The sequence below is a fragment of the Rattus rattus genome, chromosome 9 (assembly GCF_011064425.1).
Source record: "Rattus rattus isolate New Zealand chromosome 9, Rrattus_CSIRO_v1, whole genome shotgun sequence".
NCBI classification, from domain to species: Eukaryota; Metazoa; Chordata; class Mammalia; order Rodentia; family Muridae; genus Rattus; species Rattus rattus.
Window position 1 is genome coordinate 84,090,926 of NC_046162.1, and position 236,716 is coordinate 84,327,641.

A 236,716-nucleotide genomic window follows, 5' to 3' on the forward strand; every position below is an offset into this window, starting at 1 on the left:
ATATACTTTGAATCTGGGTTGTTTTTTTTTTTTTCCTTCTTTTTTTTGAACTGGGACCCGACCCAGGGCCTTAAGCTTTAGGCAAGCGCTCTACCACTGAGCTAAATCCCCAACCCCTTGAATCTGGGTTTTATTTCTGAGATCATGGGGCTGGAAGAACGGGGACTCTACTTCTACATCCTACATCAAGATGAGCCATCTCATATATTCCCAAATCACCATCTGTACCGGATGCTTCGGCTCCAAACATGAGCCCAAGGTTTCTGCTAGGTTCACCAGTCGGATCTCTCACATAATCTTTATATTTGTTTTGATGGAGTTCGTTTCCACCAAACCTAGGCGATGATCATTCCATTTTTTTGGTGGTGTTAATGAAAGCCTATCCTCTCCCTCCTGTATCCCACGATCATCAGTCAGCAAATCCTGTCGTACTTATTGTTCTGTGTCCATCCCCACTATCTCCACCTACAGGGTCCCAATTATTTCTTACTCAAAACTTCCAAATTAGCTTTGCTAACTCCATCTTTGAGGGAGGTTGTTAAGGGAGGAGCATCCCAAGACTGCACTAGGCACCTTAGCAAGACTCTGTTTCAAAATTAAAAGTTAAAAACAAAACAAAACACTTCGATAACTGAGGTCAGCCTGTGTCCATCTTATCTTAGGCTTAAAAGTCATCTTATAGTGAAAACAAACTAGATTCATTTCTGTTTATGATTAAATTTGTTTCTCAAGGATTGGGTTATGCCCTACCGGTAACCTTAACTACAAATGGTTCTGAACTGCCTTTTCCTGGAAACGATAACTATGCCTTTGTCTCCAAAGACTATTTATTGACCACCTTGTAACCATGTCTTACTTTAGGGGTTGTTATGACTAACTTGTTACGTTTATGTTCGGCTGCTGTAACACTGCCTACATGCCTGCCAAATCCCCCATTTGGAAACCCCCTACTCCTGAACTATAAAAACTCTTATCTGTCCCATGTTCAATGCTGATCTCTAGAACACTGCCTTTTGGGAGAAATAGTCGGTGTACACAAATAAAAGAAAGTTTGCTTTAATTAATTTGGCCATGATTTGGGTCAGTGATTTGGAATTAACAACAGCTTCAAGGTAAATGCGCTTGCCCATCATGCACAATGTACATGCACGGAATTACCAATACATAAAAATACTTTTGAATCCATCTTTAGAACTCCTTTCCTTTCCAAGCTGGGCTCAACAACTCGAAAACGGGTATTTAGTATAATATTTATAGTGTGAGGTCTGTTCTCCATTTTTTCACGCTAGGGCAGCGTATCAATGCCACCTATATGAGGAGGCCTTGCTAGTGACTAAAATTCTGGGTTCTATCTTGGTTTCTTCTTCCAAAGGTTACAAAGGCTTGCAGACTAGGCAAGAAAGGCATGCGGCGGCCACCGGGCGGAAGACAGTTTATGAAGCAGCTGAAAGGAGGCAGACTGGGATAAAATAGTAAAATACTTTGCAGTAGAGACAGAAAGAACTACACTCTTCTCCATCGTCCAAGAAGGAGTCGAGACTTACCTGAAGCACTTCTCGCTCACCTCGTAGTTCTCCACTCCAGTACAAAGAACACGCTTCGCGCGCGCTGTCGACTCCTTCCGGGTTTGCTGAAAAACTATTTCCGGATCAGAAACTACGAGCCGCAGTCATCCTTCTTGTCACACCCACAGAGCCCGAACTGATAAAGCCGAACCGAAATCCCGCGAGGATCCTCTCGGTTGCCAAAAGGAGGGTGGAACGTTTCTCTTTTAGAGGCGGGCTCCTTAGAGGAGCCGGACCGGAAGTGACGCGTGCGAGTTCCGGTTGGCTGGAGCCCAGCGGCGGGTGTGAGAGTCCGTGTTGTGAGCGGCTTCCAGGATCCTGCGATCCGGAGAAGCCGGGGTCTGAGCGGGTAAGTGAGCCAAAGCCGGGAGTCGGGAGTCCAAGCCGAGGTTTTCCACAGCTCAGCTTCTTCCGCGGCTCTCGCACTTGGGTGATGCAGACACAGAACACGCTGGTTTCCACTTGAGATGTCTCGGGTCACTGCTGACTGGCTGTGTCAGCTGGCGGTAGCCAGGTTATATGGGACACCTCTCTGCGGTTGGATACGGGGACATTGTACCCAGACACTCACGACCGTTCGTTCCAGACTTGGAAGCCGTCTTTGGCTTTTACACAGAACCCTACTCCTGGGCTGTCCAGAACCTTGAGTTAAATGAAGAAGGTCTTCGCTGCCGATGACCGAGCTGTCAAGACCTTTCAAGGGATGTTTCTCCTCTCCAGTGCTTTATGCTAAGTATGTCTTCATGAAACGAAGGCATTCGGGTGTCCTGACAGTGCAGAGTAGTCAAAGGAAGGGGCCTTTACCTCTCAGAGTTCTTGCTGTAAACCCACTCAGCTCTTCCTCCGACTGTCATAAAAGAGAGGGCTCTCTGCCTTTTCCAAACTCCCGATCCCCAACATTTTTATTTCGCTGCAGTGGAAGTACTTGCAGCAAGACAGGGACTTAAAAGACTTAAAATTTCAAACAGTGTATGGCCTTGGGTTAGGCAGCTATGGGTTGCTTATGACCTCCAGTTGATTTTACGTAGCCATCTTTTGCTTTTCTTCATCAAAAAATCAAATAATGCATAGATTGGTGCTGTATGTATATATTGACAATGTGATTTCCTATCTTTCAGTTCTTTCTTGATGCTTGTGAGACACTTTGTAGACAGACCGATCATTTAGAGAGGTTTTACCTGTACTCTTCTCGGCGTAATGAAGAATTTAATATTCCAATTTCTTTCTTTTCTTTCTTTCTGTCTGGAACTCGCTCTGTAGACCAGGCTGTCTTGAACTCAGGTCCTCCTGCCTCTTCTTCCCAAGTGCTGGGCCCGGCTGTATTCCAACTGTCATTATCTAAGGCTTTTGTTATTATTGGGTCTGATTTTAAGGGAGACGCTTATTTACTAGGCAGTTATTTTTGTACTCAAGGTTATGTTTTTGTTGACCTTTGGAAGAAAGATGCTGGTTTACATGGCCAGTTCAAATAGATGCAAAGTGATTCTAAAATGGTAATTTCTCCTGTTTAACTTATTTGCCTAAAAACACAGATGCATTTTTTTTAAAAAGGGGTTTATCCTTCTTGGATACATTTACTAATGCAGTTATATTCCCTGAGGCACACATTCCAGAAGAAAATATACATATAGCCACATATCTGAACTACTCTAGCAAATGGTTTGATGCTGTTTACCAGTTTACCTACAGCTAGTTTAAATCTGTTTTCATATTGTTTTTAGTTTTGAGTTCTTGAACTGTTTTACACTTGTCCTTGTCCTTTTTTTTTTTTTTTTTTTTTTTTTTTTTGACAGGGTTAGCCTTGGCTGTTCTGGAACTTGCTCTGGAGACCAGGCTGGCCTTGAACTCACAGAGTGCTGGGACTCTTTAGGCACCTCCACCACACCCAGCTAAAACCCTTTATCTTTTTGTTTGTTGTGTTATCCCTGGTTTGTTTGATCTTTTTTGCTTGTTTGGTTTTTGTGGGTTTTTACTTTTACAGTTTCTTAGTGTGGGCTCAAATCACTACTTTTTACTTTTTTTTTTTTTTCTTTTATTCCGGAGCTGGGGATCGAACCCAGGGCCTTGCGCTTGCTAGGTAAGCGCTCTACCATTGAGCTAAATCCCCCACCCCAAATCACTACTTTTTAGTGGTGAATTTAGTGGTAGATTTTGAAGATCATTACAATTCATTTTATTTTTGAGTCAGGGTCTTATTATATAGCTCTGGGTAGCCTCGAACTCACAAGAGATCCACTTGCCTCTGCCTTTTGAGTATTGAGATTAAAGGCCACTATAGCCTGAAAGATCATTTATTTTTAAATCAGATGACCTGGATTGAAGTCTGAACTCCAGCACTTACTGAGTAATGATTGGCAAGTTACCCAGCATTCAGAGCTGCTCTAGATTGTCTTGATAAAAGGACTCACTGTGTTTTATATGGCTGTCAGAGTGTCTAGTGAGATGGTACATGTGAAATTACTTTTTGCTTAGAGAGCTAGAAATACATAACTGTAAAATCTATTACTTTGAAGTATTTCAAACCTTCATATACGTGTTTTTTATTAAACTGAATATATCATTACCCATGTTTATGATGATGCTTTTTGCCCTACTTTTGAACACAAGAAAGCCAGCTAAGAGTGACCTGAAATTAGTCACCTTAGTTAATAAGTAAGTGACTAGAAGGTGAGCATAGCTATCTATGCACTTAAGAGTTTAAGTCTGACCTTTCTCAGTCATATTATCAGCTAATTCCCAAGTACAGAAGACACGCAAGTTTTTTGTTTTGGCAGAACACCAATACACATCAATTAAAAATTAGTCAGGTATAATTGACTAATCATTGGAAGTAGCCTACCTTTGCTTACATTTAGTAAGAATCCTTTTTACTGGAACCAACATTTCGAATTGTAGTTATATCTTGTGAATGCATAGTAGTGCCTTCTAATTTAATAGAGGGGAACCTTAGGACCTACAAACAATCAGTGATTGGCTGGCCTGAGGACTTCTAACGTAGGCAAAGTCAGAGCCTGAACTAGACTTGAGTTCCTAAGTGTTCTTTACATTCTCTGAAGTTGTGCCCGGCCATCCTGATAAGCTTTAGTAATAGCCTGGTTTACACAACACTGTTTTCTTTGTGTGAAAGAAGGAGGTGTGTTGTATGTTTGGGATCCCCTCCCCACTTTTGCTTTTTTAATCTTGTAAATTGTAGAGACACAAACTGCTTGTGAGATTCACAGGGAAAGAAAGCCAGGGAGGGGACAAATGTGGTCACAGTGTTTGGAAGACTGGGGTAGGAAGGTATTGAGGTCAAAGCTAGTCTGGATGGACTAGGCAGTAAGAGCCTGTCACAAGGAAAAGATAAAAGTCTTCAGTAGGATGTAGTAAGGAAAGAAAATTACTTATGTTTTCCAGAGTATTCTCAGTTCACAATCACATTGTATCAGGTATTGTGAAATGTCATTTAACAGTAATGACAGAGTCCCTGTAACATGTCTTTTATTCAGTGTTGCTGATACATAGGAGAAAGCTGTGTTCATTCCCCCCCCCTTAGTATAATGAACTTTCCAAATGACTGTAATGCTGATATTCTATTTTATTAATTTTCAGCTTTAGGGTCATGTCTGTGACTGTCATTCTAGGTAAATATCCACTATAGAAGAATAAATGATGTATTTTCAACCTTTACTTCCCCTAACTTCACAGAACCCATTTAGTTCTCTGCTGGGGATGACGGTGCCGGTGCTGCTCGAGTCTCCTAAGTACTGTTGATGGAAATGAATGCTAGGTTAGCAAACCTGAGAAGCCAGAAGCCTTGAAGGAACCATTAGTTCACTGTGTTCTGATAGCTGATAATCTGCTTTCATAGACATGTGCAGTATTTTTAGAGTAAATTGCTTAGGAGATAGTGCTAGGGATTGAACCCAGAACCTTGTGTCAACTACTGCGGGCTCAACTGCTGGCTGTACCCTAACACCCAGAGGAAACTTTTTTGTTTGGTTCGGTTTGGTTTTGGTTGGTTGTTTTGTTTATAGACGGCTCTCTTCTAGCTGGCCTGGAACTCATGATATAGAGTAGGCTGGCCTGAAACTTACAGAGATCTGCCTGCCCCAGGAATGATGAATTGAAAGGGGTGTATTGTCACTCCCTGCTAGAGTAAAGTTCAAGAGTGTGTTGTCTCTAGAAACTCTATAATTTGTTAGGAGGGTGACTTTGGATAGAGTTTGCTGAACTGAAGTTCTGTAATATATAAATCCTTATAAAGCTCATTTTTAAATATGCTCTTTGAGGAGCTGGAGAGATTGCCCAGCACGGACTGCTCTTCCAGAGGACCAGAGTTTAATTCCCAGCACCCACGTGGTGGCTCACAACTGTCTGTAACTTCAGTCCCAGGGGAACTGCCACTGTCATACAGACATACAGGCTGGCAAACACCAATGCACATAAATTAAGAATAAGTCATTTAAGCACTTGCCTAGCAAGCGCAAGGCCCTGGGCTCAGTCCCCAGCTCTGAAAAAAAAGAAAAAAGAAAAAGAATACGTCATTTAAAAATATGTCTCTTGCATATTTGAACAAGGAGATACTTTTCTGTGCCATCTAAAAGGTGACATTTGAGGTTTAGACATATTTAAATTAAGCAGTGACAATCCTTTGAGTAATTTTATTCCAGTTTATCTACCTACAATTACTGCAGATGCTAATGTCCCCTGACTCTTGTGTAGATTGTTGTAGCATTCTCTCTGCTTTGTGGATTCTTTCATGGTAGCTGTAATCGTCATAGCCAATAATGTAAGGAGTAGGGGTTGAGAGTCAGGCATGGTGGTGCTCACCTTTAATTCCAGCACTCAGGAGGCAGGGCCAGGTTGATCTCTGAGTTCCAAGACAGCCGGATCTACAGAGCAAGTTCCAGGACAACCAGGACTACACAAAGAAAACCTTTCTGTGGGGGAGGGGAGGAAGGAGTCTGAGACTTGAAACTTTGGTTCAAATTCCAGATCAATTACCATGACTCTCAGCTGGTTACTTAACTTCTTGTTATCTTGGTTTCCTCCCAGGCTGTGAAGTCAGTACCCTTTCTTTCTGCTAAAGGTCAGGGAGTCGATTCAAGGAAAGCATTTCAAGCAGTGCCTAGCATCTGGTTGGCCAGGACTCTGGTTGCTGTCATTTGGTGGACCACTGAGCTTTCCCAGCCTTTTGGAAAGCATGTCATTATGTTAGTGCTTACTTAGTTGCCATTTGATTATTATTAATGCAGTTAATAAGTAAGTGTCTCCATGTTCATTTGTGTGTGTGTGTGTGTGTGTGTGTGTGAATATTTTACAGCATGTGTGTGATTCTTAGTGAAAAAAAATTTTTTTGTAGCCATTTCCTTGTCATTTTGTATTATTGTTAATAGTCTTTTTGTTTGTTTGACTGGTTGGGTTTTCTTGTTGTTGTTGTTTGTTTGGTTTTGGTTTTGGTTTTTTTGAGACAGGGTTTCCCTGTGTGGCCCTGGCTGTTTTAGAACTTGCTCTGTAGACCAGGCTGGCCTCAAACCGCTGGAGTAAGAAATGATGAGTCCACTGCAGTAGTGCAAGGATAGAATGAAGATGGCCTAAGTTAGAAGGGGGACCAAGTAGGAGAGAAGATGGCTCAGCAGTAACAGTTACTTGTTACTGTCTCACAGCCTGAGTTCAAGCCCTAGAGCTCACATGGTAGACAGAGAGAATTGACTGGCAAATTGTCTTCTGACCTTCACATGTGCTCCATGCAAGGAACAATCCTCTGCCTCCACCCCACCCACCATAAATAAATGTTTAAAACAGATCTAGAACACTGTGTAGATATACTTGAAATAGAACTTGATTTTGAGTAAGAAATGATTTTTAAGTCAAGAATGACTAACTTCTGGGTTTAGTAACTGGTGGGTGGTTATTTCAGGTAATGGGAGAAGGAAATTGTGGGTAAGGCCATGTTTGTTTTTTATAAGTTAGTTAGAAGCTGGCTGTATTTGTGCACGGCTTTAATCCCAAGAGACAGAGCGGCAGGGGGATATCTAAGGTCAAAGCCAGCCTGAACTATCATGTGAGTTTCAGGACAGCCAGAGCTATATAGAGGACCCCTGTCTCAAATAAATAAATAGAATATAAATTATACCTATATTAATAATAGAGCCAGAGAGATAGCTCAATAGGTAAAGGTGTTTGCTACCAAGCTTAAGACTCTCAGGGACCCACATAATGGAGAAAAACATTAACTCCTGCCAAGTTCACTGTGACCTGAATAGTACCTCCACTCCAACACAAGTAAATAAATGTAATATAATTTAAAACAAGGACAGAGGTAGGCATGAGTAGGAAAGGGTTTTAAATTTGAGATGAAGAGTCATCCTAGTAATACTATTACATACATAACTCTGGAGAATACTATTACATACATAACCAGAACTATAAATTAAACTTTTAAATCACAGAACCAGATATATTACTAAGGGAGATAGGGAAAGGAGAGGCCCAACATCAGATAAAGCAAAAGCTATGGTGGGGGCATTTGCTGCCAAGCCTGGCAACCCAATACACATTAGGTAGGGAGAGAAGTGAGTCCTGCAGGTTTTCCTCTGATCTCCCCTTCACACCGCAGCACCTCCTCCCAACTCGGGATCGGGGGAGAGTGTTGGGGGAGTCCTTGAGAGAATTCAACAGGTGAAGGTGTTTACTTCCAAACCTGACACCTGAGTCCAGTTCTCAAAAACCACATGTTGGAAGTAGAGAACAGACTCCTTCAAGTACACGTAGGCTGTGGCACATATGTACTCACATACATGAGCACTAAATAAATGAAAAAAATGTTAGGGAAAAGAATGGTCAGCTGTGCAAAACTAATGTGGTGGTGGGGCAGGAGAGACAGCTCAGTAGGAAGAGCATTGGCAGCTTTCCAGAGGACCCGGGTTTGGTTCCCAGCATCCACATTGCTGGTTCACAACTCTAACTCCAGGTCTAAAGGATCGGACACCTTCTGGCCTTTGTTGGCACCAGGAACACACATGGTACACACACATACATGCAGGCTATCACACATACATATAAAAATAATTAAGTCTAAAAACAATAAAGTTAGTGTTTTAAAAAGCTGATACAGTAGCTATGTCTAGAAAGGATAGTACTAGGAAAGTAAGGGACAAATGAGAGTGGGACTTTTTTCAGGCACAGGGAAGCTTTGACGTATTCAAAATATCTTCAAAAAGTGGTCAGCTTTATCCAATGCTGCTATCTCATTCCATGAACCACTTAACTGGAACTTTTTCCAGAAACCTTTCGGATGTAGGTTACAAAAGGCTTTGGTGGAGAGAATACTCAAGGTTCCATGAACCTCACAGCTTTTAAAGCTCTTTTTAGAAGACATTATGGTACAGTCATTCTTTGTATCCAAAAGTATTAATTTTAGGACCCCTCTCAGATAGAAAATACATGCATGCATAGCACCCCAGAACTCAGGAGGGAGGAAAGCAGGGTGATTGTCGACAATCGGAGGCCAGTCTGATCTATATGGCAAGCCTGCCTTCAATTCCCCAAGACTTAAGAAAGAAAGTTAAAGACATTCCAGGGATTTCCCATGCATTCCCCATCAAATGATGTATTTTCAGAAAACATTCTTTATCTGGCATCACCGTGTGACAGTTTCTGTTGTCTACCCCATCTGGTGGTCTGACGATTTCTTTGATAGCGTGCATTGAGTCAGGGTATTCCTCTCGCTTAGATTGCTGATCCAGTTTCTAAAGCTCAGGTTTGCAGGTCCTTAATCTTTAGAGCATTAGGGAATCTGCAGCTATTCTGGAAGTGGACTGTAACTAGATATGTATAAGCATTCCACTTGGGGTTAGATACTTCTGAAAGCAGAAAGGTTACTGAACGGCTGAATACCTAAGTTGACATCCTTGTATGGCTCCAGAGAAGAACTGGGGTTCATTTAGAACCTGACTTCAAAGGATGTTAATTTAATTATGAAGCAATGTTGCCAAGAAAATGAGAACTCAGTGGGTCTAGTGCTCTTACTTTTCTTTCTCTTGTTAACTTTTCTAGCAACTTTTATCTTAGGGGATTGCTATTGTCATGTCATCACACAATTGTCTAAAGAAAACTTTTCCATCCACACATTTGTATGTGGATCTGTGCGTGCATGTCAAAGCATGCCTGGGGCAGTCGGGGGACAGCGTGCAGGAGTCCGTTCTCTCCTTTTACTATGTGGGACCTGGGATTGAGTTCAGCTCGTCAGCCTTGGTGGCAAGTGCCTGTACCACTAAGCATCTTGCTTTAGTTTTAGGGACGAGAAGCATCTCATCTACATGGATGCACATCCCACAGTGTTACTTAAGGCCATGCTGCATCTCGGTACTACTTTTAGGTTGATACTAACTCGGTGGGACCCAAAAACTAAATAATTTTGTTTTGTATTGTTTTGTATTATAAATGGGGCTAATGTTTAAAATGAATAGAGTATTATAGTCCTAGCACTGAAAGTACAGCCTACAATGACCCTTTGTGAGCTGACCGAGCACTGCTTTCTAAGTATTTCTGCCAAAAACAAACAAAAACAGCACATATTTTAATACCAAACTTTTATTTTAAACACAGCCTTTAAAGGTATTTATTGTGTCTGAAATGTTGTTTGATATTCTGGGTTATGTTTCTGTTCTGCTTCTGTCTTTTGACCTAATCCACAAATTGAATTACTGTAAGGAATATAAAGTTTAATTTAGGAGCCTCACTCTATAAGCAAAACTAAGGTACTGTGTAACCTCACTGCAGAGTAGGCTGCGCTGCAGCTCAGGAATCTATGCTGGATTCCTGCCTGAGGACATTTCAGACCTTTAAACAGAGCAAGTCCTTCAGGTTGACTTCCATATTCAGGAACTTGACAATATTTCATGATACATGATCCAAATTTGATTGACTCATTATTTCACCTTATCCTACCTCTGTTAGATTCTTTTAAAGAATTTGATTGTTTTTCTAGACAAAGAGTTTCTCTGTGTGGCCCTGGCTGTCCTCAAACTCACTTTGTAGATCATACTGGCTTTGAACTCAGGGATCTACCTGCCTTTGTCTCCCAAGTGCTGGGAATAAAGATGTGCACCACCACAGTTCAGTTTAGATTTTTTTTTATGTGTGTGTCTGTTTAGCTACATGCATGTTTATATACCATGTGTGCTTGGTACCTGTGGAGGACAGATGAGGGCATTGGATTCCATAGAACTGAAGTTATAAGCAGTTGTGAGCTGCTATATGGGTGCTGGATCTTTTGGAAGAGCATCAGTGCTCTTAAGTACTGGGCCATCTCTCCAGCGCCCATGTAGGCTTTTACTCTCAAATAAATTTAGGGTGGGGGTAACTTCAAGACAGGTTTTCTCTGTGTGGCCCTGGCTGTCCTGGAACTCAGAAAGATCTGCCTGCCTCTGCTTCCCAAGTGCTGGGATCAAAGGAGTGCACCACCACGGCCCCACTTCCTCAATGACTTTGAATAGGTTGTCCTTTTAATGCATTTCAAAATGTTTAGTTGGGGGTGGGGAGGTGTAATCTAACAACAAGCTAAGAGTTCTGATTCTGTGGCTGCTTCTGTTACTTAGGCTGTGAGAACCAGTTAGGCAGGTTTGTGCATAGTGTAGAAAAGTGTAGAAGGCTATAAGGGAATATGGAGGGTGGTATTCATTCATGTGATTATCCTTAAAGGAAAGGATGTGGAGGGGATGGAACATTGGCTTCACATTAAAAGCACTTGTTCCTTTTCCAGAACCCACATGGTAGCACATAACTACCACAATTCTGGCTCCAAGAGATCCAATGCCCTCTTTTGTCTCCTTAGATACATGTGGCAAAACACATGAAATTATTTTATGTTGTTGTTGTTGCTACATGAAATTATTTTATTGTTGTTGTTGTTATTGTTGTTATTCTTACTATTATTGGAAAAGGATATGGAGAAATAGTGCTCCTATCTGCCAAGTCATTATGCAAGGCACTTGAATCTCCCTGGGTAATTTGATTGTTATTGGTTTTTTTTGTTTTGTTTTTTGTTTTTTTGTGACATATTCTGGCTCTGGTTAGCCTGAAACTTGTGAGGTTTCCCCTGGCTTTGCCTCCTGAGTGCTAGGATTACAGGTTTGTGTCATCATGTGTTTTGTCTTGTTTTGCCGAGATAGGATCTCACACTAGCACACACTGGCCTAGAATTCATTATGCATCTTACAGCCTTACCTTTTCACAAGCTGGGAGTACAGGGATAAGTCAGTATGCCTAGATCAATATGCTTCCTCTTGAAATAGCAAAACTAGTTTACAGACAATCCCCCAAGGCAAAACAAAAACATTTAGAGATGAAATGGAAATTAAGATGGGGATGTTTGTTATACAAATAGGTTCAAATGCAAAAGCTTAAATTGTCCAAAGAAGCATTTTTTAAAAAAGAGAAAGAACTAAGGGCTAGAATGAATCAGCAGTTCAGAGGATTGCAGAGGACCCCAGTTAAATTCCCAGCACTAGCATAGTGGCTCACAACCATCTGTAACTCTAGTTCAGGGCATGTGACACTCTCTTCTGGCCTCCATAGGCACCCCATTCATCTGATGCATAGGCATACATGCAGGCAAAACATCCATGTGCTTAAGGTTTTTTTAATTAAAGAAAAATTTAGGAGAGACTTAAGTAAAAATGATAAGCTTCTTTTCTAGCTATAAAAATTTTACACTATTTTAAGCTGAAAAGGAAAGCAGAAATGGGGTAGGATATAACTAAGTTCTGTCTTGGGGAGTAGGCATGGAATACATAATCTAAATAGCTCTTCTCCTAATATGGAGAACATATTGGTAACTTTCAGGACATATTTCCCTGTGCCTCTAACAAGTGAGGTGATGAATGATATTAATAGAGTTGCAGATTCTAGATTGGTATCCACCTAAGCTTGAAAACACAAGCAGCAAAGACAGTGTATTTCTCAGATAAAAGGCTGTGTCCTCTCAGGGCATGTAGAACAGGGGCTGGACCTTGGCTTTGTAGTTTAGAAATTTGAAGCTGAACTCAGTGACTCCCTACTTTAGTCACAGGAGAGGCAGATCCCTGTGAGTTCAAAGGCAGCCTCATCTACAGAAGGAGTTCCAGGACAGCCAGGGCTACACAGAGAAAGCATATATCAAAAAACAAAACAAGGGGTTGGGAATTTGGCTCAGTGGTAGAGCGCTTGGGTTCGGTCCCCAGCTCCGGAAAAACAAAACAAAACAAAGCAAAAAACTGGCCTGAAAAGATGGTTCCAAGGTTAAGGGTTCTAGTTGCTCTTCCCGAGTTCAAGTCCTCAAAAAACCACATGGTGGCTCACAACCATCTATAATGGGATCTGATTCCCTCTTCTGTTTGTCTGAAGACAGACAGAGCACTTATATACATAATAAATCTTAAAAATGAGGAAGAGGAGGAGGAAGAAAGAAAGAACGAAAAAAGGAAAAGAAAAGGAAAAAAATTGAGTTAATAAACATATAGCTGAATGGCTTGTAAGGATTAGAATCATTCCAACAAGTCTTATAAACCAAAATACTAATTTTGTAATACAAAGAGAAATGTATAGATTGAGATTGTTTCTTTCAAAGTTTTCAGAGAAATAATCTTATATTTAGTTAGAAGGAGCGTCTTGCCAACCAGTCAGCACATTCCTTGTTGCTATTGCTGTAATTTGTTCTGTGTAACCTTACCTGAGTCACTTGACTTCTGCCTGCCTGTGTGTGCATTATTAGACTTGAGTACTTGAGTCCTTCTGCGATCTGATTATTCTTACAGAATATTCATAAGGCACTGTCATACAGAACATCCCACTTTTGAGAGGAAGAGAATTCTCACTATGTAGAGGGTATTTAAGGCTGAGTGACTAGATGACATCATTAGGGAGAGAGTGTGAAGAGAATGCAAAAAGGAACTTGGGAGGAGGCATTGACTAGAATAGTAGAAGCAGCAAGAGCTGTCAGCAGAGTATGCAGAGAAGTGGGGAGGAAACCAGCCCCTTCTAGGAGAGAGTGAGTGATCGTTTGCCACACCTAGGTAAGAGGCTCCATGAGACACTGTTGTTCTTGATGAAGGACCTTGCTGGATTTCCCGGAGTCAGAAGTGAATCAGAAGGCTTACTGCAGAGAAGGTTTGCTGCTGAGGAGAGGAAGACAGTGCAGGACAGAAATGGGAAGTACTGACGATGTTTATTTGCCAGAGATAAAGAAGCCAAGACTGATCACACAGAGAGAACTGAAGGAGCTAAGATCCTAAAGAGATGAAAGGGATTAGTATGGGATATGTGTTCCCCACAGGCCTTTGCTGACAGAAGTCTGTGCTCAAGTGGGTGGGTGTGAGTTTCCTAGCACAAGGACTGAGGTTCTCCCTCTGCTTCTGTGTACAAAATGGAGGGTAAGGCTGTAGGTCAGTGGACGAGCGTTTGTCTCACACGCATGGTGTCCCGTGATCATTCCCAGGACGGCTACCCATCCACAGAGGAACTAAGTTTTTAGCTAAGAAAGTGAACAGCAGTTGACAGGCCGAGGCTTGGCATCTCAGATAACTGTCGGCACCAATGGACACTTGATAGACATTTGTGGAGTGAACTTGAAGTGGCTGTTCTGTTGTGTTTATGTTTTCCAGCTCTGTCTAGTTATTCTCACTTCCCTTAAGATTGTAGAGTGTTCTGGGGGACACGGCAGCTTTGTAGAGTTCTGCAGTATGTGTGGCAAAGAAATTACGTTTTAAATTCGGAATTAGTTTCTGTTGACAAGATCGGAGTGTGTAGTGGGAACTGTCTTCAGTCTCCTGCTTTAGTCACATAAGTTTTGAGGTTATGAGTGTGTATTACCACACCACCATCTCGGAAATGGTCAGAAAGCAAAAGGAGGGTTTGTTGTGTTTGCTTGTGGCCCTGGCTCTCAACCCCAAGGCCTCGAATGTATTAAGGCCAGTGCTTTACCACCGAGCCACAGCCTTAACTCCCAAGAGGTTCTGATGCGTCTTAGGTTAACTGTACAGAATCCTTCCAGATTATTCTACATTTTATTATAGAGAACATTTTTGAGAAGGAAATGTTAGAAAGATTTTTTCAATATCTTGTATAAGAACAGATTAATTTGCTGAAATAATTCTTGATACAATATTTCAAAAACAAAACCTTTAATTCCACAAAACCTTTCTTGTTAAATTCTACCTTAAATGGAACTAATTTGTTTTGAATAAAACTCTTTTGTCTATTCAAGATAATACTATGAGAAAGAATAAATAGGGGGAAATTAGTTTGATTAGCAGAATGGTTTTGTAGGAGTGGGTGGTGGTGGAAAGTTTGCTTTATAATGTAAGCATGCATGTGTGTGCATGTGTGCTTGAAGGTATGCGTGCTTTCATGATCTCAACACTGACTAGGATTCATTCTATAGTCCACGCTGGCCTGAGATGTGTGGCAGCTCTCCTGCTCTGCCTCGTGAGTGTTGACATTAAGTGTGCGTCACCATTGTGCTCTGTTCTTTTCACCACAAATTGATCAAGTTTTACTTGTTATGTTTGTTGACTGTGGGGCTGGCTAAATCCAAACCTCCACACTTTGAAGACTTCATATAGCTTCACGTTAGGTAACTAGAAGGGCTAGGCAGTGGTAGTACACACCTTTAGTCCCAGCCCCTGAGCAGAAGCTGAAGGATCTCTGTGAGTTCAAGGCTAGCCTTATCTACAGAGTGAGTTCCAGAATCGCCAGGGCTACACAGAGAAGCCCTGTCTTGGAAAATAAATATATAGATGGATGGATGGTAGAAAATCCTTCATTCTCGCAGACAGTGCTGTTTCAGACACCCTCAGTATACTTCATTAATATAGACCGCTATTTTGATGTTCTGATTTTATGTTTTCACAAAGTAACTTTGTCATGCTGTATTGTTTTTTGACAATATATTCACAGAAATTTGACATAAATTTATAAAACCAAACTTGGACTGTGCTTGGTATTGTGCTTTGAGCTCCCATAATATTCTGGATTCTCATCTTCATTGGATTCAATGAGAGATGTGACAGAGCTGGTGAAATGATGTTGGCAGGTAAAGTGCCTGCCATGCAGCCTTGAGGACAGGAGCTCAGGTCCCCAGGTCCCCAGATAAGAGCTAGGCTTGTCTGCAACCCCAGTGCAGGTGAGCGCTGGGACAGACTGGTCTCCGGAGCTTGGCCAGCCAGGCTAGCTACACCAATGAAGTCCAGGTCCTGGCTCAAGAAAATAAGGTAGAGCGCAATGAGCAGTGGGAGAGACAAGCTGATGTCCGCCTCTGGCCTGTGCACACACCCATCCCACCCCAACAGAGATGAAGCTCTATGTATTTGTATGTCGTGTAGATGACCTTTGATTGTTTGTGCCAGTTGTCCCTATTTTACAAATAAGAGCAGCCAGTACTCGCAACACGTAGGAAGCTGGAGGAACGAGCTGTTGTGGAGCTGGAGGCCACCTTGCCCCCTAACGGGACCCTGCCTCAGAACAGCAGCAAAGTTAAATTTGTGTTTGTACAGACCTGTTCAAGTTCCTAAAATAGATGGCTCGTGAAGTTTAGATCTAAACCGAGTTCTGTTGAACTCTAAACCCTATTTTCACTAACTAAATTATACACCGTCCTTTTTATCTCATCTCCTTAAAACCCCCGTTTCACTGTGCTGTGTTGTAACTGATCTCTTGCTGAAGATGAGCTTTATCTTACACATATTCATAAACTCCCCATGGCCTGTCACAGACCAGCAGAGTGAACCACAGCTGTATCTCTGACAAGGAAGCACGAGCTTTGTTTTCTGGGTTAGTTCATTCATGAGCCTCGTACCATTTGGATGTCTTAGCTTTTAGGATTAGCTTCATTGAATTACATATGCACGCACAACTCTTTTGTATAAATGTCCTGCCCCTGGCCTACCAGTGATCACCTCTTTTTTTGAGAGTGAGTGTGTGTGTGTGTGTGTGTGTGTGTGTGTGTGTGTGTGTGTGTTTATACTGGCACACTTATAGCAGCATGTGTGTATTTAGGTGTGAGCAGGTGGAGGCCAGAGGTCACCTCAGGCATTGTTTCTTAGTTACGCTGTACCTTGTTTTTTGAAGTAAGGCCTTTCACTGGGACCTGGGACTCAATGCGTAGGCTAAGCAGGCTGGCTGGCAAGTCCTAGGACTCTGCTCATTCCACCTTGCCAGTGCTGTGGTTACAAACACACTCCCTACACCTAGACTTTTACTTGGGTGCTAGGGATCAAACTCAGGTCTTTGTGCTTGTGTGACTGCACATCACCAGCTGAACTGTGTCCCTAGCCCGTGTTTGTGAAGCATTCTTACACTGTGTCCATGCTAGATTGGTATTCCGTTGAACACGTTGGCCTCAAACCTGTGGCAGTCGAGATTGCAGGAATGAAGCATCTTGCCTGGCTCTTATCTTTGGAGAACTTGTTTGAAGGTTCTGGCAGGAGCGCACGACTACTCCAGTATCTGTGCCTGACAAATGACTGTCCTCTGTAACCTACCAAGCATGTAGCTTTGGAAGGGACATGCACAGAAGAGTGAGGGAGGAGAAAGACATCAGCTTAGGTAGCTGAGTGAGCAGAGTCAACCTGGCAGTCAGTGGGTGACGAGATATTGCAAACAGGCTACACTCATCTATTCATCTCTTTTTATGGGTGAATCAATTTTATTATTTGAATATACACTTCTCCCCCCTTTTGAAATAGACTTTAATTTAGCCCAGACTGGCCTTGGTCTTCCAGTCCTTCCACCTCCGCTTCTCTCTCACATGCTAGAATGAAGATTTATACCACTTTGCTGGCTTTTTGTGGTGCTGGAGATTAAACTTGTGGCTTTGTGCGTGTTAAGCAAGCATTCTGTTACCATCTGGCTATATCTCTAACCCAATATATCTTAAACATAAAAATCTTATCTTTTGTACCCATTACTATTCAAGTCCTACATAAAGTTGACCTATATTCTTGGGTCTGTAACATTTGAGTTGGTATAATGAACTTATTTTATAAAGATGAAAGGATAAAAATATATGGTAAAGTTTAAATAATATATGACATTAATTATAAATTAGATATTAAATCTATACTTTATTAATATTTGAAGGTACTAGTTGATACCTTTATTCTGTGAATAGTGCTCCCAAGTTTCAATCTGGAAAGAAAGAAACAAAACACTGGAATAACTTTTTTTTCCCTAATTTCATGTGCATTGGTGTTTTGCCTACATGTAAGTCTATATATGAAGGTGCCAGATCCCCTGGAACTGGTGAAAGACAGTTGTGAGCTGCCCTGTGGTTGCTGGAGATTGAACTTGAGTCCTCTGGAAGAGCAGCCAATGCACTTAACCACAGAGCCACCTCTCCAGCCCTAGAATAACTATTTAGAAAAGGTTTATAACCACAGGTTGCTTGTTTATTTATTTGTTTGTTTATTTATTTATTTTTACTATACATTTTATGTGGGATTATATAAATTGTTTATAAAACTCTTGGCTAGAAAAGAGAAACAAGTGTGAACACGTCATACAATTAGCATTTGGGATATATGCCATGTTACTCCAGTATTAAGCTTTAGTCTCGGGTGCAGAGCAGAGGAATCTAACGTATTGCTGGGCTTCATTGTCTGCATTAGCTCCTCCAGAGTTACTGATCTATGAAATGGCAGAGAATGGAACAAATTGTGACCAGAGACGTGGAGCAATGAGTAAGGAACAGCATAATGGGAGTTTCACAGGTAAGGAGCGTGGGCTGCACTGGTACAACTCCCCCGGGCATTTGGTGAGTGTCATGCTTCTGGGGCTTTGCATGAATTTCCTCACTTAATCCTTATACTGACCTGCATTCGAGATGGTGCATCCCTTTGATGCTGGCAGAGGCAGGCAGATCTCTGTGAGTTCCACACCAGCCTGTTCTACATAGTGAATTCTAGGACACCCTATCTCAAAACAAACAGAAAGCAGATTGCAGAAGAAGTACCTAGCCTACACATACCATTCCCCAAATTCATACTTGGAGTCCAATAGCTGGATTCTGTTTCTTTTGGGGGTTTAGGGGTCATTTTGAGATAAGTTTCTCTGTAACAGTCCTAGTTGTTCTAGAACTCTGGAGGCCAAGCTTGCCTCTGAACTCACAGAGAGCTGCCTGCCTCCAGGTGCTGGGATTGAAGGCGTGTGCCACTGCAGCAAGCCACAGCTGAGAGATTCTTAGTGCCCTTTGTGTAGGATGCATGCGTGAAAGGAATTAGTAAAGAACAGGATTTTTTTTTAGTATGTGTTTTGTTTTGGTTTTTGCAGGATTTGTTGTTGTTGTCTCAGTAATACTAATGGGAAATTAACAGATCTAGGGCCAGTGCACAGAGGACACGCACAGCATGGGTGAAATCCTGGATTCAGTCCTCAGTACCAAAAAGCAGTGGTAGCCATGACAATTCATTTTATTTCTATTTGGACTACTTCCCATTTCTCACGATTATTGGGCTTGCTGTGAATGGTTACCTGGGACACGGATGAAACTTTCTTTCTAGGCAGTCATACAGTGTACCAACCCTCTCTATGATAACTAAAAAAATACTCTGCAAAGTTGCTGCTGATGGAGTGGAAAGAGGTAGGCAACGATGGATAGACAGGTGAGAAGCCATGAGGTTTCAGAACAGCAACCTACTACAGTCCTTGGTTTTGTTAAGATTTCAGAGAGTAGAATTTTGTTCTATAGATCGCCTCCTCCATGGAAGGTTGATCTCAGTTGGTACTTTCAACTCCTTAAATTTGCATGGTGACAATGTTAAATCTCATTTATACTTTTGAGGTATTTTCACAGACCTTAGGAATTCCCCTTTAACTTCCATGCTGCTGTTTTTCAGACCCCTCTTCAGTAAATGAGAAGAAGAGAAGGGATCGGGAAGAAAGACAGAATATCGTCCTGTGGAGACAGCCGCTCATTACCTTGCAGTATTTCTCTCTGGAAACTCTTGTAGTTTTGAAGGAATGGACCTCAAAGTAAAGCGTTTTCTTACTACTTTTTATATAAATCGTATTTACTAATTTTAGAAGTCCTCAGCCATCTCCTATTCCCTGCCATCTGTTTCTCCAAAACGGATTAATTAAATTTAGAACATTATTATAGGAACATTTGTTTTCCTTCCTATAGTTTAAAAAGAATTAGACTAAGGGAATGGGAATGCAGCTCAGAGTGCTTGCCTCACATGCACGAAACCATCACCACACAAGAACCAGGTTTCCAAGGTTACCCTCTGCTGTATACTTGAAGGTCAGCCTGGGCTACATAAAGACTATGCCTTGCTAAAAGGGCACTCCCCACTGGCCAGCCCAGCCTTGTTGTACCGTAATGCCTCTCCAGATTAAAAGATGAGGTGTGAACAGGATAAGGCTTCGGGCGGAGAAAGGCTAAGAGTGGGGCTGCATGGTAATTCAGGTTCTGGCCCTGTGTACCTCGACCAGCTCCTTTCTACATCCCAAAGGCTGCTTCCACAAATTGCAAGATTAATGTGACACTCTTTCTTTCCACTTCTTTTTAAGATTGTGGCATCGTCAAAGCATGGTGGTGTCCTTTTTCCTGCTGCTTGCTGCGCTTGTGGCTACGTATTATGTGGAAGGAGCGCACCAGCAGGTAAGGTGCTGTGTTCCCCATTCTGTAGTCACGGGACATTTCAGAGTGAGACTGGTGCAGATTTCATAGACTTTATGCCCTCAACATTTTGAGCATACTGAACTGATATCTTAATGTCTTATTCCATACACTAAAACTACCCAAGCACTGTCTCGTAGCTGCTCAACTTTATTTTGGTATTTAGGAGACCTTTTTATCTTCAAAGATTTAAACTAGCGTTTTTATATTCAGTCAAAACAGTATGGATCCTTTCATCTTTACCACAAGGTCTTCATAATGTCTGTTGTATGCCTTTCTAATCCATCCTAGTTTTCATCCTAGATTGAGAGTTTTTATGTCATGAAAGGTAGATTTGAAATAAGGAAGTGGTATTTTGTCAGCATGTTTTCATTAAAATAGTGAAACATTCATCTATTCTAATAGGAAAAGTTTTTTAAAAGCTGTCATTTTAAAGTAATTTACTTCTAATTTTGGGGAAGGTTGTTGTTGTTTTTTAAGTAGTTTTCAATGCATTTTCTATAGGAATCTTTATGTCTTAGTAAGAATTTGCAACCAAGCTGTCCATGGTGCCTCATGCCAGTAAATAAAGCAGAGGCAGGGGGATTACCATGAGTTTAAAGACAGCCTGTTTAACAGAGTCCCAGGCTAGCTAGGAGTACACAGTGAAATTCCACCTTTTAATAAACAAAGAACTATCCAGGCCATGGTGCACACCCTTTTAATATCAGCACTCCAGAGGTGGTGGATCCCTATGAGTTGAAGGCCAGCCTGGCCTACAGAGTGAGTTCCAGGACAGCCAAAGCTATGCAGAGAAACCCTTTAATGAAAAACAAAACAAAAGAGTCAAACAGGTCAAGCAGCCAGCACCTCTGTAAGTTCTCCACTCCCTTATTTTATTGACCAACACTGAGAGATTTGTCTAGCAATAGGTCAGCTCATTCTTGAAAGTCAGGTCTTTCTTACACTGGACTTAATTTTTGCTTCTGTTTGAAAAACAGCCTGGTGTTATGCATATAGAAATTGTTTTATTCTTGTTTTTTACTTGAAAAAAATCAAAAATGTATTCTATTTACACAAATATGTGATTGCTCTCCAATCTTGTTATTTTGAGACAGGTTCTCTACCTAGCCCTTAATGTCCTGGAACTCCAGAGATCTCCTGCCACCCTCCCAAGTTTAAAGGCTTGCACCACCATGCCTGGTTCATTGCCCCCCCCCCTTTTTGTTTCTTTTTCTTTTTTTTTTTCTGGAGCTAGGGATCGAACCCAGGGCCTTGTGCTTGCTAGGCAAGCGCTCTACCACTGAGCTAAATCCCCAATCCCCATTGCCCCCTTTATTACCACTGTGTCCCCTGTATTCTAAAATTTTTTCTTTACAAATATTGTATAACTGTCCCTTTCTTAACACTGTTTTATGTCTAATTTTAAATCGCTTTCAAGTGTTTATTCTTAGCATTACCATACAAACCTGGGCATGGTAGCACACAGGATAATCACACCACTCAGGAAGCAGAAGCAGGAGGATCAACTGAAGTTCAAGGCCAGCCTGGTTTACATAGAAAGTACCTAGCCAGGCTGGACTACAGTCTGAGATCCTGTCTCAAGAAGTCAAAGAGAACAAAATAATAGTGATTACCAAACCTGTGGTTTGTTTTCTATTTCACCCATGCCAGCTCATTCTGCTTAGAGGGGTTGGCTTTTTGTTTTGCTTTGCTTTTGTTTTTTTGGTTTTTTGTTTTGTTTTGTTTTTTGGCCCAGTTGATAAGATATACTTGCCCACCTAAACATACAAGGCCAATACACATCCATCCCTTAAAAACATTTTAACAACCCTTAAAGGTACAGCGTGGAATCTTAACGTCACCCACTGTATTGTCCTGCCACAGCTTCTCTCCTGTCCCTCCTGGCCTCTTCTTGTTTTGTTTTGTTTTGTCCTCTCTGGTCAGGGACGTGGTTAGCACAGCACGGCCCTGGGCAGGTGTTTGAGTTTATACCTTGTCCCTTTTGTTTTCCAGTATGTGCAGCGGATAGAGAAGCAGTTTCTTTTATATGCCTACTGGATAGGCCTGGGGATTCTGTCCTCTGTTGGTCTCGGAACAGGATTGCACACCTTTCTGCTTTATCTGGTAAGCACGGCTTTCTTTCAGGGAACAGACATGAAGCCGATTTTTCTGTATATATTGGTGCATTTCCTTTGGGATCTACAATTCTAAAATCTGTATTAAGTGCTTCTATGTTTTCAAATGTTCTAATCCTCAAACCAGTGCCTGAAGTAAACTTTTTTCAATTTTCAATTTTGAAGTAATGTTTATTTTGCTTTATGCAACTGTTATTTTAATAGCTAAAGTTCATTTCAGTTTATAAAATTCTGTATAAAGCTTAGAATAAGTTATACCCATAATCTTAGCACTTGTGAGGCTGAAGAGTAAGGTTGTTGTGAGTTTGAAGTTAGTGTAGGCTATATATCAAGACACTGTCTCGAAAACACAAAGCAGGGCTGGAGAGATGGCTCAGCGGTTAAGAGCACTGACTGCTCTTCCAGAGGTCCTGAGTTCAATTCCAGCAACCACATGGTGGCTCACAACCATCTATAATCAGGTCTGGTGCCCTCTTCTGGCCTGCAGGCACATACACGCAGGCATAAAGCTGTATAATGTATATATACATAATAAATAAATAAATAAATATATGTTTAAAAAAAAACAAACCACAAAGCAGAGTGCCCTGAGATGGCCCCACCAGTAAAGGCGCTCACAGCCAAGCCTGATGGCTGAAGTTCAATCCTCAAAACCTACCTGGTGGACAGAAAGAGAACTGACTCCTGCAGATTGTCCTTTGACCTTTACAAGTGCTCAGTTATGTGCACACACACCAAACAAAGAAGTGAAGTAAAAGTGTGGAGATGGCTCAGCAGTTAAGAGCTCTGACTGCTCTTCCAGAGGTCCTGAGTTCAATTCCCAGCAACCACATGGTGGCTCACAACCATCTGTAATGGGATCTGATGCCCTCTTCTGCTGTGTCTGAAGAGAGCAATAGTGTACTCATATTGCTCTCAATAAATTTTTTTAAAAGTACTTTCTTGATGAAATACTAGTTGAAATAAAAAAAATAAAGTTGAACTTTCTGTTTTTACAAGTGAACTTAAAAGTCTGATAGAGAATTAGAAAAGTGTGGTAGGCAACTGAAGACAGGACAACAGGATCTAGGTAGGCCCTGTCAGAGTGAGGTGAGATGGAGATGCACGAGTGCTTATTAAACTCTGTGGCCTACATGGTTGACTTCTTTTGTTCCCTTCTTGTTCCTGAATAAGTAATTCCTAAATTAAAAACAATTCCATATTTGTAAGTTTTATCTTCATTGGGTAAAAAGGATATCATAGCGATATTCAATGCTGAATTGATTCTATTATTTCAGTCAAATCTGCTCTATACATACTAAATTCACTTCTGAAACCAAAATGTTAATGATAAGGCATGAATGCTTGGCATAGGAGAGTGTTGAATTAATGATCTCAAGAATAATTTGGGAGTTAATCTTTAGTACATCATTCCTCTAAGTTTATTTTCAAACTTGGAATTTTAGGCTAGACCCAGTGGCACATGGTACTAGCTGCTTAGAGGACTGTGGCAGGAGGTTTGGGAGTTTGAAGCTAGCTTGGGCAATATGAGGAGGCCCCATCTCAAAAATGGTTTAATTTTAGAATTATATTCATATCTGCTTATCTCTTTTATCTGAAATAAAAATGCTAGAAAAGTAATTGGTTCTATTTCTTAGTAACCACTAAGCTGGTATGAGTTTGTATTTATAGTATATATGTGTGTACGTGTGTGTGCAGATATATATCTGTGTGTGTACACATGTAGATGGAGGCCAGATGTCAACATTAAGCGTCTTCCTCAATCTCATGCCACATTTTTTTTTTTTGACACAGGATCTACATAAACCTGTGTTTAGCTGGATTGCCTGGCCAGTGAGCCACGGGGATCCTCTTGTCTTCCTCCCCAGTGCTGGGATCACTTTTTGCATAAATGCTGGACATGCAAACACATGGACATGTCTGCATGCTTAAACAGAACCCTCTCTCCAGCCCTGTAACTGCTGAATTCTTAGTAGTGTAATATTGCATTCACAAGCAGAAGTTGAAGGAGAGATAAAAAGAAAAAAAGATTATAGGATATTTTTCTGTTCTTGGTTTGTGGTTTGTTTTTGTTTTTAAGACCGTTTCCTTGTAGCTCTGGCTATCTGAGAACTCACTCCATAGACTAGTTAGCACTAAGAGATCTGCCCGTCTCTGCTTCTCTAGGGCTGGGATTAAAGGTACATACTACCACACCTAGCAAAATGTTTGACCTTTTGTTTTGTTTTGTTTTGTTTTGGCTTTGGTTTTTTCAAGGCAAGGTTTCTCTGTGTTTCCCTGGCTTTCCTTGAACTCACTCTATAGACCAGACTGGCCTTGAACTCAGATATACCTGCTTCTGCCTCCCAAGTGCTGGGATTAAAGACGTGGACCACAACTGCCCTATCTATCCCTGTTCTTATCCAGACCTGCCATCTGATATTTCTTGGAAAAACAAAATGAAGGGTTTCATTTGTAATAGATGACCAACCTAAAATCATCTGAAAAGCAGCTTACATAGCAGATTCTATTGAACATTAAAAGGAATTCAAATGAGTCCTTTTTAAATTGTTTACAAATTTAGTATAAAGAAAATTGAGGACTAGAGAGATAATTCATTGACTAAAGTACTTTCTGAACAACCTTGAGGACCTAATTTTGAATCCTCAGATAAGCTCTTTTCTGACCTGTGTCATAGCACACAGATACGCACTTGCACAGACATTTATAATAATAATAGCAGTAATAATAATAGTATTGTAACACTAAAGTGTATTACAGAGCTAGTGTAAAGAAGTAAAATCTTGGGGCTGGGGATTTAGCTCAGTGGTAGAGCGCTTACCTAGGAAGCGCAAGGCCCTGGGTTCGGTCCCCAGCTCCGAAAAAAAGAACCAAAAAAAAAAAAGTAAAATCTTTGTTTCTATTAATGAGCGTTTTTACCCTTGATCAGTGTGGTAGTTTAGTAGAATGTAATTAGAATTTTCTCAGCTTTAACTTTTAATGTATATGAGTGTTTTGTATATCTGCATCTTGTGTTTGCCTGGTGCCTGTGGAGGAACTGGAGCTACAGACAGTTGTGAGCTGTTTTGTGGGTGCTGAGAACCGAACCCTGGTCTGATGTAGAACAATCCACCCTCTTAACTGCTAAGTCATTTCTCCAGCCCCTCATTTTTTCAAGAGCAATCGGGAGGAAGTCATCTCTCACTGTCCTCGGTGTTACATCCATTATATGCTAAGTCACTAGTGTGCAGATGCAGTCTTTGAACTTATGAAACTATTGCGTTAATTATGCAGAAATGTTTCCATGAGAAGGCTTTTGTATACCTGTGTATCGTATTTGTATATATATTGCTAAAATTACATGTGAACTTCAACAAATTTAAAAAAAGAAAGAAAATAGACAAAGAAGAGTCCTTTGATTTGTTCCTAATACAAACTATTCCAATAAATCTAGATAGTCTTTTTAAATTTACCATTTCCTCTGTGATTTGTAAGAACTTTTTAATCTTTAAGTACAGGGGACCTCTATAACCCCAGGGGCCAACGTGTCGATCCATGTAAGATGAGGCTGTTCAATCCAGCACAGCTCAGTAGGCTGTACTGGTTTAAACATTTGAGAATCTGACCCCAATTAGTTTCCTTTAGACATATTTAAGTACAGTACAGTTTCATGAAAAAATATCCTGGTGATAATTAACTCAACCCCTTGTGGGAACTTTGTAAGTACATGTGACATCTTCCATAAATATAGGCTCTCTATATATAAATTGACTGAGAAAAACAGTCTTGTGATATGGTCTTGGGGAGGATCTGGTGTGGTTTTGGCCACTAGGCTAGTAACTACCTCTGCTCCTCTGAAGAGACAACCCTGCATGGTTAGCATTCCTGGTTCCTCTAGTACTTCTCTGATGGCATAAGGACCTCTATGCCTCCTACCTCTTACAATCTTCATTTCTTTTGTTTACTGTTGTTTTGTTTGTTTGTTTGGAAGAGGGAAGGGGTGTCACTATATGACCCTGGCTATCCTGGAACTCACTGTGTAGACCAGGCTCCCCTGGACCTTACAGAGATTTTCCTTCCTCTGCCTGTGCTGAGATTAAAGACTGGCACCACCATGCTGACCTCACTCGTGTTTGTTGGGGTTTTTTTGTTTTGTTTTGTTTTGTTTTTTTCTTTTCTTTTTTCGGGAGCTGAGGTAAATCCCCAACCCCTCACTTGTGTTTTTAACCTATGAAATATGATTGTGTTTAGGAAGTCTTGGTTACAGGTGCTTTCTTATGAGCCTTTATGTAACCCTCGCTTGGATGTGATGATGATAACATTCTGATGTCCTACTTTCTGTGGTGGTGAAATAGACACTCTGCCTTGTAATCATATAACCCTCAGTCTAGAGGCCAAGTAACCATGCTAGGAAAGTAGTCTGGTAAGAAATACAGCCCTCTTCCTGGCAGACTTTGTAGCAAAATAAATGTAAAGACTTACAGTTCTGCAGTTGGAAAAACTAAAGGTTAATTTTTTTCTGTATCATGATCATGTAACTAAAAATTAAGTAATATGAAAATGTTTTGTATTTCATAGCCATTTGTTTCCTTGGTGGAAGTTGCCTTTTGGAGTTAAACTTTGTTAATTGTGATTGAGTGTGCACCAGATGGTCACTTAAGAGATTACAAAGATTAGATCTTAAATAAAATAAAGTCATAGTTTTCAGTTAATGAACAATTTCCTTATTTTTAAATTTTTAAATTGAAAATGTGTGTTGGAACCCCTGTCGTTCAGTGAGCACAGTTGCTGTTTACCTAGGAATGGTGGCTGCGAGCAGGGAGGGAAAGCAGATGCATTTCATCTCTGTGGATCCGTAGTGATAGGTGACCGTTAGAACCACGGGGTTGTGTTGCTCGTTCTCCTAATGTCCTGAACATTCTACTATGGTATCGAGGAGCATAAGCTTTTTTTTTTCCTGTTGAAAAAAAACCCACATTGTTCACATTCTCCAAAGATTGTCATCTATGAGCGACTTGAAATCAGTTTTCTAGGGGGCTGAGAGAAAGATGGCTCAGCAATTAAGAACACTCTTCTTGTGGAGAACCTTGGTTTCAATTCCCAGCTGCGTATGGTGGCTCACAATCAACCATAATTCCAGTCCCAGAGAATGTCATGCTGTCTGCTGGCTTCCATAGGCATCAGGCGCCTACACATGTATGTATGCATGAGAAACATCCACACATGTAGAACAAAATAAGTCCTAAGATCTTTTTAAAAAGAAAAAAGCAATTCTAGAATTTGTCTTAGTACATCTATATCTGGTCACCACTAGATGGCATCGCTAACACAGTCAATATACTGTTGTGTATTTGCCAGGAGAACAACCTTACCAACACCCAAATGACTCTCTTAGCTTAGAGACATGATTTGTTACTTATCTATATTCATACATGCATGTTTTAACTACATAAGACTAGTGAATGGGGCTGCGTGTAACTCCAGTTGCAGGGGATCCAAGGCCCTCCTTTAACCGGAATGCCAGGCAAGCACATGTTTCACAGACATATATGCAGGCAAGACAAGCATACATACAAAGTAAATCTAAAATAATTTTTAAAGGAGAGGTAACATCACCAGTTATCCTTGTTTTCCATTGATTTGCATATGTAGGAAATACACAGTTATATATCCTGGGCTTGTCTTGAACTCGTAGCATCCTTCCTGTCAGGGCTTCCCAAATACTGGGATTGCAGGAGTGCACCACCACATCTACATCTACCCCTTAGTAGTCAAGAATATGCAGCAGTTTTGATTATGAGAGAAACAGAGTCAAGTAGCTGGGTTAGAATGTCTGCTCCAATAATATTAGCTATGCAATTTTCGATGAATTTCTTAAGATTTTTATTGTTGTTTTTCCTCAACACATTTCTCTGTGAATAGTTTGGCTATCCTAGAATCTACTCTGTAGACCAGGCTGGCTTCCAACTTTCAGAGAGTCGCCTGCCTATGCCTCTGCCTCTCAAGTGCAGGGATTAAAGGTGTGCGTCACCATCACCTGGAGTATTTCTTAACCTTTTTTTTAAGATTTATTTATTTCATTTATGAGTACACTGTTGCTATCTTCAGACACACCAGAAGAGGGCATCAGATCCCATTACAGATGGCTGTGAGCCACCACGCGGTGCTGGGAATTGAACTCAGGACCTCTGGAAGAGCAGTCAGTGCTCTTAGCTGCTGAACCATCTCTCCAGCCCAGATTTCTTAACTTTTTTTTTTTTAATTTATTTATTTTATTTATATGTTAGTACACTGTAGTTCTCTTCAGACACTTCAGAAGAGAGCATCCCATTACAGATGGTCGTGAGCCACCATGTGGTTGCTGGGAATTGAACTCAGGACCTCTGGAAGAGCAGTCAGTGCTCTTAACCGCTGAGCCATCTCTCCAGCCCGATTTCTTAACTTTTAAACTTAGTTCATTCAACTATAAATGGAGGAGATAATGATGGTAATTATCTCATGACCGTTTTGAGGATTAAATGAAATAACAGATGTATCTTTTCAAACATGATATTTAATACACATAAAAGTATCTAGAAAATTATTCCAGCTATTACAACTAATATCACTGTTACAGTTTTATATTTTTCTTTTGAAGAAGAGAGAGAAAAAGACCAAAGACACTAAGGGTTTGCGTGTCAGTGAAAGTCAGAAGACAAGTTTGCAGTCTGTTCTCTCCTTTCATCTTTTGCTGCTTTTGAGACAGGATTTTGTTTTTGTGTGGCTGTGCTGCATACTTGAGCTTACAGCAGATTCTTCTGCGTCCACCTCCCATTCCCATAGGAGCGCTGGGATTATAAATATGAAAAGCTGTGTGCAGCGTCCTCAGGGCTCTGTGAGTCAAACTCAAGTCCTCAGACTGTGCAGCAGGGGCTTTTGCCAACACAGCTGTCTCCTCTGGCTTCTCAGCCTATGGTTTAAAGCACGGAATCATTTGCAATGTATGCTTTACTGATTTTTTCTTCTTCTCAGTGCTAGGGATCAAACTAACAGCCTCGTACATGCTTGCCAAATTTTCTACTATTAACTACATCACAGTCCACCTTAGCTATTCTCAACAGCCTTGGCTGCTTAGTGAATCTGTGTCTCAAAAATAAAAGTAAGAGGGGGGCTGGAGAGATGTCTCTTCCAGAGGTCCTGAGTTCAAATCCCAGCAACCACATGGTGGCTCACAACCACCTATAATAGGATGTGATGCCCTCTTCTGGTGTGTCTGAAGACAGCTATGGTGCACCCACATACATTAAGATAAATAAATAATTAAAGTAAGAAAGAGAAAATATCTACTGGGTGGTGGTAGCACATGCCTTTAATCCCAGTACTCTAGAGGCAGAGGCAGGTGGATCTCTGAGTTTGAAGCAGGCCTGGTCTACAGAGTGAGTTCCAGGACAGCCAGGGCTACACAGAGAAACCCTGTCTCAGAGTTGTGGAGGGGGTGAGGGTGATGTAGAGCAAAATGACCAGCCAAGGACAGACCCCTGTCAACTTTAAGGTTCTAAAGGGTCACACGTGCAGTGAGGTTCAGGTTTCAGCAATCTTGTGTATCTCCTTAGAGCTCCCCATGCCCAGTCCAGCCACTTCCTCAAGCAGACGCACCTCAGACACATGCACGCCTTTATGTGTAGCTGTTGTACATGCACTAAGTTACAGAACAAGAAGTTGATTACAGAGTCCATATGTGCCATTAATGACGATTAAAGTCTTACATTTAAGTAAGAAAGCTGAGTGTGGTGGCACTCGCCCATAATCTCAGCACATTAAAGGCAGGATAGGGAGTTGAAGGCCACCTTCATCTACATAAATTCTAGAGTAACCTGGATTATGTGAACCCGTAGCTCAAGGGCAGCAGAAGCTATAATTCCATTGACTTATGGAATTGTGTGATGTAAGGACAATTTTTGACACTAGGGGGAGCATTTTCCTACGGAAAGATTTTACCAAGTCCAGGTTCTAGTGAAGAACTCTAGAGATCAGTACTCACTGCCTTTGGGAAGCATCAGATACGTACCTTTCCAGACAAATGTTCTCTTTAACCTAATCCACTAGGATTTCTTTTCTCACATTTGGGATCAAAGTAGGAAAATGTGCCCGAAGCATAGCATTCCCCCTTCTGAAAGCCATGTAGGAGGATTTGGATCTATTGGATTATAGTGTAAAATTGACCAAGTTTTATTAGAATCGTAACCATACTGTGCTGTCCTTTGAAAATGCCTTCTTAAGAGACATTTTCTTAATATGATCATTTCAAAAAATACCTTACTTTTGTTATAAATTAAACGCAACAAATATGTAAAGTATTTGCTGCCCAGATGCCTGTTTTATTTTTATTTTTAAGTTTGTGTTATTTCATTTTAAAGTGGAGCAGAAATTGTACCTTTTTAAAGTCTGGCATGTTGATTGTGTTCTCATGTATAAACACTGCTGTGAGTGACACCATGTTCCTTCTGTGTGTAGTGCCTAATAGTTGTCTGGCTGCTCTGAAGCTGTTTCCGTAGACACAGATGTTCCTGGTACCTTTTGGCTCTTGATTCCTTATTGTTGGAAGTAAATATTTAGAAAACATCTCTAACATGGCGTAAATGAAGGGGGAAGTCTCCGTAACTGCTGTCAATGCCGTGGTGGGGAAGATTGTTGTCTCGGCTAAACTGCTAGCTCTCCTCTTTACGACTACTTCCGCTCACCTGCACATCCTCCGTACAGAGAGGGATTGGAGTCTGATTTCGCTGACACTGACTTCTATAGGTACAAGGCTGTGGCCATGAACATCTCTGAGCCAGAGCTCTTCCTGGAAGATTAGCAGCCTCTTTTTTTTTTTTTTTTTTTTTTTTTTTTTTTTTAGAAAAACAGGCCTGTTGGCCTTTTTCTGATGAGGGGGGGGATAGTTGCTCCTCTCCCTCTGTCTCCCAAGGAATGGCTCATGAGCTACACCACATCAAAAGCAAAACCAAGGTCTCCAGGACACAGGGGTTTGTACAGACTGGATAGCTTCCTGCCTTTAAGTCATTATTTATAAATGTGTGCTTAAAAGAAAGCTTCAAAGAGTAGGTTAAACAACTCCCTACCTAAATGTGTGATCCATTTACTCAGAACACTTGGGTCAACGCATGAGCAAGATTTGCTTAGAAGAGGCTAGGGATGGAGCAGAGTACCCCTAGCATGCTCAAGGGTCTGGCTTCAAAGCCCGGCATGTCAAAAAAGAAAGAAAAAGGTCAGTTAGGATTTGTTATTGTTTTCTTTGTTTTGTGGGGGAAGGGTCTCACCATTTAGCATTGGCTGGCCTGGAGCTCACTATAGCAGCTTACCAGGTTGAACTCACAGTGATTGTCCTCCTTGGCCAGCTGAGTGTTGGGATTAAAGAGGCCACCATGCCTGCCCTCTTAGGTAGGCTTAATGATAAATATTTGAGTTGATGGGTCAGCTAAAAATCTTGAGGTTACCAGTGTAATAGTATATACTGTATAGTGTATAATGTATACTAAAACATCATACTGTATTTAAAATTACACAATTATTTGTAAATCTTTAAAACCAATTTTAAGTTACTTGATTTTAAAAGTAGAAACTTGAAGTATTCCTTTATAATAATCTGGTACAATTCGCTTGCTTCCAGAAGGCTCATGAACTAGTATTATAGTTTACACTGCTTTTGTTTTGGCTAGCAACTATGTTCTTATACTTTTAAAATATAATCATATCTTCTTGCTCTGGTAACACAGCCATTGTTTTACTTTTAACATTTTGTTACATTAGGAAGATAAGGCAGAATTCTAATTATGCTTTGTTAAATTACTAACAGATTTAAATAACTTGCCACTCACATTAAGGCCCAAGCTATTGTGTTTAGACAAACCATACTGCATTTTATAGAGAAGAAAGCAGGGTTGGGGAGGGTGTGCTAGCTTGAGACTTGAAAAAAAGAATCTAAACAACGGGTCTGGGGCTGGAGAAGATGGCCCAGTGGTTAAAAGGACTGACTGCTCTTCCAAAAGACCAGTACCCACACTGCAGCTGGGTCACAATCACCTGTAAATCAGTTAATGCAGGGCCCAAGCCAGCACCCTGTAGAGCCTTAAGTAAGTTATTTCCAGACTGGTGAGAAAAGCGACCATTTTTACCTTTGGGAAAGTAGAATTCCTGTGTGGAAAGGGCTTCTAAAGTCCCCCAAAAGTCAAACTTTTAAAAAAGAGGGAAGAAAAAGTTGCAAGTCATGCAGACAACCCTTCGTCATCTTGTATTTATTTGTCTCCCAGATATCCCTAATGAATCACATTCCAAACTGGGCACCGTCCTTTTGTTCTTTAGTGAAGAGTGAGGCAAACACATGGTTTCCCAGTGAATCAGCCAGGCCTCAGCTTTATTACCTTTGACCTGAGCTTTCCAGACAAAACTAATTGGAAATTTTGCCCTTGGGATCTCCCTTGACTTCTGTGTGTAGATGATAGATTCAGCTGTGAATTGACGTTACAGATGCTGTGGAAGCAGGCCAGTCTTTAGGAATGTTTCATCAGTTTTCAGACAGCCGCCTCGACTGCTAAGAACGTCAGTGTGCCTTCTTAGGAGTAGTCTCTCTCTCTCTCTCTCTCTCTCTCTCTCTCTCTCTCGCTCTCTCTCTCTCTCACTCTGTCTTCATCATCCTAAGAGGCTTGACTAAATTAGCTCTGACTTACAAATGAGGTGTAATTATAATGATTTATTGTCTGTTCTAGTGTACATACAAACAGCTTGAAAACTTCAAAACCCAGAAAATGGTTTGTTTTTTTGTGTAAAATAAAGTAGAAATACAACACTATTTCATTATTTTATAATTAGAAATTTTTTAACTGATTGAACTATGAATTTATTCATGCCTCCTTATGAAGACCTTAATTTGTGTTTATGACACAGAAGATCTTTCTTTGGATCTAAACTACGTAATTATCAAAGCACAACTTAAAATCTCTCTTTACCGACGGATTAGGGTAGTTTTGTTTGACATAATCTCAGATGTTGTGTCAGATGTTTCTTGAGCCATCTCGATGGCTCAGCAGATAAAGATGGCCTGAGCTGAGTCCTCAAACCCATGGCATTGGAGGAAGCAAATCAGTACCCAGAAGCTGTCCTCTAACCTTCACGCTTGCACACTGCTGTACAAAGGCGAAGCCTGAGTCTTTTTATTTGGTGTTCTTTGGGATGTGGTGGCACCCACCCTAATCTCAGAACTCAGGAGGTGGAGGACAGGCTGGAGGACACAATGAAGACTTGTTTTTGACCAACAAAAATGATAGCCAAAAAAAAAATATTAAATTTTATTACCACTACTAAAGATAGAATAAAATTGACTCCACAGAATGATCTGAGTGGAAGTTTTTTCTTTGTACTTACTCTGGAAAGGGTATAAACTGTAGGAATGTATAAAATCTGTATGAAAGACCTGCGTCTGGAGTAGCAGTGTCTGTAATCTTAGAAAGTGAAAGGCTGAAACAAGAGAGTGCGGTATGAGGTCAGCTATAGCTGCAAAGCAAAATCCCCAGGAAACTTAAAATACCGCTTTTTACAGACAAATAATTATGTTCACTCCTGTAAGAAATCCTGCCTTTTGATCTCACTTTGGTGTATCCCCAACAGCCTCAGCAAGTGTAATGTCTGTTATCTTGAGCAAAGCAGAATTATCCCATCAATCAAACTTCGGGAAATACTGTATAATAAATATAATTTATGAGACTAGATATATGGAATTTCAAAATGAAACAAAACCAGATGTCCAATGTCACAAATATCTAAAACTTTATTATTGGGATAGAAAGGCATATTTGAATTTGAAGAAAAAAACCAAAATCTTCATTTGTCACTTTTCCCTAAAGCTGTTCTCTGTACCGACCTTGTCACATCATTTTTGTTGCACGGATCTCCTGTATCCACATGAATTTTCATTCTGCTTACTCTGGGTGAATGAAAGAAGGGTGTCCTCCTTAGGGCCCCTGCTGCTGTCATAGAATGGCCATGCCCACAGCGTGGGGAGGGAGACTTTAATCCGTCCTACAGTCCACTGCAGGCAGGAATGAGCCGGGAGGCTGGCGCTGAGGCCACAGCAGGAGAGAGGAGCACCAACCGGCTTGCTCTGAGGCTTGCTCAGGCTGCTTTCTTCTCCCACCCAGGACCCCCAGCCCAGGGGTGCACCACAGTGAATGGGGTCCTCCCACATCAATCATAAATCAAGAAAATGCTCCACAGGCTTACCTGAAGGCCAGGCTGGCAAGGACATTTTTTTCAGCTGGGGTTCCCTCTTCTAAAACGACACCAGCTGTGTCAAGTTAGCCCAAGTCTAGCCGGCACACTCGGTGTTGGTCTTTTCAGTGCTGAGTGCAGTGGTGCAGTGATAGACGCTGTAATGATAGCACGTGCTTTTTTTTTTTTTTTTTTTGTTCTTTTTTTCGGAGCTGGGGACCGAACCCAGGGCCTTGCGCTTCCTAGGTAAGCGCTCTACCGCTGAGCTAAATCCCCAGCCCAGGAAGAGGAGGAAGCTCGAGACCTAAGGGCAGCCTGTGCGTCTGTCTGTCCATTCCATAGCCCCAAAGAAAGAAAATTCTACTGTAGCTAGGAATCTGCTTATTTCTCTGTCCCATTGTCAAGTGTTCCTTTTGTGTTTGCTCCCATTATATACACAGTAAAATTTCTTCAGCTTCCTAAAGATTCGCCTTCATGAAATGTCCCTCCTATGCTCTGTTCTTAAGTCTGTCTAATACTCATAGAGCCTCCCCACCTTCTACGATGGTTTTTAAGTGTTTTGTCTTTGCTGATCCTTTTTACTTTACTCGGCTCTCACTTTTAACTGTATAGTTTTTAAAAGACTTACTTAGGTTTTTTTTTTTATGTTTGAGTGTTTCTCTGCATGTGTATATGTGCACCATGTGTATGTGCCGGTTTCCTGAGGAGGTAAGGAGGGGTCAGATCCCTAGAACTGGAGTCGCAGACAGCTGTAAGCTGCTGTGGGAGTGCTGGGAGCCAAGCCTGGTTCAAAATAGCCTCCATTGCTCTTAACTGCTGAGCCAGCCCTCAGATGTCTCTAACTGGTTGTATTACTAATCAGTGTTAGCAGTCTTCGCCTTCTCACTTGTGTATTTGGTCTCTTTCTAACTGATGCATTTCAATCTGGTTGAACTTAGTACGTTGAGTACTTGTTGCTTTATTCTTTCACTCTCGTTACCTTGGCCTTCCTTAGTATCTTACAGTTTAATAAGAGAAAATTGTAATGGTTGCTCTCAGGCTTGTAATATAACATACCTTATGCTGGTGTGGGTGACTTGGCAACTTGTTGTCTTCTTTACCTCCGCACAGGTCCTGAGCCCCAACCCCAAGTTGTTTGCTATAAATCTACAGTTTGGGTTTTTTCCCTCCTTGTTGTTAGAGCCTAGGACTTCAGACATGCAGATCAAGTGCTGTAAGCTGCAGTTTGCTTTAAACAACTACTTAACTCACGAAAGGTTCAAATAAAGAGGAAGCTCTGTGTCCCCAGTGTTGTTCTAATGTCCTCTTATTTTTGAAGTGTATTTTCCATAAGTTCTAGTTCGCATGTATTTCACTTCATTCTTTTAGCATTTTACAAAAGTAACTTTATCTTTGTTCCCATTACTTCTGATTGTAAGTCTAACCCTATCTCCTCTTTGGATGGTGTTATTGTGATTCCTTCTCATGACTAAGGTTTCCTTGTGACGGAGTCCTGCCAGTTTGACTGTCGTGCTTTTCTTCCCAGCAGTTTATGTTTTATTTTCTTTTAATTGATTCTCACTAAGGCGTATTTTATTCCCTAGATTTTTTTTTCCACAAAAAAAATATAAAATCTTTTTTATCTGGACATAAAATCTGGACAATTTGGCCACTATTTCTTTTGTTATTTTTCTGAAGCCCATGTCTCCCCTCTGTGTATCATACTGATGGCTCTTATCCCTCAGGTCACTAAGACGTATGTCTTTCCCTGGGCTTTTCCTCTGCTCCCTGCAGTCTGGGTGCTTTCTATTACCTATGTAGTATTTTATACTGGTTATAGCCAGTTAATCCGTTTTTTTTCTTTGCTCTAATTTCTGGCTCCACTCACTTATTTCTTTGATGTCACTAAAATAGGACTTTCATATAATACATTGTAGTGAGGCTTGCACTTTTTGGCAATTATACTTAAAAGATGGCTTTATGTCTGGGGTTTTATCCCATGTGTGAGGCCCTGGGTTCAGTCCCAGCACTAGAAAGAGGACATAAGTGACTTGAATGAATGTAATTTTCTAAATTATTTATTCAGAACACTTGTTTATTTTTCTGGAACAATTAAGCTGTAAAGTTGAAAAAACTTTCCTATCAGTAAATATAATCTAACCTAAAATGTCAAGATGTAGGCTGCAGCAGACTTGTAAAATTGAACGAAGGATAGAACTGAGCTGGTAGCCAGGCCTCTTAGCTTTCATTTTGTCTGGAAACCACCACATATGCCTCCATGCTGAGTAATCATGACTTCATAGTGTGGCTATGGGAAGTATGTGCACTCTCGAGAGAATGAACAAAAAGGGTCTCGCTGTGTGACCCTAGCTGGTCTGAAACTCCTTATGTAGACTGCTCAGCTAGATTGTTCCAGATCTTGCTAAGTGGCTGGGAATAAACAAACTTCTTGTTCTCTTGCCTGTCCCTTCTAAGTGCCAGATTACAGGTGTGAGTCACCATGCTCACATTATGTGAGAGGCCAGGGCCTTGTGCTTACATGCAAGGCAGGCCCCCTGAACAGTCATCTGTAGGCAAAAAATTCTAAAATTGGTGAGACTTTACTCTTTTAGAATCACTAAAATTAAAACAATATCAAAAAAGTTTATTTTGTAGGGTAATATATTTAGTTTGTATTAACCTATGTTTTGGAATAGAAGTGTCTGTGTCACATAGCCCAGAGCTTGGAGTTGGAAGGAACTTAGGCTTCCCAGGCGAGGTTCGCACCAGCTAGCTCCACTACTTGCAAACCATCGATGCCTTACCTTCCTTTTTCATCCCCCACCCGCCACCCCTCGGCCCTTTAAAAAGAACCAACTCTTGCATTTTCTCCATTTTTAATTACTGCCATCATATGTCTTTTTGTCTTTTCTCGTGTTAAAAGTATTGTTTTTATTTCTGAAACTACATCTCACTGTATAGTCCTGGCTGGCCAAGAACTCTGGGCAAAAACACAGATATCTGCTTCCCACCCACTATGCCTGACTACAGTTATTATTTTTCGTTCTTTTTTTTTTTTTTTTTCCGGAGCTGGGGGCCAAACCCAGGGCCTTTGCTTGCTAGGCAAGCCCTCTACCACCGAGCCAAATCCCCAACCCCTACAGTTATTATTTTAATACTGGATTTGCTAGCTATCATTATATCGTTACTCTGGAGTTATTCAGAATATCTAAACTTAATTCAATTTTTTTTATGGTTTTTTTGGGGGATTGACGGAGGTAAGATTGCCTTTCTCCCAATTGTGGTATCTGTTTTGTATAATATCTAAAAAACAAGTTTTTCAGTTTTATGTTAAACATATTAAGAAACCTGACTGAGGGTGCCTGAATTTTGGTGTGCCAATATAACCTAGATATATAGGACTCATGTTTGAAATTTTCAAAGAATATCTTTTTTAAGAGCAAAAGGCAAAATGAAAATACTCTTTTTTAAACTTTCAATGCTTTAAATCTTGAATATTGTTATACTAGCAATTCCAAGAATTAAAATTAAAAATACAAAGACAAAAAAAAAGTAAAAAGATGAAGTGGACTTTTAAACAAATTTTCTTAAAAACAAGTTAATATACAAAAAGAAGTAAACAAGCCTGGGGAGGAGTAGTTGGGGAAGATGGTTAAGCAGCTAAGAGTGCTCCCTGTTCTTGCAGAGTTTGGTTCCTAGCACACACAACTGGCGTTACACAGCTCCCTGGAACTGCAGTTCCAAGGCAAGCCCATGCCCACGCACAAGCACATACACATGCACATGCACATGCACATGCACATGCACACACATGTATGTATAATTAAAAGTAAAGAATAGAAATCTTTGAGGCTGGAGAGATGGCTCAGCAGTCAGGACCACTTGTTACTTCTGTAGAGGACCCCAGATTTGGTTCACAGCACCCCCATGGTAGCTCACAGCCATCCTTAACCTCAGTTCCAGGGAATCCCATCTCCCTCTGCTGGCCTCCTCGGGCACCAGGCACACATAGATGCATGTAGGCAAAATACTCATGTACATAAAATAAAAATAATTACTTCTTAAGCAAATGAATAATTTATTATCTTTGTAATAAACAGGACTTGTATGATATTTTCTTTTTAAAATAATGTGTTTACAATTGCAGGTATTAGTGTGCACACAGTAGTCTCAGAACAAGTAGTAGGTGACATTTCTTCTAGCTTTTAGTTTCTGGCAGTGGGACTTACTCTAATATTTCCTACTCACTGTAGCTGACTTTTTCAATGTCAGATTCATTCTCTCTGTGACTGCAAAGTGCAGATACACAGTGGCCACTTTTCTTTAGGTGTGAGTCATTTTAGAAAAGCTGTAGAAAAATCTACTAGAAACCTTCATATTCAGAAATATTTGCTCAGTGTGGTCTTTAGCAGAATTTTGGTGTATGCGTAAACCTGTTGGTTAAAAGTAGATCTCTTTTAACCAGATAACAGGTGCTACATACTCTATTCTAACACACAACCACCGATCTATGCCCAGGAAACTCAGGAATTTATAGTTTTACCAATTCTTTATTCATTTTATTCGTAATTAGTGTTTGTATGTCTGATATGTATTTGTGCCTGTGTGTCTGTGACACACACACACGTGTGCATTTGCACCCATCACACTAGCTCAGAGGACAATGTCATGGAGGTAGCTGACTCCTTAATACTTTTGTGTCAATTCTAGAAATTGAATCATGTAGTCAATGTCTGCATGGCAAGCACCTTTACTGAGCTATCTGGGCAACCCTAGCTTTTAAAACCTATAGTTGATTTTCTGGATTAATTTGCTTGTAATTGTGTGTGTCTGCATGCGTGTGCTCATGTGCACCTGCACATGTGAGTGCAAGTCCCTACAGAAGCCAGGAGAGGACATGAGGCCTCCTAGAGCGGCAGTTAGAAGCATTTGTAAGCCACCTGAAGTGGGTGCTGGGAACTGAAGTCAGGGCCTCTGCAAGAGCGGCACCCACGCTCCACTGCTGAGCCGGCTCTCCAGACCTCCTCATGTGCTTGTGAATCATTGGATGTAAGACTTTATTGCATATCTAAATTTTAATGTAGTTTAACTCGTTTTTAATAATTTGTAATATTGCAAAATAAAAGAGCAAGAGTATCACAAAAGTTGCTACAGGAAAAAACATTTAAAGGTAAAATGCACTGATAAATGGTTATACGGGGTCATCTCTTTTTTAGTAACTCACTAGAAAAGGTTGGTGATACCTTAAATTATACCTGAAAGAAAAGTGTTATTACAGGGATAACATTCTGACAGGTAATTCTGAATAGACAATATGAAGATCAAGCAAAACTTAGACAGGTTGCCTGAAGCAGGCCTGGGGAAGATTGTTTTATCAAACTGCTAACTGCATCTTTAAATGTGTGTTCCGGTTGAATCTTGTTCTCGGAAAGCAGCGCTTTGATTACATTAGTTGTATTACTTTACTGATTATATGGCTTTGAGATGAGGTGCATCAAAGTCCTTTTGTTCTCCTGTTTCTCAAGAGGTTTCTTCCATTTGTTTTCTAGGGCCCACATATAGCTTCAGTTACATTAGCTGCTTATGAATGCAATTCGGTTAATTTCCCTGAGCCGCCCTATCCTGACCAGATTATCTGCCCAGACGAAGAAGGCACTGAAGGAGCCATATCTTTGTGGAGTATCATCTCAAAAGTTAGAATTGAAGCCTGCATGTGGGTAAGATCTGCATTTTCATAGTCAACTAAAACTAACCTCGCAACCTTGATACTGTGTCAAACCTTCTACAGTGTGACCCACAAAGATTTGGGAATCCACTTGCTGCATACTTCCAAGGCCAAAGACTCATTCATTAAGTAGTTACAGAGCTGAACGTGGTGGCCTGACATATGCCTGTAATCTCAGTACTTTAGAAGTTTAGACAGAAGGATTGTGATTTCCCAGGGGCCAGACTAGACTGCTGGAACAACAAAATTAAAAAAAAAAAAAAGAAAAGTGGTCGTGTATTTCTATAGATTACTATAGCTTAAAAACACTGTGTGTATTCTTAGAGGAATAGTATTTCGTTTTCAACATTGTTGGTTTCTTTCTTTGGATAAACTAAGCTTCCCGTGGTGTTGGTTTCCGACTGTGGTTATGTGGCGATCTTGTCCGCAGTTGTCCTAGTCATTATCCTGGTATTTTACTTAAGTTTTCTTTAGGAACTATTTTTGGGGGCAGCATTTCCATGGCAGATGTGTTTTATCTTGATTAGATTTTTGTTTTTGTTTAAATTCACTTAAATGTTCCTCACTGGGGCATACATTGTTTAGCTCTTTAGTTCATTAAGTTTATATTAACATAAGTTTTCTTTTCCTGGCAGTTTCTTAGGAAATAAAAGCACGTGAAAGATCATATACAAATCTTCCCTCAGGGGCCTGTGAGACGGTTCACTGGGTAAAGGTTTCTGTTGCCCGGCCTAGGTCTTGAGTTTAGTTCCTGGAACCCACATGGTAGGAAAGAAGCACTTCCCACATGTTGTATGTACTCTGCTCTCCATAGCAGGGCACACATAGATACAGACACACATGCGCGCATGTACACATGGGCTGTAGACATAACACATACAAATAAGTAAATGACTTTTTAAAAATTCTTAATTCTGCGTTTAACCCAAGCTCTCAGGAGACAGAGGCAGTGGATCTCTGAGTTCAAGGACAGCCAGGGCTGTCTCATAAAACAGACAAAATAAAATAAGATACTCTTTTTTTTTTTTTTGTTTTTTTTTTTTGGAGCTGGGGACCGAACCTAGGGCCTTGCGCTTCCTAGGCAAGCGCTCTACCTCTGAGCTAAATCCCCAACCCCAAAATAAGATATTCTTAATTCAATTAGCAGTTGGTACCATAACTTAGAAGAAACAAGGTTTTGGTTTTGTTTGTTTTTTTTTAAGTTATGGGATGTCTGTGTGTTTGTGTGTGTGAGTAGTTTCCTGACTATCTGATCCACACCACTTGTGTGCCTGGTACCTGCAGAGTGCAAAAACCCCAGACCCCAGACCTGGAGGCCAGGTTCTCTAACCACTGAGCCTTTTCTCCAGCCGTGGAAGGTAAAGTTATGTGTTAGTACTTTTTCCCTGCTGATGGTTCTGCAGATCAAACGCTGAGCCTGGTGCTTGCTAAAAGCAAGTACTCTTCCACTAAACTACTATTCAGCCCAGCAATTATGTTTTGCTTTGAAGGAATTATAAAGGAAATGCCATATGTTGAGTTGTTGGTTATGAGAGGCAGGAAGACTTGTCATGTTTCCTGATGCTCTTTTATTAACACTGGAGGTAGGCTTACTACGTTATTTATATGTTTTATAGATTTGAGAAGATTATCATGAGAAATTATTATTAGAATAGTGAAGGAGCATGCTATAAAGGAGGCTATCTCTATAAGTTTCTTATTTTTGTTCTCTTAAAAGTTATTTGTGTGGCTAGATTAATACTAATGACGGAAAAGAAAGCTTTCTTTGGGGCTGGCAGCAGTACCACTTTCTTCGAATTCTTCTAATGTGAGTTGTCTGATGTATTTCTTTATCCAGGCTTCATGCCTGCTCCAAACCAGCCTAGTGTAATGACTTACTTCTCCAAATACTAATTGGCTCTCAAAAAATACAGACTTTACATTAAACGTGGCCCTCACAGTGGTCAACACCAAGCTTTACCCACAGTACAGGCTTTTGTCTAATGTGTATTTCCCTCTTTTATTTTAATCTCTTTAGTCATACAAAGACCTTAGTACATATCGATGTGGCTTTGGTGTTTTGGTTCATCTTTGTTGTTCTGATACAGGTCTCTCTATGTAGCCTGTGGCTGGCCTGGCACTCACAGAGAACTGCCTGTTTCTACCTGCTGGGAAGTAGGTTTAAAGGCATGCATCACAATGCCCAGTTAGCACTGAGTTATTTTTAAATTATTACCTGTGGGCCTCAATGCTTATCAGAGAGTTTTTTCATTAAATGTTGTTGCATAATGAGATACCCATGTTTGAAAGGAGGAAGTTAAACCTTTACTTTGCACTTATGTGGGAATTAATCAAAATGCATCAAAAAAAAAAAAACAAAAAACCAAAAAACAAAAAGCAAAAACCTAAAGCTAAACTCAGACTGTCCAACTACTAGAACAAAATATGAAGAGAGATATGCGTGCCGCTGAATTTGGCAATGGTTTCTTATACTCCACAGCTAAAGCACAGGGGAAAGAAAGATTTAAAATGATGTCTTGTGCCACAGGCCACCACCAAGAGATTGGGGAGATAACCTATAGCCGGGCAAGCAGCTGCCACACAGGGGATGAGCACTGAAAAATAGCCAAAGTGTTTGAAGAACTCCTATCTCCTGACAGTGGAATTTTAAAAGGGTCAACAAGGGAGGAGGGGTGTTGCCTGGCATGAACAGTGCCCTGGGTTCAAAAACATAAGGAGAGGGAGTTGTGTGGCTGTACCTGAATAGTGTTTATCCAAAGAGGAGACACGAGGTCCTCTTGTATTCGAAGGTGAGCAGCATCGTTAATTACTGGGGGGATGGATTCCAAACCACAAGGAAACCACAAACCCTTCTTCATGACACTAGGATGATCATTATTAAAATGATAATAGGCCAGGTATGGTCGTGCCCAAGAGGCTAAGGCATGAGTTTAGGGCCATCTGGGCTACAGAGTAAGACCTTGTCTCAAAACCAGTAATAATGTTACTAATATTAATGGTGATGATATGATGTAAAGGAAAAGAAGTGGCTTCCAAGATGTAAAGAAATTGTGCAGGGATAATTGATAGCAGAAATATAAAGTTGTCAGCTGCTCTGTGCACCAGATAAGCAGAGAAATATTTAAACTAAGAATGATCACATGACTCTTCTAATTCCACATCCATATAAATAACAAAAGGAAATGTGAATCATCAGACCCTGAGCTTCACTTTTAATAGTATTCTCACAAAAGGGAAAAGTGGAACAGCAGCCTGTTATTCTTCAATAGATGACTGAATGATTAAACAAGATACAGTGTACATACACAGTAGAATATGACCCGGCCATGACATTCATACAGTTCCTTCTGCTAAGTACTAAATAGAGATGACCATTGAAAATACTATATTGTGGGGTTGGGGAGTTAGCTCAGGGGTAGAGCACTTGCCTAGCAAGCGCAAGGCCCTGGGTTCGGTCCTCAGCTCCAAAAAAAAAAAAAAAAATACTATATTAAGGAATGGAGAGGTGGCTCAGCAGACAAGAGTCCTTGCTGCCCACAACCATCTTTAACTTCAGTTCGAGAGGATCCCCTACCCTCTTTTGATATCTGTGAGTAGCAGCCAACACATGATAGGCGGTCATACATGTAGGCAAACCACTTTCCACATAATTAAAATAAATAAGTCTGAAAGGGTCAGCAGAGGAAAAGGGTATATGAAAATGCTACAGCAGATCCCATCTTTTGTATGCTACTTACATTGTTTTAATTAATACTTAATGAGAACAGAGTTTCCTCTGTTTTTTAGGAGTGTGGTGACATGAACCTGTGGAGGTTGTGCGGGGAACCAGAAGATGGTGCAGAGCTGTAGTTACCTGTGGTGGAAGTCACACACAATGGGGTTTAGGAACTGAACTCTAGCTTAACCACTGAGCCATCTCTCCAGCTCCAGAGTATAGAGTTTCTATTTGATAAAACATATTAAAGCAGTGATAATTACTTAACATTCTTAAATATAGTGAATGTCAGTGAATTGTACATTATTCATGGTACACAACTCTTAAAATGTCAGCAGTTGTGTTTGGAAGCATGATTTAGAATGTACTGTCCTTGATTCCTAGAGATTACCTAATGTCATTGCTTTTGATTTTGTGTGCACTTTCAGGTTTGTTTTATTGTTTGTTTTGGCTTTTAGGGGGAAATGTCTTAGTTGATTTTTTTTTTTTGTTTGTTTCTTTTTTTTCGGAGCTGGGGACCAAACCCAGGGCCTTGCGCTTCCTAGGCAAGTGCTCTACCACTTTCCTAGGCAAGCGCTCTACCACTGAGCTAAATCCCCAACCCCTTGTCTTAGTTGATTTAATGATGTCTTTCTTGCTTTAAAGTTTTTATGTAATTTACAAATTAAAATATTCATATAGACCTTACTATTGTGAATGTTGTATCATAAAGCTGTTTTTGTCTTAGATACCCTTCTAGACTTCACTATCATTATGAGTATTTAAATCAACAGGCATCATCTCTGTCCCTCCCAGTTATTGCCTCACTTCCACCTTTTTCATATGTTCTTTGGAGCACGTAGAATTGTTTCATAGGTCAGATCAGTCGGGTATCTTTCAGGTTACATCTGTACAAGTGAGCATTGCATTAGTGCAACAAATATTTGAGGTGAAGAGAAAGGGTTATTTTGGCTTACAGTTTGGGAGTTCTAATCTATAACCATTGGAGTCCGTTTGGAGCCTGTGGTGGACAGGGAGTAGGCAGAGCACATGGTCACTTCACAGCATGTGGGAAACAAAAGGATGAGACTGAAGTGATCTAGAACCTTCCAACAGGCCTCCTTCATCAAGGCTCAGCCCACCCCCCAACAGTCCCAACACAGGGCAAAGCCCTTGCCTTACAGCTCTTTAGAAGCCGCTCCAGGTCCATCAGGAGTAAGGAGGGAGCAGCGGGGTACCCACACAGGCCCAGCCTCACGCATGCCACTGAGCTACCCCTGCCCCATAAGCATTCCTCTTTTAAAGCAGTTATACAGTAGATATGATGGATTTCATCATGACATTGTCATATCTGTATATAATGTATTTTGATCCCAGCTTTCCTACTTTAACTACTTTAAGCATATGATTCTGCACATTTACAATTTTTGTGTAACCATCTCCAGTATCCATTTCAAAATCTTTTTTTGTCATTTGAAAGAGAAATCTGAACCAATTAAAAAATAATTTCTCATTCCGTCTTTCTTCCTGTCCCTGGTAACTTCTACTCTATATATATCTGTAGATTTGCCTGCTCTGCATAGCTTAACTGGCCAATCATAGGTTGGTTGTTTTGTGTCTTGTTTGTTCTCAGTTTGCAATGTTTTAAGTTTGACCCATTTTTTAGCATTGTCAGAATTCTATTTCTGAGACTTTCAAACTGACATCATCTTTGTATGTATACTAACTTAGAAAATGAGTTTTAAAAAGCTGAGCATCGTGATGTATGCCTTAAATCCAAGCACTGGAGATGAAGAAGCCACTGGACCTCTGTGAGGTCCAGGCCAGCCAGAACTGCACAGTGAGATCCTCAAAAAAAAAAAAAAAAACCTTAAAAAATGATGTCATGGAAGTTGCAAGCATGTTTTGCAGAACACCAGTCGTGTTGTCAGGATGGTATAGCTGTTCTAAGCATTATTGTTAAGAGCCTTGACTTAATAGGTGATTTCAAGGTTACTTTCCAAGCCTTTGCTTATTTAACCTCTCATGTTTGTAGTTGGACTAGTTCCTCAAAAATCGATTTATAATGAAGGATATTAACATTCTGATATTAGAGATCTGTGGCGTCCAGGAGGCCTGCTGTCCAGACATAACATTAAACCTAACATTTCTTTTTTTTTTTTTTTTTTAAAGATTTATTTTATTCATAGGAGTACAGTGTGGTTCTGAGCCACCATGTGATTGCTGGGAATTGACCTCAGGACCTTAACCACTCTTAAGTGCTCTTAACCACTGAGCCATCTCTCCAGCCCAAACCTAACATTTCTTGACTATATGCTGCTTGTGAATCTACTTGGCAGAATGTTATTTTAAATATTTCCCCTTCCCTGGACCTTTGAATAAAATTATCAGACCAAGGAGAGAGATACTGTGCTTCTCACTTGGTTCTCATTTTTTTTTCTTTTTTTCTTTTTTTTTTCCGGAGCTGGGGACCGAACCCAGGGCCTTGTGCTTGCTAGGCAAGCGCTCTACCACTGAGCTAAATCCCTAACCCCTGGTTCTCATTTTTTGTGTACATTAAATTCTTCTGGTAATAGTTACAAGGACTGCTAGTCTTCCTTTTCTGCTTTGTTATTTTCAATACTGGGGGAGCATTTGTCTTTCTCTTACAGTAGAAGAAACCTCCCTTCTCTCTTTTTTTTTTAATATTTATTTATTTTATGCATGAGTACTCCATAGCTGTCTTCAGACACACCAGAAGAGGGCATCAGATCCCATTACAGATGGTTGTGAGCCACCATGTGATTGCTGGGAATTGAACTCAGGACCTCTGGAAGAGCAGTCAGTGCTCTTAACCACTGAGCCATCTCTCCAGGCCCCCTTCTCTCCTTTTAATTAGGTCTCGATTAATATGGTTTTTCATTTTTATGTTTTAAGATTTATTTATTATTAGTGCGTGTGTGCTTTGTTGCATGTCCATTTGCACCAGAAGAGGACATCAGATCCTGCTATTGTAAGCTGCCATGTAGGTGCTAGGACTTGAACTCACAACCTCATTTCTCTTAATCACTAAGCTATCCCTCCAGCCTGTGTTTTTATTCATAAATAATTATAAAGGGTTTTTGGGACCAGTAAATGGCTCACTCGCCATCAAGCTCATTGGTCTGAATTTGATCCCCAGAACCCAAATCCTACATAAATTAAAAGTAATAAATCTTTTTGAAAGAAATTAGAAAACAATCATCATTATTATTATTCGTGAGAAAAGGTCTAATGTCCCAGACTGGCCTGGCACTCACAATGTGTCCAAGGATGGCTTTGAATGTCTGGTCCTCCTGTCTCTTACTAGGCATATACCAGTTTATACCATGGTAGGGATCAAACCTAGGGCTTCAGACATGCTAGGCTAGTGAGCCCTTCTCTACGTAAGCTAAGCCTTAGCCTTATAAAATGACCTTTGAGAGCTATGGAGACCTGAGTCCTCGGGGCCTTATTTGGGATAATGAACTCTGTATGTAGAGTGTGGCGTGTTTTGAGAACTTGCCTGGATGAGTATATTTCTTTTAATTTTTTTTTGTATAGTAGTTGAATACTGACATGATTTCCATCCTTTCATGAAAAATGTGAAGAATTAAACTACAGAAATCAGTGTGATCGATTAAGACCTGACGTGGCTCTTGATTTGTTTTCACGGCCTTACTAGCTTTGAGGGAATTTGTCACAAGTTTGAATCGGATGATTGCTTTCAGAATTGTCGGCCTTCGACCTCACATTTGACCTTCCAGAAGTTCACATTTTAACTAAAATGTTGTAATTAACTTTTCTCCTTCAATCATGGAAAAGTTAAGCTTTGCACATTGGCAGATGTGTGGCTAATGAGATTTATCTGAGGTGTGATGGTTACTAGTCTAAAAGTTTTCCAGAAGTGTAGAAAGAAATCAAGTGAACTTAATGTACTTTTACCAAATTTCAACTAATGTTTATGTTCACCTGTCTTGGCTGATTCTGTTATCTTGGAGCAAACTCCACACATTTTATAACTTTTTTTTTTTAAACAAAACAAAACAGACCAAAAACAAAGAAAACTTCATTGATTAAAAGAGCTCGTCAAATAGTTTCTTTCCCTGGTCTGATTTTGCTGGCTTAACTCTGGTTTGTGTGGGTTGAGCCTGCTCCTCTGTTCCCTGTGTTTCCTGAGGGTTGAGTCCTTGAGACACTTGAAGTTTGCAGGCTTCCTGGGGTTTTTTAGTTTTTTATTGAGACAGGGTTTTGTTATGTAGCTCTGACTATCTGTAACTCATTCTGTAGACTAGGCTGTCTGGGAACTCATAGAGATCCACCTGCCTCTGCATGGGATTTAAGAAAACTCTTTCTTTCTTCTTTTTTTTTTTTTCCCCAGAGCTGAGGACTGAACCCAGGGCCTTGCGCTTGCTAGGCAAGCGCTCTTACCACTGAGCTAAATCCCCAACCCTATCTGCATGGGATTTAAAGATGTGCTCCACCTTGCCAGGTGTAGTTTGTTTTAAACAGGAATGACTTTGTGTATTTCTGTCACAAGGTAAAACAATGTCTTCTTTGTGACATTAACACCAGTTATGATAATCCATTATTAATTAGCATTTATAAAGTAGAATAGTAATTAGTGTTCTAAGTATATAATTTTTCTTTCATCATTAGTTAAAATACCCTTTCTCATCTGAGACTGTGTCTTCCTCTGCTGTCCAGGTTGTCCTCAAACTCCTGTACCCTTTTCAAGCTCCTCAGGAGCAGGGCTTGCAGTCATGAACCTCCCACACCCTGTTTGAAAGACTTTCATAGAAAGATTTCCTCATCACCAATTTGGTTGCTGAGATTTAGTTCATATATGAAAATAAGAGTAAATATTTGACCCTTTGTACTTTAAAATTTAATGACTTGTTTATTGTCCTTCAGAGTTGACCAACATTAAATTTTTGTTTCTTTTTCTGTCCATACTCCTGGCCTTGCTTCTTCTTCCTCTCTGCTTCTCTCTTCTACAACACAGATTTACTTTGGAGTACTTAAACATGTTCCTTTTCAGAGTTCTTATTTCACACGTGGAAAATATATTTATATTTGGAGACTATTGGTTCTACATACTGAAGACCCAAAATGTTTAGATTTGATAATGTCCTTCAAGGATTCTTTTTAAACCAGACGGGCCTCAAAGTCACAGCCCTCTGCCAGATGAGTGCTGGGATTAGAGGAGTGTTATCAGCACACCTGGCTCTCTGCCTTTTTTTAAGTCTTTATCATAATTTAACCATATGTCTATGTGTGGATATGTGAACGTGTCAGTACAGAGGCCAGAATGTGTCAGGTCCCCTGGAACTCAAGTTGTGGGCGATTGTGAGCTGCCCATGTGGCTGCTGGGAACTAAACTTGGGTCCTCTACAAGAACTGTATGCACTTTTAACCTCTGAGCCATTTCTCCAGGGTCTTCAAGGAATCTTTTCAAGGCATTTAGAGATAGCAAGCTGAAAGAGTTGAGTTTGCCTTGTGTACTCACACACCCTTCCATTCATTGCTACTCAGTGCAAGGAGAGGTGGGGGGTCAAAGGGAAGGTTTCTCCTGAGACTGTCTCTATCATATTATGGCCTATTGGTATTTAAGCCACTTAAGTCTAAACCAAGTTCCTGATTCTAAACTTTGTTTTTATCTTTTTGTCCTGACTGATTAAGGAAAAACAACAACAAACCCTTCTCTTCCAAAACAAATCTACAAAGTGACTGAAATATGAATCACTCTGAGAAAATGAGACACTTTTAAATTTTATCATAACAATCACCCATCCTGGGGGTTGGGGATTTAGCTCAGTGGTAGAGCACTTGCCTAGCAAGCGCAAGGCCCTGGGTTCGATCCTCGCTGGGGGGGGAGACAAAATAAAAAAACAGTCACCCATCCTGATAAACTGAGATTTTGGGGGGCAACTTGATGGTGATTTTTAAGACTTTATTTTTAAAAGAAAAGAAGGAAGGAAGAGAAAAAAGACTGTTCTGAGATTAAAACGTGAAATGCCCTAGAGTTATACTGGTGACTTTCGGTGCTTGCATGGAGAATTTTGCTTTGTTTTTAGTTTTTGAGAGATTGTACTTTATAGCTCAAGCTATCAAAGGAACTCAAACTTCTGATCTTCCTGCCTGTGGCTTCCAAATGACAGGGATAAAGGTGATGGGAGCACTAAGGAAAACACCAGCGCCTAAGGAGAAAGGCTGTCTTGAGCCTATATACGTGCCAAGGAGGCTCTCACAGTCATTTATAATCTTCTCTCAGTCAGATCAGGGCTGGGATTCAGACTCTGAAACTTGGAACCGTGCAGCACATGTATCCATTACATCTCAAAATGCTTTTGGAGACGTGGGAAAACATAATCTGATCTATTGTGTCACTGCTGAAAACTGAACTTCATAGTGAGTATTTTCTTTTTCACACAGGGCATTGGGACAGCCATTGGGGAGCTACCTCCATATTTCATGGCCAGGGCAGCTCGCCTCTCAGGTGCTGAACCAGATGATGAAGAGTATCAGGAATTTGAAGAAATGCTGGAACACGCAGAGACTGTACAAGTAAGAACAAAATGGGGAGGTGGAGCTCTAATCCCCAACTCACGGTTATTAAGTAGAGGGTTAGTAGTTCTGCGGGAAAGAAAACTGCCTCCATGAAAACAAAGGCAAATGTGGCCTGGGACAGGATATGCAGAAATAGTGAAGGAAAAAATGATGGATAGGGACTGGGGATAGGGGTTCCTGATGCAGTCAACATTTGAACAGCATCCATGGGACCCTGGGTCCTGTCCCTAGTTCTTCGAGGAGGTTGAAAAGCCTAAACATACTCTTTGTCAGTGGGTTTTTTTTCAAACTAGTAGCAAGAAGAAGCTTCTTTTTTCTTCCTAGGAACTGATAAATGTCACCTATTTTTTTTCTTCAAAAAAGAGTGTGTGTGTGTGTGTGTGTGTGTGTGTGTGTGTGTGTGGTTCTTTTTGTGTGTTACTAGGTGCGTTTTGTTTATTTGTATATTGAGATACAGTATAGTTTTGTGGCCTAAGATGACCTTGATCTCATAAGGATTGCAGGAGTACAGTGCTTCAGCCAGCTCTGGCTGTCTCTGTGGCCGTTTTCTCCTTGAGAACAGCCTTGAGGGGCTTCATCCTCATGGGAAAACAATGCTTAAGGACTGAGATGTTGGCTGAGAGAATGTAACATTGTGTAACGTTCTGTAATATATGTGAGAGTGGAAAACTAGTAAGGCTTATGTCAGCATAAGTGATGGTATTACTTTCTTTATAGAGATTTAACAATTCAGATTAGTCTTTCTTACCTTTGAATGCTCTAGAGAGGATCATCAAAAATAGCAGAGTTAGGGTTGGGGATTTAGCTCAGCGATAAGCACTTGCCTAGCAGCGCAAGGCCCTGGGTTGGGTCCTCAGCTCGAAAAAAAAAAAAAAAAAAAAAGCTAGCAAAATGAGCAGAGTTATCAAGATTAGTAAAAGCCTAAATCCCAGACTTGTGGTAATTGATTAAGGCTTTTTTTTTTTTTTTTTTTTTTTAGCCTGAGATAACCTGTGCCAATCTCAGTGTTATGGGATGGTTGTTCATAGGAAAATGCCTCCAAGCAGTAATTAACTTAAGGACCACCTTAGAAAACATTACAGATAAAAAAAAAAAAAAAAAAAAAAAGTAAGGCAGTGGCCACCATGCAGTGGGAACTCTTCTTGCTTCCTCCCTCTCCTGTTGTATCTAACAAACCCTGTATGTCTGGGATTGAGAATTTTTCTAACTTCAAATAGAAGGAAACAGAAAACATCAAACAAGAGGAATAGGGGAGAAAAAGGAAAATCAATTCCTAGATTTTGTTTTGAAGCCATTTTCCCGTGTTTTCAGGCATCTGATATTGAGAGTGGCAGTGCCCTTCTGAGTCTTTAGTTTTTATGTTTGTTTATTTAATTCAGGGATAGGAGTAATAAATGCCATTGTGCCTATGTGGAGACTGAAGGACATGACCTTCCACCATGTGGGTCCTGGAGCCTAAAGTCAGATTCTCAGGCTTGGTAGCAAATACACACCTGCTGAGCCGTTTCATTGGCTCAGGAGAGGGTCTCTGACTTATCCTGGAACTCACAGTAAGCCACACTGGCTGGCCAGTGAATACCAGGATCCACCTGCCCAGCACTGGGGTTCCCACCATGTGCCACACTCCGCTTCCGCCTGATGACTCATGCTTGCAGCAAGTACTTTGCTGGCTTTTCCAGTGAGCTCTTTCCCCATCGCTGTGTTAGTTTTAAATAGGAATTGTTTTATTGTCAGTTATCTGATTAACTGAGTAACACAGTCACTCTACTAATAGTTTCCATCCACCCAGCTCATGGACATGTTGAGTGTCTTATCTCTATGGAATGCCTTTCCAACGTAGTGTCCATACCACCCTGACATTGGCTGGCAGCTTATTGGCCTTGAAAAGCTCAATCCAAAGACTCACACCTGGAATATGATGGTGTGAGATGTCAGTCTCGCTTTATCTTGTGTCTACAGTTGGAGTTCTTGAAGACTCCAGGCAGTTAGTCTTTACCTGCCCACTGGCAGAGTGAAAATCTTCCCAAGTGTCTTTATGGCCCTCATCATCTTTTTACTTTTGGTTGAATCTTTTCTAATTGGACTTCATCTATCTTAAATGAGGTCTATCTTATTAGATGAGATGACATAGAATACTTCTGATAATACTTATGAAGTTTGGGCTGTTTTTATTCTTTTCGGCTTTATGCCAGTAATTGCAAACACAGTTTTAGGATAAACTATACATTTCTTACTCCTTAACTTCATATTTACTAATCTCGGAAGTGAAGAAAGCAAGTTATACGCATTCCTATATGCATTCCTTTTTGTTTGTTTGGTTGGTTGTTTGTTTGATACACGGTTTTTCTCTGCAGCCCTGACTGTCCTGGAACTCTTTATGGAGACCAGACTAGACTAAACTCACAGAGATCCACCTGCCTCTGCCTTCTGAGTTCCGGGTCAAAGGCAAGCACCACCAGTGCCTGGCTTGTGCATTCTCTTTCATGCCCTTTGACTCAGAAATCGCATACCTATGCCTTCTGCTGCTTGCTGTGCTGAGGATAAACCCAGGGCCTTGTTCGCTGCTGGGTGCACACTGTTATCCAGCAGAGTTACATCACAGCCTTGGACTCTGAAGGACGTTCTACCTAAACTACTCACTCGGATCACAGTTATAGATACTGTCATTGCCATACAAACTAGAGAATAAATTAGGAAAACATTAGCTCATACCAGTTTACCTTGCCACACTGCAAAGTAAAAGGTATTATCCCTGGTTTTTGTCTGTTTGTTTGTGTTGTATTGGTTTGTTGTCGTTTGTCTGCAACTTCGTTTGAGATTCAGCAGATTAATTCTCATCTAATTGACGGGCTGTAGATTTTTGAATGTGTTGAGCTTCTCCAGTGTGTAGAGCTTTTTTTGGTGAATCCTCATTGCATTTTCTGGACGAGTGAGTGTGGACGAGTGTGGTATGAGACATTCCTTGTTCCATTGACCCAGATGGCATTAGTGAGTGTGGTATCCGTGTGCACATCTGGAATTCCCATCTCTTTCAGACAAATTTCTAGATTTCTTTGAATGTTCGAGGGCCAGGCTTCTGAAGGCCCCTCCATATTTTGTGAATGTTGATTGCATGTTCTCCGATCACCATCTTGTTGATGACTGAACAGCCCTTCTTATTGCCTATGGGAGCCATTCTGCAGGGCATAAGGGGAAATACAAAATCTGACTGTATTACCCAAATCAGACCTAAATTCTGGGCTTCAGTGAGCCTCCCGCTTTCTCTCTGTAGCCGGAATTATTCCCCTGCACCCGGCTTATCCCTGATTTGAGTAAAGAAACACTCAAGAACACAGGGCCAGGGGGCTAGGGATTTAGCTCAGTGGTAGAGCACTTGTTGGGCCCTGGGTTTGGTCCCCTGCTCCCGGGGGGGGGGTGGTGGATCACACAGCCAAATCCAAACATGTTTTCTGGCTCTAGAGAAATTAGCATTATGTTTATCATACCACAATTTAGCAATATTTTCACTCTGCTTAGTGCTATTTATAAAAAAAAAAAAAAATTGAAGTGCTAGAAGCTGGAAGCTCAGTAGTTAACAGCACTTCCTGTTCCTCCAGAGGACCCCAGCTGAGTTCTCAACACCTAAATTGAGTCTTTTCCAGCCACTCATAACTCTAGCTCCAGGGGATCCAATCAAGACCAGCCTGGGATAAATACCAAGACCCTATCTCAGAAAACAAAATGCGAAGTGAAGTCTTTAAACATTAAATAATTCTATATATGACGTGATGTAGGATCCTAACTTCTCTTTATAACTAGTTATTTTCTGACACTACTTGCAAATTATTTTATTTTATTTTATTCTTCTATGGTACTAGGGATTAATCCAAGCATACACATGCTGTGTGAGTGCCCTGTTGTGAGCTGTATCCTCAGCCTTCTGCTTTTTATTCTGAGATAATGTCACACTGAGTTGCCCAGGCTGGCCTTCAGTTCACTGGGTAGTCCTGGCAGGCCTTGAGCTTGCTGTCTTCCTGCCTATGAGTAGTTGGGACTATAGCCCTGTTCCACCAGCCTGGCCTTGTGGCTAAGTCGTTACTGATGGCATATTACATGCTAGCCTGGTATCCCTTCCACAGTACCTTTTTGGTGGTGCTTTAAAAGTTCTTTAGTAATCACACCAGAGTGATTACAATGAACTAGAATTTGCTCATAGATGGATAAATGAAAAACTTCTAATTTGATAGGAGCTGTAAACAGGTAAAAGTAAATTAAGTATAATTAAAACAATAAGTTAAGTAAAGTGGATACTGGCAAGACATTTTTTAAAGATTGTCTGAAATAATGGTTTCATTTCTTTTTTTTCAATTCTTGAAGGTAAAGTACTTTAGCAGCATAAATTTATCAACAGGAAGTCTAAATAAATCACAAGAACACACACAAAACCTTGGCACTGGTTGTTTTGCTGTGTGCTGTCCAAGTGGGCTAAAGAGAACATAGATTTTACTAAGAAATTGATATTCAGTGTTCATGACACATATTTACTTCAGTTCTGCTTCTGACTCATGTTTAATTTCATGTAATAGTTGTTTTGAAAGAGAGAATAATGATAAGTGTTGATTTATATTCCAATTCTTATAATTATCTCATTCATTTTGTGAGTACTGTATTGAGATTAGCCAGTATTTTTCCACTGAACTGGCTTCCTTTTGCTCTTGGCTTTCTATCCTGTTCTTTCTCTATATCTGTGAGAGATAAGCGTGAATACATGTAGCTTCCTATGGCCTTGAACATCCACTGTTTTGAAAAGTTAATTTCTAAGCTAGACTGATAAAGTTGGTTAGTAACCCTGCTAATATTAGGGAGGTTAAGACAAAAGGACCACAAGTTCAAGGCCTACCTAGGTGTCTTAGCCCCTGTGTCAAAATAAAAAGTCTAGGCAGAAGTGTTCTGATCACCTTTGTATCTTTTGTTCCTGTTTTGTAATTTATTTTTATTATTATTATGTAGGTATTTTGCCTCTGTATATGTATATGTATCACATGATGCTAGGTACCAGAGAGATCAGAATACGGCATTAGATCCCCCAGAACTTAAGTTACAAAACATTTTGAGGTGCCACCTAGGTGCTGGGAATTATACTCTGGTCCTCTGGAGGATTGGCCAGTGCTTTTATCCACTGAACCATCTCTCTAGTCCCCGTCTGTAAACTTTATTGTTATCCTCATTGTTGCCTCAAGTTAAAATCTGACCAATCTTTGGGTTCGTTCCCCAGTACCAAGGAAATAAAAATATAACTAGGTGGTGCTAGAGAGATAGCTCAGCAGTTAAGAGCACTAGCTTCTTCCAGATGATCTGATATCCATTCCCAATACTCACATGACTGCTAACAACCATCTCTAACTCTGGTTCCTGGAGATCTGACGCCCTCGTCACCTGGCCTCCTCTGACACCAGATGCGAGTGGTACACAGATATGCATGTAAGCAGAACTTCCCCCAACCCATCCCCATCCCCCCACACTAGGGGTAATCACATACGCTGTAACCCAGCACTGTGGAAACTGAGGCCTACCTGTGATTCAGAGTGACACACTGTCTAAGATGAATTAATGTATTTTTTAAAATGAAGGCTAGAGGGATTACTCCATGGTTAAGAGCACTAGCTGAAATTTCTAGCACCTACAAAGTAGTTCATAACAGCCTATAATTCCAGCTCCAGAGCATCCAACACCTGCTTCTGGCCTCCAAGGGATCTGGCACAAGTGGTGCAGGGAAAGACAGGTGAACTGGAGAAATGGCTCAGTGGTTAAGAGCACAGATTGCTCTTTCAGGAGGACTCCGGTTCAATCCCCAGCACCCATACTGCGGCTCACAAGCGTATGTAACTCCATCTAGTTCCTGGAGCTCCAACACCTTCACTTATCAGACACACAGATGGCGCACATACAAACATGTAGGCAAAACACTCATACATAGTTAAATAAATAGAATTTTTAAAATAGAAATATATGCAGGCAAAAAAATGAAAAATAAAGACTAATATTTCAGCCACTAATATTTCATATTTCTCCCTGGCCTCCCGACTCCGGTCACAACAGAAGCGGATTTCACTTCCACAGCTTTGTCACTATCTCCCTGCCCCTTTGTTTCTGAATGACTGATTCAATCAAACATGTCTCAAAACCTACTTAACATTTCTAGTGGTTATTTTAAACTATGTATTCATTTATCTATTTTATGTATATGAGTGCTCTGTTTCCGTGCACACCAGAAGAGGGATCAGATTTCATTATATATGATTGTGAGCCACCGTGTGGTTGCTGGGAGTTGAACTCAGGACCTCTGGAAGAACGACCAGTGCTCTTACCTACCGAGCCATCTCTACAATCCTCTGGTGGCTTCCCAGTTGGCTTGCTCTTTACTGATTTTACCCTATTTTTTCTCACCTTATTTCACCCTATTTTTTTTCACTGTGAAGGAAAATACTTTACTGAACAGTACTCTGCTCATGGAATTCTGCTACTCAAGGGTGGAACTCCACTGGTAGAGTGCTTGCCTAATGCTGACACAAGACTCCTGTAAACCCATAATAGAAATGGTAGAAGCAGAGGTTGGGGATTTAGCTCAGTGGTAGAGCGCTTGCCTAGGAAGCGCAAGGCCCTGGGTTCGGTCCCCAGCTCCGAAAAAAAAGAAAAGAGAAAAAAAAAAAGAAAGAAAGAAATGGTAGAAGCAGTAAGCTCAGAAATTCATCTTCGGGGGGTTGGGAATTTAGCTCAGTGGTAGAGCGCTTGCCCAGCAAGCGCAAAGCCCTGGGTTCGGTCCCCAGCTCCGGGAAAAAAAAAAAAAAGAAATTCATCTTCGGATACATGAAGTTTGGGACAGCCTGGGCATTGTCAGTCCCTTTTTCAAAAGAAAAATTAACTTGACAACTCAGAAATATTTGACTTTTTCTCAAGTTGTATGTAGTGTGAAATCCAGTCTGTGGCTCTTTAACAGTTTTTATGTGTTACATTGATTTTGTTTTGTTTTTGTTGTTGTTTATTTGCCTGTGTTTGATGCTTTGGATGGAACCTTGGTCTTCACACATGCTACTAAATCCTATCATTGAGCTGCACTCCCAACTCAACACTGATGGTTTCAATTAGATAGAATACCTGTTTAACACATGTTAAATCCTTTTAAAACAAAGAACTCTGGAGTTTTCCAGTCCAGAACTTGCTGTTCTTAGTAAATAAACCCTGATGATTTATTAAACTTGTAAAAACATTTCCGCTGCTCTGATGAAGTAAATTAACTCACCTCCCTTCCCAGCCATGTGAGGTAGCTCTTCTCATATCTCTGCTTGCAAGGATACGACAGTATCTGTTCATCTTGCTCAGTCTTACCTATCAACTTCCTGTACTGGGGCTTTTTTGGTGTTCATGGGATTGATAGGAGAGTTAATTGGAATTTTTGTTGTTGGTGGTGGGTGTTTGTTTGTTTGTTTGTTTGAGACAGGGTCTTATTGTGTAGACCTGGCACTCACTATGTAGACTGAGCTGGCTTTGAACTCACAGAGATCCCTCTGCCTTTGCCCTAGAAATGCTAGGATTAGAGGCCAGAACCACCGTGGGGCTTGGTGTTTTGTAGGTCTCACTGTGGGTTGGCCTTGGACTCAGAGTCCTTCTGCCTTAACCTCCCAAGCCTTGACAGTACTACCATGCCTGGCTAGGGCTGGGGCCTTTCTTCCCCAAATACTTTTATATTTAGTTTTTTATTTAATATGTATTTGTGTTTTCTCTGTTTGTATATGTGTGTACCATTTGCATGCTGATGCCATCAGGAGGTAGAAGAGGACTTTGGATCCCCTAGAACTAGAGTTAGGGCTGGTTGTGAGCCACCATGAGAGTTCTGGGAGTCAAGCCAGGTCCCCTGGAAGAGCAGCAAGTACTTGCTCTTTACCACTAAGCCAACCATGTCTCCAGCCCCTGGAAGTTTTAATCCCCATTGAATAAAACAACTTTTGTGGCTTAATGATAGTAGGCTTAAGCACGCCCCAGGGTCCTAGTTTTACTCACCATCCCACCCCATCCCTAACTTGGAGGACACATGGAGATTCTTACAGTAATTCGTTGATTCTCTAAGCTGTATAACTAAAGACAGTGGGAAATTAGAGAGTGAGAGTTGTCCTCAGTGGTAGAGTGGTTGCCTATCCTGTGCAAGGTGGAGTCTGAAGCATTTTCATGAAGAAAGTTCATTTTCTTATGTTCAAAGAGTATTTTGTTGGGCACTACAGAGGAAATAGAATGGGGGTCTAAGCTTGTTTTGTGTGTGTATATAACTGACACAATAGAATAGGAATGCTGTCCATATTTACTTGGAAGAATATGTTTTGGATAAGATTGCTATCTGTTAGATTGCCTAATACCATCTGTCTGGATGATTTGCCATTTGCATGTTTTTAGAGCTGGATTGGTGACTTTGTAAAATTTGTTTTGGTATTCTGCTGTGTTGTCTTGTATTCTTGCTATCAGAGTCAGAAATGCAAGAGTCTAACTTCACCTTTTAGTAGAATGCTATTTTGTTTCTCCATATTTGTTCTAGTTTGCTTGTCTTTACCTCTCCCTGCCCTGGAGAGTGAGCCTGAGACTAGGCACATTTTTACCACCAGACTACATTCCCAGTCCTTGCGCTTCATCGTGGGTTTGGTTTGTTCTGAGGCAGTGTCTCAGCCCAGTTGTTGCTGCTGGCTTCCTGACTGAGCTGCCAAGCAGCTGGGATTAGATACCTGTGCCCCGAGCCCAGACGTAAACCACTTAGGGCAGCCATCTCTTGAAAGACTAGTTTAGGCCTTTGGTTTGTCTTATTTCTAGAGAATGTTCTCTTGAAGCTAACAGTATTTAGATTAACCAATATTTGCACTTAATCTATGTATTAAAACTAAATGCCTATATTAAGCATATTTAGTAGTATTTTTCCCTTATTAGTTTGTATTAAATTTTAAGACTAAAAGATTTTTTTTTACTTGATAAGATTCTTATTCTTTCAGAAACTTCTATTTATTTGCATTAGTGGGGGGGTAGCAAAAAGCAATCTTAAAACCTAAGCTTATCACTTGTTTTGACCAACACTCATGACCTGTGCCTTTTCTTTTTAGACTATGAAAGACATTTTTCCTTTCAAAGAACAAGGTGTGAGTGAAGGATTCTTTGGACTTTGTGTTGATAGTGGTAGAGCATTTGTTTCATCATTGAGTTTGGAGATTATGGGAGAGCACTTGATAACGGTTACGTAGACACTCGACCAGAGTGCTTCAGCATTCCATTTGTGTTCTGTTTGTTGAGCACACTTCCCTGTGAGCATTAGCAATTGTATACATCGTGTTGGTGCCTGCCGGGTTTTCCACCTATGAAGTATCTGTTCTTTTTCATACAAAGATTTTACGAAAGAGCTCATGGTATAGTATAGATGATCTGAAACTAAACAGGGGTCATTTTCATATGTTCTTAATGCCAGTTGTTGCTGGAACCTGTTTTTGACTCTGTTGAACCCTTTGCTGGTTGTGGTTTGTCTGGTCATCACATGACTTCTCTGAAAATTCCCCCTCCCCTTCATTTCCAGTAAACTGTTTGAGCAGGCGTGAGTCAGAGTGAAACCAGCTTCCCTGTAACCACAGGGCTTGTTAAAGAATTTGTCAACGTGGACTCTAGAGGGTGTGCATTAAGCTTTGCAGCAGCTACTATGGTTAGGGTTGTTCATCCTGGGAAAAGCTTCCTCCTTTCAGGATCTCTTGCTTATTAGCATTGAGTTAAACTTTAGATGCTCATTCAAGGCTCATTATCATTAGAAGCCTTGTCTGTGGATCGCCTTTCAGATCCTACCAACCACACACAGTGACATTTAGGATTTTGTTGTTGTTTTTTAAAAACCTTTATTTTTATTTTAAGTTTGAGTGTTTGCCCGCATGCATGTATGTGTACCTTGTTCATGAAGAGGTCAGAAGTTGTTGGAACCCTGAACCACAGTCATGATGGTTGTGCGCTACCAAGCAGGTGCTGAAAATTGAGCCTAGATCTTCTGCCAGAGGGAGAGCAGCCAGTGTTCTTAACAGATGTGCCATTGCTTCCCTAAGTGGTCTTTAAATGAGATTCTGTTATGGAATATCTCAACCTTTGGGACAGTTAAGTTTGAGTACCAAAGGAAGGAAGGAAGGAAGGAAGGAAGGAAGGAAGGAAGGAAGGAAGGAAGGAAGGAAGGAAGGAAAAGAAGAAAATGAAACACACACACACACACACACACATCTAAAATGTCTAGTGTGGGCACAGAGAGATGGCTCAGTGATTAAGAGCACTTGCTGCTGTTACAAAGGGACCCACATGTCAGGTGACAGCTGTCTGTAACTCCAGTTCCAGGGAGATCCAACAGAGGCACCTGGTGCATATGTGGCTCTCAGACATGCATGCAGGCAAAGCATCCATTTCCACAAAACAAAATTTAAAAAAATTAATGTTCGGTAGTTGTCATTTGATCTTAATACTAAATTGTTCTTTGGCCGCTCCCATTCCCGGATTAGACTCTTTCTTGGTTCTCTGGCTGACCAGGAAAGTTAGTAGTCACTTGGTGCAAGCTGCAGAATGCATAGCCACTGGGAAGGCTGACTGCTCCTGGTATACTCCTGGGTCCGTTGCTTTTCTGTGCTAGTTTATGTGTTTGTTTTGGTTTTTCGTGTTTGCGTGTGTGTGTGTGTGTGTGTGTGTGTGTGTGTGTGTGTGTGTGTGTGTGTGTGTGTGTGTGGCAGGCAGTGAGAGGAAATCTCAGTCCACAGAGGGATTCTGATACTGAGCCCAGGCTATGAGGGTTGTACAACAAGCACATTTACACTTTCACACCGAGTGAACCTCACTAGCCCTTGCTTTGTTTCTGAAACTTGGATCATTTAGCCCTATGCCAGGATTCCAAGCATTTGCCACCACCATGCCTGACTTCCATGCTCACTTCTGAACTTAACCTTGTCATCTTCAATCAGACTTACTTATTTATGCATATGTGTGTACACACATGGGCTGAAGTGCTGGAGATGGCTAGAGAGAGTTTTGGAGTTGGAGTTACAAGCCCAACATAGGTGCTGGGAACTGAACTCTGGTCCTCTGGAAGAACAGGAAGTACTCTTACACACACACACACACACACACACACACACACACACACACACACACACACTTCCCTATTTAAAAAATAGAATAAAAACATCTAAATCCAATCTCCTAATATTTTTTTCTGCCATACTCCTTAACTCACAAGATCAATTTAATTTTTTTTCAGTTAACATTTAATTTTAATAATGCCTGTTGTTATGTTTAAAGAGTCAACAATACATGAGGAAAAGTCTTCTGTGAAATTTAATTTTTTTTAAATTCTGTTTAATGATGAAGCAATTCTAATTGGAACCATCTGGTTTTCAAATAAAAATAAGAGGTTAATACAACCCAGTCAGTAAGAAAACACAGTAAGTAATATTTAAGGCTTTCTTCTTAGTTTGCTCTGGAAATTGGAGTAGATGGTTTTGTCTTGTGTTTGCTTCGTTCTTTTCTTCTCCACACCTGCTTCCTGTATGAACAGAAGTGAGCAGTGGGTAAGCATTGTGTTACCCTTGTTAACTGACTTACAGATGGGTTCTTTGCAGGTTTTAGATTTCAAACACCTTTTGTAAAGTGCCTCTAGAAAGTTCCCTTCCATTGAACTTGGACTATCAGACTACATATGGCTCTGTGGTTTTGATGAAGGATTTTTACATCAGTACCATACTGTTAATAAATGCAAGCCCCTCCGTGCTCTAATTGCTAAGCACTCATGGCCGTTGTGGCTCAGAGTCAGAATTGAATAGTAGGATGGTGGGATAACTATTAGCGCCTGTTTCTATGGCAAAGCTGTGTTGATTTTCAGTCAGCCAGGGTATGATAATTGTCGTGAGAGATCTGGAAGGTTTGTTTTTGACTTTGTTTTGTTTAGTTTTGCTAGGCATCATAAGAATGTCTTTTATTAGTTTTCTTTCCATTTTTCCTATTTTGCATCTTGGTATTTAAAAACACAACTGTCCTGATTTTAAACTGAAGCACTTTGTGTAGGCCACATTTAATCTTTAGCACTACAGGCAGGACAATGGGCTGTTGAACTAGACAGTGCAACTTAGTGGCAGGGCATGTTCTTAGCACCAGAGGAACTCTTTACTTAGTCCTTAGCGCGTACACACACACACACACACACACACACACACACACACACACACACAGCAATTACAGCCACATGCCACATAATGGCATTTCCATCTGTGACTGACCTTGTATATAATAGTTGCCCTATAAGAATATATCACCTGGTGTCAGCAAATAAACCCACTTTTGGTGTTTGTATTATGTAATGTTGGAATTGCCCAATTGGACATTTCTCAAAATAGATCTTCATCATTAGGAAGTATTTGTCTATTCTTAAAGTTTCTTTGTCCTATCCCCATGTCTTTGGTAATTTTTATGTGTGTTTTAGTTAACATATTATTAATTGCATACAATAATGGGTTTCATTACTTTTACCTGCCTTGTGGTTTTTGTTTGTTCTGAGACTTGGTCCTGCTGTATATCCTCACTTACACTGTAGCTTCCTGCTGGCATCACACACTAGCCCTTCTGCCGCAGATTCCCACAGTCCCACTAGCTTCTGCCTTGTGTGCTGGGATTAGAGCTTAGACTACAGGCTCGATATCCTCATTCTTTGTCAGGCTACATTCTCTGTCTCTGACTGCTTCATAACTTAGTTTCCATCTCTAAGTGTTTAATTTAAGCTCATCTGAACAGTATGACCTCTACCCCCACTGACTGGCTGTTACTGTTGGGTGTTGCCATAGAGGATTGGTTGGCACATGTTGCTTTGGCTGCTTTTGAAGCAGGGTTTCTTTCCCTGTGAAGTCCAGGGTGGTCCTGTACTTGCAGTCCTCTTGCCTTAGCCTATGGGAAACCAAGATTACAATTATATATCCTACCATACCCAGCCACTTTGAATGTGTGTATGTGTGTCTGGATTTCTCTCTAATTCCAATTTGAATATGAGTACTTATACTAACTTATTTATATAACAAAAATAACAATGAAATTCCTTTAGGGCTGGTGAGCTGGATCAGCAGGTACACGGGCTTACTGCAAAGCCTGGTGACCTGAGTCCAATCTCTGGGGCCCACATGATGAAGAGAACTGCCTCTTTAAGGTGTGACTTTAAAAAATGTAATTTAGCAGGGCATGGTAGTATATACCTTCAATCCTAGCACTTGTGTGGCACAGGCAGGTGGATCTCTGTGAGTCTGAGGCCAACCTGGTCCACAGAGAGAGTTCCAGGGCAGCAGAGCTACACAGCAAAATCCTGTCTTGAAAAAACAACAAATAAAATATTTTTAATCTTTTTTTTCAACCCATAATAAAATTCTTAAATACAAATCTTAAAAAATTGTATGCAACAAGTGCTTTATAAATTCAACTGTCATCCTCAGCCCCACTTTTTAAAAGAATTTGTTTTATTTTTATTAATGTATGTTTGAGTATGTGTGCAAGTGTCATGGATGTCAATAGAAGGTATTAGATCCCCTGGAGCTGAAGTTACAGGAGGTTGTGAGCTGTTTAACATGGGTTCACAGAACTGAACTCTGGTCTTCGGAAGGAGAGCAAGTTCTCTTAACCTGAGCCATCTCTCGGGCCTACATTTAAAACCCTTGCCACTGAGCTGTGCCGGGTGTGATGGCACACGTCTTCACTGTCAGCATTACGAGACAGAGGCAAACACATCTCTGTGAGTTTGGTTTGGTTTGTCTTTTTGAGACAGGGTAGCCCTGGCCGTCATGGATCTTACCCTGTAGACCAGGCTGTCCTTGAACTCACAGAGGTCCAGCTGCCTCTGCTTCCCAAATGCTGGGATTAAAGAAGTGTGCCACCGTGTATTAATTATAATTATCTCAAACTGACAATAGCCTTAGTGTTATCCCAACATTAAAACAGATTGTGGTACAATCATACAATAGATAGCGCATTCCGCTTTAGCAGTTTGGTTACTCCACACTAATGGCATGGAAGAAACACTATTGTGATGTAGAGCTAATGATGCCGACCTGCAAGAGGACAGAGCAGTAACCCTGTCCTTACTAAGCTCAAGAGTAGGGAAAGCTGAAACTGTCGCTCTCAACATTCAGGAGGGTGACTGTTCTGGTAAAAGGACTCACTTCTTAGAGTAATGTTCTGTGTCTCATCTCAGAGGCAATTAACACTTTTGTTTTTATAAAATCCATCAAAATATATATTTTAAATTTGTATAGTGTATTGCTCTGTCTCAGTTTTAAAAAGAAATGTTGTGTGAGCCAAGCCTGGTATCACGCAGTTTTACTCTCAGCACTCAGGAGGCAGAAGCAAGCAGATCTCTGCGATTGTTGAGGGTCACCTGGTCTGAGTAAAACGATTCAGGACAGCCAGAGCTACAGAGAGACCCTGCCTTAAAAAACAAAAAGTATATATGCGGCATACACATGTGTGCGTGTAGGTGCATAGTGCCGGTGCATATACACCTCTCTCTAGCGCGCTCTCTCTCTCTCTGAATCTGGACACTGGTGAACAGCTCTCAGTGTCCACTGTCTCTCACAGCACTAGGGTTAGGTTATAAATCTGCATGGCCTTGCTGAGTTTTCTTTACAGCCTGGGATTTAAACTTTGCCTTGATGCTTGCCCAGCAAGCGCTGTGACTGACAACACTGATCTCCTCAGCCCCTGTACTTAAGTTTGGGAAACATTTGAACTGCCTATTCCTTTACAGAAGTAAATTTGGTGACAGTTTGCATCTGTATCCCATGAAACCCACGGAAGCCTGATCGTGATTAATAGCTTCCTATTTTAGCACTTGAAATGTTTGTTCTTCGTTGTAAATTACAGATAATGTTTTTTTCATTTTTTGCTTTCAAAGCCTCACAATACCAGGATTACAGTGTATGCTGCCATATATGCCGTTACATGATTTCACATGCTTATGTATTTATGTGTGAATGCACTTACTAGCAGGGAAGATGCATACAGTTCCATGTACAGATCAGAGGACGACTTGTACAAGTTGGTTTCTCCTTCCATCATTTGGGTTCTTGGGAATCAAATGTAGGTTGTCGGCCTTGGCCACATTTCTCTTAATCCACTGAGCAATCTCACAGGCCTCATGTGTTTTATTTTCAGGGGGGAAAACATCAATTTCTATTAATATTTGAAGGTATAGTTTGGGTGAAAGGCCATGAAACGCGCTTTATGCTAAGTTAAAGTTTGATCACTGATGCTGGTTTAGGTACAACTTTTGCTATAGCCCATAATACCAAAATGGATTGTACTTTGCATTCCAGTGCCTAACATATGTGTAACTGAAATAAATGTCTGTAGAAATAGTATTGTAGCCTGTTGTTTCCTGCTATAGCAGAGTAACAGAAACAGAGTAAAGTATACATCGTAAAACTTTATTTAGCTTGTGTAGTCCTGTGTGCTGGGATGTTCATGACATGCTGGTCATAGCCTATGAAGGCCTCTTGTTGCATGACAATATGTTAGAGTGTGACCTGGTGAAAGAGAAGGAGACCCAAGTGGTTGGCTCTGCAGCCGTCTACACAAAAGCAATGCTCTATGGGGGAGCAGGTTGTAGTTACATATTTAGGAATATAATTAGGTATGCACAACAAAGAAAAAGAAGGCCATAAATTTGAGAGACAGCAAAGGAAGATACATAGGAAGGATTAGAGGTAGGAAAGATGTAATTATATTTTAATTTCAAAAAAAAATTTTAAAAGAGTACCTGGAGGTGATGGTCCATGCCTTTAATCCCAGCACTGGGGAGGCAGAGGCAGGCAGATCTCTTAATTCAAGAGCAGCCTGGTCTACAGAGCCAGTTCCAGAACAGCCAAGGCTACACAAATAAAGGAAGGGAGGGAGGGAGGGAGGGAGGGAGGGACACGAGTGGGGCCAGTACAGCTGCCCTTCTATGATCATTTCACCCACAAGGCAGTGTCTCTGTGCGCTGATTACCTTTCAAAGGTTGCTTTTCTCCACACTCTGCCATACAGACTGCATCAACCCTAGCACACAGTGCATCATATGTGTAATCTTACAATTGTTTTCTATTCCTTAAGGAGAGAATATCAGGGGCTGGAGAGATAGCTCAAGTGGTTATTTAAAAGCACTGGTTGTTGTTCCAGAGAACCTGGGTTCAGATTCCTAACACCTACATGACAGCTCACAGCCTTTAGTTAACTACAATACCAGGGAATCTGATACCCTGTTCTGGCATACATGTGTCATCCAGTTAAAACACCCATGTTTAAAAACATTTTTTAAGTTTTTTTTTAATAAAAAGATGCCATTGTGACTAAATTTCACAATGAAATTTAGTTTATTAGTTTAATGAAATCACACTAGAAAATATAATGAATAAGAACAAAATCTGGATTGTTCAGATCCTAGTTACATTCAGTTTTTCATCCCGTGTGTGTGTGTGTGTGTGTGTGTGTGTGTGTGTACACATGTGTGCATGCGTGCGCCTCTGTCTTCCTAGCGCTGGGACTAAGGCTTGCATCACCAAACCTACTCTGAAGTTTCTAATACTGACCTTGAAGCTACTTCAGTACCAAAGTCAAGAACGCTATTAGATCAGAATGAGTTTGAGCATACAATCGGTTTGGCTGGCAGGTAGGGGCTTTAGAAAAGGCTCAGCAGGATCATTTGCTTCCCTCCCAGAGGACCCAAATTCAGCCCCCAGCACCCTCATCAGGTGGCTCATAACTTTAGCTCCAGGCGATCTAACGCCTCTGGCCTGTCACTTGCACATATTCACAAGCAGAAACACACACATACACATAACTAATAAGTAAAAATGGAGACGAAGGATGCTCAAGCACCAGCCCAAGGTGCTCTGGCCTCCGGAGGCCAAAAGAAAGACACCCCATCACCTGCTGTGAGCGCTGCTCTGACAGGCAGATGTGTGGTGGAAAGCTGGGAAAGGTGGGGTATGTGGTGGGGAAGTGGAAGAAAACATGAAGCCAAAGGAGTTTGTTAGGACACTGTGGAGAAAGGTGGGACTCAGTGTCATTGAGGAACAGGTAGATATGAGGAGGCCAGGGTGAGGTTGTGGCCCAGGCTGCTGCTAAAGGCCTTGTCTCGGTCAGTGGTCCTGCTATAGCTGGGTTCTGTGTCCATGTCTGTGGTCTGAGCTGCCATCAGACATCATATGCTGTCTCTTGGTGGCATGCTGTTCTGAGTGGCCTGTGCTGCCTGCCACCTGAGACCATAGGGACATCTGGGCCCATAATGTTGCCAGGAGCCATGTTTGGGTCCTGCGGCAGCCAAAGCTGTGTTGATGTCTCTGGCCCATGTTACCAGCAAAGGCCATGCAGGTATCTGAACCACCAGCTGAGTCACTGTGCTGAGCTGGCCCAGCTCCTGCCTGCAGCACAGACTGTGAATGGCTTGGGCTGGGGAGAGACCCCCCCTCCCTGCACCCCATTGCCTCTTGCCATTTGTGGCAGGAAGGTGAGCTAGCCTCTGAGGTCATGAGAGCAGAGTTGGCTCTGGTGGTATGGGTACAAGAGAACTAGAGGGCTGACCAACTCAGCTACCAACCAGGCCCAGATCCAGAGCTTCCAGTTGGCCCACCCCAACATCTGCACTCTATGGTCTGCTGGAGCACATGAAAAGGCTGGTCTCGAAGGTCCAAAGCTTCAGGATCTCTTCACACAGGGCAACAATAGGATACCTGTGAGATATCCTGGTAAGGTTACAGTATTGATAGTGTAGCAGAAGCCAGGGCCCTCAAACCAGACCAATGACTCATTCCAACGGATATTTCCAAGTAAAGATGTTAGATAAAAGATAAAAGGGTATACTGTGTGATATAACGTGGCACACTCCACACTCCACGACACATATATTTTCTTTTGGTGGGGAGGTTGTAAAGGCAGAGGACAGATATGAAGGGACAGGAAGATAAATGGGCTTGGTGTACATAATGTGAAATTCATAAAGACTCAATAAAATGTTAAGATAATAATAGAAATAAGTTTTAAGGCCTGGCGGTGGTGGTGGTGGTGGTACATGTCTTTAATCCCAGCACTTAGGAGGTAGAGGCAGGCAAATCTCTGTGAGTTTGAGGACAGCCAGTCTAAAAACAAACAAACAAACAAACAAACAAACAAAGAAGACAGGTTAGGGGTTGGAAAGATAGCTCAGCGATTAAAAGCATTTGCTGCTCTTGCTTGGCACCCAGTTCAATTCCTAGCACCCATCGTTTGTGACTTCTGTTTAACAGGATCCAATCACCTTCTAGCCTCCATGGGCACCAGAAACATGTCTGACAGAATGCACATTTTTTAAAAGGGGGGCTGGAGAGATGGCTAAGTGGTTAAGAGCACTGACTGCTGTTCCAGAGGTCCTGAGTTCAATTCCCAGCAGCCACATGGTGGCTCACAATCATCTGTAATGGGATCCAATCCCCTCTTCTGGTGTGTCTGAAGACAGCTAAGGTGTACTCACATAAAATAAATATTTTTTTAAAAAGTCAGTTAAAAGAAGAGACAGGTTACTTAAACTTCCATAAGATACCAAGACAGTACAGTACCCCCCCCCAGGATTATTATATTCATTTAAATGCTTCTTTTGAAGAGGTTTTTTTGTTGGTGGTGGTGGTTTTTTTTTTTTTTTTTTTCCCAGCTGGGCATGATAACGCACACTTCTAATCCATCCTTCTAGGTCAGAGGCAGGTGGATCTCCGTAAGTTCAAGGCCAGTCTGGTGTACAAAGCAAGTTCCAAAAAACCAAAACCAATTCAATAAAGAAAGAGGTCTTTCCATAAGATAGAAAATGGCATACTATTACTGCTTGGAGATAAATATGATTTAATAGATTTATACTTAAAATGTTACAGTCAGAGATTAGCATTTTTCTGTTTACCATCATTCCTGCAGTTCTCTTGTCTGGAAATCTTAAATCCCTTTTTACAGGCAATACAAAGCAGCAGTGAGTGGGGATAGTGTGGTGTGAGGCTTGTTTTCTCCTCTGCTCTCTTCAGTGCTGGAGAATATGTTGCTCATGTCTTCAGCAGTTTCCCAAGTGCGAGCTGGAGGGGTGCCTAATCAGGGTGGGGTTAGGAAATGGGGCTTTCCAGATATTGGGTTTATAACTGAGAGAAACAGAAAATGGTACTGATTGTGAATTATGTCATTTATTTAAGGAGAGGTAGAGAATGAACACGTCCTCTCAGGCACTTAAATTGTGAAATAGATAAGGGTTGTGAAATGTGAATACAGAGAAATGAAACTATAAAAAGGAATTTATTTTTCATGGTACAGATGGTTTTTTATAAAATGGCAAATGACAATTGAAAAAGTAATCAAATTGGACTCTCAACATTGTTCCCACAAATGCTATAAGATTATGAAAATGAAATGCTAATTTTCTTTTATATATAACTAGAGAATTGAATGCCTAACATAACAAATTTCTTGGTAATCTTTTTCTTCTGTTTTTATTTAAAAATATTATTGCTATATTTTCACATGGCTTATTCATTGTACTTGAAGTAAAAGACAGTAACTTTTGTTTAAAATATTTCTTTTAAACTTTAGGAACTGAGAATTTTTTTCTGGTGATGTTAGATGACATTTCTAGGTTTTTTTGTTTTTTTTTTTTTTTTTTTTTTTTTTTTTTTTTTTTTTTTTTTTGAGCTGGGGACCCAACCTAGGGCCTTGAGCTTGCTAGGCAAGCACTCTACCACTGAGCTAAATCCCCAACCCCTCTAGTTTTTTACTGTGAATTGCCCAATAATATATAAAGAGAATAAAATTCTACTGGATATTTTAAAGGCAAGTTAAAATACAAGTATTATAATTCATGGACAGTATTACTTTAAAATCAATATGAAAATAGCTCAAATTACCCAAATACTTGTACCACTGGGCAGTGGTGGCACACACCTTTAATCTCTGTACTCAGGCAGAGTAAGTTCTAGGCCAGCCTGGTCTCCAGAACGAGTTTCTGGACATCCAGGGCTACACACAGAAACAAACAAACAAACAAACAAGTTACCAGCTAGGGGAGACACGGTGACCAAGACATTGCACTCCAGGCGTGCTGACTGACCCCTATAATTCCTTAAAGTGGAGGAAACTCAACTGCATAACGTAATGGAATATTTTGGCACTCTCATCTCATTGAAAATTTATTTTTAAAAAATTATACAAATTATAAAAATTAATAAAATGTACTGAGGGCTAGAGAGATGCTCTGGCTACTCTTTATTCTTGTGGAGGACCCAGATTTAGTTCCTAGACACACATAATGGGTCATCTCTAACTCTGCTTACAGGGAAACTGGTGTCACCTCTGACCTCTGCAGGCATACATGCTACAAATTCACATAAAGTAAATACATTTAAAAATCAGTATGTGCTTACAACAACAATAAAAACAAAGCAACACACGAGGCGTAGTGCCTCACGCCTTTAACTTAGCACTGAGGAGGCAGAGGCAGGGAGTTCTAGGCTGGGACCCAGGGTTATACAGTGAAACCCTGTCTCAAATAAATGCATGGCTTTTTTAACCTGAATGGCAGCTATGATAGCAGGATTACATTTGTAATGTAGAATATGTAGGGCGATAAAAGAATGATGTTCTATTAAATGTTTAGATCTGGGATATTTCAGTTAGAGTTCATGGAGGCCATGAATTCAATCCTTAAGACTACTTCAACTTAAGTTTTTATTGGTGTGCCGGGGAGGTAGCACAGTGAGGACCCAAGTGTAGATAATCATCACCTAAGAGCAAGGCATGGCACCTTATGACCATATGGTTAACACTGGGGAGATAGAGAGGTAGATCTTACTAACCATCGTCATCATGATAGATAGAGGGAGATGTCTATATTGATAAATGATAATGACAATAGACTCACTCTCACTATTTGTAAAAAATAAAGCTTCCATCCAGGCATAGTGGCCAGGCCTTTAACCCCAGTGCTTGGGAGGCAGAGACAGGCAGATCTCTGAGTTCCAGGACAGCCAGGGCTACACAGAGAAACCCCCATCTCCAAAAACAACAAAAATTCAAGGACAGGATGACAAATACCACTAATTGTCACTGGTATGTGGAAGCTAATATGTTGGTCTAAAAAGATAGGATAAGCCACAGTTTCACACAGTGATTTAACACACGGGTCACCATATTCTGTCTTCTCTAGAGCATCCAGGGAGAACCCCAAAGATACAGCAATTCATTCTTTTTTTTTTTTTTTTTTTTTTTTTTAGATCTGGGGACCGAACCCAGGGCCTTGTGCTTGCTAAGCAAGCGCTCTACCGAGCTAAATCCCCAACCCTACAGCAATTCATTCTTAAATGTGGGAAAACTTTAAGGATGTGATACTTTTTGAAGACTTGAATGTTTTCCCACAAACAACCTGCTACTCGGTGTGGATCAGTATGAGTCAGGGGTGGTGTTACATACATTTACTCCTAGCACCCAGGAAGAAAGATAGAAGGATCATGAGTTCAAGGCCAGCCTGCATACAAAGCAAAAATTGTATACAAACAAATAAGAATCGATTGGTATCAGATTGTAAGATATATAATACAATAAACTATCACAGAGAGTTGTCTTTGGGGCCAACAAGATGCCTCTTTGAGTAAAGATTCTTGTCTCCAAGCCTAATGACCTGAGTTCAATCCCCAGGACCTGCACGGTGGAAGGAGAGAACCAACTGTGCGTGCATGTGAGAGTGTGTGTGTGTGTGTGCGTGTGTGTGTGTGTGTGTACACTCACAAATAAACAAATAAATGGAAAATTTTTAAAATACAAGTTTTTCTTTGTACTTTTTATTAATATTTCAAAATCTTTGTGTTACAGGACTTTGCATCACGAGCTAAACTGGCAGTTCAAAAACTAGTACAGAAAGTTGGATTTTTTGGAATTTTGGCATGTGCTTCTGTAAGTGGACTATATTTAAAGTTATAAATTTCACTAAGTGCTATGAATATACTTTGATCAATTTGTTATGCATATTAATGGCTTGTGTTCTTGTATGTATGTATGAATGTATGTATGTATGAATGTATGTGTACCACATTCATGTCTGCAAAGGTTAGATGTGGGTGCTGGAAACTGAACTGTCCTGTAAGCCAATCTTCTAGCCCCCCTCCCCTTTTTTTTTTTTTTGTTTGTTTGTTTGTTTTGTTTTGTTTCTTTGGTTGTTTTTTTTTTGATTGGTTGGTTGGTTGGCTTTGGTTTTTCGATACAGGTTTCTCTGTGTAACAAGTCCTGGCTTTCCTGGACTCACTTTGTAAACTAGAGTGGCTTCAATTTTCAAGGCTTGAAACAACAAAAGAAATAAAATCCATCATCCCTAAGAAGAATTAATAATGAAATGAATTAGGAAGTCTTTTTCCAGAGTTTCAAGTGTTAATAGGAAGATTTGTCTAAAACTTGACTTAAGACGTCTTAGCTCCTGGTTAGGTTTGGGCGAGCCTCGGAAGCATGAGGACTTCAGTTTGGATTCTCTCAGAATTCCCATAAGACGCCTGAGAATGGCATACACCTGTAATATCAGTGATGGCAGGATGGGAGATGAAGACAGACGGATCCTGGTACGCACAAAGGTGCACACTCACTTAAACCAAAATGTCGTTCCTGAATTACTGTTGTTGATCCTGGAAGTACTAGATGTTTTCCCAGTTTAACTCCCAGCTCAGCCTCTATGACAGTAGTGACAACAGATATAAAGTGGCCCAAGGAAGCTCCCTCACAAAGCTGATAGGATTTGTAAGGATATTTGTGAAAACCGTGTGGCATACAGCCTCAGCCCAACCCTGAGCGTGGGCGAAAGGGGATCAGAAGTGCAGGATTGTCCCTGGTGTCACAGCAGATATGAGGCTTCGAGGAGGCCCTGTATGCAGTCTCAGCAAGTAAAGGCACTGGTGGCCTGAGGATGCAGACCTGATATTCAAGGTCCCAGCGATTCAAGGAAAGGGAGAAGATGCCTAAAGCTTTCCTCTGACATTCACATGCATGTGTGCGTGTAAACACACACAGAAAACATTTTTGCAAGAACACTCACATAAATGCTCTTTGTTTTACTGTGATTTATCAGCCTTTTATCAGCTACTGCATCATAGGAGTAAATGAGAAACAGGTAGTGAGAGCACATACCTGCAATCTCAGCACTGGGGGTCTGAGGCAAGAGGATAGCTGTAAATTTCAAGACCATTCTGACTTGAGTTTGAGGCCAGGCTGGTCTACACGGTGAGTTGCAAAACAGCCAAAGCTCCATGGAAAGACTGTCGCAATCAGAATCAAAACAAGGCAACAGCAGCAAACCCCAAGAAGGAGAAAAGAAGGGGAAAGTGAGAGGTGTTTTCTCTCTCAAAGATCTAGAAGCCAGAAATTACAGACAATTGAAATGCTGTGTTAAAAACCCAGTGTGGCAACCATGCCTTTAATCCCTGAATTTGGTAGATAGAGGCAGGCAAATCTCTGTGACTTTAAGGCCAACCTTGTCTACAGGGTGAGTTCCAGGAAAGTCAGAACTACACAGAGAAATCATGGTGTGTGTGGGTGTGTGTGTGTGTGGGTGTGGGTGTGTGGGGGGGGGGGGGTGTGGGGGGGGGGGTCCCTAGGTAGGTCAGAGGGGGACAGAGGGGGGAGGGAGGGAGGGAGGGAGGGAGGGAGGAGGGAGGGAGGGAGGGAAGGAGAGGAAAAGTACTATGGATAAACTGAGGCACCTATTAGATGATACTGTTCTTAATCTAAGGCCAGTTGCCTGGGTTCCGATCTTTTCCATGGGGGAAATGTCTTACTCTGTCTGCCATTCTTTTCTACAAAATATGTATAATAAATATCATATAGCATGTACCTGGGGAAAGTGAGATGCCTTTAATTTCTCAAAGCAGGAAATCTTTACTCATAGTCATTACAGGCTCACCATCCACTATGCATCCCTTATACTGGTCACGTACAGTTAGAGTTAAGTTAAATCGAAAGATGAGTTTGGCTAGCTATGAATTTTTTCTAAGATGTTTTTAATGAAAGTTAAAGGGTACTTATTAATTATCGTGGTATCAACATTTAAACTAAGATAAAATTCTAGTTGAGAGGAAATTTTAAAGCAATCCTATAGAGTTTTTTGTTTGTTTGTGATATTATTTTATCGTACATGGGTGTTTTGCCTGTATGCATGTCTGTAACTGATGCCTGCAGGGGCAAGAAGAGGGCATTGGATCCACTAAGACTTTAGTGACAGATGATTGTTAACCACCACGTGTGTGGGAATTGAATCCCTCTGGAAGAGCAACCTCTGAGCCATCTTCCAGCCCCAGAATCAAATAGCTTTAATTTTAATTGTCCTCTTGGCTTATCTAGTTATAACTTCAGGAAAAACAGCCAACAGTAGTCATGTCTCCTAATGGCTTGACTATCCTTCTCCAAGAGTATCCAACCAGAGTGAAATTCCTAGCAGCTTGACAAGTTAGACGTTGTGTCTGTTCTAATTTTCATTTTAAACCCATTTCCACCTACTGTGGATTGAAGCGTGGGAATAAACAATAGCTGGGTTGGAGAGGCTGCTCTCTCAGAGCTCCTGAGTGCTGCTCCCAGCAACCACATGGTGGCTCAGAGCCATCTGTGATGGGTCAGATGGCCTCTTCTGAAGATTACTACTACAGTGTACTCACATACAAAAAATAAATAGATAAACAATAGCTAACAGTGGTGGTGATCGTCTTTAATCTCAGTGCTTTCGAGGCAGTCAGTCTCCTGGGCTCAAAGCCAGTCTGATCTACAGAGTGAGTTTTAACACAGCCGGGCTACCCAGAGAAAAACCCTGTTCAAAAAAAACGAAAAGAAAGAAAATAAACAAAATTTTATTTTATAGACTTGTGAGCATAAAAAAGAAAAGAAAAGGTAAGATGTGGCCTCTGCACTCTGTACAGTTACAGGAAGAGTCTGGCTACAGAGTCCAAGAGTCACAGCAGAGAACGCTTGAGTTCTCATTTAGTCATGACAGTGTTCTTAGAAGACTATATGTGGCAAATATTTTTTTAAACAACTGGGCTTTTCTTTCAGAGTTCAAAAATAAAATTATATAAATGAATTGGCATACAAATGGCTCCGCCAACAGTCACGAGGGCAGAGTATCTCTGTGGGAGAAAGATAAATGAAGTGCTCAAAAACAGTTGTGGTTTCTTCACATTTTTACATGAAATTGTTTTAATGTGGCAATGTTTGGAAAGGTATTTATTGTGAATCACTTCTTTGTCTAGGACAGAGTATTCAAAACATCTGAATCGGTGTGCTTTCATATCTCCACCCTGAATCTTTTTAAAATACGCCACGTGGTTCCAGAGTCTTAGATTTCCTTAAATATAGAATACAACCTACTCTGTCCTGAGTCCACTTTGTGGCCAAGAGTAACCTTGGACTCCTGCCTGCCTTTAGCTCCCAAAAGCTCCAGCTGCAGGCATGTGGTAGGTTTAAATGTTGAAAGCACCCACCAGTATGTGTAGTTACTGAAGATATGGGCACTTCCATACAGTTGTGTTGAACAATCCATTCAGACCTTACCAAAGAAAACAGCCGTCAAGTGTTAAAAACTATTTGTATGAGGTACATCTTAGTTCTCTGTGATCCTATGGAATGTCACTCTACCAAGAATGAGATCCAGCTTAGGGACTATTGGAACTCCTCTCTAGTCTTCTGAACAATGTCATATACTGGTCAGAGACCTTTATCTCGTGTCATAGAAAGTGATGATTAAAGCAGGGTACCACACACCAATGGGTTTTTAAAACATTTTCTGTGAATTATTCATAGAAGTCTCTTTTTTTTCCTTCTCTTGATAGATTCCAAATCCCCTGTTCGACCTGGCTGGAATAACATGTGGACACTTCCTTGTACCTTTTTGGACCTTCTTTGGTGCAACCCTGATTGGAAAAGCAATCATTAAAATGCATATCCAGGTAATTATAGCTGAGTCATTGCCTAATGACCTTGAGAGAACCTTGATCGGGCCATGGCTCTTGATTGGTTCCTCCTTCCGTCAGTTAAATAATGAGAGTACGCAGATTTAGAAGTATGTAAACTCTGCTGTTTGTTTTTCTTCTTTCCTCTTCCTTCTTGCTTTATTTAAAAAAACAAGTAGTGTACTTGTGTAAGAAAATGCACATCATTTTCATGTCCACAGTCAAAAGCCGTCCTTTCCTACTGACCGCCACCTGAAGGAGGGTCACCCGTCATTGATTTGTGCTCTCTTTCACACACTGCATTGTACTTCCTCACTTGTCACCAATATCCTTTCCCGAAAGCCAGGCAGATGTTTGCGGGCAAGAGAAGGGTAGTTGAAGCTGTGAGGAAATATGGGTTATGTGGTTAGAGAAGTGAGACTGCTAGCCTCAGAGCCACGCTTAACATCTTTAAGATACACCCACAAATAAAGACACTAAGAACCTAAGTGACAGAGAAGTGCCTGTGCCTTGAACTGTGAATTATTCCATCTCAGGGCAATTCTCACTTATAAAAAAATTTTAAAAAGTTTTTTTTAATCAGTGTGTTTCACAGCAAATAAGCATTTACTAAGAAAGAAAGTTAAAAACAATGAACTAATGTCTCTAAAAATAAAAGTCTATCCTCAGTGATGGTGAGGGGCTGGAGAGATGGCTCAGTGGTAAAGAGCACTGGCTGCTCTTCCAGAGGCCCCTGGTTCAGTTCACAGCACCCACATGGCTGCTCAGAACCATGTGGAGCTCTAATCCCAGGGGATCTGACATCCTCTTCTGGCCTCTGAGTGATGAATGCACATAGTTCATGTACATACATGCAGACAAAACACCTGTACACAGCTAAATACCTCTTTTAAAGGAGGAGGGATGTGGGGTTGGGGATTTGGCTCAGTGGTGAGCGCTTGCCTAGGGCGCAAGGCCCTGGGTTCGGTCCCCAGCTCCGAAAAAAAACAAAAAAAAAAAAAAAAAAAAAAAAGGAGGGATGTGCATGCCTTTAATCCCAGCACTCCTGTGATCTCGTGGCCAGCCTACTCTAATATCTAGTTCCAGGCCAGCCAGGACTACATAGAGACACCCTGTCTTTAAAAGGGGTATGTGTATGGGGTGATGGGTAACAGGAACCTGCCTTTGAGAAGTTTTATTCAATCTGTTTTCTGCTGTTAAAATAATTACTTAACCATCAGTGATATCTTTTTCTTCCTTTGAGGAATTTATTTTTTCCCACTTGTATTAAGTATTTAGTTCAGCACCATGAATGGCGGCGCAGGACTTTAGTCCCAGCACTCAGGAGGCAGCAGCCAGGGGATCTCTGAGTGTGAGGCCAGCCTGGTCTACAGAATGAGTTCCAGGACAGCCAGGGCTACACAGAAAAACCCTCTCTCAAGAAACAAAACCAACTGACATGGCTTTTTGAGTTACTACCTAAGTACTTGGTGATTTTAATTCCTGTTGTAACAGTTACTGTAATCTGTGCATATACTGTGCTTCATGTGTTTGAATGTGTCACCTGCATGAAGTGTACATGCATGCCTTGTGCCACTGAGGTGGAGAAGCTGTCCCTTTGGTGCCAAACCCCATTTCTCTTCAAGAGCAACAAGTGCTGTTAACTACTAAGGCACGCCTCAGCCCCATAATCTGTAAATCTGTATGTCTTCTTTTATACTTCTTGAATATGGTAACTTACTCTATTTTTATAATTTTTATTGCCTGTTTCTGGCTTATTTTGTATAATATATCTTCATTTTACTCACCCCCCCTTACCACCTTTCATACCTGTTTTAATTTTGAATCAATCTAATCTAATCTGTGCTACACATGTACTCATAGATAGATGGCTTCCACCTAAAGCATGGTAGACCTACCAGGGGCCACACCCATAAAGAAAATTATTGTAGGGGTTGGGGATTTGACTCAGTGGTAGAGCGCTTGCCTAGCAAGCTCAAGGCCCTGGGTTTGGTCCCCAGGTCCGAAAAAAAAAAAGAATAGGAAAAAAAAAAGGAAATGATTGTAAATTTGAATCCTAAGCACCTTATCTGTAGCTATTTATGCGTGGCTTGTCACACCTTTCATTTCGGAGAAAGTGGTCAACATTGATAATACATCCTGAATAGATTTTCTGCTAAGATATACCAATTCTGGTTTGTTTTGTTTCTCTGGGTAGCCTTGGCTGTCCTGGAACTTACTCTGCAGACCAGGCTGGCCTCAAACTCAGGACTCTATCTGCCTGCCTCTACCTATTAAGTGCTAGGATTAAAAGCATTCACTACCACTGCCTGGCTCAATTCATATTGCACCTCATGCTTTAAACTCAGTAGTGTTCTGGTATAACGGAAGTGGTCTCAGGACAGTAGTCATACTTAAGTGGTAATAATCTGTAAGTATCCGTAAGAATGCTGACAGGTGGAATTTGAACCCAGGTCAACTAAGGAAGATAAACATTTTATTGCCTGCTGGTTATCAGGACCAATGACGGGTGTGAGGGAACTGTGCAGATTTCGTGGAGAAACCTAGCGTTTAGAAGGAAAAAGCCTTGCCTTGGGACCTGGAATTCCAAGCAGGCTCTGAGGTTAAAGTTGCTCCTCTACCTACTATGTAGAGAAAAAAGAAAGAAAACCCATTTGTCTTTCTGCAGCATGGGTCTGGATTCTTTTCCTTTCTGTGGGATATGTTTACTGGGTTCCATTGTACATAGTAACTTGCCTTATTAAGGCATGTCACTTGATGTGCATCCAGATGTAGCTTAGAACAAGCCTTTCTCGTTCCCTGAGTAGGCAGTATTAATGAGTAATATAAACATTTTGGTCAGTTTGAGAGTCCAGAGAAACACCCACACACAAATTCTTCTGTTCTCTACTGAAACCCATCTCCTCGTTTGCTTTTCTTTCATGCTGTTTTTCCTCAGCCTAACTTTAGACAGCTTTCCAATAAGTTATTTTTATTAATGGCTTTCTGTCTGTTAATCTTCCTTGAAAATTACACCAGTACATCTACTGTGTTGGATCCAAACTTTCCTGCTCACTAGGTAGATTCAACTTCTCTGCCTAGGAGAGGGTTCTTATCTTGTTCTCAAATACGGAAGAGAAGTAACGCCATTGTCTGTCTATGTGCATCCTACTCACTTACCATCACTGTTGTTTTTGCCTGTCTGCATCCCCATGAAAGTGTGCTCGCGTATACACACACACACACACACACACACACACACACACACACACACACACACACACACACATATTAGATTGTGAGGCTTAAGGGTCAGAAAGCTTCGTTCCTTGGTTGTTGTTTTGGCTGTTAAGGCACTTGAGCACCTGATCTGTGCTGACCCGGGCATCATTCATTGCTTCCTCTGCTCAGACCCTTTACCTTACATAGCCTTTTCCCATGTGTTTGTTGTTGTTTGGTTTAGTGGGTTTATTGTTGTTGGGCTTTTAGGTTTTTTTGGATTTGTTTTCTGTTTTTTGGGGGTTTTTTTTTGGTTTTTTGGTTTTTTTGTGGGGGGTTAGGGGGACATGCTCTCTCTGTATCCTTGACTGTACTGGAGCTCTCTCTGTAGTCCAGGCTGGCCTTGAACTCAGAGTTCCAGCTGCCTCTCCCTCCTGAGTGCTGGGATTAATGGTATGTTCCACCATCTGGCTCCCATGTTTCTTGTGTGCACATGAGTGGTTTGTGCCTCGTGCTTATCTGGTAAAATCCCCACTCAGACTTACAGCTCTCAAAACTGAGGCATGGGTCCTTAAATGGCTGATACATTTTATGTCCTACCCAGCCCAGTGAATTTTTAAGCTGTTACATATAAAAAGGAAATTTTGTTTTGTTTCTCAAGCAATGAAGTTGTGCAATTATTGGGCACTGGCTGATTTTGCATTGTTAGGCAATGATGGCAGGGGAAGCTTATGGTGTTGAAATCACTGGAAGTCACAACCATTATTTCTGTTGATTATTGAAAGATTTATGGCTCCAAATAACTGGTTCATGGTGGGACCTCTATATTATTGCTTCCCTCTACATCTGCTTTAATAGCTGTCTTGTTAGACTGTGATGTCCTTCCACCATTCCTAGAACCCTGGCGTGTTCTTTGTTTATAGCTCTCTCCATTGAGCCTCCTTGCCTGCTAAGTGCCTCATGGTTGTAGTGAGTGGGTAAGAAGAAGGCCGCTGTCCTTTGTTTTAGTCCCACCTCCCCTTTGGTTACATTGGCTAATGTAATTATTGAACAAACAACAGAGCGCTAAAGAACTTGTCAGGAACTTGGAGGAACTCCAGGAATCCAGCTTTATTCAGAATTGTCATGCATCCTTATAAGCTAACGTTGAATGGAAACTGTTGAGTCCCTAGTCAGTCCCACAGCAAGCATGGCCTCCCTTTCCCCTCGCTTCCATGTCAGTGTGGCTCCCTCCTCCTCCTCTTCTAACTAGTGGCATTTGAAGGCAGGGGTGGGAGTGTGCATGTTCAAGTGTGTGCATGTGTGTGTCTGTGTGTGAGAGTGACCATTTGTAGAAAAATCAAGATTTAATAAGTGTTCTCAGCTTGGTGTTTCCTGAAAGCCCTCATGTTATCCATGAGTCCTTCATGCTCACATGTGTTGAATGAAGCTGAGAATATTTGCCACTAGCCCTAAAGGTATCTGGGGTTTTTGTTTGTTTGATTTGGTTTTGGCTTTGTCAAGACAGGGTCTCTCTGTGTAGTGCTCGCTGTCCTGGAACTCACTCTGTAGACCAGCCTGGCCTCAAACTCACAAGAGATCCTCCTGCCTCTGCCTTCCGAATGCTGGGACTAAAGGCACGCACCACCACAACTAGTCCTCTTTTTTCTGTTTCAGTGGCAGGTATCCGTGTCTTTAATTAATAGAGGGAGAGCTTCATTCTCAGCAAACTAAAAACGTGAAAAGTCTGATATAGATCGTTTAGCCTTAAGCCTGAGAGATCAGGCTTGTTCAGGTTCTGGGAACTTTGATAGTGTTGCTGTAAAACCTTCCTAAAAAGATAGGCTGGCTGTCTTCCTAAAATCTCTGAAGTAGGGTTGGGGATTTAGCTCAGTGGTGAGCGCTTGCCTAGGAAGCGCAAGGCCCTGGGTTCGGTCCCCAGCTCGAAAAAAAAGAACCAAAAAAAAAAAAAAAAAATCTCTGAAGTACATGTAAGCCAGGCTCCTGTTAGGATATCATCAGCTTTGAGTCCATGGTGGGAGCTATGTGGGAACCCATGGCTTCTGCTTTGTATAGAACTCTTAAGATAGAGCGATTTCTCCACTGTTCCCTCCCAGGCTCAGGTTTCATGACTCACGGGTTCTCTGAGACAGTCCTGTATCCTAGTAAAAGACTACAGCTGTGCTTAAGGAAAAGCATCTTTAAAATACCAGCTACCATTTGAATTAAATGGTCTCTTATTTAAAAATATATATAAATTAAAATTATAGTTAAGGGCAGTACATCACCTTCTTTTAGACAATTATATTTGGAATTTACATGTAGTCTTTTAAATGATTGATTATTTTAACTGGTGTTTTCTTTACAGAAAATCTTTGTTATAGTAACTTTCAGCAAACACATCGTGGAGCAGATGGTGGCTTTCATTGGGTAAGTAATTCCTTAAAGACTAATATTAATACTGTGTTTTGAATTGAATAAGTGTGTATGGAAGAATACATTGGGATAAAAAAAAATCTAAAACAGCTGTCTTTGAGGAAAAAAAAGTTTGCCCTATTGTTATTAAAAAGACATTTTTATCCAACTAAAGGGGAAAATAAAGCTTTTTCCATTTCTTTGGAAACTGAATGTATCAGTTCACCTAATTCTTGATTGTAAAGAGCCTTGGGGTTAGAGTATGTGAACCCTGTTTGTAGGAAAGGCATACGTGTGTCGTTATAGTTCAGCATAGCTTTAACTGCACAGCTGCATGTAAGGTAGATATAGACTGTAGATGTTTTAGCATTTTGTTAAAGGTTGTGCAATGGTATATTAAAATATCCTCAAAATTTGTCAGATAGGAAGCTGTTGCTTTACTAGAGAAAAATCAAGCCAACTGAAAGGCTGAACTGTTGGTGCATTATTTATTTCTGCAGTTTTCAGAAGTAAGACCATTTGAACATACAATTCAAATGATAATGTCACAAAACAGTTAAAAAAAAAAAGCCACCCATTTTGATTACCTTTCACCTGGAATATGAACAGAGTCAGATGGTAGGAATAAAATCGGGAGTTCTTGGGTTTTTACTTCATCTTTCATGTGGTTTGGTTTTTTGTTTGTTTGCTTTTTGTTTTTTACAAGAGAGAATTTTCTTTCATTTAGTAATAGAGTGGTGTATAATGGGAAAGGGTTAAGTTGAAGTGCACTTTTCTTACTTTTAATGTAAATTTCCATCTTAAAAGTCACTGATACAACCAAATTATTTGTGAAAATTTGTTACTGTGTAAAATGAATTGCTACTTGGTGGTTAGTTTGTGTTGGTTTACTACTCTTCAAACCATGCACTATATAGCATAGAATACTCTTGGATATGTTTTATAATAAAATAGATTTTATAATATTTACATCTCTAATGAAATAATTAAGGAAAAATACATTCTTGAGAAAATACTTAATAGAACCAAGTACTGATTTATTTATAACTAAACTTTTGATTATTTGTGTGGAATATAATTTATACATTAAAGGCTCATGCCTTTAACCCCATCCCAGCACTCTAGAGACAGTGTCTGGGGGAATCTCTATAAATTCAAAGTCAACCTGGTCTACAAATTCAGTTCCAGGAAGAAAGGGAGGGAGGGAGGGAGGGAGGGACAGAAACTAACTGCTCTGGTTTTTATGCTGCCTGAATTTGTATAAACAAAATGCTTTGTGTGTCATCATATATCACTTTCAAAGCAAAAAAAGGGAGGTGGGCCTGCTGCAGAAGCCTGTCATTTCAGCACTCGGGGAGGCGGAGGCAGGGTCCAGAGTTTGAGGCCATCCTGAGCTACGTGTTGCATGGGGATTTGGGAATTGGGTGTTTTTGTCTCCTATTTTTGAAGGAGATTTCCTCCTATTTATGAAGAAAATATTCATCAAACCTTAGAGACTACTCCACCTCCCTTGAGAAAATTCTGAAAGGACAGATACACTGTTACCTGTCATAGGTGCCCACTGGAGAGTGACAATGGGTCGTGTGGCGCCTTCTTTCTTCAGTTCCCTTTCCTCAGACTAAACGTTTGTAGCAGGAATAGTTTCAGCTACTTCACTCCCCACCATCATCTGTTTCTCCAGCCTCTGGAGTTTCTAGAAGCTCGTATGACAGAGCTGCCTGTCTCACATATCCAGACTATTCCTGTCCTTTCAGATCCGTCACCACCATCAGAAACCTTTTAATCTGGCATGTTACCAGCAATACACCTCAGTCCTCTGCTCTCTTCCTTTACTTACTTCTTTCTCCCTTTCCTTCCTTCCTTCCTTCCTTAAAATAAAACCAAAAGTTCTTAAGGTTTGTAGGAACTCTGAGTGTCCTTTTCCTGTTCAGTGTCACAGATACTTGGATCCTAGCATTCATGTCTGAGCCTGCTGTTTCCTTTGCTGCCTCAGGATATCTTGACCTTTACAGTGGTGATGTTTTGGGTAAATAGTCCTTCACTATGAGGCTGTCCCATGTGTTCTTAAGATGCCTAGCCGTCTATACATTATATGCTCTTAGCAACTCCCAGTCTGTCAATCAAGTTATGTCAGGTGCTAACGCGATTGCTTAGCAGAGTATCATTTCGGCAGCATGCTTGAGGCCCTGAGTTCAACCTATGGCAGTGCGAATAACAATTATCATCTCATAGTCACGGATAGCTTAGTTGTAGAGCATAGGCCTCTCATGTAGAATGTCCTAGGTATATTCCCCAGCACCACAAAAGTGTGTGTATTCCACATGGGCGCCAACTGTATGGAGGGCAAGTCCATCATCCACAGTTAGGATGTCCAGTAGATTTCAGCTTTTATCCTCAGAAAACTTCTTGTCAAATATTCCTGAGCCACGGACCTCTCTGCATAGCAACATACACTTACAGTTTTAGTTTTATGTTTATGAATATATGATTACTTCTCTGGCCCCCCTTTACCCCTATTTTTATTTTTCTGGGAGTCTTATGTAGCCCAAGCTGACTTCAAACATTCTTATGTAATTGAGGCTGGTCTTAAACTTCGTAAGCTTGCCTCCACCCCCTGAGCTGGAATTAGAGATGTGCCCCCACTAGGCTCAATTCGTGTGGCTTTGGGGATCGAATCCATGACTTCATGCATGCTGGACCAACTCAGCTGCCTCCCTACCCCTGGTGACCATCTTGTTCCTACCCACCCAGAAAAGTCCACCTGCTTCTGCTGACCCATGTCCAGCGTCTGTGAGCTTCTTAATTTCAGTTACTATGTGAATTGTTTACTGTTCTGAGCACCTGACCACCTGAATCACACAGAGCAGATACTCAGGAAATGACCACATGCTGGTCAAATAAAGGTCCACCCTATAAAATCAGCAGATCTTTTGTATGAGCCATAGTCTTCTGTTTGTTTCCTTAGATTTTGGAGTTTCTAGGAAATTCTGCCATTTCTCTACAGTATATAGAAGTTGAAGTGCCTGTAATAGTTGAACAGCTTAGTTAGTTTGTAGTATATTCTGTCCCCTATCCCTCTCTTTTAAACTGCACTGGCCTAGTCCCTGAAAGAATCCCAGGGAGGACTGGAGAGCGGGCTCTGGCTTAAACTCCCACACTGGTGACTCATAACCACCTGCGACTCCAGCTCCAAGGGATTCTCTGGTCCTCTGACCTCCGAGGGCACCTTCCTAGTGCACATACCTACATGCTGGCACATATGCATATGCATTAGTATATGTAAGCCCGCTGATAGTGGCACATACCATTAATCGTAGCACTTGGGAGGTAGTCAGGCAGATCCTCCGTGAGTTCGAGGATAGCTTAGTCTCAGAGTGAGTTCTAGAACAGCCAGGGCTACATAGAGAAACGTCGTCTCAAATATACAAACAAATCTTTAAATATCTTTAATATAAGTTAATTAGATTTGGCTTCAGCATCAGATGCCAAAAGAATTTTTAGTATTTTGTCAGTAATTAAATTATAATCACAGTCTCATGACAAGAGTTGTTGTTCCACACTTTGAAACAGGACACTGTTGCTTTGTTTTGTCTTTTGAGACAGCATCTCTATACATAGCTCTGGATGTCTTCAAGGTCACAGATTAGCCTGCCTCGACATCTGCTAATATTAAAAGCATGTACCTCCATGCCTGGCTCAAGTAGGAGACATTCCTGGGTTTGTTTTTGTTTTGTTTTGTTTTGTTTTAATTTTTTTGAGACAAGGTTTCTTTGTATAGCCTTGGCTGTCCTGAACCAGCTCTGTAGACCAGGTTGACCTCAAACTCACAGAGATCTGCCTGATTTTGCCTCCCAAGTGCTAGGATTAAAGAGGCCTGCCTAGATGTTTTGAAATATAAGTCTTCAAAATGAAAATTACCAATATGGCTGGAGCTGGAGCTCTGTGGTAGTGTTTACAGCGGATACTTAGCACTGTAGCAAAAATAATAACTGTAACACTGAGTATTTTTTTGTTATTTTCTCAACTATATATTGTGGCTGCTTAGAACTCACAATATACACCAGGCTGACCTCGATATTTCTACTTAGGTGTGTGTGTGTATCTTCGTGAGTAAACACTACATGTGTTCCAGTGGAGACTAGAAGGGGGTTTCAGAGTCCTTGGAGCTAGAGTTACTGGTGGTCATTTGCCAATGTGCTGGAAACGCATCTCAGATCCTCTGGAAGAATAGCCAGTCCTCCTAACCACTGAGCTGCCTCTCTAGCCCCTACAGACTGCTGTTCTTAATATAAGTCTGGAGTAGCCTAGCTAAAAATGATACCCTGATTTAAATAATACCTATTCCCCATTCTAGAAAATAGTTGCCAGGATCAATAGGTTTAAGGGGAAATGTCCTTACTATCTAAGTCAATAAGTTGACCTAAGTTATACACTATAAATAATGAGATATACTGTACTGGATCAATTATGTATTCTGAGACATGAGAATATAAATAACAGCTTTCTAGTTTATGGTGTGTTTAGTAGGTGGGCAGGGACAGAATTCTGTTGTTTTTAAAGATGTTGCTTGTATATTGGTTTGCACTCTTTGAGTGAGTCAGAGCCAAAGCATCAGCAAACCTGAGAGCTTGGAGGGCATTGTTACATTTCTCGTTGCCGATTTCTGTGATGACATAAAACTGATTTTTATTTCATTGTGTATTTACATTGTAAGGAATACTTGAGACCTGAACATGTTTCAAGTGTAGAACCAAATGATAAAAAATTGTAATTATAAAATGACATGTTCCGGAATTCTCACCAAATAGATACTAAGAATTCCCAGAAAATAGCATTAAGCCTATGACTTGCAGTAAGCCATAAGCAGAACATTGGCTTGTTGTCAGCTTGCCAGGGTCTTATTGGAAGACAAAGTCCCCAGTTTTACCACACAAGAGAAGTTTCCATAACTCAGTCATTGAACTTGAGGGCTGGGGACAGACTTGGCTGGGACAGGGACTTTTACCAGATACAGAATGTTCCATGCTCTTCTTTGCTGTCTCCTATTTTTGAGTTAACTTGATGTTTGACCTCAGAGTCAGGCTTGCCTGTGGCAAGAGAGATCATTTGAACCAGTTAGTAATTAAGTTCTGAAATCAGAATGTTGTTTCTTGTTCTTCGCTCTATGGAAAGTAGTTAGAATGAGCTATGTCAGCCTGGACCACAGGAGGAAAACCCAACTCTTTCTTTTTGTTATTTTTCTGTTTGAGTTTTTTGTTTGTTTGTTTGTTTGTTTGTTGATGGCTTCTTCTGTTGTTGCTGCTGTTGAAAGAGGGTCTTACTCTGTAGCCCTGGCTGGCCTGCAACTCACTTTGAATGAACCCTGCTGGCCTTGAAGTCACAGAGATTAAAGGGATGGGCTACTCGCCTGGCTCTCTCTTTATTATAAAATGCAATCTAGCTCATGTCTCTGCTTCTGTTTTACGTTGGTCATTATGAAAATAATTTTCTGAAAAGGTTATAGAAGTCTGGACCACAAACATTCATTTCTGTGATCTGGGAAAGGATCGCTCGATAGCTTAGGACCCAGCCGTGGTGACCCAGTTCCACACTCTGATTTTAACACTACCTCCCTCTGCAATAGATGAGAGCTTCTGGTCTTGTGTCTGTGGTAATCTATAGAAACTCTTCCATGTTCCTGTCATAGATGCTGGGATGCAGCATATTAGGCTGTGGATGAGAAATGGGTATTTTATTAGGAAGTTACTGGTGACCGTTATCAGACATTTCAGTGGCATAGGAAAGCTAAAAGCCAGTTACATTAGACGATGTAGAGTGACAGGGTAAAGGAGAGGCAGTCAGGCATTCCTGACACATTTTATTTACCCTATAATACTTCCTGGATACATAAGCCATTCTTTCATTAATAGAAGAAATGACTATGTAGTTTTGGATAAGGGAAATATTAACCAAAAAAAACCAAAAAAACAAAAACTAGAGAAAAAATACAAATAAAGGGCTGGAGGGATGGCTCAGCAATTAACAGCACTTGCTACTTTTCGGGCAGACCCAGGTTTTGTTCCAGCACCTGTTTAGGAAGGACAGAACTGCCTCTAACTATCTCCATGGGATCCAGCACCCTTTTCTGGTCTTCATAGGCACCTGTACCTACATATATTTATTTGGGCACGCACACGCTCACATGCACACTTCAAGGAAAAGAAAATACAAATTACTACTGAGCATGGTGCTGTGCACCATGTCCGAGTGTGGGGAGAGAAGAGGAAAGTAAAAGCGGGGTGGGGAGGGGGGCAGTAAAAATCTAAAGGTTAGTTAGGCATGACGTCATACAGGCCTTTAATTCCAATCATCTGTGAGTTAGAGGCCAGCCTGGTCTCCATAGCAGGTTCTAGGATAGCCAGAGCAACATAAAGAGAAAGTACCAATGGAGATAGATGAGAAGAATTCTTGCCTGGTAGCTCACTACTGTCATCTTCACAGGTAGGAAGCTGAAGCAGGAGAATTACCATGATTTCCAGTCCAGTCTGTGAGCTACAGAGTATTTCTCTGTCTCAAACACGCCTGATGTGTTTATTAGCCTCTGTTCTTTACCACAGAAGGCAGTTTGTCCCTCAGTTTTAGAAGTTGGAGGTGTGCATTGGAGAGCCAGTCTCAGTCAGCTGTTTGATAGAGCCAGCACGATCGTTTTTTTATCCCATTACAACGACCATTCCTTAACCTCCTGCTTTACCATTGACAGAAGTGCCTGTCTGTCCTTCGTGCTCAGGTCTGCATTCTGAAGAAACAATCCCAAACACTGAAAAGCAAGGGCGTTGCAAAACCTTGCATGCTAGACACTCCTTGTGATGCGGTAGCACCCATATGCCTGAAGTTTCTGGAAAAAGCAATGTGGTCTGTCTCCCACCAAGCCTAAAAAAAAGGGATGCTATCATGTGTATAAATGATACCACTGGATTCACAGTGAGCTAAGTTGAATACAAAAGAATTTTTAACTATTTCAGAGGGGCACAGATGCAAATGAAATTCAAGATGTTCTCATCCCAAGCCCTGAGGTAGAATCACAGCAAATTTTAGAAGGTGCCAGAGACTATCAGTGCAAACAAGCCCATATAAGAGGCCTAGAGGGGGCTGGAGAGATGGCTCAGTGGTTAAGAGCACTGACTGTTCTTCCAGAGGTCCTGAGTTCAAATCCCAGCAACCACATGGTGGCTCACAACCATCTGTAATGAGACCTGATGCCCTGTTCTGGTGTCTGAAGACAGCTACAGTGTACTTATATAATATAATAAATAAATAAATTTTTTAAAAAAAGCATTAAGTTTAAAAAAAAAATAAGAGGCCTAGGATTTGCAGTGCAGTAAAATTCTCACTTTGAATTCATTGTATGTTGGAATATTCTTCCAAAACCCTGGTGTATAAAATCCACATTTCCAATCTAAATTTTATCTTAAAGATAAAATATTCAAGTCAGTTTGCCAATTTTCCCTGGCAGCATCGGCTTGGTAGATTGTGTTCTGTGTTCGGTGAAATGGTTACAGTAGTAACACTTTCATCCCGGGTACCCAGAATTCCTAGATCTTACTTTCACCAAGTTAAAGATGCTGGTTTTCAGTCAGTGCCAGTCCACTCACTCTCCCCTGCTTTAGTGTCTTCTTGTTTCTCTGAGGGCAAGACAGGTATTAATATTAATGAAGGCCCTATGAGATGGCCTTTGCTTCTTCAGAAGATTTCTTGAAAAATTCCCCTGCCCTTTCTAAGGAGTCCACCTTAAGTGGAGGGTTTCGTGTAATCTGTCATTGTTGAATCAGGCTAGGAGTCTGAGGTCGGCTCTGAGTCACTGTGAATAGAGCTTTAGTATTGGTTGGTCCTCAGGGAAACTGGTGGTTAAACTCTGTGAGAATCTTTATCAGACAGGAAATGACAACTCATTAAAATACTAACCGTTAAGCCTGTTTAGATCACTCACTGTCTGGGGGTGGGGAGGAAATTTTAACCCTACAGTGTTTAACTAGAGTCTTTCTTTCTTTCTCTCTTTTCTTTTCTTTCTTTCCTCCCTCCCTCCCTCCCTCTCTTTCTCCTGCACATATTTCTAAAAACAGAATTATTTATGTGTCTTACCAAGAAAGATAATTATCACCTCTTTTTTTTTTTTTTTTTTTTTTTTAAATAGAAGACAGGTCTGTGTGTGACGGAAGTAGAATGGGAGAGGGCTTTTATTTTATCCCCAAAGTATATCTACCCCACTGTTTGTCCCACTGTTGCCCTAAGAGTCCAGTTCATTGTCTTCAGAGGACTCTGCTGGCTTCAGTCGAAAGATGACTGTTAGTGTGTGCTTGCTTGAGACGCCAGCACTCTGAGGACAGAGCCAGAACACTTCAGAGTCCCAGCCCAGCCTGGGCTCCATAAGGAGGCCCTTCCCACCACCCACCAGCCCTGTGAAAGAGGACGATAGTATTCCCCAGCACATGAGAAGCCCAGGCAGGAGGATGTGAGTTCAGAGCTACTGAATTTCATTTACTATCAAATTTACTAATTTAAAAGATAAAAGTTTTTTCTCTCAGCACAGGTTTTTAGTACAGGATTGGCTGTCCAGATTCATAAAAGATCCTTCATAGCTGTCCATTATAAAGTCAAGAGACTGCTGGGTACCACAGTGCACATCTATGATCCCAGCACTCTGGAGGCAGTGGCCAGTAGATCTCTGAATCCAACAGAACAGCCTGGGCTGTGTAGAAAGGAGAGGGGGTAGGAGAGGAGATTATTTTTATAGAAATAGCTTGCCTTCCTCCTTGACATTTAATTAGACTGCTAACCAAGCCTTAAGATGGGTTTTGAAGGCAGATGTGCACATGCTTCTAGTTGTAGCACTAGATGTAGAAGCAGGAGAATCAGGAGTTCAAGATCATCCTTGGGTATATAAAAAGTTTCAGGCCAGCCTGGGCTCCATGAAACCATATCTCAATAAACAAAACAGGCCAGTAAGATGGCTCAGTGTGTGGAAGGGCACTTCCTGTCAAGTGTGATACCCTGAGCCCGGTTCCTAAGACCACATGGTGGGATGAAAGAACCATCCTACATGTTGTCCTCTGACCTCTACGTACAAGCTGCAGTGCTCCTATGTGTGTGCACACAGACAGGAATAAGTAAAGTGGGGTTTTGTGTGTATATATAACCAAAGCAATAAAGTAGTATTAGTATTGTGATGATGACCTGACTCTTGTAAAAGCATTCTTCCCTTTGTGAGTTTTCAGTGATCCCTTTGTTAGCCCCTGAGGTTAGTACTCTGATAATCACCAGAAGATGCAATAACTTAGCCTCGAAGTGTCACACAATGAGGTAAAGGGGAAAACTACCTCTGCCATAGCTTCCTTGTTTAGGGCCCACAGAAATATGTTTTTACATGCTCCTGTTAGTGCTGAGATCCTAGGGAAGTAGTCAAGAAAGAAGCATAGCTTGGATTAAGTTTAAAATGTACTTCAGTCATGCCCCTGCACTAGGCAGATGAGTTTCAACCACTTAACAAAACAGTACATTTTTATTGGTTTGGTTTGGGGTGATTTTTTTAGGGGGTGGGAGAGTCTCTGTTTGTAGCTCTGGCTGTCCTGGAGTACACTATATAGACCAGGCTGGCCTCTGCCTCCCAGGTGCCGAGATTAAAGGCATACGCTACTATGCCTGGCATTGGGGTGTGTGTGTGTGTGTGTGTGTGTGTGTGCGTGTCCTCAGGAGTACCCATCAAGCCTCACCCACTGAGCTGCCTGAATGATCTCGTTTTGATTTTCAGACAGTTTCACTGCAAACTTGCTGTCCTTCTGCCTCTGTTTACCCACTTCAGGGATTATAGACATGACCTCCCATTTTTAGCAAAACAGTAAACTTTTGCAGATCACATTTCTGTTAAGTATAGTGCTATGACAGTACACTAACCAAAACCACATCTGACTAGAAAAATCCAAACAGAATCATAACAAGCACAAGGAAAAGTTAAGTTATTTCATAGCGAGATCTAGTTAAGTTACTATCTCCATGATGGAAAAGTCATTCAGTTAATCAGATGTGGTTTATATGTGGTGAGCCAACCTGTTTGAGACACAGTTTGAAAGAATTCCCATGAAAAGTAGGGGAGGGGGAGGGGGAGGGGGAGGGGGAGGAGGTGATGGTGGTGGTGATGGTGGTTGTCGTGTACTTGGATTGGGTATGGGTTCTGTATTGGGCAATGAGTAAAAATGTGTGCATTGTGGAATATTTCTCCCACCCACTCTTCAACAAGCTCTGCTAGCTCTGCAGCTTCCTCGGGACAGATGGTTCCTGGCTTATCTGAGAAGAGAAAATAATGCAAGCCTTTATGAGTTAAGTTGAGGAGAGTTCAGACTGTACATTCTTGTTAGATACATGACTTAGACAAAGAGAGTTAAATGTTTCTACAACTATTGCAAAAATAAAAGAGTTTACTTACGAAGTGGTCAGGACTCTTATTTTTCTCAAATGTTGTTTTGAGTGTGTTTATTTGGGTGTTGCTTAGTGTGGTCTGTTTGCTTTGTCTGAGCTCGACTCCTCCCTGCACTGCTGTCCCGGCTGCAGCCCATTGGCATTTCTTGCACATTTCTCCTGCTCCCTCATCTCAGCTACTGAAGTTGTAGGTGTGAGCCACCACGTGCAGCTGCAGTTTTCTCTCTCTTTCTTTCTTTCTTTCTTTCTTTCTTTCTTTCTTTCTTTCTTTCTTTCTTTCTTTCTTTCTTTCTTTTAAAACAGTAATTACTGTTTTGTCAAAAAGTCTGTCTTCTGTCTATGCTAACATATACTTAGGTTCAAAACCATGGGAAACAGTCAAACACATCAGTTTTGAGTTCTGAACTTTTGAGGTTTTTCTTTTAAGAATTCAGAATTGATTTTTGTTGTTTTGTCACACACACACACACACACACACACACACACACACACACAGTCAGAAACAAAAAGCAGAATATCAAACACCGCCTACTACCCACAAAATTTGTTTGTTTGGGGCTTAAGTATTTGTCTGCTTTCCAAAACAGGGTTTTCCTGTGTAGCCCTGGCTATCTTGGAATTCACTCTGTAGTCCAGGCTGGCCTCAAACTCAGATTTACCTGACTCTGCCTCCCAATTTATCTACAGAATTCTTTCTCCCTATTGTTTTAAAGGACAAGGAAAAGGAAAATCAGACAACCTTCCCTCTTCAATCCTTTCTTACAGAAGCAAGTAGCTATTTATAAAGCTGGCTTGTGGGGACTGGAGAGATGGCTCAGCAGTTAAGAGCTCTGGCTGCTCTTCCAGAGGGCCTAAGTTCAATTCCCAGCAACCACATGGTGGCTCACAACCATCTGTAATGAGAGCTGATGGCCTCTTCTGGTGTCTTTGAAGACAATGACAGTGTACTACTATACATTAAATAAATAAATAAATCTTTAAAAGAAATAAAAGATAAAGCTGGCTTGCATCCATTTTAGACTAATAAAAGTGCTACAAAAGAGTTCAGTGCTAAGTCATAGCTCGTCTGCTCGCCCTTCCCTGGCATTGTGTGCTTCTGTGTCACAAAACCAGTTCCCTGAGCTCACTCAGCACTAGTGGTAGGGGAGGGCTGCACTCTTGAGGGTTAGGTAAGAGTTAGGCTCTGAACTTAATGCTTTCAGAATGTCAGCTGTAAACCAACACTGAACTGTAATGTATGTATACATGCACACACTCTCTCCCTCCCCGCCCCCTTCTCTCTCGCACGCACACCAGCAAGCACACTATTCCTAGTGTGTCAGAATAGACTCTTACCTCTGGTCTACTTCTCAAACATATCTTGAGGGGTGAGTTTATGAGCCGTTGGTTTGTGTGTTAAGAATACCAGCTGTGGCTGAGGATGGCAGCGTGTTCTCTGGCAGTGTGATGACACCATGGATGAACTGGGTGTGATGGCGCAGGCCTGAAATCCCAGCACTCTGGAGGGAGAGGCAGGAAGATCAGGAGTCTTGGCAAGTGTGGATTGTATAACAAGTTCTAGCCCAGCCTGAGCTGCTTGAGCCCCTGTCTGCGAAGTGGGGGTGGGCAGTGGGCAGTAGAAAGCTGGCTCGGTGGTTAAAAGCACTTGTTGTAGTAACTTCCTTTTTTTTTTTTTTTTTTTTTTCATTCAAAAATCTCTTGGGGGCCCGGTGAGGTGGCACAAAAGGTAAAGACGCCTGACACCTGAGTTAGGGCCTAAGAGCTGACAACCGGAGTTGGGGAAGTTGTTCTCTGGGGGGGGTGGCGCGCACCTGTTTGATCCCAGCACCCAGAAGGCAGAAGCAGGCGGGTCTCTGAGTTCCAGGCTATCCATGCTACTTAGTGAAACCCCGTCTTAACAAGGGAGGGAGAAGGGGCAGTGAGACTGCCCAGGGGTTAGGAACCCTGTTGGTCTTGCAGAGGGCTCAGTTCCCGACCGTTACATGGTGGCTAGCAACCATCTGTCACCCCAGTTCTAGGGCGTCCAACTCCCCCTTCCAGCCTCCTTGGGTACTGCACACATGCACATATAGTCATACAGACAAAACATTCATCTACAATAAATAAATCTAAACAACAGCACACTGGTGCACACACATGCACATAGTCATACAGACAAAACATTCATCTACAGTAGATAAATCTAAACAACAGCACACTGGTGCACACACATGCACATATAGTCATACAGACAAAACATTCATCTACAATAGATAAACCTAAACAACAGCACACTGGTGCACACACATGCACATATAGTCATACAGACAAAACATTCATCTACAATAGATAAATCTAAACAACAGCACACTGGTGCACACACATGCACATATAGTCAGACAGACAAAACATTCATCTACAATAAAGAAATCTAAACAACAGCACACTGGTGCACACACACATGCACACATAGTCATACAGACAAAACATTCATCTACAATAGATAAATCTAAACAACAGCACATTGGTGCACACACACATGCACATATAGTCAGACAGACAAAACATTCATCTACAATAGATAAATCTAAACAACAACACACTGGTGCACACACACATGCACATATAGTCAGACAGACAAGACATTCATCTACAATAGATAAGTCTAAACAACAGCACACTGGTGCACATACACATGCACATATAGTCATACAGATAAAACATTCATCTACAATAAATAAATCTAAAACAACAACACACAGGTGCACATACACAGTGGATAAATTCAATAAAAATGTTGAGAATGCTTTGTGTCACACACAATGGTGCATGTCTATAGTCACTCAGAAAGTAGAAAGGCAAGAGGGTTATAAATTTGAGGCCAGCCTGGGCTACATAGAAAGACCCTGTCGGAAAAGAAAAGAAAAGAAAAGGGAAACAAAAGTTAAACACATAGGAAGAGGCCAGGCCGGAGTGGTGACCCATACATGTAGTTCCTCCCTGGAGGTGGCGGAAGGATCTTTGAGTCCATGCTCAGTTCAGGACCAGCCTGAAGTGCTGACTCCAAAGTAAGGGAGCTTAACAGGCTACAAGACTACAGCAAACAATTGGCTTTAGAACTATACCTAGATTTCAAATGTGTTATATTTTAGATTTATTCAGATCATTTATTTGTTCATCATAGTTTGGGTTACAATATTAATAATATATGAAACATTTATTTTTATCTTTGTCTGCGTCTTTAATGGGAACTTGGAGGAAGATCCCCCACACCACACAGCTCTCTGGAGCCTAAATTAGAGAGCTGCTCAGCAAATTCATCTCCCCCCACCAACCCCTCCACCCCCTCTCCCAAAATTACTCCTTGAAAATCTGCAGGTCGGCCGACCTTAAATGACTTAAGATGAGTGGCAAATGTTCATCTTTTCACGCTGTTGTAAAGAGATTCTGGAATGGTTCTGACAGACACTTAAGCGCTTTACTGTCTTAACTCTCGAAGCCCTCGGTAGTTTGAGGTGACCGTGGGGAGGCTGGTGTTAAGGCTGTGTGAACTGACCAAGGAAGAGGAAAGCTCTTGTGCACCTGCTGCATTCAAGGCCAGCGTATCTGTCCACACGTTTTGCTGGAATTGCTTTGACATAGATAATTTATTCCTCGTATAACTGGAGAGACAATTTGCCTTCCTGCTCATACCATAAGGAAGTTGCCTAAGCTGCTAAGGGGATGTGCATCCATCCACTCAGAGAGAGTCCCACCTGGGACCGCACTACCTCACTGTTTGCCATTGTAGGTCTGCGGTCAGTCTGCACTGCCTCACCCTCAAGCTTGTCTGCTGAGGCTATAATTACTGTCCCTCAGTCATCTTTCCTTTCTCCTTCCAGTTCTCTTAGCGTTTATTTTCTACACTGAGCATTTGGGACTGTACTTTCTCTAGTTTCTCTGTCCCAATGAAAGACCAGGCCTCTTAACTCTCAGACTCACCTGCCTCTGCCTCATGAGTGCTGGGCCTACTTGAGTGTGCTAATATGCCCGGCTGCATTTTGTTTGGGGGTGTTTTGTTTTTCTCTTTTTTATAGCGTGGACACAAGGTAGAGATTACTAGGTAAAAGATTGATAGGTAGTAATTGTAAAAAGAAAAGAATGGCCAACAATTGCGAAGTTGCTATGGCTGGAAAATATAGTAGCAAAAAAGAGTCTTCTCTTATTATTCTGCTTTTGTAAGCAACAATTTAATCGCCCCGGGGAAAAAAGATAGAGTTCACTGGCGAACTGTGCGAAGTAGCGCTGGGCACTGCACACATACGCCTGCTATACTTTCCCTGGCCCTAGAAAAAGTTCAGGCTTGTTTGCCTTATAGCACATGAGACAGATGAGAGAATAAGGGTACAGGAAGGAAGGGTGTTTACTTTTTCAGAGTTGCCCCACGGTTCCACTTTACACAACCTGTTAGCTATCAAAAGAAAAGGGGGGGAAAAACGGAGCCTGGTAGCTTCAGTTGCCGGACCGGTTTTACAGCCCTGGCTGTACAAACTGGGGAGCTTGGTTGGTCTAGAGCCTTATCAGTGATAGCTATCCAGACATCTTGGAACAAGCTGTTATAATGTACAGGAGTTTCTGTGCAAACATCCATCATAAGCCATGAAATGATTCAGGGTCCGTAGTTCTCTTTGTTCCTTTGTTAATCACTGACTCCTGGCTGGGGGAGGTGCCTCCCGAATGTGCTAATGCATTCTTTTTGGATAAGGATGACGCAGGGGTTGTCCTAATAAGGACTTAGATTGAGAAAGCACCTCCCACCCACCCCATCCCCCTGAGAAGACGGGACAGTCAGAGAGAGGGAGGGCAGTTTCTTTTTTAACTAGAGATGACACAAGCATAAGTCATTTCCTTATTAATCGGTTTAAACCAGTTCTTACAGGAACTAGTGGTGATAAATGTGGGACTTCTCAGAAGTCATTCATTTTCTTCTTTGTGCCACAGCAGTGTGCAGTCTCAGCTGCGCTGGCCTCACCCTCCTGAGATAGCAGTGGCTCTGGGCTCACTCTCCTACTCTCTCCCAAATGCATTAATGTTGGCGCTGCCTCTACTCTGAGGAGCTCAGGAGGGATTTTATCACTAACCAAGTGTCACAGGATTGCTGCATCTCTGATTGTTGAATTTTGCCCTTTTTATGCAGTCTTTGCTCCTCCCCCCCCCTTTTTTTTTAAATCTGAAGGGTAAGTAGATTTCCTTTAACATTTGTTTCTCTTGCTTTTCTTCCCAAATGTGTCTTTCCTTTGGTGCCTGCTTCCAGGGCTGTACCCGGCATAGGTCCGTCTCTGCAGAAGCCTTTTCAGGAATACCTGGAGGCCCAGCGGCAGAAGCTCCACCATAGAAGCGAAGCAGGCACAGCGCAGGTGAGGATCCATCCCTCTGGCGGCTCCCCCGTGGCAGGCAGCCGCAGGCTCAAATTAGATTTGGAGTTCTCCCGATTTCTAGATGGGGTGGCTGAGGTAGTTTACCAGTCTGTCTGTCTGTCTGTCTGGTAGAATTTCAGGAACAAGGATGGGGTAATGGAAGACAGGATTCTGTTATGTGCAGTGTGGTCTTGATCTCAGATGAGTTATATGTACAATTCCAGACTGGGTTAAAAAGTTAAAACTTACACCATCACCACGTATTAGGTAACGTGGTTATCCTTTTTCATTTCTGCTGTTGGAAAGCAACTGCTTGCTTGCTTTTTCTTTTTCCTCGTTTTTAAATAAAGCAAGGCTCCTAGCACAGCTGAACTTTTAACTTGAATAAACGGCTTGGCGGTTTGCCTTCAGTTCCTGGGGCAGAGAGGAAAGAACCGGCAGATGTGTGGGCAGCACCCTGAACCAGCGAGCCTGGAGGAGAGTAGTTGTTTCCCCTCGGCTTTCGACTTCCAGTATCGCTTTACTTTGCTGCCGCTTTACTTTGCTGCCGTCGGCCTCCAAAGATGGCTTACATTTACATCCTAAAAGCAGCTCTGACACTAAAACAGTTTAAATTCTCTTCCCTTCTGAGCAGGATCTGCAAGGCAGCTGAGAGAGTAGCCGCCAACCAGACCACTTGAGCACAGTATAAAAGATCAGCCCTCCTCCATGCCTCCCTGACATACAAGTTAGCTATCCACCGGCAGCCTGAACTCCCACAGACAGCGGAGTGAAAAGGCTTGGCTTAAATGTAGATTTCAGGGTGCCGAGGGACCGGTTCTTAATTGTTTGGGTTTTATAGGCAAGCCTCAAGCTCTCAACATTTGTTTCCCTTGAGGTTGAAGTAATCTTCTTGGTGTTGAACTTAGGAAACCGTTTTCCTTGAATTGTTCTGCTTTTTCCCTCCAGGGAGAAAACTGGTTATCCTGGACGTTTGAGAAGCTGGTCGTGGCCATGGTGTGTTACTTTATCCTGTCTATCATTAACTCCATGGCACAGAGCTATGCCAAACGAGTCCAGCAGCGCTTGAACTCAGAGGAGAAGACTAAATAAGCAGAGAGTTTTTATCTGCAGAGGTTAGCGTGGTGCAGCCCGCCTTACACCGGGAGGGCTCTCACCAGGAAGGAAGATCCCCATTTCCAACCTGTACTGATTTTTAAAACATGTCTCCCTGAAAGCAGTCTAGTCCACATTTTACACTGACATACTCTTGCTTTCTTTGTTAAGGTAAGGTCTCCACCCTCGATTCAATCCACATTGTATTCCTTAGGGTGGATATGATGTTCTGCTGCAAACTTAACAAAACTGGCCTTCTGACACTTTCACAGGGCCACATGGTCCAACTGGAGAACCTCGGCCACACAGAACCTTCTGACGTATGTTAAATATGCCAGGCTTTTCAGGCTTGTCACAAATGATTGGTTTTTCTAAGTCACCAAATGTATATAAGTTATATATATTGGATAGCAGTCTTGCATGCCTATCATGGAACAATGTAATATGCCTTCCTTTCCCACCCTCAAAAAGGCCATTTTATGATGCATTGCACACCCTCTGGGGAAATTGATCTTTAAACTTTGAGACAGTATAAGGAAAATCTGGTTGGTGTCTCACAAATGAGTACGCCATTTTTTATTCTGTATATTTAGAATGAAGTCGTGAAAAACTTTATAAAGACATCTTTGATCATTCCAAAATTGTGTCCGTTTTCTTTAGTGCAATGGTTTTTTGTCTCTTTTTCACTTCTACAAAGTGAGGGGCAGCCTGGCCAATTAGACTTAAACCAGAGTTGGCTGGGCTTTTATTTATGGCCTGAGAGAGCCAGCCCCGAGGTTTGTTATGTTGGACCTGGAGAGCTAAGCGAGCTGTGGTGTGAGGTTCACCTAGAACAGGACTCTCTTACTTCATATAAACAGAAGTGATGATGTATAAATCAAAGGACACTAGCAAGAAAGGCTCTCATGTTTGTGTTAGTTTCGCTGTTTGTTCTCTGGCTTCATCAGGCGGAAGTTTACTTCTCTGTGTTTCTGTATTTTATTTCATTGTGATTTTCCTTTGACATTTTTCTGATTGACCCTGTTCATTTTGTTTTGCTTGGTAGGAAAATAAACCGCTTTCTTTCCTAGAATTGGCATTAAGCCCCGGCAAGCCAGAGACGTTTGCTTTGCTTTAAACCCCGCCTGAGCATCTCGTGCTTGCCCCCTGTCCTGGTCGTGACATCTGCATGGCTGTACCACCTTGTCGGGTAGCTTATCAGACTGATGTTGACTGTTGAATCTCATGGCAACAGCAGTCGATGGGCTGTCTGACATTTTGGTATCTTTCATCTGACCATCCATATCAAATGTTTTCATTCAAACATTACCCAGCATCATGGTTTGCAGTCAGAAATTGTGGTCCTTATGTCTCATGAGACTTGCAGCCCTTATACTGTGTTACATCAGCAACATCAAGAGGAAACTTCCTAGGAAGTTGGGGTAGTCATCAGAGTCGTAACTGAATAAATAAAATGAAAAGTCACCTCGCCTCGTGAATTTTGGAAAGGTTGTCCTTCGTTGGTTTTTGGTTGGCTGGTTGGTTTATGTTTTTTTCTTAACAGGGACTAACATTTGTTATCTGACCATACTTGAAAAGCAATGCACAAATTAACTAATGGGATTTTTAATTTTTTTTTTGCTTGTTTAGTTATTTACTTATTTATTTTGAGATAAGGCTTCACTATGGAGACCAGGCTAGTCTTGAACTCATAGAGATCAACACACCCTTGCCTCTCAGGTGCTAGGATTAACTTCATATGCACCATGCTGCTAGCTTAGACCAGTATAATTCATACATTAGCTGATAGCAGAACTCCCACCCTGCTTTGCAATAGTTTCATCTCTTTGCTTCACCTATTTTTTGTGTTTATTTCAAGAAAGATGTTGTGTGAATTATATTTATGTATAAGCTTGCTTCGGTGTAGAATATTTAAGGAAATAAAAAAAAAAAGATTTCCTAAGCTAAAAGTCTAAGAGACTAAGCAAGTCCCAAACCCTGCTCATTTGTCCTGGATTCACCTGGAGCAGTGTGCTGACTCTTCTGTCAGTGGCTGCCTGGCTCCATTAACCACTGACATACATACATAGTGACATACATAGTGACATACATGGTGACGCGTCTCCAAAGTCCGTGCTACTACCTAAGTCCAGCTAGTAGGAGCCCAGAACATTTGCAAGTGGTTGCTTTTCTATTCCTGAAATGTGAGAGGGCTCTGGCATCCCACCCCTGCCTCCTCATAAGTCTCCTCATAAGTTCCTCTCCACTGAGCTGCACACCCCATCACCAGTTCATTCACTCTGGCACTGCCGTGAGAGTGGGAGCCTGCTTCCGGCGTCTTAAGTGTGCATAATCTGGATGGCGGGCTCTGAAGAGGGATGCTTCATTATTTGGATAATGAGTATAGTTCAGTCCTCTATCAGACACCATCGACAGGCTTGTTTTATTTTTCGTTACGTGTATTTGCGTGGGGAGTGTGCACATGTATTGTGGTGTCAGAACAGGGTGTTGCATGTGGAGCTGGAGTTACAGGTGGTTGTGAGCCACTCGATGTGAGTGTTAGGAGCTAAGCCATCTGAATTCAATCCCTGGGGTCCACAGGGTAGGAGGAGAGAATCCACAACCACAGATTGTCCTTGTTCCACCACATACTTGTTAAATAAATGTTTAAAAAAGTTTGAAAGGGGAAACAACAGCTTTCAGAACTTACACTGACTCCAGATGATCTAGTATAGGTGACTATGATTAAACCACTTTTTTAAAAAGGAGATTGATGGCATGCTCAATCTTTTTGGTTTGAGACAGGGTTTCTGTATGTCGCCCTGGTTCTGCAACTGTATCCCAAGCTGACCTGGAACTCAGAGACTCACCTGCCTCTGCCTGTGAATAAGAAGCCTGCGCCACTACACCCGGCCCAACCTTTTTTAATAGACGGCAGAAAAGCTGATGCATTTTCTTCATGAGTAGCTCGGTCTTGGCTGCGTGCGTCAGTTACAGTGTAGCCTAGGAGGAGAGTGGCCTGCCTCGGTCTGCAGAGTGTTGGGATTATGGACAGGTAACTACGTCAGGCCTGACTTGCTACCTAAGAATTAATTAGTAAGGTTATTAAGATAATTACTTAGGAGTACTTTTTCAAGACAACATCCTATCATACTAGCCAACCTTCTCACAGTATGCCTTGCAGCGATCTTAGGAGTCCTCTGTGGTTGACAGGGGTTTGGGTTCCAGTGCCTTCCTTCCCCACAGGATCAAAAGTTCACCTGAGGTAATATGTTTGCCTTGAAGGTGAGGCCTTGCTTTGCAGGAAATAACTAACCTACCTGTATACATTTGCATATTTAGCCTGTTCCCGGAAGAGATCTTACAAAGCCCAAGATAGGCAGCTGCCCACTCAGGCCTTTAGAATTGCTCCGCGCTGTGATAGGCAGGTGCCAGCTGGTCTTGTTCTTTGACCCACTGGCCCTGCACAGATCTGTGTGGGCGTTAAGTGAAAGCCAAAAGGAGATCAACTGTTTGGGATGGCCCCCGCTCCCCACCAGGATTCATTTCAGATCTGGGTTCGTGTAAATTCTCCCACCCAGTGAGAACAAGTCCACTGCAGGTGGCCGGTGGGGTCTGGGGACAGAAATGCAACTTTTGACAGTTTGTCAGCCAGATCCACCAGCCAGCGACGCCAGAAACACATGGCCCTCCCAGCGAAGCCTTTTACACGCAGCCTCCTCCTGTCTGCAGCGGTTGCTCTAACTTAGCCAGTTTGGGACTTTGGAGTCATTAGGGTGCACTTCAGTCCTGGTCTGAATGGCTTCGGGGGGAAAAAAGAATTTTACATGGAAATTCCCTTCTCCCGTTTGGAGCCAGGTGTCCAACCTATTTGTTAACCATTTCCAAATGACTCAAAGGACAGACAGGAAGTGCTTGGACACACTCCAGCACAGTTCTACTAATTACCCTTTATTTGCATTGGAAAGCATGTTCCGGAATTCAGAAAGGACGCCAGCCTCCTGGGTCCCCAGAGCCACCTATGCCAACTGACAGAGTCTTTAAGGAGTCCTTGGCCTCCACTGATGGTCTTCAACCCAAAATCTTGCTAATTCAGGGTTGGGGATTTAGCTCAGTGGTAGAGCGCTTGCCTAGCAAGCTCAAGGCCCTGGGTTCGGTCCTCAGCTCCAAAAAAAAACCAAAAAAAAAAAATCTTGCTAATTCTGGGAGGCCTCTAGCCACTCTTTCTTCCCCCACTATCCTAAATGTGGCATTTTCCTGTTGCCATCTCTCCCTTTGGGGGACAGAAAATAAGCGGTCTTTTTCTTGGAGTCTCTTTGGACTGACCCAGCTGGACAACATTGCTTCCTTGTGTTCTAGGCTGTTAAGATGAGAAAGAAAAAATGTTTTGGGGTAGTGAGTGTTTGTGAAAGGTGATGGCCGAGCCTTCCCCTGGAGTTTAGCACTGTTGCCTTCCTCCTGCTTCTCACTGACTGCTGCAGACAACAGCACGGTAACTTCTCAAGCCTGAGCCTGGCTCACTGGCCATGGCCAAAAGGAATGGTGTGCTCAATGCAGCCACCTTCCAAGAAAGGAGGAAGCCTCTCTCTGCAGCCCATCCCCCACACGCCCGAGATCGGGTCCTGGGCCTCCGGTTAGTGTGCCTAGGTCGCTTGTGGGAAGACTGCTCAACCCCACATGGGGCCAAGCCTCAGAGCCTGCACAGTTTGGCCATGCTCTACAAGCACCTCTACTCTACCCATTGCACCTTCCCCTTCCCACAGGGATATGCCCTGAACCTGGAGGCACCATGGGTTTATCTTCAGGGTCAAGTGTATTGTACTCAAACGTTTGATCCTTACTGCCACCCCAGGAGGGCATTAGGACTGGGAGGTTCAGCTGTTTTTGCATAGCGGGGCACAAACAAGGAAGTGAACTGAACGTCAAGGCCTTGGTGTTGCAGCTCTTATGAACTCTTGTGTGGAAATCAGTGCAAAAGTTCAAGTTGCGTCTTGTGACCAACTGAGTTGGCGGAGAGCGGAAGACAGCAGAAAACAAAGCACTGCCTGAGACGTGGGGCAGCTTCTCCACCTTCCTCTGTCACGGGGCTGAAGAGCTGCTGCGTCTGTCTCATCCTCCCTCCCCCACCCAGCCATCCTGCTGGCCAGGTTCCCAGAATCCCAGAGTGCTCTTGGTGGTAACGATGATTACTAAACAATTCATATTTGTATAGACCTCTTTTCTTTTCAATTTTGGGCCAAGGTCTCACTTTGTAGTCCCGGCTGACCTGAAATTGGCCAAGATCTGCCTGCCTCTGCCTCTCAGGGATTAAAGACATGCACCGTTCTTCATTTTCGGAGTCCTTTTCCCTCTTGAGTTGAAATCATCAGTGTCAGGAATGGCATTAGGCACGCTTTAAAAAAAAAAAAAAAAAAAAAGGAGAATATGGTGATACTCCACGATCTCAGCGCTTACTTTAGAAGCAGAGGCAGGGGAATTTCAAATTTGAGGTCAATCTGAGTTATGTGACCTTGTCCAAAAAATTTTTTTTAAGGTAAAGGAATTTAAAAGAAGAAACTTTGTAATGGAGAAGTAAAAGATGTTTCCCTAGACTGGCATTAGAGCCAAAAGGCAGCTAAGAGTAAAGAGAAGGCATTGCTAATCGGAGGAAACCTGGCAGGAGATGACGGGAAGCCAGGTGTGGTGGCTCAGGCTGTAATCCAAGCACTTGGGAGGAGAAGGCAGGAGGAAGAGCTGTTGAGGCCAGCCTAGGCTGTTGAGACGCCGCCTTGAGAGAGAACACTGGGGCTGAGTATGTGGTGTGTAGAAGAGGCCACATCAGTGGATGCACCCGCTGGGTCAGTCTCTTCCTTGCTCTAGTCTGTTTCGTTTTCTTGAGGAAGCTGTAGATTGGACCTCTGGCCCCACCGACATAAAGCAGAGTACCTAATTTACAACTCATTTGTCCTTTTCTCGTGTTTAATCTGTTTCGCCACTAGAATATTATCTCTGTGAGGGCCCACTGTGTGCACAGCCCACAGCACGTGCTGAATGAGTACTACAGCAGTTTGGTTAGGGGCTACTCAACATAGAGAGGCCAGGGGATGGGCCAAGGCAAGAGAGGTGAGGAGAGGGTCTGGGGAGTCGGCTCAGTGTGTAAAATGCTTGCCACACAGGCATGAGGCCCTGAGTGGATTCCCCAGCATCCACATCTATACCCTACCACTAGGGGAGCAGAGGCCACAGGGTCCCCAGAGCTCAATGGCCAGCCTAAGTCAGTGAGTTCTATGAGAGACCTTAAAAAAATTAAAGTTGTCAATGGCAGACCATCCGACACCCACAGGGATGTGCCACTCAGAGATAGTAAGGGGAGAACGAATATGGCTAACCTCTAGAAAAGATTTGTAAAAGAAGTAGTGTGGAGAGGCGCCCACTCAGGGTTCTGGCTCCTAGAGACGTTATCCCCACAGTTCTGCTGGCACAGACACTGGACTTTGCAGGATGCCGAGCAGATTACCCCCCACCCCCACGCCTTCACTTGTGTGATCATTTGCTGAAATGTGACTAGTGCTTTGAGTCACAGGAAACTCTAAAACTTCCTCTCTCCTGTTGTGTCCTGCTGGCTGAGACAGTGACTCCTCCCAGTGAGACTGCAGCATGGGGATTCCTGCATAGATGCTCTTTCTATATAAGGAGAAAAGTTGGGTACTGGGTGTCGCTTGTTCCCTGGATGACAGCAGCAGCAGCTGTAGCCAGGAGCCCAGATGTGTACTCAAGACAGAGTGAGGGCTTTTCCCAGCCACCCTTGCCAACAGAAAGGCAGCAGCAGGATTCTGCCACACCTTCCGGAGTGTGTGGTGAAGACGGCCTTCCACTTGGCTGCCTTGGTGCTGAGGTCGTGTACATGTTACTTAGTGGAAGAGTTGTTGCTTATTGACGTTGACTGAATGGGCATCTAGAATAAATGGCGGGTGATCACACTGATAGCACCCTGCAGGAGAGTTCAGCACGAGAGGCTTAACTTGTATATACTCCTGTGGTGGAGAAAGGGGAAAGCAAGTCCCACTTGTAGGTTCCCACATTTGTTTCAAAGACCACGAGGATGGGTTGGGATGTCACTGTTCTAGGGTTCCCATGAAATCTGACATAATCAGATGCCCATCCTATAAAGATATAAACAGGAGTTTCAGGAAGAGGGATGCTGTCGGGTCCCTTAAGAATGTAGCAGTCAGGGCTGGAAAGATGGCTCAGCAGTTAAGAGCACTGACTGCTCTTCCAGAGGTCCTGAGTTCAAATCCCAGCAACCACATGGTGGCTCACAACCATCTGTAATGGAATCCAATGCCCTGTTCAGGTGTATGTGAAGACAGCTACAGTGTAACTCATACACATAGAATAAAATAAAATAAAAAGAGTGTAGCAATCAATTCAATTCTCTGCGTTTGAGTGCTTCAAAGAGATGGTGAGACGGCTCTACTGCTAAGAGTACCTGCTGTTCTTCCAAAGGACCCAGTGCCCTCAGGCTTCTGCGGACACTGGGCACTTACATGGCGCACATAGTACACACACGCAAGCAAAACACTTGTACAAAGAACCCATAGAGGGGATGTAGCTTACGTGGCAGAGAGCTTGCCTGACATGAAGCCCTGGGCCTGTTGCCCTGCACTGCATAAGCAGGGCATGGTGGTGCGAGCCAATGATCCCAACAGAGGAGACGATCACACTCCGGGCCACACCTAGGGAGGGGTGGCTCAGCAGTTAATACTGCTGCTCTCTCAGAGGACCCAGACTTGGGGTGACAGCATCCCAGTTCCAGGGGATCCCATATACGCTTCTGGTCTCCACGGGTGTCTGTGCACTTATCAGGTGCCTCAACACCCCTCACCTGGGTAAATAAGTTCAAGGTTGTCTTTAGCTGCATAGGAAGTCAAGGACGACCCTGGAATGCATGAGACCTTGTGTGTGTGTGGGAGCCAGGGGGAGGGATTTCCTAGTCCCTGCAGAAGGAAATAAAAAAGTTCCCTATTAACTCCTTCTACCCTTTGTTACAGCGCCTGACTCACTAGACTTCAGTCCCCATTCTTTAGACTGTTTCCATGTGGGTGTTAACATCCTTAAATAAATTATTTCCCTTAGCCACAGCCTTGAGTGTCTGAAGTCTTGAGAAGCTGAGACAGAAAAGGGCCTGTCTTGAGCTAGGAGTTCAAGGCCAGTCTGGGCAATAGAGCAGAAGATGTCAGGCATGGCGGCGGTACACACACGTCTTTGATTCCAGCACAAGGGGCAGAAGTAGGTGGATCATTGTGAGTTTGAAGCCAGCCTGGTTTACATAGCAGTTCAGAGCTACACAGTAGGACTTCGTCTCAAGAACAAACAAGGGGACGGGGTAGGGATAGAGCTCAATTGTTAAAGAGTGTTTGCCAAACAAGCAGGAAGCCCTGGTTTCCCTAACAGCACATAAACTAGACAGGGTAACAAACACTTGTGATCCCAGAGGGCTCAGTTGATAAAAGCGCTTTATGTTTGTCCCCACCTGTGTCATTGCACCATGTGTGTGCCTGATGCCAAGGAGGCCAGAAGACGGCATTAGGTCCCCTGGCACTGGGGCTATAGAAGACTGAGCCTCCATGTGGTTGCTGGGACTTCAACTCCAGTCCACTGGAAGAGCAGCCAGTGCTCTTAACTGCCGAGCCACCTCTGCAGCCAACACTCTGCCTTAAAAAAAACAAAAACAAAAAACAAAACAAAAAAAAGCTGGGGGTAATGGTGCCCCTTTGTCTCCAAACAAAAGTCCAAGGGGAGGGAGAAGGGCTCAGTGAGGAAAGGCATTTGCTGTACAAGTCTGATGACCTGGGTTCAATCCCCAGGGCCTGCCCTACATGCTGGACGGAAAGAACCAACTCTCTGGCTTCCACACACAAACAGCCGCATAAGTAAATAAATGAAATTAAAAAAAATAGATGTCTAAAAGTACGCAGTATTGATCTCTAGCCTGCACACACGCATGTGCACACACACACACACACACACACACACACACACACACACACACACACACAAGAAACAAACCCAGGACCTGGCACAGGCTAAGCAAGCCTGCACCTGCGACTTCTCCTCAGTCCTTGTATTATATTTTTCTGGAATTTGAGGCCTTGGGGGCTTTCTGTTTGTATGCGTGTGTGAGAGAGTAAAAGGTATAACAGTAATGGGCTCATGAAACCCAATGTCAGTGTTCTGATAGGACTGGGAGTGTTACTAGGTGGTGAATGCTTGCTTACTGTGCATGACGTTCTGGGTTCGGTTCCCAACACACACACACTCCTGACTCTCAGTTTCTTGCTCTTGGGACCTGAGCAAGGGGCAGGCTCTGTGTGACCTGTCTCATCGTCTTCAGGAGTGTTCCTTCCTTGTTTCTGTCTTGTCTTTTTATCATTACTTTTGAGATGGTATCAGCATGTACCTTGGCTTGCCTGGGGCTCCCTGTGTAGAGAAGGCTGGCCACAAACTCAGATGTGCTTTTCTCTACTTTCAGAGTGCTGGGGTTAAAGGTGTGTGCTGCCACTCCTGGCTGAATTTCCCATGGTTTTAAACAGGTCTTCATTTGCATATGTGTGTGTGTGTACATATGTCAATTGCATATGTGCGTATGTGTACATGCATACATGTGTGCATATATGCATAAAATGGCTCCAGAAACATCATTAATTTTTGTTTGAATTTTTTTTTAATTTTTAAAAATTACTTATGAGTGTTTTGCCTGCCTGTTGTCTGAGCCCTCAGAGGCCAGCGTCTCCGATGCCCTGGGACTAGAGTTACAGATGACTGAGCTGCTGTGTAAATGCTTAAGAATGTGAGGGCCCCTGGGAAGGGCCAGTGCTTTCAACCGCTGACCTTTCTCTCTAGCCCTCCAGTTCTTAAATTACTTACTTATATAAGCGTGGAGGTCAAGGGACAGTTCACAGGGTTCATTTCTTTTCTTCCACCATGTAGGTTGAGGGGACGGAACTCGGGTGTTAAGGCTTGGCAGCATGACCTTACCTGCTGAAATGCATTACTCTGTTTGGGTTTTCAGATATGATCTCATGTCCCAGCCTGGGCTGGAATTCTCTATGTAGCCAAGATGACCCTGAACTTTTGATCCTCCTGCCTCTGCCTCCAGAGTGCTGGGACGCAGGTGTAAACTCCTGTGCCTGCTTTATGTGCTGTTTGGGTATTGAACCTAGGTTTTCAAGCATGGAAGGCACGCGCTCCACCATTTTATCCACATTTTCAGCCACGGGGTTTTGTTTTGTTCTGATTTGTTATTTAACATAGGAATTCACATAGCACAGGCTGAACCTGATCTCGCTCTGTAGCTGAGGCTGGTCTTGAACTTCTGATTGCCCTGCCTTCACTTCCCGAGTGCTGGACTAGCAACGTGCAGCCCCAACTGAGAATGCTCTTTAGTTCTTCGTGAGGCTGGAGAGAGCTCGACAGTTGGGGCACTTGCTGCCAATCCTGAGGACCGTAACAGGTTCCACCGTGTCCCAGTCATTTGACAACTGTACCTTTCTTCTGATGCTGGTGACCTAAGTCCATCTGTTTAGTAAACGTGGCGTCTCTTGTGGGGCAGGCACAAGCTTGGCAGCACAGAGTGTACCAAGTGGTGAACCTCTTCCTGGCAGGGGCCGGGTTAGACTCATTTCTGTAATACCCTCTCAGCACGCAGCCTTTCCTCACAGGTGCGCTGTGGGTTTCAGCTGGGCACAGCTCACATTCTGCCCTTTCATACGGATCTCCTAAGTCCAGTCGAAATAATGGCCTTTTTTACCCAAAAATGAAATTTCCATATATTGTCTTATGCCTTTTTTTAATTTTTAATTTTTTTTTGAAACAGGGTTTCTCTGTGGGCTGGCTATCTGGAGCTTTTCTGTAGATGTGGGTGGCTTGCCTCTGCCTCCCGAGTGCTGTGGTTAAAGAGTGTGCCACCACAGCCCGTAACCTCTCACCTAGTAACGAAGGTTTGTTCACACGTAACAATTCCCAGGACTTTGCTCTAGAACAACTATTTCCCACGTATCTCATGTAAAATCTAATTCAGAAGCGTATATCTAATTTAAATTTTAAGGAGAAATGGACAAAGTTAATATTACTAGCCTACTATCTATATAGTCACAATAATTAAACGATTAATAATCAACCTTTAATTCCAGCACTTGGGAAGCAGAGGCAGGTGGATCTCTGAGTTTGAGGCCAGCTTGGTCTACAGAGTGAGTTCTAGGATGTAGCCAGGGCTACATTTTATTCATGTAGTCTTTTTGCCTTGTACCTCTGGGGATCAAGTCCTGGGCCTTGTAGACACTAGCCACTGAGCTACATTACCATTGCCACATTGTCTTGAAAGTCTGCTGTGCGTTCTGCGTTCATAGCACTAACCACCTGTGGCCAACAGTCCTGTCTTTGGACGACATGGATACAGAATCTTTGAATTTTTGTGTACCACTTCAATACTTAAATCCAAGTAGAACAAGAAGCCATAGAAACATCAGCTACAATGACTTCACTGGAGGAGAGAAACTGTGACACAGCAGCATACACGCTAAGTGGATACGTCATCTGAATCTTTAAAATATTTTAAAGCCATTTCTTGGCTTCTGTTTTATTTTGTTTTAAGATTTATTTTATTTATATGAGTACACTGTAGCTGTCCTCAGACACGCCAGAAGAGGTGATCGGGTCTCATTACAGATGGTTGTGAGCCACCTCGTGGTTGCTGGGAATTCACTTCAGGACCTGTGGAGGAGCAGCCTCTGCTGAGCCATCTCTGGCTCTCCAGCCCCCTCGCTCTGTTTTAGACTTGTTTAGAGTCTTGACTGTAGAGCCCGGGTGTCCTCTTCCTTCTCCATGTTCCTGTCCCCACTCTCCTGAGGCTCTTTCTTTTAAATTCTTATAACCTAGTCATAGAATTTGCCACTAGGTTAAAGCCTAATTCAAAACCAGGCAGAGTAGTGGTACACACTTTAGGTCCCAGCACTCGGGAAGCAGAGGCAGGTGGATGTTGGTAATTTTTTGAGGCCAGCCATGGCTACTTAGTAGGGCCCTGTCTGAAAAACAAAACAAAAAGCAAATTATTTTTGAAATGCTGAAGCCCTATGTTTGGTGTGGGGGCAGGGAGAGGCATTACCCCTCTCTCCTCTCTCTCTCTCTCTCTCTCTCTCTCTCTCTCTCTCTCTCTCTCTCTCTCTCTCTCTCTCTCTCTCTCTCTCTCTGTCTCTCTCTCCTCTCTCTCTCTGCCTCTCTGTCTCTCTGTCTCTCTCTGTCTGTCTCTGTTTCTCTCTCTCTGTGTCTCTCTCTCCTCTCTCTCTCTCTCTCTCTCTCTCTCTCTCTCTCTCTCTCTCTCTCTCTCTCTCTGTTTCCATAGCTTGAATTCCCCATTTTCTTACGCGTTGAACTGACAGTTTCCCAGAAACTAGAAACATCTGTATAGTTTTCCCTTCTTGTGCAAGCATTCCTGCTTGTGGAAGTGGAGTTATCTGTTACTAAAGCTAACCTCGCGTCTTCCAAGACATTTCAGGGTTTTGGAGCAGGAAATTATTAAATAAAAATTTAAACTTTTTTTTTTTTGCCATTCACATTCCTAAACATCACCCCCAAAAATTATTGATTGATGGGGGATGAAGGTGCCTTTTAAGTTAGTCTTAAAAAATGACAAGACGGCTGATAAAACCATATTTGGTAAGAAGATGGCAGAAGAAGAGAGGGTGTATTGCCAAACGTGGACTCCTGGGGAGGAAGAGTGGGAGAGAGACATATGGAGCATGTTTTAAAACAAAACGCTGGACGAGAATCTCAGCGAGTGATAAACATGGTGGTCAGAAGAGGAATCGTTGGTATGCGTGCTGCAAAGCCGTCCCGGGCCAGAGCAGACATTGCAACATTCAAAGCCCAGACCAGCAATCCCTACTGTTCTTTCTGGAATGACATTCTTTCCCATTTAATGGGGGTGGGGTGGGGGTGGGGTTGTGTATATAAACAGTCAAAGGCCTTAATTAGGAAGCCAGAATCATAGCTTCATACGACCAAGGAAACCCTGCATTGTAAGCATCCCCCTGCAGGACTGATCCAGCATCCATAACTCCTCGCTGGATGCCTACCGAGCATCAACACGGAATGAGTGAATGAACTGGCTGAGGGCAGGGAGTCTGAGTGGTGGGGGAAATGAAAGACTTTACAAATGATGGAACGGCCATGGCTGCGGGGACGGGGAGTCCAAGGCTGGAAGGGGCAGGGTGCAGGGTGGGAAGAGTTTAAAGGAAAAGGCTCTCGGGACGAGGGCAAATAGAGAAAGGAAGTGAAAAGTCCTGCCGACCAATCTGCCCACACCACACCCCCTGCCCGTAGGGTGGTGCATCCGCAGCCCGAGTTAATGAGCGGTTCTTGCGGTCCAGGCTGGCCCACCCGCCCGCGCCTCCTCAAGGCTGGAGATCACAGGTGTGTGCCGCCACGCTTGGCTTCAAAATTGCATTTCAAATGTTTTCTGTGTCTACCCAGGAGTTTAGGCCTCTGTTTTCTGCCTGGTTGGTACATTTCTCATCCTAAATTCCGAAGCTTTGAGTTGAGCTTCCTGTGTATCGTGTTGGTTTGGTTTGATGAGGGCACGGGCGTCTCAGTGCATCTCAATATCGCCAGGGCTGACTTCAGTCCAGGGCTCAACTCCTCTCCCACAGCCGAAGGTATAAGCACTTGGCTCCACCTCTAGCCTGCAGTGTTAGTTTGTGTTAAAACTGCAACTCTAATTAAAAAAAAGTCATAAAAGTTCTTAAAACACTATTTTCCATGTAAATGTTTAAAACAAGCTTCAGATATGTTGGTCTCCACATATGTCAACTAAAGGAGTCCTTGGGGGAAAAAAGGTCACACGCAGGGATGTGGCCTGAGTGCTTGTTGGAGTTTCAGATATTCACCTGCTGTTGATTACATGGCTTTCAAATAAAAATACCTTCACCCCATTTGTACCTCATGAATTCCTGTCTCAAATGTCAAGTGACTTCTGCCTCGTCTCCTGAGTCAGCTAAGCCACAGTGAGGTCATGCGGCCACGGGTCTACCGTGGTTTCATCTGCGAAGTTGAGGCCATGGATGTGTCCAGAGCTAAACAGCTTTGTCTTGTGAGAATGTAATGATTTCTCAAGTATACTGAAGGAACTGCAGCCAGGGGGCGTGCCTTCCAGCGGATGAAGAGACCACTGTCTACATTCTTTCGAAATAAGATATGGTCCAGTATTTTAAACCATGGCAACAGTTGATAAGAAAAACAGCAAAAAACGGTGATCATTTCCATATGGAGAGAAAGCGGTGAGGCTGGGAACTGCCGTTCTCCACGGTAGACTGGGCAGAAGTGGCCAGGGCTTCCATTTTGCCCTTGTATTTGTCAATCACTGTTGCCCTCGAGTTACTGTCATGTTTATGCAGCTGTGATTTCTGTGTCTCCCTTTGTTAGTCCCGCTGCTTTGTTTTTTGTTTTGTTTTGTTTTTCGAGACAGGGTTTCTCTGTGTTCCTGGCTGTTCTGGAACTCACAGCAATCCTCCTGCCTCTGCCTCTCTGCCTCTGTGGTAAAGGTGCCTCCACTGCCTTATGAGCTGACTGTGCGAGCTGTCCTCTGAACTCCTCCTAATCCACAGTGTAGCCCAGGCATGCCCACAGGTGTACACACACTCACACGAGCAGGCACATAAATCAATATAATTCAGGTCGGCCATAAAGCACATAAACTTCCTTCTATAGCAGCTCAAAACCTAGTAGTCTTACGGAGTGATGGTGGTGCACTCCTTCAATCCCAGCACTCAAGAGGCAGAGACTGGTAGATCTCTTAAGTTCTTAGTTTGAGGCTAGCCTGGTCTATAGACCATGTTCCTAAAACTACACAGAGAAACCCTATCTCAAAAAAAAAAAAAAACAAAAAAACAAAAAAACCAAAAACAAAAAAACAAACAAAACAGTCATGGTGACACACATCTTTGATCCCAGCGCACAGGAGGCAGAGGTAGGTGGATCTCTGTGTTTTGGGGGGCAGCATGGTTTACAAAGTGAGTTCCAGGACAGTCAGGGCTTCACAGAGAAACCCAGTCTCAATAAATATATAAACAAATAAAAAACAAACAAATAAATAAAGCCCCTCAAGGCAAACAATTATCACATTTACCTGTTTACTAAAAGAAAAAAAAAAAAGAAAAAGAAAAACCATCTGGGTACGGTAGCCACGCCTTTAATCCCAACACTCAGGAGGCAGGGGCAGTTAGTCTCGGAGTTTGAGGTCAATCTGGTCCACAGAGAGAGTCCGAGGCCATCCAGGACTGCACAGTGAGGCCCTGCCTCACAATAGGTATTTCATTAACATGTGTGGGGTATTCGTACGCCATGGCACAAGTGTGGTCAGAGAAGCAGCTTCTCTTTTCCCTGGATCATGGAGGTCCAGGGATGAGTCTTAGATGCCAGGCTTGGCACCAGTGCCTTTACCTGTGAGCTGCGTCTCCAACGCCGGCTTTGGTGTTTGAGAAGAAGTCTCTCGGTGTGCACACCCTATCTGACCTGGAGCTTGGTGTGCTCAAGGCTGCTCATTGCTTCTGGTCACCTTAACTTCCTGTGCCAAGGACTGGGATTACAGCCATCTGTCACACAATCTACAGTTTTTTCTTTTGACCAGAACTCCAAACTGAACAGATCCCCCTGTCCCAGCCACTGAGTGAGGGCACAGCTGCACCTGGCCCAGTGTTCTTTTTTAAATGGCTATAAAGAGTATCTCACTGTCTTTGGAACCGATGGTCACAGTGTAGCATTTGACAACATCTCCCCCTTGTGGTTCAAAGCAATCATTTTTTTTTTTTAAAACGATTTATTTGTTAATATATGTGAGCATACTACCGCTCTCTTCAGACACACCAGAAGGGCAACAGATACCAACACAGATGGTTGTGAGCCACTATGTGGTTGCTGGGGATTGAACTCAGGACCTCTGGAAGATCAGGTGGTGGTGCTCTTAACCGCTGAGCCATCTCTCCAGCCCCCAAAGCAATCATTTTAAAAGGCAAATATATTGACAGAATTGTAATTCTCAGACCCAAGTTCGCTTTAGTGCTTAACATGTCAGAAGCTGAAGCTGAGGCTGGAGTAGCATAGCGAGTCCCAGGCTATCCTGGGCTACAGAGGCCCTGTCTGAAAAGTGAAAACAATCAATCAAACAAACCACACTGGAGATGGCTCAGCGTGTGTACTGTAGAGGGTCAGAACTCACCTGCATCTCCATAGCATCTAACGTACCCTCTGGCCACCATAGGTAGCTTCATACATGCTCACATGCACACACACACATGTATATACACACACATGTATATACATCCACACACAAATAAAAACAAATCTTTTTAAAAGCGCACATGTACACTGAAAAGTCTATGCTGCTTTCATCTGAACCGTGGGGGCTTAGATCATGCTAAGTAAATCTTTTTCATTATAAATGGAAGGTTAGAAACGTGGAGAGCGACAGATAATTTCCCTCTCCTTGGATTCTTACAGCCAAGTGTCTGCCGAGTTCCTTTAAACTGGACTCCAAGGTGCAGAGTCTACCCTGGATCTTGAGCCCAACAGTTTGGGGTCCTATCTCAACAAAACGGTTCCTTATAGAAGGATTGCTTTTTTCTCTTACAAATAAAATACCAAATCCACGTTTTCCCTGAAAATATGCCACACTCTACTGGAAGTGTTTTCTCCGTGTCTGTGGACAGAGCACATAAACTGGAATCAGCATCCTACTTTATTAACAGAATGAATTTGAAAGCAAGTATTTATATTTACGTATCTGGTCTGAGACAGGGTCTCATGTAGTCCAGGTTGGCCTGATCCTCCTGCTTCTAATTCCAGAGTGCTGGGATCACAGGCAAGCACCACTGAGCACAGCTCAGTTTTGAAAATGTTTTAGTTCAAAGATCCGATAAAGGGCTTTTCCTCTTGGCTTAGGGTCAAAGACTACCATAGCTGGCGACAACTTGTTCCAACAATGTAAAGCTGTCCAAAAAGTCTTCCTCCTCCATTCCGAACTTGGTGTACTGATGGATGTAGGCTCTGGGGAGAGAGTAGAAAACGTCGATCAATATTCCAGGCAGATGAGAAACTTAAGCAGTAAACAGGCCTGTCGGCTCTGAAAGCTCACAAAGCCCCCTAGGGTCCTTGTTATGTGTGGGTCGCTGGTTTACTCTGAGTCAATAACTAACATTAGCGAACTTGAGCTGTCACCGCGATGCCTCTGCTTTTAGTGTCCCAGAGGGCACAGGAAAGCAGCATGTTGGACTCTGTAGTACTGGCTGGCAGGCTCAGTACACCACAGGAGGTGACTACCTCCAGATTGACTCTGAAAAGAGCTCAGAAGTTTCGCTTAAGGTTTGAAGTTAGAAACGAAGCCAGCTCCCCCACCACCCCCCAGCTCCCAGAAGAAGAGCAAGGGCAGACACAAAATAAATTACATCACAGTAAGAGTCAGGGGAGCTTGGACCAAGTGAGGACTTGGGATCCGGGTGAAGAGGAGACAGACTGGGGAACCCTAGCCCTGTTCGGTCATCTGGGGAATTTTATTTTGACAACGCATAACTGCCTGAGTCTTCGGTGCTACTACTGAAGAGGACTAGAGTCTCCTCCATGCCCCAGGACCATCACAAACGCTGACCAAGTGCTCTACTCCCAAGCAACAGCCTGATCCCAAAGATCTTCTTTGGAAAACCACCTTACTATGAAAACTTGAATTTTGCTTAGAAACTGTTCAGAGGACCAGGTTCTATTCCCAGCATCTACACAGAGACTCCAAACCATCTGTAGCTCTAGTCCCAGGGAGTCCTTTGAACTAAGAGCTCTGGCAATTCCTATGATACAAGCAGGGGAAAAACCCATGCACATAAAATAAAACAAAAGGAAAGACAATAAAACAGACACAGGGTAGTTGCTGAGTACCAGCCGAGCGTGTACTAGGTGGTCTGCATGGCTACCTCACTGGATCCTTGCTGCACGGGTGAGGAACGGAGGCCTTTAAGTCATGTCGAAGGCTCCACGGCCGCATGGAGGCGGCCCCACACACACCTCATGCTTTATCCGGTTATGGTGGGGAAGTTCAGAGACCTAGTCTTACTCACTTGGATGAGAACATATTCCACGCCTTGCCCACAACCATGTCCAACGGCTTCACTAGGAGCTGGCTATTGCTGACCAGGGCTGCAGATTTCTCATACTTGTCAAAGGGTCGCGGGGTTTTCCAGACACTGAAAGCATCAGCAGGCTCCAACCACGAAGTGTAGAGAGCTGGGTCTCTAAAACCCTCTAGAGTGAAAACACCATACATATGAGCAAAGTCCTTTCTACACACGCGTGAAAACGTTGTAACGAGGGCTGGCAAGATGGCTTAGTGAGTCCATGTGCATGCTGCCAAGCCTGATGACATGAGCTCAATTCCTGTGTCCCACATGATGGAAGGAGAGAACTGACTCTCCTGTAAGTTGTCCTCTGATCTCTACATGTGTCCTGTGTACATGCACTGTGGCAACAAGCCACGACAAGTACTCACACACGCATTTAAGAACGAAAAGGGAAAACAGCTAGCAATTCTGTGGAAGGATAGGAAGTGGGAATTAAAGAGAGAGAAGGCAGACTGGAAAGATAGCTCAGCAGGTAAGAGCACAGACTGCTCTGCACAGACTGCTCTTCCAGAGGTCCTGAGTTCAATTCCCAGCAACTACATGGTGGCTCACAGCCATTTGTAATGGGATCTGATGCCCTCTTGTGGTGTGTCTGAAGAGAGCAACAGTGTACTTAAATAAAATAAATATATATATATAATATATATAAAGAGGCGGGTCTGGCAAGATGACCCAGTGCTTAAGGATTTAAGAGCACAGACTGCCCTTCCAGAGGACCCAGGTTTCAATTCCCTGCACCCACAGAGGCATTCAGAACTGTCTATAACTCCAGTCCCAGGGGATCTGACATCCTCTTCAGGCATCTGAGGGCACCAGGCATGCATGTAATACAAAATCCATGCAAAGAAACATAAAATAATAACTTGCTGCTGGGCATGGTGCTCACACCTTTGATCCCAGCACTCAAGGCAGAGGTAGGGGGATCTCTTAGTTCCAGGACAGCCTGCTTTGCAGAGTGACAGCCAGGGTTATACAGAAACCTTGCCTTTAAAAAAAATGCTGCAAAGATTGCCTGCAAAAAGCCAATTCAAATACAAACGCTAAAGTAGCAGTGAGGCGTGCTTGAGGCCTAAGGTCTCCGACCTCCCTTATCGCTTTCTCAGATGTGAACCTGACATCGGGAATCAAGAACAAGATGATAAACCTGAGTGCAGTCAGCGACGCCTCAACTCCCTGGCGTAGCATTTTGTCAGAGGCTCAGACTGAGGTGACTCCCTGGTTTTCTGGGAGAAAACAATTTCAGAATGAGCCAGCAGGAGGCAGAGCCGGGCTTCATTGAACAACGTTTTTATATGGAACTTAAGGACAGAGATTCAGAGGCAGTCCTCAGGAGCAGAGTAAAGCCCTCCCCACCCTCACCTCCTGCCCCACAAGTGTAGAGTCATAGTGGAGTTGGACCCCATTGTCCTGTACAGCACTATGGTGATTTTTGAACTTACGGTCTTCAAGGAGTTGCTAGGGGATTTTAATGAGGTCATAGGATGCTCCTGAAGGGTCCCAGACAGGACTGCAATGAGGAGGTAAACTGCAGACCCCAGGGATGAAGGAGGCTAGGCTGTCTTCACTGGGAACAAGGTGTTAGTTTGTGAGATTCCCAGAAAATGTCTGCAAGAGGAAAGAGGCCAAGCCCAGAGTCCCACGTTCAGGCTCAAGCCTGGGTCAATACGTTACATCCTTGCTTGAAGACACTTCTACATGAAACACTGTGTCTGCGCTGACTGCCTTCACTACAAACCCTTGTGCTGCAGTCTGCGTTTGGGTGGTGAGAGCCCCTTTGCCTTCCCAAGGCCCCGGATTCCCCTCTTCTGGCCTGCCTCATGTCACCTTGTCAGCCGTAACCCAGTATGGGTTCATTCAGGTCCCTAGGCAAAGCTTTGAAATCGGACTTTGGAAGCCACTGAAACTGAACACATCCAGAGGCTGAGATGGCTCAGTGGGTAAGAGCACTTGGTGTGTAAGCAAGTGGGCAGGGATGAGCAAACCCCAGGAGCTTTCCAATCAGCCTGCATAGCCGGCAGGGCAAGCTTCAGTGAGAGCCCCTGCCTCAAAGGAACAAAGCAGGGAGCAGCAACAGATGAAGACACCCCACGTCCTCCTCTGTTCTCTGCATGTAAATGTATAGCACCCATATCTTCATGTACATGTACCACACACATACACACACACACACACACACCATACACACACATACCCCCCCCACCCCCCCCCACACACACACCATACACACACATATACACACACACCCCCAAACACATACACACACACACACACACACACATATACATACACACACCACACACACACACACACACACACACACACACACCATACACATATACACACACACACCATACACACACACACCATACACACACAGACACAGACACACACACACACACACACACATACACACACACACACACCATACACACACACACACACACCCACACACCACACACACACACACACACACAAAAAACACACCACACACCACCCACTCACACACCACACCACACACACACACACTCACACACACCAAACACACACACACACACACACCACACATACACACACACACACACACACACACACACACACACACACACACACACACACACACACACAGATAGATGTACTAAGCTTCTCTCCCTAAGGGGAGGATGTGGCTCAGTCTGATCTCACCTCATCCCCAGAGCCCAAGTCAAGAGCTGGCGTGGGCACTGAGGAGTGTAGACTGGGGCTTACTGGCAGCCAAACCTAAGTCCCTCAGCAGTACCAGGTTAGTAAGAGACTCTGCCTCAAAATGAGATGAGTCAGGGATGGTGGCACACACCTGTAACCCTAGCCCTTGAAAAGTTGAGGCAGGAAGATCGGGAGTTCAAAGCCAGCCACTGCTACATAGCAAGTTTGGTGATACATGACAGACTCTGTCTAAAACAGCAAAGAAACAAGATCCCAGGGTAGGCGATGCCTGGGGAAGGATACACACTGGCCTCAGGCCTCTATGGCACACACATGCACACATGCATGCACATGCTCATGAACTACTGAATTCCAAAGTTAAGAACACTGGCTTGGCTGGAGAGATGGCTCAGTGGGTTTGGACTTGTGTTTACTTTGTGTTGTTTTTGGGGTGGATGTATGTGGGGTTTTTTGTTTTGTTTTTGCTTGTTTAGATTTTTGTTTTGTTTTGTTTTGTTTTTGTTTGGTTTGGTTTGGTTAGGTTTTTGGGGTTTTTCCAGACAGGGTTTCCCTGTGTAGTCCTGGCTGTCCTGGCACTCACTCTGTAGACCAGACTGTCTTCAAACTCACAGAGATCCTCCTGCCTCTGTCCCCCGATCTGGATTAGAGTGGTTTTTTCAGCTAAAAGCTACTGAATCTGTGCTGTGTGTGGAGCTTGGCTAGCTCTGTGCAGTCAGTCCCTCCGCCCACCTGTGCATGGCTTCCAGGACCAAACTCAGGTTTGTCAGGCGTGAAATAAGTGCTTCTCCCCACTCACCACCTCGGCAGTCCCAGGTGTTTTTAGAACACGCACACGCTCCAAAATATATGCCTCAATTTTCCCCTGAACTTATGCTTACCCACGTCGGCACTGTGCACTTCTCTCCCTCGGAGGATGACCAAGTTAGCGAGAGAAGTGTTAAAGTGAGGTTCCTTGTGGGCAAACGCCTTGCCAATAGGTGGAAGGCCGGACAGAGGAGGCCGCACCTGCCAGTCGATACCTAGCACAGAGGAAAAGTAAGAGAGCTTAGAAAGGGCACTGAACAACACGAGAAGGGTATAGACGTTTCTGGTCGGATGTGGAAGCATACGCCTATGTCCCAGCACTTGTCAAGTAAATGCAGGAGAATCAGTGGTCAGGGCTTCAGGGCCCTTGGACAACCCAGCTGTACTGAGACAGTCTGTTTGCCTACTTTATTTTTTGAGTCAGGTTTTTTTTGTTTGTTTGTTTTAGTTTTTTTGCTTTTGGGTTTTTTGTTTGTTTGTTTTTTTTTTCTTTTTCTTTTTTCTTTTTTTCAGAGCTGGGGACCGAACCCAGGGCCTTGCGCTTTCTAGGCAAGCGCTCTACCCCTGAGCTAAATCCCCAACCCCTGCTTTTGGGGTTTTTGTTTGTTTGTTTGTTTTTTGCTCTATAGCCTGGAACTCAAAATGTAGCAGACTGGCCTGAGACTTTTGCTTTGGTCTCTGAAGTGCCAGGGTTGTAGAGGTCAGGAGCTGGCCACCAAGTCTACTTGTTCGTTGTTTTCTTTCTTTCTTTCTTTCTTTCTTTCTTTCTTTCTTTCTTTCTTTCTTTCTTTCTTTCTTTCTTCCTTCCTTCCTTCCTTTCTTTCTTTCTTTCTTTCAAGATTTATTCATTTATTATATATAAGTACACTGTAGCTGTCCTCAGACACACCAGAAGAGGGCATCGGATCTCTTTACAGATGGTTGTGAGCCACCATGTGGTTGCTGGGAATTGAACTCATGACCTCTGGAAGAGCAGTCAGTGCTCTTAACCGCTGAGCCATCTCTTCAGCCCTCCCTTTTTCTTTCTTTCTTTCTTTCTTTCTTTCTTTCTTTCTTTCTTTCTTTCTTCCTTTCTTCTTTCTTTCTTTCTTTTCTTCCTTCCTCCCCTCCCTCCCTCCCTCTTTCCTTCCTTCCTTCCTTCCTTCCTTTCTTTCTTTCTTTCTTTCTTTCTTCTTTCTTTCTTCTTTCTTTCTTTCTTTTCTTTCTTTCTTTCTTTCTTCCTTTCTTCTTTCTTTTCTTCCTTCTTCCCTCCCTCCCTCCCTCTCTCCCTCTCTCCCTCCCTCCCTCCCTCCCTCTCTTTTTTTCTTTTCTCTTTTTTCCTAAGGGGGTCTTGCTATGTAGTCCTAGGGTCACCTCAATTTCACAATCCCCCTGCCTCAAAGTGCTGGGATTACAGTCATGCAGGAACACGCTCGGCTTTGAAGTATTCAATGACATTGTAACCTCCATGTCTGTCCTGGGCTCTGCCTGCCTCTCTCTCTTTCGATCTCTCCTTCTCCCTGGGGTCTATCTATTCAGTAGCCATGGCTATCCCGGAACTTGCTATGTAGACCAGACTGGCCTTGAACTCAGAGATCTGCCTGCCTCCCCCTCCTGAGTGCTGGGATTCGAGGTGAGTGCTATCAATCTGGTGATTTTACGCTCTTGCTTCAATCATTCATTCCCCATGGTTCTGTTGCTGGGATATGTGGGATACATGATGAAGGTGACAAAAATGGGGCCAATCTTCACACAGAGCAATCTGATAACATACGAACTAATATAAAACTAGATCCTTCACCATAAATGTGTTTACCCATATCCTTATCATATATTCAAAAACTAAAAACATTCAGGGCTGACTACATGGCTCAGTGGTAGTGCACTAGCCTAATATATGTGAAACTAAAAAAAAAAATTCAATCCCTGTACTACAAAAATTGCTTAAATTCTATAACTAACTATAAAAAAGACCATCGATATCCTACAGTTAGTTCTGTATGGGAAAGTGACTGAACAAACTGCTCTTTATTGACCTGACAGAGCTCAGTGCAGAGTGCCTCCGTGCAGAACACCTTGCTCCATGAGCTATTAGCAGGTATTGCTAGAAAAACAAGGGCTGCTCCCCTCCCAAAAAAAATGGAAAGCATTATTTTAAGATGTAGAGTTTCAGGGGATGGAAAGAAGGCTCAGCAGTTAAGAGTACTGACTGCGGGGTTGGGGATTTAGCTCAGTGGTAGAGCATTTGCCTAGCAAATGCAAGGCCCTGAGTTCGGTCCCCATCTCCGAAAAAAAAAAAAAAAAAAAAAAAAGTACTGACTGCTTTTTCCAGAGGTCCTGAGTTCAATTCCCAGCAACCACATGGTGACTCACAACCATCTGTAATGGGATCTGATGCCCTCTTCTGGTGTGTCTGAAGACAGTGACAGTGCACTCATATACATAAAATAAATAAGTAGATTTTTTTCTTAAAAAAAGATGTAGACTCTACTCTGGCACTGCCATCCATCCGGCAGAGGGAAGGAGCCGACCGTTATTTTATTTTTCCTATCATACCTACTACTAGAGAACATCCAGTGATTTCTAGTTAAAGGCAAAGAGCCACACACACACCAGTGTACTGTCCTAACACAGGAAAGCCAGCAGCAAACATGAAGATAGCATCAGTAAAACTCCTGAGCACACAGAACAGTGGAAACTCTGCTCACCCATTGGCAAATCCTGAGAGCAAGATAGACTTTTCTAACAGCAGAGGGAACAGGGAGATTTCTGCTCTGAAAAAGCTAAACCAGCAAGGCCAGCCCCAGTGACTGCAGGCCCCGCTGGGCAGGGAGCTTTGTGGGAAACTGGGTCATTGTGTGGATGCTTTACCTACTCCTGGCTCTGAGAAGACCAGTTCTGGGACAGTGATTTGAACCCAAGGACTTGTGGCTGCTTTGTAAATGGTCCACCCCAACCTACAGCCCAAGCCCTCATGAGAAGGTGCCACCTTCTTCCACCTGAAAGCCTTGAGACTCCTCTCTGTTCCTCTTGTAAGCATTCTCATCAACATGGTGGACACGCTACAAAGGCAGGGAAGTTTGGGACTGCCCTGGAACTCGCTCTATGGCCTCAAACTCAGAGACCCTCCTGTCTCTGCCTTCCAAGTGCTGAGATTAAAGGAGAGTGCCACCGCCACCTGGCTGTGGTGCTCACTTACAGCCTTGTAATCCTAAGGGGGAGCAGGAATTCGAGACCAGACATAACAAGTTTGAGGCTGTATTACATGAGACCACATCTCAAGTGTAAGAACCAGAATACAGATCCCAGCACTCATATAAAAGCTAGGTAAGTATGGTGGGCTTCCAGGATGCCAGCACTGGGGAGACAGAGACAAGAGGTCCCCGGGCAAGCTGGCTACTATAGCAGAACTGAGTTCTGGGTTCAGCATGAGATCCTCCCTCAATAAATAAAGTGGAGAAAGACTGCGGAGGATACCCGATGTCAACCACATGAACTGGCGACTGCATGCACGGGACACACGTGCACACATATCCTCCCCCGCCTATGTGAATACATACACATATGCACACCACACATACATACACATGCAGAAATATTTTAAAAAATAAAACTAAAAAAAAAGGTGAGGAAAAGGAGGAAGGAAACTGGTAATAGTTAAAGCTGGGAATAGAATAAAAATCTGAGCCAAACATTCAGAAGGAAATACATTTCAGAAGGAACAACTGAAGACGTGGAAGGTGGTGGTTGTACCTGAATGACAGGGAGTGAGGGCCGGCACTGCCGTGTTCTCTGTACTAACATGTGCCACACAACTGCTCTGCCCACTACACTGCTGACTTACAATGTGCCCTCAGTGTGATGCCAGGGATCAAATCCAGGGCCTCTCACATGCAGAGGCTGCTGGAGGCTGGAGAGGTGGCTCACTGGCTGCTCTTCCACAGGCCCAGGGTCTGTTCCCAGCATCCATATGGTGACTAACAACTGTCTGTAACTCTGGTCCCAAGACAAACGCTTGGTCTCCACAGTACCAAGCATGCATGTAGTACACAGACATACATGTGGGCAAAACACCCATACACAGAAAATAAAGAAAACATTTTCAAAACCGTGTACACTACCACTGGGCTACAGACCTAGTCCTTAAGTGATTTTTTAAAATTCATTTTTTAATATTTATTTATTTTTGTATACATGACTACACTGTAGCTGTCTGCAGATTCACCAGAAGAGGGTATCAGATCCCATTACAGATGGTTGTGAGCCACCATGTGGTTGCTGGGAATTGAAATCAGGACCTCGGGAAGAGCAGTCAGTGCTCTTAACCACCGAGCCATCTCTCCAGCCCAAGTGAATTTTAACTACCTGATTATTTGATTTATAAAAAATTGACAAGTCAGTGGTGGCTTGTGCCTTTATTCCCAGCACTCAGGAGGCAGAGGCAGGGGGATCTCTGTGAGTTTGAGGCCAGCCTGGTCTACACAGTGAGTTCTAGGACAGCCAGGGCTACACAGAGAAACCCTCTCTTGAAAAGAAAATTGGTTTAATTATTTGCGTGTGGTGTGTGTGTCCATGTATACAGACATGTTCTCCTGTGTACTACAGTACATGTGTGGAAGTAGGGGACAGTGTACAGGAGTTGGCTTTCCTTCCACCTTGTGGGTCTGAGGGATCAAACTCAGGCCATCGGCTTGGACACAGCACCTTTACCCATGGAGTCATCTCACTGGTGCATGGTTTATTTTTTTCTGAGGCAGGGTCTAACGTACCCTAGGCTGACCTGAAACTTGCCATGTACCTGGTCAGGCTCTGTTGCTGGTCTTCCTGCTTCTATAAATGCAATGTTGGGGTCACAGACATGCATGCACTCCCACCCTTGGTTTTTTGGGGGCTTAGGGCTCAACATAGGGCCTTACATAGGTTAGGTAAGCTAAATACTTGATTTTTTAAAAACTACATTCATACTTTACGTTGAAAAATTAAATAAAGATTTGCAATAACATGGCGCTTGTGTACAATGTCCTTTCCAGATGAAACTGTAAAGCCATCCAGAAGCCCTTAGCAATATCCCGGGGAGTTTCTGTAGGAGGCTCCTGGGCCAGAAGAAAAGGCCTTTATTTCAACCAGCCTGAACCGGTTTATACCCAGGGCTCCAGGACAGGCGCTTCTCTGGTATGTGGGTTGTCTATTTTTAAAATATCCCTTTACCTTCTTCCATTTTTGCCCTGGAAATAAGCATCTGTCTTAAATGCTTGAGGAGGCCAGCCCAGGTAAACGTGCTGTACGCCAGAGACTCCGCAGACATCTGAGGAATGTTACGGACGCCCAGCATCTTAAATTCAGGGTGAGGAACTAAATGCTCCATTAAGTCTCCTGTAAGGAAAAAAAATAATGCAATGTGAACTCAATTGACCTCACCCACAATGGTGCCATTGACTTTTAAACAACTGTGACTTAGTAAAGTTTAGAGTCAAACGTGTTTTCTCCATACTAGAATTGCTTAAAACATTAAAATAGTGATTCTTTAGACACAGTGTGCACTACAGACTACATTTTTGCTTTATTTCATTCATTTTGTATTTATGATTTTTAACACAGGGCCTTACTGTGTAGCTCTGGCTAACCTGGAATTCCTTTTGTACACCAAGCTGTTCTTGAACTCACAGAGATCCATCTACCTGTGCTTTCAGAATGCTGGAATTAAAGCATGCACCATCAAGCCTAGATCTTCGCTTTGTTTTAGCTTGGCTGAGAGAGCATACTTATGATGGGCATGGTGTCTCACGCTTGAGCAGTCAGAGGCAAGAAGAGACTGCCCACAGGTTCCAGGTCAACTCAAGGGATTACATAGTAAGGCCCTGTCTCAAAAAAGAAACAGATGTCCAGGCACAGTAGTGCACACCTTTAATCACAGCACTTGGGATGCAGAGGCAGGCAGATTTCTGTGAGTTCAAGGCCAGCCTTGTCCAGAACGAGTTCCAGGACAGCCAGAGCTACCATAATGAGACCCTGTCTCAGAAGAAGAAGATAGAAGGGAGGAGGGGAGAAAAACAGACAAAAAACAAAATAAAACCATACATTTTGCCAAAGGAATTATCGGTAGAAATATGGGTGACTAATTTACCAAACTCCAGGAAAACCAATTACAAAAGATAATTAAGATACCTTTCTTTAATTCTTTTTTTTTTTTCTTTTTTTTTTTCCGGAGCTGAGGACCGAACCCAGGGCCTTGCCCTTTCTTTAATTCTTTAGTCACTAAATGACCCTTAGTAAGTGTTCCAGATCTTCTACTTATCTTGCTAAATGACAACTAAACCGTTTGTAGACAGAAACATAGGTCTACAGTAGAGAGCCACCAGACAAACATTTGTGGCATGAGGCAGGCCTGGTCCCACAATTCCAGAAACTGAGGTAGAGAACAAGAGGATCTTGTTAGCCTAGGAGTTCAAGACCAACCTAGGCAACAGAGCAAGCCCCAGACTAAGATAAATATGTAAAAAGCCAGAATCGAGGACAGGTTGTAGCAACCTGTAATTCATGCCTCTGGGGTCATCTCCACCTCAGGGGCTTAGGTGCTCAGTCACGCTCGCTATTAAATCATGTCCTAGGCTGATCTGCCATCCTCTTGCTCTGATTCTACCTAGCAATTCGAGGACCTAACTGAGACCCTTCTCTACTGATTTCTTCCTTCGAAGACTGTCTGTCTTCCTGTTTCTAGGAATCTTGGACCACCCTACTCCTCACCTTTCCTATCAGAGCACAACTATAAGACACAATACCACAAGGCAGCCTGGAGTCTCTGAGTTTTCTGTCTTTTCTTCTCTTTTTCGTGTTCTTGTGGCTATCCCCATCTTCCCTCTCTTTCCATTACTGAAGAGCAGCAAGGAAACTTTATCCAAAGCAAAATGACAGTATAGGTCAGAGAATTCTCTGTCGAGAGTGGCAGCAGGTCACATGACCGACAGCAAACATTCTCCTGAGTTCTCAATCCTTAAACACTCCAGTCTAATTAGAAGCCCACACCACCACCCACCACCTCTACCACCTCCTCTCTTTCCTCCAACTCCTCCTCCTCTTCAAAGACTTACTTTATGTGCATGGATGTTCTGCCTGCATGTATGTAAGTGCACCATGTGCATGCCTGGTACCCCGAGGTCAGAGGAGGGAGTCAGATCTCCATGACCTGGAGTTGCTTGTTAATTACTAGAAGAGCCAGGAACAAGGAACTTATTCTGCAAGAACAAGTGCTCTTAACCACGAAGCCATCTTTCCAGCCTCGCCCCATCATTTCTGTGGACTCCGCTCTTTCTACCTTTTATCTTTGGTTGTGGTTCAGTGGTTATCACTGCTTAGAGTGTGTAAGACCCCAGCCTCTGTCCCCAACAGTACAAAACACATGCACTTTCTACCCAGTGAATGTTCTATCAAGTGCTTGCCATTTGCTGTGCACTGATTTAGGTCCTAGGAGAACATTGGCTCCATGAGTGGCGTAGTCAGCGAGGAGCATTTACATCCCCACATATATGCTTCTGAGAAATGTCGTAACTTCTTGAGCCTTTAGGTAAGACAGTTCAGGAATGAAGGCAGGGTTTGGGTTATATTTCTTGGATGAATCTTCAGGCAGAGGGGAGGAGACAATGAGAAATAACTTTGGGGCTACATATGGTTTTTCTACAAATAACAGAGGGGTCAGGTACCGAGTGGATTTCTGCAGTAGTGAAACGAGCTGTCCTCAGAGTGCGTAGGCTGGAACACGCTCCCCAGCTGGTGGGCAAGAACTCGATTTAAATCTCGGAAGGAGATCTGCTTGATGTTCATCCGCTTGGCGCAGATCTTATGGACAACGTCATTCTCATGAATGAGAAGGGCATCTGAAGACCGGTACAAGTGAGAGAGAGTCAAGATGGAGTTGTAGTTCTGAACAATAACCTGGAGAGAAAAAGGATCAAAGACAGGAAGAGAGGCTGAGTAGTAAAGATTGTAGATTCCAGCCCTGTGGTGGCGATCGCGTCTTCAATCTCAGCACTCGGGAGGCAGAGGCCGGTGATCTCTGTGAGTTTGGGAATAGCCTGTACTATGGAGTGAGTTCCAGGACAGTCAGAGTTACACAGACAAACCCAGTCTCAAAAACAAAACAAAACAAAAATAAAAACAAACAAAAAACAAAACAAGAAGGAAAAAAAATAACATCAATGAATTAAAAAATGACTTTGTGGGGTTGGGGATTTAGCTCAGTGGTAGAGCGCTTGCCTAGGAAGCGCAAGGCCCTGGGTTCGGTCCCCAGCTCCGGAAAAAAAAAAAAATGACTTTGTGGGGTTGGGGATTTAGCTCAGTGGTAGAGCGCTTGCCTAGGAAGCACAAGGCCCTGGGTTCAGTCCCCAGCTCCAAAAAAAAGAAAAAAGAAAAAAAAATGACTTTGTGTCTCTCAGGAGCCCATTTCTGGGTTGGTCCTTCTAATACTGCAGAGGGACCTTGCATTAGGGTCAATGGCATTGTGGCTAGTCTTCAAATGATCTTAATTTCTATTTATTGAGAAGAAATTTATAGGCATACTAATTTCCTGTTGATCTTCCTAATGGGAAAACCAAATGTAGGAAATGATTCAGGAAAGAAGTGCAGTAGCAGTAACTTTTTGTTTTTAGATTTAGACTGTTTAGCCTTGGCCAGCCCAGAACTTCCTGTGTAGAGATTAACCTGCCTGTCTCTGCCTTTGCCTCCAGAGTGCTGGGACTCAAGGCTGTGCCACCAGGATCCGCCTTACTGCATCCTTCACCGTATTACATTCTTCACCTTATGGAGGTGAGCATTTCTGTTCCCATTTTACCCAGGGAAAAGCAATGAATAGAGAAACTAAATAACCTCAGTGACGGAGCTGGGGGTGACAGAGCCAGGGCTTGAAGCCAGGCAGGATGACTTGGGAATCTTTTTAGTTTTTTTGTTTTTTTTTTGTTTTGTTTTGTTTTGTTTTGTTTTTTTTGCATTTAAAGACATGTGCCACCATGACAGGCTTAATTTTTTGTTTGTTTTGTTTTGTTTTTAAAGACGTCTCAGCCACGAAGTGGGCAGACAGATCTTGAGGTGGAGGCGAGCCCAGACTGCATAATAAGACTGTCTCAAGAAACCTAAAACCAAAATGAAACAAGAGATTTAAAAAACAAAGGATACTTCACACGTGCGGGAAATGCAACCAAAATTAAATCAACTGTTCACGTAAATATCACAGTCAGTCCTGAAGCTGGACCTCGGCATTCTCAAGGAGTGTGATCTCTTTGTTCATATTTACTTCACAAACACAGACTAGAGGGGCTAGAGAGAGAGTTCAGTGGTTAAAGCACTAGATTCTCTTCCAGAGGACCAGGGTTCGATTCCAGCACCCACGTGACAGCTCACAGCTGTCTAACTCCAGTCCCAGGGGAATCTGACACCACACAATGCATAGACATACACTCAGACATACATAAACACGAACATAAAATAAATAAAATTTAAAAAGAAAAATAAATAAAAATTTAAAAGAAAGAACATATACTGTGATCTAATTACTCCCCTAGTGAGTATTTATCAAGGAGAAATAGCATGTGACCACGCCAGATTCCTATTTCTGGCTAAATTGATAGAAGAGAGAGAGCAAAGAACATACAACATAAGACTTTTGTTCAGGGGCCGCAGAGATGCTCGCTCAGTGGTTAGGAACATTTGTTGTCTTCCAGAAGGCCTGGGTCTGGTTCCCAGAACTTACATGATGGCCCACAACCTTATGACTGTAATGTCAGAAATCTGCCCTCTTCTTGCTCACTCGGGCACTAGGCATGTGTATTGGGTGGTTTTGTGTCAATCTGACACAAGCTGGAGTTATCACAGACAAAGAAGCCTCCCTTGAGGAAATGCCTCCATGAGATCCAGCTGTAAAACATTTTCTCAACTAGTGATCAAGGAGGGAGGACCCAGACCATTGTGGGTGGTGCTGTCCCTGGGCTGGTGGTCTTGGGTTCTATAAGAGAGCAAGCTGAGCAAGCCAGGGGAAGCAAGCCAGTAACATCCCTCCATGGCCTCTGCATCAGCTCCTGCTTCCTGCCCTGCTTGAGTTCCAGTCCTGACTTCCTTTGGTGATGAAACAGCAATGTGGAAGTGTAAGCTGAATAAACCCTTTCCTCCCCGACGTGCTTCTTGGTCATGATGTTTGTGCAGGAATAGAATCCCTGACTAAGACAGCATATGTGTGCACATACAATAGAAACCCTGACTAAGACAGCATATGTGTGCACATACATACAGGCAAGCAAAACACTCATATAATAAACGCAACTTTTAATTAACATGTTCATACCTCGCCAGTTCCGTAAGGCCATATAATCTGGTTCATTTTCAAGGAACTGGAGTACTGATCTTGTAGATTCTGTGTAATAAAGGCTCCCAGTCCTGATCCTGTTCCCCCAGCCATGCTCATTATGATGAAAAATCCACTCAAAGAGTCACATTTCTCCACTTCTGTTTGGATTAAGTTCATTATAGATTCTTCATGCTTCGGTCCATGCACGGAGTAACTATGCCATGGCAAAGGGAACAAACACAGCGCCCGTCAGTTTACCCTGAGGGAGATGGTACAGAAGAAGGGCGTTTAGGAGACAGCCCTTTCCAAAGCTAAGGCAGCGGGTAGGTATCTTGTACAGCTGAGGTACCCTGATGACAGCATTTAATAGACACAGGTGAATAGTATGGCTAGAAGAATACATTTACAGGATTTAGGAAGCTCCTTTTAACTGAGCACAATGGGATTATTTTATTTGTTATTATTTTATTATTACATCGCATGTATGGTGTGTGTGTGTCAATGTAGGCCATTGTGCATGTGTCGTGGCCAGAAGACAAGTCCTGGGGAATGAACTCAGGTCCTTGGGCTTTGAAGCAATTGCCTTTATCTGCTGAATCATCTCGCTGGCCTCATATTTTGTGGGAGTGGCCCAGGAACTCACCATCCTGCCTCAGCCTCCCAAGTGCTAGGATTACCTAGCTGCCTTCTTGAAATCCTATGGCTCAGCAAAACTTGGGAACTGCCGGGCAGGAGCTCTGTTGCTGGGACCCTCAGCCCCTAGTTTATATACTTTGGATTTTGAGACAGGAGCTTGCTAAAATGCCCAGGCTGACTTTGAACTTGCTCTATAGCTCAGGCAGACACTGAATCAGAGATCTTCTTTCGGAGTAGCTGGGATACAGGCTTGCATCAGGCCTGACACATTATAAATTTTATTTATTTATTTAATTGCATATTTTTGCGGGAGGGCATGCATGTGCCATGGCTGTCAGAAAATAATTTGGGGAGTCAGTTCCCTCTTTCTACTATGTGGGTTTTGGGAACTGAACTAAGTTCTTCAAGTTGGAGGGGATGCCTTTACCCCCTGAACCATCTCACTAACCCAAATTGTTTTTTAAATTTATTTATCTTTGGTTTGTCAAGACAGGGTCTTTTTGCATAGATGTCCTGGCTATCCTGGAGCTCACTCTATAGACCAGGCTGTCCTTGAACTCACAGAGATCTATCTGCCTCTACCTCCAAAGAGCTGGGATTACAGGCATGTGCTACTACTGCCCAGCTCCAGATTCTTAATTTTATTTTAGGTTTGGTTTGAGACAAGATTTGACTAGGTAGCCTGGGTGGCCTATGTGGTGGCCTGAATAAGAATGGACCGCAGAGGTCCATATATTTGAATTAGTTCAGGAAGTAGAACCACTTGTGAAGGATTAGAAGGTGTGGCCTTATTGGAAGTAGTTGTGACCTTTTTTTTTAAAAAGAAGCATTTATTTATTTTATGTTTGTGAGTACACTGTAGCTGTCTTCAGACACACCAGAAGAGGGCATCAGATCCCATTACAGGTGGTTGTGAGCCACCATGTGGTTGCTGGGAATTGAACTCAGGACCTCTGGAAGAGCAGTCAGTGCTCTTAACCGCTAAGCCATCTCTCCAGCCCAGTAGTTGTGACCTTGTGGAGGGAAGTGCATCACTGGGGGTGGCTTTGACTTTAAAAGCCCAAGTGAGGCCCAGTGTCTCTCTCTTCCTGCTGCCTGTGGATCCGGATGTAGAACTCTCAGCTCTTTCTCCAGCACCATGTCTGCTTGCACGTCTCAACGCTCCCCTCCATGAGAATAATGGACTAAACCTTTGAAACTGTAAGCAAGCCCAGTTAAATGCTTTATGTTATAGGAGTTGCTTTGGTCATGGTACCTCTTCACAGCAATAGAACAATGAAAAAGATAGCCTGGAACTTACTATGAAGACCAGGCTGGGCTGAGCTCACAGAGATCTGCCTGCTCTGTCTCCTGAGTGCTGGAATGAAAGGCATGGACCACCGCACCTGACTCTAAATTCTAAGTTTTAATATAAGGCTTCCAGGATTTTGAGCTTGCTGCATCCACTGTGCAGTGATCATAGTGTGAGTGCCTAACTGTATTGCTGTGACTTCACTAAAAATCAAGTGGTAGTGTTACGGGATATTTGATCATACTGTGTACCCCAAGATCGTGTTATTTACTGAAAAATCATATGGCTGAGCCCTTAGTGCGCACTGTTAATCCCTCAGGACGGGACAGAGAGGCCCTTAGTGCCCATCTTTCATCTCAAACAACGAAGGTAAAGTTAGTTTGTAGAAGGAAGCACCATGTTTGAAAGTGATGCCTAATTGAGTGGCAGACAAAGTGATGAATCAGAGAAAGATCTGACAGGATACACCTAACTCTCACAAGAAGGGAGAGGAAAGTAAGCTACTTGAGGGGCAGTGCCGGGGGTGGGGTGGGGTGGTGGGGTGGGGTGGGGTGGAGGGCAGTCTTACTGGGACAGTTATAGAGAGACAGGTTGCAGAGAGAGAACAAGCTATATGTAGATGAAGACAAATGAACCAGAGGATGAGAAGGAGCCAGAAGATTAGAACAGATTGCCAAAGTTAGTGAGGCCAAGCAGAGCAATTCAGTCAGAGGCCGAGAAGCCAGACTGAATCAGTCAATTTGGAGAGGAGTTCGAACCAGAACAACTGAGTTGAACCAGTCAGAGTTCAGAAAGAACTAGAAAGAGTGAGCTTATTCAGCAGTAAGTCTCAGAGGCTGAAAACATTCTAGGTCTAGATTAGATTGTAAAGAGGATGGAAGCTTCCAGGTCTAGGCCTAGGCTAGCAGATGGGGGCAGTGAGCCTCGGAGAGCAGAGTTACATCAGGAGAATGAAAGGTATGGTTACAGAGTTGTTCTTACCCATATGCCCAGTTGTTCCCAGATCCTTGTTTCTGACAAAAGCTTGTGTGCTGACCGTATTTCCATCGGCCAGACTGGGCAGCTTTTGATAGTGTTTGATTGATAACTTTAGGTTCCATGTCAATAAGAACAGCCCGGGCAACTGGAACTAGAGAGGGGGTAAAATTACATATTTTATGTGGGTACCACAGAGTGTAAACTTCTAAGTCACTGAACAGTATTGCCAGCCCTACATTCGGTTTTTTTGGTTTTCCTTTTGTTTGTTTAATTCAGGGGTTGGAGGTAGAGTAGTGTCATAGCCTGCTGAGGCCTTCAAACCCCAGCATAGGGTAGGGGGGAGACAAGCAAAGCCTTCCCTATTGAGGTGGAAGGGATGGGGTTTAAATACTTGTTGAAGATACTGATGTCCAGTGAGGGAGGACTCTTGACCATACCTACCTCCATTTTCTTCCTCTCTGAAAAATCTTTCTTTGCAGGATGCTTGATATGCCTCGTTTTCTCTCTTGGAACAGAGTCCCTGGGAGGAGTGTGAGTCTCTAAATAAAGTATCAAACACTTCGAAGCCAATCTGGTTGCCACATTGCCCCAGCTGTACTGTCACTATCGACATGCCAAGCCACAAACGAGGCCTAGCCTAAAACACAAGGGGGTGGGTCACCTGTAAAGGAAAAAGACACAGGTGTAAGAAACCACCACATTGCTCACAAGGGCAAACGACGTGCCACCTACTCATACTCCAGCAGTAAGCGGTGGTAGGACAGCCCGGTGGTTAAAGCACTTGCTCCTCTTGCAGAAGACCCGGGATGTGTCTCAGCACCTACACTGCCACCTGAAACTTCAGCTCCAGGGGATCCAGTTACCCGCTTATGGCCTTCCCAGGCACTGCATGCATATTGTGTACATACAGTCATGAAGGTATTCTCATACAACATAAAATGACATTTTTAGAAAATTTTATATATGTGACTACACTGTAGCTGTCTTCAGACACACCAGAAGAGGGCAGCAGATCCCATTACAGATGGCTGTGAGCCACCATGTGGTTGCTGGGAATTGAATTCAGGACCTCTGGAAGTGTAGTCAGTGCTCTGAACCACTGAGCCATCTCTCCAGCTCCAGAAAATTAAAAATATATGTACAATAGCAAAAAAGTAATTTTTTGTCTGGGTATGGTGGCACACAGGCTTAGTCCTAGCACTCAGGAGGCAGGGGAAGGTAGAGTTCTATGAGTTCCAGGCCAGCTTATAAGACTGAGCGTGTGTGTGTGTGTGTGTGTGTGTGTGTGTGTGTGTGTGTGTGTGTGTGTGTGTATATATGTACAGATAAGCATATATATACATGTATTTACATATATATGTATATATGTGTATGTATTTGTTTTTAAGACAGGATCTCATGATGTCTCTCTGGCTGGCCTAGAACTCACAGAGATCAGCCTGTTTCTGTGTCTAGAATGCAGGGATTCAGGGCATGCAGCACTATGCTCTGCGAACTATCAGTCTTAGCTTTGCCATCAAAAAGCACTTCAGGAGGGCAGTATGAAGCAGCATTGAGGTTTGTTAACACAGATATTTTCATGAGATTTTTAACACGGCTTTAAGTCAGGTTATTAATGGAAAGAAAGGCACTTAAGATATTATGTTCCCAGCGTGGGGTGTGAACTTCTCAAGAAAGAATCACAAGTGTCTTAGCAATAACCACATATATTAATATGATTTTGTTGCCTTCTTTTTAAAAGTACATAATTAATCTTTTTTTTTTCCTTGTTTTTGAGACAGGGCCTCACTGTGTGGCCCTGGCTGTCCTGGAACCCACTATATAGATCAGGCTGACCTCAAACTCAGAGATCACCTTGCCTCTGTCTCCTGAGTGCTGTGAAATTTATCCCTATGTTATGTGCACGTATGTCTGTCGACTACATGCATCAGTGCCCTCGGGGGCCAGAAGAGGGTGTCACAATTGCCTTGTAGATGCCTGGAACTGAACCTGGATCTCTGCAAGAGCAGCAAGTTCTCTTAACTGCTGAGCCCTCTCCAGCCTGATTTTACTGTCTTGACATTATACTTTATACTGTTCAAAGACTTTCCAAGAGATCTGTTTTTCTTCCCCTCGTGTGTGTGTGTGTGTGTGTGTGTGTGTGTGTGTGTGTGTGATTACTAAGTGTTTCCTAGAATGTATTGGTGAGGTCAACAGGCTGACAAGTAAAACCAAAGGACACGAAGGTTGTAACAAGGGAGTTACAACATATTTCTCTGTAAATGGAGCTCATGGCCTTGTTCAAGAAAGAAAACTGCAAGTTTACATCTGGAAACAGTATATGGTAAGAAATCATATACTCTTAGGCCATAAGCATGGCTCATTACCACTTTAACGTTCTTATTTGAAATAGCCCTATAGAAAAGAAACGTTCCTATATAGTCAACTTTCACAGAAAATTTTATTAATCATATATACATATGTGTAGTCCTTGCTTTCTACCAGGTCTGAGGATGGGCCTCTCTTTTGTTGTTTGCAGCTGTGTATCAGGCTAACTAGCCCATGATTCTATGGGGTCTCCTGTCCCCACCCTCCATCTTTCCATTGGAGTACTGGGATTACTCCACCCATCTGGCTAGCACACATCTGGTTTAACATGGGTTCTGGAAATTCATACTCAGATTCTCATGCTTGCATAGCGAGTGATTTGCCCCTGAGCCATCTTCCCCAGTTCTCTGAGCTGGAATCCTGATTCTCAGATGGTGAGACCTCAACTAAATTTTGGAATAAAGCATCCTTTTCCTCCCCATGTTCCTCAGTCTTTCCTGTCTTTATCTAAGAATCTAGTCATTTAAAGAAATTTCCTCACTCTATAACTTGGGGGATTTAGTATTTACTGTCCCCAAATTTATTCACACACAATTCAATAGTTCCCAAAATATGATTCACATTCACTGTTTTTCCAAGTATGCTTTTAAAAGAACACAAACAAACCACAACAAAAGCATTGGTGGTGGGGGCTGTGAAATCATGAGGAGCAGAGTTTAGCTGCCAGCACCCAGGTAACAAGCCAGGTGTCCTGTGCAGGCCTGTAGTTACAGATGCAAGTCCAGTCCTTCTGTCTAGAAGGATCACTGTGGGTGGCTTCCAGCTTGGTTGAGAAAACTCAGCCCCCAGTTGAGAGAGAGAGAGCAAGAACAAGAGCGAGAGCGAGAGAGACTGTGCCTCAAAGTGATAACTGGATGCCCTCATCTCCTGTGCATTTGCATAAGTGATCACATTCACACACACATGTGCATATACACTCACACACATAAATTATCTAAAGGAAATATAGTGATGAAGAAATTCTTTGTATACATTTCACACTACATGGACACCAGCTCAATAGAACAGTCAATAACATTAATTTTCTGTCTTCCAAAAATATGACTTATTTATTCTCCTTTCACCAACCATCTTCTGGCCTGGTAAGCACAATTAAAATCAGTAAGGCCGGTTGTGGTGGCTACACCTTTAATCCCAGCACTTGAGAGACAGAGGTAGGCAGATCTCTGAGTTTGAGGACACAGTTAGTTCCAGGACAGCCAGGGCCACACAGAGAAATCTTGTCTCAGAAAACCAAAAACCAAACAAACTAACAAGTTGGATCTAGGCATAGCGCGGAAGTCTTTCATCCTAGCACTTGGGAGGCAGAGGCAGAGTGATCTCTGTGAGTTCGCATCTACACTGTGAATTTTACAACAGCCAGAGTTACCTAGTGAGACAATGTCTCCATAAGAAAAGAAGGAAAAACAAAGTTGGAACTTAGAGAAAGACCAGTATGGAAGTAAAGCTTTATTATTTTTAAACAACAAAAGAGAACTGTTTGTTTTGAGACAGGGTCTCCCTAAGTAGCCCAGTCAGGCCTGAAACTAATTAGTCTGGGCTGACTTCAAATACATAATCCTTCTGCCTCAGCCTCTCCGATAACAGGGACTAAAAAAATAGAGTATTTTTGATGAATGCTTCACATCAAGTCTCGATAGCCCCGGAAATGAGCAGAGCCTTGCGAACCAGACTTTCAACTTAACGTCTAAGCCTGCATCGTAGGTAATACTATTCTCATTTTACGGTTAAGGAAATTGAGTTACAGAAGGGTTATGTAACTTTTCCAAGCCACCAAATTAGCAAATAGCAAAGCCAAGTGTCTTTCTTTGCCTTTCTTCCCTATCAGCTCCCAGTTAACCCCACACTCACTGACAGCTCTGCGACCGGCAGTTTCAGTTCGGTTCAAACTTCAGGAGACCAACCCTCTTACTATGCGCATGCTCACTTTCAATAGTTTTTTTAAAAAAAATTACCTAGCACAAATAAATGCGCTTGCTCCTTATGCGAAGAGCTCTGCTGAGGGTTAGTCTTTTTTCAACCCCCGTTTCCCTTCTTCTATTTAGAAAGGCTAACCACGCGTGTTCAATTTCAATTTATCAACTTCAGATATGGTACGCATGCTCCACATCCGGCAAACGCCTTAGACAGTAACGCGCATGCTGTTACTTTCCTGGCTTGGCTTCGGTTGGTGTTCTGCGCATGTTCCTGCCAGTACCTGGCCCGGGAGATAATGCTACGCATGTCCGCTGCCCACTGTATGGCTTCACAAGACCTTGTACGCATGCTCCGGGGCTGAACTTGAGGAGCCAGTCTGGGGCCTAGGCGCAGACGCATTGAGCTTAAGCAGCCGGTGATGGCGGCAGCAGCAGTGGAGTCTGCGGCGGGTCCGGGCCCATGAGGCGACGACGGAGGCGGGACGGCTTTTACCCAGCGCCTGACTTCCGACACAGGGAAGCTGAGGACATGGCAGGAGTGTTTGACATAGACCTGGACCAGCCAGAGGATGCAGGCTCTGAGGATGAGCTGGAGGAGGGGGGTGAGGCCCAGGGTCCCCAGGGGAAGGAGGGGGGTGGCGGCGAGGTGACAGGGCCAGGTGGCGGCGTGGGCCCAGGAAGCTTGGTGTGTCCTAGGGCGCGGAGACTCGGGGGGACGCGAGCGGTCTCCGGGAGGAGCTGAGGCGCCGCGCGGCCGAGCGGGGGAGCGGGCGGGCGGACCTGGCCCTAGGTGTGAGGCCTCTGCGGGGCGCGCAGGTGCAGGTCTCGCCCTGATCCCTAGCTGAGCGCTGCCCGGAGCGATGTGTTTCAGGAGCGCAGAGGAGAAAAGGCGCGCGGTCGGCTTCTGGAGCTGTGGGGCTTGAGTGTGGCCCGGGTGGTGTGAGCGTGTGCTGGGGGTGGGGAGGGCTGATCTTGCTGGGTGTCCCCCTTAGTGCAGGTGAGGCGCGGAAGGGTTTCCCTTTGGAGTGTAAGATTGCAAGTCTTAAATCTTCAGACTCCCCACAACCACCTCTCTTCTCGGCCTGTCGCTTCTCTCCTAGGAAGCGCTCAGCTGTTAGAAGTGACAGCTGAAAACTTCTGTCGGGAGTAGCACTGCTGTGACAGCCACCAGGAGTTTTATTTCGGGAGCAAGGGGGCTCTGCTGCATCTTCCAGGGTTTGTTTGTTTGCCTTTTATTTTTAACCCCCCATTCCGTGTGACTTTTTAAAGGAAAAAAAAAACCATTCATAATGACACACGGCATTTGTAAGTTAATTCTCTTCAAGTTGAAGATGTCTATATTTTTTTTCGGAATAATTTATGTAATTGTAGGGTGGGGAAAAAAAAAGCGTTGACAGCTGTGATTCGTCTAGCCAAAAATAAATTGCTTGAACCGAGACTTGTGAATAGTGGTGTGAGGGTTTTCCTTGCTGAAGTTTAAATTTAGAATCGCTTTTCTAGTGCACATCTTGGTTTTACCTTTGCTGTCCTAGTAGTTTGTTATTTATGGTATATCACTTCTTCTACAGTAATATTTATTGAAGCATACTTATTTTACACCAAAGGTAACCCAAACGTCAAACTAAAGAACCAATCCTGGACAAATGTCATCCGTAATAACCTCATAGTGACTTAGGTTTTAAATGCCATCATCTGTATAAGAATATGGATTTATGGCTGATTTATGGATTTATTTGCTTTATTTACATAAGGCTCCCTCATCCCTGGTTTTCCTTTAGTGAATAAGTTATGCCCTCTGGCAAAATACTAAAATGCTATGTATAAAGGACTTTGAACAGTTTATGAAATTAAGTGGACCCACATAAGTATTATTCTTTTCATAATCAAGTGACTCTCAGTCGGAATTTCAGAGTTCCAAATGTGGGTATTACACGCACTTTTTAAAATCATGTTTTCATGTGGAATTCCACTTAGCCTTTTAATCAAACGTGGTGAGTTCTAAATTTGAAACACACACAGGATTACTTTAATTATAAATATGATACACTATTCAGTTATATTGGTTCCATATGGCAGTGGTTTTGGAGTAGGGCCAGAGAGAAAACTGGTAAGGAGAGTTGCTTTCTGTGAGTGCTGCGATTAGTTGCTGGTGGAAGTCTCAGTCTGTGGGCTTATCATCCTTTCAGACTACAGCAGACTACTGCAACTTGGTGTGAATGGAGCCTTGCTTTCTCTTCTTTCTTGATGTGCTTCAGGAGCGGTAGGTGTTTGAGTGTTGGTCTACTCTGGGGCTTTTGTTCTGCAGGAAGGATTCTGAAAGGGTGTCAGAGGGGGACAAGAGAAGGGGATCAGAGAAGGAAATGTGACCACAACCTTAGGGAAAAGGTCATTGAAGAGGATTTTGAAGAAGATGGTTTAGAGTGTTTCTCTTGAGTGTGCCCTTAAAAAAATCAAAAGAAACAAAACCCCAAAAAACATGGTGTCACTGTGTAGCCAGGTGGCTTCAAATTCAAATGTGTTTTTGCAAATTCCCCTGCATCAGGTTTCTGAGTGCCAAGAATATATAGGTGGTGTGTACTGCCAGGCCTTGAGTGTATTACTAAGAGATGTCTTAATGTCAAGGTGAATAAAGGAAGACTTGAGATGGGTCAGCTACCTGAAGAGAGTCTGCATTATTCTGGGAAAAAAAGCTTTAAAAATCTAAAGCATGGGAGAGCAATTTAGGTTCTTAGAAAATCTTATGTTTTCTATGGTGAGTGTACAACTTTTAGTTTGTTAGGTAATCCTTGCTTTCACATTGGTACATGCCAGAGTTGCCTCAGCTCTTTCTTTTATAGGAACTGAGGCATAAGCCAGAGAAGTGATTACCCACAATCAGTGTCCTCTGACTGAGTGCAGCAGACTATATTGTGTAGATTTAAATGTCTTGAACTAGAGAGATAGCCCAGGGGGCAAAAGAAACTTAGCTACTGGGCGCTCTGGGCCTAAAGACTTGAGTTGGACAGATTTGACTAGGATGGGCCCACTGAGTTGATCATCTGATCATCCTAGCCTTCACCAGCCTTCACCTGGTGATTCTCCTTGATCCTCCTGCCTCTGTCTCCTGAGTGATAATAGGTTTACAGCCCCAATTCCAGCTTGCACATGCATATTTTTCTTTCATATTTATTTTGATGGTAGAGGTGTGCAATAGCACATGTATGAGGGTCAGAGAACAACTTGGGAGAGAGGAATCTAAGGATAAAATTAGGTCCTCAGACTTGCCAGCAAGGGCCTTTCCCAGCTGAGCCGTTTTGTTGACTCTTGCACAGATTCTTTTTCAAATTAGTACTGCATTTATTTATTCGTTTACTTATTTGTGTGGGTGTGAGTACATGGGTGTGTGTGCGTGTGTGCTTGCATGTCATAGTACAGCGTTCAGGGTAAGGTGACAACTTCAGTCGTTGGTTTTCTCTTTCCACCAGAAGAGTGAACTCAGCACATCAGAATTGGTGGCAAGGTCCTTTACAGAGCCACCTCACAGCACTGCATAGATTCTTAGTGCATTTACCAGCTTCATACAAGTGTCCCTTTTTGTAAGTCAAATTGAATTTGGTAAAAAGACAAATAGGAAATGCAGATAGATCTCTTGGGCCATTTCATTAACTATGGAATCTAGAGTAAGCTGATATTTTTTTCTTTTTTGTAAAGTGAGAGTTAAATAAAATTTAAAGATTTCTCGAAATACCCTGGCTTATTGGACATTTTGCTGGTTCGTGGACTGTGCCTTGTCAGAACCAGCACTGCTGCCCGAGTCACTTTACCATCAGCTGTGCACGGCCACTCCATAACAAGTCCGAGTATCCAGAGCTCCTCCTGTGTTTTTAGAGTCATTGCATTTTGTTCGTTTGGTTTTTTTTGGTTCTTTTTTTCGGAGCTGGGGACGAACCCAGGGCCTTGCGCTTCCTAGGCAAGCGCTCTACCACTGAGCTAAATCCCCAACCCTGTTCATTTGTTTTTAATCATTGGTCACACAGGTAACACTTTTGTGAGTATTTTGTACTGGAATCTATATTAGTAAGTATAGGCATTTAAGTAGTCAGTTCTTTAGACAGTAAATGGCAAAACTAAATTGATAACTTATACATAAAGCTGAGTGTCTGTTATCTGAATTTAAAAGCCAGAATAAAAACCATAGAGGAATACAGTATAATGAGTAAGAGGATTTTGATGAAGAGGGTTTTTTTCTTCCTGTGTCTGTCTATATTTCTGTGGTAGTAAGTTGAAACTAAGGGAAAGTTTTTCTCTGGAGTATTTTGTTTTTTTCTGCCAGTTAAACATCTGAAATAATTGGAGAGACGTATTAAACAAGTTTTAGGATAAGATAGCAGATTTTCATTTGAAAGAAGTTAGGGCCTACTGCCAGGTGTGGTGGGACATGCATTTAATCCCAGTAGTTCTGCAGGTCTTTGAGTTCAAGGCCAGCCTGTTCTGTACAGCAAGTTACAGCTGGGACTACATAGAATGACCCTGTCTCAAAAAAAAAAAAATTTATTATTTAAGGCTCAGCATGCGCACACACACACACTCACTGTTTATTCTTTAGATTAAAAAAAATTTTTTTTTAAAGACGGGGTCTCATTATGTCGCACTGATAGCCTGGAACTCACAGAGAGATCCATGTGCTTCTGCCTCCCAGAGTGTGAGTCACAACGCTTAGCTTATTTATTACTTTTGAGATAGGGTAGCATGTAGCCTAGACTGCCCTTCTTTCACCTCCCAAATGCTAGGAATACAAGTGTATCCTGCTATGCCCATAATGTGCAACCCCAGCCCCTGCTTTGTGTTGTGAAATATGGTCTCATTGTGTAGTTCAGCTTGGTGGTCAGACTTGGAGCCTATCACCCTAACATCCCCAGAGGAGCAGTTGCATGTGCCACGTCTGGATTAAGGATAATTTTTCCCATTGGGGAACAACTCATTTTAATTTTTATGAAGTGCTCAATCTTTAAGATTTCATGCTTATTAATTAGAGTTTAGATCGTTTGTTTGTTTTGGTTTTGGTTTTTTGAGACAAGGTTTCTCTGTGTAGCCCTGGCTGTCCTAGAACTCACTCTGTAGACCAGACTGGTTTCATATTCAGAGATGCACCTGTTTCTGCCTCCCAAGGGTTAAAGGTGTTCACCACCTCTTGGCTACATAGAATTTTTAAAAACTACTTTTTCCCTTCCCTTTCCTCCTTCCTAACCTCCCCACTTCCCCCTCTCTGTTGTCTTTCTAATTCATGGCGTCTTCTTTATTAATTGTTACTGCATGCATGTATGTATAGACATATTTCTTTACATGTATTTTTAATGTGAAACTTTGCAAATACCATGGTCAGCTAGTTTGCACAGCCTATCTTGTGTACTACTTTGCTTTAGCAGGGCTTGGCTTCACACAGGTGAAACTTGAAGTGAGAGCTATTGTAAAGGTGTAGTGAATGGCAGGAGAGAACTGTGCCTCAGGCATCCCTGTTCTGTAAAGTAAGGGTAAGAAATTTGTAGTGCAGGTGGTGGGACAGGCTCAGGAAATGACCCACAGCCCAAGGGCATGTCTGCTGAGGTGGCTTCAAAGGAGGTTCCCTGTTAATACTCTGTGGTCTTTAATTTAAAATTAAGTAAAGCCAACATTAAAGAAACAAACAATTATGTAACACCACTTTTTATCACATCTGATGGAAGTTAGTCTTTTGTCTTTAAAACATAGCTGTGATTGTATGGAGGACAGAAACTTATGAAGCTGGTTCATTAGTGGGATTTTTTTGTTTTTGGATATGCGGTCTCACTGTGTAGCTCATATTAGGCTGGCCTGGAACTCTATATAGACCAGTTTAACATGAAACTCACAAAGATCTGCCTGACTCTGCCTTCCAAGTTTTGGGGTTAAAGGCATTCTATTTATTTTTATGTATATTTGCATTTTGTCTGCACACCATGTGTATATAGGATCTTAGAGGCCAGAAAAAATTCCTTGTATTCCCTGGGACTGGAATTATTGACGCTTATGAACCCATCATGTGGGTGCTGGGAATTGAACCCTAGTCCTTTGGAAGAGCAGCCAGTGTTCTTAGTCACTGAACCATCTCTCCAGCCCTGCCTGGTTATGTTTAACCTGTTTGTTTGTTTGTTTGTTTGTTTGTTTGTAATAGAGTCTCCCTATGTACCACTGGCTGTCCTGGTACTCCCTGTATAGATCAGGCTGCCTTGAACTCACAGATATTCTCCTGCCTCTGCCTCCAGAGTGCTAGGATTAAAGGAGTGCTGTCGTGCACAGACTATGCTTTTTAAAAAATATTTTATGTGTAGGTATGTTTGCTTTCATGTATGTCTATGTGCCACTTGCATGTTGTTTGTTGCTCTCCGAGGCCAGAAGATGTCAGATTTCCTGAACCAGAGCTAAAGACACTTGTGAGTCAGTATGCAGATACTAGAAATTTAATCTGGGACCTCTGGAAGAGCAGCCAGTGCTCGTAACTGCTGAGCCATCTGTCCAATCAGGCTATGTTGAACTATAAGAGATCTCTAAACTGTTTTCTGAAGTATTTGTAGATTTTAAATCCAAACTAGCAGAGGATGATGGTTTCTTTTCTCTCCCTACTGTACCTCCTTCTCCCCTCTCTCTTTTCCTCTCCCTCCACCCCTCCTTCCACGTTCTGCAGGTCTAGTGAATGGGAAGATGCCATTTAATCTGTTTCTATGTACTCTATGTCTTCTAGTATTAATGTTGAATATTTTTCTGTGATTATTTTTCCTTTTATGTCTTTGGAGAAACACCAATTAAGATCCTAACTTGTTTTTCAAAATTATCTTTTTATTCTTTTATATTTTTCCGCACTTTATTAGAGGGGCTAGACCTGCTGAGGATCAAACCCAGGACTTTGCACATACCAGCCCAGCATACCATACCAGCTCTAACGCTGAGATATATATCAAGACCCTTTGTTTTTGATATGAGTTCTTGTCAAGTTCAAGGTGACTATAAACATACTCTATGTAGGTCTTGAATCTATGATCTCAGTTGTTTTTTGTTTTTTTTGTTTTTTTTTTTTTTGGTTCTTTTTTTCGGAGCTGGGGACCGAACCCAGGGCCTTGCGCTTCCTAGGCAAGCGCTCTACCACTGAGCTAAATCTCCAACCCCTATGATCTCAGTTTTTTAATCAAGTAGTTAGAACTGATTACAGGACTATTCTACTAGACCTTTTTTTTTCCCCCATATTTAAAAAAAATTTATTTATTTATTTATTTAGTAGAGTCTGACTGTTTTCATGATTGCCCTGGAACTCACTGTTTAGACTAGGCTAGCCTCAAACCTTCAGCATTTCTTCTGCCTCGGTCCTTAAAGTGCTGGAGTTACAGGGATTCAGTTCCACGGCCAACAACTAAGCTATACTTAAAAAAGATACATTTTATTTTAAATTATGTACTTGTGCTTGTGTCTGTACACAGGACTGGAGATGCCTTAGGAAGACAGAAAAGGGTTTCAAAGTCTTCCCAAATCCTTCCCAGTCTGCAGTTAGAAGCTGTTGGGAGCTGTTGGTTATGGGTCCTAGGAACTGACATTAGACCTCCTAGAAGAGCACGTTCTCTTAACCCTGAGTCATCTTTCCAGCCCCACTATAAGCTATTGAGTGTTTTGTTTTGTTTTGTTTTTGAGACTCTTATGTTTGTTTTAGTCTCACTATTTAGACCAGGTTGGTTTCAAATTCAAAAGAAATCTGCCTGCCTCTGCCACTCAAATATTGGTATTAAAGGCATATGTAATCACACCAGACTTTCTTAGCTATTTTTACTGATTCTGTGCTAAATAGCATTTTCTCGATTTAATTTTGGGGTTCTTCATTGCCAGTGCCTAATAGGTTAATTCAAATTTTCATTTATCTATGCTAGAATAAATGTTTGGTCAGTATGATGCTTAACCATTATTGGTTAGTTATTTTACCTCAATTAGCCACATTGTACATTGTATATCTTGGGTTAGATGTGCTTGTCTTAGGCATGTTCATGTTCATGACATGTTAGTCTACATAACAGAAGTATAAATTTGATTTAGTGTCTCATAATGTAATGCCTTTAGCTTCATCAAAAATAATATTTAATAGATATAAGTATGATTGCTGAAGGAAAATTCGCTTTGTTTTGTTTTAGGCTCTGAGTGAATAGCTGCTGTAGCTGGTTGTATAAAATGGAAAACCTTGACAGCGCAATCCCCACAGTGTTGTTTGTGTGCTTCATTTTGTTCATCATGTTTACCTGATAGTGAAGTAGAAACTTTAAACTGCTTTATTTCATTCATTCTCTCTGAATTATAAGATAAAGCATTGAACTTCTTAAAATTTGAGTTTCTGGTGTTATTTATTTCTAAAACTTAAAATATTTTTCAGGGTCAGTTAAATGAAAGCATGGACCATGGGGGAGTTGGACCATATGAACTGTAAGTGTATATGGAAAGACTTCTGTTGTGCTGTTTCTTTCAAGTAGGTGTACCTGCTCATGGCCTCAAGGCTTTAACCGTCTATTTGTAAGCACCACTCATGTTCATAAAATCACCTATTGAGTTGCTAATAGGACATGAGGATTTTAGTATTCTGTATGTAGAAAAAGATGAAATAGAAATATGAGTTTAAGTTATTAGGTAGGAAGTTTCATTTGTTTAATACAGAAAACTGTGTTTATAACATTTTCTTATTGAAAATTATTGCTAGCATTCCCAAAATTCTTGAATATATCATTCAGACAGAGATTAGTGCAATTTTAAGTCATGTTGAGTGGGTTCTGTTAGGTATGTCATTAATCTGCTCCTTACTTCACCCTCCAGGAGAAGGCATGGCAAGAGATGGAGAGGACCAGCTACTTACATAAGGAGCATGCATATGACAGACACACTCCATTCCTCTTTTGGAGTCTTTAAGCTAGTAACTTGGAAAAGTCAGACGTGGGAAGAAATGCAGATGTATTTTATTATCAAGAAGTTTTAAACAGGGGCTGGGAAGATGGCTCAGTGGTTAAGAGCACTGACTGCTCTTCCAGAGGTCCTGAGTTCAAATCCCAGCAACCACATGGTGGCTCAAAAACCATCTGTAATGAGACCTGATGCCCTCTTCTGGTGTGTCTGAAGACAGCTACATTGTACTTACATATAATAAATATTAAAAAAAAAAAAAAACCTCTAAAAAAAAAAAAAGAAGTTTTAAACAAAACAAGCCTGGGTGTGGTGGTGTGTGCCTTTAATCCTTGCACTCAGGAGGCTGAGGCAGAAGGATAACTTTGAGGCCAGCCTGGGTTTCCTAATCAGTCTGAGATAGGCCCAGGCTGTTTAACCACTAATTGAGTCATTTCTGAAAGATCCTAGATCTTCTGCCAAGGCTGCCAAATGTTGGGTAATAACTAATCTCATGGACATTTTGAATGAGTGAGGTTTGAGTAAGTAGAAGGCTTGTTTACTGTGTCAGCTTGGTAAACATATTCTAATTTCCTTAGTTTGGGGATGAGTACACTGTAGCTGTCTTACACACACCAGAAGAGGGCATCAGCTCCCATTATAGATGGCTGTGAGCCACTATGTGGTTGTCGAGAATTAAACTCAGGACCTCTGGAAGAGCAGTCAGTGCTTTTAACCGCTGAGCCATCTCTCTTGCCTGATGCTTGACTTTTAAGAAAATAAGTAATAATCAAGTTCTGTGAGCAAGCAGGTGAAAGTTCCCAGTCTGCCCTGATCTTGACCCAGATATGTCATTGTGTAAATCAGCAGGTGATTTAGACCAAGGATACCACGTGTATTGTCGTGTACTTTCTCTTCTTTTACCTAACTTCTTCCATTTCTCTTTCCTTTCTAACAATGTGCTGGATATAATTGAATATTTTGCAAATTCACTTTTGGTTTTGCTTTTCTTCCCAGTGGCATGGAACATTGTGAGAAATTTGAAATCTCAGAAACTAGTGTGAACAGAGGGCCAGAAAAAATCAGACCAGAATGTTTTGAGCTACTTCGGGTACTTGGTAAAGGGGGCTATGGAAAGGTAGGACATGTTTTGAAATAGTTGTCTTTGACTGGGGTGGCTGGTTTTTACACACTGGTCCCATTCATCAGTGTAGGAGCTGACCATGACTCATATGATTTGAGGGGTAGAAGTTCAGTTCCCCTTCCTTCCCTACCAATACTATAGGCATAATGGAAGCCCTCAGTATTTATTGAATAAGTAAACAGGCAGTATACCAGGTCAGCTCTGCTATTAGAGGACTGTTTCTTTTCTTTAGCCCAGTGGAACCTTATACAGGATTCCCCTTTAAACACGGGTATGCCATGCCTCACTTCATGTATGTTAATTATGTGTTACTGAGGCCTGAATCTGAATGTGTTTTCTTTAACTTGCATTATCTAAGAAATAGGAAAGCTAAAAGACTGTAAGAAAGGGGTTTCACAGTTTTGCTCTAGGGTTTATAATTTAAGATCTTAATTTTATGTATTCTACCCAAGATAACTCATACCACAGATACTCACTTCTAAGAGGTAGTTTAACAACTTGATTAGACCAAGAACTGTCTATGCTGTTCTCATGTCAGTTAGGAAGTGTGACATTTGTAGTTTGCTCCTAAGGGTGAGGGAGCATTGGAATGTGCTGTAATCATACTGAATATGTGACAGTTGGAACCTTACATGTGTTAGTTGTTAATTATAATTGTTGGGTAAGAAGCCGTCTCAACGGAGTGAATAAAAAAATCTGTCAGTTATTGTCACTGTTATGTGAAACAATAGCAGTTTATCCCTGGAATCAATTTATATAGAAAACTAGGAATTTGTTTTTCAAGGTTGGGAGCACTGTGCTAAGTGAACTAGGATTTTGAGGGCTGTTGGGTATTTCCAAACACTGCCATCAGGTGGCAGCAAACCATAGAAAGGCCCATCCTACAATGTGGTCTCTAATATTAGATCATTTCTGTGCACAGTCCTTTGTGATGCACTTTTTATAGTATAAACAACAGTATCACATGTTTCTTATAAGAAATGGGATTATATAGAAGATGACCTGCGTGGTTTGGTTTTTGATAACATGCAAACACTCATTTCTTTGTCCAGGTTTTTCAAGTACGAAAAGTAACAGGAGCAAATACTGGGAAGATATTTGCCATGAAGGTGCTTAAAAAGGTGACTTCTTTCCCCTTTTCATTCTCTGTACTGTATCTTAATTGCTATAAAATACGTCTGTAGGTGCTGTGGTTTTAACCCAGGCTTTAATCTGCAGCATCCCTTCTCCCCAGAAAAGGAAAAGTATTTATAACGCTTCTCCTTATACGATGGGAACTATGTTGTGAGGTGTATTTTGTTTTCTATGTGTTTCTGTATTTCTGTGAGGATAGAAAGGAGAACACTTTCTGTCGTGAACACTCTGAACTCTCAGCTTCTGGTCTCCACATTCTAACAGTAAGCATATTATTACTGCTTCTAATACAGCAGTTCTAGTAACTCTTTAGCTAGTTAAGAATTTAATTTTCTTCCACTCCTAACTCACCTTTTGGTTCTTTTTCATTGACTCTACTATTGTGTTCAGTAGGGTTTTTTGTTTGTTTGTTTTTTGAGACAGGGTCTCATATAACCAAGACTGGCCTTGAACTGGCCGCCTGTCTTCGTCTCCTGAGATTACAGGTGTGCACTACTGTGCATGGCTTCCTTCAGAGCCTTTTATTTTCTGTTCCTCTAGACATGTCTGTCATTAAGAGACTCCCTTTGCCACAGTCCTTGAATCTTGGCTCCTTCAGTATCCATCCTGTTTTCCGCAGTTCATGACTTCGTGTTTCTTTATACCCTGTTGTCTTGTTGTAGTGGCCATCTCACCTTGAGAAAGAGTTCTTAAAGATGTTTGTTTATAATTGCTTTTTGTTGTTGTTGGTACTGAGACAGGGTCACTATGTAGTCCAGGCTGGCCTTGAACTCATGATTCTGTTGCCTTACCCTTCCAAGTTCAGGTATAATTTACAAGCATGCACTAATACTCACGATCTGTTACTTGATAGCTGAGTTCATATAGGTGATAGCCTAGCAAATATCAGCAGATGGGTGAATAGAGAGTGGAGCTGCGCTAAGGGAGCACCCAGGAAAGGCTGTTTAGGAGCTGGTGACAGCTCTGTGGCTCGAAGAAGAGGCCTGGTCCTCACCGACTTCCCTGTTTCTTAGTACTGCGCTAAGGACATTAGAAGAAATTTGATTCATATTTAAAATTTTTATGTATTTTCAATTTCCATATGCATACATGTCTGTGCTTGGGTGTGTGTAAGTATGGTGTTCATGTGCCATGGTATGCATATGGACGTCAGAGGATGATGGGTGTAGGTCCTCAACTTTTCACCTTGCTTGAAGTAAGGTCTTTTGTTGTTCTCCACCAGAACTTGTATACCAGACTAAATGATCCATCAAGCTTCTGAGCGTCTCCTGTCTTCTGCCTCCCGTCTTTGCTGCAGAAGTGCTGGGGTTATAGACTAACAGTACCATATCTGGTTTTTATGTGGGTTCTGGGAATCAAACTTAAGTCCTCATAGTTGCAAGGCAAGGATTTTACCCAATGAGCTTCACTCTCCCCAGCACGACTCTTACTGTTTAACTGTTTTAGGTGAGCACTATACCATTGAGACATACCCCAGCCTCTGACTTTTGGAGTGGAGGGGGGAGACAGGCACTCATTATAGCCTGGAAACTCATTGTGTGTACCAGACTGGCCTCAGACTCGAAAAGTTACTTGTCTCTGCTACCAGAGTGTCAAAGGTATATACCAGCATGGCTTTTAGATTCATTTTTTTTAAAGATTTATTTATTTGTTTTATGTATGTGAGTACACACCAGAAGAGGGAATCAGATCCCATTACAGATAGTTGTGAGCCACCATGTTGTTGCTGGGAATTGAACTCAGGACCTCTGGAAGAACAGTCGGTGCTCTTAACCACTGAGCCATCTCCCCAGCCCCTAGATTCATATTTTTTAAATTGTACTTTTGAGGCAAAGTCTTAACAATATAAACTAGCCTGGCCTCAAATTTCCAATTTCCCTTCATATCCCTTCCCTCTCAGCCTCTTGATTATGGGTATGTGTTGGCTCACCTGGTTAGGAATCTCTTTCTTTTACTTTATACTTCTTTGATTTTTTAGGTCTCTCTCTCTCTCTCTTTCTCTCTCTCTCTCTCTCTCTCTCTCTCTCTCTCTCTCTGTGTGTGTGTGTGTGTGTGTGTGTGTGCTGGGACTTAAACCTAGGCCCTCATACATGCTAACCAAGCCAACTATTACTGTATTGCTCTCCCCACCCAATCTCTGGGAATATTTTTGGTGTCACTTAGAACTTTGCCTCACTCATCTATATGAGAGTTTCTTCTTAGTCTAATTCCCAATCCTTTCATCCATTGATGATTTCTCTAAAAAATACTTGATAATTTCTTCTTTCCTTCTCTCCCTCTCCTTTCTTCCTTCCTCCCTCATTCTCTCTGTCTTCTCTTACTCCTTTCTTCTAAAATTTTATGTGATGAGTGTTTTTAATTCACTGTGTCTGTGCACATGAGCATGCTTGGTACCTACAGAGTCCAGAAGAGGGCATCAGAACCCTTGGATCTGGAGTTATAGTTTGTGAGCCACCGTGTGGGTCTAGGAATCAGACCTAGGTCCTCGGTAAGAGCAACAAGTGCTCTTACCTCCCACATTTCCAGCTCTCTTCTAATGTTTTTGTTTGAACGTTGTATAATGTTATGTCTTTTTGACTCTTACTACTAGTTTTAACTTTTTGTTATTTTGAGAAAAGATCTATGTAACACTGCCTCCCTCTGCCTCCTGGGTGAGGATTTTTTTGTCTTTCTAAAATGTTTTTTAATTAAAAGAGAAAGAGACAGTGGTACCCTCTCCCCACCCCCACCCCCTTTCTTTTTACTTTTTTTTTTTTAATTTATTGAGGTAAGGCTTTATTGAATAGCATTTGGTAGCTTGGTACTCTATGCAGACCAGGGTGACCTTAACTCAGAGATCTGTTTGCCTCTGTCTCCTGAGTGCTGGGATTAAAGGTGCGTGGCCACTGTGCCTGGCCCTTTTTTGTTTTGGAGACAGATCTTACTCTGTAGTTGTTGGCCTAGACCTAGAAAGCTTGAACGAATGCCTAGCTGTTATCCTGTAAGTTATTCCATGTGACCTTTTAGCTACACTTGGACTGACCACGCTAGGGATAATGTCAGTTTTCCTGAGATCTTGGCATCTGATTTCTTCAGGCACTTTATTCCAGATTACTTTTAGGGTGGATGGATCTTCCTGGCTCTCAGTTATCCACTTTCTCTTTATATGAGAGAATTCAGAATTTAGATCAGATTCATCTAAAATGCCACACTCAGGAATGCTATGGGTTTGTGGTGTATACTAATAAAGTAAAAGAGAATAGTGGGTCTTTCACATTTAATTTTTGTTAGTTTTTGTTTTGTTTTCTGAGCCAGGATTTCTCTATATAACCTTTCTGACTATTGTGGAACTCAAGTTTGTAGACCAGGCTGATTGAGACCCACCTGCCTCTGCCTCCTGAGTGCTAGGATTACAGGACCACTTACGACAGTCAGTTCTCTACTTTTAACAGGAAGATCCCAGGGCTCAGAGTCAGGTCATTGGCTTGGCAGCAGATGCTTCTGCATGTCGAGCAATCTTTCTAGCTAAGACCTTTCATATTTCATTTCATTCTAACAGGAGAAATAGTCCAATGAGTGAGATAGAATCGCAGTCATAGTCTGAGATGTCCAACCAGTAAGGCTTTTCTGTGGGAAAAGCCTTATTCTTATTACTTAACTAATAACTGATTTTTAAAAGAGTAACCAATAACTTACTCTTAACTAGCACTTCAGTCCTCTATAGGCATTTTCTTGTGTGAGTTCTTTGACAGTTCCCTCTCCTCTTCCCTGTCCTTCTTTAATTGGCAGTTGGTTGATGTTGGATCCTAGGCTGATGATCTGATTTTCTTAGCTTCCATTAGCTGTAACTTTTAATGTTTGTTTGCTTCCTTTTACTGGTGTTTTTACAAATGACTTTAAAAAAAATTTTAAATAGCTGTGTGTGATGGTGCAGGCCTTTAATCCCAGCACTTAGGAGGCAGATGCAGACAGATCTCTTTCAATTTTGAGGCTAAAGTAGTCTGTATAGTGAGCTTCAGATAGAGAGACCTGTCTCAAAAAAAAAAAAAAAAATCCAAAAAGCCCAAAACCAACAAAACAGACAAAACCCCTGAAATTTATATATCTTAATGAGTATCATGTTATCTTTAAAAAATTTTTATTATATTTTAAAAATTTTGTCTTGTTTGTTTGTGTGGGCCAAAGTATAACTTTTGGGAGTTAGTTTCCACCTACCATGTAGGTCCTGGGATTAAACTCAGGTTGTCAGACTTGGTGGCAGTCTCCTTTACCTGCTGAGCCATCTCACCTGCCCTCCTTGTCCTTGTGTGCTCTTTCAGTGCATGGATGTATTGTATGATAATTCAAATCATATTAAACATACTTCTTCAAACAGCTCAGGCTTTAATTCTAACTCTAAATGAGATGGTAATAGCCTTCTTTAAAGTGTTTTTGTTTTGATTTTTCTTACTTTATGGAGGCAGATGACCCATCTACCGGACCTTTCTGTCGGATTTATCAGATTTTATTCTTTTTTTTTTTTTTAAGATTTATTTATTTATTATATGTGTAAGTACACTGTAGCTGTCTTCAGATACACCAGAAGAGGGCATCGTGATCTCTTTACAGATGGTTGTGAGCCACCATGTGGTTGCTGGGAATTGAACTCATGACCTCTGGAAGAGCAGTCGGTGCTCTTAACTGCTGAGCCATCTCTCCAGCCCCCAGATTTTATTCTTTTTTTTTTTTATTTATTTATTTATTTATTTATTATATATAAGTACACTGTAGCTGTCTTAAGATACACCAGAAGAGGGCATCAGATCTCTTTACAGATGGTTGTGAGCCACCATGTGGTTGCTGGGAATTGAACTCATGACCTCTGGAAGAGCAGTTGGGTGCTCTTAACCACTGAGCCATCTCTCCAGCCCCCCCAGATTTTATTCTTTATGGGAATGGTCCTATTTGGTTATTTACTCAGAATATTGAGGAAAAGACTCTTAGTAACCATCTTTGGAAGCAAGCTGCTCTAATCTTGTTCAAGGCATTCACTCACCTACATTATAAATTCTGGAGCCTTTGGCCAAAGTTTTGTGTCTCACAAGATTGCCTGTGCCCATGTCCCACCTTTTATTAAACAAGTTGTTTACCTTGTGTTGTACACTGTTTTAATACATAGTGTGCAGATCACATGCTGGATGCTAATGTTCTTCAGTTAGATGGAAGACATTCTCTGTTTCTTTTTTTTTTTTTTTTCTTTTTTGAGCTGGGGACCTAACCTAGGGCCTTGTGCTTGCATAGGCAAGCGCCTACCACTGAGCTAAATCCCCAACCCCCATTCTCTGTTTCTAATACTTGCTCTGACATTCAAGGGAACAGTGAATAAGCTTATTTCTAAAATTACTTAGCCACCCTCTCTCAAAACCCTTTTTCCATTAAAGTTTAAACTGATAGATAGACAGACAGACAGACAGACAGACAATGTGTATATCTACACACACACACACACACACACACACACACACACACACACACACACACTCACTCACTCACCTATAGTCTCTCTGGTTTCTTCTTCAAATTCACTAGTATTAAGTCTTCTCGTGTCCAGGTTTCCTTATTCTGGGTTCTGTCATTGCCTTTGTGTTACCTAACTAATCACCAGTCTTAGCCTTTACTTCAGCTCTGTTGGTTTCTACTGCTAAGCCAAGGTCTTTGTGTCCTTTTTTTTTTTTTGTTCCTGGAGCTGGGGACCGAACCCAGGGCCTTGCGCTTGCTAGGCAAGCGCTCTACCACTGAGCTAAATCCCCAAACCCCCTTTGTGTCCTTATTTTATTTTGAGGCCATTCTAATTAATGTAGTCTGTAATTGATTCACGCGTTAACCCGCTGAGTTTTTTTTTTTTTAAGTTTCTTCCTAAATTTCTAAAAAAGATTTATTTATTTTATTATATATACAGCATTCTGCCTGCATGCACACCTGCAGGGCAGAAGAGGTCACCAGATCCCATTCCAGATGGTTGTGAGCCACCATGTGGTTGCTAGGGATTGAACTCAGGACCTCTGGAAGAGCAGTCAGTGCTCTTAACCACTGAGCCATCTCTTCAGCTCTCCCACTGAGCTTATATTTAGTGAAATGCTAGTCTGAATCAGCTTGTTTCTCTATGTTCCTATATTACCCACTGAGCATTTTCTGGCAGAAATTGCACAAATCTGTAGATTGCTTTTGGGAAGAATTAAAAAACTCAAACTCCATTTTATTACTTGTTTGGACCCCAAGTGTCCCAACTAGCTTGCACAAATCCTTCTGTTCTCTTTGCTGCTCAGAGCTGTCCCCTCTGCCGCTCTTCTTGTTTAGCTAGTACCATCCCCTCTGGTCTACCTTGTGAGACAGTCATCCATGATTTCTTTCAGTTGCCATCTCAGTCCCTATTCCAGTACTGTCTTACCTGCATTTTTTACTTAGCAAAATGTGTGCTTTCTGGACTTGACTGCTCTGTTTTGGATCCTGTTTGGGAACTTTACTCTTATCTAATGGCTCTTGTCTGTCCTCTCTCGTGGCTTTTTTCCATAAACAGATGTATTATTTGTGTTTGGGCATGTGCACATGCATCGCACCTCAGCGTGAGTGACTGTCAGAGGACAGTATTTGGGAGTTGGTTCTCTCCTTTCATCTTGTTCCTTCCACAGTGTATAGTCTAGACTGACTGCCTACAGGCTTCCAGACAGCTTTTACCATCCTGTTTACCATTTCCAGCTCCTTAGTTCTGGGATTACAGATATATGTCAACATGTGCAGCTTCTTGTCACTTCTTTCTTTAAAGAAATTCATGTCTGTTACATGTTTAAGGAAAACTTTTCTTCACTCAAAATCTCCTTTTGTGGGGCTGGAGAGTTGGCTCAGTGGTTAAGAGCACTGGCTTTTCTTCCAGAGGTTCCTGAGTTCAATGCCCAGCAACTACATGGTGGCTCACAACCATCTGTAATTGGATCTGATAACCTCTTCTGGTGTGTCTAAGACAGTGTGGGCATATACAGAAGATAAATAAATCTTAAAACAAAACAGAAACTTTTAAAAAAATCTTTTGCATTTTTCAGAACTCGGCTTGAGAAGTAAGGTCCACATTACCTACTACCTCTGCTCTTTTACTTTCTTTTTCTCATTTGTTTGGGGGGTGTGTACATTCCATGGTGTGTTTGTATGTGGAGCTCAGAGGAAAATTTGCAGGAATTGGTTCTCTCTTTCCACCATTTTAGGTCTTCAGGTTTGACAGCAGGTGCACTTAACTGCTGAGCCTTCCCCCAACTCCACCTGGGCCTTTTCAGGCTGTGCTTTGGTTTCACTCTAGTATTTGCCTTGTGACTGTTTCAGTGAGACTCTCGTCCCTGGGTCAGCACTGACTTTCCAGATGCTGAGTCCAGTAGCCTTTACTTAGTGACTTAACTTCCATCGCTCTGCTCTGAAGCTGTTGACCACAGATCTTAATTGTTTTTTAAGATTTATTTGTATTTTAAGTGTATGAATGTTTGCCTGTATGTAATATGTTTGTTTGTGCACAACATTCATGCCTGCTGCTTGTTGAAGCCAGAAGAGAACATTGACTCCCACGGAATTCCAAATGGCTGTGAGCTGCATTGGGAGTGTTGGGAGCCCAACCTGGATCTTCTGCAACAGTAGCAAGCAGATGCTTTTAGGCACTCAGCCATCTTTCCAGCCGCCTGACCACAGCAGTGTGTGTGTGTGTGTGTGTGTGTGTGTGTCTGTCTGTCTGTCTGTCTTTAAGACAGTGTCTCACTATGCAGCTCTGGCTGGCCTGGAACTCTCTATATAGATCTGGCTGATCTCATACTGGAAGATAGCCATCCACCTGCCTCTACCTCCTGGGTACTGGGAATAAGGTATATGCCATCAGGCCCGGGATGTAATAGCTCCTGTCATCCTCTGCCATACTGTCCTAAGGAGTTGCCCGTTTCTCAGCAGGCCTGGACATTAAGCTCTTGAGATCTACTTGTCTCTGCTTCTCAGTGCTAGAGTTAAAAACACACAGCCATGTGCAGCTCTTCATGTGAGTGTGGGGAATGTGAACTCACCTCCTCAGGTTCTCATGCTTACAGAGCTGTTGCTAGGACAGTCACCTCCCCACAACCACACTGTGACACTTTGCTGTAGTTTGTCTGTCCACCATCTCTGCTGACACATGTGTAATTTGCCCCTAAATTCTGATATCTATTCAGTTTTTAAGAGGAATTGTGTTCCACTTTTTAAAGAAAACATTTTATTGTTTTATGTATGTGAGTATTTTGCCTACATATATGTCTGTGTGTTTCTGGTACGTATAGAGGCCAGAAGATTGTGTCAAATCCTGTGGAACTGGAGTTATGGACAATCCTGAGCCACTATGTAGGTGCTAGGAATTGAACCAGCGTCCTCTGGAAAAGCAGCTGGTCCTCTTACCAGCCCTGAATTGTTCATCTTTTGAGTTGGTCTATTTTTAACTTCTATTTAAAAGTGATTTTTTTAGTGTATAGGGTATTGGATGTTATGTCTGTGCACCCCTGCTCAACATCTCTATTTTGCTGAACATTCAAATTTTTAATTTCAGCTTTTGCTGTATAATTTGAGAGTTACTTGTGGATGCTATAATTTTTTTTACCCCTAAATTCTATTAAAAATATGGGTGTTTTCATACTCCAATATTGAATTGTAATATAATTATTATACTTGAAAATGTTAACATTAATGTTCAATACTGTTTCTTAATTTATAGTCTTTGTTCAAATGTTCCCAGTAGTCCTTACTTTGGAAAACAGGGTCTCATAGCCAAGCTGGCTCTGACTTACTGCATAACTGGGGCTGACCTGACCCTTCATCTCCCCCTTGCTGAGTGCTGATGTGGGCATCATGAATGGCCTTGTGCCGTTAGTTTACTGTAGAGCCATTTCTTACTCTTTAAAGAAATTGTCTTTTATGGAATTGATTGTCTTTGAAGAGTCCAAGTCAGTTGTTTAGCTCATAACCACCTGCAGTTCCCACCTCCAAGGGTGGCCTCTGAGACACCTGCACTTATTTGCACGTACCCCTACACACATACACACATTTAGAGAGAGTTTTGTTTTGTTTTGATTTTTGATATTTTGAAATGTAGTCCTGGCTGACCTGGAACCCACTCTGTAGACCAGGCTGGCCTTGAACTCACAGAAGTCTGCCTGCCTCTATCCCTCAAATTCTGAGATTAAAGGCATGCACCATCATGACTTACAAGAACATTTTTCAAAAAAGAAAAAAGAATCAAAGCAAGAAGTTGGGCACAGTGGTACAGATTCCAGCGTTTAGGCAGCTAGTACAGGGTTTTAAGTTGAAGCCAATGGGCTATGGAGTAAACCACTTCTCAAAGGCCTGAGGATGTGGCTTAGATGGTAGAATGCTTATCTAGCATCCAAAAGCCCTAGATTTGATTCGAAACTCTGGGGTGTGTTGTGGCACATGCTTGCACTAACTTAGCTTGGAAGGTGCAGAGAAGAGGAGCAGAAGTTCAGAATCATTCTTGTCTCCATAGTGAGTTTGAAGCCAGTCCAGAGTACATGGGACCCAATTAAAAGAAAAGTCTAGAAAAACAAAAATAGATTTGGTACAAGGGGCAGTAGCTTACTGAGCTGGTGAGGTCAGGAAGACCACTTGGCTCAGGAATTCAAGATCAGTCTGGGCAATAAAAAAGGACCTTTTCTCAAAAAGAATTAACTAAGGAGTCAGTCTGAGCTGGCCATGTGGTTCATGCTTGTAACCCACCACTTGAGATGTAGCAGTATAAGGCCTGCAAGGGCTTCAGAGTGAGAGTCTATCTCAAAAGCCCCAGACAAGAAAGAACCAGTCTAGACTTGTCTTTCTCTGTGTTATCTATTTCTATTATAATTTACTGTGGTTTTCAAATAATGCTGATGAGAATTCTGTTTTGTTTTTTACAGGAGTTCATTTTAGAAATGGCATCTCCTACTTGTTGCTTAGGGTTGTCTAGGACTCACTGCATGTAGTCAGACTAGGCTCAAACTTCCGGGAGTTCTGCCTTAGCCTCTCGCATGCTGGGATTCTAAGCTTGTGCCACCACTGTGGTGCTGGGGATTAAACTCAGGACTTGATGTGCCTTCGACAAGATCTGTCCTGTTGAGCCACATCCCCAGCCCAAGAGTACACAGTCTAAAGTTACGTAGTGTCTGTCCTTCTGCTTCCATAACAAGTTATCAGCAGAGCACTCTGTTCTAGGTTTGTTTGTTTTGTTTACTTGTCTTATGTAGTCCTGCCCGTCCTGGAGCTTACTGTGAAGACCAGGCCGACTTTAAACCCTTAGAGATCCACCTGCTTCTACTGGGACTAAAGGTGTGCCCACCGGGCTGGTCAATTTGTATATTTCTGTAACGCTTACTTTTATTTTACATTTCTGTCCTTGATTATATTTTATTCTTAGAGTATGTAAAGTTATTAACAGTCAGAAATAGAAATTATTATAATTGCAATAACTAAACAAGATGATGGTTGGCAAATCATTGAGATTTAACTCCTCAAATATATTTAAAAGTCTAATTCTTTACCATTCTTTTTTTTTTTTTTTTTTGACTGTTACCTTTGAGGCCTTCTTAGTTGTGTTTAATTTTATAGATGGAAACCTGATGTATGTTTGGTTAGACTTTTTCAGTCAGGGTCTTATGGTGGTGTTCTGGTTGGCTTGGCATAAGCTGACCTCAAACTTAGGGTCATCCTGCCTCTGCTTTCAAGTACTGGAATTCTAGGTCTTCGCCATCATGCCCAGCTTAGGTTTGCACTCTTTCCTCATTCTTCCATGAAACAGAGCATATACTGTATGGACTGTAAGTGTTCTTTTAGAACACATAAACCTTCATAGAAATGCTTATGTTTCTTAGTCTTTTTATGGCTGTGCATCATATGTAGATTCTGTTGACTTTCAGCCAATATACTACGTATGGACATCCAGTTTCTCTCTAGTCTTTTCACCTTTGTAGATATTGTTACAACTGATCATGTGTGTAAGTGTCCCATAACACTGGGGGCTTACCACTGGGATAATTCCCTGGGACTTCTGCTCCATGTGTCCAAAGCTACATCATCTCAAAATTATTATTATTATTTCTTCTTCTCCTCCTCCTCCTCTTCCTCCTCCTCTTCCTCCTCTTCTTCCTTCTCTTCCTCCTTCTCTTCTTCCTTCTCTTCTTCCTCTTCCTCTTCCTCCTCCTCCTCCTCCTCTTCCTCCTCCTCCACTATTAATTACTGACAAGACTTCCTTAAACTTACTAATCACCATAGCTGTCCGTGAACTCCTGACCTCCCTTCCTGCTTCTGGCTCTCTCAAGTGCTGAAATTACAGGAATGCACCTTCACACCAGTCTTTCATTATTTTGTAAAACTATTCAGGCTACAAGCCTTTGTCCTTTCTAATTTTTATTTATTTTCATTTTCTTAGTTGTAAGGCAATTTCCCTAGGTTCTTGTCCTGGCCACCCGCTTTGTCGCATTTCTTCCCTAAATATCACAGTTCCACTACCGGCGGAGGGTTCGTCATTACACTCATCAGCACTTGTGCTTGGATGTACAGCCCTCCATTTCTTGGCCTTTGTCTCCTCCTCCAGCTGAATCTAACCACTCATTTGCATAGTGATCTTGTGGGTTCCCTGGACACTTCCGGTTCTGCCCTGCCGCTCTTCCATGGAGTGCTTTTTAGACTTCCACATTGCACCCTAACGTTGCAGTTTTGTTGCCGTGGCGTCAGGAAAGCATCTTGCCAGGTTGAGTGCAGCTGCTCTGCTTGCCCTTAGGTTCTGTTCTTGCTTTCATTGACATCTTTCCTCTTGATACTCTGGGCTCCAGGGACAGGATTTCTTATGTTTTCTGTTCTTTTGGCCTAAAGTTGGGAGCATACTAAGGCCTCCCCTGTTAGTGAATACATGCATAAACTTGATGTTTAGAGATGCCTAGAGAAACCCATCTAGGTTTTCATTTACATGTTTACTACAAAACCCCAGGGTATTTAGATCTGTATAACAGTGAGGAGCCTCTGTTACCCCACCCACCTCTGTTTCTGGTAGGAATTATTCTGTATTAGCCAGAAAAGCATAAAATAGATTTTATCCAGTTACCATAGGATAAAAATGTTCACGATTTTGTTCTTATAGATCATCTCTTTTCCTTTAGGCAATGATAGTAAGAAATGCTAAAGATACAGCTCATACAAAAGCAGAGCGGAATATTCTGGAGGAAGTAAAGCATCCCTTCATTGTGGATTTAATTTATGCCTTTCAGACCGGTGGAAAACTCTACCTCATCCTTGAGTATCTCAGTGGTTAGTACATAGTTCCTGTAATTATTTACATTTGCTCCAGAAACTGGGTTCAAACATTTCTTTCCAGTGAAAAATGTTTTTTTCTCATTGTGAAAAAGGCTAAAAATTAATGAATAAGAAAGAAATTCACATGTGAACAGATGTTTCTATTTACAGACAAATATGAAAGAAACTTGGAAGGTTTTCCTGTCTGTAATTTTATTTAAAATCACATATTAACACAATAATAAGCTGGGGTATCTACTGTAATCCACATACCCCATTAAATGTTCCTTTCTAAACTGAAACTGGAAACTTACTTGAGAGTATTATAAGACACCGAGTGTTTTTGAATTACATCTTTCAGTAACATTTTCAAGGACCTGCTCCCTGGTGGGAACTTACAACTCCCTTTTATTTTTCTCTTTGGTTTGTTTGCTTGCTTGTTTGAGACAAGGTCTCATTCTGCAAACCAGGCTGGCCTGGCGTTCACTGTGTAGCTTATGCTGCCTTTGAGTTCCTGGCAGTCCTGCTCCTGCTCCAGCCTCCTGTATGTTGGGGTTACTACAAGTCTGAACTACTACATGTGGTTCCTGAATCATATCTACAGCACAGATGTGCACATACACTTGGTATTTTCTGTTTTTCTTTTTTTTTCTTTTTTGAGACAAGATCTCTATACAGTTCTAGCTGTCCTGGAACTCAACTATGTAGGCAAGGCTAGTTTTGAACTCAAGAGATTGCCTGTACTAATATTAAAGGCTTGTGCTACCAGGCCTGGCATGCCTGCAACAAGTTTCATGATAGTTCTTATCATGGGTCTGAAAGCTGCACAGTTTCACTCCTTTTTGTTAATGCTGCTTATCTTGTGAGTTATTTTGTAATTTTAGACTTACATAGATTTTATGAGTAGTACAGGGTTCCTCACCCAGATCCTCCAGACAGTGCGGAATTCCTACCCCTCACCTAGATCCTCTACACTCCATCATCACTGTATTTGCTTATCTTCCTTCATGCATATGCATGTGTGTACATACATATGCATACATACACAGTCAACATTTTTTGTACTATTCAAAGATTTATATAACTAAAACTCTAGCATTTACTTTCTAAGTTCAAGGACTTTTTTTATGTAACTAGTTATAAAATAATTAGGAAACTAACATTAATACAATAATAACTTTTAGTTTTCTTTAATATTGAATAGTTCCTTAGTCTGTCTTTGTCACATTGACATTTTTTAAAATGTGTATAGCCCAGTTTCTGTAGAATGCCATCAATTTGAGTTTGTCTGATGTTTCTTTAGGAATAGATCCAGGTTATGCGTTTTAACAGAACTGTCCAAGTGACACCGTGTTCCTTCTCAGCGTTCAGAACAGGGGTGCATGGTGTTTAGATCTTTGTCCCACTGCTGTTAATGTTCATTGTGGTCACATGATGTCTGCGGGTGTCTCCGGAGGAGACATTTTGGGATTACCTCAGAGTCTCCTCTCATCAGGCTTCCCGGTCCAGTGTTGGTGTTCCTAACTGTAATAGCTAACGTGTTTGCCAAGCAGTTTCTTCCTCCAGTCTGCCACCTTTATCACTGTGCCTGGTGCTCTCCTGCAGTGCAGAGTTCTCTGTTTGCCATTGAAAGCCATATCTTGGGGTTGGGGATTTAGCTCAGCGGTAGAGCGCTTGCCAAGCAAACGCAAGGCCCTGGGTTCGGTCCCCAGCTCCGAAAAAAAGAAAAAAAAAAAGAAAAAAAAAAAAAAAAAAGAAAGCCATATCTACTCATCTGTTTACATCATCATGGGAGTCTCGATGTTATAGTATAACCCTTTATACTATCTGATACTCAAATTATGTCGCTGTTAAGTTCGTTTTGTTTATGTAAGGGTTCTGAAAAAAAGGAACGTCATATTCAGTAAAATTTAGGTGACTTAATTGTGTACTAACTTTTTTACATATGGAAAAAGTACTAAAGAGGCTTTAATAAAGACTTTTTCAACTTCAGGCTAGATAGAAATCTATATATTTTGAAGTTTGCAGGTGCAAAAGTTGTAATTTCAAGCCAGTTTTAGTTCCTAAACTTAGATGTTTTATAGAATAACAATGCTGCTAAAAATTGCTTCCTGGAGACTTGAAACCTCAGTTTTTAGCAGCTTTTTGTTTTTGTTTTTTAGTTTTTAAGGAGTCAGTCTTATAGATAGAAGAAAGTAAAAATTTATTAGAAGAGGTCTGGAAGTAAAGATATTTATTCCTAATACCTTTCCTTTCTTTATAGGAGGAGAACTATTTATGCAGTTAGAAAGAGAGGGGATATTCATGGAAGATACAGCTTGGTAAGTAGAGTTTTGTGGTTGTATGGACTCAGGTAATGACTCGTGTAATTAAAGCAAACCTACCTTCCCGCTGTGGGCAGCCACACAGTTCAGTAAGTTGATCTGGAGGCAGTCAGTCACTCAGAACATCAAGGGGGACCTTTGGGACTGGGCAGCTGTTGGAGGTCACGTGATTCCTTTGCCCCCAGGCCTTGGGTGGACCGCTCTTCACTGCAGAATTTCCTTGAATTGGTAAGCTGCCTGCCTTGGTTGTGGGTGAGTGTGGTTTTCCAGTGAAATTTTGTATGTGGAGCAATGGAAAGTATCAGAAATCATCTCCTCTTTTTTTTAGACTTTCCAGTTCCCAAGGTGCAGTCTTAGGGAGGTGGTAACCCTGAGCATACATCTGTGGATTGATTTTATAGCCAGGATGGGATCTGCCCTCCTATTCGTAAGATGGCATCTGCTTCAAATTAAAAATATACACATCCTTTTGTGAAGTGACTGTATTGGGTAACAGTAAAACAGTTTGACCTACACATTAATTGACTAGAAAACACTTAAATGTTTTTTCTATCTTAATTACCGAACTGCATTCCATTGTTTAATTTCAGGCCTTTTCTAACACAGAAGCTGCATTTAAGAAAGAGCCTTAGGGATGAAGTGCCCCTTTTTGGAGGAGGCTCTCTGAGCCCTGTGGAGGCTGTGGTCCTGCTAGCTGTGAAACTGCCTCAGTCCTCTAGGACACACCCTCTCCATCCTGGAGTAATCTGCAGGATTGCAGCCTTGTTACACAGCCAGTATTGCAGTGCTTTGTGCTTTTCGAATCCACACAGGGTTGACTCAGCCCTTTGTTCTTTTGAGGTAGATAAATTTGAGTGTCACACAGTTTATAGTTGTGGGCTGGCTGGCAAGAGGGTGGGCAGATACTGTGGGCATTGCTGTCTTTAATACACGGCCGTGTTATGTAAGGGATGAGTGGGCTTCTACAGGTCATGCCATAAGGACCAAGACTTGATCTCTTAGAATAATAAAGTCCCTATTTCTTATGGAATCTTAAATATGGGGGAGGGTGGGAGGAATTTGTTTGATTGAATGACTGTTGGCCTAATTCCTACATAGAGAGATTAGAACCTAATCAATGATAGAATAGACTGGACATCTTTGCACTTTTAGCACTATGTTCTAATGGAAAAATTAAAACATGGTATAGCTTGACTAAAATGAGTGACAAATGTCCCCCTCATTGTGGCATCATCCTGTGCCATCTCTTTTCCCAGTACATTCTTTTGCCCCTGCTAATTTGGTCTTTGGTGCATGTCTGTTTCTTTCAAGGAATTTTGTTCCATACATAAACTGCTTTGGATAGATTACTTTTTAAATTTTTATTAAATCACTTCTGTTTCCAGCTTTTACTTGGCTGAAATCTCCATGGCTTTGGGGCATTTACATCAAAAAGGGATCATCTACAGAGACCTGAAGCCGGAGAACATCATGCTTAATCACCAAGGTGGAGATTTACAATTCTGTAGTAAATAGTCAGCGTACAGTCCTTCCACACAGATGATGGCCATTTTCAAGGCTCCCACGTTTATCTCTGTCTTGTTAAACATATTTCCCCTTAGAATATATAGCATCACAGTACTTTCCAGTACTTTAAGTATTTAGTGTTTCATGATTGAGCTTAATAGTTAAACACATTAGCCATTCTTTACAACTTAAAAAAAAGAAGTTATATAAAATGTTTTATTTAACTCCAAAGCCCATTCAGATGTTGATATTGATTTATGCCATTGTGTTTTAATGACAAAGACGCAGAAACAGTAGAAGCAAAACCTGTTTGTTTTCTTAGACCTTGTCTTTCGTGCAGCAGCTGGCACTGAACTGAGAGTCTTCCGCTCCGCCTCTCAAGTGTAGGACTTACATACGCACACCACCACCATGTAGCTGAAAACAACTTTTTTTTTTTTTTTTAAAGATTTATTTATTTATTTTATGTACAGCATTCTGCCTGCATATGTGACTGTAGGCCAGAAGAGGGCACCAGATCTCATTACAGATGGTTGTGAGCCACCATGTGGTTGCTGGGAATTGAACTCAGGACCTCTGGAAGAGCAGTCAGTGCTCTTAACCACTGAGCCATCTCTCCAGCCCGAAAACAACTTTTTATAATAAATTTTAACTGATGCTTGAAGAAGAAAAAGACGGAAATTGAACCACATTATTTATACAGTCCCCGTAATAAAATATTCAGAGAAACACACATTCTGTACAACTATTTTTTTTTTTTTTTTTTTTTTTTTTGAGCTGGGGACCGAACCCAGGGCCTTGCGCTTGCTAGGCAAGCGCTCTACCATCTGTACAACTATTGATTAGCAAAGCAGGCATTGGCTAGAGCTCCCTGCCCTGCAGCTCAGTTTCTACTGCTGTAGTCTGACTGGGAAGACTTTGCAGTTTACTCAAGGAACAAACTAAGAGACTAAGGCATCTACACGGTTGTGAGCATTCGCTGATCCTTAGGTCTCCATAGGATGATTTAAGAGGTAGGTAACCAATGTAAACTCTTAGACAAAAAGTGGTGAGGCCTATATAAATGTTACAAATGGTGCTTTTTAAAAATTTGTTTGTGAGGGGCTGGAGAGATGGCTCAGGTTTAAGAACATCTGCTCATGCAGAGGACCTGGGTTTAATTCCAGGTGTCTTACAACATTTATAACTTTAGTTCCTGGGAATCTGAAACTAGGATTTGCTGCCACCAGGCACACGTGTGGTATATATATATATATATATCTCCCCATAGACAAAACCCTCATACATATGAAATAAAAGAAAATAACACAACCCCCTTTTTTTTTTCTTTTCTTTTTTTCAAACCCAGGGCCTTGCGCTTGCTAGGCAAGCGCTCTACCACTGAGCTAAGTCCCCAACCCCCACAACCCTTTTTTTAATGGAAAAAAAAATGATAGAATTGACAAGCTGCATTTTTGGAACTGTGTCTGTGTCTGTATTCTTCCCTTCCCTGTCCCAAGCCTGAATTCTTTGTTGTTGATTTTGATTTTAAGGTATTCCTTTAAAGTTTTGTTTTTTTTTCCTGTTCTGAGAACTGAACCCTGTTCTTTGTTCATGCTACCACCAAGCTATCACCTCCAACCCTTCTGAGTCTCAGTTCTAAGGCAGAGGATAGAACAAGAAAATGGTGGACTAGCAAAATTAAATCCATAACTTTGGATATATCACGGAGTTCTATGAGAATAAAAGCTATGGCCTGGTATAGTGGCACACAACCTGTAGTCCTAGCACTGTAGAGTCTAAATAAAGAGTCAAATTCAAGGGTAGCCTGAGTGGGTAACTGAATTCCAGGCCGGGTTCTGTCTCCTGCCCAGATCAGTCTCCAAAAGGGTTCTGAGAGGCTGGAGAGATGGCTGGGTAGCTGACCATATGGCCGCACAGCCATTGGGAACTCCAGTTTCAGGGGTTCTGAGCCCTCTTATGGCTTACATAGGCATCACTACACAAGCTCCTCTTATATTCATGCAGGCAAAATTACTCATACACATAAAATAAATTTCTTAAAAATGAGAAAATAAAAAATACATATAGCCCAGTTTCCTTTTTTGTGTCAGAATGTAGTCGATGTTCACAGTGAACAAGTGTGAGTAAGTGAGCCGTTGCCTTTTGTCTGAAAGGAACCTTCAGCAACAGGGCCCTTGCTGTTAGCAAGCCACTGACAGCTGAGAGAAACTTATCTGAAATCATCTTTGTATGAGGTGGAATTCCACCTTCTGGAACAGAAATGGTTATCCTCTGCAAATTTTAATTCTTTTCCTTCACTGGCAGCTTTTGGCAGTAAATAATTCAATTTGTTTCTGCTAACTGATAGCATTTGGCATGGTAAGCCATATGGTAACATTCTGAGACTATTGTAAGAACTCTTGAGTTCACTGTGAAGAAACAGTACAGTTAAAATATGCTGTAAGTTTTGTTTGAGTGCAGAATGTTCACTAAAGGTATATATTACTTAAGCCAGATTTCAAAGATGCTTTTTCAGGACAGAACAGAATTCTGCATATAGGTAAAGCTGGAGCTCTAGACAGTTGCATTAGTTTCTATAGTTTCTCCCACTGCACTGATCGTATCACTGGCAGTACCGTTTTTATGTTGTTGTAACCCACAGTAGATATGGCATCTAGTATCAGCATCTTCCAGAGAAGTTTTAGAAAGGAAAAGCTAAATGGAAAGTATACTATCTGTGTGTTCTGTTCAAATACTGCATGTACTTGAATCTCAGAATAATCATGCTCTACTCTTTCATTGTAGGTCACGTGAAGCTGACAGACTTTGGACTATGCAAAGAATCTATTCATGATGGAACAGTCACGCACACATTTTGTGGAACAATAGAATACATGTGAGAGCTGCATGTTAAAAGAAATAAAACTGGTTTGGGGGTAATATCTAACTTTTACCTGGTTTAAATTACTCTTAGTTTTCTTAGTTTAATAACTTTATTCAGATGACATGAATGTGAGTAAATTGCAAGGAATGTTACTTTTCTCACTGCAGGGCCCCTGAAATCTTGATGAGAAGCGGCCACAACCGTGCTGTGGATTGGTGGAGTTTGGGAGCATTAATGTATGACATGCTGACTGGAGCAGTAGGTGCACGTTAAACCTGCATGGTTACGCTCTGTGCCGGATAGTTACCAAGCCGTTAGTGAGAGCACGTGCTGTGCTTTTTTTTTTTTAAGTTTTTTTTTTTCCCCCAGGGCCTTTAGCTTGCTAGGCAAGCGCTCTACCACTGAGCTAAATCCCCAACCCATGTGCTGTGCTTTTAGAACATACTCCTGGCGGAGTGTTTTCAAAGCTGAAACATTTGTTGATATTATTAGTTTAGCATTAATGGTAGCTTCTGATTTTGAGGGATTCTATACTTTTAGAGATATTTTTATTAAGGTGACATTTGTAGGGGCTGCAGAGATTGCTCAGTGGTTGAAGAGTGAAGTCTGCCCTGTTAGTTCCCAGCATCTTAACAGGTTGTGCACAGCCTTCTTTCTATAACTGTAGTTCCAGGGGATCTGATGCCTCCGGTCTTTGTGGGCACCCACACACATGTGCTAAAACCCACAGTGCCATGTGTACACATAATTAAAAATTTAAAAAAAATTAGACTGACCTATGTCCTGGCACTCTAATGAAATACAGAGAGAGAAATGGAAGCATAGATGAGCTGCTTCACCGACCACGCAAGACTTCTGGGGTTTGTTCCTTAGGCCTCACTGCTTCAAGCCAGAGGTCTGAGTTAACTATTTCTAAACATGCTTTCTTATCTTAATGTTATATCAGCCAATTCAGGAACTAGATAATATGTTTAATTAAAATTTGGTTTTATATGCTAATTTTTGTTGTTGTTGTTTTTTTCCCTACCCCAGCCTCCATTCACTGGGGAGAATAGAAAGAAAACAATTGACAAAATCCTCAAATGTAAACTTAATTTGCCTCCCTACCTCACACAAGAAGCTCGAGATCTGCTTAAAAAGGTAGGGTTCTTAAATGACAACCTCATCAGCAAGGCTTAATGAGATTGCATTTGGTACACACACACACACTCTCACCCTCCCGCTCTCTCTTTCTGTCTCTCTCAGACACATATATACTCTCTCTTTTTCTCTCCGTCACACACACACACCCTGGTTGTTTGTTTTGTTTATGACTCCCTATTGGACTCAAACTCATAAAGATCTGCCTGTTTGTGCCTCCTGAGTCCTGGGGTTAAAGGTGCAGCGCTGCACCCGGCTCATGCTTTTATGTAATTCTTTGAGAGCTTCGTGTGTGCATAGATCCATCCCCACCCTTTTGCTTCAGTGTCCTCTAATGTCTCCAGCAGCTCCCCATCCCAACTTGGTGCTTCTCTTCTTCTTTTTAATCACGTACACAGTTGAGTTAGCGCTGCCTGCATGGCTTCGGGTGTGGTGTTAGCTACTTGAGCATGGGTGATACACCAGTGGCCATGCCCCAGAGAAAATCCTGTTCTTTCCAATAGGCAATAGCTTCTTCACTAAAGATGGGGGAGGAAGGGGTTAATAAGCCCTTCCCTATCTAAGAATTTAATTCACATTTTGTTTAGAGTCATATAGAGATACTAAACAGAAAAGACAATTTTTTAAAGCAAAGTACATATTTAAACATTTTTCTTTTGTTCTCAAACATTATCTGGTATTAGTAAATTATATTACTTGAGCACAAATAGGAACAACATTGAATTTGATTAGTTACAGATTTTCATCAGTGCTTCTTTTCCTCCCTAAAGCTGCTGAAAAGAAATGCTGCTTCTCGTCTTGGAGCTGGCCCTGGGGATGCTGGAGAAGTCCAAGTAGGAACTGAGATGTTTGGTGTTTGGGGGAACATAATGTTAATTTTGCATATTTGTTACATTGGGTACTCATATACATTTAGCTTATTTTGTCATTTTTGACTTTAGAAAGGTGGTTTATCATTTCATTCATCCCCTTGACTTTTTCTAGGCGCATCCATTTTTCAGACACATTAACTGGGAAGAGCTTTTGGCTCGGAAGGTGGAGCCCCCCTTTAAGCCTCTGTTGGTATGTATATATGTATATATGTATATGTGGGAGCATGTGACATGGGGGTCTATAGCTGCCATTTCCTCTGTTGGTATGTATATATGGGAGCATGTGACATGGGGATCTATAGCTGCCATTTCCTCTGTTGGTATGTATATATGGAAGCGTGTGACATGGGGATCTATAGCTGCCATTTCCAGTACTGAGGGCTGAGCCTGGGGCCTCACACATGCCAGTCAGATGCTCTGTCTGTACTGACACTTCAGACCTGGTAATTTTTTGAAAAATCAGAGAAACCAGGTATAGTGGTGTACTCCTGTATAATAGTCTTTATCAGTGACGTCTGCTATGACCCTTGCCAAGTAAGATCACTTTCTGAGGAACCAGGAGTTTGAATGTCAACATGAATGTGAGGTCAAGAGAACATAGTTCAGTCTATAAAAATGCTTATGGTTAAAATAATGCTTATTTAACTTATGTCTTTTACCTCAGGACCTCAGAAAATATGTTTTCTTTATTTGGGGAGATATAGGTGAAGGAAGAGGAGAATGGGGCTAAAACTTTAGTCAGGGTTTCCACTGCTTTGAAGAGAAATCATAACCAAAGCAACACTTATAAAGGACAGCATTTAATTGGGGCTGGCTCATAGTTTCAGAGGTTTAGGTCATTGTCATCATGATGGAAGCCTGGCGGCCTACAGGCAGACATAGTACTGGAGGAGAAGCTGAGAGGTCTACATTTTGATGCACAGGCAGTCAGGAGGAGACGTCTTCTAGGAAGCTAGAAGGAGAATCTCATTTCCCAACCCCACAGGGACACATTTCCTCTAACAAGGCCACGTCTCCTAGTAGTGCCACTCCCTGGACCAAGCATATTCCAACCACCATAGGCTGATTATTATTTGATTACAGAGCACATGATGTCAACACACATAGGGCTGGAGAGATGGTTCAGTGCTTAAGGGCATTTGTTCTTGCAGAGGACCCACGTTTTATCCCCTGTACCCACATGGTAGCTCACAGTGGTCCATAACTACATGTCCAGGGGATCCAACACCAACACCTTCTGACCTCCAGTGGTACTAGGACATGCACATAGTACACAGAAAATACTCAAGAAGTTTATGTAACCTTAAGATGTCTGCCTATAGGTATGGCACGGATAATTAACTAAATACCTACTTCTGAACTTCAGAGATGATCAGATCATCTTTTGTAAACACAAGTGTAACATATCACAGTTTGTAAGGTTGACCAATTGTTTATTTTGATTTCCCTTTTACCCCATTATTTTCAATAAGGAGTCATACTCTATACACAGTTAGGTGCTCTCTTTCTTACAATATACAAATATACCCTCATATCTTCTGGTCCATCTGCTCTTAGAATTCCTCAGATTTAAGAACAGTGTGTTTCTTTTTTTTAGATTTTATTTTATGTGTATGAGTATTTTACTGCATATTGATATGCAGTAGGTGTGTGAGTGTTTATGCGCGCGTGCCTGATACTGTAAAGGTCAGAAGAGGGCATCAGAGCCCCTGGAATTAGAGTTATGAATGGTTGTGAACCACTATGTGAATGCTGGGAACTTAATCCAAGTCTTTTGGAAGAGCAGCAAGTGCTCTTAATGACCGATCCATTTTTCCATCCCTGCATTCCGTACATTTTAATTTTGCTCATTTTATCCCCATTGTGTCCACTATTATGTTAATCTATTTCCAAATTATGGAACTCGGTATACAGATGGAGCTCCTGGTGCTGTATACTCTGACAAGGAAGCTTATCTTACAGTATAGTTTTACTTCTTTTAGAGAGATGTTGGTAGTATTAATGAGTGCCCATCATTCTGAAGTCTAGAAGCATTTTTGTTTTGTTGCCGGAGGGCCCTGCTCCTTGAACCTACAGCTTAAGGGCCAGCACATGGCAGTTCTCTACCCTGAAGAATTATCAAGCCCAGGGGCTGGAGAGATGGCTGTGCAGTAAAAACTAGAACACTTGCTGCTCTTTCAGAGAATCTAAACTCAATTCCCAGCACTAACATGGTGTCTTACAGTTGTCTATAGCTCCAGTTCCAGGGGATCCTACACATTGTGGCTTCTGTGGGCAGCAGGTTTGCATGTAGTGCAAGCAAACACATAGACATATAAAGTAAAAGAATTAAAACAATTAAAGTTATCAAGGTTCATAATGTCAGCAGTGCTGAGGTGAGAAACTCTAGTTCTGTGTTCTCATCATGTTCACGCTTTATTAACCAGAAGTTTTCCATAAAGCGACATTAGTTGTTTGGTTACCCACGGTATAGTTGATACCGGGAATGTAGGCTAAATGTTTGATTTTTTTTTTTTTAATATTCTTTAAAATAATGAAATAGTTCCTTTTTCCCCCCCTTCCTCCATACTTTTTTTCTCTCCCTCTTCTTCCTCTGTCTGTCTGTCTCTCTCTCATACACACACACACACACACACACACACACACACACACACACACACACACACCCAGAGAGAGAGAGAGAGAGAGACAGAGACAGAGAGAGAAAGAGAGAGAGAGAGAAAGAGAGAGAGAGAAACACAGAGCACAGACAGGCTGGCCTTAGCCTCACAGTTTACCTCTACCTCCTAAGTGCTGGGATTAGAGCATGTATCATCATGTTCAGCATTAGTCATAATTTTTAATTGATATTTATTTCCTCTGTTTGGTTCATGAGTCAGACTAGATACATACGAAAGAAATTAAAGGAATCTGGTAGGTAGAGCTTAGATGATACTATTCCTTAGTAAGAAAATGTACTCAGAACAAATCACTACTTTAAAACTGTAAGACAGGAAGTAACCCATAGTAACCCATAAGAACACTCTTATGGGAGGGAGAGTTTGGTATTGTGTGTTTGTACCAGGTGATTGCACATGCCCAGCAAGTGCTTTACACAGGGTGTAAACAATGCTTATATCCTGGGTGGCTAGCCCATTGTCTTATCTCATCTGAACTTGTCTTCCATAGTTATCCTTATCTAGACTTATCTCTAGGAACTTAGTGAGTGACTGGATATACTAAAAGGTTATGATACTCAGTTTAGATAAGGATAATAATTATCTACTAAAATCTATTTTAATTCATATATAAAATATGAAGATGTAGGCTTTGTCTCACTGGTAGAGCATTTTCTTGCCTAGCAAGTGTGAAGCTCTGGGTTTGAACTCAAGTACCAGAAATACACAAAAGGATGATGCCAAGGGGCTGGAGAGATCCCCAGCACCCAATGTTGGCTCACAACCGTCTGTAACTGCAGTTCTAGGGGATCCAGCATCTTCTGGGCCTGTGAGTACCAGGCGCATGTACATGGTGCATGGAAATACATGCAGTCAAAACACCTGCACATAAAATAGACGTTAAAAATTATAAAGACAATGATGTAAATGTACCATGACACTCTACCTGCATTTTTTTTTCATTGTCTGTGGCTGCTAAAATTATTGTTTTATTACAGTCAAGCCCTGTGCAAAGAATCTAGGGCTTGTGGCATCTTTGATTGATAGGAATAATATAGACTGTTCACCATTTTCTAACCATTGTTCTTATGAAGCAATCTGAAGAGGATGTGAGTCAGTTTGATTCAAAGTTTACACGTCAGACACCTGTTGACAGCCCCGATGACTCAACTCTCAGTGAAAGTGCCAACCAGGTCTTTCTGGTAAGTGAGAGAATTTAAGTCTCCGTGCAGCCATAGGAAACTTCAGTATGATGCAGTGAGAAGTTTATGTGGGTAGCCTGAATGACTTTGCTTTTAAGCCATTTCCTTGATAACTACTTACTGGTACCTACACATTTATTTTCATAATCTTAACATTCTGTTTTAGAAATTGCAGGGATTCATGTTTAGCTGAGTGGTAGTGACTTAGTGACGTGTGGCTCAGCATCACAAACAAAACCCAGCCAGAACAGAACTGTTTTATTCCCAGATAGTCATCATAAAGTATGGATACTATGACCAGGCAGGGGTGATGCACACCTTTGATTCCAGTACTCAGGAGGCAGAGGCAGTCAGATCTCTAAGTTTGAGACCAGACTGCTCTACAGAGCAAGATCCAGGATAATAATAATAAATTATGGTTTGTTGTCATATTTGTGTAGCTTTTATTTGGTTCTTATACCTCTACCTCCCTTCCAACTCCCCTAACAGTAGGTAGGAGAGAGAGAAGGCTAGAGGGAAGACGGAGCACAGACATAGACCTCTTTAGGCTACTACTTCCTGGTGATTAGGGGTGTCAGGTTCCTAGGCACAAGTCCAGTCTCTCCAAACAGCAATCCAGCAAACCAGCAATAGCAAACAAGTGATTCAGCAAATGCAACAGCAGTGGCAGCAGCTACATCTGGCCCTCTCAAGGTTCTCAATTTATACCCTCTACAGACTCACCAGAATTAAACCATCTACAGCTGGCAAAAATCATGCCCCTCTTAGAGCATGAGACAATCATAGTTAATGGCTTTAGACAGGCCATTATCCCACACCTGGGATTAAAACAAAAACATTCACAAAACATAATTGGGTTTTTAAAGAAACTAAAACTCTGACTACACTGGTTACTATCAACCTAATTATACAGGACATTTATAATGTTAATATTTGATAACAGAAATAGTGATTCATCTTTGAATAATAAATGCATTAGTTTTCATTGAATAGGTGTCTGTGTGCTGTATCTCTAGTCCAAAGTCTCTTTAGAAATTAATCTAAAAATAGCGAGGGGCATAGCTCAGTTGAGAGCATAATGTAAGTGTGGCCTAAAATTTGGTCTCCAGAAGAGCCAAAAATAACTAAAGAAACCACTAAGATCCCACTTACCTATATATTCTGATATTACCTGTAGCTGTCTTAGACACCAGAAGAGGGCATCAGATCTCATTACAGATGGTTGTGAGCCACCATGTGGGTGCTGGGAATTGAACTCAGGACCTCTGGAAGAGCAGTCAGTGCTCTTAACCACTGAGCCATCTCTCCAGCCCATCTCCATTAATTTTTAATGAGATATTACATAGGAGATTAAATATCTGTTCAATTTGAGATTATTAAAACTGAAATAGGGCTGGAGAGTTTGTCCTTAGCCACCAGAACACACAGAGAAATGGCTTCTGAAACCACAGCGTACAATGCAGAGCTGTACCTTTCTTTTGAGTTCCCCCCAGTCTTACGAACTGTGATGCTCTGTGATTCTTAGTGCTCACTCATCTGGTACTGTGCAGGGAAAGCATATAGGCAATAGGACTAATGGCCGAGCAAACAAATGTGCAAGGACAGGAGAGGCAGGAGCCTAATAAAGACAACTGAAACTAACACAATGGTGCTTGTGTGCTGCACAGCGGCATGTTCATAATGGTGGCTCTTGGTAACCAAAAACAAAACAAAACACAAGTATGTGGCTCAGTGGTTAATATTGTGCTGCACTTTTGTAGAGGAACCTGGGTTTCTCTCCCAGCAACTATGTTAGGTAACTCAAAATTACATGTAACACAGCTTCAAAGGGTCTCATACTCTCAGGCACCTGCACTCATATGCACATACCTACATACAGACATGCATGCATATACAAAATTAAGAAATTAGTTTATCCTGTTATTGGTGTGAAAGTGGGAAAGTCACACAGAATTCTAGTTTGGGCTTAGTTATGAGCAACTGTTTTGGAATATTAATCCTAACTAACTTTATAAATACATGTGTATGCGTATAAATATGTGTGTGTATAACATGTAATACGTCTATTTAAACAGTGTGTAGCTGGCAATGTACCAATTTATGTTTATCTTTATAGTCAACATTTTAATGTTCAAGCTATATTTCCTGCAGTTTTCTTCCCTACTACTACAAACAATGGGGTGAAATTTTGTTAATTAGCATATCAGGTTCTTTTTTTTTTAAAAAAAGTATAAAAATGCCAGATGTGGTGGTGCTCACCTTTAATCCCAGCACTTGGGGCAGAAGCAGGCGGATCTCTGTGAGTTCAAGGCCAGCCTGGTCTACAGAGTAAGTTCTAGGATAGCCAAAGCTATCCATGGAGAAATCCTATCTCAGAAAAAAAGAAAAAGAATATGGAGGAATATATACATTGGTGATTTTAGTTGTACATCATAGTATTGATGTCGCAGACTAAAAAGCCATTTTCTTGACGTGTGTGAGCAAACATCATCCTGTAGTGTACTGTGCTGTTTTTCAGGGTTTTACATATGTGGCTCCATCTGTACTTGAAAGTGTGAAAGAAAAGTTTTCTTTTGAACCAAAAATCCGATCGCCTCGAAGATTTATTGGTAGCCCACGAACGCCTGTCAGGTATTTCAGACTCCTTTATTCTTTTTTCCTGTTCATGCTCTTGTATGCATGTTCATGTGTATGCAGGGGCAGATGCATACAGAGAAAACAGCCTTGGGTGTTGCTCCTCAAGCAATCTCTGTCTCTCTCATTGGCTGGAACTTGGCTAGTATGCTGGGCTGGCTGGCTAGGGTGGGTCTAGAAACCTGTCTGTCTCCTCCTCAGTGCTCTGATTACACCCATGTGCCACAGTATCTACTTCTTTTCTCTTACATGGGTTGTGGGTATCAAGCTCAGGTGCTTGTGCTTGCAAGGAAAATGTTTTTAAGCCTAGAAGAATATAGCTTAAGAAATGCTTGCAAGTTACACAGATAAAAGGTCTGTCATATTTTGCCTAATATAGGCATAACATCTATCTTCTCATACCAAGTGTCCTCTTTATGCAATATCAATATTTTATATATGCTGCATATTATACATATAATACAGAATTGTTCCTTCTGATAGATATATACACAAATCTATGTGCCTACCACGTTATGTCAAGTGTACCTGCACACATTATACACATTTTTTTAAAAAGGTAGTAGAAAGCAGAGAAAAAAAGAAGAGGCTTCCATTACCTATGGGCAACATGGCCTCCCAAGTGAAGTAACTTCTAAAAATAAGGAAAAAGCTATCTATGGAAAAAAAAAAAAAAAAAGCAAAAGCACAGAGTACTGAAGGCAGAACAGTAGCCAGGACAAAGCCTCTGGAGAAGGGAACATGCTTTTGGAAATAAGAAGTCAGAGTTCCTGGACTGTGGTAAATAAGAAAAATGGCCCCCAATTTGGAAAGTATTTTGTTTTAAGTGCAATGGCAAGTCGTTTTTAAGTGGGAGAGTAAAATGGCTTAACAGTATGCCATTAAGGGCTTTAAGGCTCAAGTGTAGAGGTAAAGAGGCTGGTTTGGACACGCTAGTGATTAGTCTAGGAGAAAGATGGCTCAACCTTTGTCTTTGGGACGGTCCACATGAAAATAAAATTAGATAAAGTCACATCGCCCTTCCCTTTAAGCATGAGGGGAATCTTTGTTGTCAAGATGGTCCTTGAGACAAATGAATGATAGCTCTTCCTTGTCTTAAAGCCCAGTCAAATTCTCTCCTGGGGATTTCTGGGGACGAGGTGCTTCAGCCAGCACAGCAAATCCTCAGACACCTGTGGAATACCCAATGGAAACAAGTGGAATAGAGCAGATGGATGTGACAACGAGCGGGGAAGCTTCAGCGCCACTTCCAATCCGACAGCCCAACTCTGGGCCATACAAAAAACAAGCTTTTCCTATGATCTCCAAACGGCCAGAGCACCTGCGTATGAATCTATGATGAAACAATGCTTTTATTAATGCAAATGCAAAAAGGAAACAAATCCTGGAAGGGGATGTGTGAGGATCCTGCAAGATAAAAATGAGAAAATGGCAGTCTCAAAGAGTCAGTGTCATTACCTGGAATGCTTTCGATGGAGGAAAAAATAAACATGGATTTTTAAAAAATCAATCAATGGTGCAAAAAATAAACCCACAAAAAACTCAAACAAAATAGTATTGTGGAACCCACAGACACATCAACTGACTGGTTCCTATCCTAGCAACATCTCAGCGTTCGTAAGGATTCTCATGCTGATGGCTGCAAACTGACAGTATTAAGGGTAGGATGTTGCTTCTGAATCACTGGTAAAGTCTGATGATGTCACATAAGGGTTATCCTAATAGGCAAAGTACAAGATTGCCTGTAATACTTGCAACTAAGGACAAATTAGCATGCAAGCTTTGTCAAACTTTTTCCAGCAACACAGAATCAAAGACAAAAGAAACTTATCGATTGATGTTTTACGTGCAAACAACCTGAATCTTTTTTTTATATAAATATATATTTTTTAAATAGATTTTTGATTCAGCTCATTATGAAAAACATCCCAAACTTTAAAATGCGAAGTTATTGGTTGGTGTGAAGAAAGCCAGCTTCTGTTTCTTTTCTTGATGAAATAAAATGCAAATGAATCATTGTTAACCACAGCTGTGGCTTGCTTGAGGGCTTCGGGTGGACCTGGGGTGTTTTTATTTTTTTTTATTTTTTTTGTTTGTTTTATAACCTAGCTGCAATACTTGTCTGTAATACTAGGGGAAAAGTATGTTTAATCATTTTTACTTGCAGTACTGCTATGTGTTAGGCGTAACTGCAAGCCTGGGGACAGGCAGAAGGTGGATAGTCTGCATTGCATCCTTGTCCTGGGCCTGCACTACACTGGAAAAAAATATCACCACCTGTTCTTATACCAGTATTTGAGTCTAGCCCATGGCAGGGGAGGGACAGAGGAGTCAGGCTAAAGTGCGTAATAGAGCAGTGGGCAGGGGAGATGGACCTGCAGGGAAGAGGGTGTTGCCGTGGGCCATCCTCTTTCTATCTCTTTACAGCATATTGGTAAGGCTTTAGTTTTACTTTGTACTGTTTTGCTGTTTACCTTCCTTAACAATTTTTTTCCTTGAGAGTCTAAAACAGAAAATATGGTGTTTTTTCCCTCCTGTTCTGGGGCTACATTTTTTAATTGTAAAAATATTTGATGGCCTTTGATGAATGTCTTCCATAGTGAATAAGAAAACCTAGTGGCTTAATTTAGGAAACATGTTAACAAGACACTGTTTTTGAAATTGTAACAAAATCTACATAAATGATTTACAGGTACAAAGAATAAAAATAAAGGTAACTTTACCTTTCTTAAATACTTCCTGCCTTAAGGAGCATTTCCATGACTAGCTGGTGAAAGGGTTTAATATCTGCAAAGCTTTATAACATAGACTTCAGCGCATACTGGTCTAGGTAGATGGTCACACAGTGAGTCCTGTCACACCACTTTGTTGGTCCTCTATGTCTTCAGTCCGAACAACTCACTTGGTAATAGTTGCAGCCCTCGGGTTTCTTTACGCAAATGCTCTTGCTGTGTTCCTCATAGGATCCAAGCCATAAAATTCTTTATGCATGTCAGAATTAGTCAGGATTGACCCAGACCTTGCTTATTTAAATTGTAATTGAAGTGAGATGGGAAGAAATTTTAACAGTGAGTGAAAATAGAACCCTCTTGAGGGGCTGGAGAGATGACTCAGCAGTTAAGAACACTAGCTACTTTTCCAGAGGTTCTGAGTTCAATTCCCAGCCACCCCCATGGTAGCTCACATCTATAAACGGCAGTCTCATTAGATCAGATGCTCTCTTGTATGCATATGTGCAGACAAATCATCAACATACATAATAAAAATCTTAGAACAAATAAAAAAAACACAGCCATGACAGATGATGGGAAATACTGCCTTTCAGTTGTGGCATAAAGTCCATCTTGGACAGAAAAGTTTTTTATCATTTAAGTGATCACTCCTGATTCTCTGACTGTAGCAGCATCTTGGGAACTTCATTATTGTAGCAGTAAATTAGGAGCTGCAGTAATGATTAAGAATGTTCTTCATTCTTTGAGAGTTTGTGGTATTTAAAAAAATAGAACCTCCCCAAAAAACCTATGGAAATGCATATAGGAATCATTTCAGATTGCAAATGGCTTGAGCTACTCTGATATTTGTTTCCAAATGTGTTTACTAACTATAGCATTGACTGCCTGGCCAAATTCCAATAAAACTTTTACACTAAATGATTCCTTCTTAGCCCTAGTTGCTAGTAATATGTGCACTGTGACCACCCCATAAACTGTTAAACTGTTTCATTACTGCCAGCAATAGTGGCAAATATTGCGATGTTTTTGTGTAGAATGTATTAACTGTACACTTCCATCTGCACAAATATATAGCTTTTCTATCACAACATTGATTAAGTGAAATTGATCATGCTGTGGCAAGTTTATTAATAGAAACTTTCATAAATGGATATCCCTACTATGACTGTGAAAACATGTCAGGTGTCACATGAGTGTCACAGACAGAAAGCACATGCCTATGCAATATGGCCTACTCTGTATTTATTTGTAAAAACTGAAGCATAATTTAAAGTGTATGTCAATACTGGTTTGAGTTTCTAAGAGAGTTGTTCATGCTTGTACCAGGTAAGTATGTAAAAAAAAAGATTAAGTGCTTTTTTCTTTCATTACTTGATTATTTTCTTTAAAATCAGCTATTACGGGATATTTTTTATTTTCTACATGCTGTTTTTTAATTAATATGTACTCACTGAACTGAAGTTTACTAAATTTGTTTTATAAGGTTTGTAGTGTTACAGAATAACTGGGATTTATAAACCAGCTGTGATTAACAATGTATTAATTACTGAACTTGAACCAGACCATTAGAAAAATTATGTTATTTCTTCCCCTTATATGCTCTTAAAAATTTTTTCCTCCATACTGTTTTTGAGATAGTTTGAGATTTGAGAATAGGATGCATGTATGAGACTCCATAAATTCAACATTCTGTACTATAGGTGACAACTATAAACAAAATATATCTTAGCATTAATATCTTGAGCCTTGAACATATTTAATACAGGACCATTTTAGAAATATTCGGTTAGTTATATATATTCCTAGCTTACAAGGGCTAGATCTAAGATTATTCTCAAGAGAAATGTTGAATTTATGAAGAATGGATTTTGAGGCTTTGAAAATGAAAATGGTTAGTATCTCAAAATATGTCAGTATCCAAACATCTGTAGTTTTGTCCCAGGAGCAGACATTAGCTAGCTGGACAAACAGCAGTGATAATATTTGTCACACAGGGCCTATGGTTTGTTGCTGAACAATATAATACTTTTCTCGTGTGACTCAACACTATAGCACAAGTATTATTTTCCTGGATTCTCTGGAGGAGCATCTAAAAGACGGGTTTCTGACAGTGTTTGCTCTTTAAACTATGTCTTCTTCTACCCCAAGTTGGCTTTGCATCTATCACATAAGTTCTTTAGCTGCCTTATTAGGAGTTCTATGAGGGCAACACCTTTTCTGCTTTTCATCTTGTATTTAGTTTACTGTGTTAAAATATTTGATTTCAGATTGAATGAATGTAAATAGAAATTAAATGAAATTTGAATGAACATAAAATAGAAGTGATTTTTTTATTACCTGAGAGAAAAAAATTTAGTATACATATTTACTATAGTATACATAACCAATGTACAATTTTTCATTAACATGTTAGATATGTTCATGTTATCATATTTAATAAACTACTTTTGTATGAGAAATGACAGTTATAAAACTTTCTCCCAAGATATTAGAGCTATTTAAATATATAACAAATTTTAGTGGTCACTTTATGTATTAAAATTACAGATTCTTGTTAATTTTAAATATACTTGAATTGTTTGCTTTTAAAAATCTTCATGCAACAAGCTATATGGAATCTAGCGTCACATAAAAATGGCGGGAATACTTTCTTGTATTAATAATCATCAACAGCTAGCTTTGATAATGTAACATTCATGTGCAAAATAATTGTACAAAAATTTAGCAAATATGTCAGATGGCTCCACAGTTAGGAGCAACGCTGTGCCTTGCAGGGGACATGGGTTTGGTTTCTCATACCCACAAATAGTGGTACATCATAACCATTACAAAATAAATTTGAAAAACAAAAAAAAATCACCCATCTCGCCACATTTAGTGGTGTCTGCCTTTAATCCCAGCACTCAAGAGGCAGAGGTAAGCAGATTTCTGTGTTTGAAGCTAGGCTGGTCTACAAAGCTGATCTACAGGACAGTGAGGGCTGTACAGAAACCCAACCTTGAAAAAACTGAAAAACAAAAACTAAAAGTATCTCTAGCAAGGAGTTATAATCTCAGTCCCTGGTGGTTGGTAGCATCTCTCCCTTCCCTTCCCTACCCTCTCTCTTGGGACATTTATTTTTATGTGGATAGGTATTTGCATGTGTATGCATCATGTGTGCAAGGCTCAAAGAAGCCAGAAGAGGGCATCAGATCTGGAACTGGAGTTAAGAAGGCTGTTAGCGGGTTGGGGATTTAGCTCAGCGGTAGAGCTCTTGCCTAGGCGCGCAAGACCCTGGGTTGGTCCCCAGCTCGAAAAAAAAAAAAAAAAAAAAAAAAAAAAAAGGCTGTTAGCTGCTATGTGGGTAGTGGAGTTTTTTTTTTTTTGGAGCCTGAGACCCGAACTCAGGGCCTTGCGCTTGCTAGGCGGCGCTCTACTACTGAGCTAAATCCCCAACCCCCCAGCAGCACTTCCTAATGTGGGTACAGTGATTGTTTAGAGTATGACCTGAATTCACAAAATTAGCCCTCTCCTTTGAGGTGAAAGCAAAGAGGACAGAAGCAAGAGAAATGCTTCAGTTCATTACTGATAATGAATACCACAACATTCTTACATTGTCTGTTTTTTTGTTTTGAGACAAGATCTCTTTATGTAGCTCTAGGTGGTCTGGAACTTACTATGTAGACCAGGCTATCCTTGAACTCAAGAGATCTGTCTGCCTTTATTTCTCAAGGCCTGTGATCAAAGGTATGCACCACCACATCTGGTGTCAATTTTAACATTTTTTCAATTTAAAATAGTCTGTCATGTGTGTACATTCATTCCTACATGTGAGGTCAAAGAACAACTTTCAGGAGTTGGCTCACTTCTTTCATTAGTTCTAGAGATCAAATTTAAGTCGTCCAGTGTGGCAGCAAGTGCCTGTACACACTGCACCAGCCCCATCACATTCCCCTGCCCTCTACCCCTGCAAGACAGGGTTTTTCTCTATAGCCTGTCCTGTCCTGTAACTTGCTCTGTAGACCAGGTGGGTATCAAACTCTGGCCCACCTGCTTCTGCCTTTTAAGTGCTGGGATTAAAGTATTTGCTACTACTTACTGCCCTTTTCGATTTTTGACGAGTACCCTTCTGAAAAAAGCCCATCATAGTCTTCTACAGACTTACTTTATTATTTAATCATATTAAAAAGCCAAGGTGCCTGGACAGCTATTAGGTAAGAAGCTGTGATAAGTGGTGTAAGAGGGCTGAGTGTATTAGTTTTGAATAGGAAGTAATTTGATTTTCACAGCCAAATTTTAACCACAAATTGCTTTCTCTCATTTATCCCTTGTACGTTTAAAACAACAAAGCCAGGAAGATGATTTAACGTATTTAGCAGTAATTCTCAATAGGTAAGGAGTGTGTATGTTTGTGTATAAGATTATATTTGTGTGTACAGATATACACACACACACATACAATATACACATATATAGAGTGACTGAATACCCGTGCGCTGATTTAGTCTGTCTTTAAATTTTAATTTTAGTCAGGTGGTGGTGGCACATGCTTTTAATCCCAGCATTCAGCATAAACTTTGGTCCTGGAAGAGCAGTACATGTTCTAATGTGCTGAGCCATCTTTAGCCTGTCTTACACTGCAAGTTTGTTTTCGCTTCAACTTCTCCTTCCCACTTTCATTTCCTTGTTGCTGATGATAAATGAGGAGACACCTTAGTAGCAGCCCTTTAGACATGGGAAAGACTTCAGCTGCTCAGAGGAAACGTGAGGAAAGATAAAGTGCTCCATTACCTTTCCTTCATGCAGAAATCAGCTGGAGATGACCAGCACCAATGCTCTGGCTTCCCCCAGTGAAAGTTGCTGTTTTCCCGCTTTCTCCTCAATATGGAACTCAGCCAGAACACGGTGCACACTAAGCAGGCTCCACCACAGCCTTGAGTGCAAGCTTTCCCATCTTTACGGATGGTGATGGTAAAACTTGTGAGCTACATCCCCAGCCCACATTAAAATCACTTTGTCATTTCAAGCTATTACACGGTACTACACAAAACACAAGGCAGGTAATGGCAAGGAGCACATAACAGGTCCACCAGGTGAATGGATCTAAATCATTTATTCTCACTGATTACTAGTCATAGAGCATAATACAGTATTAAAATATATCATCCTCAGTAAATCTTCACTTAGAAAATGTGTTATAGGTAAAATATAGCATTTAGAACTTTCATTTAAAAATACAATTTTATGAAAAATTTAAGCATTTTTAGAATGGGAATTATAAAAGTCTGAAAATTGTTTCAGATATATTTTAAAATACTATGCAGAATCTTTATTCTGAGAACCATGTCAGGAAACAGTACCTGAACCCCTTTAAAATGGCTAGTTCTAGTTTCTAATTGCTGTTTTGGTATTATTAATAAGAAACCACATTTCCACTTTAACACTGCAATTATCTGTCAAATAAGTGGAATAAATGTTGCATATTCTTAAGGTGAATATATAGTTTAAAAATGCAGGGCTCTTGCACTTAATCTTTTGAGAAACTGAACTACAAACATGTCTTGTGGTACCCTAAAACCATTTTTCTACTCCTGGGAAGACAATTTTTTTTTCTACTTCTGGAGACAAATTACGATGCCTTTATCAATAGTTACCAAACCAGATAAAATTAGTGTCTTGAGGCCTTAACAGTTTGTACAACTCAGTACATCTGAAGGTGAGATGAAGTGGCCCCATCTTTCCATTTGTTTATACGCTCTGAAATCACAGTTCTGCACAGGGGACATGTTTTCTCTCTGTTAAACCATAAGGTAATACATTCTTCACAGAATATATGCTGTAAGGGAATGAAGAAGCAGATCTTACACAATGACACTCTGGTACAAGTGTTCTGACTCTACCTACCTATTTCCCGGGTACTGCCTTTTCTGTGGGATCCCTTACCTGCTTAATGGTAACTCACTAGCAGTAACTGAGATACGGCCAGGAGCTTACACAGTGATTGACAACTGCTGCTATTGAGCAAGACCAGCATCTACTTAGAAGTGCAGCCACTCTGCCAACTGCTCTGTATCTAGGTTGTTGACCAAACTACCCCTCTCTTTTCCATGCTTCTCTGCACAAAAATCATCAGAACCTAAGGGGCATAACTTAGTCTACCAGATCCCTTCCATCCTGAACAAGTTAACAACTTTTACCTGGAATGCAACCTTCCATTAAATATTACTCTCACTGCCGTATAACAAACATAACTGTGATTTTAATAAGTCTGAAAAATGCTAAATATAATGTTTAGAAATCTTACCTGACAAAAGAGAAGAACTGGCTTCTGAAATTCAGCTTGACATATTGGACAAATACCATCCATATCCGAACACTGTCTCTTGCTGGCAGGCACTCCATAACTCTATCAAGACAAATTCTGTTAAAAGTAGTCCCTGTGGAGAGTTTGGCTTTGAAATATATATCTGGTCTGGGATATGGCTCAGTGGTAGCACATGCTTGAGGCCCAGGGCTCAATCCCTAGAACTTTCTCAACAAACAAACAAGGTTGCACTCCACACTGGAGACTGACTTAGTAGCCCAGGTAGTAGACATTCTAAGCTGGGATTCATTCTAAAATCCTAAACATAGTTTGAGCCTAAGATCTTGATCTTCTTACTAAAGTCAACAGGATTTAATCACTATCCATTTACAACAGTTACGAACAATCAGAGCTTTCTGTTGCCATGAAGGGGGGAAGGTGGGGGCTTTGTGGGCTTTGTGGAAACAAATCAAGGTAGGTCCTAGTTAGGATGGGCTAACAAAAGCTAAAATCAAAGTCCTTTAAGTGAGACTTCCGTTTTGTACATAAGGTTGATGAACATATGTATATGCACTCAGGGTGCTTATTTTAATACTTTGTTTTTCTTCTGTGTTAGGTATTAAACCCAGGGCCTCACACACATGCTAGGCAAGTACTCTCAAGTTACACCAACAGCCCGTAGGGCATTGTTTTGAGGCTATTTCAGCCCTTGCCTTACTAGATTCAACCAAGTAAAATGCTTACAACTGCAACTGAACTAACTTAAAGCTAAACTCTGAATTTTATTGTATTTTTTTAATGTTCTCTTTGTTTTAACAGGGTTTCTTTTTGTAGCCCTGGCTCTCCTGGATCTCACTTTGTAGATCAGGCTGGCCTCAACTCCTTCTGCCTCTGCCTCCCAAGTGCTGGGATCAAAGTCAGACGCCACAGCCCCCACCTACCACTTGCTTTTCTATCATTAATTACCTGGAAAAAAAAAAAAAAAAGGAAGTCCCCATTCTCGCTCTCTTTTCTCTGTTCCTCTTGCTTCTTACCCTCTTCCCCTTTCTCCCCATTCCCTTCCCCCCTCTCCATGCGCTCATAGTCAGACTCTATTCCTCTACTCTCTCTGTCTGCCTTTCTCTGTCTCTACTATCCCTACCCCCTCAACTCCCCTCCCCATGCCCTAAATAAACTCTATTCTATACTTTAAAAAAAAAAGTCCCCCAGATAGTTAGTTCGAGTATTCTATAATTTTTTTTCTTTTTTGGGGGCGGGGAGTCGGGGTCTAGACTTTGTTGAAATGTTCAGGCTGGCCCTTAACTTGAATTCTGGGATCGGGGACTCTTCCATTCCCACCCCGACTTCTCCTGAAACCTAACAGTCTTCTTATAAACTAGGATTGCTGTTGGTAGAGTGCTTGCCTAGAAAACTTAATTTTCAAATACAGAATTGAGTAAGAGGAAATTTCTTTTAGCATGAAAATTGTAAGGAACATGATTTTTACTGAGTTGTCCTCAAACTAAAGTCATACTTAAGGGTTTTCATAAAAGTGAAATAGGAAATGTTGATAAAAATATACAAAGCAAACATTAGTGGATTAAAAAAGGAAAAGAAACAAAAGTGCATGACAAGGTTTTTTTAAGGTGTCTTTGTAAATCCTAAAAGATATCCAGTGGATTTGCTTTTGTGCTTCCTTTTACAGGATATCTAAATCTACCACTGAGCCCCAGATCCAAAATGACAAAGGATTGCAAGGGCAAGAGACACTGCAGTGCACAGCACTGAAGCAACTGTGGGGAATGACGTTAGAGACTGCTCATGGGAGTCAGACTTCTAAGTCAGTACAGCCCCAAGCACCAGAGCATTAGAGAACAATCTCAAAGCAGAAGCACTTCCATTTGTCACACTAATAAACTAAAGAAAATAAGGGTGAAACAAGGTAGAGGTATTTCCCTTAACTGATAAAAGTACTTACTGGTCGTGTAAAAAATACTCGTAAGACCTGTCTGAAAGTTCTCAAATGTCCAAAAAAGTCCAAAAGCTAAAAGAGAAAGGCAGCTTATTAATTCAGAACTTCTATATGCTAAATCTAAAGACCAAAATTCAATTTCCACCCAATCTAACGTTCATTATGTCACATGAGTCATCCATTATGAATTTACTTCAAGCTTAATAAAGTGCATATATCTGAACCACCTTTCAACCTACAGCTACAATTTAATTAAGACAAATAAACCCTATGTCAAAGATACTGCAGCAGGCTAGCAGATAAGAGCACTGGTGCTGTTCCATTCCATCCCTGGCATCCATGTGGCACCTAGACAGAGGCTCAACCAGCCATCTGTAACTCCATTCCCAGAGGATGCCATCCTCTCTGGCTTTCGTGGGCACTGCACTCATGTGATATACAAATACAGGGAAAACATTCATATATACAAAGTTGCAATAAAAAGAGTGGGGAGGGGAAGACATCAGCTTCATTTGATTTAATTACCCAGACATTTAGATTTGAAAGTATTGTGGGTGGTGATGGTGTACACCTTTGATCCTGGCACTCCCAACAGCAAAGGCAAGAAGATCTCTGAGTTGGAGACCAGCATGGACTACAGAGTGAGAAACCTTGTCTCAGAAAACAAGTTTCATTGGTCTATTTAACAAGTTCCAGGACAGCCAGAGCTACCTCATGAGATCCTGTCTTAATCAATACCACCACCACCTCCTGTGCTCGCTCTCGTGTTCTCTCTCTCTCTCTCTCACTCACTCTTAAAAAAATAACAAGTTGAAGAGATTAGACATAAAGTAAAGAGAAGAAGATACTCATCTGGTTTGAGGACTGTGTATTAGAGCTGGTACTGTGAGGGTCAGTGTCTTTTCTACTTAATCTCCCTTAGATATCACATGCATGTTAATCTCTGATATTCCTCAACAAAAACTGGTCTTAGAATGGTGGCAGGTACACAAGAAGCAGTGTAGTTCCCCACTCCCCCAGACCATTAGGTTTCTTCTACTCTTTCTTGATCACTGTCTTTATTGAGGTGAGGTCTTCCTGGTTGCCAATGCTGGCACACTGATGATTTTCCTGCCTCTCTAACAGGATGACAGGTGTATGTCAGCTCTACATTTCTAAATAGGTAAGAGTCTGCCATTACTTTCAGTTGGTGATATGAAGATAAATTTTGAGGCAGCTTAGTAGTAATGTAAAGCCAGGAATTAGTATAGGAGTCACTTTGCCAAAGTTTTAATGTTACTTACTTTTAGTATGAGGTAGAGTAAAGCTAGCAATATCCCAAGACTCCATGTAGTTACATTACCAAACTCCCCATAGCTTATAAGGTACCGAAACCAAACTGGTATGGGAACAAAAATTCGGTAATACTGACACAATTCTTCTAAAAGCATGTACCAATATCCCTAAAACAGGAAGGAAAAAGAAATTCAGCTACGCAAGGTATTAAACACATAGCATTGACACTATTGGAAGGATAGCATAAGTATATAATGCATTAATCACAATAATTGAAATTATATTTCAGAATTATGATGAATACAAATTCAACTTGCCATCATATACTATTGTCATTACATGGCTTGGCTCGGTGTTAGGCCAGTGAGATGACTCAGTGGGTATGGGTAATGACCTTAGTTCACTTTATAGAACCCATATGATGGAGAGGTACACACAAATGTGAAAGAAATGTCTTAATTTATAAGCTGAGTATGGTGACTTCCATTTGTAGCCAGCATTTGAGAGGACATGGTTGTGGGCTCAGGCCATAGAGTGAAACCATGCCTCGCTAAGCCACTGACTGACTGACTGCTTATGTAGTCATTTGATTGGTAATGCCTCAGAGAAAAACAGAAGTACAAATCTAGAATTTTCTGTATATGATGTGAAGACTGATTTTTCAATTATTTTGAAGGAAATATAATTCAGATTTTAGTCAACTAAGTTAGTATTTTCAGTTGAAGTACTTGAGCAAGTGGTTGCCAGGCAGAAGTAATAAAAATTAGGTTATTTAGGTATGGGAGAGGTGGCTCTGCCGTTTACTTCTTGCTTTTCCAGAGGACCTTAGTTAGGTTCCCAACAGCCATAGCAGGCAGCTTATAAACTCCAAACCCAGGGTATCTGCTGCCCTCTTCTGGCCTCTAAACTAAGAGACATGTAAGTGAAGACCAGCTAGCACTCAGCGTTTGCTAACATCATCCCAGTAAGCATTAGTTTCTTACCTTTGATTTGAAAGGCACGATGAAAGAAGGCACCAGCAAAACCAAGCATTTTAAACCCATGAAAAAGAATTTCAGAATGAAGTCTGTAATCCCAACAATCCAAAGAACTTCCCAGAAGCTCAACTGTTCGAGTGTAGGATTTAAGAAAATCAAGCTAACGAGAGAAAAGCATAAGCATTTATGAAAGCAACACACAAACAAGACATTGGTGAAAGCTTTAAGCTTGCTGCAGTATCTTATATGTTCATGAGACAGCTCAGAGCTCTGCATTGAACTGTACCCTAACCTGTGCTTTCCAGGCATCTAACATACACTCCTACAGCAGCTCCACTAAATCAGAGATGCCCCTCCTTTCATGGCCAGGCTGGCCACCTTCTCCCTCTAAACTTCCTTCCCTGGATGGTTTTGTACAGTACCATGAGCCCTGTTTGTTTCATGTGTTCTTTCACCTAGGCTGACCTCACTGGATTTACAGGCTATGCCCAGCTAGTCTTGCGACAAACATAATATCAAACACATATTCTGTTAAGGCAAATTTTAAAATGCTGTGCCTCTGTGGTGAGGGCCAGTATGTGCACGTCTTAGTCCAGATGCCTGTGGAGTCAGCAGAGGGCTTCAGACCCCTGGAACTGGAGTCTCCTCTGGAAAGTAGCAGGTGCTCTTGACCATGGCATTGTCTTCCTGGCCACAAGTCATTCCTGTGTCACACTCACTCTGCCACTCATTACAGCCCAGATTTGTCCATATCAGTGCTGCTGAGCCCAGGCCGTCTATCTGATTAAAGCTAAAAATTCAGAAAATCTGGCATGGAAATGCATGTTTACATGTGTTTTATGGATTCATTTTTAGAAACAAAAGTTTGGCAATAACCACCTAATGGCACTAAATAAACACTGATTAAAACTGGTTAGTGGCACATTACCTATATTTCTATCAAGAGGCTGAGGCAGGAGGAATACAAGTTGGCACTGGACTACACAGTGAGATCCTATCTCAAAAACAAAAAACAAACAACTGATTCAACAGAAATCTACTTATCAAAAAGTACTTACTGAGCACATGCTATGTGCCATGGTATTGGGGATACAAGTCGTAAGTCACACATGTCAATCATGAAAGGAGACAACTGGAGACTGGAGAGATGGCTCAATGGTTAAGAGCACTGACTGCTCTTCCAGAGTCCCTTGTTCAAATTCCAGCAACCACATGGTGGTTCACAACCATCAGTAATGAGATCTGATGCCCTCTTCTGGTGTGTCTGAAGACAGCTACAGTGTACTTATATATAATAAATAAATAATTAAAAAAAAAAAAGAGAGAGAGACAACTGGGCTGGAGAGATGGCTCAGAGGTTAAGAGCACTGGCTGCTCTTCCAGAGGTCCTGAGTTCAATTCCCAGCAACTACATGGTGGCTCACAACCATCTGTAATGGGATCTGATACCTCTTCTGGGCTGTCTGAAGACAGCTACAGTGTACTTTATATAATAAATACATAAGTCTTTTTAAAAAGGAGTCAATTGAAAATTGAACTATAGTAAGCATTACATTCAAATAGGATATACACAAAGTGCCACAGAATAAATGATAAACAGTAGATGTCCACTAGGATCTCTGATTACCTGTAATGAAGCGACTGAGAATGGAAGGTGTAATATAAGAGGACGGAAGAACCTGCCAGGAACACCAATAGCCAAGCACACCGAAGCTTTGATGACCGTTCCTGAAAAAGACACAATTCTGTAATTTATTGTGTTGTATTAGGCTGGAATTTTAAGAAATATTATTTTTATTTGATGATGTATTAACTTAGCAAGTACTCTGCATTCTATTAAGAATAAGAAACATTCTAAGTTGTTCATTACCACAAGCACAGTTTTTGTTAATACTTAATTAAAATAACTCTGAACAAAATTTTAAAATGCAAGCCGGGCATGGTGCACACACCTTTAATTAATTCCATCACTGAGGAAGCAGAGCCGGGCAGATCTCTGTGAATTTGAGGCCAGCCTGGTCTACATAGAGTTCCAAGACAGGCAGGGCTATGTAGAGACCCTGTTTCAAACCATCACCCCCATAAAAAATTAAAAAAATGTAAGACCTCTGAGTCCAAGAGACCAATCTCCACACTGACATAAAGGACCCACCCAAATCAATCTTTACCTCTACAGCTTTTTTTTTTCTCTTTCACAAAACAGAAAATTTAAGTAAATCAGTTCATAAATATGCAATAATTTTGGTTTTTAAAATTCAAGTTTTATTACTAGTTTAATTGAAAATTTTACAGTTAAGCATCCTAATGAACTGAATGACTTTTTGAGCATTAACATGATACCAGAAAGTGGAAACTTCCACACGTGACTTCACTACAAGTCAAACACCAGCACAGTAAAAATACTATATGAGACTGCCTCTGCGCTACATGGATAAGGGAGCCAGAAAACAACTGGAGACACCTCATTATATGTGGGCAAAATTTCCAATGTTAAAGAAATCAATCCGGTACTAATATTTTTGTTGTTTTGTAAAGAGACGATCTCACTCTGTAGCACAAGATGGCCTGGTACTCAGAATATCCCAGACTGTCTCTGAGTTCATGACCTTCCTGCCCCAGTGCTGGGGCTGTAAGCACATGCCACCATGCCCAGCATTATCCTGTGCTACTTTTGAACTATACACTAAAATTTTTGTTAATATACTATAAATTTCTAGATATGACCCCTCTTGAGGTGAAATTTCATAGATTCTTGGAACTTTTTCTAATGATTCAGATGATTAAAACTTTTCACACTACTAGAAAAACTTCTTAAATAAACATATGCCATTCATGATAGGCTTGCCTTTAATCCCAGCACTCCGGAGGCAGGTAAAGCTCTAGAGTTTGAGGCCAGCCTACTCTACAAGCCAACCAGAAAGTCATAGTGAAATTTTATGTCCCACATACACCTAAAACACCAATGCCCATTTATTCAATGCTCTTTTATTTACTGCCAACCTCCATCAACTAGCTTTTTAAAATGATATTATACTACTCTGTATAATTGACTCATAAAGTACAAAGGTCCTTAAAGGCCAAACTAGATCACACAGTGTGGTCTAAGTCTCTTAATCCTCTTGTTTTTTTAGGAACCAAACAACTAAGTAAGGTGAGGTGACGAAGCAGTAGGACAGGGAACTTATGTCTTTTCCAAGTCATTTAGCAAACAGAACAGAGCATGTGGTGGACATCACAACGCATCCTGTTGCTCCCCCTAGTCCTCTGGAAAGTGACTTCTATTGCTCTCAGTTATTTCTAATTCTGTAGAGACAAACAGTTAATAATTTAGTTGCTTGTTATACTTACTCTTAGAAAAACCTGATTTACAATGCTTTTGTTTGCATACATAAAAGTTGTTAGCAGCCCAATTCCAAGAGAAATTCCTGTTAGAAAATAAGTTCTAGTTAATTGAAAGAAAAGGAAAAAAAACCAAGATTATATATGCTAATAATATAATTTTTTAAAAGCAAGCAACCAAAATATGTTAAAATTATCAATAAAATGAGAAACTGAATTCAGCAGTTTTATTTCCTACCTGTTATATGCTGCATAACAAGTTTAATGCCTAAAATCAAAATATAAGGAAGACTTTTTTGCAACCACTTGAAGAGATAGCGGAATTCTGAGAAGGAGCCACTTCCATGTTCCCCAGACTCTGTGGCAAAATCATCAGGTGGCCTTGCTTCACTGTGGGAGTAACTCCGGAAACGACTATGCACACATCCATGGGCACAGGTACAGACACCCGACCGTGTGTTTCTAGAACTTGGACTTTCAGAGTATTCTTTAGGTCCTGAGTTTATTTGGATGTGTACATCTCCAGGGTGAAGAGAACCTTCTGTCGACCTTGATGGGTGAACACACTGGGAGGCTGCAGCGCCCTCATCATGTGCACTGCCTGGAGGATCATGGAGTTGGTTACAGCTGGTCTGCATGGCCCTTGAATATTTTTTCTCTAAAATGTCTTTGCTTCAGGACTCTTTCTCCTTAAAAGCAAAATCAAAGAGCAGAAAGCATTCGAAGTTAATCACAAGCAGTCCCTTAGATGTCCTTTGTTCACTAAAGGAGCAGTTGATGGTCACAGAGTTTCAGGTCCTCTAAAACTCCTTCAATCCTTGCTACTGCCAAAGCTCTGCTGCCCTGCCCACCCTAACCCCAAAGTCCAACTTGGCAAACCAGTGAGTTTTGAACCTTAGGGGCTACTTAAAAATACAAAGCATTTTGGTGAACATTTGCTTTTGAACTGCAGATGTCTTGAATTCTCTAATGCCAAGACATCAGCAAACAGTCAAAGGAGGGGGATCCAGCAGATACCACTATGAGTATCAGGACTCATACTGAATAAGCAGACACATGTACTCTGAGGCAAAGTCCACATTAAGAAGTTTGCTAAGAGGCTGGAGAGATGGCTCAGTGGTTAAGAGCACTGACTGCTGTTCCAGAGGACCTCAGTTCAATTCCCAGCAACCACATGGTGGCTCACAACCATCTGGGACCTGATGTCCTCTTCTGGTGTGTCCGACAGCTACAGTGTACTTATATATAATAAATCTTAAAAAAAAAAAAAAAAAGAAAAAGAAGTTTGCTAAGGATAGGTGAGATGGCTGGGTAAGTCAAGATATTAATTTGAGTTAAATCGCCTAAATCCATATGGTGCAAGGAATGAACTGACCCCAGAAGTCTTCTGACACGACATTAAATAATATAATAGGTTTTTGTTTTTTTTTTTTACAGATTCGTTAATGTTTGGAAGGAAAAAAAAATCAGTGCCTTAATTAAGCATCAATAAAGATAAACATTTCGTTTTATGTTGAAACAGCTTCCACAAAGCTAATAAGGTTTTTAGTAATTAATGGTGCTACTGAGAACATTGCTTCTCCTCCCAAAAGAATGTTAGTCAAATACCTTTGAAAGGGGGCCCTTAGGGGGAGTCATCATGTAATTGCTAAGTGATGCTTTAGTCTAAATAAGGAGTTAGCCTCCCGAATAAAAATGCCACCACCGGCAGTGTGTGGGGTGGGTAGGGATGTCAGAAGAGAGGCTGTGGGCAGGGCAAGATCCCTACGTGATCCAGTGTAGATCTCGGGCCAGGGTGCCAGAGTCGCGCTATCGCCCGACGAAACGCAGAGCCCACACCGCCGGGCCTCTCCCGTTTCCCCCGCGAGGGAGCTAGCTGTGGCGGAGACTGGCTGAAACCGTGCAGTTACTGTGTGACGTTTCGAAGAGGCTCGGAAGGCACGGCGGCTCTGTCCGCTTCTCTCTGAAGAGCGACTTGGGACAGGACAGTTTGTGTCTCTGCTATTAAAAAAGGAATACAAAACCTGCCCTCCTTCATACATAAACAAGGGGAAAGAGAAAGAAAAGTGAACGCCAACTCTTCCGGAATCCGCGAGGACAGAGTTCTCCACCCACGTCCGAGCTTCGGCTCTTCTCCCCGGAAACCCTCCGCCTCACCCCCTTCCCCAGGCCTGACCTCTCATGACCAGGAACGGGCAGCCTCGGCAGCCACAATACCGACAGCCCCACACGCGGCCGCAAGCCCTTCTCGCCAAGCCTTCAGCCTCGGACGCCACCAGCACCAGCAGCGCTCGGCCTGGCCCCGCGGCGGCGCGCGCGCTCCCTAGACGTCGTCACGCGCGGCCCGCCTTCGCCGGGCCACGCCCTCGCCTGGTGGAGGAGGGCGCCTCTAGGCCCCGCCCCACGCTCATCCCGGCCCCGCCCTCTCCCTGCGGAAAAGGGACTCCTTAGGCCCCGCCTCGAGTGCCTAGCCCCGCCTTCACGCGGAGCAGGAGGAGGAGGGCTCCGCTAGGCCCCGCCCTGAGCATCGTAGCCCCGCCTTGTGGCCCTGTTGCTGATGTTAGCCAAGTGGTGTGTAGTGGCTGACGTGTACGCTAATTAAGTCTGCAGGGCTGTCACGTTTTGCATTAGTAACCAGTCATACGCTTCAGAGTTCTCCATGCTGAGAATGTGTAGGTCCAGGAACCTGCTTGGCGGCGGACTGCGTACCGGGAGCTGCGATCCGAACGAGAACATTGGGGCTTCCGGCTGCGTGTTGCAGACCTGCTGGGCCCCTGGGCCGAGAGGTTGCGTGACCTGGATTCGGGTTCCAAGCCTGAAGTTGAACAGCGCGCCCTAGTTCGTGCCAGAACCAGGTGCCAGAACTGGTTATCGGAAACGCTGGGAAGTTTGTGAGACCGTGAAAGTACATTTAGAAAACCCCGTGTTGGCGAACAGGGAACTAAAATAAAGGCTATTAGAGGAGGGGAAAAAAAAAAAAAAAAAAAAAAAGATAGAACGAGGGGAAAAAAGTCAGTTCTGGAAAATCTAGGACATCAAATGAATAACAGGGTTCTTATGATTCTTGAAATTTATTTCATCGGACATTGAAGGTACCAGACAAAAAGATCTGGCTTTTTCCACACACTTGTGAGTTAAGTGTCCAGTAATTGGTTAAAATTTTGTCTTTTTTTTTTTTTTTTTTTTTCGGAGCTGGGGACTGAACCCAGGGCCTTGCACTTCCTAGGCAAGCGCTCTACCACTGAGCTAAATCCCCAACCAAAATTTTGTCTTTCTACCAAACTTAAACCTTTCAAATACCTTGTCAGAGTCGCTGGTGTGGTTCCTTAGCCAGAAAACTTTGTCTTTCTCTCATAGTAGTATAACTGAATCCACTGTTTTTAGCCTCAGACATTCATCTTGAGATTGTATTTCTCTCAAGTCAAAAAGCACTTTAAAAATTCCGAAACTTCTGTTGGATCTGTTTCTCATTGTGATCGGTACATTAGTTTTCTTTTTTTAAAGACTTTTTCTTATGTAGCCCAGGCTGGCCTAAAACTGACTTTATAATGGAGGGTAGCTTTGAACTCCTGATGAGCCTACCCTCATCTTCTTCAGTGCTGGGATTACAGGGGTGTGCTCCCATCCCTGGTTCTTTTCATTTTTGAATAGGAGGCTTTGAGCTTCAAGCTTTTTCACAAATTACATTCCTGGTTACGTACAACTAAGGGCCACACTCCAGACTGTCAGTGACTCTTCTGAGACATTTGCATATATTCCTCCATTCCAGTACATGAATGTATTATTATTATTTTTAAGTGTTATCTGTGCCTATGCATGATGCTGACGGGTAGCGCTTGGACTGGTCTGACAGTCAGAGGCTACTTAGTGGGTAACTTACTCGGGTTCCAGGGATCCCACTGAGATTGCTAGTTTTGTGTGAGGCAGAGATCCTACGAGGATGGCTTTATTTTAAACTGAAATGAATGCATGATAAGCATTAGTGGCTCATGACTGTAATCTCAGAATTGTGGAGTCTAAGGCAGGAAAATGGCGGTGAGTTCCAAGCCAATCTGTGATACAGAGTGAGACTCTTTTTTTTTTTTTTTTTTTTTTTTTTTTCTTTTTTTCGGAGCTGGGGCCGGAACCCAGGGCCTGGCGCTTGCTAGGCAAGCGCTCTACCACTGAGCTAAATCCCCAAACCCCCAGAGTGAGACTCTTGATCCTCAAAAATAACATAAATGCAAATTTATGAAACAGAAAAATCATGAATCTTCACATAACCAAGCCCCAACTACAGCATAGCAACAGTTTGTTTTAGCATGTTTGTAAATTTAATATACCTAGTGTTCAAATTCCCTTTTTATTTTATTTACTTATTTTAGATTTATTTACTTATTTACATATACAATGTTCTCCCTGCATATATGCCCGCACACCAGAAGGCGGCACCAGATGTCATTATAGATGGTTGTGAGCCACCATGTGGTTGCTTGGAATTGAACTCAGGACCTCTGGAAGAGCAGTCAGTGCTCTTAACCACTGAGGTGTCTCTCCAGCCCCAAACTCCCATTTTAACAATATAACACATTGAGAGCATATCAGCACATCCTGGGAATTTATTAGCACGTCTTATTCAAATAGCTTGAGTAGTCACAGACTTGAAGGAGAGCATTTGAGATGAGATTTGATTTCTGAGATAAGATTTCTTTTCCCTCGAATCGGAATATTAGGAAGAGCATTTTCATTTTAATCAATCAGTTAAGAAAGCAAGGCTTGGTGCAGTAGTGGTGCAAACAGCCCAAGGAGAACCAACCACTCTGGAACTGGATCTGAGGACCTCACCACAGCAGGGAGCTCAGACCTGCCACTGTCAACCTGGTCAAAAGCCCATGGCTCAGGAGGTCACGAGCCCTAAGGAGGAATCTGCTGCTGTTATTCTGTTAAGGGACAAGTCAACCTGCCTTCTGAATATGCTTGTATCCATAAATTAGTGCTGTCCTCAGTTTGGGCCGGAAGCACTTCTCTCAGCAGTAGTCAGCAGTTAATGCTGAGTGTTGAGTTCTCCGTGGTAGGGGCCGACTGTACCAAAGCTCCCCTTCCAGGCTAAGGACACCTCTGGGATGGAGGGTGGGGGGAAGTCGGGGAAGAGTACTGAGATTCTGTTTCAGGGACAAGGCGTGGTTGTTGAACCCATGAACTTACGGAAGTTCTGACCAAGATCAAGTTAACAGGATTAGTTAACATTCTAGTAAGCAGCACTAATTGAACTCAGTGGGTTACTGACAAAAACAAAAAGAGAGAGGACATGAGGAGGGACGGCAAGCCTGCTGGAGAGGCCTGGGGAGGGGAAGGCGCAGGAAGGGGCCTCGGGAGGGATATGTATATTGAACAAGATGCACTGTTTACATGTATGACCTTGTCAGATAATAAAAGTTAATCTGCCAAAAGCGACAACAGAAACAGTAAATTCAAGTCAGTAATCCCAGCACTTTGAGGTGGAGGCAGGAGAATCTGGAGTTCAAGGCCATTCTCGCCTCCTTAAAAGCCCTGACACAAAACCAACCAACCAACCAAAAGGAAAACAAGCAAAAAAAAAAAAAAAAAAAAAAAAAACTATTTACTATTACTGCCAAGAATTGTCCTAGACACTAGAGAGAGAATGAAAAACAACACAGTCAAATCCCACAGGGAAGTCCGTGGTTAGATAGGCCTTAAGACAAATAATTTCAGTAGCTTGGCACAGACGTTGTAATTGAGGGTTGTTGGCATTGCTGTGGAAGAGGTAGGAGCCTTTAACTTTGTCAAGCAAGAAACACTTCATCACGGCTGTGCCGTTTCCGGTGGAGGCTGAAGAACAAGACCTGCGTATAGAAACATTTGGTGGAAGAGCGCGCTGATGAAATACCATGGCCCTTTAAGGACTTTGGGTTTTCGGAACAGCAGTAAGCATAGCAGAGAAAAGGAAGAGAAGTCACAGGGTACAGAGGCAGGGTTACAAAACAGCCAGGATCCTCACGTAGGAGTCTGTACTTTATTCTTTGTTTTTATTTTGTTGGCCTTGTTGTTTTGCATGCATGAGCGTCTGTGTGAGGCTTAGGATCCCCTGGAACTGGAGTCACAGACTGTTGTGAGCTGCCACGTGGGTGCATGGTCTCTGTGAGAGCAGCCACCGCTCTTCACTGCTGAGCCGTCTCTCCAGCCTCCCGTAGTTTATTCTAATGGTCCAGGAGGAGCTTCTGAGTTTTAAGCATCAGTTCTGTGACCAGAGTGTGTTTCCAGAAAGTTCACGCGCTAGGAGCACCCAATACAGGATGAATTAAACGACTCTCAGTGCTCCGGGTAAGAGGAGATAAGAAGGTCTTGAACTTGTTAGTGTAGTGGCATTCGGGGGAAGATGAGAGTAGAGAGATTATAAGAGAGAATTTCTAGTTTTCAGGTGGCAGCCATCGTCCCCCTACTCCCTCTCACATTGCACCCAAAGTTAATTTTAAAGATTTACTTGTTTATTCTATGTATGCGAGCACACTGTAGCTGTCTTCAGACATCACAGGAGGGCATCTCAGAGGTGCTGAAAACATGGAGGATTCTTAGAGAGCGGCTGGTCTTCCGTCTTTGGGCTTCTTTTAGTTGGAACCCCAAAGAAGTTGGTTCTAATATCAACAAGGGAATGCTACAGCAATGGGGCAGATGAATTTGCCAGCAAGGGTGAAAGTAAGCAGGCAAAAGCGAAGTTCCCCTTTTTCCTGGGCTGACATCAGAATGTGCCCCCGACATTTAAGATAGGTCTTCCTCTAGCAAGCACAAGGCCCTGGGTTCGGTCCCCAGCTCGAAAAAAAGAAAAAAAAAAAAAAAAAAAAAAAAGATAGGTCTTCCTATTTGAAACGATAAGGAATGCCTAAGCACCTGTGCTTCTGTTGATTATATGTACAGCCAAGTTGACAACCAAGGTGAACTGGCTGTTGGTATAATAGCAGTTATGTAATGGATTCTGGAAAGTTTGCTGGACATTGAGACAAAAACTTACTGCTGGCAAATTGGCAACCATGAGGTACAATGAAGGCTGGATTCTTACACAGGGGCCCACTTGGAGAGAGGCCTAATTATCCTACCTCTCTTAGCTTCCTACAAGGGGCCCTAAACATGTATAAGGCCACCCTTGACTTAGCCCCCAACTGAGGTCATTCAGACCAGAAAAGTCAATCAGTCAACATACGCATAAGAAGGAAAAAAAAAAACAACCCAACCTATCATTTATTTAAAGCCTCCAGTTTGGAGAGCTCCAGATTTGTTTCATAACAGTCATTAACTGATACCTAAGTGGCTGATTCGATGTGGGGTGGGAAAGGAAGAGTCTTTGCTTGGGAGGCTAGACAAATTAACGTCAGCAAGCTCTGCACACTAGAGTAAATGACTAACTGCTGCTACCAAGTAGAGCGGGGAGCCGGTGTCTGCAGAGGCCAGAAGGTGTCAGGTCCCCTGCAGCTAGTCACAAGCAGTTATGAACTGTTCCGGCATCAGTGCTGGGAACAAGCTTAGATCCGATGGAAGAGCAGCAAGTGCTCTCAACTGCTGAGCCGTTTCCCCAGCTCCATCCATCCATCCATCTCTCTGTCTGTCTGTCTATCCATCTATCCATCCATCCGCCTATCTATCTATCTATCTATCTATCTATCTATCTATCTATCTATCTATCTATCTATCTATTATCTATCCGTCTATATCTATTATCTATCTATCTATCTATCTATCTATCTATCTATCTATCTATCTATTATCTGTCTATATCTATTATCTATCTATCTATCTATCTATCTATCTATCTATCTATCTATCTATCTATCTACCTACCTATCTACCTACCTACCTACCTATCTATCTATCTATCGCCTACCTATTTGTGTGTATGTGTGTAGACATACAGATGAAAGTTAGAGGACAACTTGTGGGATTCAGTGTTCTCCTTTCCCCTTGTCCTGGGTGTGCCAGTGAGTTTTGTTGTTTGTTTGTTTGCTTATTGTCTTTTGACATAACCGAGAGTCTCCTGGGAAGAGCAGCTCAAATGACGAATTGCCCAAATCACACTGGCCTGCGGCCATGTCTCTGATAGGGTGCCTTAACTGATGCTTGGGAGGCACCAGCCCACGTGATAGCATCATCCCTGGGCAGCTGGGGCCTGGGTTGTTTAAGAACCCAGAGGTGCTGGAGAGAGGACTCGGCGGTTGAGAGCACAGGCCTGCTCTTCCAGAGGACCCAGGTTCGATTCCCAGCACCCACATGGCAGTTCACAGCTGTCTGTAACTTTAGTTCCAGGGCTTCTAACATCCCCACACAGACATGCATGCAAAACACTAATGAAGATAAAATAAGAATAAATTGGGCTGGAGAGATGGCTCAGTGGTTAAAAGCACTGGCTGCTTGTCCAGAGGTCCTGAGTTCAATTCCCAGCAACCACGTGGTGGCTCATAACCATCCACCCAGGGTGGGATCTGATGCCCTCTTCTGTCATGCAGGCATACATGCAGATAGAGTGCTCATATACAGAAATATATCTTTTTAAAAATAAAAGTAAGTTATATCACAAAAGAGGAAACAGGGCAGCTGAGCGTGAGCCAAAGGGAAAGCCAGTAGATCTCCCATGATGTCTGGTCCAGTTCCCGCTCTGCCTTCTCTCAGTGATGGACTTTGACCTAGAAGTGAAGCCAAGTAAGTCCTTTCCTCTCTAATGTCGCTTCGGTTAGAGTGTTTTCTCCCAGAAACAGAAAAGCAAACCAGAGCAGGGATAAGAATCAGGTCATTCTCCCCACTGAGCCATCTCACTGGCCCCATTTAAAATGGCATTTAGTGTGTACCATGCCCATCTCTCTCACGTGTCACACGTGAGAATGCAGCGTGGGGGTGTGCAGATGTGAAAGGGCAACTTGAGGGAGTCCGTTCTTTCCTTCTATTAGTCCTGGGGACGGGCCGCAGGCTGTCAGGCTTGGTGGCAGTTGCCATTACTTGTGCTGAGCCATTCCACTGACCCTTGCTGTTTTTAAGATGGAGTCTCGCTCACTATGCAGCTCTGACTAGCCTGAAACTGCATAGAAGCTACATCGGACTTCAATTTGTAGCAGTTCACCTGCCTTGGTCTCCTGAGTACTGGGTGGCAGTCATGTGCCACAGTGTCTGGCCAGGACCTGTTTCTGTGGGTATGAAATGGGGATACCTGTAATGTGAGCTCCAGGAAGCCGGATTGGAGTTTGAGGCCAGGCTGGGTTATGTAGTGAGACCTTGTCTTTAAAAAGAAAAACGAAACAAAACCAGCAAACCCACAACCCAACCAAACACACACACAAGCCGGGCATGGTGGCTCATGCCTGTCATCGCAGCATTTTCGAGATGGAAACAGGAGGATCACTATCGATTCAAGTGCAAGTCTGGGCTGCTACACATTCAATTCCAGGGCAGCCTGGGCTGCAAATCGAGGCTCTCACTCCACACCCCAGTGAAAGAGCAACCATGGTGGAGGGAGGTCGGAGGGATCATAAATCCGACTCTAGAAATTAGGCTGGGGAGGCTGAAGAGACAGCTCAGTGTGCCAATGCTTGCTGAGCTCACATCCCCAGCACCCAAGGAGAAGCTGGGTAAAGAACCTGTAATTCCAGTGTTGGGGAACACAGTACCTCCCCTCCCCAAGTTCATGGAGAGATTCAGACTTCAAACATAAGCAGGAGACACAAGGGCTCCCTCTGTGGCTCTCGAAGTTGCAAGAGCAGCTGAGCAGACCAGGGGCTGGGACACAACAGTAAATGGAGGTGCGTCATAACCATGGAAGCCTGCACCCAGACAGAGAAAACGGGAGAAGGTACTTCCAGTTTTGTATAAGGTGGCCACAGGTGGAGAGGTGGCCATGCAGAAATCAGACTTGAACGTGAAGGGCTGGGTACCTGGTACTGCATTCAGGACATTTACTAAAAGAACAGCATCACTCAAATACATCCAGCTGTCAGGCTGGGCTTGCGTGGGACTTCAGGTTATAGTTTGTTCGGATTTCTTTCCATGGGCCTCGAGAAAAACCGAGGTTCTAGCCCAGCTGTCAGGTCACAAATCCCTCTTGCTCAGAGTTACCCATACCAGAACCTTCAGGGGACTGTGTTTTGTCACTCTAGAAAAATTTTATATATATGATTTATTTATTTCATGTTTGTGAGTACACTGTAGCTGTTCGGACACACCAGAATAGGGCATCAGATCCCATTACAGATGGTTGTGAGCCACCACGTGGTTGCTGGGATTTGAACTCAGGACCTCTGGAAGAGCAGTCAGTGCTCTTAGTCTCTGAGCCATCTCTTCAGCCTGGAAAGTTCTTTACAGAGACTTAAAACCTCACTATCTATTGATTGATGACAATAAACCAGTCAGACTCTCTGCTGGGGGCCCTAGAAGAGGACATAGTTGATAGGATCACCCGGGAATAGATCTCCAGGACCTGTTCCACTCCAGGGGACGTTGGGGGACAGACAGCACATCCACAGACTGGTAGCTGAGAAGCCACTCTCTATGAAGAATCAGGACTTCACCAGCTCTTTGGCGTTTTCAGAGCTCTGAGCACTCCTAACAGCTAAGTGTGGCCAGAAACAGAGTCTCCACAGGTCTAAGAGTCCCTTTCCTGCTGGAAACCAGGAAGCCTCCACCCCAGCTCAACATTTGGATGAAAACGGTTTTGTCTGCCCTCAAGATTGCTAGTTGCTAGTCTGGTCTTGCTTGGCTTATTAAATATGCTCAATACATGCCTTTAAACTCATAATCCTCCTGCCTCACCTTCAGAATCCTGAGATTGCAGGCAAGCATCATCCTGACAAGCTGAACAGCCATTCATTCATTCATTCATTCATTCATTCATTCAATCATCCATCCATCCATCCATCCATCCATCCATCCATCCATCCATCCATCCATCCATCCTTCCTTCCATCCATCCTTCCATTCATGGAGACTGAGTTTCTCTACATAGCCTTGGCTGTCCTCCAACTCACTATATAAACCAGGCTGGCCTTGAAATCACTGATATCCACCTGCCTCTGCCTCCCAGTTTCCTGGCCTTTGAACACATTTTTTAATGTATTTACATGTGATCCTAAACTTATCTACTGAGGACTGAAGGAAGAGTTAGGATGTTAAAATTAGTCACTAGCGGGTAAAGAGATGGCTCAATGGTTAAGAGCACTGACTGCCAACAGGACCCGGGTTCAATTCCCAGCAGCTCACAATTGTCTGTAACTCTTGTTGTAGGGAATCTGACATCCACACACAGACATATATACAGACCAATATATATAAAATTAAAAAATCATAAATTAAAAAATAAAATTAGTCATTACATTTGGAGAGTTTCATTACAAATCAGGAGAATTCAAAACAGAAATTAGTTATATTTTATAGGTTGTTCATCTGTGTGTCTGTGTGTTCATGTGTGTGTATGTATGCCTGTATATCCATGTGCACGTCTGTGAGTGTATGTCTGTGTGTGTGTGTATGTGTGCATGTGTCTGTGAGTGTGTGTGTATGTGTGTCTGAGTGTGTGCATGTGACTGTGTGTATCTGAGTGTGTGCATGTGACTGTGAGTGTGTGTGTCTGTGTGTGTGTCTGAGTGTGAGTGTGTGTGTGTGTGTGTGTCTGAGTGTGTGCATGTGACTGTGTGTGTGTGTGTATGTGTGCTTGTGTCTGTGAGTGTGTGTGTGTCTGAGTGTGTGCATGTGATTTTGTGTGTGTCTGAGTGTGTGCGTGTGACTGTGTGTGTGTCTGAGTGTGTGCATGTGACTGTGAGTGTGTATGTGTGTGTCTGAGTGTGTGCATGTGACTGTGTGTGTGTGTCTGAGTGTGTGCATGTGACTGTGTGTGTGTGTCTGTGTGTGTCTGTGTGTGTGTCTGTGTGTGTGTATGTGTGCTTGTGTCTGTGAGTGTGTGTGTATGTGTGTCTGAGTGTGTGCATGTGATTGTGTGTGTGTGTGAGTGTGTGCATGTGGCTGTGTGTGTGTCTGAGTGTGTGCATGTGATTGTGAGTGTGTATGCGTGTGTGTCTGAGTGTGTGCATGTGACTGTGTGTGTCTAAGTGTGTGACTGTGTGTATGAGTGTGTGTCTGTGTGCATGTGTCTGTGTGTGTGTCTGCGTGCATGTGACTGTGAGTGTGTCTGTGTGTGTGTCTGAGTGTGTGCATGTGACTGTGTCTGTGTCTGTGTCTGTGTGTGTGTGTGCATGTGACTGTGTGTGTCTGTGTGTGTGTGTGTGAGTGTGTGCATGTGACTGTGTGTGTGTCTGTGTGTGTGTGTCTGTGTGCATGTGACTGTGAGTGTGTCTGTGTGTGTCTGAGTGTGTGCATGTGACTGTGTCTGTGACTGTGTCTGTCTGAGTGTGTGCCTGTGACTGTGTGTGTGTCTGTGTGTGTGTCTGAGTGTGTGTGTGTGTGACTGTGTGTGTGACTGTGTGTGTCTGTCTGAGTGTGTGCATGTGACTGTGTGTGTGACTGTGTGTGTCTGTCTGAGTGTGTCCCTGTGACTGTGTGTGTCTGTGTGTGTCTGTCTGAGTGTGTGCATGTGACTGTGAGTGTGTCTGTGTGTGTCTGAGTGTGTGCATGTGACTGTGTGTGTGTCTGTGTGTGTCTGAGTGTGTCCCTGTGACTGTGTGTGTGTATTAGCATATGTTGGTGCTGAGCTCCTTTAGGTTGAGCTGCGGAAGTGATTTGATGCCGCGTCTCAGTCTCTGAATGTTCAGAGGATGAACTTTGACTGATTAGATAATTGTGGGGTGCACACGTTTGCACACACCCTCCTTCAGAGCATGTAGGCTGGCTAGGGAGGGGTAAGCACGCTTTATTAATGTTTACAAAGCAACTATAATGCCATCCCTCAAACGCTTGCGGGCTCCGTCTTTCCCCGTGAGGGAATATTCAAATGCATTTTAAATATTCCTATCATAGTTCAGTAAAAAAAATCTTTTTTTCTTGTGAAATCAGTTTCTTGACCTTAAAATGAGCTTTTCTGCTCAAGAAAAGAAACACCCCGTTTGTTCAGATCCAAGAAAGATAGGACACTATCCTTGAAGACTCTTTAAATATTATAACTATGCAGACCACAGTGTTTGCTAAAAAGAGCTGCAGGAGGCAGGGCTAGTCAGAGAAATGAATTGATTAATGCAGCCTCTGCATTTTTTTCCACCCTCAATTTGATTTAAATTTAATATCCTCCCACAATGGAAAATGATTTACAATGAGAAGATGAGCTGGGAGGAATATGAAAATGGAAACAAGATGTCATCTCGCTTTACCATCCGACAGATTTGCCAGGCCTCTCAAAACAGTGTTTGCCATTTACTGTAAATGAAACGGAATGCTCTCTCAAATAACAAAACCCCACGTACTAGTGGCCGCTCCCTCCTCTGCAAACACATTCATCCCACTGAGCTCCGCCTTACATCCAGGCTGTTTTTAGCTCATTTCCCTTTGTAAAAAAGCAATTGGTGAGTTGATTTCCCAGTTTAGCCGTTGTAATAAAAACATAAAAGGCATTTCTATTTGGCCAGCTTGGGGAGTGAGTCAAAAGCTCCAAAAAGCAGCAAATATAGGCCAGTGTAAAATTAGAAGCTGCTGGCGTTTCTCAAGCAGCAGTTGCTGGGCTGGCTCCCCCCCCTCCCCCAGCATGCGTCTGAAGGTCACCTCTATGTACCAGACGACAGAAGCCCATGTGCGTGTGCCTTTAAATAAGTTTATAATTCTCATAGCATAACATTCATCTGCAAAGTGCCCAGCTCAGTGGGTTTTATTACTTTCACAGATGTCTGCAGTGACCATCATTACAAAGATGAACATTTTTCCTTTCATATAAACTCCCTGTTCATCCTTCCTCTCAGCCGCTGGTGCTGGCAGCCGCCGCCTTGCTGTGCGTGACTTGCCCATCCTAAACATTTGACATAAACAGAGTCATCAATAGCCAGCTCGCATCACCGGCTTCTTTCAGTTGGCATAACGCTCTGAGGTTTTCTAATGTTGACCCGTGCACCAGTCTCTCATTTTTAATGTGCAGCGATAGCCCATTGTCTAAGTGTGCCACTGTCCATAGCGGCAGACGATGGGAGCTTGGGTGGTTTCGTTTCTCGGATTTGTTAGGTATACTATTGACACACATGTATAAGAGTTTTTGCCTTTTGTTTTGTTTTTATTTTGAGGCAGAGTTTTACTGGGTAGCCCAGGCTGGCTCAGAGCTCATGAGATCCTCCTGCCTCAAGCTTTCCAGATACCAGAATTGCATGCATGCGTCAGACAGCCGTGTCTTCTCACATTCTTGACAACATTTATATCCCGCCCCTGCCCTAATTATAATGTGCGTGTGCTACCTCGGCCCTAGATCGCCAGCCCAGAGAAATGTTTCTGTTGCCACGTCGCTAAGGGATTGGTTGATAGGATCTCTTGGAACAGCAGTAAAGGATTTGCCGAAAGGCTTTTCAGCAAGTCAGAAAAGGAGAGACTTGACAAACACAATAAATGTTCAGGGGAACCGGAGATGTGGGCTTAGAAAACTGAGCAAGTGGGGTCAGCAGTGGGAAACAGCAGGGGTGCGTCACCTGCACAGAGTGGAAAGATTCTGCTGCCTCAGCAAGTAGACCCTGGCTACCAGAATCAAAACTGGGTTCTGAGGCTAAGTGTGGAGGCGCTCGTCTCTAAGCCCAGCATTCGAGAAGCTAAAGCAGGAGGAGCATGCATTTGAAGCCAGCTGAGCTACAGCTACAGAGTGAGACCCTCGTCTCCCAGGGATAAATACAGTAAACAGAGGGGTGCCTTTGGGGACCCCATTCGAGCTTTCAAGAGTCTCACGAGGAGTCCAACCAGACAAGCCCAGATCAGACCCTGTGTGCTTGCTTCCTGGGTTAGAAGGAGTGCTGACATATCTAGATGGGTTTTTCTGGAAGACAGAATTTTGTAGCTGAGGATCACTTTGAATTATTGATCCGCTTGTTCCCATTTTCCAAGTGCTGTCATTACAGATGTGCCCGTCACTGTCGTCCAGTAGTGTAGATGTTCGTACTAGGGAGCAGGAACTCAGCTCTCCGCAATGGGTGATCCCAAAGAGAAAGAGTGGTTCAGGACAGCAGAAGAGCAACACCAGACCACACCACACAACACCAGCCACACGACATCACCCACAGCACACAAACCGTAATGCTCGAATGACACTGTAATCACCACAGTAACTGTGTCACACCGCCAACTGAGTGTATGCTAGGTTCTGATTATTCAAAGCCAAGATAAACCTACTTGGAGTAATCCAAATATTCTGTACTGCTGGTCAAGATTATTGCTAAGCGCAAATGAGCCCAAACCTACAGTTAAATCTGCTTTCCCACCTTTTCTCTATGTGCATAATTCATATAATTACAAACAACATAGTAACAAAAAGACAAAACACTCATGTAAAATAATTTTAAAGTCACCACATGGAACTTCTATTTTATTACATAAAAAACCCTGTCATTTTCTGCTTATTCTTTAATTCTAAATTCTAAAACATTTAAAGATATTTATTTTATCATAGATCTTTATGGAAAGGTCTTTCTTGTGTGTGTGGTTTTACCCAGGGCCTTGCTCATGCTGGGCAAGTGTGTTCTCACGGAGCTGTACCCAATTCATGATCCCTCTCCCTCTCCCTTCCTCCTCCCCTCCCTTCTTCTTTCCTGAGACAAAGTCACTGTCAGCACTGCCTACCCCCTCACTCCCCCTCGCCCAGTCTCCTAGGTGCTGGGATTTCCAGGCTCCTTCATGTCCGGCGCTCCTGCAGCTTGGAGAGGCCTGAACTGCTAATCTGAACTGAATTGTGCTGTGAGTGAAAGGTATACACCAGATTTCTAAGAGTCGAGAAGAGAGGGAATGTAAAATACCTCAGGATTTTGTTGACTACATGTTGCAATGATATTTTAGGCAAATTAAATAAAATAAAGTAACAGTGTTAAAATTAACATGCTTTTAATTCGACCACTCCAAAACAGACAGACAGACAGACAGACAAACACACCTGAAGCAAGTCTAACTAGAGCTGGAGGCTGAAGACCTGGACTTTGCTAAGAGCTGCATCAGAGGCTGGCTAGAGTAAAGCCATTGCCTGTTCATTACATTGAAGTTTTTTTCCTGCAGATTTATTTCCGTTTTATTGACTTATCAAGGATCTTGTGAATTAAATTCTATTAATACAATGTCTTAAAACATCAAAGCTTCACTATCTCTCAGAATCCTGAGTGCTCCTCGGTGAATGAATGAGTTACTTGCCTTGTTGCACTTGACATGATAGTTGACAGAAGAAACTAAGGAAGGGCAGGAGGAGGGTTCCTCTAGGTTTATAAGGTTAGAACCTGAGCCAGCACAGTGGGCAAGACATGGCGGCTGCAAGAGGGTGGCGTGCTAGCATTGTGTCCACAGTCAGGAAACAGAGGGAGGTAAGAGCTCTGCTCTCAGCTGAATTTGACATTTTAAAAATTCATCCGGAAGGGGTTGGGGATTTGGCTCAGTGGTAGAGCGCTTGCCTAGGAAGCGCAAGGTCCTGGGTTCGGTCCCAGCCCCTGAAAAAAAGAAAAAGGAAAAAAAAAAAGTTCATCTGGGGCCCCCAGCCCGTGAAATGGTACTTCCACACTTAGGGAGGGCCCTCAGGCTTCATTTAATCTAATCTAGAAACACCCTCACAGACAAGCCCAAAGATCAGCCACCTCGTTTATTCGAAATCTCACTAAGAAGTTGGCAATCAAGATTAGACACCCCAAGGCTGGGGATATGGGTCAGTACATAGACCACTTGCCAGTGTAAGTGTTAGAAGCTAAGTTTGGGTCCTAGTAACCAATCGAATACTGGGCAGCGGGCAGCAGGCAGCAGGTGTGGCCGAAAAGCCTTACCCCCTCCTTCCCCCACAGAGGGAGATAGTTCATCCCCGAAAGCCAAATCAGAGAACTCAGGTTCAGTGAGAAACTTGCCTTAACACATAAGAGTGATAAAGGAAGACGCCCGATATCAACTGATACCCACACGCACATGCACACACACGCATACATACCTACACACACATATACAAACATTCGTGTTGGGCTGTGAGCCCAAGGAAGCCACATGTTCAAGAACCGGTGGATACAGATGTCATGGCTTCTTTTGAGTAACAGCAAATCCCATCCCAAAAGCGGGGCGCACTGGAGGTGGAGGCAAAGGTGCACAGTGAGGGTGTGTCCACAATGTTTTTACCTTGAGTATCAGTACATTTCTGCCAGAGGGAAGGTTTCCCAAAATAAGACCTGTAGTTCAAATAGCTTCCGGGTTGGCTGTAGCAATGAGGCCTGTTTCTACCAGTAGGCAGCATTTCCCACACGCCCTTCCCAGCCCTACGCCTTACGGTCTGCCTGTGATCTGTGCATGTCTGTGAGAAGGAGTGTGCCCTTCTGCGTGTTTCCTGCCAAGTGAGCTCAGCATCTTGCACTAGTGTTGCACCAGGGCCTTACACATGCTAGGCGAGTGCTCTACCGCTGTCTTATAACCCACGTGCTAAAGCCAGTGGTGACATAGGAAGCTTATGTTCTAGGCCAGGCTGCCTGTGAGCTCATCAGGTAGCCATGGGGATGACTAGGCAGGGGTATGTGACCCAAGTGCCAGATTAAAGGCATGGCCACTACACCCAGGTTACGCAAGGCCAGAGGTAAAAGCCAGGAATTTATGCTAGGCAAGCACCCCTCCACCTGAGCTGCCTCTCCATCCCCTTACCTACCTTTGACATCATCTTACCATGATCAACCTTATCATGATAAGATTCCAGGACTCAGGAGACAGAGGCAGACTTAGCTCTGAGTTCAGGCCAGCCTGGTCTACTTAGGGAGTTTCAGGCCAGCCAGGGCTAAATAGGGTGACCCAGTGAAAAGAAGAAGCGGGGGGGGGGTGGAGGAGGGGAAGAAGAGGAAAAAAAAGGGAAAGGAGGAAGGGAAGAGGAGAAGGAGGAAGAGAAGCAGCAGCAAATAGTTTAAAATCAGGAGGGGACATCGTTAAACTGGTAAAGGTTGATGACAATGACTATAAGGGAACATGGGGATTGAACCTGGGTCGTGGGGAATTGTGGGGTGGAACTTTCCTTGGGAACAGTAGGGGTTCTGAATGGGTAAAGGAAAGCAGGAAGGGAAGCTTGGGTGTTCAGGAGACGGGAAAGAATAGCAGAAGGCATGAGACTGGTTCTCTGGAGGACACCGAGAACAGTATTCAGGCCGGCGGGATGGCTCGGCAGGCAGCAGCCAGGCCTGAGCACACTGGTTGGATTCCCTGACCCATATGGTGACTGGGAGAGAGCCAATTCCCGCAGACTGTTCTCTGACTTCCATACAGCAGTGTGGCTTTTCTAAGTAAGACACACACGCACACACACACGCACACATGCACACACACAATAACACAAGCACACACACGCACACATACACAATAACACAGGCACACACACAATAACACAGGCACACACACGCACATGTACACACATGCACACACAGAGACACACGCACACAATAACACACATTTAAAACAGCTTCAGTTTTCCTTAGGGCACTAGGATCGGAGAGCCACTGAAACTCTTCTCGCTGCTGCCCTCTTTGGAGTCTCAAGGTTGCTGGTGTCTAGTTTCAGGAGTTTTGAAAGGTGAAAATGCCGGCTTCCTCCAGGGGAGACTTGTTACTGCGTTCTGGTTCATCTAGTACAGCCTGTCTGGCCTCTCAGCTGAACTGGTACCTCACCTTATCCATTCTGGTTTTACCAAGTTCAGACTTCTCTTCAGCAGTGATGATCTTGTCTTCAGACTTCATTTCTTGTCAAGAAAATTTTAAATTAAAAAAAATTAACAAAACCTCAGATTCAGAGATTTTCTACATACAAAGCTATCCATAAAATATATGCTGGGAGTTGACAAGGCTTCCCTCGTAAACATTAATGACAAGGCATTCCTCAGAGCCTGTGCTTTTATGACCACTCTCATGAGGCAGTCATTACCGGTTTACAGAAGGAAAAAGAAAATGGGTCGGTTGGTTTGCTTTTTTTTCCTTAGCAACTTGAGCCCACCCAATTTGGCATTTTGATCTTGAGACGGGGTGGGAAGGGGGTAGGGAGGTGGGAGGGTGGCGAGGTGGGGTGGGGGCTTCAATCAGTGTTGGGTGAATGCCTTTATATATAAGTGGAGTTTAAAACCATGATTTCTAACACAGTTAAAAAGACAGTGAGGGCTGCAGTGGTGGTGCACGCCTTTAGTTCCAGCATTCATGATGCAGAAGCTAGCAGATCTCTCTGACTTCTAGGCCAACCTGGTCTGCAGAGCGAGTTCCAGGATACCCGGGGTTACGCAGAGAAACCCTGTCTCGACAAACAAGTGAACAAACAAACAAAACAAATACACAAAAAGAAAACGAGTCTCTTCTGTTTATATCTACTGTGGCCTTTGTGAGGAGGTGTCCTAGAAGTGTCTTTAAAGTGATTTAAATAAATACATATTTATTTGATAAAGTTGAATTGGAATTAGCCCCTAAGCTGTTACCAACCTCTAAAGAGGTTACTTCCGGTGCTATTATAAGTAATGAGTCTATTGACTGCTTTTTCTTCTAGGGTGATTAGAATAAAAGGTGTATCCTAAGTTCTCACGGAAGTTTACCAAGTACAACGTTTAACTGCTAGTAATGATGGCGCACACTTGGGGAATTGAGGCAGGAGGATTGTGAGTTTGATACCAGTTTAGGCTATCAAGTAACATACATCCTCTCCGCCAACAAACAAACAAACAAAACAAAACAAAACAAACAACCTTTCAGGGTGCTGGAGAGATGGTTCAGTGGTTAAAGGCACATATTGCTCTTGCAGAGGTCCTGAGTTCAATTCCCAGCTCCCAGGTTGGTGGCTCACAACTGTTGAGGTCTGCCCACCCCACACCCACCCAGTCATCGATGCAGAAAAATGACTTGACTCAGAGCAGGGTCCTGCTGACCACACATCCTGTTATGTTCTGTATGAGGTCTGTTAATATTAAGAAATTCCATAAAGCTTTATGTAGGACCCATCAAATTAAAAGTCAATATGAACTGTTATGTCCAAAACAGCTTGAGTCAGAGCCAACCACTGAGAGCGCTTCCTTCACCTGTGTATGAGCTCACTGTGGCTTTTGTGGATTTTTCCCTTTACAAGCTGGCCCTGAGAAATGTTCGTGGATGTGGATCGGCCCCAGAATTCTGCGCTGTGTCCCTAATCGATCAGTATTATGATGTATATTCAATGAACCATCCCTGTCTGACTGAGATCAGTATTTGTATGGTTTGTGTGGTGACTCCTGGACCCCAACACAGCCACCTGTAACTCCAGCTCCTAGGGATCCTGACACCCCTGGTTGTCACAGGCATCTGCACTCACACGCATGTACACACACACACACACACACACACACACACACACACACACACACACTCATAATTAAGAAATGATTTTAAAATCTCGTAAAATAACCTGGGAGGGATATAAGTCGTCAGTTGGTAGAGTTCCTACTATGCCTGAAGCCCTGGGGTAGAATCTTACCGTTGCGTAGGTAGGCATGATGGCACAGGTCTGTAATCCCAGCACAGGAGAGGTGGAAGGCAGGAGGTCATCTTCAGGCTATACAGGGAGCTACAGGCCAGCCTGGGATATGCTGTCCCTCCCCTCCCACTAGGAAAAAACAAAACATGAAAACAAAACACAGACAAAAACGAAACGTACCCAGAAATCGGAAGCAAGTCTGAGGGTTCACGTATGGGACTAGTCACATTCTTTAGTGTTTACTTGAAATAGTTACAAATCGGAAAACAGAGGACTCCCGATAGCACTGCTTCTGAGATAGTAAAATGTTACAACAAAGGCACACACGGGGGCGCCATAATCTGCCAGAAACCACATGTGAGAGCCCGGAGCTGTTTGTGAGAAGTCAAAAGCTGGACTTCTATCGACAGCCAGGTTTCAAAGGTTCTCCAGTCGACATTCTCCGTTCTTAGAGAATCAGCTGGGCTCTCGGACTCCACAAGAGTCTGTGCAGTCCCTGCTTAATGCTGGAGAATTTGACTGTGTTCTGGCAAATCTGTATTCGAAATACTGTTGGCCTGGAATAATATATTTAAATCGCGAATGAGTTTGTTAATAACATTTATGAGCGGCAAGAAGCAGCTGGCTGGAGACTCCTTGCTTGGAATGGGTGAGACCCTGGGTTCGAGTCCTAACACTGAAAACAATGCTTACTTTTATGACGTTTACGATGTGATATGTGGTCAACTCTGACCCCAAACTGCTTTCTCTGGGATCTGCAGCCTTTTGCTTATCTCTGGCATATGGCTACTCTATTCCTTGATTCTCAGGCAAATATGAAGCTACCTGGTTACCTGTGGATTTGCTAGAAGCCTGTAAACGCTCGCAAAAACAGGCCGTGATGAGACTTTTATAGAAGACACATCACTTTTTCCACCAATATGCAGGTGACAGCATTGGCTTTACAGGCAAAATGTCTTCATGCCATCATGAGAGAGCCGCTTCCTCATACCAGTGAGTGTCTGGTCCCACAGTTCCCCCTCTCCCTCCCCCGCAAAGGTCCATTTTATGATTCTTAGTTACGTGTCTCTGTGTGGGTCTGTGCACATGAGTGTCAGTGGAGGCCAGAGGTGGCTGGATCCACACGTGACTGTGAGCCGTGAGCCACGTGGGTGCTGAGAACCACACTCAGGTCCTTTGCGGGAGTAGCATGTGCTCTTAACCTCGGAGCCATTTCCCCAGCCTCCTTCACCCCTCCCTTTTTTGTTTTTGAGACATAGTCTCATTGTGTAGCCCTGGCTGGCCTGGAACTGGATAGATAGTCCAGGCTGGCCTTGAACTCACAGAGATCCAGCAGCCTCTGTCACAAGAGTGTGCTATCACTCTCAGTCCATTTCTGCCTTTTCTTTTAAAAAAAAAAAATGTTTATTTTAACTGTATGGTTATGGGTGTTTCGCCTGCATGTATGTCTGTGGGCCACAGTACATGAGGTGCCCACTGACACCCGAAGAGGAAGTTGGGTCCCCTGAGCTGCCATGTGGGTGCTGGAAACCGATCCGGATCCTCGCAGACACTGGAGAGAAGCCCGTTTCTACTTTTTCAAAGACTTCTTTTTCCTTAGGGAAAAAAAAGTGTTTTAAAATGGAGGAGCGGGAGATATGGCTGTGCGGTTAAGAGCACTGGCCGCTCCTCCAGAAAAACCACATTTAACTCGCAGCACCCATGTGACGCTCGCAACCCTCTGTAGCTCCAGTCCCAGAGATCCCAAGGTCTTCTAGCTTCTGTGGGCACCAGGTTCACACATGATGGATACATACGTGTGGTCAAAATGCTCATACATATAAAATACTTATAAAATAAGCTTTTAAAAATTATATTATTTTCCTATTTACCCCAAATTATATCTAATACATCTACGTATATATGTATTCTTGTACACATATAGTTTAAATGAAGTCTTTCTGACTCAGGCTGACAATACTCCTTTTGAGAGCCATAGACTAGTAAAAACCCTAAAGCCAAGCATGACAAACCTCCCTTTGAGCTGCTGGTCAGGGGAGTCCAAAAGATGCCCAAAATAATACAGGCTCTTTCTGCTGCCTTTGGTTGCCTCCCAGAGGTTGAAGGTAAGGCCCTGTTGCTGAAGACACCAGGCACTTAGGACACAGGACTCGGAGGATCTGGGTTGGATCTGACCTTAAAGCCTCCTCCCTGAGGACTAACCTCACAGTTCCAGAAGGCGCTCATCCAAGCTGCCGAGGGAGGGAAACCACCAACGATCTACACAGCGTGAAGCCCATGAACGGGGACCAGCGAGACGTCCCTAAAGGTGCAGTGGTGAATGCACATCTTGGCAGTAGCCAGCTGCTGGGTCGGGACTTAAGCCTGCTCAGCAGGAAGGAAATTATGCCTGGTACTAGAAATCCAGCCAAAGGGGCTGGGGATTTAGCTCAGTGGGAGAGCGCTTACCTAGGAAGCGCAAGGCCCTGGGTTCGGTCCCCAGCTCCGAAAAAAAGAACCAAAAAAAAAAAAAAAAAGAAATCCAGCCAACACTATACTATACTAGAGGTAGTGAAATCATGGATCTTAAAGGAGAGCCTACAAGTGCCTCTTTCCTAAAGCAGCACGGTTCCTACTGCCTTCTACGTACTTATCCTAATGCCTGTAGTGCCAAGGAAGTGTTTGATCCCCTACAAAACAGACAGGAGCCGATCTGAGGCAACACACAGCAGGGTCTTTATTCTATTCAAGCTATTGGACATCCCCCCCCCAACACACTGCTGTTACGCAGGATGGTTTTGGAGGTAGGGGAGCCCCTAATGTCTATGGGGTAAGGGTTTATAGTAAGCAGCAAGCCGGGAGTATGTGTGCAAGCATCTAATTGGAGAGCTACTGTGACCTTTAACGTAATTGGCTGGTGCTGGGAGTTATATCATAAACTTAATTTCTCCTCTCCTCTGCATTGGTAGTCGTTAGGTAGGGGGTGGGGCTTGTAACCTGAGGGTGCAGGTTTGTTGGGGGAATAACCTGGAGACGCTAGTCTTGTTGAGGGTGTAACCTGGAGACCCCAACCTAGAGACTAGAGCTAGGCTCGGGTTTTGTTGGGGGGCCACTTGGAAACTAATGCTAGGTACCAGCCTGATAGTTTACCTGAGTTCAGACTTAGGTCAGGTTCTCTCAAATGGAGTCTGAACTGAGGTAAGTATAGCTCCCTATCCTCACCGAAGAAGCTTCTCTTGGCAAGGGACAGAGATCATTACAAGACCACAGTTGTAAATGCAGAGAGCTGACCCTGGGCACCTAGCTCTAGTAGATCCATCTACAACACAGCTCCGGAACCCAAGACTCAGGGAGCATTAAGGGAGAAGGGGTGGAAAGAACCAGGGGACCAGCAAATAGACTGTGAGGTTGGATCTCCTAGAAATGGCAGGGACACTTCCTTCACGAGACCTCAACAATGTGGCTTCAAGACCCGAACAAGGACCCCTCCAACAGACAAGCTGTGAGGAAGGGGACATCGCAAAGGACAAAGAACTATAGGCAACTAAGAGATGCCGCGTGGCGCTGGGATAGTCTTCTTGTGCACTGTGCAAATGTTGTCTTTGTGTTGTTTCAAATGTTGGTTTCTGTGCCAGCAGAGAGCTGAGTTCTAGACTTAGGTGTTATTTTTATGAAGCAGCACATGTCTCAGTGTAGAACATTCTTCTCCATCACCTTCTGATTGGTTCAATAGAGAGCTGACGGCCTATAGGAGGGCAGGAGAGGAAAGGCGGGACATCCTGGCAGAGATAGGAACTCTGGGAAAGAATCAGGTATGGGAACATTCGCCAGCCAGTCCTGGAGGAAGGAACCGGTGTCAGTACAGAAAAAGAGGTAACTAACAAGCCATGGGGCAGAACTCAAATTACAATAAATGGGTGAATTAAGTGGTGGGGCTGAAGAGATGGCTCAGCAGTTAAGAGCACTGACTGCTCCTCCACAGGTCCTGAGTTCAATTCCCAGAAACCACATGGTGGCTCACATGCCCTCTTCCGGCATGCAGGTACACATGCAGATAGAGCGCTCATACATAAAATAAATACATTTTTAAAAAGAGATAGAAGCTGGTTGGGAGATAGCCTAAGCTATACACCCCAAGATTTACATAAATAAATACGTTTCTATGTCAATATTCAGGAGCTGGTGGCTCAGACTCGATCCTACAGTGGAGGGGGAGCAGTCTCCCCCCCCCCCCATGAGCCCCATAATTTATCCAATACCAGGAGATGAACCACGAAACCATGGACACACAAGCAACACTAAATGGACCCAGCAAATAACAATTAAGTAGAGATCAGGGGTTTGAGAGGGAGTGCATGGGTGTGAACAGGGCATGAGAGGAGTTAGCAGGAAGAAGGGAATGGTGGGAAATGATGTAATTACGTCATCATAATTAAAAAAAGAGACAAAAGTAACTTAGGAAACTGAGCAGACACCAGCACTGGATGCAGTGCCTTTCTTTGGGGGCCCAGTTACAGAAGCAGTAGTACATTATGAACCCCCAGTCCCCATTTACCCTTGCTGGTGTTTACACACGTAAAAGTTTCAGTTTAAACACAGAAACTCATTTGGCTGTGTGACCAAATTTACATTTCATGAGTCAGAAATTAAGTCTTTTTCTATCCTGAAAGTATCTGGACAGTCTTACAATTAAAAGCTGGGAGCGGGATGTCGTAACACACACACCTTTAGTCCCAACGCTCAGGCAGCCGAGGCAGGTGGATCTCCGTGAGGTCCAAGCCAGTCTACATATGGAGTCCTAGGACAGCCTGGGTTACATAGAAAGAGACCCTGTCTCAAACAAACAGACAGACAGACAGACAGACAAGGTATATTGCTTTAAACAGAGTAATTTTGGAACGGCTTTGGAATGTGAAGAAAAACTGCGTTTCAGAGTCTCCTGTGGGTAGGAGTTTTTCCATGTATGGATAGATGCTAAGTAGTCTAGACTGGCTCTATGAAGATGGGCGCCCTCGAGCGCCACTCTGGCAGAGTTTCCAGCCTTCAGCACAGCAGTGAAAACTTCGCACTTGAAGTCTGGCTGCATCAGAGATAGAAACTGACATGTTAGCTCCAACCTCCCGGGCTGCATGGCTTCTCCATATGCTCCATCCAAACGCTGTATGGCTTCTCACTCGAAGCTGCTATGCAAGGGTGTTAGCCCATTTTATACCTTCAGCTTGCTTAATGTTGCCATTTGTATACAATGGAGTTTTACACCACCTCAGTCCAATGATCTATTGTGAAACATTTATGGTAAAAGTCAGAATAAATTCATACAGAGTATTGATTTAGCATTAATTTCCAAACTCTGAAAGACAACAAGCTGTCAATCTGTAAATAAGTTTGGGCAACAAAAGACATACATCACACACACACACACACACACGCACACACACACACACACACACACACGCTCTGTACTTTGTGCTATCTCGATGGCTACATGGAGACAATATATGGGAGGAAGCTTCGTCAGATAGCACAGTGCACAGAGAAACACACCATATCCCCAAATTGTATAGCAACTCATCGAGATTCTGAGTCACAATCCCAAAGCCTGGGATTGGGTTGAATGGTGCCCCTCCCACGAACACATCTTCCCAGTCTTGCAATTCCTAAAGATCCTGGAGGCAAAGCCCCAGCGCAGTCCATGTAGAGCTTGGAATACAGCTTTCTGTTTGGGTGCATTTGCTTGAATATCTTCACTCTTTCAACATCCCACATGGAATTCATTGCTAAGGCTCATGACTGTCCAAGCCCCCAGTGAGGAATTGAGTCCTTTTCGATCCAGACTTTATAAGGAACTGTCAGGCTCAGGGGCACAACCTCGCTTGATCCCTGGGGAGGTGGAGATGGGGGCTCACCACCTCCCAGTGCATAGCTGTCTGTCCTGCTCTCCCTTTGGCTCATTACTGTGAGACGATGGCAGTCTCCATTCAGTCAGGGAACTCTCAATATCTCTGTTTCTCTGTCTCTCTTTCTCTGCCCCCCCACCCTTGTGTGTTTCTGTTTGTCTGTGTGTCTTTGTCTCTCTCCCCCTCTTTCTCTCTCTTTCTGTTTGTGTGTGTGTGTGTGTCTGTCTGTCTGTCACTCTTCACTTTGTTGCTGGGGTAGAATCCAGGGTCAATAGAATCCATGGTAAGCAGGTGCTTTAATACCAAGCTCTACCCTAATACAAGAAAGCGTTTTTTTCCCCCCTTCCTTCCTTCCTTCCTTCCTTCCTTCCTTCCTTCCTTCCTTCCTTCCTTTTTAAGACAGGGTCTCTGTAGCCTTCCCTATCCTAAAAGTCAGTTTGTAGACTAACCCTAACCCTAACCCTAACCCTAACCCTAACCCTAACCCTAACCCTAACCCTAACCCTAGGTTAGCCTCCAACTCTCAGAGCTCTGCCTGCCCCCTGAGTGCTTGGGTTAAAGGCAAGGAAACCTTCTTTACATGGCCACGTTTAGTAGACCCTCTGCAGCTCGAGTTCAGTCGTGTCTCATGAGCCCAAGCGAGGCCTTGTGAGACATTTGTGATGGCTAGTCTTGGTTGTCAACTTGACTATGTCTGGAATTAACTAAAACCCTGAGCTCACCTGTGAGGGATTTTTTTTTTCTTAATTAAATAATTTGAAGTGGGAGGACCTACCTGTCTCTAATCCAGATCTTTGAGGTAAGAAGAAACACCTTTAATCTGGGCCACATCTGCTGGCAGCCTATAGAAAGACCTGGGAGAAACAGCTCTCTCTTTGTCTGCTTGCTCTCTCTAGAAGTCCATCCCTTTACTGGCGTTTTGCCCTTCAGGATTCTGTCACACTGGCCTGGTTATGTGCTTTAACTGCAGGGCTGGGGATGAGGGAATCAGTCTGCATTGGCTATGGGTGGTCAGCAGGACGTCACAGAGGGACACTGGCTGTTAAGTGTTCTGTGCCAGCTGTGCAGAGTGCACTGAACGACTCCAGGGGTCACCAGCACTCAGTCTGCAATGTGATCGGCACCCCTTGGGCGTGTGAGGTGTACAACTCATGCATCTGCACGTGGTTACACTAAACCGAGCCATCTGGTTCACCTGGATCTCAGATTTTAGCCACACAGGACAAGAGTATGTCCTAAACATTGGGAAAAAGTTATATCAAACTAACAGCTAGCAAAGTATTTAATAGTAAATCATTAAAAACATTTCCTAATAGGGCTAGTGTAATGACTCAGAGAGCAAAGACACCAAGCCTAGGGCCCTGAGTGCAAGCCCCAGAACCCACGTGTTAGAGGAGAGGACCAACCCTGCCAAGTTGTCATCTGGACACCACATATGCACCATGGCGTGTGCGTCCTCCATAACCAAACAAACACACAACTAACTAACTAACTAACTAACTAAATGCTAGGCATAGTGGTGCACACCTTTAATCCCAGCATTCAGAAGACAGAGCCAGGTGGATCCCTGTGAGTTCAAACCCAGCCTGGTCTACAGAGTGAGTTCCACTGGATCCATGAGTTGGAGACCAACTTAAGATACATCCAAACCTCATCTCAAACAAACAAAAGCAGCCTGGAGAGGCAGCTCAGTGTTTAGGACCCAGTTTCGGTTTCCAGCACCTACGTGATAATTCGCACCTCTCTCTCTAATTCCAGTTTCAGGGGACCTGATCCCCTCTTCTGACCTCCAAGATTACCCGACATGCCCATGGTGCACAGACACACACATGCAGGCAAACAAAACAAAACAAAACAAAAAAACCTATACACATGAAATAAAATAATCTTCAGCAACTTTTAAAAAGAAAAGAAAACAAAACCAGCCAGGTATAGAGGGAAACGCCTCTCCCAGTACCCGCTCTACAGAGGAGGCAGGCGGCTCTCTGAGCTGGAGGCCAGCAGAGCTACTTAGGAAAACAAGTAGAAAGACTAAACGACAAAGACATAACCAAGTTCAGAGTATGAGGCAGCCTTTCTCAGTGATGCCCACTCAAGGCCAGATCACAGCAGCCAAGTGCTAGCATGCAGGCTTGTAACTACGTCACGAGAAGCAGAGGCAGGGGGACCAGCAAATTATTAATAGCACTTTGGTTACTGCACACACATACACATAACCAAATCTTTAGAAAGGGGTGGGCAGGAAGGCAGGAAGGAGGGAGGAAAGCCTGGTGCAGGCTGAGGCATGGGGATAACGGCACGTTCGAGGCTAGCCTGGGCTAAACAAGGGCACCCTGTCTCAGGAAAACAGAGAGAGAGAGACAGAGACAGAGAGACAGAGAGAGACAGAGACAGCCATAGAGAGAGTTTTGAATGACTTTTCAATATGTTCTTTCTATGAATCATATTTATAATTTTTGTACGTATATATAATGTTTTTATGCTCTCTCTTTGTGTGTGTGTACACACCTGAACGCGTGCCAAAGACAGAGGTATCTACCTCTGTCCTTTTCTACCCTCTTTTTTTGTTGTGTTTTCATTTGAGACAGGGTCTCACTTTATAGCCCTGGCTGGCTTGGCACTCGATATGTAGACCAGGCTGGACCCAACCAAACCCACAGACATCTGCATCCAGAATGCCGGAGTTAAAGGTGTGTGCTACTCTGACCTACTGACCTGCCATGCCTGGTTCTGCCTTGTTTTATTTTGCTTGAGACAGGGTCTGTCACTGAACTTGGAGGTCACCATTTGTCTAGACTGGCTGGTCAAAGAACCACAAGGGTCTTCCGGTCTCTGCCTCCCAACCAGGATCACAGGCATAGGTTACAAAGCCTGACTCTTTCCTGGGTGCTAGGGATGGTAACTCCGTGTCTTCAGTTGCATAGCCAGTGCTTTGCCCACTCAGATGTCTCCCCCGTCCCATGTTTATGATTCTTAAGCAGTTTTGCTTGTGTCACCTCTTAAATGCACATAAGTAAAACGGACTCTCCTTTTATTTTTCCTCTTCACCTCTTCAATTTCCTGGGATATCCTATCCAGAGCCTCCCACAGCAAATGCTCCTCCCCTGAACAACAACACCCATTTGCACTTCGCCATTTTCTTTCTTTGTGGAGAAAGCTCTCACCAAGTAGCCCTGGCCTGGAACTTTGTAGACCAAACTGGCCTTGAACTCACAGAGATCCACCTGGCTCTGCCTCCTGAGTGCTGGGACTGAAGGCACCATGAAAGGTCTTTTGTTTTTGAGACAGGATCTCTTATATCTCATGCTGGAATAGAATTTACTGTGTAGCTAAAGATGACTTTGAACTCTCAGCCCTCTAGCTTTTGCCTCTGAATGTCAGCACCACGGACTTATGCCACCAAACACATTGTGCGTGGCGCTGGATGGAACTCTGGACCTCTCTATGCTCACCCACTACTCTCCCAACACCTCTGGTTCCATGGTGAATTCTTTTCTCTCACACGAATCTGACTTACAAATGATTACCCTCATCAAATGACCATCTAAAGAGAATGGAGGATGAGGAATTCTGATCGCACTCCACTCACACCCATAGCCTTAATGGAAATGCTAGGTTTATAGATGATTAATTTCATATTTGAGCATAAGAGAGGAACTTAAATAAATATCATATTAATCCAGTGTAGTATACCTTTAAGCAGAGGCAAGTACTAGGTTGCCAAGAACTATCAAATTTATGATTCCTTTTATATCAGACTTTTTACAAGGAAGCGTTCTATAGAGCTTGTGTAGACCTTGGATGCCACAGAATCCAGGTTATAGATTTTCTGTCTGTAAATCAACAATTTGATCTTTATATGGATGCATTTGACTATAAGCCTTGCAATAAATTTGAATTTAAAACTATGTGGGTTTTATATTCTTTTCAATAGAACTATAAAATCTAAGTGCAGAAGTCATCAATTCAGCCTCATGCCTCTAGGCAGCTCCATAATTAAGTCATCCTAGACAGGTAATTGTCCCTGCCAAGGAAAGTCTATCCGTGCTCAGTAATCCATTCTTGTAATGATCTCCCACCCGAAACTTCTTTATTGTGTCTAATTCTAGAGTTTTCCTTTCACTCCAATCCTACTCCGTCTGACTTGGGTTGGAGCTCATCACATGGAAAAGCTTCTGCCGTAAATATCCTCAGGCCACCATTTCATTCACCCTCCTCCTGATGAGAAGACATTCACTAGCGCTATTCGCACATGATAACGGTCTTCTTTCTTCTGTTTCATCAGAGTATAATGATTTGCCATTGCATTGGGCATTTAATTGATATCTGTATATGGCGCAGAATATTGACAAAGCAAAAAAAATGACCTCCCAGCATGGATCCATAATTTCTGTCTATACCAGGCTATCGTAGTTTGAATTCATACAGGGAGCTGGCAACATGGCTCAGTAGCTAAGAGAAACAAGGTTAAGAATGATTGCTGCTGAGACAGGCATGGTGGTGCCTGCCTTTAATCCCATCCCTGCAGAGACAGAGGCAGGCAGATCTCTGTGAGTCCAAGGCCGGCCTTGGTCTACACATAGTAAGTTCCAGGACAGCCAGAGATACATAGGAACCCTGTTAAAACAGAAACAAGAGAACAAGAACAGAGAAGCGCGTGCTGCTCTTGGGCCCTGGGGCATCCTGTGACATGTGCTTCTCAGCAGCCATGTCATGTGATTCACCCGAGGCCCCAGGGGATCTGCTGCCTCTGGCTGCTACTGGTGGTCACTTGTAGACACACACACCCACCTACTTACCCACCCACGCCCACACACTTAAAGATAAAGTAAAAAAAAAAATTAAACAATGAACTCATAAATGATTTACATTGAGTTGAATCATGTTTGATAATGTTTATTAAAGAATGTTGTCAACCATTGTTTATATCCTTTCTAGTGACAACTATTTTAAAGATACCGATTTGTTGCTGGAATCCGGCACAATATTTAGATGGTAGGTGGCTCAAATAATAAACACAAACAACAATCCTGTCGTTATACTGCATCTCCCATTCGTAAAATACTTCCTAAGACAGTTCATTTATTTTTGTGAAACAGGGTCTCACTTATGTAGACCAGGCTGGCCTCAAACTCACAGAGCTCCTCTGCCTGCCTCTGCTTCAAGAACGCTGCTGGCACTAAAGGTGTGCGCCACCACACCCAACCTTAACTTCTTGTCTAGAGAGCACGAAGTTGCTCATTCTTTCCCTGCCAAGCTGACTCACCTGCGGTTCCTGGTTACTTGACTACTACAGGCAAGCAAGAATACGGGCCCAGAGATAAGAAAGATGTCCAAAGTACAGGCATATGGGAAACCGGCAGTGGAGAAAAGACAAGAGTACAGGGATATGGTGAGGGCCCTTGAAAGTCTCCGTCTGTCTGTCTGTCTCTGTATTTCTTTCTGTCTGTCTGTCTGTCTGTCTCTGTATTTCTCTCTGTCTCTGTCTCTCTCTCTCTCTCTCTCTCTCTCTCTCTCACACACACACACACACACACACACACACACACACACACATCAGCCTTATCTTTAAGAAGAATTAGTTAATTGTAGAAATCAAGGAAGCATTGCTTAAGTTAGACTTCCAAGAGTGCCCCTCTACAGCAGTAGGATTAACTAGGCGGTTGGAGGAGTTGGAGTTGGAGAAGCAGGAAGTGGAAGGAAGGTGGCCAGGGCTTGGTCCATGGCAGTGATGCAGAAAAGAGGGAAATGGAATAGAATTGAGGTGGTTCTCCTCCTCCTCTCCCTCTTCCCCCTCTTCCCCCTCTTCCCCCTCTTCCTCCTCCTCCTCATCCTTTTCCTCTCCCCCTCCTCCCCTTCTTCATAGTGAGATCTCCTCCACAAATCCAAACAAACGGGCAGCCAGAGGCCTAGTTGTGGAAGAGTAAGAGCTGGAGTTCAGACCTGCAGAAGCAGTGCACATGCCAGGTGGCCTGCCTGTGATTCCAGTCTTGAGTGGAGGTGGCATCTGTAGAGGAAGTTGGTCCTGAGATTCACCATAGTGGTGAGCTCGGGATTTTGAATGCGAGCTCCTGCCTCAGTGAGTAAGGTGGACGAGTGAATGATCCAGGATGACTTCTGACATCGGCTTCCACCCTCCATAGGCTGGAGAGCATACTTACGGAGGTGTGTCAGTGGCTTGTCTTGTTGTTCATCTTGTTGTTCTGACCAAATACCTGGCAAGAAGGAAGGGCTTGTTTTGGTTTACAGTTTTAGGCTGTACCGTCAAGCATGGCAGAGATGGTATGGTGGCGGGGGCACGAGGTAGCTAGTCACACTGTATCAGTGGTTTGAATGAAAGTGATCCACAGGCTCAGGGAGTGGCTCTGTTAGGAGGTGTGGCCCTGTTGGAGGAAGTGTGTCACTGAGGGTGGGCTTTGAGTTTTCAGATGCTCAGGCCAGGCCCAGTGTCACTCTCTCTCCTCCTGCTACCTGCAGATCCAGATGTAGAACTGTCGGCTACCTCTAGAGCACCATGTCTGCCTGCGTGCTGCCTTGCTTCCTGCCGTGATGATGGACTAAACCTCAGAACTCTTAGCCAATCTCAGGTAAATGCTTTCCTCTGTAAGAGTTGCTGTGGTCATGGTGTCTCTTCACAGCAATAGGACATTGACTAAGAAAATTGGCAGTCAGAGAAGAGAAGGTACACAGAAGCGTGACAGGGCTATAAAGTCCCAAAGGCCTGCCTCTAGTCACTGACATCCTCCATCGAGGCTCAACACCGCCAAGGTTCTAGAAGCTTCTAAAACATCACTTCAACTGGAAACCAAACGTTAGAATGCATGAGCCTCTGGGGGACATTTCACTTTCAGGGCATAACAGGAGGAGGGATATATTCGGCCCATGGTTTTTGGGTACAGGACGTTGTGACAGGAAACATGCCCGCAGGAACGTGAGGTGGCCAACCCTCTTGCCTCTAATCTGGAAGCAGAAATAGATGATATTCTGCCCACTTTCTCCTCAAAAGATCATGTATGTAGTGGTATGTGTGTGTGTGCATGTGTGTATGTGTGTGCCTACATGCTAAGGCATGTTTATAGAGGTCAAAGGACAACCTGCAGGATTTGGTTCTCTCTTTCTATCATATTGATTCTGGATATTGATCTGGGGTCATAACCATCTTGTCCCCACTTTCTCTTTATTGAGTTTGGGATCCCAGTCCATGTCATGGTGACCCCTCTGGAAGCATCTTCAGATACACCCGGAGGTCTGCATTCTAAATGCTCTCAAGTTCAGAGAGGAGCAAACCATCACAGATGGGAAGGAAGGATGCCGGGCTGCCCAGAACCAGCAAATGCCCACTGCACAAAGTCTCTCACATCAGCCAACTCAAGACTGATTAAGAGACACCACCAGGAAGTGCTTTTCCGAGTAACATTTTCCTGTTCCAATGACCCATTTTGCCACCAAGCACCGCCATTTTCTTTCACAGTCTCTGGATGCAGCAGGTGTTCATCGTTTCTTCTTGGAAATTCTGCTGTAAGCAAAGCCCTTCAGAAGCTGGTTAGAGCTCACATGTGCTGTGCCCTCCTCCTTGGCAACAGCATCCTGAGGAAGAGCGGCAGCATTGTGTACAAGCCTCAATCAAAAGTCTTTCTTTGGATCTTCTAAACACTTAAGAATAGCAGGAGGTTTTTTTTTTCTTCTGTGTATAAAAAGAAGCTCTCTGCCACAAAAAGTTATTAGTATTCTTTCAAAAGCCAGTATTTGTCTTGGCAATCTTGTATTTTAACACATTTTTCTTCTCAGAAAAAAATAAGAAGTTGCAAAGATTCAATTCCTTAATTTATCTGGAAGAAAAAAAAATTCAAGTATTTCTTGTTTAACAGAAAGGCTATCAGATGGGCCCAAACTTTAATTGTTGTACTTTCTGTAATCTGGTCAATCTCTTTATTGTGTTACAATTAATATAGCCTTGGCTGGAACTCATGTTGAATAGGCTGCCTCTGCTGCAATTAAAGGCCACCATGTCCAGCTCGATGTATTTTTATTTAACGCTGGCCAATTTTGTAATATTAGCTGACATTTCAGTAATGTATAGATAAACCTCATTCTAGCTCAATGTTCTGTGAAGAACCTAGTCACAGTCCTTGGGTATAGCATCTAGTTTTATAACGCTAGTACTTTTCATAAGAATACTCTCTTGGCATGTGTTTGCATGCGTGTGCATGCATGTGTGTGCACACATATGTGCATGTGTGCAGTGTATTCATGTGTGCTTTGGTCTTCCTCAGTCTCTCTCCATTGTACTGACAGAGGCAGCATCTCATCAGCTCTGCTACTCCAATTGGCCAACTTGCTCATTCAATTAGTTTAGCTCTCCCGATTCTTCTGGGGACTCCCTGGTTCTAACTCCTAAGGACAGGGATTGCAAGCAAACCACCATGCTTGTCTGGTTTTATTATTACTATTTTTTTTTAAATGTGGGCGCTCAGACTTCAATCCCAATCCTTGCCTTCTCACTGGCTTCATAAAACTACTTCAAAAACATCAACAAGATGTTCTTCTTCTCTCTCACGCAATGATTGATAATTTTAAATAAAGATTGTGTGTGTGTGTGTGTGTGTGTGTGTGTGTGTGTGTGTGTGTGTGTGTGTGTGTGTGTGAAATACACCCAGAGGCCAGAAGAGGGCATCAGATCCCCTGGTGCTGAAGTTCCTGGTGGTTGCAAGCTGTCGGCCATGGGTGCTGGGAATCAAACTCAGATCCTCTGGAAGAGCAGCAAGGCCTCTCTACTGCTGAGCTGTCTCCCCAGTCCAAATCTGACTGATATTTAAAGAATGTTTCACACTTTTTGAAAATTTTTATTTTGAGATAGTGTTTCATGTAGGTCAGGTTTGCCTCAAACTTTGCCATGTATCAAGGAGACCTTGACTTTCTGATGCATCTGCCTCTGATCACCCCAGTGCTGAGGTTGGAGGCGTTCAGCACCAGACCTGGTTTTTGTGGTGCTGGAGATCAAACCCAGGGCCTTGAGCGTGTTAAACACTCATTCCCAGCCCTGTGCTTACATTGCCCAGGCTGGACTTGAGCTCTTAGGCCTTAACCAGTCTTCCTGCTTCAAGCCTTCCGAGTAACTGGGGCCATGGGCGTACACCATCAGACCTGGTTTTATATAATTTCTAATGAAAAACCATGTGACCTATCATAAGATCTTTTAAAAAGTAATCGTTCACTATGGTTATGAAAACCATCAAGATATGAAACCCAGCTTTTTGTATGTATATATATATATATATATATATATATATTATATAGGGCACCAGATATTCTTTAAATACCAATCAGACTTGGACTGGGGAGACAGCTCAGACATATATATAAAATACATATATAGGGCATCAGGCATCTCTAGTTGGCCTGGAGCTTACTATGCAGATTAGGCAGGCCTTGGTCTCACAGAGAATCCCTCTGCCTCTACCTCCTTGGTACTAGGATTAAAGGTGTGCATTGTCATGCCCAGCACCGTGTGTGTGTGTGTGTGTGTGTGTGTGTGTGTGTGTGTGTGTGTGTGTGTGTGTATACTTGTATACTCACAATCGTACGGCGCTCAGAGGACCATTTGCAGAAGTCTGTTCCTGCCTTCCACCATCAGGGTCCTGGGGATCAAGTGTAAGTCCTCAGGTGTGGCAGCAGGTCCTTTACTCACCGAGTTAAAACAGCAACAGAGACTTTTGTAGCCATGTTTAATTCCAAAGCCGTAGGAAGCATTTCCAAGGGATGTAAAATGCAGGGAGGGGAAGGTGAAAGGATGCATATTTAGCACCATATAGCTGTAGAGATATTTTTAACAACTTAGGACACTCATGGGCGACATCTGCAGCGACTCCGACTTAACTTCAAGCCAACAGAATATTCCTTCAGGATTTTCCCACGGAATAACAAAGGGCTACAACGTGAATAATACTATTTTAAATAACAATATCCTAAAGATTGACGATGGGACCCGTTTTTGGATTATGCTTGAGCAACACATTTCGTTTGTGACGTGAACCGTATCAAATGTGGTGTCTGCAAAAACTGACTCAGAATTTAAACAGGTCACAGACAAGCATGCTCTAAAAATTTAAACTTATTTAAGTGTGTACCGCCGGCCATGGTGGTTGTCTTGGTTACTTTTGCTGTGGCTGTGTTAAAGCATCTGGAAAAAGCAAATCAAGGGAGGAAAGGCTTGTTTGGCTCCGGTTTGAGGGTCCAGTCCATCATGGTGTGGAACTGGAGGTGGTAGGAGGTGGTCGCCTCTCAACCCTGGTCCCAAAGCACGGCGTTCTGGTTCTCAGGCAGCTTTTTCTTCCTTTTAACCAGTTCAGGGTCCAAGCTCAGGGAATGGTGCCACCCGCACTTGATGGGTTTCTCCATCACAGTGTGCCTGACACGCTGGCCTCCTAGGAGAGTCTCAATGCTGTCAAGTGGACGACCAAGGTTAACTGTGGCAGCAGTGTATGCAAGTCATCCCAGCACTCGACAGGCTGAGGCAGGAGGTCAGTCCAAGGTCAGTCTGGTGTACTTCATGAAAACCAAGCAAACAAGCACATGGAGTGCAACAGAACATCCCCCTTCACCCCGCTCTTCAGTTAGGTAAATCTCTCCCCTCAGAAAGTGTTCCCAGCCCTGTTACATTGTTACAGCTATGATCTGTGCAGTGAGATGTAAAAGACTGTGTGGTCGCTCCTGTGTATGTGTGCATCTGTGTGCGGATAACAGAGGACCTTCTTGGGTATTTTCCTTCCTTCCTTTGCTTTTCTACCTTATTAATATTATTTTTTTAAAGATGTATTTATTTATTATATATAAGTTCACTGTAGCTGTCTTCGGACACACCAGAAGAGGGCATCGGATCCCATTACAGTTGTGAGCCACCATGTGGTTGCTGGGAATTGAACTCGGGACCTCTGGAAGAGTCAGTGCTTTTAACCACTAAGCCATCTCTCCAGTCCTAATATTATATTATTTTTAAAATTTACATTTTCTTCTTCTTCTTCTTCTTCTTCTTCTTCTTCTTCTTCTTCTTCTTCTTCTTCTTCTTCTTCTTCTTCTTCTTCTTCCTCCTCCTCCTCCTCCTCCTCCTCCTCCTCCTCCTCCTCCTCTTCCTCCTCTTCTTCCTCCTCCTCCTTCTCTTCCTCCTCCTCTTCTTCCTCTTCCTCCCCCTCCTCCTCCCCTCCTCCCCCTCCTTTTCCCCTCCTCTTCCTCCTCCTCTTCCTCTTCTTTCTCCTCCTCTTCCTCTTCTTCCTATTCTTCTTCTTCCTCCTCCTGCTCCTCCTTCTCCCCTGCCCTGCGCTGTGCACATGCTTACCATGGTATGCAAGTGGATGGCAGAGCACTGCTTTCAGGACTCAGTTCTCTTTCTATACCATGTGGGTCGACCTCAGGTTTCGAGGCTGAACCATCTCACCACTACCACCCCTGCCTTGTGTTTTGATTTTAAAAATTGATTAAATTTCTCAATGACTGTTAGTGTCCCACACACTCAGTATCTATATTTTAGACAACTGGAAAAATAACATCTTAAATCATGTTACATATTGTATAATTTAACAGAAATTTCTCCACTTAGCATAGAAAGGAGGATAGTACTCCCCTCCGCTAACAGATGAGAAGAAAATTCAAGCTTAGAGGCTAGAGACGGCTCAGAGGTTAAGAGCCATGTTTCCGGGCCCGAATTTGATTTGCAGCACCCACATAACAGCTCACACGTCTGTAACTCCATTTCCAGAAGATCCTTTGTGCTCTTCTGGCCTCCCGGGCACCAGGCATGCCCACAGTGCGCATACATACATGTAGACAGAACATCCATACACAGAAAATAAAGATATAGCAAATCTTTTTTAAAAGTCAAGCTTAGCATCACATAATTATTGAGTAGCGCCATTTCTGAGTGACTAGAGAAGTTATAGCTTCAGACACGCTCGTTGACACTGCCATTTCAAGTGGTTCTTTTCCTTTTGGGGGGTAAGGTGTCATGGTGCCTGGGTTGGTTTTGAATTCTCTATGTAGCAGAGGATGACTTTGAACTCCCAATATTCTGTTTCCACCTCTGTGGTTCTGGTGTCACAGGCACGTGCTGCTTTATCCCGGCTTAAGTGTTTCTAAGTCCTGGTTCTGAACTTAGCGTCAGAATTCTGATTCCCACGCTCTGGAGCCATGCCTTAGTGGGCCCTACACTTGCTGCCTAAGTGTGACACTGGAGTTCGGGTGTCCAGAAGCCATGTAAATGCTGGGTGGTATGGCAGCTTATGTGTTATTCCTGCACTCTGAAGGCTACCAGGGGATCTCCAGAGCAAGCTGGCTAGCAGGAATAGCCATGTCATCGAGTTCTGGAGTCACCTGAGAGACCCAGCCACAATCAATAAAGTGGAGAGAGACAGAGGAAGACACCAGTGTTAACCTCAGACCTCCACATGCAAATCACACGTGAGTGCACACACGTGCGAGCACACACATGTGCAATCTGGTCACACACATGTACTCACATGTTCAAACACTCATGCATGCACACCCATTCCCCACTCATACACAGGCACACGAGGAATAAAATCGAATTCCAGGATAGTGACTAATAGTAGCTATAAGAAATCCATGTCGCAGATTTTCCTCAAACCCTGGGAATCTGGTTGTCATTTTTTAGTGAATTTGTCACCTTTTTTTTTTTTTAAATACCGATTTTTTTTAACTTCCTCCCTTATAGAGAGTAGATATTTTAAATCAATAGATATGGAAAATCAACCACCGTTGTGTGAATGGACATTTGTGGGCGACAGCCCAGAAATGATCTTATTAAGTCTGTTTGCTGCTTATCATGTACTTTATTAATAATTCACTTGATTTCTAAATATGAGCAGATGGTAAAATAGCACAATATCCACACATGTAAAATGATTTGGGAACAAGAAATCAATGGAGATGTTTGTGCTAGAGAATTCATCCTGCAGTGTGGCTCACTGGGAACGATCGGAACTCTAATTGTAGGGAACCGTGGCGTTGTTTAAACCAGCATCCGTGAGCCAACGGCGAGCGAGCCAGAGGCTTGTGGGCTGTGGACAGTAAGGTCTTGATAGAAGGCTCTAAAACTCTGGTGTTCGCACTGGAATACGTTGAAGACTTGGGCAAGCAGGTGCTTTATATAGCCTGGGATGGCTCTGCTGCCAAGCTTCCCTTCCACATCTGTCCCTGCATTTTCCTTCTCAGTGCTACTGTCAGATTTCAGAGCCATCTGCCTTCTCCCACGTCCACGAGAACCATCTTTTAATTACCCTCTCTTCCTCCGAGGGTCCATCTCCCTTTCTGATTTCTTTGCACAGAGCTCTAGACTAATGGTCATGCAGTTCTAATTGTTCCTCAGACCCCTGAAATGAAAGCCAATCTCTTCAGCTAAGCGCTCAAAGCCCTCCATGAACTCTAGCTTTATTCAGCCTGGCCCAAGTAATTTATGTCTTTTGAGGTCTGAGGGCTGAGAGTAAAAACATCTATTCACCTTCATAAAAGCAAACAGCCTTCTCCTGGCTCAGCCTAGCCCCTTCCCCTATCCCACATGGATGCCATTATAGCTGGGGCTCATTTTCTCTTCCCTTGATCGCTGGCCTTTGCCGAGGCCTTCCTGGGGTCTCCACACCCTGATGGATCCCACACAGGACATAGCCATGGACGAGGCACTCCAGTTAAGCGTTTATGAGTGAATTCTGACAACGTCCGGTGGAGAAGGCAGTGCTAGGAGCTGGTAGGTGGTAATGTGTGTGGGAAGTTCAGGGAGGCTGACCCTAAAAGACCACCGTGAGGATGGTCTCTGATGCTGTAGTAACCACTAATGATGAGGTACGGATCCCCCTTCTCCCCACATTTTGAAACAGGGTTTTATGTGTCCCAGCCTTTCCTCAAACTTGCTACGTAAACCATGTAGCCCACGATGGGCTTAAATGTTTTTTGGGGTTTTTTTGGTTCTTTTTTTGGAGCTGGGGACTGAACCCAGGGCCTTGCGCTTGCTAGGCAAGCGCTCTACCGCTGAGCTAAATCCCCAACCCCGGGCTTAAATGTTTTATCCCTTCGCCTCTGCCTCCGAAGTGATGGGGTTTTACGTCATGGTGTTGGGTCTCAAGAGCACCCTACCAACTAACTTAACATCCCCAGCCAGCGGCACCCTCTCTTGCTTCCACCAGAGTGCTCCTCTCAAGAGTGTCAGAGCCTCAGAGCTGGGTTTATGTCGCACAAGACGCTCATGACCTTGAAGCTGTGGTGTATCAAAGCTACCCTGCCCTTCAGAGCCCTCCTACTGTCACAGACCTCTGAGGTCTGTGGGCGGAATGTCACACTGTTGGAGCTGCACTCAGATTTCAGGCCACCCAGACAGTCCTCTCACTTAGCCTGCCTCTCAGAGACTTCAGTGAAGACAGAGCTTTCTCTTTTAACTCTTCTCCGGTACCCACACCAGTGTTCTAGGCGGGAGATCTAATAAAATAGCCGTGGAATGAACTCAGATTCCTGTCCTCTCTCACTAGGGGTCTATGATAGAAGAAAAGAGTAGTTTTCATCGATCACATCCTTGAATTGTTAAGAGTCTATGTATTCTCTCTCTCTCTCTTTTTTTTAAATTAGGAGTTCAAGTTCATAAATCAGGCACGGTGGCTCATGTCTGTTGTGTTGATTAGTTTTCTATCAGCCTGGACACACGCTATAGTCACCTGGAGAGGAGACCTCCATTGAGACAGTCCCGTCATAAGAATGGGCTAGAGGCAAGGCTGTAGGGAATTTCCTTAATTGCTGGTTGATGGAGGAGGGCCCAGCATATTGTGGGTGAGGTTACACCTGGGCTAGGGGTCCTGGGTTCGATAAGAAAGCAGGCTGAGCAGCAATGAGGAGCAAGCCAGTCAGCAGCAGCCTCCATGGCCTCTGCGTCAGCTCCTGCCTCCAGGTCCCTGCCCTGTTTCAGTTCCTGTCCCAACTTCCTTTGATAATCAACAACGATGTGGACATGTGAATGAAATAAGCCCTTTCCTCCCCAAGTTGCTTTTGGTTGTGGTGTTTCACAGCAAACGAAGCCCTAAGACTTCTAGAATCCCAGCACTTCAGTGGATCATAATTTCAAGGTTACCTTTGAATATCTCAAGTTTGAGGCCAGCATGGGATACATGAATTCCTGTCTCAAAGAAAAAAAAAATCATGGCAGGCGTCCTTCTAGGACAGGAGCACACTGGAGGGTGCTTCCTTCTCTGCTGGGTGACTCTCTCGGTGAGGACTTTGGATTACCTTGTCCTCTTCCCATCAACTGGCTTTTGAAGGAATATACTGCATACAGACACCGTTGCAACGCCGGAGTGACAGGGTTTATGAAAGAAAACCCAGCAGTCTGTATGAGCAGGGGACTTCCAAAGAAGCACTTGTTTCCTCCTAAAAGAAGCAGATCCCAACTGGGGCCCCCTCTTCTCACCTCCTGCCTTGACCCTGGTGTGCTACCTGGAGATACAGCTACATGGAAACCAGAGGGAACATCCCGAAGGCGCTGGCAGAGAACCAGCTGTAGCCCTAGTTATCCCTAGGTATGTTTTAGATATATTTAATATTTTTACATATTATTTCTGAGACAGGACTTCCTGCCAGGTAGCCCAGGTTGGCCTTAAGTTCAATATGTAGTTCAGACTATCCTCAAACTCACAGCAATGGCTGGCTTAGGTACTCGTGTACATATTTATGTATATATTTTGATTTTTCCATACATGGTTCTCTGTGTAGACCCGGTTGTCCTGGGACTCACTAATGTAGAGTTCCAGGCTGGCCTCGAACTCAGAGATTTGCCTGCCTCTGCCTCCTGAGTGCTGGGACTACAGGTGTGTGCCACCACGGCCCAGCGGTACTTGTGTATTTTAAGCCAGTCCTCCTTCAGGTGGAAGCCATGAAGCAGTGCCCAGCAGTTACCAACAGGGTCAGCCTCAGAACTCAGTCCTGCACCCAGGAGCTCCGAAGGTGGAGAACATGAAGCTGGAGTTTAAGGAGCTAGTCATGTGATTCTGACGCAGAATTTTGAGAACCAGCTTTAAATCGATAGTTTGGATGTGGAAAAAAGGTCCATGTGTGGAAGATGTGGTGGGTCTTGAGAAGAGCCCCGTGGGATGTTTTTAGGTCATCGGGAGGAATATTCTCTCCCTCCCTCTCTCTCCTTCTTCCTACTTCCCATCCTCTGGGCTTCTGGTGTACTTCCTGGCTATGAGGCATACTTCATTTGCTCAAGGCCCACAGCAATGGACCCACTTGATGTTGGATTAGAATCTCCAAACCCATGAGCCAAAATAAACCTCTTCATGAGACTTTTAAGTAAGTTGTCTGTTTTCAGTATTGTACTGGATGGTTTTATGTGTCAACTTGACACAAACTGGAATTATCACAGAGAAAGGAGCCTCAGTTGAGGAAAGGCCTCCATGAGACCCAGCTGTAAGGCATTTTCTCAATTAGTGATCAAGGGAGGAGGACCCAGCCCATTGTGGGTGGTGCCATCCCTGGGCTGGAAGTCTTAGGTTTTGTAAGAAAGCAAGCTGATCAAGGCTGAGCAAGCCGGGGGAAGCAAGCCAGTAAGTGACATCCCTCCATGGTGTCTGCATCAGCTCCTGCTTCCTGACCTGTGTAGTTCCAGTCCTGACTTCCTTTGGTGTTGAACAGCAGTGTGGAATTTTAAGTGAAATAAAACCTTTTCTCCCCAACTTGCTTCTTGGTCATGATGTTTTGTGCAGGAATAGAAACCCTGTCTAAGACAAATTGGTACCAGCATTGTGGAGTGTTCCTATGACAACCTGACCATGTTTTGGGGAGGACTGTGGAAGGACT

At 42.6% G+C, this 236,716-nt stretch overlaps 4 protein-coding genes across 10 annotated transcripts; 2 read left to right on the top strand and 2 right to left on the bottom strand.

Moving 5' to 3' along the window:
• The first annotated feature begins 1,782 nt into the window (after positions 1-1,782).
• On the top strand, positions 1,783-100,492 carry Vmp1 (vacuole membrane protein 1). Of its 3 annotated transcripts, none has more exons than XM_032914263.1 (12): positions 1,783-1,914; positions 18,194-18,295; positions 19,421-19,556; positions 20,097-20,187; positions 22,201-22,311; positions 40,073-40,240; positions 50,375-50,506; positions 72,412-72,492; positions 76,398-76,514; positions 82,063-82,124; positions 97,831-97,933; positions 98,882-100,492. In XM_032914263.1, the coding sequence occupies exons 2-12, from the start codon at positions 18,220-18,222 to the stop codon at positions 99,023-99,025; spliced, it is 1,221 nt and encodes a 406-aa protein (XP_032770154.1). In that variant the 5' UTR covers positions 1,783-1,914; positions 18,194-18,219; the 3' UTR covers positions 99,026-100,492. The 3 variants fall into 3 exon arrangements, with proteins under 3 accessions (XP_032770154.1, XP_032770156.1, XP_032770155.1); XM_032914265.1 differs by lacking the exon at positions 1,783-1,914 and adding an exon at positions 3,615-3,642; XM_032914264.1 differs by lacking the exon at positions 1,783-1,914 and adding an exon at positions 13,491-13,603.
• Positions 100,493-115,949: 15,457 nt separating this feature from the next.
• On the bottom strand, positions 115,950-138,423 carry Tubd1 (tubulin delta 1). The gene is made up of 10 exons (XM_032913920.1): positions 138,245-138,423; positions 134,364-134,583; positions 133,926-134,073; positions 131,015-131,231; positions 128,385-128,616; positions 127,004-127,093; positions 125,896-126,060; positions 120,783-120,923; positions 117,142-117,325; positions 115,950-116,083 (listed from the first exon to the last, which is right to left on the bottom strand). Exons 2-10 carry the CDS (start codon positions 134,533-134,535, stop codon positions 115,981-115,983), a joined length of 1,452 nt encoding a protein of 483 aa, XP_032769811.1. The 5' UTR covers positions 134,536-134,583; positions 138,245-138,423; the 3' UTR covers positions 115,950-115,980.
• Positions 138,424-138,581: 158 nt separating this feature from the next.
• Positions 138,582-181,918, top strand: Rps6kb1 (ribosomal protein S6 kinase B1). Of its 5 annotated transcripts, none has more exons than XM_032914392.1 (15): positions 138,589-138,812; positions 146,613-146,656; positions 148,121-148,241; positions 149,300-149,368; positions 161,537-161,684; positions 163,933-163,990; positions 165,379-165,479; positions 168,287-168,377; positions 168,533-168,623; positions 169,398-169,505; positions 170,276-170,338; positions 170,490-170,567; positions 174,129-174,236; positions 176,755-176,867; positions 177,972-181,918. In XM_032914392.1, the coding sequence occupies exons 1-15, from the start codon at positions 138,666-138,668 to the stop codon at positions 178,207-178,209; spliced, it is 1,578 nt and encodes a 525-aa protein (XP_032770283.1). In that variant the 5' UTR covers positions 138,589-138,665; the 3' UTR covers positions 178,210-181,918. The 5 variants fall into 5 exon arrangements, 2 of the variants coding, with proteins under 2 accessions (XP_032770283.1, XP_032770284.1); XM_032914393.1 differs by lacking the exon at positions 138,589-138,812 and adding an exon at positions 139,310-139,420 and having other exon boundaries at positions 146,607-146,656; XR_004389155.1 differs by lacking the exons at positions 170,276-170,338; positions 170,490-170,567; positions 174,129-174,236; positions 176,755-176,867; positions 177,972-181,918 and adding exons at positions 164,179-164,221; positions 164,322-164,833 and having other exon boundaries at positions 138,582-138,812; positions 168,533-168,627; positions 169,398-169,485.
• A 2,741-nt stretch (positions 181,919-184,659) lies between these two features.
• Rnft1 (ring finger protein, transmembrane 1) lies at positions 184,660-195,761 on the bottom strand. The gene is made up of 9 exons (XM_032912676.1): positions 195,604-195,761; positions 193,666-194,116; positions 193,437-193,513; positions 191,716-191,816; positions 190,095-190,248; positions 189,120-189,278; positions 187,843-187,908; positions 185,886-185,987; positions 184,660-185,417 (listed from the first exon to the last, which is right to left on the bottom strand). The coding sequence occupies exons 2-9, from the start codon at positions 194,063-194,065 to the stop codon at positions 185,283-185,285; spliced, it is 1,194 nt and encodes a 397-aa protein (XP_032768567.1). The 5' UTR covers positions 194,066-194,116; positions 195,604-195,761; the 3' UTR covers positions 184,660-185,282.
• Positions 195,762-236,716: the final 40,955 nt, after the last annotated feature.

Coding starts and splice junctions, on each gene's coding strand:
- Vmp1 (XM_032914263.1), top strand. CDS start 18,220: ATGGCAGAGAATGGAACAAATTGTGACCAGAGACGTGGAGCAATGAGT. Junction 18,296..19,420: donor GCATAATGGGAGTTTCACAG/GTAAGGAGCGTG, acceptor GCTGTTTTTCAG/ACCCCTCTTCAGTAAATGAG. Junction 40,241..50,374: donor GAATTGAAGCCTGCATGTGG/GTAAGATCTGCA, acceptor TTTTTCACACAG/GGCATTGGGACAGCCATTGG.
- Tubd1 (XM_032913920.1), bottom strand. CDS start 134,535: ATGTCGATAGTGACAGTACAGCTGGGGCAATGTGGCAACCAGATTGGC. Junction 128,617..131,014: donor GGCCTTACGGAACTGGCGAG/GTATGAACATGT, acceptor TTTTCTCTCCAG/GTTATTGTTCAGAACTACAA. Junction 126,061..127,003: donor TATGTTTCTGTCTACAAACG/GTTTAGTTGTCA, acceptor TTTTCCTTACAG/GAGACTTAATGGAGCATTTA.
- Rps6kb1 (XM_032914392.1), top strand. CDS start 138,666: ATGAGGCGACGACGGAGGCGGGACGGCTTTTACCCAGCGCCTGACTTC. Junction 161,685..163,932: donor CATCCTTGAGTATCTCAGTG/GTTAGTACATAG, acceptor CTTTCTTTATAG/GAGGAGAACTATTTATGCAG. Junction 168,624..169,397: donor ATGACATGCTGACTGGAGCA/GTAGGTGCACGT, acceptor TCCCTACCCCAG/CCTCCATTCACTGGGGAGAA.
- Rnft1 (XM_032912676.1), bottom strand. CDS start 194,065: ATGCAGACCAGCTGTAACCAACTCCATGATCCTCCAGGCAGTGCACAT. Junction 191,817..193,436: donor TAAATCAGGTTTTTCTAAGA/GTAAGTATAACA, acceptor TGTCTTTTTCAG/GAACGGTCATCAAAGCTTCG. Junction 190,249..191,715: donor TCTCAGTCGCTTCATTACAG/GTAATCAGAGAT, acceptor TTCTCTCGTTAG/CTTGATTTTCTTAAATCCTA.